This window comes from Phoxinus phoxinus (genome assembly GCF_949152265.1).
Source record: "Phoxinus phoxinus genome assembly, chromosome: 19".
NCBI lineage: Eukaryota > Metazoa > Chordata > Actinopteri > Cypriniformes > Leuciscidae > Phoxinus > Phoxinus phoxinus.
The window spans coordinates 25233168-25458831 of NC_136894.1; the positions used below are offsets into that span (position 1 = coordinate 25233168).

Here is a 225664-nt window from a genome sequence, read left to right on the forward strand (position 1 = left end):
TATGAATGAATGGGAACCGCTGTATTGAGATGTAGGATTTGATTCAGCGCCTGTAAAAACGAATGCCTCAAACATCATGTCGGATACTCAAGGAACTTCAAAATGTAATTGAAGTGCCTCAAAGCTCTTTCTCCTGTAGGGTTACTGGTGGATCATTGACAATCTTTGCGGTTCTTGCTGGAACTTATGGGATCCTTTAAGCACTTTGTATTCAGCTCAGAGTTTCTGGAGTTACCTTTTCATTACCATGAGACCTCGAAGTGCTTTGGGGGAAATTAGAGGAACTCGAATTCTATAAAAGGGTTATTGTAAGATCCTTTAACATTTAAGTGGTTCCTGGAAGATTTCTTATGTTAAAGCCAGCATCTGGAGGAACCCAATGGTTCTGTAAGGCCAGAATAAGATTAGGCCTATTATTATCCTATTATTATTATTAGACAGGCCTAGTAGCCTATGCATATGCTTACATTTATTTAGTATAGGCCTATTTTATTGATTAATTTAAACCTTAAACAACACCAACACTAAATAATATTAATAATATGAAGAATAAGAAGCAGGAGTAAAAAAGTTTTATTTTGTCACGAAACTGCTGCTATTCCTCTGCTGTCGTCGCTTCAGTGATTCTCGCGCTGCTCGCGCACAACAACAAGCTCAGCTGATCATCATCTGATTTGAAAGTAACGGCTCCTCTCATCAAAGCCTGCCGCAGCTTACACAAAGTTATGTTACACCTTAACTAACACATTTTCTGCGGGAAACCCTACACAATAACATAAAGAACATATACCTGGGAGGCTGAATAGGCTAAATTAACATTAGCCAGCGAGTCCAACAAGTTACGGGTAAGCAAGTTTACCAAGCTCCCACAATCTCATTCCACAACACTGAATCCATTGAATTTTCATCTGTGTCGCTTCTGAACAACTCCGCTAACTAGAGCGCCCTCTCGCGGCTGTAGACGGTAATGTTTTATCTTGGTTTATCTCAGTCAGTATGAATTAAATTTGATATATAAGTCACACCTGACTATAAGTCGCAGGACCAGCAAAACTATGAAAAAAAGTGTGACTTATAGTCAGGAAAATACGGTATAGATTCAAACACGTACATGTATAAACTAAATGTATTGCTACATTTTTACAATGTTTACCACTCGTTTATTGCACAGTATGTGGTATGAAGGTATTAGCCGCGATGCTAACTAATATAACGTTAATGAAATATTCCACAAATGGAAATCATTGACTTTTTTAGTCATTCAATTCAACGTATTGTGTACAACTGTGTCTTCAAATTGCTGATACTGTAGGTCTAACTAATTTAGCTGATTCCTGCTGACTCATTGGCCTTAGTTATGAATAACACAAGTGGTTAATATACTGGGTTTGGTCTGTTTTTGTTTACTTACTACAGGTACACTCATTCTCTCAAATACCCTTTTAAAGCCCTTTATTGGACAATAAATATTATGTTGTGAATGGATATAATCAGCTTTGTTCTTTTGTTTCCCCAGAACAACCAGTACATTTCTAAAATAATCTGAACATTTCAGAGGCAACATTGAATTACACTGTAAGTTAGCTGCACCACATGCAAGTACTTTATTACTATGAACAATTCTGTGTGAAATTGTATTGTTTGACTGTGTACTTGTGTTTTTTAATCAGTTATTCTCTGAAAATCTTCCCTCATGCTCTCAAATCTCATTCATGTTACTCAGTAAAATAATATTACAGGTTTGGCGCCAATAATGCTATGCATTTAATTATTATACCTTAACCATTTGCATTTGAAGACATTTGAACTCTGAATTATAACTTCAAGTTTAGTCTTTTTAGACAAAAAAACTATTATATGGCTTCAGAAGACTTACAACACAACTCATAACACATATGAGTTGTAGACTCAATTTTCTTTAAATCATTTTTCATATGTTTATGATCTTTTCTGGGACATTTTTGGAGCTTAACAGAATATGTATCCATTTTTTACATAAATTGTTGCATTGAATAGAACTAGACAAGTGTACATAAGAATGGTTTCATGAATGATTTACACAAAAAGAAATGTGCTTGTTTCATGCAGTGAAAGCGAATGGTGACTGGGGTTGCATTATGCCTGAGATCTGCTTTTGGGTTCCACAGACAGAAAGTCAAACAGGTTTGGAATGTCACAAGGCTGAGGAAATTATTTTAAGTTCACAACTATCCCTTTAATAACATTACTAACAGTAAAGTTTGTTCTTTGCAGGGACCTCGGTAAGCTGAAATACAAGTTTGAACTTGTCCCTTGTGAAGATTTTATTATGGATTGCATTTTATGTTGCATCGAGTAAAGGTGTGGTCACATTTGTGAATTTCGTGAAATTACACAGGCAAAAATGTCTATTGACCATTGTCAGCAGTGTAGCGACGTAATGTATGAAGCACAGCTCACACAGGAGTCACTTTCAAGCAGCTTTCTGTTTTCAGCGAATTACCGTGACCAACTTGGTCCCATAGTGAAATTTTTGACCACACACGAAATTGCTGATCGTGTGGATTCCTATTGAAATGACTGGAATTCACCAGTTAAAATTCACAGAACAACAGATCGTTTTACTGCACCTTAACTCTGTTATAATGGAAAATGTTTTCTGCTTGTTGTGACATAAGGAATACTGTTTCCGGGTCGAAGCCTCTACTTCTACTTCCTCTATCTTGTTTCTAGTGAGAATACTCAACAACCATTTATGAGCACTGTTGATTCAAGTCACACATTTAAGCTTTTCAAAAGCCATAGTGTAAATTACAGTCTCACTGCATTTTATGCATTCAAAATAGCTGAATAACTAACCATCTGAAATTCCGGTATATAGATAAAGGTTAGGATTATCATTTGCAGGAATATTACAGCACAATGAGTGTATATTAGCACCGTTTGTTTTTGGCATCTGATAGAGATTTTGGACTTGGAAACAGTGACGTTGGCTTTTTTCCCAAGCGCAAGTTTATGTATTAAAATGGATCTAAAATATGTAATAAACAATTCTTACTTTGTATTTGGTTCAGTTTGTTTATTATAATAGAAGTTAATGGTAACCATAGTAACAACATGAAATTAATTTTAAAAAAATGTTTTAAATGTGGTTCCTGGAGGCACCCAAAGCGGTTCCACACAGTGCTTCATATAAGAGTTCCCCAGGAAACCTGTGTGGTTCCTCAGAGAACCGGCCCTTTTTAAAGGGTGCCTAGAGGATCTACAGACGGTTCCGCCGGTATGGAAAAGTGAAGAACCCCAAAAGGTTCCTCCAGGCACCTTTTATTTTTACAGTGTATGCTTTTGTTTCATGTGTTGTTGACTTGTATATGCATTTGTTCATTGTGATGGTTACTTTTATTTGTTATTTTACTAATTTATTCATGTTTCTTATTGTTGTCAGTACATACAATATAATTATTTAATTAATGTATGCATTTATTCATTGCTTGACTGAAAATGTAGGTGTTTCACTGCATTTATATGTTGACCATTCATGCATAGCTTTGTCAAATGACAAAACAATTTTTTAGCTTGTTTTATTAAATTATATCATTTTCAGTATTAAAAAAGTGAGAAAAAAAAGTAATAATTAAGTATTATTGGTCAGCATTTAATATTATTATTTTGTTTAAGTTTTGGGGTGGGCTAACAAATCAATTAATTCTGAGGTAGGCTAATATAACATTTTAAGGAGTGATACTTTGAGTATAAAATCAACAGTTTTCTCCAAAGGTGAGATCTTCGAGCAGCTGCCCGTCTCCTTTGTGCAGACATTACAAACACTATGGAAAACCATAGGCAGGGCTGTCGAGTTACTGATGTTATGAAGTGTGAGTGCACCTGTTGCTCATATCATTTTTTTATTGCAGAACTTATAGTTACATACAAGATCAGGGAAATATATCGTAGTTGTATCTTTAACAATGAAGAATCATAATGACAAAACAGAAAAAAATAAAGATAATGTTTGTGTACATCATAATATTACATTTTTATACACATGAAAAAAGCACACAATGGAGCACACAATGTCATGCTAGATTAGTAGTATTACATAGCCTATTTTATACAAAATTAATGTTTAATCTCATCTGTAAGCAGTTAAACTTACATGAACTATGAGTGAATGTTCCAAAACTTTATGAAAAGACAAGACATTCCAATCTCTGACTGGAAGGCACTGTCCAGCAGTGTGGGGGAAGTCACTTCTGAAGTCACACCTGCAGGGGAAGGAGGTATTTACTGTATACAAAGTATACAATAATTCATTCATTACATTTATATAGCGCTTTTCTGGACACTCAAAGCGCTTTACATAGAAGGGGGAAATCTCCTCAACCACCACCAATGTGCAGCATCCACCTGGATGATGCGACGGCAGCCATATTGCGCCAGAACGCCCACCACACACCAGCTTACTGGTGGAGAGGAGAAGTGATGAAGCCAATCAGTATATGAGGATGATTAGGAGGCCATGATGGACAGAGGCCACTGGGCAAATTTGGCCAGGATGCCGGGGTTACACCCCTAGTCTTTCGAAAGACATCCTGGGATTTTTAATGACCACAGAGAGTCAGGACCTCGGTTTAACGTCTCATCCGAAGGACAGATGACCATTAAACAACTGAAGGTGTATTTTTTAACATAGATGCCTTGACTCAACCATCATAAAAGATCGACCTATAGAAAGTAGGACAATATTACATATCACTTGCTCATAATGTCATTATCACTCACCTCCTCAAACTCTTGGTCTCTTTCGATCAATTCCGTGCCAGAGATATTTTTTTATTTCAGTTTCACAGTCTGCCCTCATTACACTGTGTTTTGATGCAGCATCTGAAAGAGGAAACTCGAAGAATGAATTGGAAACATGGAAAGATGGTATAAAGTCCTTCATACTCACAGCTCTTGTACACTCTTAGGATCAAATTTGCAGACACACAGTTCACCAAGTGATTGAATTTACAAATACAGACAATACACAGGCTAAGAAAAAATACAAACTTTCTTAGTATGTGTGAAGTGTTCATGCACCAGTGAGTTTACCTCGGATTACATCTGTTAAAATGAGCTTAGAGAAGGGCTTTTTATCTCCTCTCCCCTGCCAGTTGAACTCACTAGCCAGATCATCTGTTAGGACGCACTGCATAATATTCTTGATCACATCCTGGGCCCCAAAACCTCCAAGCTTTGACAGATATTTTACCTGTAAAGAAAATGCGGTTTCACTTTATTTTGATGGTCCCTTTAACACGTTCCATTGACTATAAGTAAACTTTGCACCTACATGTCAACTCTCATTAGAGTGTTAGTGAGTATTAGTAGACTGGTAGGGTCAGGGTTACAATAAGTTGAAATGTACTTGCAAACTTATATGGTCAGTAGAATGTCTGTTGGACCATCGCAATAAAGAGTTAGCAGACATTAAGCAGACAGTCTACTAATACTCTAATGATAGTTAGTTGACATTTAGTTGCAAAGTTACTTATAGTCAACAAAATATTCAAAAGGGAGCATCAAAATAAAGTGTTACCGAAAATATGTTTAAATTATTATCACATGTCTTGAAATACTTGATTATTATTGGTCAAACACAGCATTGAGTAGTCAAATATTTTGTGTAATGACCACAAAACTGTGTATGTACAATATAGCTCATTTGCACTATCTTGTTGAACAAAAGAACCAGAGCTGGGTGAGAGAGAACATGAAATAGTTATCTGCTAATCCATCGAAAGAAATGAACAATGATGCAGATTAATAATGAATCTGCATTAATATTATAACACTGTATTTAATGTCCATTTATTTTATTTATTTATTAAGTAGCCATGGAATAAGCATGATAATGTGCCGTCATTATTGCAAAATAAACCCCTTAATGGCATTACAGGTCAGAGTGTACATTATCCCTTTCCTGAAATGTTGTGTTGACTCACATATTTTTGGCGTTTCGTTGCATTATTGAGCTCCCTTTCAATCCTCTCCACATCTTCAAAGGTTCTAAGAGGCAGATTTAGGCTTGTTTTACCATCTCTAGTGGGCAAGCTGCTACTGCTGGGGGCTTCAGAAACCGTATCATCTTTCAGTAGTTTCTTTAACATAGAAGAGTTTTCCTGAACTGTGCTCTTGATGTCTCTCAGCATTTGGAGGAGATCATCCTTGTCTGTTGTGTAAAATGAGTTGTGTTGTAATTACAAAAAAAAGAGAAAAGAAAAACTTCTGATTATTACGGCAAAAGAAGTTGACTCACCATCAGTGTTTCCAGGTCTTTGTCTTTTAAGTATTCCAGTGGATCCAGTGGGTGCTAGAAGAAATCTTTATTTAAAAATAAACAATACTTTAACAAAACAGTACAAATTAGTTCTTTGAACTTTTATTAGGAAAAATATTTTAAACAAATTTTGTTTTTGGAAACAAAGTGCAAGTATCTGTTACTGTACTTACCGTTCTGTCATTTCTGTTTGCCTTTTTGCCTCATCAAAAGAGACTGCGATAAGATAATTATTTTATTATATTATTTTTATTTGAGAACTTTAAAAAATAAATCCTAAATTTAAACAATTATTTTAAAATAGTGACCATTACCATATTCTTTGTGAAAGTTAATATTTAATTTCTCCCATATTTTCCCTCCTGTTTCAGGTTTAAATATGTTCTGAACAGCGTCCATGCACTTCTCTGTTGATTTGAATGGGGGCCAGTAAGTTTGTTTCTTGTCTGGGCTCAACCAGTTTGATGCGACCACCATCACCTCATCTGAGTCTTGCAAGGTAACAACTGCATACATGGTCTGTCTAGTGAAGGGATGAAATAATTATGTTTAGCTCTGATTGAAATATATATATATATATATATATATATATATATATATATATATATATATATATATATATATATATATATATATATATATGCTTAATTTTATTGTAAATTAACAAGTTAACCAAACAAATCATCTGAAAGTAATGGGATGGATGAAATTCTGACAAAATACACAAAACCAATTCACAGGTATTTTTTCCCCATTGGTTTGACTACCGATTGCACAAATTATGGCACAAGCAAAATGTCTACACTGAATGCAAGAAATAGCTATGTATATATATTAATAAAAAAAATCTGCAAGTGAGATCTCGGTCATCTTCATGATCCTCACCTTCCATCACCCTCCATCAAAATGTATTTTTTAGACCAACTGGCTTCTGCTTCTGGGCCAACGTTTCCTTTGGATAATTCCTTAATGTAATACACTTCATTATCTCTGCTCTTCACAGCTGTAATTACTCCCTCAAGGTCTTCGGGTTGGATGCAAAGAATCACACTTTGTTTAAAAATGATAATATCCTTCTGGTTTAAATGCCCAGCTAATGCAGAAGCAAAGCATTTCAGAGCCAGTGTAATGAGAACTGGGGTCAAAGGGCAGCCCTGATCCAGCAGTTTGTCTCTCTCTGTTGAAACATCTACAGATTCAGTTTCTGCTTCTGGTGCATCTCTGAGAAGGTTTTTCACAATGAGGAAATCTTGATACAGATTTGGGTTTGACTGTTTTTGCTCTTCTATTTTATCTTTAATACAAGACAACCTCATCTCAGTGCAGAAGGTTTTGGGAGTGATCATGACAGTTTTGGGAGTGATCATGACAGCTGAATTTTTTGGTACAAGACCCTTTGACTGAGACTCCAAGAAATCATCGAGACGTTTTGTCAGAATATTTGCAATGATGAGGTAGTCAACGTTAAAAAAGTGTTGACTATCATCATGTGGACTTTTCACAGTTTCATTAAAGTGTTTCTCAGAGCAGTTTAACGCACCACTGTGGATTCTGTCATAGAGCATCTTAATGTATGGAATTAGATCCTGAATGTTGTCTTTATAGAAGGAAACTGGGATGCCGTCTGGTCTCGGTGTGTCTGACACTTGAAGAGAATGTACAGCTGACACAATGTCAACCTCACTGACTGCATGGAAGCTTTCTTCACCCAGTGATGAACCAGTCTCATCTGTCAAAAGACCATTTTTTAGATTCAGCCATTGGAAGATTGATTGTATCTGAGGACCTTTCTGAAAAAGGGTTGTGGGGACATTGTTGATCTCCAAGTACACAGGACAATGGTCGCGCATCTCTGAGTCTCTGATTTCACATCTTCTGACTCTCCACATACACTCTTCTGGAACAAAAAAGTAATCCAGCCTGGACGCAACTTGACTGTGGAATGTATAATCCTGCTTTACAGGGTTCTTTCTTCTCCAGACATCAACTAGCTGAAGAGATTTCATGAACTTATTCACACAACAGCGCAGCTTTCTGTGGATTTGCCTGTCTATCACCCCTTTTAAATTGTCTTTGTCGATAAATGGATTGAGAACTGTGTTGAAATCTCCACCAATCACCAGAAGCCCTGTGGTCATTGACTGCAAGTAACGTGAAAGTTGTTCAAGGGTTTTTGTGTCTGTTTCATGGTTATAAACACTAACCAGTGTGTACAGCTGACCTTCCAGTTTACATTTCAACACAACATAAGCTCCACATGGATCTTTTTCATCACTTATACATTCAAAATCTAGTCTTTTCCTGACTAATATGGCTGTTCCCTTTTGGCAAATAAATGTTGTGTAGAAAACATGCCACTCATTGTTTAGACTTTCTATAATATGTTTATCTCGTTCTCCAATGTGTGTCTCTTGAAAGAAAACCACGTCCGCATTTTGTAATTTTTGAAATTTCTCATCTCGGTTTCGTTTAAGTCCATTAACATTCCAGGTGACCAAATGTATTGTCTGTGTAGCCATCGACAGATCTGCTCTAGCAGACCACAGGTCCCTGTCAAAACAAAGGGTGATGGAGGATAGTGGATAAGGATACTGGCAGTTGAGACAGAGTGCAACATGTCATACTCTGAGAACTACACCCACTGGTTTAAAACACAAGTTGAGACAAGACATATCAAGACCAGACAAAACCACAGTGTTTACAACACTGGTAATAAGTATGTAACATTTACAGGGACAAAACATTTTTTTTTTTTTTTGAATAGATGCTGAAATGTACAATATTGCCATATTGACGATATATAAAATGTAAACATTATCTATTTACATCTATAGAAACAGATGATATTTACAAATCTTTCATAACATAAATATATTGGAATCGGGTTTTTTTTTTACCATTTCACGGATTTATTTTAATATTATTTTAATATTTTAATACCCTTAACCCAACCCCCATGCCTGGACATAACCATTTTGTAAAAAAAAATTATGTCAAAACGCATTATCAAAGTAGTTCAAATGATGATTGCAGTCGCAATGCTCTTTGGCATTAAAGTTTTGAATGAATTAAAAAAGTCAAATTTAAGTTGTTAATCTCTGAGGATCTTATTCCGATATGGTACACTGTAAAGGCGCACATATCTCATTCAGATGCATACATTAAAACACGGCATGTTGCAATAGGTGACGAAGTAATGAACATTTGAGGATGGATTCTAAAGATTTGGAAAAGAGCGCACCGATAAAATGGATTATGTTTATGATCATTTTATATTGAGTTTTTAGTGTTTTATGGTCATTGTCCCACAGCAAATAAAATAAATATTACATGAAGTAATGGTTAAACAATTACAGAAATGTCATTCATTTTTAGGTTTTAAAGTGTGTTCTTGTTTAACATTATGTAATCCATAAATTACATTTTATTTATGCTGTCAATCTGTCATTATACGTTTCAGAGTCTGTCCAAACGTCACTAAATAAGTGAAAGTAAAAACATAAAAGTAATTGTATGTGTGGAAGATCCACACAATATGTACAATTCATAGGAATTCTCATGAGATCACGTTGCAGAAAAAAAACTAAATCATAATAATAATAAAGTAACAACACTTTAGTTGTGGTTTTTAATGTAATATCTCATTAATAATGACTTTTTATCTCTTCATGGGTGCCTTTCTTGCTTAGTCTAATGTTAAGATAAATTAAACAACAATACTTTTATGTATTTCTTTCGATTGTTTTTAGTAAAAAAAAGGACATAAACTAGAATTTTCGAATTTTAGCTCACTATAAGCATCAAAATAAATTGAAAGAAAAGTCACCTTTTATCTCAGGATAACGTGTGGGACAGTCCGTCGTCGATTCAGCCGTCAAGTTGAGCAGAGTACGATTTCTGAACTTGTATCTTGGGTGTTGTCAGGATTATGTTTTGTTCATTGTGTTTCTGTTGGTTCTGTTCCTGTGCCCTGTCATAGTATCTCCCAGGCCTCCACTATAGCTCCTCCCTCCTGCGATTCTGCCATGGAACATCACACTGGCTGTGTCCTGGGTCCCCGCCTGGCTCCTTCTGCTCCTGGCTCCTTCTGCTCCTGGCTCCTCCCTCCCTGAAGGTGAAAGCACATGAAAGCAAATGTTTCCCTGTAAGCGGAGTGAAGATGATCAAACTTGTTGAATGGATACATGCATATATTAAACAATCAAACATCATTATTGCATGTAAAGGCCTCAGGTCTGTTATCTTTTTTTGTGCAGGGTAAGAGAGACAGGATTTCACTTCTGCATCTGCTTTGAAAAACACGGTAGTGTGTAGCGTTCACTATAGACCGCATGATTATAATCCCGGCGATATGATGAGTTAACGTTATATGATGACGGCGATGAGCACACTGTCCCGGCTCCTTCATCGGGTTCATATCAGGCTCATAATTATATGGCTGAGGTCCGTCATACACGTAAACATTTACGCTACAATTTCCTCAGCGTCCGAACTGTCATTGCGATCCATTGCTTTCCTATAGTTTACTTTGATTGCTCTCCCTCATGTTACGTCACTTCCGGTTTTGCAGTTATCAAATGTGGAAGTAAAATTTTCTCACAAAAACGACTCCAGAAGCCTAAATAGCGTTTTATAAGTATATGTGGTAACGCTTTAGATTACAGCCCGGAAAGTACTGCGTAATTACAATGAAATTACAGTGTAACTTTCGGTAATTACAGTGTACCTATAAAGTACTTATGTGTAAGTATAGGGGAACAATATGTAAAGTCTTGGGAATAAAGGGGTAACAACCAGGAAAATACTGCGTAATTAAAACTAAATTACAGTGTAACTTTCGGTAATTACAGTGTACCTATAAAGTATGTACGTGTAAGTATAGGGGGACATAATGTAAAGTTTTGGAATAAAGGGGTAACAACCAGGAAAATACTGCGTAATTAAAACTAAATTACAGTGTAACTTTCGGTAATTACAGTGTACCTATAAAGTACGTACGTGTAAGTATATAGGGAAACAATTTAAAGTTTTGGAATAAAGGGGTAACAACCAGAAAAAAAAAAAACTATTTAGGCAAATTATTAAGTATTTTAGAACTACGGGGTACTTATACTATAATACAATCTTACTTTTGGGAGCAATTTAGCGAGTAGGCTACATACACTGCACCTTTTTGTAATAATAGTGTATACAAATACAAGGCTTTTTTCAAATTACGGGGTAGCCTATATATCAGTGCATTTATAAAGTAGGCTCATTTGTTTTTATTGCAAAGGTGCACTGATTAAGTTGTTTCAAAGCAAGTAAAACTATTGCAACTTTTTTTTTTTTTTTAAATGCTGGGGAAATATACTCTTGTTTCATGTAGTTACAGGGTAAGTATGACATTGCGGGCCGTAAATTAAAGTGGTGCTTCTTACCCTCTTGTTTCTTGTAGTTACAGGGTAAGTACAATAAAAACACATGTAAACACACAATCTGATATCACTTGGAAAACTTTATTTGAAAAACAACTTATTTTAAAACGGATTTACAACACTTTCTCTTGCTTGGTTTCCTCCTCCTCTTGTTCCTCTTCTTCTTTCTTTCCACTGATAAATCTTAAGAAGGAATCCCATGTCTCTTGCTATTCTGTATTATGTGTTAAAAGAAAATACAGTACAGAAATGTCCTCACCATTTACTCATCTTTTACCCTCATGTCATCCGAGATGTATATGAATTTCCTTCTTCAGATTAACACAAATTTTTTTTTTAGAAAAATATATAATCTCTGTGAATGCATAATGCAAACCCATGTGTTCCTAAAAGTTGACATCAAACAGCACATACAGCAATAACTAAAGTAATCCATACGACCCCAATGGATGAATCAATGTCTTCTGAAGTGAGACGATAAGTGTTTGTAAGAAAAATACCAAATATTTAAACATTTTAAAGACTATCGCTTCCGTTCCGAGTCCGACCAACTGTCACTTGTGCGTGCATGAGAGGGTTGAGTTCACGCTTGACACGCGTGACGTAAGCGCGCCGAGAAACCGAATGTCGATTTTTTTATTTTTTATTAATGCTCACAACAAAATACAAACAATAACACATAATAATAATGAAAAACAAACAATACAGAAGAACAGAGATGGCAGTTCTCGCGCGAGTTTCACATCTAACTCCCGCGAGAACGTAATGAACGCGTGAAGCTTTACCTAACACGAAGCCAAGCCGACTCTCATGCACTCGCTGGACGCTGGTGACAGTTGGTCGGTAGCGAAAAGATGAGTAAATTACGAGAACATTTCTGGGTGTACTGTATTTTCTTTTAATACAGAATAGCAAAAGACTCATTCTTAAGATTAGGCTAATCAGTGGAATGATAGAAAAAGAAGAAGAGGAACAAGAGGAGGAGGAGGAAGTAGGAAGCCATGCAAAAATGTATAGCCTACTTTCTGTCAGGACTTTAGTATTTGAAATGAAAAGTTGATTTTAAAAAAGGAATAAAGTCCTTTTTTGAAATAAGTTGTTTTTCAAATAAAGTTTTCCAAGTGATATCAGATTGTGTGTTTACATGTGTTTTTATTGTACTTACCCTGTAACTACATGAAACAAGAGGGTAAGAAGCACCACTTTAATTTACGGCCCGCAATGTCATACTTACCCTGTAACTACAAGAAACAAGAGGGTAAGAAGCACCACTTTAATTTACGGCCCGCAATGTCATACTTACCCTGTAACTACAAGAAACAAGAGTATATTTCCCCAGCATTTAAAAAAAAAAAAAGTTGTAGTTTTACTTGCCTTGAAACAACTTAATCAGTGCACCTTTGCAATAAAAACAAATTAGCCTACTTTATAAATGCACTGATATATAGGCTACCCCGTAATTTGAAAAAAGCCTTTATGTATTTGTATACACTATTATTACAAAAAGGTGTATGTAGCCTACTCGCTAAATTGCTCCCAAAAGTAAGATTGTATTATAGTATAAGTACCCCGTAGTTCTAAAATACTTACAGTATAAATAATTTGCCTAAATAATTTTTTTTTTCCTGGTTGTTACCCCTTTATTCCAAAACTTTACATTGTTCCCCTATATAATTACACGTACGTACTTTATAGGTACACTGTAATTACCGAAAGTTACACTGTAATTTAGTTTTAATTACGCAGTATTTTCCTGGTTGTTACCCCTTTATTCCCAAGACTTTACATATTGTTCCCCTATACTTACACATAAGTACTTTATAGGTACACTGTAATTACCAAAAGTTACACTGTAATTTCATTGTAATTACGCAGTACTTTCCGGGCTGTAATCTAAAGCGTTACCGTATATGTTTATATTTAAATCTAGTTCCTACATTATTGTTCTATACATTCACTGGGTACTCTAACCTGCAATATGCCCTTTAAAGTGAAAGCACATGTCACGAAGTTAAAGACTCACATTTGTCTATTGTTTGCATCTCTTTTTGCATCTGTTTTTAAGCTTTGTGTTTAACCTTGCATGCAAATCATGACAGTGCATGAGTCATATGGATTACTCATCCAATATTGTCAGTGCAGTCAAATAGATAATGCAGTATTACTGAAAATCAAGTGTCTTTTAAACCCCAACTAAGCAAGTAAAAGGTGACAGTGCCAAGGATCCCGATTTCCATCATGTGACAGAAAACTTGGGGAGAAACCAGGCTCAATCGTGACCAGTTCTCCTCTGGCCAAATTAATGAACATGGTGTGATTTATGATTCCAGGCAGCAACACGTGACAGATTTTGACTGATTTTCAAGCTCACCTGTTGCATTCAGCTCCTTCTGCATGATCGGGATGAAGCGCAAACATTTGGTGAGAATTGAAGAGTTGTAGTGATCGTGATCGTGATCTTGATCGTGACCTTGCCTGACCTTGATCGTGCGGAGAGGGTTTCCCCTAGGGGAGAACCCCTTGGTCCTGAGCCACCACTGCAACGGTCTCATGTACAACAGGCCGCAAGGTATAACGTTGGATGCTGCTGCCATCAGACCTAACAGTCTCTGAAACTACTTTACAGTGAGTGGTTGGCCTAGCTTTGCTTGTTTCACGGCTGAGAGAATCGAAGCAATACGAGCAGGAGACAGGTGTGCCTGCATCGTCGTCGAATCCCAAACCACACCCAGAAAAGCGGTCCTCTGAAGTGGAGATAGCACACTTTTCTTGGTATTCAACCTCAACTCCAACTTCTTGATGTGAGCGAGAATGCCGAACCACCTGTTGCTCCGATTGAGCTAGAATCAACCAATCGTCGATATAATTGAGAATACGGATGCCCTGGAGTCGCAGCGGAGCCAGAGCTGCATCCATGCATTTCGTGAATGTGCGGGGTGATAAAGCTAGGCTGAACGGAAGAACGCGATATTGGTATGCTTCGCTCCCGAAAGCGAACCTCAGGAACTTCCTGTGTTATGGAAGGATGGATACATGGAAGTACGCATCCTTTAGATCTATCGTGACAAACCAGTCCTCGGATCTGATTTGTGACACGATCTGCTTGAGAGTGAGCATCTTGAATTTGAGCTTCCTTACTGAGCGATTTAACAGGCGCAGATCTAAAATTGGACGGAACCCTCCATCCTTCTATATTGGCTGTAATACCCTGTATTGGCTGTAATACCCTGACTCCCTGCAGGAAACCCGTTCTATAGCCACCTTTTGCAGAAGAGCTTTCACTTCTTGTTCCATTACCAGGACCCCTCTGAATCGTGGTGGACGAGACCTGAACTGGATAGCGTAACCGTTTTCGATCGTCTGCAGGACCCACTGGGAAATATTTGGAAGACTTTTCCACTCTGCCAGAAAATCTACTAAGGATACCAGTCTCTCAAGACTGGCCTCTGGAGAATTTCGAGCAGCAGACACAGTGCCCTGTAACGGCGCACCGGCAGGGAACAACTGGTCTGACTGCTCTAGGCCCCTCCTTGGAGGGAGCGAAAAAAGTTTGCTGGGATCGTCTACGCGACACTCTGCTTCTGCACATAGTGCAAACACATAGTTGGTGTGTATCCCCACCCGTGATGAATCGAGTGCAGGGATGAACACACTTCCTATACTGCTGTCCGCTCGCCATAATATAGTTATATATATATATATATATATATATATATATATATATATATATATATATATATATATATGAAAAACTCCTGCCTAGATTCACTAAGGACAGACAAAAACACTTTTCAGACAAAGATTCACACAGATTGTAATTCAGGGGTGCTTTATAGTTTCCTGGTCGATGACGTAACCTGCATTTGACGTTCCGTCTCGCCATTGGACTGATTCCATACGTGCTTCATGACGCAATCATGCAGGGGCATTCCCGCAGTGTTTCGACGCAGCTCGAGTTCCATGGAAAGGGAACTACGTTGGATGGCATGCCACATTCATAGCTAGCCTTAGGGGTCTGTAAGGAGAACTTGTTTGGATGTCGAGGTCTTCGCTGCAGATCTGTCCCTAGTGCTCATCTAATTGACCTAACGGTAAGCCCAACCCCCCTTAGTAACTGTTGTTATCTCAGTTTCTAACTGTCTTACAATCAGGGTTCTAAATTAACACCCGCCAACCCGCCAAATGCGGGTTAAAATTAATTTTGGCGGGTGTTAATAAAAACTTACTAGCCAGTTTGGCCGGTGATGCATGAGGCATTACATGCATGAAACATAAGGCTCTGTTCCGCTCTGTTCTCGGTCATTTATCCCCCTGGCAGTACTTCCTACATTTCCCATGAACACTGTGCCGTAATGCTACGTGATGACGTTTCATACGGCCATTGGCTGCGCGCAGTTTGCAGTGAAACCAGTGCAAGAAACCATGGAAACGAACAGACACAGAAAACACAAGAAATGAGACGGAGTTGGCTAGTAAAGTAGGTTAATATTAAACGAAATGCGGCGGTGGTTGGGACAGACTTCAGGGGGCGAGAAGAGGAACGAGGCAGGGGATGAGGAGGGTATCGACAGAGAAACTAAGAAAAGAATATGTAATGCCAAATGGCTGACGGGTCGTGAATGGCTAGTGTTTGATCACAATAATGTCATCATGTATTGTCAAGATTGCCGCATGTACTCAAAAAAAAAAAAAAAAAAAAAAAATTCGTAGTAGGATCTAATAATTTTAAAGTAAAAATTTGGCTAGTGGATATTCTGATTGGCTGGTAACTTTAGAAAGTTACCAGCCCCATTGGCTGGTGATCAAAAAAGTTAATTTAGAACCCTGCTTAAAATGACAGCAGTTTATCCCTGTGTCTCAATGTCCATACTATCTATCCTATAGTATACTATCCCATGGCGAAACCCACGGTGAGGTTTAGATAAAGGTTTGAGTGACTAATCAAAGTTTAACCTGATACAAAAATTTGTATTTAATGTTATCCGTATTATATTTAATCTGCAATAACAATGTGGACTTTTATAAAAGATCCATTTGGCCATTAACTTTTAAATGCATCATTATGCATTAATATGAGGAGAGTCTGTGGATGAATGACCCGCGACTGCAGATCAACATGTCTCTCGGTAGGAAATGAAATGAAATGTGGAGGATTTCAACTGTGACAATATTGACAGGCCAGTTTACTGTGACAGAGAGCAACCGTTAAAGACGCAATTGTATGATGTGTTAGTATGTACCAAAGATTGTCTACTCTTCTGCTACACACTCTTCACAAAAAAGTACATACTTTTAGGGCGTAGTATAAGTACGCGAATTGAGCAAGTGTGAAAACCTTGTCCCAAGATGTTATTGATTGATTTTGGACACAAAAGGACCACCTCTTGTTGAGGAGCATTCAAGTGGGACTTAAATATGCCATGGAGGGATATATAAAAGTTTTTCAAATAAATATGGTACTGTACGTAACACGATTAATTTGGAAGCGAGGGTTTACAGATTTCAATGCAGCGGAATATGTTACGTCATGTTACGTCACGATCGCAGATTGCTGTTTTTGACCTATACTGTAGTAGATGACATGAGAACAGCTATTTAGGTTTGTACGTTAGCATGGACTCACTAACTTGTAACTTAATGAGAGTATAGCCCTGAAAGTATAGGGTAAAGTAATAATTAACAGAGCTTCTCTGTGATTTTCGTCCTGTCCGAATTTGCCATCTCAGTAATCATTACGGACAATATCAGTAAAGATTACCTTCAGTAAAAAGGTATGGAAAAATGACCTCAGCTAATTAGCCTGGATGCCAGCCGAACTTAGCCCCGCCCACAACATTTTAGGTCGGGAGGTTTAGTCTGGACTTGATCCGTAATTCGTTTACAACAAAGATTAGCCTGGATGCCAGCCTAATAGCCTCGCCCACAGCATTTGAGGTCGGGAAGTTTACTATATTCTCTCAAAAATGATGAGTTGGTAAGTACTCCGTGTATCCTTATAAAGCAATAAGCCCTGCAAAGCCATGATTTACAGTGAATTTAGAACAGCTAAGGGGCGTTGTTAGACACGGCGCGGAGCGGAGTTGAATCACAAACGTTGCGCAGTAATACTAATGTAATGCGGTCACAGGTGTATGTTTGTTGAGTGATTTACAACAGCTTCGAACGCGGCTCAACCAATCAGAATCAAGGACCTGAACTATCCTTTTTATACTATTCTTTTTACAACATTGGCAAAGATCGTTTACACTCTGTTTCTTCTTCCACTTCTTCCAGTTGCGTGCATTTGAGTTCTGTTGACAACTATGCGTTACGTCGTTACTCTGATTGGTTGTAGGTCTATCCAATAGAGTGCAGAGGCATTTTTTTTCAAGTTTCGTTTGAAACACGCCCCCATAATCACAGCCCAATGGAGCAGTATCAGACTTATTATGATGACGTCAGGCTATCAGGTAATACTAATCCCGTGCGAATAGACCCACTGTAAATATGTACATAAATATTTTGTAATTTCCTATTTAAAAGTGGTTCCCTTTCGAAAGTACTCACGTCTTGCGCTATGGGAAAAAAAACTTTTCTCGAGAAGATTGAAGCCAAAAATTATCCTTTAATTTTTCTTCAATTTAAAACGCACCTAAGCGAGACGGTTCTGCGGCAACTTCGCGCCCTCCACGCGTCACAGCCCGCCAAAATGGGAGTGTGTTATGACTATATTAAGCCGTCGCACCCATGGTTGCCTTGATTTCATCTCCTTCAGCATAAGTTTCTCTTCGCTGGACTCTGGAAGAAGTCTCGCGCCGTCGAACAGCACTCAGCGGGACGAGCTACTGCCCTGCAGGACTGAGACACATAAGGAGCTTCGGACACCCTCCCTACGCCATTTTCGGTCAGGCTGAAAACCTCAGGTTTCCTCGGTGCTCACCGTTGTGGCGCTCAGGAAAAAGGTTATCAATATCTTCCCCCCATTGAGGAAGCTGTATCTGCGCACCTTTGTCAGCCTTCCGTTGGATGGCAGTTTAAGGCCGCCTGCCGAACCACCTCAGCTCTCACTGGTCGCGCCAACGCCGCAGCTGGTCAAGCTGCATCAGTGCTACATACGAGCAACAAAGACAGGAACATGGCGGACACTTTCTGGTTCCCGTGACCACTCACGTGGTGTTTGCATACTTTACCACAGCTGAAGTGAAATAAATGCAATATTTGCCAAATACACAGATGTTTCAGAGACATTTTCATTCAATACTTTATGTTCTGCTTGATACAGCGTCTGTTTGAACAAGAAGAAAGTTCAACATAAGCCTATACTGTAGCTACTATCAATGAAGAAATCAAAGTTTTTTAATCAGTTTCATTTTGATGAACATGACACAATACAACATCGTGACTACATGAAAAGAGTGTTAACTTTTATAAAAAAACTGATTTGTGAGCTTTAGTGGAACTAAAGGTGCGAGAATAAACACGAAACACACGTGATCGTTGTCATGCGGTGAATCCGGCCAATCGTCCAGCCAATCGCATGGCTGTGTCGTCATCAGAGCTTGTGCAGCCGCTCTTGAGAAGCTGCGCTGGCTGAGTTATCCGGCTACTCTCGAATCGCTCTTGTGGTACTTTGATGGCATACGTCACAGTCATGTGGCATTGTATCAAGTCGGACACAATTTCTAACCGGCATGCACTGCTTCAAGTCAGCCGTCGATCGGTCTGCGCAGAGCTGCACGAAGTCGAACTAGCCTTCAGACACCGAATATTTCAGAACACCGGTCACGTGCAACTGATACTCAACTGCCATTGGCTCATCTGCGTACGAGGGGAGTGGCTTACCGGTAAGTCAATTGTCATGTCACTGACATTTAAGGGCTGTGTTGTGGTGGTTTCCACCATCTGGTCTGGATACGGACCGTATCAGGCCGTTTACGTTAACCTCGGGATGAGATAATAAGGATGAGACAGATAAACTAATATAAGCAGATGCCATTCCTCTTTCAATGTAACACGCGGTGGGTGATATGGAAAGTGTTCCCAAATTCCAGTTGACCTAATCAATAGTCGAACTATCTTTAATCCATATTTAAATTAACAGAGTGTGTCTGCCTGCCAAACAAGACTGAAGACGGTTTCAGAGTTTGGGTGCTAAATAGGAAAATGATCTGCCACTCGCAGACGATTTTGATTTTCTAGTTATTATTAACTTTACCAGAATTTTGAGAACACAATGAACGTGAAATACGACTATAATACGATAAGAGCTTGCTCAAAGAGTGGCTAAACCAGTAAAGTAATTCATAAAAAGTCCTAAAGTAATCAACAATATTTAAAAAGTAATGTTTAGGGTTTCCAATGCAGTGTTGACAGAACTGGGCTAAAATGGTCATACTTCTTGTTTATGAATTCTAGCTGCTGCATTTTGGACCAGCTGGGGTTTATGTACTGTAATAAACCTGTAGGGCAACCACCTTGTAAAGCATTACAATAACCTATCCTTGTAGGTCATGAATGCATGAATAAACTTTTCTGCATTTGACATTGATTATGATGTAATTTAGAGATAATTTAAGATGGAAAAACATGGTTTAACATGGGTTTTACAAATGCTGGGAAAGTGGATTTCAGTGACAGATTACTATCAAATAGCACACCCAGGTTAACAGAGCATCCATCAAGACAGTATTCTATGTTATTTATTATGTGTTGAGTTTTTTGGTCCAATAATTAAAATCTGTTTATTTTTTTCTAAATTAAGTGATAGGAAATAACTAAAGTCATCCAATAATATCAACTATGCGTTCCATTTATTTTGTGATTTGGTATGTTTCATCGGCCCTTGAAGTATCGTCAGTGTGTCAGTTTTGTTGTTGACTCACAGGATGCAAATATTTTTATAAAAAAATACAAGATTGGAATATTGTTTGCATTTCTCTATTGCAAATGACCTAGCCTAAAAGCTTTGCATTTGTCTTTTGTTTGCATACAAAAAACTTGTTTGCCAATGTCCTCTTTTGTTGAAAATGAAAAATAAGCATAGTGAGTTCCATAAAAGCTGTAAGGACTTTAAACTGAATGTTAATGTTAATGATTACTAAAGATTATTTTAGCCTATAGATTGCACTCTAATGATTAAACTCACTTTAATCTTAATGTTTTACTAACATTGTAAACCGAACAGAAATTAAAATCTACAAATATAATTCAACTGTAAAAGGGAGTATTTTAATCTTAACTGTCACCGTCCCGCTGGTGGGACGCCTAACTTTACTTCACTATATATTACTATTAAATCTTAATCTAACCATGACAAACTATACAGTATATCGCTGGAAAGGTCTAAGACCTCAAAATAGGATATTTTACCACTGTTTTACAAATTACAAATTATGTGGGAAGAGTAATTGATGAATTTATGACAAGAGTGCACCTCATAAAATCTGTGGCTGCGAGCTATAACGCAGATATGTGCTATTTTTATGCGTTTATTAGAGGTTGAATTCAAATCAAATACTGCCAAACCACCCATATTACATCTGAACAGGATGTCTACTTCATAAATTGTATGAAAATTATGGAAATACATGGTTCAGATCACTTTCAACATATATGAAAATGGAGGCGCCCTTATATGGTCAGTAAAGAAGCTTGGCTGTCCATCTATTGAAAAAGATTAGTACTTCGCCCAAATAAAATCTTGCTGAAAGCTAATTTTTTGAGACATCAACCTAGAATTTGGAACACAACTTGTTCAGATTTTTGGCTTTCATTTTCTTGCAGTTTTAGAGTAAAATGCATTTTGTAATATATATATTTTATATAAAATACAAAGAATTATATTTTTCCATTGTACATTTTCATAAACTCAAACTTGTATATGTCAGAGTCGAGAGAGAGGACCCAAGAGCGATAGCAGGTAATAAAGTCTCTTTAATATAAATAAGGCAAACGGCCGCTTTGGCTGGCAAACAGAAAGTCTCTCAATAACAATCAACAAAAGTAGATGTAGACCCAAGGCTGGGTTAAACAGGTCCGTAGACGAGGACAGCGGTGGCAAGCAGCAGCGGCCGTAGACAGGTGTACTCACGGTACCGATCTCAGCATTCAGCAGCAGGTAAGCTGGGCAGAGCACAGTTTTAGCATAAATACTTTAGGCGGTAGAGGTAGAGATGGTCGGGAAGACCAGACAGGACAAGACTAGACTTCGGTGTTGAGAACAGACACATACGTATTTGATGTTAATAATCTGGCAGAGAACAAAGGGAAGAGGAGAACTAGAAGTAGAAAAGCTAATCAGAGAGAAAGAGGGGACAGGTGTGGAATGAATGAGCATGATGGCAACAGGTAATGAAGAACAGCTGAGTCAAAGTGAGTGTATGAGTGTGTGTAACAGGAGGATGTGTGTGAATGAGACCAGCCGAGGGGGAAAGAGAGAGAGATAGAGAACCAGGATCATGACAGCCTCCTGGCGCTCCCGAGGGAGGAGTCTGGCGGGAGCGATAGAAGTCATCAATGAGCGAGCGGTCCAAGACGTCCCGGGCAGGGATCCAACATCTCTCCTCAGGACCGTATCCCTCCCAATCGACCAGAAACTGATAACCACGACCACGAGGGCGAACGTCCAGTAATCTGCGGACAGTATACACAGGAGATCCCTCGACGCGGATGGGAGGGGTGGCGGGGCAAGCCTTACATCACCAAGTGCAATGCAAAGCGTCGGATGCAGTGGTGTGAAGCACGCAGTCACTGAACTCTAGAGCCCTGGAGACTTGTTCTCTGGAGTGACAAATCACGCTTCTCTGTCTGGCATGGGTATGGGTTTGCCAGGAGAACGGTTCTTGCCTGACTGCATTGTGGCAAGTGTAAAGTTTGGTGGAGGGGGGATTATGGTGTGGGGTTGTTTTTCAGGGGTTGGGCTTGACCCCTTAGTTCCAGTGAAAGGAACTCTTAAAGGGGTCATATAATACCATTTTTGTACAAGCTAATATGATTATTTAGGGTCTAAATTAAAAGTTTATAATATACTTTAATTAAAAATTCTCATTAGTATTGTAAGAAAACACTCATTTTACCTGGTCAAAAACAGCTCTGTTATCAGCACGCCGTTTTAGTGCATATGCCTTTAAATGATAATGAGCTTTGCTCACCCCGCCCCTCTGTTCGCCCTTCTGTTCGTAAATCTGCTCTGTAATAACTATAACGCATTGTTCAGTATAAACGTGGAATTATTAATTATATTGAGAACGTTGTAAAAACATGCCGTAATGTAACGTTATCCTGAGTGTAAACATTAAGTTAGCCGTATTCATCGTGAAGCGTGCTAGCGATCTGCAAAGTTTAATATAAAGATTAATATAAAGGTTAATAAAACGTTACACTCACTTCTTCTGGAGGTTCAGCAGGAACACAAATAGTTGGTACAGATCCTTTTTTCAGGAGCAGCTTCTTAGCAAAACCAGCTTTATATTGACCCTCATTTGTAAAGCAGTCTAGTGAAAAATGATTTGCGCAAACAAAAAAACATTTGTCCTGGGGAATATTCCCTTCTAAAGCAAAACTCAGCCACTGCGTCTTTCAGCGGTTCTGATCTAGGAACATTAAAATGACTGCTGTGTTCCTTATTGCACCCAAGAACAGAACACCACAATCGCTTAGACGCCATTCTCATAGACGGTGCTCCAGCGTATATCAACAATGAATGATTGACTATGATTGACAGCTCGCTCACGAGCGAGGGGGGGTCTGTGTTGAAACGCTGCTGTCAATCAACAATCGTGGGAGGGGCGTCGATTTTGTGACGTCACAAAATCGAACAGCTCAATTTGAGACAGGGTAAAACATATAAGGAGATTTAAAAAAAAACACTGGATGGATTTTTATCATTGTATGATGGTTGTGTACAGGCACTGCCAACACACATTTCAGTGCAATCAACTTTTAAAAGTGCATGTACCATTATATGACCCCTTTAATGATTCACCACACCAAGACATTTTGGACAATTTCATGCTCCCAACTTTGTGGGAACAGTTTGGGGATGGCCCATTCTTGTTCATGACTGCGTACCAGTGCACAAAGCAAGGTCCATAAAGTCCTGACCTCAACCCGATAGAACACCTTTGGGATGAATAAGAGCGGAGACTGTTAGTCAGGCCTTCTCGTCCAACATCAGTGCCTGACCTCACAAATGCGCTTATAGAAGAATGGTCAAAAATTCCCATAAACACACTCCTAAACCTTGTGGAAAGCCTTTGAAGCTGTTACAGCTGCAAAGGGTGGGCCAATTCCATATTAAACCTTACGGATTAAGAATGGGATGTAATATTATATATGATACTGGTATTGGTAATAGTTTTGCGACCTGATGTAATTGTTTAGAATTTTGTGCTAATATTAATCACCAGGGGTCAGTATAATGTCTATAATCACAGTGATTTTGCCAGCAAAAAAAGTCAAAAGCATGGGTAGAGAATAAATAATCTGTAATATTGGTTTATTTTAAATGGAATCATTACATGTAATTTAACAAACATTGTAAAAGACAGAAATAGCTCAATAAAACCAAAGCTGTATACATTTAGTTTTTTTTGTAGTTGATGCTGTAATATGGCAGTCTTACACATTTTTTTCAATATGTATATATACTTTATTTTTTCAGTTAGATGAGAACTGAGGGATTCATGATCAAAAACTCAGTCATGTAAAAGGTTCCAATGTATTCCCTTCTTTGGCTGGTTGTCCATCGGTGAGGAAGAAGCCACATTAAAGATCTCAGGGCAAAGACCTGCAGTGAACGGAATTTATAAAAGATATAAAAATTATCATTAAACAAGGTGGTTTCTATAGATTTAGGCATTGTCTAAAAGAAGATATTATCTATATTGTATAGTATCAAATATTGCATGATTTATTTTTAAATAAAAGTGAACTTAAAATCAAATAAAAAAGGAAATTCCTGGAAGTATGTCAGGAGTTCATCTGTATTTTTTTTTTTAAAGTCCCATGAGTGCATTGACATACTATCTATCACTCACCTTCTTGTTCTCTTGGTCTCTTCCGACCTAATCGATCAGCTGTGTAACTCAGATATTTTTTAATTTCAGTTTCACAGTTGGCACTGGCCACATTTCTTTCCAATGCAGCCTCTGAAAAAGAAAATGCAACTTTAGTCTTTTATGTGTATTCTTGTACACTAAAATAAGATTTTGAAGATAGCATGCAAGGAAAAACAATTTCAAATAATATTGCAATCGCAATTTCCATAAAAGAAAATCGTGATGTGATTATTTGTCCATAATATACAGTATTGCCCTGACCTATATGCTCTTAGGGACAAATTGGTCCAATTGAAGAGCTTTTAAATATGTTTCAAGCTTTTTCATTTAAATTTTGATTTGAAAGTGAAGACAAATGCAGACATAATATTAATAAAAACAAAAAATGTAAGTATGTGGGAAGTGTTTATGCAGCAGTGAGTTTACCTTTGATAACAACTGCTAAAAAAAGCTGAGATAATGGTCTTTTATTTCCTCTCCCCTGCCAGTTGAACTCCTTTGCCAGATCATCTGTTAGGACGCGCTGCATAATATTCTTAATCACATCCTTGTCTCCAACGCCTCCAAGCCCTGAGAAATATTTTACCTGTGAAGAAAATAGTGAGAATTTTATTAAAGTGTATTGATTATTTTGATTACAAATCTCTGCAATATTTAATTCTAATTGATCAATGGCATTGAATTGTCAAATATGTTGTATACGGACGACCATGCTGTTGTCTACCTGGGCTATTGCTCTTAGACAATTTAAGCTTGTCTACAAGTAAGATCATAAAATAATTTGGACTCCAATTAATATTTCTTTCCCTTTTTTTGGTAAATAGTCATAGAACAAGTAGGGCATTGGTCAGTCAAATCATTATTGCAAAATAAACGTCTTTAAGACATTTCCAGTAAGGTTTATTTTGTGATATTGACCAGCAGAGTGTACAGTATAAATTCTTGATAAACGCTGTGTTGACTCACATATTTTTTGCGTGCTGTTGCATTCTTGAGCTCTCTTTCGATCCTCTCCACATCTTCTAAGGTTCTAAGAGGCAGATTTAGGCTTGTTTTGACATTTTTAGTGGGCAAGCTGGTACTGCTGGGGGCTTCAGAAACCGTATTGTCTTTCAGTAGTTTCTTTAACATGTCAGAGTTTTTCTGAACTGTGCTCTTGATGTCTCTCAGCATATGGAGGAGCTCCTCCTTGTCTGTTGTGTGAAATTATTATTTTTTTCCTGTACAAAGTACAACAACAAAAATACACTTTTCCAACTGATTATGACAAAAGAAGTTGACTCACCATTAGCTGGCATTCTGGATGTAAATGGAATTGGTCCAGGAGGAAGCGGCTGTAACATTGCTTGATTGTTTTCAGGCTTTTGTCTTTTTATTCCAGAGACTACTAGTCCTAGAGATTGCCTTTATTTTAAAGCAAACAATGCATTTTTTAAACAAAAAAGTACAAATGAATTATTTTACCTTCTCATGGGTCAAAACTTTTGAACTATTTTGATTGGAAACAAAATGTTTGTTTTTGTTACCATTTTTCTCTATTTTCTTCAATTTCTTTTTTCGCTTCTATTGCCTTGTCGAAAGTGCCTGCAATAAGATACATATTTTATTATATTATAGTCAAAATAATGGTAAAGATACCTACATTTAAACAGTTATTTGAACATTTTTAAATGTTACCGTATTCTTTCTGAAAGCTAATACATAATTTCTCCCATGTTTTTCCTCCTGTTTCAGGTTTAAGTCTGTTCTGAACAGCTTCCATGCTCTTCTCTGTTGATTTGAATGGAGGCCAGTAAGTTTGTTTCTTATCTGGGCTCAACCAGTTTGATGCGACCACCATCACCTCATCTGAGTCTTGCAAGGTAACAACTGCATACATGGTCTGTCTAGTAAAAAAGAGAGTAAAAAAAAAAAAGATATTTAGCCCTAATTGAAAAATAAATATTTTATAGTAAATTGGAAAGTTGACCAATCAAATCATCTTAAAGTTGTGAAAGGATTTATTTCTTGAAAAAATACACAGAAATTATTGTCCCATTAACTGGTCTAGCCTTGTATTGTTTAATCAGTAGATGTCTAAATATACATCTATACATTTGATCGTTTATGTTAATTGCATGGCACAAATTTAGGCACAAACTAAATTTCTGTACTGAATGCAGTAATAAAATCAGCAAATTAAATCTTGGTCGTCTTCATGAGCCTCACCTTCCATCACTCTCCATTGAAATGTCTTCTTTCTCATTAATTATAGACAAAAAATCCCACTCATCAAACACCCAATTGCCTTCACTCGTTTTTAAGCATTTGTCTGATTCCTCTTCCTCAGACTCATTTTCCAAGTACTTTAATTGTTCATCATTAACATTTCCTCTGAATAATTCCACAGTGTCATATACTTCATTATCTCTGCTCTTCACAGCTGTAATTACTTCCTCAAGGTCTTCAGGTTGGATGCAAAGTATCACACTTTGTTTAAAAATGAGAATATCCTTCTGTTTTAAATGCCCAGTTAATGCGGAGGCAAAGCATTTCAGAGCCAGTGTAATGAGAACTGGGGTCAAAGGGCAGCCCTGATCCAGCAGTTTGTCTCTCTCAATTGAAACATCTACAGATTCAGTTTCTACTTCTGGTGCATCTCTGAGAAGGTTTTTCACAATGAGGAAATCTTGATACAGAGTTGGGTTTGACCGTTTTTGCTCTTCTATCTCATCCTTAATACAAGACAAACGTATCTGAATGCAGAGTGTTTTGGGAGTGATCATGACAGAAGCTGAAACTTTTGGTACTCGACCCTTTGACAGAGACTCCAAGAAATCATCTAGACGTTTTGTCAGAATATTTGCAATGATGAGGTAGTCAACGTTAAAAAAGTGTTGACTATCATCATGTGGACTTTTTACAGTTTCATTAAAGTGTTTCTCAGAGCAGTTAAATGCACCTCTGTGGATTCTGTCATAGAGCATCTTAATGTATGGAATTAGATCCTGAATGTTTTCTTTATAGAAGGAAACTGGGATGCCGTCTGGTCTCGGTGTGTCTGACACTTGAAGAGATTGTACAGCTGACACAATGTCAACCTCACTGACAGCATGTGAGCTTTCTTCACCCAGTGATGAACCCGTCTCATCTATCAAAAGACCATTTTTTAGATTCAGCCATTGGAAGATTGATTGTATCTGAGGATCTTTCTGAAAAAGGGTTGTGGAAACATTGTTGATCTCCAAGTACACAGGACGATGGTCACGCATCTCTGAGTCTCTGATTTCACATCTTCTGACTCTCCACATACATTCTTCTGGAACAAAAAAGTAATCCAGCCTGGACGCAACTTGGAATGTATAATCCTGCTTTACAGGGTTCTTTCTTCTCCAGACATCAACTAGCTGAAGAGATTTCATGAACTTATTCACACAACAGCGCAGCTTTCTATGGTTTGAGCTGTCTGTCACCCCTTTTGAATTGTCTTTGTCGATAAATGGATTGAAAACCGTGTTGAAATCTCCACCAATCACCAGAAGCCCTGTGGTCATTGACTGCAGGTAACGTGAAAGTTGTTCAAGGGTTTTTGTGTCTATCTCATGGTTATAAACACTAACCAGAGTGTACAGCTGACCTTCCAGTTTACATTTCAACACAACATAAGCTGCACATTGATCTTTTTCATCACTTATACATTTAAAATCTAGTCTTTTCCTGACTAATATGGCTGTTCCCTTTTGGGAGGTAAACTTTGTGTAGAAAACATGCCACTCATTTCTTAGACCTTCTATAATATGTTAATCTCGTTCTCCAATGTGTGTCTCTTGAAAGAAAACAACGTCCGCATTTTGTAATTTTTGAAATTTCTCATCTCGGTTTCGTTTTAGTCTATTAACATTCCAGGTGACCAAATGTATTGTCTGTGTAGCCATCGACAGATCTGCTCTAGCAGACCACATGTCCCTGTCAAAACAAAGGGTGATGGAGGGTAGGAACTTTTTTGTTTTGCTTTCTGAGAGAATTTCTGAGACTGAGTTTTAAACATTCTGGTGTGCCAAAACATTATTTCTTATTGTTGTATTATTTGTCTTTGTAATTTTGAGTCGTGAGTATATCATCTGACACTTGTTAGACAGGTTATCATGTATCGTTACACCCACAATAGAGACAGAGCGTCATAATCTGAAAACCATGTAAACAAGCTAAAAAAAAGAAGTAAGTTTTTATGAGCTGTCAACTCCCAAAAAAACTAGTGTTCAAGGTCACAAAAGTGGATACTGGCAGTTGAGACAGAGCGCAACATGACATATTACTCTGAGAACTACACCCACTGCTTTAAAACACAAGTTGAGACAAATATTTTTGATAACACGCTCTCATGAAAGTGCGTATCTATACCACAAATTTAATTTCTCATGCCATTTATACGCCAAAAATGTCACGGCGGCACTTGATTGCTTCCAGGCTTTTGTCTTTTTATTCCAGGGACTAATCCGGCTCCTATAGATTGCCTTTATTTTAAAGCAAACAATGCATTTTTAAACAAAAAAAGTACAAATGAATTATTTTACCTTCTCATGGGTCAAAACTTTTGAACTATTTTGATTTGAAACAAAATGTTTGTTTTTGTTACCATTTTTCTCTCTGTTCTTCAATTTCTTTTTTCGCTTCTATTGCCTTGTCGAAAGTGCCTGCAATAAGATACATATTTTATTATATTATAGTCAAAATAATGGTAAAGATACCTAAACAGTTATTTTAAAAATTGTAAATGTTACCATGTTCTTTGTGAAAGCTGATATTTAATTTCTCCCATGTTTTTCCTCCTGTTTCAGGTTTAAGTCTGTTCTGAACAGCTTCCGTGCACTTCTCTGGTGATTTGAATGGAGGCCAGTAACTTTGTTTCTTGTCTGGGCTCAACCAGTTTGATGCGACCACCATCACCTCATCTGAGTATTGCAAGGTAACAACTGCATACATGATCTGCCTAGGAAAAAAGAGAAGAAGAAGAAAAAAAACAAGACAGGATATTTAGCCCTAATTGAAAAATATATTTTTTATAGTAAATTGGAAAGTTGACCAATCAAATCATCTTAAAGTTGTGAAAGGATTTATTTCTTGAAAAAATACACAGAAATTATTGTCCCATTAACTGGTCTAGCCTTGTGTTGTTTAATCAGTAGATGTCTAAATATACATCTATACATTTAATCGTTTATGTTAATTGCATGGCACAAATTTAGGCACAAACTAAATTTCTGTACTGAATGCAGTAATAAAATCAGCAAATTAAATCTTGGTAGTCTTTATGAGCCTCACCTTCCATCACTCTCCATTGAAATGTCTTCTTTCTCATTAATTATAGACAAAAAATCCCACTCATCAAACACCCAATTGCCTTCACCCGTTTTTAAGCATTTGTCAGATTCCTCTTCCTCAGACTCATTTTCCAAGCACTTTAATTGTTCATCATTAACATTTCCTCTGAATAATTCCACAGTGTCATACACTTCATTATCTCTGCTCTTCACAGCTGTAATTACTTCCTCAAGGTCTTCGGGTTGGATGCAAAGTATCACAATTTGTTTAAAAATGAGAATATCCTTCTGTTTTAAATGCCCAGCTAATGCAGAAGCAAAGCGTTTCAGAGCCAGTGTAATGAGAACTGGGGTCAAAGGGCAGCCCTGATCCAGCAGTTTGTCTCTCTCAGTTGAAACATCTACAGATTCAGTTTCTGTTTCTGGTGCATCTCTGAGAAGGTTTTTCACAATGAGGAAATCTTGATACAGATTTGGGTTTGACCGTTTTTTGCTCTTCTATCTCATCCTTAATACAAGACAAACGTATCTGAGTGCAGAGTGTTTTGGGAGTGATCATGACAGAAGCTGAAACTTTTGGTACTCGACCCTTTGACTGAGACTCCAAGAAATCATCTAGATGTTTTGTCAGAATATTTGCAATGATGAGGTAGTCAACGTTAAAAAAGTGTTGACTATCATCATGTGGACTTTTCACAGTTTCATTAAAGTGTTTCTCAGAGCAGTTTAACGCACCTCTGTGGATTCTGTCATAGAGCATCTTAATGTATGGAATTAGATCCTGAATGTTGTCTTTATAGAAGGAAACTGGGATGCCGTCTGGTCTCGGTGTGTCTGACACTTGAAGAGAATGTACAGCTGACACAATGTCAACCTCACTGACTGCATGTGAGCTTTCTTCAACCAGTGATGAACCCGTCTCATCTGTCAAAATATATTTTTTTGGATTCAGCCATTGGAAGATTGATTGTATCTGGGGATCTTTCTGAAAAAGGGTTGTGGAAACATTGTTGATCTCCAAGTAAACAGGACGATGGTCGCGCATCTCTGAGTCTCTGATTTCACAACTTCTGACTCTCCACATACACTCTTCTGGAACAAAAAAGTAATCCAGCCTGGACGCAACTTGACTGTGGAATGTATAATCCTGCTTTACAGGGTTCTTTCTTCTCCAGACATCAACTAGCTGAAGAGATTTCATGAACTTATTCACACAACAGCGCAGCTTTCTATGGTTTGAGCTGTCTGTCACCCCTTTTGAATTGTCTTTGTCGATAAATGGATTGAAAACCGTGTTGAAATCTCCACCAATCACCAGAAGCCCTGTGGTCATTGACTGCAGGTAACGTGAAAGTTGTTCAAGGGTTTTTGTGTCTATCTCATGGTTATAAACACTAACCAGAGTGTACAGCTGACCTTCCAGTTTACATTTCAACACAACATAAGCTGCACATTGATCTTTTTCATCACTTATACATTTAAAATCTAGTCTTTTCCTGACTAATATGGCTGTTCCCTTTTGGGAGGTAAACTTTGTGTAGAAAACATGCCACTCATTTCTTAGACCTTCTATAATATGTTAATCTCGTTCTCCAATGTGTGTCTCTTGAAAGAAAACAACGTCCGCATTTTGTAATTTTTGAAATTTCTCATCTCGGTTTCGTTTTAGTCTATTAACATTCCAGGTGACCAAATGTATTGTCTGTGTAGCCATCGACAGATCTGCTCTAGCAGACCACATGTCCCTGTCAAAACAAAGGGTGATGGAGGGTAGGAACTTTTTTGTTTTGCTTTCTGAGAGAATTTCTGAGACTGAGTTTTAAACATTCTGGTGTGCCAAAACATTATTTCTTATTGTTGTATTATTTGTCTTTGTAATTTTGAGTCGTGAGTATATCATCTGACACTTGTTAGACAGGTTATCATGTATCGTTACACCCACAATAGAGACAGAGCGTCATAATCTGAAAACCATGTAAACAAGCTAAAAAAAAGAAGTAAGTTTTTATGAGCTGTCAACTCCCAAAAAAACTAGTGTTCAAGGTCACAAAAGTGGATACTGGCAGTTGAGACAGAGCGCAACATGACATATTACTCTGAGAACTACACCCACTGCTTTAAAACACAAGTTGAGACAAATATTTTTGATAACACGCTCTCATGAAAGTGCGTATCTATACCACAAATTTAATTTCTCATGCCATTTATACGCCAAAAATGTTTTTTGCGTGCATATGCTACGCACTGTAAACCCCTTGGTTGAGTGTGTGCGTAGGCACACCATAAAGTGCGTATAATATGCACGCGAAAACTGCGTAGGCATATCATATACACGCAAAAACAAATTTTGCCGTATAAAAGGCACGAGAAATATAATCCGTGGTATAGAGTCGCACTTTCGTGAGATCGGGCTGATTTTTGAATATATGCTGAAATGTAGCCTATAATATGGCCATATTGACGATATTTCAAATGTAAACATTATAGACTATTTACAGCTATAGAAACAGATGATATTTACAAATCTTTCATAAATATATTGGAATAGTTTTTTTCTACCATTTTACTGATTTATGTTATAGGCTACTCTTAACCCAACCCTAACCATTTTGTCACAAAAAAATTTAATAAAAATGTCAAAACGCATTATCAAAGTAGTTCAAATGATGATTGCATTCGCAATGTTCTCTGGAATAAAGTTTTAAATGAATTACAAATTTCGAAGTTATATAATAAAATATGGATGGAAGGAATTATTCCAAAAATATGGAAGAAAGCTGTAGTAATCCCTATAAAGCCAGGAAAAATTTCAACTAACCCAGGAAGTTATCGTCCAATTGCTCTGACTTCAAACTTATGTAAATTAATCGAAAAGATTATAGGTCATAGACTAACATATGATCTAGAGAAAAAGGGTAAATTTAGTAAGTATCAATGTGGATTTAGGTAAAAGATCAACCATGGATGCATTAATCAAGGTCAGTAATGAAGTAGAGAAGACAATAGTTATGAAAGAAATTATGGCAGTAGTGTATTTTGATATAGAAAAAGCGTATGACACTGTATGGAGAGAAGGGTTGTTAATTAAAGCATCAAGGATAGGAATAGATGGAAATATCTATAATTGGTTATCTCAATTTTTGTATGAAAGAACATTTGTAGTTCAAGTGGGAGTGTGTCAGTCAATAATTTATAAGGCAGAAAATAGTATTCCTCAAGGGAGTGTTATAAGTCCAATTCTTTTTAATATTATGATTAATGATATTTTTGACAATTTAGGATATGGTGTGGGATGTGCATTATATGCTGATGATGGGGCTATTTGGAAGAGAGGACGAAATACAAAGCAAGTGATTTCATGTATGCAAACAGCTATTAAAAAGGTGGAAGAATGGAGTATAGAATGGAGTTTTAAAATGTCAACTAGTAAATCATGTTATATGATATTCAGTAGGAAAAAATAAGATTTTAAGGATATTGAATTAGTATTGTATGGAAAACCTTTAGAACAAGTTAAAACATTTAAATATTTAGGAATGTGGTTAGATGGGAGATATACCTGGAAAAAACATATTGAGGATATTGATTAAAAAAATGCAGGAGGATCTTAAATGTGATGAGGGCAATAGCTGGGAAAGAATGGGGAGCAGAAAGAGATTCAATGCTAACTGTTGAGTTTGCCATCATAACATAAAGGGTAGAAAACCGGCTAAAACATGACGGAGGAATAAACTCACGTAGCCATCGGGTTTCGTTTGACTGGCGTGCACACACACACAGGGGCATGCAGTCATTTATTAAATTGCAACACCTGTAAAACCACAATGAATGAACCACACCCCTTAGACTCACACCCCCTTAGTCAACAGTCATAATAAGAGCACATTCAAGGTCACCAATGTTCAACACTAACAATATATCAAGCCTTGATCAGATCAACAATTGATTATGGCTGCATGATTTATGGGTCAGCTTCAGAATCACTATTAAGAAGTCTGGATAGAATACAATATAGAGCTCTTAGAATATGCTTAGGTGCAATAAAAACAACACCAGTCAATACATTATTAGAAGAAGCGAATGAAATGCCATTGAAATTAAGGAGAGAGAAATTGTCTTTGGTATTTTGGACATCTTTAAAGAGTTACACTGGAGGAAGTATAGCTAAAGATGTTTTAAATAATTGTTGGGAATACTTAAGTAGTACAGAGAGAGGATATGGATGGAAGATAAACCAGTTAGCAGAGAAATATCAGATTGCTAATATTGAATGTAGTGTGTGACCTGTATGGGGAGAGGTTCCGAAATGGATGATCTCTGAGGTCAAAATTGATTTAGGAATATTAGACAAAAAACGGGAATGGGAGGAAATGTGTATGATTAAATACCATGTTAATAAGTACATACAGGAAATATTCTATGCAAGTATGCACATTTATACGGATGGATCTAAAGACCCAAGAACAGGGATTACAGGAATAGGAGTGTATATTCCAGAGTTTAAAATATCAATATCTAAACGATTAACATCTAAATTGTCAATATATACTGTGGAAATGGTCGCTATTATAATAGGATTAACATGGGTAGAGGATGTAAAGCCAGACAGAATAGTGATATGCTCTGACTCTGCGTCTGTCTTAGAATCACTACTCATTGTACTCAATTGTTGATGTGCGAAATTTTTTCAATATTATGGCGAATACAAAGGAAAGGAGTAGAAGTTGGATTCTGTTGGGTGCCGGCGCATGTAGGAGTAGCCGGGTAATGAATCTGCTGATGAATTAGCAAAAAATGCTTTAAAAAGGGAAGAAATAGATTTTAATGTTCCATTAAGTAAAAACTAAATTAAATCTATTATTAAGGAAAATATTATAAAAGAGTGGCAGGAAAATGGAATACAGATATTAAGGGATGGCATTTATATAATATTAAAAAAATGGTAGATACTAAGAAAAGTATAAATGGTAGAAATAGGAAAGAAGAGGTCATAATGACTAGGATGAGACTTGGTCACTCAGGACTGAACGCATCACTCTTTATAATTGGAGTTCGTGAGACTGGTTTATGTGAGAATTGTGGGGAGAAAGAAACAGTGGAGCATGTGATATATGATTGTAAAAGGTATGATGAGGAAAGAAAGGAATTGATATCATATTTAAATGAAAGAGGGAAGGTTAATAAGGACTTGGCATATTTGTTAGGTTATAATTTTAATAAAGATAGAGTAGGATATAGAATACTAATAGAATACATACATACTACTGGATTAAGTGAAAGAATTTAATATAGAATAAGGATGCTTTGGTCTTTTCCAGATTTTATAGTTCAGTCTGGAGCTGAACACACAGCGCCAGGTGGGCTATGGAAGATGGAATGAGATAGAGCATCAAAAATTAGATAAGGATGGAGATGTGAGAAAGAAGCAAAGGAAATAATAATAATAGGGAAAATCTGATCATAAGAAACCATGACTGCATAACAGCAAAGGTAGGTGGCGATATGCACTAAGAATGCAACGCGACAAAAATCGAAAGAAGAAGAAAAAGAGTCCTCGTTTACCTGAGTGTGTTCACCTGTTCCTTGTCTGAGTGTGTTCACTTGTTCCTCTTGTTATTAGCTCCCTTTATATGTGTGCTCTTTCAATCTTGTGTTGCCAGTTTGTTAGATGTTGTGTTACTGTGTACATCTGTGCTACATAGGTTGTTTCTTGTTACTAAAGTTTATAGTGTTTTATTTGTAGAAGTTTTTTAGAGATTTAGTTCTGCCATCGGTCCTGTCTGTCTTGTCTCCTGTGTCTCTCCGGTCCTGTCCTGCTAGCAGAGCGTCCCTGGCTGTTTACACTCTTTGCTTTGGAGCAAGCCTGGTGCTGAGCCTGAGATCCCTGAGTGCCTTGCTGTTGTACTTGAAGTTCCTGTCTGGCTATTGCTGGTATTCTCAGGTCTCATTCTGCTCTGCCATTACTACTCTCCAGCCTACAGTCATCTGGTTACAACTGCTGCTCGGCTAGTTACAACGGCTGTCATTTGTGTCTCATCCCTGCCTATTGTTTGGACTGTTCACCTCTCCCACCATATCTTGTCATCTGTCTACTGTTTGTCAATAAACCTGTTAACACTCATTCTGCATTTGAGTCCTCTTCATAGACTCGTGAGAGGGTAGGAACTTTTTTGTTTTGCATTCTGAGAGAATTACTGAGACTTGAGTTTTAAATATTCTGGTGACAGAGCGACATGCGTAACAATCTGAAAACCATGCAAACAAGCAAAACAAAAAAACAGAACTTAAAGTTTTTATAAGGTGTCAACCCCCAAAAAACTAGTGGGACACAAAAGTGGATACTGGCAGTTGAGACAGAGCGCAACATGTCATATTACTCTGAGAACTACACCCACTCCTTTAAAACACAAGGCGAGACAAGACATGTCAAGATCAGGTAACACCACACTTCAATATAAAAGTCCTGAACTCAGACACCACAGTACTGAGTTCTTTACCATACTGGTATAAGTAGGCTATGTAACATTTATAGGGACCAAACATACTTTTTTTGTAATTTTGACAACACGATCTCATGAAAGTGTGTATCTATAGGCTACCACAAATTAAATTTCTCGTGCCATTTACGGCAACATTTTTTTCTTATTTTTTTTTGTATAAATGGCACGAGATATAAAATTTGTGGTATAGATAGGCCTATACGCACTTTCGTAATATCAGGCTGATTTTTGAATAGATGCTGAAATGTAGCCTATGGCCATATTGATGATTTTTAAAATGTAAACTTTATGTAGGCTATTTACAGCTATAGAAACAGACGATATTTACAAATATTCCATAATATATTGGAATAGTTTTTTCTACCATTTTACTGATTTATTTTATAGGCTACTCTTAACCCAACCCCCATGCCTGGACATAACCATTTTGTCACAAACAAAAAAAATGGCAAAACGCATTAATAAAGTAGTTCAAATGATGATTGCATTCGCAATGCTCTCTGGCATAAAAGTTTTGAATGATATTCAAAGTCAAATTAAAGTTGTTAAATTTGAAATCATCTCTAACGATCTTATTCCGATATGGTAGGCTACACTGTGAAGGCGCACAGGTGACAAACGTCAATAAATAAGTGCAATTCCAAACATAAAAGTAATTGTATGTGTGGAAGATCCACACTTTATGTAAAATACATAGGAATTCTCATGACATCACATTGTAGAAGAAGAAAAAAACGAAATAATAGTAAAATAACACACTTCAGTTATAGCTCTTTTAATAATGGCTTTTTCTCTCTTCATGGGTGCCTTTCTTGCTTAGTCAAATGTTTATAAGATAAATTAACAACGACTGTTATACATATACAGAATGAGCATAAAATATACATGCTAGTGTTACATTTACAAGAAACAACTTAGTGACAGATCTTCATTCATCCCATTAGGAATCCTATTATGGGATGAATGAAGATCTGTCACTAAGTTGTTTCTTGTAAATGTAACACTAGCATGTATATTTTATGCTCATTCTGTATATGTATAACAGTCGTTGTTTTTCATTAATGGACTAATTGAAACATTGGTGACACAATTGGACTGTGTATTATTTTAAATTTATTGGTTGATGTTAATATGGGTGTGTCAATGGGTGTGGGCATATAAGATTGGTTACACTGTGATCTTGTTGCACACTGAAGAAGGCACGCGCCGAGACGCGTTTGTGCAAATAAAACTATTTATGCATAGTGCGGCCTCTCTTGTTTTATATATTACAATTATTCAGGCCAGCACTCTTAAAGTTTAAGTTTAATCATTGAGTGAAGCCTGCTCCTATTCCCATTTACTATAAGATAAATTAAACAACAATACTATTATGTATTTCTTTCGATTGTTTTTAGTCAAAAAAGGACCAAATACATTTTGGACGCAAACTAGAATTTTTGAATTTTAGCTCACTTAAAAGCATCATAATAATTTGAAAGAAAAGTCACCTTTTATCTCAGGATAACGTGTGGGACAGTAGACTGTCGTCGATTCAGCCGTCAAGTTGAGCAGAGAAAGATTTCTGAACTTGTATGTTGGGTGTTGTCAGGATTATGTTTTGTTCATTGTGTTTCTGTTGGTTCTGTTCCTGTTCCCTGTGATAGTATCTCCCAGGCCTGCACTATAGCTCCTCCCACCTGTGATTCTGCCATGGGACATCTCGCTGTCTGTGTCCTGGGTCCCTGCCTGGCTCCTTCTGCTCCTGGCTCCTCCCTCTCTCCACTCCCCCATGGACTGTTTTCATCCCGCTCCTGTTCCACGTCCTCCTCTGTGTTTCATTTACCTTGTTGCACAGACGACCAACACAGATGCTTAGTTTCTACACACCATGTGTGTTCTTTTACTCTCCTTTTATGAACAGTTGTACTTGCACTACCTATCACATTAGTGCCCTCTAGTGGCACTCATCAGTACATCTTCCTTTTTCTTTTTTTTTTCTTTTTCTTTTTTACAGTGTAACAGTCAAATAATAAAATAAACAAAACTTATTTCAGAAAACTTCCTTTTTTTATTTTTTATTTTTTTATCACAACATTAGAACTATTTAACAATGTCACATATCAACGCTCAACACTCTTCAATAAGTCTTCTGGGCTTAACAATTATTCTCCATGGCCTCTCTGGTTTTTCTGCATTCAGAGATGACGATAGCGTACTATCTGCGAAGCTCTTCTGCCCAACATCTCTCTCATTGCAATTTTATTTTGAAGCCAAAGAATTGCTCCCCTCATCCACATTGAATTCTGTTTTTGGAATTTTCAGCAAATCCCTCCTATTTCTGCCAAGAGTATTACCATACTCTGTGAACACTTTGTAAGATCTAGGCGTGATCTCTTTCAGAACTTTTGCTTTTGGTCCCCATTTACCGTCACATCTTACTCGCACCAAATCTTTACATTCCAGTGGGCGCAAAGGTTTTGCAGTTTTGTTGTAGGTGATCTCAGAGCTGCATTTCCTTGGCACAGATTGGTCTTTGCTTTGTAGCAAATGTTCAGCTGAGGGTAACTTTGTCCTCAGCTTCCTACCCATCAGTAGTTCTGCTGGAGATTTCCCATCTTCTAAAGGTGTTGACCTGTAGTTCAGGATAGCAAGGTGAGGATCCTCCCCAGCTTCAGCTGCTTTCTTCAGCAGACGTTTCACAATCTGCACCGCCTTTTCGGCTAACCCATTTAACTGTGGGTAATATGGACTTGATGTTATGTGCTCGAATCCATACTGCTTTGCAAACTCTTTGAAGGACAGTCCACTGAATTGAGGTCTGTTGTCACTGACTAAAGTGACCGGGATTCAATGTCTCGCAAAAATTGTTTTCAAATGCGAGATCACATGCTTTGCGGAGGTCTCTGTCAACAACGCAAACTCTGGATAGTTGGAGTAGTAATCCATGAGAACTATATAATCTTTCCCATTCAGTTGGAACAAATCAGCTCCCACTTTCCTCCAAGGCTCGCATGGTTTAAAGTGAGGTAACAGTGGTTATTTTTGCTGTTTGTATCGATGTTGCTGACAAATCTCACAGCGTTGTACACGTGTTTCTACATCCCTATTCATATAGGGCCAGTACATTACGTCTCGGGCACGTCGTTTGCATTTTTCGATGCCCATATGACCTTCGTGTACAAGTTCTGTCATTTGTTGTCTCATCGTACTAGGGACTACTATCCTACTTCCTTTCAGAAGGACTCCATCAATGATAGAAAGCTCATCCCTGAAATGCTGATACGGGCTTGGTAGCGTCTCGTCTTCCGGTGAGTTGATTTTACAAATCACTTCTTGCAATATGCTGTCACTTGCTGTTTCATCTGCAAACTCCACCCACTTCTATTTGGACACAGGTATCTGGCCCACAGCACAATCCACATGAATTTGTACATCATTTTCCATGCTACTTTTACCGGTGTGTTGCAGGCTGGCTCTGCTAAGAGCATCAGCCACTATCAAAAGTTTACCTGGAGTAAACTCAAATGTCAAATGGTACTTCTGCAAACGCAACAGAAGACGTTGGATGCGTGGTGGTGCAGCACCCAGGGCCTTGGTTGATATTGCGATCAGAGGTTTGTGGTCATTTGTCATGTTCATTTTGCGTTTTTCCCCATATTATTATGTCGTCCAGAAAAACTCCCACACCTTCCATGTCATCAAACAGCTGTTGCACTGTTCTATGAAATACCTCTGGTGCTGAATAGAAACCAAAGGGTAAGCGAAGGAAACAGTGCCAACCGAAGGGTGTGTTGAAAGTACACAGTTTAGCACTTTCTTCCTCCAGGAGAATTTGGTAAAATCCTGATGATGCGTCGAGTTTGGAGAAATAACGTGCACCAGACATTGCACTTGTTATGTCAGTCTTTGTTGGCAACTTGTAATGCTCTCTTTTGATCCACTTGTTTAAATCTCTAGGATCTATACAAAGTCTGAGATCTCCATTTTTTCCCCCACGATTACCAGGGAATTTACCCACTCTGCTGGTTCCTCTATTTTTCTTATTATATCCTTTTCCATCAAGGATTGCAATTCAGATCTCAGCCTTTCTTTGAGAGCTACTGGCACCTTTCTGGCTGGATGTATGACTGCTTGAGGATTTTCCTTCAGCTGTATTTTGTGTTTGCCTGGTAAACAGCCCACTCCATCAAACACATCTTGGTACTGTTTAACTATCTCTTTAACAGTAGTTACCATCTCATTCTGTTTCTCAGCTGTGTCACTCTGCGTAACTGCTTTACTGTTGATCACATGAACTCTCTTTATGAGCCCCAAATTTTCACAGGCTTTCAGCCCAAGTATAGGCTGTCTGTTACCCTCTACCAGTACACACATTACATTCACAGTCTGTCCTGTTTTTGCTGTAAATGTGATCCTACACACCCCTTTTGTGGGAATCGGCTCATCATTGTAAGTTCGTATATTTATCTTTTTGTTTTGAACTTTTGGCTTTTTCCTCAATCTGTAGAAATCTTTTGTTGGCAGAAGGTTCACCTGTGCGCCAGTGCCCAGTTTAAAGGGTACAGTAACTCCATTGACATCTAGATGAGCTATCCACTCATCCTTGGTGCTCACTTCATCCACCACAGCCTCTACAAAGAACTGCTCGTCCTCATCGCTGTCACTGGTATCCTTAGCTACTACTCGAACTTTCTTTTTAGTCAAGCAGCATCTTGCAAATTGATTTTCCCCCCCACACTTGCGACAGTCTTTGCCATAAGCTGGGCATTTCTGCGGTGCATGGTTGGTACCACATCTATTACAGTCCTTACTCTCTTTTCGTCTCGGTTTGTAGTGTTTTTCTTTAACAGTTCTTTTTGCGCGTTCATGCACGGCATCCATTGCTGCTGCAGACTCACTTTCCGCGTCGAATGATTTGAGTTGCACGTTCGCTCTCTCTGACGCTTGGCAGATGCGAATTGCTTTATCCAAAGTCAATTCAGTCTCTCCGAGTAACTGTCTTCTTACTTTCTTATCCAGAATGCCAATGACTATTTGATCTCTGATCATCGAATCTGACAAACTCTCAAAGTTGCACGATTGGCTTTTCAGACGTAAATCTGTCATGTACTGTTCTATAGTCTCTCCTTCTTTCTGCATCCGATTACGGAAAAAAATAGCGTTCGTACGTTTCATTTTTCTTTGGTGTACAATAGTCTTCAAACTTTGTCATAACAACATCGTACTTATCTTTCTCCTCCTCAGAGAACTGGAACGTGTTGTAGACATCTATCGCGGATCGGCCCGCCACCGCGAGAAGCAGTGCAATCTTCCTGCGGTCATCATCCCTCTCCAGCCCCGTCGCTAACAGGTACAGCTCAAAGCTCTGTTTGAAGGATTTCCAGTTTGCATGGACATTTCCGCTCAGATTCAGCTCGTTTGGCTGCCAAATGCTATTTACACTCATTTTATAACTATTAATCGATTTCTCCTGGTACCATGTTTCATTTACCTTGTTGCACAGACGACCAACACAGATGCTTAGTTTCTACACACCATGTGTTTTCTTTTATTCTCCTTTTATGAACAGTTGTACTTGCACTACCTATCACATTAGTGCCCTCTAGTGGCACTCATCAGTACACTCTGGAGCTCCCGCCTTCCCCATCTCCTTTGTCATGTGCTCTGTACACAACAGCCACACGTTACGATGTGGACTTATTGGTGTGTTAAGCAAATGGAAAGACAACATTTCTCCTTTGTAAAATTTATTTGAATTTATATTGCACAGAATAATTGTAAGATCAGTAGCATACACACTATTCCTACACTTTCCATATCCAAAAAGAAGAGGAAGGTTTAGAGGGAAATGTAGGTAGCCTACGGTAAAAGCACATGATGTGAAAGCAAATTTTGCCCTGTAGACGAAGTGGAGATGAGCCAGCACTCTTTGCATACCTTGTTTATTTAACAACACATTTGCAATTGTAAAAAAAAAAAAAAATGCCACATTTATTTATTCAAATGAAATAACTCCAGAGGATGTTTCTTTTTCTGTTGTTACCTGGTCACCACAGCTCTTTCTGTTTGAATTGAGTGCTGTGAATGAGGCGAGCTCTGTGAATGGCGTTTCAGCATTTCTTCTCATGCTCAGGTCCGAAATGGCTTACAGTTGTTCATCACAAATGCTAACAGATTTAGTATTAAAAATGTATGAAATGCATTTACTTTCATGCTAAATAAGATGAAGAAATTTCAAAGATGTACATGAGATAAGAATAAAACTAAATTCTTTACACTAACAATATGCCTATAAAATAATAGTGGAAATAGATCTGTTTTCTACTATTGCATAAAAAAAGACCCTTGTTTCATCCCCAAACAAATCACCAAAGGTTCTAGAAAATGGGACAGCTGCACAAAGCTTTTAAATGTAATTTCCATTTCCATGCTGTAAACTGTCACGATAAAAAAAAAAATACACAGATTGTGTATCGTGCAGTTTTCATCCTAAAATAAAACACAATTTTGATTAAAAGTAAACAATTTAAAAACTAATACCAACACATTAATGTAAGTAAAGCAATAAGATCTACTGTAAAACTATAAAAACATTTACTGAAAAGTGTTACATATGTTCATCAGTTAATTCTGCTCCTCTCTGGCCTTTTGTTGCTTGATGACCTCAGTTTGACAGTTGCTCTGCAAGTCTCTCCAGCTGTTCGATCTCTATTGAGACATCTAAAGACATATCAGAAAGAGATCGAGATTAATTAGTCAACACTTCACATCGCAAAGGATTGTAATTGTAATTACTCTTGTTTCTGTTGTAAAATAGGATGACATTCTCTCTTTTACCCATCAATTCGATATTGCTGTTTTTGACATAGCTGCCAATTCCCAAACTATTTAATAATAATAATAATTTAAAGGAAAGATTATGTGACACAGTAGTAAACATGCCTCTGTCACAAATTTGTGCAGCCATCAGAATAAAATAAATGATATATTTACAAAATTACACTTGTTTATTTTTATGATCTACAAAACAGACAGTCACCAAAACAATAACATCACGTATTTAGTGTAATATAACTGACATAGACCAAATTCTATATTAAAACAACACCAAAACACAAAATATTAAGTTTCTGATCATAGGCAGAGGGTGAACCAACACCATGAGAATATGCGCTTCCCCTTTAAAAACATTTACTAGGCTATATGCAGGATTTGGCATGGCAGAAAGCTTGCAAAGAATGCTCATTTTATTATAATCATTAAAAAGCGGTTATACTACTTCATTGCGATCTCACAAAGTTCCATTTGGCTATCAGTAAAGCTGATGCACAATAATGTCTTATGTACATAGCCCAACTGCTTATTATAACGATAATATAACGATTATAACTTATTATAACGATTTGCGCGCGCGTAGAACTAATCTACTCACCGCTCAAAACACCGGAGTTTCGCCAATATTCTTTTATTACGGAGAAAACTGATCCTAGACCAGCATTTATAGACAGCTTTCCCCTCTAAAAGCAATCAGAAGCATATGGAAGCTTGTTTTCGCAACGGAATAAAAAAAGATAATTGCGACTTTTTATCTCCTAATTCTGACAGATTTCCCACAATTGTGAGTTTTATCTAACAATTCTGACTTTATACCACGCAAATGCGACTATATATCACGCGACTCTGACTTTATAACTTGCCATTTTGAGTTTCATAAGATTCTGACAAAAATTACCTCTTTTTTTAAAGTGGAAACAATAGCCTAGGCTATTTTTAGCAAGCAAATGAATATGGAAATTCGACAAGCGCGTGGCCTTGCACAGAGCCTATTAACACACGCTCCGACTAATTTCCGATTTATATTTCTGAAGACAATGTTATTTAAAGTTACAGAGATTAGTGCATCACAGGCATGTGCCAGTACAGGAAAATAACAAAACATTATCAAACTAAAATATAGCATTAATTTCATTGACAAAAAAAAAAAAAAATCTGTCTTTTTTGAGCGACACACGAAGAGCACTGTGGGTTAAAGCAGCAGCTTTACCGTATTAAACATGAAAAAAACTGTGTCAGCGTCTCTTTCACTTTCAGTGCTTCACATTGCCACCTACCTGCCTGGAGTAGCCCCACCCCCACACCCCGTAACGCTCGTCTAAACGCAGAACAAAAAGTGATAACGCAACGCCACTTTTGCTTTTCAAATCGTTTCCGTGTAAACATAGCCTTGGTGTATAGGGGGTTGTCAATGTACAAACCAGTCTTGATTGTGCTTAGCTTCAGTGTGATAGCCTATGTAATTCACAATGAGCTTGGAACATTACTAAATCAATGATTGAATATTTTGTAATGTGATTTAATAAAAAGCTTACCGGTACTTACCTAACAGAGTGGTTTTGCCAGTTTTGTAATGAAAGGGTTTCATTGATTTTTTCAGCTCAGTGTCAAAGGCATCCTTTATGTATAGCTTTAAAAGGAAACATGAGAAGTTTGGGGTAAGATATGGCAAGAAACGTATTACTCATTTTATATTTTTATGTTTTTGTAGATTTGCTGGTGTGGTTTTTATACTGGAAATTGAGCAAAAAGTGCTCAATATGTTAGAAGTTTAAATTGTAATTAATGTAATTTGTGCATTATGTTGGTTGGTTCAGAAAGCATCTGCAGAACATTTAAATGCAACTGTATAATGAATACCTTTAAGGTTTTGAATAAGTCAAGGAACTCGGTTTTGGCATCGTTGAACATGTCATCTTTTAAAGATTTGATTGTGTCTGTCAGAATCTCCTGCATTTTTTTCAAGGTTCCTTCTCCTTTTGCTTTTGCGGCTCCTGAAATATGTATTCATCTTTAACATGGAGACATGCAAACGCTACAATATATAAAAATATCTTTGTTATGCATGTTGTGATATGATTAATAAGCATGGTAACATGTTTTTCCATTATTTAAGCTCATCAAAATAATTTAACTTTAATTTTAACTTGATTAAGTCAGTTTAATATAATTTAAGTTGATTTTTTTTTACAGAATACTGTTGCAAATAATATGTGAATAGTTACAATGTCTCTCAGTTACAATGACGATTCATGTTTTTATTCAATTAGATTATTAAATATGAAACAAATCTTTACACAACTCTATTGCAATGTGTCTTCATACAACATCTACTGGGCTTCTGACTGAAAAAAAAAATGCTGACTTACTTTTATAGCCAGCAGACATTTTTTCCTGAATCACTGTTGAGATTGATGCATACATTTCCTTTTTCTTATCCATCACCTTTCTACTTAGTGATGCCTTCAGTTTGTTTTCCTTTTACAGGGTCAGAATACATAAAACAAAGAACATTAAATAATTTGTGACAGCTGTATGTAAATATAACGAGTTATGCTCAATTGAGAGGTAACTTATCCATCAATATCTCTTTACATAAGGTCTACTAAAACAGCTTTTTGAATTTTCTGCACTATCCATATGTGTTTAAAATAGTTTAAATTGCCAATTATTTCAGTGTGTGTGTGTGTGTGTGCAGAGCCGGCCAAGCCACTAAGCGACCGTTGCAATTGCATAGGGCCCCCTGGCCAGCAGAGGGCCCCCTAGAGTCACTGCTAGCTAGTAAAAAAAAAAAAAAAAAAAAAAAAAAAAAAATCGCAAAAGTAACATAAAATAAATAAATAAAAAGAAATGGGCCTACAGCGCTCTTTATCAAGCACAGAGTTGTTATTTATTAATTAGTTCTTTATTATGGCAAATCAGCTGGGAGGTCTCCGCAAGGGCGCGCGCGAGTCTTGACCCTGACTGACCTATGATGTCACTCCTTGTCAGTTGTCACTTGGTCAGTCAGTAAGCAACTCCGACGAATCGACGATGTCAGACAAGAAACGCAAATATCTTTCTGGCCATGAAAAACGGCAAAAAAAGAGGCTGGAAGAAGAGAAGAAACAAGAAGATAAAGGTACGTAAGCCTGTAGGCTTAATTTTCCGAGATCTGTATGGATAATCTGAACTAAAAGTTTTATATTAACATTAGCCTAAATCGTGCTTGTATTAATTTTCGTTATGCTACATTTGTTTACATGCTAATAATATGCTGCATAAAATTGGTTTAGTATTAAACCTATACCATTTGCTGTGGTGTTAAAGCATTTAACAGAACAATATAAACCCAGTTTGGCTACATTAAAGGGCTAACATTAATTTACTCCTTATGTGCACACACAAATACACAAGTTTGGATTTTAATAGTTCTATTGAAATGTTTCCTTATTCTTATTATTGTTACTATTGATCTTCTTTGTGGTGTTTTAGATGTTATTGTTAATTTTTTTGTTTGTTGAAAAATTCAAACATTTTAAATGTTCTATTATTTTATATAATATTTTATTTAAATGTTATTCTATTTGCTCTATTTAATTTAAATTATATATATGCTGTAGTTTGTGCCTCTTAAACTGGTGTCAATTAAAAATGTATCTTTGGTCAGTGAAAATCACTTCATCAGTCTTTTTATTCAGCAAGTTCATCAGTGTGTGTTCGGTCTTGCACTGCCATTCAGCTCAGTGGTATCATAATTTTCCTGTTAGACATCAAACACAGTAGATATAATATAGCTGTATAGTAAGGTATAGTTATAAGGTAGTCATTGCTTTTCTTTAGGCCTTACTTAAAACGGTCAAAGAGGCCTCCAACCAAATTTTGCTTAGGGCCCCCAAAGGTCTAGGGCCGGCTCTGTGTGTGTGTGTGTGTGTGTGTGTGTGTGTGTGTGTGTGTGTGTGTGTGTGTGTGTGTGTGTGTGTGTGTGTGTGTGTGTGTGTGTGTGTGTGTGGACAACATTTCTGATTGTTTTAAATATATTTAATCTGAAAGAGATTTGCAGAAAAACTGAAGGTACGTACACGTGTTATGATGAAGTTCTGAATGTGATGTGTAACAGTAGATCTGCAGGACGTAATGTCCCTTTGGATGATACTGACTCTATCAAGGTGTACTTGCAATGATTTCTCTGTTTTGGTATTGACACTGGACCGAAAGAAAAAAGTAGAGTGTAAATAATGGTAAATGTTCATCTTCTATTTCCAGAATTAGAAAATAATAATAATAATAATATATATAAGAAATATAGTACAAAGAAAATAATATTAAGCACACTCTCATAGCTTCAACAAGACTTACGAAAAAATATCATTAAATTCCTCATTCAGGCTTTCGTGCATGTGTGTGGCCAAACAATCGTTGAGATCTAGGATCATGGCCCAGTTTTTTGACCAATAGTATCCTCTATTCTGGCATAAAGCTTTAAGCGTTTGATGAAATCCTCTGTTATCTATATTATCCTGAGTTAAAACACAAAAACAGTTACTGCAGTAACAAAATCAAATATATAAATTGAAAAGGAATGTCAAATGTGAATAAAATATAAATGCAACATTTTAACAAAAACATAATTATACTTACAGGATTTATCAGTTCTTTCTGTGCAGTAGCAGCAGATAATTTCACTGAATTTGCTACACCCTCTGAGAGGCACTTGTCCAGACTCTCATGGCATTTGTTAAACAGACAATCAATCTCTTTTAGTGCCTCCGTTAGATTGTTCTTCAGGTCTTCAAGGACTTTTGTGTCAACCTTAAAATGCATCCATACAAATTAGACAATACTTGTTGATACTTTCTGTGAACATTTGCATTTTAAGTATATAAGCAATTCTTACTTGGTTTGTTTTCGGTGAGAAAAACTGGATCAAGGACAGCACTCCCTTTGCATCATTGACATAATTTCTAGTCAGTTCCTGGTTTATGCTCTTGTTAATACTCTTCAGAACTTCCTGCAGCCTTGGTATTTCTATAGACAATTTCCAAAATGTATTTTATTTTCAAAGAATAAAGAATATTGAAAACTCAAAGTATCTGGAACTCTGCACATTTTGAGGTCTTGGAGTCTACTAATAAACTGGTGACCTGATCAGGTGTGTTTAAATCAAGGAGACAGTGCTTCTTAAATGGAAGGTTGTATCCTTCCTAGAGTGCTTTTCAGCATTTAACTGCCTTTCTATTAATGTATAACAGTAAATGTCTCTAAGTGGTTTACATGGACAGTTAACTATTATGTGATTCATTTACAATAAAGCAAAAGCAAACATAATCTCCTAAATCATTTTGTGTATTGCTTTACATAATGAAATTGGACATGCACGTTTGTAAATTGGTATGTGTGCAAATAATTGAGGGTGACTGGAGGATGTGGAGGATATACTTGATGCATTCCTCAAAATACTCTCAATGAATGACATAATATAAAGGCTGCGTTCCAAGGATCCTTCATATTTAAATGCGATGGTGTGTGAAGATGTGGCAGCTGAGAAATGCAACCTTCCATTTGAGAAGCACCCATGCAAAATGTGCAGTGTTGGGGAGGTTCCAGGAATAGGGTTGAGAACCACTGAAATACATTAATGGCAAAGCAACCACACTTCTCACTTTCCTTTGGTTATACATTACCTGTTTCAGTATGATCCAAATTTGAATTTTGCTTGAAAAATGCCTTGGAGCTTACAGTAAAAACATCAGTGCTGAATTTCTCCATCAGTTTCTTTAAAATAATAATAATAATGAAAATTGTGAGGATTACAATAAATATAAATGAGAACAAATAACAGTATCAAAGCTATTACTTTGGTTCCAGGATTCAAACTTTCAAACTTTGTTTTGACTAATTCCTTAGTGGAGATGTTTCTGTGAAGTATGCACACTGCTGTTGGATCCTGAGAAATAATAATAATAAAAAAATGTTTTATTTAAAGTGTACAAGAATCATAATGGTATGCAGAGGCTTTGTCGCAACATGTTACATAACATATTGGTATCATGTGGTAGCTTGGTAGCTATAAAGCAGTTTATTCATGGTAACAACTGACAAAAAAAACATAAATAATTTGTGAACTAAACAAGTTTAGCTAGAAAGTATAGTTTCTTTTAAATTTAGCAAACCTTATTGCTTCCTGAAATTTGTTCTTGCCGTGTAGATCTAAAAATAAATAGATAAATGAAATGTCAAACAAAATAACTGATGCATAAAATTGAAATAACTTATCATTAAATAACAGCATGTATGATCTTATGTTGTTGTTTTGTTTTTGTTTAATAATTTAGTTCTAACCTCATATAGGCTCCTGGATTGATATCATCTGTCTTTGTACAGATGAAGTTAATGCTTTTGCATTCTCCTCCTGGTCCCAGGTCCTGAATGCAGTGCTTTAAAATCCCCCAGGGGTCTTTGTCTGTGATTGCTCGATTTATATCACTTACAATCCACACAGAGAAGCACTTACTAAGTTTCTATGGGATTAGAAATATAAAATTTCACTACACAAGGATAGCTCTTATACTATAATAAATTATGTATTTCTATACATTTCAAGAAGCGCACATATTCTACAGTTAGTATAAGCAATTGTTGAATAAGAGTGTATTATTTACAGATTTCCACATGTCATCTCTATTTGTATTGCAGTCTCCAGTCCCAGGAAGATCAATAAGGGCAATATGCTCCAAAAGTTCATTACAGTTAGGAACCTTGATTGTCACACTCTTCACAAGTGGCCAGTACCAGCCACCAGGACTTGTCACACTATATTGTATGTAACAAGCAATTTCATTGGCAAAGTCAGAACTCTGTTAAAAGAATAAAAAATGTTGATTTAAATATGCTTCAATTAAATGAAAATTTTGTATATCATCTTTACAGTTATTTCGCATTAACAAGAAAATATTTTGAAATATTCAGATGTGAGGTGAGGTATTTACTTCACTTACTTCACTTTTTGAGATGGTTTTGTGAGGGTCGGACAAAAAGTAGCTGATTTCAGCAAATTTCTCATCACTTTTAAGTTCTTCTAATGTTTTCTTGTCTGCATCGGCTCCATACAGAGCAGTGATCTTGTCTTTAGCAGTTTCAAACATTTCATCGTCCCTGTCCTCACTTTTATCTGACAAAACATTGAAAAGATCTTGGAGCTCTTTTCCCCACTCCTGCAAACACAAAGCATCCAATAAAATTAAATAAAACATTATGTTCTTAATTCCACTAATTTTGAATGTTTAAGTCTTAAAATAAAATCATGGTAAGATTATAATACTGAAGTACTAGATCATACTGAATACTAAAACCTCTTTAGAGAAGAGTTCAATGTCTGCTTTGTAGTTGGAGTCATCCAGATTGGCTTCCACCTGAGTAACAACGGCTGTACAGGCACCTGAACATCCAGGTGGCAGTAGATCCTCTTCTCCCAGGACTGCATTCAATAAGGAACTCTTTCCATTTCCTGATTTTCCAAAAATCCCTATGGTTACCTTCCTTTTGTTGTCTTTATCTATCAGATCCATTTTTGAAATGGCATCTCTGTGTATTGTAAAGATGAAACAGAGGGTCTGAGGATTCATGCTTCTCAAAAAATCTAGTTATATAATCATATCATAAGACTGTCTTAGTAAGCACTTACACTATGTAGGATTTTAATTCAGTCATGGGATGGTCTACATTCTTTATGGCTTGAATTTTAATTTTTACATTTTCCATAATCTGCTTTGTTTTCACCATGATGTCCATATCTGTGTACAATGCAGATGATATTTAAAATAAACTGCATGATAAATTTGATAAAAACTGGTTTGTTCAATATTTCACATCTTTTTGAATTATTATTGACTTACCTGTTAGTGGTGAGTTTGCAGAGGCAATGTTATTTGAAAGAGACAATTCATCATGTCTAACACATCTTCTTTTAGGATCTATTAGAGAATTTAAATACTTACTGAAAAACAGTAAAGCTGTGACACATCAATGAAGTTTTGAATAGAAGAGATTACATACCAGAGCTATCCATTGTGGAATTAATAGTAATAACCTTGAAGAAAGAAAGAACAAATTTCAGGTAAAAGACATGTTTTAGAATTGTTTTTGGTTTAGCTATATGAAGATGTGGCATACTTAATTAATTAATTCATTGTATTTCTGAACTTATTCAAAATTGTACAAACGGGTTCACAGAAAACTTTGATTGAGATGCACTGTTGGTCTTTCTTTCACTGAATTTTAAATGTGTTTATTATTTTGTTTTCTTGGTAGGGTCAGTTTTGCTGTTTGTGAGATCTTGAAGATATAAATGTCAAAATCGATAGCAGTTTTTAGCTTTGTCGATTGTATTCAGATTGCAGCAGTTCTCAGCTCAGCACAAACAGGACTATGCTGCAGTTGTTGCACAGCAGTTCTCGAATCACCAGTACAGAACCGATAATGTGTCCGATTTTCTTTTGGACACATTCGATGCGTGAACACCGTCTCTGAGCCGACCTTTCTTTCAGCCAACTGATGTGCTGATATGAGCACGGGTGAACCGAGGACTTAAATGAGGTGCCGAATTCGGCAAAATGTAAGTTTATTTAATAACAAATAAAATACAATTGATGAAGACCAGTTTATTCACTTTATATCTTAAGACATGTAAAACATCCGCGTTTGCACATCGGCTTAGGCAGGGTTAATTTGCAAAACGTAATTGTAAGAAACTTATCCATGATTATGAAGAAGATGATTAGGCTACTATTATTTAACCGAAGTTATGGTTGCAATAAATGCCCTTATTGTAATGTATTTTTATCTGCCGGGAGTCCGGGACCATAGACTGTAAAAAAATCGGGACGATATAATTGACGTCATTACGTGATGACGTAAAAGAACTGTTGAACCGGGTTTTTCAACCGGTTCTTTTCCATGAATCGGTTCTTTCGGACAGTTCGAACCGATTCATGGAAAAGAACCGGACTTCCCTGGTGACAGGGAAGACTGCTTGTTTCCATTTAATTAAAATAGTTTAATGCATAGCCTAACATGTAGGTTCAGTATATCCAGAATTCCATTTAAATTGGCAATATGCAAAAAAAATTACAACTAGCCTGTTAGGCTACACTGCCCATCATTTTAATCCAGAGGTGGAAAGTCCAGGGGTCAGAAAGTAAAAGTCCTGCCATATGTTTATTGCACCCATTAACTCAGTCAGCTGATTTCACTAATTAGTTCTATCTCCTGGCTGAAAAACTGTGCTAATTAGCAAATCCAGGTGATTGGAACAAAATACTGAGGAGGACTTTTACTTTCTGAACCTGGACTTTCCACCTCTGTTTTAATCCCATATTAAACATGATGTTTAATTCTATTTTTATTTATTTATTTATTTTATTTCATGTTTTTAAGTACAATATTATGTTAGTCCACCAGGAGCTCCCCCTCGCTGGATCTAATGGACAGAGTTTGAAGCGCTATCAAGCCTGGTAATGTTAGTGCGAGTTCAACCGTGATGGAAGGACATGTTTGTTTTGATGCGCAAGCCGCAAGATGCGGGCATACATTAACTTATTTTTCACTAATATTTGTCATGATTATGATTAATCATTTTCAGCATGGTCAGTAGGCCTATCGTTGCTGTGACAAACGGCATTAGGCCTACGTAAACACTTAAAGGGTTTGTTCACCCAAAAATGAAAATAATGTCATTAATGACTCACCCTCATGTCGTTCTAAGCCCGTAAGACCTCCGTTCATCTTCGGAACACAGTTTAAGATATTTTAGATTTAGTCCGAGAGCTTTCTGTCCCTCCATTGAAGCTGTATATACAGTATACTGTCCATGTCCATAAAGGTAATAAAAAGATCATCAAAGTAGTCCATGTGACATCAGTGGGTTAGTTAGAAGTTTTTGAAGCATCGAAAATACTTTTTGGTCCAAAAATAACACAAAATAAGACTTTATTCAGCATTGTATTCTCTCCCGGGTCTGTTGTGAATCTGCGTTCAGGACTCCGCAGTGACGCTGCTGACGTAAGACGCTGATGACGTGTTATCTGGTGCGCCCGAGCTTCGTTTACAGTCTGAGGGAGATGCACGCTATATTCAAGCTATTCTACATTGTTTGCGTGGATATCATTTTTTTAATGGTGCGTAAATGTGCATGTCGCGGATGAGACACTTTTACAGCGTGCGTTTCCCTCAGTCTATAAATGAAGCTCGGGCGCACCGGATAACACGTCATCAGCGTCTTACGCCATCAGCTTAACTGTGAAGGATTGACAACAGACCCGGGAGAGAATACAATGCTGAATAAAGTCTTATTTTGTGTTATTTTTGGACCAAAAAGTATTTTCGATGCTTCAAAAACTTCTAACTAACCCACTGATGTCACATGGACTACTTTGATGATCTTTTTATTACCTTTATGGACATGGACAGTATACTGTATATACAGTTTCAATGGAGGGACAGAAAGCTCTCGGACTAAATCTAAAATATCTTAAACTGTGTTCCGAAGATGAACGGAGGTCTTACGGGCTTAGAACGACATGAGGGTGAGTAATTAATGACATTATTTTCATTTTTGGGTGAACTAACCCTTTAATAAGAACATTGTTCAGGCACTGTGTGTGTTTCTAAAAAGTGTTGAAACTTTGTATCAGTGTGTTATTTAGAGAAACGGTTATTTAGACTTAAACGGTCATGTGAAAGTTTGCTATCAGTGCACCGCACCCCTCTTTATTTTTTGTCCAACGCATTAACGTGTGGGTTATTTGTGAATGAATAAATCATCTGAAATAAATAATAAGACTAGGTTACCTAATCTGCCCTTTTTGTACATAAATGTAAAAGCATGTAGGCCTCCAACAGGCTGTATTTTTTTCTCTTTTTTTTATATATTGTCAATTTAAATGGAATTCTGGATAGACTGAACCTTCATGTGGCTAGGCTATGCATTAAAGTATTTTAATTAAATGGAAACAAGCAGTCTTTGATCAGCGCATGCAGTCTGTGATGAGCAACTGCGCTCGAGTGCTGAATCCGACACGTCCTGTCACTAGGGAAGTCTTTTAACTTATTTTTCTCTAATATTTGTCATGATTATGATTAATTATTTTCAGCATGGTCAGTATTGTTTCTGTGACAAACACTTAATAAGAACATTGCTCACAGGCACTGTGTGTGTTTCACTGTTGAAACTTTGTAGGCTATCTGTTATTTTCTCTTTATTAGGATGAACAGTTTCGTTGTTTTCCTCACTTTTTTTACCGCTTTGGGTAAAAATGTCTGCTATATAATTATGTAAATAACTAGACTTAAAAGGTAATGTGAAAGTTTACTATCAGTGCACCCCTCTTTATTTTTTGTCCAATGCATTAACGGGTTATTTGTGAATGATTCTTAATCATCTGAAATAAATAATAAGACTAGGTTACCTAATCTGCCCTTTTTGTACGTAAGTGAAAGCATGTAGGCCTATAAGATATAAACTAATGATTAATTATTTGAATAGGCCTATTTCGTTGATAAAAGATCAAAGCATGTGAGCGGAGAGCGCATTTCTGAATAGGCTATTCCGCTCGCTCATTCCGCTCAGGGTCGCTCGCTCAACCCACAATGGCCTCTAGTCGACTACTAGCCTAGCCCTAGTTGTTAATTTAAGCCATTAGTGGATAAGTCGTCCATTTATATTAATTTTATACTTTAGGCTAGGCTAGGCCTATAGCCAATGCAGGATAATGAGCGTTTAGCCTATGTCATAGCCGCACTCAAGCGCACAACCGCAGGCATAGCTTGCCACAAAGAACCGGCAAAAATAATGATTATGTAGCAGTAGGGGATTTCCCCTTTCCTGTTTATTGTCGTCATTACCCTTATATGGGAGTGGGAGGATGAGCTTAATCAGGGCCAGCGTATTTAAATGTTTAGACAGGAAGCCCTAGAATGTAGGCTTGGTCACACCCGCCCCTCTTCCAGTTTCATATAGTCCAGGTAAGCGACGGAGGTTATGCACGGCTTCGTGTGGTTTTAAAGTGTTTAGACTGTTTTTATCGTTGAAGGATCGCTGTAACAGTTCGGCTGCGTACCCTGGGAGTTGCGTTGAGCACTCATAGAAAGCTTTGAGTAGTGATGGCAAAATTAGGCTTCCTGAACCACTGAGACCTCGCAGGTATAGTCACAGGTTATATTATACATTATTATACAGGTATAATAATATAGTCACATCACTAGCTTTGAGGTATGTTGGCGATCACAATCTGTTGTGATGTGGGTTGTATGGGGTTAGTCAAGTTTAAAGTGTGTATGTCAGGTTAAATTTTTAATTATGATTAACACAAAATAGTTAGGGGAAATACAAGTTTGACAAGTTGATGTATTGTTTTGTATGTTTTTCGATACCTAAAGGCAGAATATAAGATGAAAAAGTTCGTTATTTTCAGTCCTCACTTAAAACTGCCCCTCCCCCCAAACGAATCGTTTGACGTCATAACAGGGAGACGTCTCCCCAGCTCGCTGAGTTGTGTTGATAATTGTACGAGTGATAGAGCGAGAGAATTAGTTATTAGGACATTTATTTAGTTATTTAAGTTAGGTAGTTAGTATACGCAGGCGTATTTTCACGATGGTGAATTACTGCGTTTGTGCTGTGTGCAAAAACACCGTTAAAACCGGTCCCAGAGTCCACTGTGTCCGTGCCTGGGTCAACTTTGTTCGGACCAAACGCGCTGACTTCAGTGCTGCTTCGGTCATTTGCAGCGCCCATTTCACTGAGAAGGACTACGCGGTTGGAGATCTCATGAGTTATAAAATGGGATTTAAAACCCGAGTGAGACTGACAGCTATGCGGTGCCTACGGTGCTACTGAAGCAGTCGATCGCGCCCGCGTCTCTCACTCACTCACTCACTCACACACACACACACACACACACACACACATACACACACCAACATATTCCAGCATTGCAATCTTGACACCGCAGGCTGTTCATTATAGCCACGGAGCTTCAGAGCTAAGGCGGAGCTACAGATTAGGTGTCCCTAAATAACCCGCGTATAACAGTAAGCCAACGTTAGTTCCGCATGAATTAATTTGCACGCGAGTTTTATTTATTTTTATACCGTGTATTCTCCGTGTATATTCAAGCACCGAACCGTGACCCCCGTAACGTTTCGGTTCAATACGAATACATGTACCGTTCCACCGCTAAGTTATGCCTATACTACCAGACACCTGACCAACTCTCCACTGCTTCTCTTCACACCAGATATTTCTTCGATAGGAATTATTTGATTTCTGTGTGGCTCCTCGTCTGTCTCCCGCCTGGGAGGCTCAAAATTGTATGGCTGTGGGCCATCGTATAGGTTTGAGGGGGATTTTGGATCTCCTCAGACTCAAAACTCTCCATACTTCAATAGAACTTTGTTGGCGCGACTCCCTTGTATGACGTCACAGCTCAGCCCTTGTTTTAAAAATATGATCTTGACAGAAATGGCTATAAATCTTATTGCAGGGCAGTTACAGTAATAATTTTAATGCTAATTACATTTTCACTCAGACATCTAACCCTTATTTAATATATCTAAAAAAAAAAATTAACCTGACATACACACTTTAATGGGGGTTATTGTGTGTTTTAGTGGAACATTTGCGAATGCATCCGGACATCGTGATGTGTGATGTGTGTGTGATTCTCGTGTGGTACGTATGATTTAGTAATGTTTTGTATTTGTCGATTGGAGTAGATCCTTGTCTGATTGTTATGTTTTGTTTTGCAGTCTTCCGTGTACCACGTGATTTAATTCAGGTCGTGCTGCTGTTTTTCTTTGAAATTATTCCCGTTGTCCTTCGTGAACAATTATTTTGTTAGGTTTTCATGACTTTAATAGTCGCTGTGTGTGTTTGATTTCATTTTATGGTTTGGGTTATTTTGCTATTTCTGTAATGGAGTTGGACTGATCAGTGTGATTTGGGCCGTATAGTGCCGTGTGGTAGCCTGGCTAACGCCAGACCCAATTCTCGTTGAGACTTGGGTCTGGGAACCACATGTGCATTTTCTCGTATTTGAGGCGTGGTTTACGAATGCCCGGCGCCGTTTATTGGGTGCTAAGAATGTCTATCAAATGCGCCTGTACGTAGCTCATAGCCAATCGTTTCCATTATGCCAGATGACGTATGTAGAGAAATGGTTTAACGCCAAACGCTGCTCTTTTTTTTAAATAAAATTGCGATCTAAACTACTTAGAACAATATCTAATGCTGCATCAAAAGGTAGCTTCGCGTCTGCTGCCATGTTGACTCCATAGATATAAACAAACTGCTTAGTTGTGTCACAAAGATGTCGTCATCGTCTTGCTGCTCCCTCCCCGTTCTGTGATTGGTTCCCTAAACGAGGCGAAAATCAGGTCCATGGTTTCCAGACTGCCTTTCAGCGAGAATAAAATCGCGCTGCGCAAAGGCAGTCTGGGGAAACCCAGGCTAGCCGTGTGGTGTTATATTAGTGTTTATCTAACGGTCATGAGTATTTTGGGGTCCTCGCTGCCGAAGAGGCAGGACAGATTATTTATCATCTGTGCACACCTGATCTGGTCAATCATTATATTTGTGTCTGATGTGATTGTTGTGATTATTTTGTATTTGTATCTTCCCTACTAATCTTCTTTTTTTGTGTGTTTGTTTGTTTCGAGTCAAGGCTGAGTGCGCCGAGGGGGAGGCTATTCACCTGGGTGAACACATTTGCTGTGAGGTTGGAGCACCAGGGTTTGAGCACCTCTTCATAGTTTGCCGTGCACACATAAATGGTTGAGAGGCGCACAATTGTTTACAGCTAGCTTGCCACCCCTAACGTAAGCTTTAGCCTTGCAGTTACATTCTTTTTGTAGTAATTCTTTTTCTTGGTTGTTTTATTTTCTGGGGACGGTATATACATTTTTGTTTGGTTTAATGCGATTCAGTGCTTGAAAATCAGTGATGTCTGAAGGAATGTTCTTTTAACATTTGATATATTCTGTATTGTTATCATAAACTTGCCAGTTATTTATATTACAAACAAATGGTGCTAGTGGGATCTTTTTCCTTTTAAATAAAACCATTAATTTATTGGATGAAGCGACTCTGTCTTTTCTCTGCACCGAACCTGAGTCCTTGTTATATTTCCTTGGGTGCAATTCCCAGGGTGGCGTAGTCTGTGCTATCTGGATTTAGTTATACTAAGAAAAATCATACTGCTCTCGTCACAAACATGAATGTTTCAAAAATAACAAGGAGACATTTAATTGTTTATTAATAAACTGGTGTTTTCTGTGTCGCTGCAAAGACTCGCAATGAACGCCAGAGAGAAATGCACGTTTCATATGGATTACATATTTAGAGAGTAGCCTATTGTATTTCTTTTCGTTTTGAATAGTTTGGTTTAAAAGAAGACATTTCAAGCTTATAATAGATAGCCTATATTTCTCAAATCTGTGAGGCACACGCTGAGATTCGGGGCCTCCAGTTCATGCAAGTGATAGTGCCGGTGCCTTATTACATTGTCTGCTATATCCTATATTTGTTTCTAATTTAATAAATACAGGCAATTGGTTGATAAAATGTGGATCAAAATTAAGATACAATTTATACAAAACGAAAAATCTTAGAGTTTTTCTACAAAACAAAACTCAAAATCATGTCCACTCCATGTCTCCAATATTGCGCATCTCATGATATTTTTCTCATGCTGCATGCTCACTTTCATAATTAACATTGATTATTAAATTAATAAATAACATTAGCCTATAATATTTAAACATAAATATGTAACTATATATGTTTTCTTTAATGGCTACAACACGTATAGGCTACAGTACAGAGAAATGTATTGTCGTCAGCCATAGCCTAACATAATGATGTCACATATTAATAATACATTATAGGCATTTGTTACAATAAAATTAGGTATTAAATGAGATAATAGATGATATGAGAAAAGTATGTAGCCTATTAAATTAGATAATACCCACGAACTAAAATTTGCGTTGCATTTACAATCCTGTGAAAACAGCACCCATACTTCCCGCGCTCCTGGTGTTGCAACCATTGTTGCACAAATTGATTACTTGAAAATTGATTAGGCCTACTTGTGATTTTAGGTTGCCTTTTTTGGTGTATTTTATGGTTCTTTTGTCAGACACAGCATAGGCCTATAGTGAGAAAACACCTTTTGTGTCGGACGGCAAACAAAATAAATAGCCTACCTATTATACATGATGAGTATCACTCTAAAAAAGAATTCAGGGGGTTAGTAAATAACACCGTAATAATTAACTTGATTAACTTAATACAATCTCTGAAAATCATTTAGGCTACTTGATGATGGTTTGAGTGAATATAAATAATTGACTAAAAATCCAACAGTTAATTTTATCTAAAATTTACAGTTATGTTTTTTTCACAAAAAGAATTTAGTATTTGACTAACCAATTATATATTTCAAATAGACTCAATATATTTGTGAAATTATCAAAATATTTGAGAATAGAGAATTAAACTGATCGGTTTCAAAAACCAAAATATTACTTAATTCAAATCAATATTATTAATATATTTAACACACACATAATAAATTGAGTAGGCTAAGTTTACTCAATTAAAACAATGCACCCCTCCCCAACCCTCTGAAGTGATGGCACGGTTGAGTGAGTGAGGGCTGTTTGAATTCTCTCCAGAGACTGAATATATATTTATTTAAATGAATATATATTGTATTTATTAAAACATATATTTAACACACACATAATAAATTGAGTAAGTTTACTCAATTAAAACAATGCACCCCTCCCCCACCCTCTGACGTGACGATAACTCAACGGTTGAGTGAGCGCGGGCTGTTTGAATTCTCTGAACACTCAAACAGCCCGCGCTCAAATGCTGTCGTCACATCAGAGGGTGGGGGAGGGGTGCATTGTTTTAATTGAGTAAACTTACTCAATTTATTATGTGTTAAATATATGAATAATATTTGAATTAGAAACAGATCAGTTTAATTCTCCATTCTCAAATAGCCTATATAGAAATTTCACAAATGTAGCCTATTAAGTTATTTAAAATATATAATTGGTTAGTCAAATACTAAATTCTTTTTGTGCATTTAAAAAAATATATATAATTGTACATTTTACAATAGTAAATTAATCTTAATCCCTTAATCTGCCCTTTTTGTACGTAAGTGAAAGCCTGTAGGCCTATAAGATATAAACTAATGATTAATTATTTGAATATTTCGTTGATAAAAGATCAAAGCATGTGAGCGGAGAGCGCATTTCTGAATAGGCTATTCCGCTCCACTCGCTCATTCCGCTCAGGGTCGCTCGCACAACCCTGGCTCGCTGGTTCGAAAATATGTGGAATAAGGGCTGCCTGCCTCCGACTAAAGTTTTTTCTAGTCGACTACTAGCCTAGCCTAGTTGTTTATTTAAGCCATTAGTGGATAAATCGCCCATTTATATTAATCTTATACTTTAGGCTCGGCTATGCCACAAAGAACCGGCAAAAATAATGATTATGAATGTGTCAAAAATAACAAGGAGACATTTAATTGTTTATTAATAAACTGGTGTTTTCTGTGTCGCTGCAAAGACTCGCAATGAACGCCAGAGAGAAATGCACGTTTCATGCGGATTACATATTTAGAGAGTAGCCTATTTCTTTTCGTTTAAGAATAGTTTGGTTTAAACGAAGACATTTCAAGCTTTCTTATATTTCTCAAATCTGTGAGGCACACGCTGAGATTCGGCACCCTCCAGTTCATGTGCAATGCAAGTGATAGTGCCGGTGCCTTATTACATTGTCTGCTATATATTTGTTTCTAATTTATCAAATACAGGCAATTGGTTGATAAAACGTGGATCAAAATTAACATACAATTTATACAAAACGAAAATCTTTTAAAGAGTCTTTCTACAAAACAAAACTCAAAATCATGTCCATGTCTCCAATAGCCTACCTATATTGCGCATCTCATGATATCTTCCTCATGCTGCATGCTCACTTTCATAATCAACATTGATTATTAAATAAAAAAATAACATTATCCTATAATATTTAAACATAAATATGAAACTGTATATGTTTTTTGTTTTTTTATGGCTACAACATGTATAGGCTAGTACAGAGAAATGTCATGTCTTGTCGTCAGCCATAACATAATGATGTCACATATTTTCCAAACCTTAACCCTTGTAATAATAATACATTATAGGCATTTGTCACAATAAAAGGTATTAAATGAGATAATAGATCATATGAGATAAAAGTAGGTATTAAATTAGATAATACCCAAGAACTAAAATTTGCGTTGCATTTACAATCCTGTTAAAACAGCACCCCTACTTCCCGCGCTCCTGGTGTTGCAACCATTGTTGCACAAATTGATTACTTGTGATTTTAGGTTTCCTTTTTGGTGTATTTTATGGTTCTTTTGTCAGACACAGCATAGGCCTATAGTGAGAAAACACCTTTTGTGTCTGACGGCAAACAAAATAAATAGCCTATAGCCTACCTATTACATGATGAGTAGCCTATACACTCTAAAAAATAATTCAGGGGGTTAGTAAATAACACAGTACTAATTAACTTGATTAACTTAATACAATCTCTGAAAATCATTTACTTGATGATGGTTTGAGTTGAATATAAATAATTGGCTAAAAATCCAACAGTTAATTTTCTCTCAAATTTACAGTTATGTTTTTTTCACAAAAAGAATTTAGTATTTGACTAACCAATTATATATTTTGAATAGACTTAATATATTTGTGAAATTATCAAAATATTTGAGAATAGAGAATTAAACTGATCTGTTTCAAAAACCAAAATATTACTTAATTCAAATCAATATTATTAATATATTTAACACACACATAATAAATTGAGTAAGTTTACTCAATTAAAACAATGCACCCCTCCCCAACCCTCTGAAGTGATGGCACGGTTGAGTGAGTGAGGGCTGTTTGAATTCTCTCCAGAGACTGAATATATATTTATTTAACTGAATATATATTGTATTTATTAAAACATATATTTAACACACACATAATAAATTGAGTAAGTCTACTCAATTAAAACACTGCGCCCCTCCCCCACCATCTGACGTGACAACTCAACGGTTGAGTGAGCGCGGGCTGTTTGAATTCTCTGAACACTCCCGCGCTCAAAGGCTGTCGTCACGTCAGAGGGTGGGGGAGGGGTGCATTTTTATAGAAATTTCACAAATATATTAAGTTATTTAAAATATATCATTGGTTAGTCAAATACGAAATTCTTTTTGTGATTTTTTTTTAATATAATTGTACATTTTAGATAAAATTAACTGTTGGATTTTTAGTCAATTATTTATATTTAACTGAAACCATCAAGTAAATGATTTTCAGAGATTTTATTAAGGTAATAAGGTTAATTATTACTGTGATATTTACTAAGCCCCTGAATTATTTTTTAAGAATTAGCTACATCTACCTAATCCTTCGAAAGAGTTGGCCGCAGACAGGGCAGATTGAAATATTTTTATAGGCTAAATGGTAAACCGCTTAATAAACGCGATTGGAAAACAAACGTTAATTAAAAATACATACTCGCGAGATCATAAATACAGTAGGCTAAACCATAAAGCACAATTAAACAAAACAGTTCATCATAAGCAGCCTACTTACTGTGAAACGGAATCAGCTCCCAACTCTGCAGTTTCTACCTGCTGACACAAGCATTTATAACATGAAAAGAGGAGGAGACACCGAGACAGTGGTGGGCGATTCCCAAACACTGTTTTATGAAGCTTCGAAACCTTTACGAATTTTTGTTTCGAATCAGGTTCGGATGAGAATCATAAGATAAGTTCATTTGATACATTTTACTTTCAATAAAACATTTATGGGTTTGTAAAAGTTGTTGTTCGTGATCTTTGGTTGCATTAGCTATATGCTTCGAACCAGTGAATCATTTTGCAAAGCATTGGTTCAATTTATTCGAAGCTCTGTAAAGTTTCGTTTCTCCCATAACTTGGAACACGACAACAATGCCATGCGGGTCTTTCTCATTTTATTATTTCTTGTAGAGGAAAAAGCTAAGCCTACACCACGCCAGAATATCATTTGAGAAATCTGTGGATCAGAATGTATAGTCACAGATTTGTATGTGTTTCTAGGACAAGACAGGTAGCCTATATTGGATCTGAAGCGCTGCTTTCCTCTTCCTGCTGCTTGCGAGATGTTTGTGTGCCACAAAGAGCTACAAAATGCTTCCTCTCTACAGTCAGTGTAATTGACGGGCCAACATACGCCCTAATCTTATGCAAATATCTGAATTTCCTGTATCAATGCACTTGCTGTTTGCGAATGTAAGCTAATTTCAATAATACATCTTTCCTTTTTGAAATTGTAAATTTCTGATCTTTCTATGCATCTCATTACCAACTCACTAAATAATGTAGCCTAAATGCAGTTTCACTTTCTTTCAGCCAACTGATGCTGTGCTGATATGAGCACGGGTGAACCGAGGACTTCGTGGTCCTCACTGCAGATCCTACCTTACATATAGGGATGTTCGCCGGAGTCAAATGTGACGTCACGATATGGGCGTGGTCGCGAACTGGTTGGCAGAAAGAACCAAAACATGTCGCAGACTCGCAGCAGTCTACCTGTGTTTTGTCAGCATATGCTAATTATTTGTCCGAAGAACCAAAAAAGAGATATAAGGTTAAGCTTTTATATAGCCAGGGTTCATGTTCTCTGCCTGATCAATATCACCTGAGTGAGAATTGGAGCAAAAGCCCGGACACATGGCCAGATTTGACATTCGGCGACATCTATCTGTATCTCATCGACACGCCATCTATGTTTACCAGAGAGTCGATGAAGGCGTACAAATCTTTAGATGCCTATAAATTAAGTAATAATTACGAATATTACTTGTTGTAACTAAGGATAACTGGTAAATATGTTACAACTAGAGTAAAAATACAGGTGTAATTTATCCATGGGCTATATTCAAAATTATCTTACCTCTGATATAACATTGGTTAACATATACGTAAAATGTATGAATGAAAATACAATAATTTGCCATTAATTTATAAGGGTATGTCAGTGTTATTATACTTCCATTGCGTCACAGCATGCACAAAAAGTTATGTAAACAAACACTTTGACACGTCTTCCGCGGTATTTTGTACAGTTATTCATTCATTAATTAACCCATCAATGCGATAGAACCTACTAGTAACATTTATTTACAAAATTAGTTTTAATTTTTAACGCAAAATGTAGGTAGCAGACGCGATCGTGGTCCGCTGGCTCCCATTGTTTTCCGCTGGGTATAGACGCCTAATTGCAGAAATTCAAAGCTTTCTTTCTTGATTCAGGCTGTTTAGGTACACGATAGAAGCTCTTGGGGTTATTACTCTTATCGAACCTGTTAACACAGCCGATCACAAAGCACGATACAACCATTTTCTTCTGTGTTTGCGCTGCGCTTTAAGCGGTCATTACTTTTCTTCTGCCAACCAGAGCGCGTCGTGACGTCACGGCGAACATCCCTATAGAGACAGAGCGCAACGCGTCATAATCTGAAGACCACGCCCACCCAGGGGGAAAACAAACCAACCGTCTCCATTGACTTTGCATTGCGAGAGGCTGCCTCTATGGAGCTAATATTATGACAAAATGATTTGAATTTGAATTGTGTAAATCTGAATTATTTGCAAGTGTAATCTAACAAAATTGAATTTTAGGTGGTAGTTTAAATAGTTCTGAATTTGAATTTTTTTAAACGAATATTGAACATTTGAAATTTAACAAATTGAAATGTTTTTATGGCTGAATTTTATAGACATGTATTTTCAAACAGTAATATTCAGTTTAAAAAAATTCAGATTCAAGTTTTCAAGATGAAGAAATTCAGAACTTCAAATTCAGTTTTCTAAAATTCAATGTCAAAAATTCAAGTTCAAAAATTCAGATCTGACAGAAAGTAGGTCACAGGTCATCCACAGGGAAGAGTAGATGATCTCAGAAAAGTCGAACAGAGCATTTTGGCCAATTGGGGACTGCGGAAGTTCTCTTACGTAGAGTTCTCTCCTACTGCGTCGAAGCGACGCTACGGGAAAGATATTTCTTTTTCGAGATTGAAGCCTAAAAATTAATCCTTAATTTTGTAAAATATGTAAAACGCTTTTCTGTAGCATACAACCTTAGGCGGAGCAAATCGTGCGCCCATTGGCTGCTCCGCCAGAAAAGCACAGCCTATGCGAGGCCAGTGACGCCGACCAATGAGGGCGCCTCGCGCCTCCCTGCGTCACCTCCCGCCGAAACGGGCGTGGTCTAGGCCTATAAATACGAGCATAGCTGTCTCCACTCTGATTTTCTATTCTTCACGAAGCTACACGCATCGTAGGACCGGATTCGAGCCACCACAGCCGTCAGATACAAGCACCTCAGCAGGACGCGCTCTTACCTGAAGCCGCTGGTCATCGCCGCGTTCAGCCGCCGTTCCCTGCTGCGCTTCTCCAGCGTTGAATATCCTTTACATTATGTGTGTGTGTTTTGTGTGTGTGTTCGCCGTCGCGTCACACAGTTTTTCCACCACTAAAAAGAGCCGAGCGTCTTTTTCAAGATGCCTCGCACCTCCTGTGGCTCGTGTAGAGCCCCGCTCAGCGACGGGGACCACGTGCTTGTGTTTCCTGCCTGTGAAGATCACGCAGCTTCAGCTCTCGTCGATGGCGGCTGCCATCACTGTGATTTGATGCCTACGGTGACTCTGCGGACTCGCCTGGCGTTCATTTACTGAAGCTGCATCTTTCCGCCCGCTGTAGTGCCGCGCCGTGAAAAGCGCCGTGCTCAGCGGAGCCCGGAACCTCCCTCCACCACGAGGTGCTCGCCGCTGCTGCCGCCAGCTTCTCCGCCCGCTTCGCTGGACTCTCTGATCGACGGACAAGGGCCGCTGTGTGCCGCCGCGTCCGTCATGGACGAGGAAGGTGAAGCCGCGTCTGTGGAGGACAACTGCTGTTCTCTCCTCGCTTCGAGTAGCGAGGGATGGGCGAGCTCCGAGGATCTCCCCTCCCCCGCCGCTCGTGAGCGTCGACGGAGAAAGACCAGCATCGATGCGCTTACCGGCTGGATGACTGTTTTTCTGCAGAGGAACGTACGTTACCGTCCTCACGACCCGCGCCTTTTTCTTCCTGAATTCACGAAGAAATCGCGGAGTCCCGGAAAGCCCCGTTTTCAGCCAGGATGCGCACTTCTGCTTCGAGGAAAGCTACAGTGTTAAAATCCCGCCGCGGCCGGATTTCACTAAAATGTCTCGCTCGCACAATCCCAACATACGCGACCGTGCCAGTGTATTTTGCAGTCACCAAATCGGCATCAATGCCCGTTTGCCTGCACACAAACGCCGTTTTCACGACGCCCCAGGTAAATCTGAAAATGTATTTTCTGGTGTCCCGGCCACGGCCGATGGTGTGATGTGTGTATCCGTAATGCCCACGACCCAGTGCCCATTCGTACACACAAGCACAGCCCTACACAATACAGGGCTTGCACACATAAAATCGACTCATGTCGATTGTGCATTACATGTAAGTTAGTGAACGTGCCCGCTTTTCAGTGCCCACAATCACTACACACTGCATGTCCCGTGGTTTCTGTAAAAACGAAACGAATGCACGGTCAGTCGGTTCTGATAGACAGTACTCTGTGCTACACGGTGTCCCGGCCACAGCCGATGATGTAATGTGTGTAACTGTATGCCCACGACCCAGTGCCCATTCGTACACACAAGCACAGCCCCACACAATACAGGGCTTGCACACATAAAATCGACTCAATGTCGATTGTGCATTATATGTAGTGAGCGTGCCCGCTTTCAAGTGCCCACAATCACTACAAGCTACGTGTCACATGGTTTCTATGAAACGAAACCGATGCACGGTCAGTCAGTTCTAATAGACAGTACTCCCCAGTGCTATAAATGTACCCGCGTTCACGCACCCACATTTATTCTCAAACATGCCGAGCCGTACGGGGCTCGCACCACGCGCTCTCTCTCAGCTGAGAGAGCTGAGCGCGCGCGCGGGCTGCCCGCTCGATTAAGCGCGCCCCCGCATCACGCTGCAATGGCGCCCGTGTCGCCGCCATTTCGCGACCAGAGCCCGGTTTTTCAACCCGTGTAAGCACAGCCCCGTACAACACAGGGTCTGCACACATAAAATCAACTCATGTCGATTGTGCTTTACATGTAGTGAGCGTGCCCACTGTCCAGTGCCCACAACCACTACACACTGCACGTTCCGCGGTTTCTGTAAAAACGAAACCAACGGACGGTCAGTCAGTTCACAAACACAGTATTCCCGGTGTTATAAATGTGCCCGCTACCACGCGCCCACATTTATTCACAAATATAACGAGCCCTACGGGGCTCGCCCCGCGCTCAGAGAGTCGAGCGCGCGCGGGATGCACTCTGTGTTAAGCATGCCCCCCGCCTCAGACGCCACGGCGTCCATGTTACAGCACACGGTTGCTCTCGTGTCGCCGCCATTTCGCGACCAGGGCCCAGATTACATTCAACCCCCAGTCACGCGTGCAGATGCATGGGAAAGACTTCCTGGGGTCTCAGAATGGGTGCTAGAGACTATAAAAGAGGCTATTCGCTACAGTTTTATCGACGCCCTCCCCGTCACACGGAGAGAGTCGAAACCACGGTAAAAACAGAAGTAGCACATCTACTTCGAGCCGAAATAGCGAAGCTATTGAGCAAAGGGGCCATAGAGCCTTTATCTCAAGTTTAGAGCAAAGGGGGTTTGTACAGCAGATATTTCCTGGTACCGAAGAAAGACGGGGTCTCAGACCCATTTTAGATCTGAGGCATCTGAACAAAGCGCTAACAAAGCGAAAGTTCAGAATGCTCACGACCAGAAAAATCCTCGCGCAGATTCGCCGAGGAGACTGGTTTATGGCAATAGATCTGAAAGACGCGTATTTTCACATACAAATTGCGTCACGTCACAGGCGATTTTTGAGATTCGCCTTCGAGGGCCAGGCATATCAGTACACAGTCCTGCCATTCGGCCTGTCTCTAGCACCTCGTACATTTACAGTGTGCATGGACCGTGTGCGCTGGCACCCCTGAGACTCCGAGGCATTCGAATTCTGAATTATTTGGACGATTGGCTGATTCTAGCTCAATCGCCTTCAGAACTCATTCGCCACAAGACCCTAATACTCGATCACCTCGAGCACTTAGGTCTGAGAGTCAATTGGGAGGAAAAAGTTCACTGTTTCCCAGTCAAAGGATCTCCTTTTGGGACTGGAACTGAACTCGCTGTCTATGACAGCACGGCTGTCATCACAGCGCAGGCTAAACACCCTGCAGATGGCGAAATCCTTCCGCAGCGGTCATATAGTGCCGCTCAGGAGATTTCAAAAAATGCTAGGCCTCATGGCCTCAGCCTCGGCAGCTCTACAGTTGGGCCTGCTGCGCATGCGCCCACTGCAGTTCCGGCTGAAAGCGCGCGTACCGCGCCGAGCATGGGTTCACGGTCGTTATCGCCTCAAGGTCAATCAGGAATGCTTTTCAGCCCTGACACCATGGAGAGCGTCAGACTGGTACCGGTCAGGTGTAAGCCTGGGGACTTCCTAGAGCCTAAAGGTGGTGTCCACGGACGCGTCCACCTCAGGCTGGGGAGCACTGCTCGAAGGCAGACCGTTCTTTGGCCAGTGGGCGGAACGAGTCGAACTACCGCACATAAACTGCCTAGAAATGATGGCAGTGGACTTAGCGCTGAGGCGTTTTCGTCCTCGGATAAAGGGACACCACGTCCTGGTCCGTTCAGACAACACGTCGGTAGTAGCCTATATAAACCACCAGGGTGGCGTGAGATCCCGGAACCTCTTTAGGTTGACGGAACGCATACTGGTATGGGCCCAGCACAACCTGCGCTCGCTGAGAGCAATGCATGTGCCTGGTCATCTGAACGTAGGACCAGACAGACTCTCACGGAACAACGTTCCGACAGGAGAGTGGTCTCTACACACACAGACAGTGCGTCTGTTGTGGAAAACGTTTGGCAGAGCGGAAATAGACCTGTTTGCAAATCAGGAAAACGCTCACTGCCCGGAATTCTTTTCGAAGAGCACGAACGCGCTGGCCAGTGTCTGGCCCCGCCGTCCGCTCTATGCTTTTCCACCTGTCTCACTCCTGCCTCAAGTGCTGGAGCGAATCAGGAAAAGCGGATGCTCGGTGCTTCTTGTCGCACCATACTGGACGAATCAACCTTGGTTCCCAGTTTTGATGCGGCTGAAGAGTACTGCCCCGTGGCCGATCCCAGTCAGGAGGGACCTCCTCTCGCAGGCCATGGGCTCGATTTTGCATCCTCGCCCGGATCTATGGTCCCTACATGTGTGGGCCATAAATGGGTACCCACTAACCTCCCTAGAGGAGTGTTAGACACGATCGAGCAGGCTAGGGCCCCGTCTACTAGACGGCTCTACGCTTCCAAATGGTCGGTGTTCTCTGGTTGGTGTTCAGACCGAGGTCTGTCACCACTTCAGTGCGGGGAAACAGAGATTCTCTCCTTCCTGCAGGAGCTATTGGATAAGGGGGGAACCCCATCCACGCTCAAAGTCTATGTGGCAGCCATATCAGCGTTCGTTAATCCAACGCTTGGCCATTCACTGGGCAGAAACGACCTGGTGGTCCGTTTCCTTAGAGGAGCCAGGAGGTTTATTTATTTATTTATTTATTTGATATGGACATTAACAACAGCATTGGACGCACCAGATACATTGTTTTTTAGTGTTATAGCAAGACTGCTAATTTGCAACACTTGTCCATAGGAGGCTACGTATTTCATAAAACATAACAATGCAATATGCAAAACAGTACAATGTTTAAAAAAATATAAACAATACACATCATCAATATTCATTTCATATAGCATCACCATGTGTGCAGATTTGCCTTGACTTCAGCCATTGTTTCAGACCTCTGTTAAAGCTAATCATGTCTGTCTGCAGTTTTAAGTCAGTGGGCAGAGAGTTCCAAAGTCTCGATCCATTATAGGAGAAACTGGACTGACCAAAAGATTTAGTAAATCTAGGAAGAACACAGTCCCCACTGACTGAGGCTCTGGTGGAGGGTCTGAGTGAGCCCTGACGTCTAATAATGAGAGCTGAAAACAGCGGCGACACCTGATTGTTCAAACATTTAAAAACCAGTTTCAGAGTACTAAAATGTATAAAGTTTTCGAAAGTAAAAAGATTATGTCTACTAATGATGTCACAGTTATGCGATCTCATAGGTTTTCTGGCATATACCTTAACTGCCTGCTTGTACACTGAAACAGCCGGCTTGAGTGTGGACGCAGATGTTTGTGACCAGGATGTGACGCAGTAAGACAGATGTGATAAAATCATTGAATGCATGTATAACATGGCGGCCTGATGAGACAGATCCCTCCTTATAAAACGAAAACAATTCAAATTGGTTTTGACCTTTTTACAAACATATTTGACTTGACTTTGAAATTTAAGGTTGTTGTCAAGAATAATTCCAAGATATTTGGTCTCTTTTACTTCTTGAATAATTTCATTATTTATGCTTACTTCAAAAAGTCTGTCAGAGGGTCTTGTTTTAATTGAAAAACAGACAGCAACAGTTTTCTTCACGTTTAAGGTTAAATGGGAAGACTCTAACCATTTACAGATGTCTACTAAGGCAAGTGTCAACTGCTGCGCTGCCAAAGCTGGTGTTTTTGCAGATAGATGCATGACTGTATCATCTGCGTACAGCTGGCAGTTGGCACCCTTGCAGCTATCAGGGAGGTCATTGATGTACATTGTGAACAACAGTGGCCCCAGTACAGATCCCTGAGGAACCCCCATGTTATTAGGGCAAAAAGCTGACATCACCCCATTAACCTTAACACACTGTTGCCTTCCCTCCAGATATGATTGTAACCAGGCCAGAGAACTCGGTGATATTTTGAATGGCTGGAGTTTGTTAATTAGCACCTTGTGATCTACAGTATCAAAGGCATTTTTTAGGTCTAGAAATACAGCACCAACTACCTGCCCCTTGTCTAGAGGCCCCTTGATTTTCTCTATCAAGTAACAATTAGCGGTTTCAGTGCTGTATTTGCGCCTGAAACCAAACTGTTGAGGATGCAGCAGCTGGTTTGACTCAAGATGTTCATTGAGTTGTTCTGCAATTACCTTCTCCAAGATTTTAGACACAACAGGTAGAATTGCAATAGGCCTGTAATTGTTTGGTGTGTCCTTTCCTTCTGACTTGTAGATAGGTGTTATTACAGCGGGCTTCCAGCACTGTGGGAATGTATTTGATCGAATTGAGAGATTAACTAAATATGTAATTGGTTGTAGCAGACTGTCGTGATGTTTTTTAATCAAGGTCATACTTAAATTATGAATGTCTTTTGCCGCAGAGTTGTTCATATTTGTAATTATCTTTTTAACTTTATCAGAAGAGACCTCTTGGATTTTAAACATGCCTACATTAACTAAGTTTAAATCTTCAACACATGTCACCCTGTTTTTAAATTTGTTTGCTAGTTCCTGCACAGAATCAATAAAAAAAGTATTAAAAACATTTGCCATTGATTCATTGTTATTGACAAGAGTGCCATCCACTTTGATGGACTCTATTATGTTGTGCTTTTTCTTCGCTGGGTTGGTTAAATGGTTAATGTGTTGCCATAATTTAAAACTACTGCCATTGGCCTCTTCTATCTTTTTAGTAAAAAAGTTGGTTTTGGCTTTACGCAGATTGCTTATGACTTTATTTCTAAGTGCAGTATAGATTAGATGATCTGTTCCGTTTTTAGATGTCAGAGACTTTTTACGTGCAGTGTCACGTTTTTTCATAAGGTGCCAAATATCGGCATTAAACCAAGGAAGGGAGTGTTTTTTTGGTTTACTTGTCCATGTTTTGGTGAACTTTTTTATCGTATTACTCAGTGTAGTGACAAAGATATCAGCACTTTTGTTCACATTACACTCTTTCGTAACATTATCCCAGTTGATTTGGTTTAGTTCTTCTTCAAAGTTATTTTGTTTTGCTTTTGGAATTCCTGTTTTCTGTATTTTTGTTTCTTGGTTATAATAAGTCAATCGTTTTTTTACCCAATTTCCTAACAATTAAGGTCATGTTATGATCCGAGAGCCCAGTAATGAGGTTATAGGTTTTTGTTATTCTTTCAGGCCTATTTGTTAGAATCAGATCAATCAGCGTCTTACTACTTCTAGTGATTCTGGTAGGTTTGTCTATAAGCTGTTTATATTTAAATTTATCTACTAGAGCTTTTAATTTAATTTTACTATTTTTTTCTAGCCAGTTTATGTTGAAGTCGCCCAATATTATGCTTTCAGAGCAATCCATACTTGAAAGAAAACTCTTGAATTCATTGTAAAAAAGCACACTGTGTGAGGGTGGATTGTAAAGAACACATAAATTAAATGACATAGTTGTAGACAAAGTAATTCGTAGTGCAAGGCCCTCCAATTTCACATTAGTGGTAACCTCTTCACATTGAAAATGATCTCTGATGTATATCAACACCCCACCGCCCCTTCCTTGTTCCCGATCTCTTCTAAAGCACTTGTAGCCTAGTATATTAATTAGATTTGTTGAAGTACATTGATTTAGCCAGCTTTCAGAAATGCATAAAAAATCCAAATTCGAGTCAGTTAATAAGTTACATATTTGGTCTATATTTGGTAGAATACTTCTAACGTTGAGGTGTCCACCTAGTATTCCTTTGGGTTTTGTTTGCGGATTCCATATGACTTGCGCATGATTTACAGTCTGGAAAAATTTGAGCTGCCTCTGCTTCACTGTCGCGCAATTTGAACTTTTGACACCTGCGGGACACCGTCTTTGTGTACTCTCCGCATCTGCCATAGCAGCATAGCAGGGTGTTTGATTCTCGAGAATATGATCGTTGGTTGGATTAAAACTCACCGGCGTAGCGAGACAGACGGTGTCCGACGTGTCCCGCAGCTCTGTTTCACCAGGAGACAGGTGGTATGGGCCGACACACATTTCTTCGTTCGAGGTTTGAACATCTAGCTGCCTCCTCACCACGGAGGCAGAAGCCCCAGCTGCTTCTGCAAACCCGCAGATGGACTTGGTAGGTTTCACCCAACTGGATCCCGTTACAGCGACAGGCGAAACCCGTTTACTCGCTATAGCGGCCTCTGATGTAGCACACGATGAACTCCGGTGAGACAGCGATCCACGGCAATCCTGGAATGTTGCATCCTCGCCCAAGTGACTAGTTGACGAGGGCATCCCGCGCTGTGGAGAGGGCAGTGCGGCGCAGCCGGTAAACTCGCCGCTACTCCTTGATGGATCCGTCCAACTGTTCACTGGTGCCGCCGCGCTCTCCGGGGAAATAGAAGAGTCGAGGTGAGTGTTTAACTCAAACGTGTGGCGTAAAGTAAAATTGCGTACCTGTAAGTTTCCTGCTGTACTCTTGCTGTGATTTGATGCAATGGTATGGGGGCTATCTGATGTTGGCCCAGTTGTCGGGCCGGGGCATTGGTGGATGTCCCCGGACAGTAGAAGGCAGATGGTAATTATTAGAGCGAGGCTCTGCTGCGATTTTAGTACCGATTTGGAGTACTTTCTAACTTTACTATGCAAATGTGAATAAATGAAAGTAACAGCCAGAACGTATCTTCCAAGTCCAAAATGTTTAGTGGCTTTGATTGTTGCAGTGTCTCCTGATGTGAGCTTAATGCTATTAGAACTGTAAGAGTCATTCAGAATTTGACCAGTGTCTATGTAGAGAAAGTTATTTGCGAGGAGTGCATAAGCAAAAAGCGCCGCAGCTATACCTGCCACACCCGGCGCCGCCATGTCACCTTCCTCGTTCCTCCTGAGCTCCTCCGAGGTTAAATCCTCCGAGGCCTCCTTCAGTCCCCGTTTGGGACCTTTCTACGGTGTTGAACGCTATGAAAGGGGCCCCTTTCGAGCCTATTCACTCAGTTGACATGAAGCACCTGTCTTTCAAGACCGTGTTTCTTTTGGCTCTCGCTTCAGTGAAGCGTGTAGGGGATTTGCAAGCGCTCTCAGTTAGAGCTTCTTGCATGGAATTCGGGCCCAACGACTCTGTAGTCGTGTTGAAACCGAAGCATGGGTACGTACCTAAGTCCCTCAACACACCGTTCAGGGCTCAGGTCATCTCCCTGTCGGCTCTGCCGGCCTCTGAGGACGGAAATAGCTCCCTTTGCCCGGTCAGGGCATTAAGAGCTTATGTGTCCCGCTCCGCTGTTTTTCGACAGTCGGAGCAGCTCTTTGTTTCGTTCAGTGGGCGCTCTAAAGGGCGAGCTGCGACGAAACAGAGTCTATCTCGATGGGTAGTGGACGCCATTGCGCTAGCCTACGCATCTAGAGGTTTGGAATGGCCTAAGCCAAATATTAAGGCAGCCCTCGTGGGGATGGCACTTTAATATCCTATGCCTGAAGTTCAAAGCTATAGTCTCATAACAACTCTGAGAAGTAAAAGGAGACCTACTATACAAATACAAGGTGGCTATCCAGGTGGCCCGATGACGGCCAACGCTTGGTTGGTCTATCTGGAGCTTTATACAAAGCGGTGGCCTCAGGAGAAAACCCCCAAATTGAAGGAAGCAATCTCACACTGAACAAAACCTGTTTGAAGCTCTCGTGCACGGTGGCCTCAATAGAGGTTTCTCTATGAGATAAATCCAAACATTATATCACTGGGTGACCAAGATTGGCACCACCTACTACATAAACCTAATGACTCTATCACAAGAGGAAGCCTATGATACATTATGCAAGCCTACCTATAAAAAAGGGAACTTCAGAGTCCTAATTTCCTCATTTTAATATCCTATCAAACATACCCATTAATACTTTCTAAACAGGGAACCGAGGTCTAAAGTTAAACAACCGTATAATAAAGACCTACCAAGATCATACTGCTGCTCAAAGAGCGGCGGTATAAATGTATTCTCCGATTGAAGGCCTACCACCCAAAAGCTAGAAAGGGTGCGCTCACTACCAAGCCCGACTCCAGACCTTCTAAATAGCATTCCGTTTAATGGGAAAATATCATCATCGGTCCTGGGATAAATCATCATCAGCCATCATCGTGCAGAATATGGTTTATTTCATGCCTTCTTGATCTCAGTATGCAGATCAGGAAGGAATGGAAGGCTAACGGGAGCTGGGGAGTTATGGCCAGAAAGGAAACGCTGATCCAGCCTGCTGCGAACGGCTCCTTATTTTACACACTCCCATGGCAGCTGAAGCCTCGCTAAACTGCACTCCATAACACCCGACAGCTCATCATACGCGGGGCAGGGAGGCTGTGAAAGTTCAGGTTGTACCTCTTCTTCGCCATCTCCTGCTCTCTTGGGCTAGGTGCCAGCAGAGCACTTGCTGCTGGATCAGAGGATGTAGAGATAACACATCCTCGTCCAGCAGCTCACCCTCGTGAGCTTCTGACGGGTGTTAAAGAGAAACACCTCTCTCAAACTCATCAGCGAACTCCATCTGGAAACCCCATGATCCGAGTCTCCGCATTGCCTCAGCACGAGCGGGACCCGAACCACTGGGCCCAGATTCCTGAACCTCTTCCCTCGAGAAGAGGGCCTTGACGAGAGCGGAGTTTTCTTAGAGGAAAACTCTCACATTCTGCACAATCAGGTCTCTCAAGAACTGATCATGCGTGCTCTTCACCCAAACAGTAAACGCACAAGTTGTGTGTGTCATCTGGTGTCAGATACCTGAGACATGGATCCACACACTTCTTGAAACGCTTATCACTTGCCATAATTGTTCTTACCTTTTCCAGGTGATTGCAAATCAATAAAAACAGCCCTTGAAGACGAAAAGAGAATGACATGTTCTCTAGACGCCCCTTTTATACTTCCGGGTCACATTAATAGTGACGTCATAGGCTGTCACCGGTCAAACTCGATTGCCGTGAATGGATAGCTTTTCATGCACGGGTTCACGTGGAGGGCGTTCCCCATAACGTCATCGACACAGTGCGAGTTTCCTTTCAAAAGGGAACTAAACTAATTAACAGATTAGAAGACTAACTAAGAAACTTAATCATGCACAGAACTCAAAACGTGACAGTTCTACACTGCAAAAAATGCTTCTCTTACTTAGTATTTTTGTCTTGTTTCCAGTCCAAATATATATAAAAATCTTAAATCAAAATGCATTTACTAAAGTAGTAAAATGCCATAAGATATTAAGATTATTTTTCTGCATGGACAGATAATTTAGCTTGCTTTAAGCAAAAACTCACTTAATTTTGATTAATTCCCCCAGAAAACAAGACATAATATCTTATCTAATTTTACTTATCTAGTAAATGCATCTTGATTTAAGAATTTTTTTGACAGGACAGGAAACCAGACAAAAATACTTAGTAAGAAAAGCATTTTTTTGCAGTGTACCCTATTGAACTTTTTCCTAAGTATGTAGCCTTATTTGCTCATTGTGGATGTGATTTAACACTATAGTTTAACCATTCACCAAATAATGAATGTTTGAAGAGATAAATCATGACAGTTGTGACTGTGAGGACCAGATGATTTTCAACATCATTAATGCAAAGGTGGTGTGCTTTGGCTTGAATGTTATGGGTGGATGTTATAAGTATCGAAGCCAATATCGCTGTAATAACACTAATGATTTAAATACAAAATTATATTCATGAAAACATTTTTTTGTGCTTTCTAAGCAAAACATTTATGATTAAAGACATTTCACATTTATATTTGTAAGCAGTCATTATGAATAAATAATCTGCAAAGTAGATATCTGTTTTTATTATTTATTGTCAAAATATACATTTCAATTAAAATGAAAAGATTTTAATGATTTAATACAAGAAGAGTGTTCCAAAGCACTTAAATGAACATTCTTAACCTAAAAAGCACCCGTAGATGAAATGCATTTACTTTCATGTTAAATAAGATAAAGACATTTTAATTGCATAAAAATAGGACAGCTGCACTAAGCTTTTAAATGGCATTTCCATTTATTGTTATAAGCTGCCACGATAAAAAAAGTGGTAATTAAAAAGGGCAATAAATCAATAGTTTGTGTATCATGCAGTTTTCACCAAAAATAAAACACAAGGTTCAGAGAAATTTGATGAAAGTGAACCATTTTAAAACCACTACAAATACCAACACATTAATGTGAGTAAAGCAATAAGATCTATATAATGTAAAACTAATGAAAGCATTTACTGAAATGTGTTACATATGTTCATCTGTTAATTCTGCTCCTCTTGGGCCCTTTGTTGCTTGATGACCTCAGTTTGACAGTTGCTCTGCAAGTCTCTCCAGCTGTTCGATCTCTCTTGAGACATCTAAAGACACATATCAGAGAGTGATCGAGATGAAATAGTCAACACTTTACATCGCAAAATATTATTTGTTTACTGTATTCTCTTGTTTCTGTGGTAAAATAGGATGACATTCTTTCTTACCCATCAATTTGATGTTCCTGGTTTTTGACAGTGAGAGTCCCATTGATCTCTTTAGTCCTGATTCAAGAGTATCCTTTATGTGCAGCTTTACACAGAAACAAGAGAAGATTTTGCTTGACTTTAGTCATTGTACAACTATAGATTTATGATTTTCTTAATAAATATGATATCAGTACCTTTAAATTGCTGAAATTTTTAAGCATTTCACTTTTTGCCTTTTTGAACATGTCATGTTTTATCTTATCGACTGTGGTTATTAGCAGTTCTTGCCTTTTCTTCATGGATCCAATTCCAGTCACTGCTGCAGCTTCTAAAATAAGAAATACGGTTTTCTTTCTTATGAAGACACATTAGAACAAGACAATGTGTTTACAATAAAAATCTCCATTCTTGAATTTATTGATCAAGTACACGTTTTTATGCCTTGCCAACTTAAATATTTGGTTCCCCAAGAAGTGGATCTTTGACACTGGGTCATGGTCTTGACATTATGGGAACACTCCTGCATGAGCCGGTGTCTAAACACGTCAATCTGATTGGCCGAACATATGAACATGGCGATACATCAAGACCATAAATCAGAACATCGTCACCTTCTTTGTCTTCAGAAGCCACATGTTTGTTCAGCATGTCTCTGTTCCTGTTTGTGTGTTGAAGTCTTTAGTCAGGATTTAGAAAAAACAAATCAGGACTAAAGTACAGTGCGTCAGTCGGCAGCGTTCAAGGAGCTGATCCCTCGTCCAGGTGTCCACGGCGTCAACTAGCCAGGTCCGACAGGTGGTGGTAAGTGTGATGTTTTTCCTCTATGTAAACTGTGCAAAAGGAGAAGTTCTTTGCCCTTCTCATACCAGACTCTGTCTGTATGTGAATTGCCTTTCTTGCAAGAAATAAAGCTGATACTTTATAACTTTCGAGATCTCCAACTGTGTTTCATTTGTTAAAGTGTCTAGAAAGAATTTCCACGACAAACTGGCGACGAGGATGGGATCGCAAAACCGATGACCTCCGTGGACGAAGTAATTGACTGATCATCCCAAAGACAAGAAGTCTATGGCTCCGATACCCCAACCTTAAGGGATGGGAGAATTGTGGACGCCACGGCAGGCCTAGGTGGACGCGATCCCAAGCAAAAGAGCCACACATGCAAAGAAAAAGCACGGTGAGAAACATTTTTGCACTAATAAAGGTATATACCAAAAGGGTCAGTGAGACTTGTTCTCAAAGGAAAAGACCAGTAGTGACGAATACGTGGCAGTGTGTGGTGACCACACGGGGAAAAGTATTCAGAAAGTTATCTGAAAAAGGTAATTGGTGCAAAAATGGATAATATTAATGACAAAGAGTTGGATAATTCATGAAGGCAGATGGTAAGCCTATCTTGAATCATTTGTTTGTGCATGATCTTTTAGAAGCGCTTTTGCTGCCTAGTGCTATTGCAGTGAGTAAAATGTCAAGCACACACTTCTGCACAGGATGAAGTGGCCACAGGCAACCGAAGAGCTGATCTGGCTGCCAAAGCAGACGCTGTGAAACCACTTCCTCTTTCAGCTGTGAAACCAGAAACATTGGGGGAAATGTGTTTAATGCAAACTTTTTCTTCTCCTGCAGATATCAAGAAGTGGAAATCGGCTAACTGTGTTGTATCTAACAAAATATCAAGTCATTTTTTTCAGCATACGCAGTGTTGACACATGGGTTGGAGTATGTATCAAAAGGGAATGCTGTCTATAATAGAACATAATTGGTTCACAAAAGGTTTTTCCACAGTAGCACAGGACCATGACAGCAGATGTGTGACATGCCTAACCTACAATATAGGAAGGGGCCAGGCAATGAAACAGGCAGGGCATCCCACTCCAAAAGGGCCATTTACACATGTAAAGATAGACTACATTGACCTAACACCAGCAGAAGGTAAAAGACACTGCCTGGTGTTAGTGGACATGTTTTCCAAATGGGTTGAAGTGCTTCCTACGTCAAAAGCTGACAGTGAAGGGGTTACTAAGATGTTACACCAAATGATAATACCCAGATGGGGTATTCCAAACAAAATGTCAAGTGACAATGGCACTCATTTTGTTAACAAAGCAAACAAAACACAAAGCTCTCACCATTTGAAGTACTTTTTGCAAGGCCTCCAAGGCTGGGGTGGGAACCAAGCAAAAGATCAATGCCTGACGCCTCCTTGTGTGATGATGACATGTTTGTGTGTCCCTAAGGACTGTTGACGTCTTTAGGGACTGTTGACGTCTTTTGGTCGATTGCTCCTGTCTGCCTCGCTGTGACTGCTGCTGCTGTGAGTTTGTTTGCTGCGTCTAAGCCTCGTATTAGCTTCGTATTTCTTTCTGTTTTGAACCATCATTTATTATAAATTCTAGTTGTTTATACTACTAAATACATCTTACTCAACATCTCAGATTAACCTGACATTGCTAGCTTCCGTTATTGTCAGCACAACACGCTAACTCGCTAGCCTTTTAACGCACCACCCGTGCGCTCAGTTATTTATTTTTCTCTCGCGCGCCCGCGCCTTTGAGTTCATAAAAGCCCAGGTGAGTAAGAATCAGTCAACAAACACGGTGAGTAATGTCTTCTCCTGTTATTGTCACCTGCACTTCATGTCACATGTTTACCATAGCCTTCTCTGTCGGCAATATAGGATTTATATGTGATAAATGCAAGGAGACAGTCAGGCTGACGGAGAAGATTTCAGAACTAGAGACACGCATCCAAACTTTAATCGAGAATAGTAAGAAGAGTGCTAGAGCTTTAGATACTATTTTGGATGCGCCTAGCCTAGTGAACTCTTTACATGAGTCGGTTCCGGCTGAAGTAGAGCCCGTGCAGCAGGGCAGATGGGTGACAGTGAGGGATCGCTCTAGTCGCGGATCAAAAAACCACTTTTCCGTTCCGATAACAAATCGATTTGCCCCGCTCAGTGAAACACCCACTGAGAAATATTCTGATTGTGCCCTAGTTATTGGCGATTCTATTACACGGAACGTGAAAATAGAGACACCAGCCACCATAGTCACATGTTTGCCGGGAGCCAGAGCGCCTGACATCAAAGCAAATTTGAAAGTGCTGGCTAATGCTAAACGTAAATTCTCTAAGATTATTATTCACGTCGGCACTAATGATGTTCGACTTCGCCAGTCGGAGATCACCAAAATTAATATTAAAGAGGTGTGTGAACTTGCAAGTACGATGTCAAGCACTGTAATTTGCTCTGGCCCCCTTCCTGTTCGCCGGAGTGATGAGATAGTTAGTAGATTGTGTTCACTCAATGGCTGGCTGTCTGGGTGGTGTCCACGAAATAATATAGAATTCATAGACAATTGGAAAAGTTTTTGGGGCAAACCTGACCTGTTGAAAAGAGATGGTATTCATCCCTCCTGGGATGGTGCTGCTCTTCTCTCTAGTAATTTGGCTCATAGTCTTAGAGATAAAACATGACAATCTGGGCCTCAGGTCAGGAAGCAGACAGACTGGCTTAACCGACTGTCTGCTAGCGGCCTCACGTCACCAAGGTCAGATAAATCCCATCACATAGAGCCTCTTTCACCTAGATATCATCATATAGAGACTGTGTCTGTTCCCCGAACTTGGAGATCCAAAATACGTTCAAACCCATCTAAGGTTAAAAATTTAATTGATCTTCAACAAATAAAAAACAGATATAATACAAATGAGCAAATGATAAAGCTTGGGTTGCTGAATATTCGATCTCTTACTTCAAAAGCGCTAATAGTTAATGATATGATTACAGATTATAACCTAGATGTGCTGTGTTTAACAGAAACCTGGCTAAAACCAAACAATTACATTGCTTTAAATGAGTCAACCCCACAAGATTACGGTTATAAACATGAACCTCGCCTGAAACGCAAAGGAGGAGGTGTTGCTGTAATTTATAGTAATATTTTCAAAACCACTAAGAAATCTAGTTGTAAATATAATTATTTTGAAGTGTTGGTGCTTAATTAAAAATATATAGTGTAAACGATAAATCACGTTTGAAAACTCTGCTGGCTACTGTATACAGGCCACCAGGGCACCATACAGACTTTATCAAAGAATTTGCGGACTTTCTATCAGAATTAGTATTGGCTGCAGATAAAGTACTAATTGTTGGTGACTTTAATATACACATAGATAATGAAAAAGATGCATTGGGATTGGCATTTAAAGACATTATAAACTCAATTGGAGTTAGACAACACGTGTCAGGACCGACTCATTGTCGTAATCATACTCTAGATCTAATACTATCACATGGAATAGATGTTGATGCCGTTGAAATACTGCAGCAGAGCGATGACATCTCAGATCACTATCTAGTCTCGTGTAAATTACATTTAGCCAAGGCTGCAAAGCCGTCTCCGTGTTATAAATATGTTAGACCGATCACTTCTGCCACTAAAGATTGCTTTATCAATAATCTTCCTAATCAGTTTCATCATCTCAGCATCCCGGATAGCTTAGAAGAACTTGATATTGCAACAGAAACTTTTAACTCTCTCTTTTCCAGCACTTTAGACACAGTTGCTCCGCTGCGCTTAAAGAAGATTAAAGAACATAGTCCAACGCCGTGGCACAACGAGCACACTCAGGCCCTTAAGAGAGCAGCCAGAAAAATGGAGCGCAACTGGAAGAAAACAAAACTAGAGGTGTTTCGGATTTCATGGAAGGAGAGCTCGATTGCTTACAGAGAGGCTTTAAAAGCTGCTAGATCTGCTTATTTTTCAACCCTATTAGAAGATAATAAACATAATCTTAGGTTTTTATTTGAAACAGTGGCTAAACTAACGAAAAAGAAAGCTTCAAGCCCAGAAGTTTCCAAGCAACACAGCAGTAATGACTTTATGAACTTCTTCACTTATAAGATCGATAATATCAGGGACAAAATTATAACTATGCAACTGTCTAATACAGTATCGCATCAGGAAGCGCATTGTAGTCTCCCTGAGGGAAAATTTGATTCATTCATTGCTATAGGAGAGGAAGAATTTTGCAAACTCGTCAAATCATCTAAATCGACAACGTGTATGTTAGACCCTATACCGACTAAGCTGCTGAAAGAGATGCTTCCAGATGTCATAGATCCTCTTCTTAATATCATTAATTCATCTTTGTCTCTAGGATACGTACCAAAAACCTTTAAGCTTGCTATGATTAAACCGCTTGTTAAAAAACAGCAACTTGATCCTACAAAGCTAGTCAATTACAGGCCGATCTCTAATCTGCCATTTCTGTCAAAGATATTAGAAAAAGCAGTATCCTCACAACTGTGTTCTTTTCTTGAAAGAAATGATATCTGCGAGGATTTTCAGTCCGGATTTAGACCGTACCATAGTACCGAGACCGCTCTCGTTAGAGTCACAAATGATTTGCTCTTATCATCCGATCGTGGTTGTATCTCTCTATTAGTTTTACTGGATCTTAGTGCTGCATTTGACACCATTGACCACAACATCCTTTTAAATAGACTCGAACATTATGTTGGCATTAGTGGAATTGCACTAGCATGGTTTAAATCATACTTATCTGACCGTTATCAGTTTGTAGCAGTAAATGAAGAGATGTCTTATCAATCACAAGTTCAGTATGGCGTACCACAAGGCTCAGTACTAGGACCGCTGCTGTTCACTCTGTATATGCTACCATTAGGAGATATCATTAGGAAACATGGAATTAGCTTTCACTGTTATGCTGACGATACTCAGCTGTATATTTCTTCAAAACCTAACGAAACCTACCAATTTACAAAATTAACGGAATGCATAGCTGATATAAAAAATTGGATGACTAGTAATTTCCTACTACTAAATTCAGAAAAAACAGAGATTCTAATTATTGGACAAAAAACTTCCACACGTAATAACCTAGAGTACTGTCTAACACTTGATGGCTGCTCTGTTAAGTCTTCGTCGTCGGTTAGGAACCTGGGTGTGCTCTTTGATACCAATCTTTCATTTGAAAGTCATGTGTCTAGTATCTGTAAAACCGCTTTCTTCCATCTTAAAAATATATCTAAATTACGTCATATGCTCTCAATGAATAATGCAGAACAATTAGTTCATGCGTTTATGACCTCAAGGCTAGATTATTGTAATGCTCTACTGGGTGGTTGCCCTGCACGCTTAATAAACAAACTACAGCTAGTTCAAAACGCAGCAGCTCGAGTTCTTACTAGAACCAGGAAGTATGACCATATTAGCCCTGTTCTGTCAACACTGCATTGGCTGCCTATTAAACATCGGATAAATTTTAAAATATTGCTGATCACTTACAAAGCACTAAATGGTTTAGCTCCGCAGTACTTGAGCGAGCTCTTAACGCATTATAGTCCTTCACGTCTACTGCGATCTCAAAATTCCGGTCAGTTAATAATACCTAGAATATCAAAATCGACTGCTGGCGGTAGATCCTTTTCCTACTTAGCACCAAAACTTTGGAACAGTCTTCCTACCATTGTCCGGGAAGCAGACACACTCTGTCAGTTCAAATCTAGACTAAAAACACATCTCTTCAGCCTAGCATACACATAACACATTATAGACTTATATAATTAGGCTGCATAGTTTAGAACAGCCGGGACCGGGAACACTTCCCGTAATCCTGATGTACTTGGTACATCATAAGAAGGACGGCGTCTACGCTAATATTAGTCTCTCTGTCTATCCCGAGGTTTACTGCTGTCCACCGGAACCAGGCCGTATCCAGATCTGATGAAGGACCAGCGCCAGGACACGACGACGACGACGCTGACCTGAAGTGTCAACCAGTCTCTCCTCCTCTCCACTCCGACTTCAAACAACCGGAACTGGACAAATACTCTGATTCATTCTGAACTTCATACACTGTTCACTCATTGGCCATAGGAGAACTGGCCCCCGACTGAGCCTGGGTTCTCCCAAGGTTTTTTTCTCCCTTCTGTCACCTGATGGAGTTTTGGTTCCTTGCCGCTGTTGCCTTACCTTCTGGCTTGCTTAGTTGGGGACATTTAATATTCAACAATATTATAGATCTGCCTTAAAGGTGGATGATGATGAAATTATTTTTTGTATTATTTTCATGTTATCACTGTGAAGCTGCTTTGATACAATCTGTATTGTAAAAAGCGCTATATAAATAAAGATGACTTGACTTGACTTGACTTGATGATGACATGCTTAGATATTGTCCGGAAGTGTCAAGGTTGTTGTCCAATATCTTAATACAGGTAAAACAGGCGGCTCCAGAACCAGCACAGGGGCCACTATACAACCTGAAACCAGGGGACCTAGTGGTGATAAAGGACCTGAGAAGGAAACACTGGAAACAACGTCGCTGGCAGGGACCATTCCAGGTGTTGCCTGGACCACGCACACGGCGATAAAGGTTGCAGAAAGAGCCACGTGGGTCCATGGGATGCACTGTTGAAAGGTGCCGGAACCATCAACAAACCAGACGGGCCATCCCCCTCCCACCTGCAGGAATAAGAAGTCAAGCAGTGGGCCAGCTAAGTAGCTGATTGGGCAACTGCAGCAAGCCCATGGTGGAGTGAAGCCAAAGGACTGGAAGGTCTTATTGTCGAGTGGAGGTAGACTTGAACGAAACCGGACGTTGGATACAAGGACAAAGTATTGATTGCTCTTTGATAAAAAGTTCATTTAATGACAGCACAGCTGCCACCGTGTGGGTATGTGGCCAAACGGCGTATTATTCCTTGCCACCCAATTGGATAGGGTGTTGTTTTCCAGCCTTTTTAGACGTAGGTACTAGCGTATATATGGTGAATGGTGAACAGAAACCCAATAATAATCACCGGGTAAAAAGAGCATTGTCAAAGAATATGTCAATGATGTACCAAGGAACAAAACTATGGGACCCATTGACTAGGTTAGCCATGACAGGATGGTCCTTCCTGGTAGGGGGAGGAACAGCAGCAAGTCTGCTAAAAATAAATGGATTAGCATGGCAGGTTTTGAAACTAGCCAACAACACTGAAGATGCGTTACAGCTTATAAATCAAGAATTACGGGGAATCAGAGAGGCGGTAATACAGGACAGGTTAGTCTTAGACATGTTGACAGCGGAAAAAGGAGGACAATATATGTAAATTGAGTATTTTTTAGGGTGGGGTGTGTTTGCATTATCTCATTTTGCAATATGTATACTTTTAAGAATTTGCAATATGTGAGCTCTAACTACGTACCTATTTAATGTATATGAGAGGATGTTGGGGAGAGGATGTGTTGAGAGAGGTCTATTCTTTGTAATTTTGTATTTTGTGTTGTCTCTGTAAAGCTGCAGAACGGCTTTACAGTCCAAAACAAATTTCCCTTCGGGGACAATAAAGTATATCTAAATCTTACTCTTCGTCGGTTCGGTTAGTCCCTACAAGTCAGCTGTTTCAGGGCCCCGAGCAGGCAGATTCTATCGAAAGAATTATTCCTCTGACAGACTTTGTGGCAGCGTGGCAACTACTGCAGTGTCTCTCTCAGTGGGATATGAATGCCGTCAAGAAAGGTTACAGGATTCATTTCTTTCACATTTCTTTTTGTATCGCTCCACTTGTCTGTATTTGCGTGTTCCAGACAGACTGTCGACTTTTTCAGTGACAATTTCTGCAGGTTACATCCATATGCAAGTAGCCTGGTGATAAGTCAGTTATTCAACCAAACACTACTGAAAGTTTTAATGGAAAAAATAACTATTTAATGGGGGAAAAAATGTTCTTTAACATTAAAATACAGTGATAATAATAAAATGTGTCTTTTTTTGTGGTGGGAAAAGAGGAAATGTCAATGTGTTGCAACTAGTTACATCGTTTGTTACTGTTTCTCTTTTTTATCATGGCTTATTTCTAGTAGTGATTGTTTCCAAATGCTCCCTTTTACAGTATATAAACAATGACCTATTAATTAATGTTAATTAGTTAATGTAACTTTTAATGCTCGCTTACGTTCATAGCAAGAAGACATTTCCTTCTCAATGGTTGTTTGGATTGATGAGTAGATGTTCTTCTTTGTATCAACAACGTCTGTTTTGAGTGATGCCTTCAGATTAGTTTCCTTTTAAAATAGAGGAAAAACACAAAGTCAGAAAAGTGTCAAAACACTATAAAACTAAAACGTTTTTTTTTCCCCAATATCCCTGCTTACTTCAGTAATGAGGATTGAGGACATTGACTTTGACATAGAGGGAGTAAAGACTAACCCATGGTCGCATTAAGACCCCTGAGTGACCACAGGAGGACAAATTAACTCACCTCTATTTTGATGAAGTTCTGAATGTGATGTAATATGGGAGATCCGGGGGAAGCAGAGTCACTCTGGATGATACTGAACTTGTCAATCTGTTCTTGCACTGACTTCCCTGTTGTTCCAGTCACACTGAAGCCAAGATAAAACAAAATAGAGTTTAGTTTAAAAACTGTTTACAGAATATTGTTGTAATGATATAATCTAATACAAGAATAACCAGTAAACCAACTATATATTCGGTCCTGTATAACGCTGTGTGAAATCTGGAATTGACAGCATGTCAGCAGTGAATTATTTACTCAACCAGTTAATTCAAATCGTGAATTCATTCATTAAGAAACACTGCTGTGTTACACGGTTATGCTGTGACTCATTAGCAAAATAGAACAAAAAGAACAATATTCATAATTTTGTTTTTAAAACTCCCTCAATATTAACTTCTTGTTTATTCAACTGTTGTATAAATCAGTGTCACATTTGATCAAAATCACCAATAATTATGTGTTTTTACAGTAGCTTATAATATATGCAAAGTACAATTTTCTATAAAAAAAAGAATGTCTTTTCTCTGACATTTAAGGGTGACATAGGCCTACAAAAACTATTTTAGGTCTAAAACAGTTTGGATAGTTGTTAATATGAGAGTTATGTGATATTATGGGGGGATGGGGCGCTCGAAGGGGGTCTTGCCCAGGGTGTAATTCAATGTAGAACCGCCACTGAACAACACAGTAACGAAACGCGTTTGTCCGTGCAGGTAGAAACATGTCGGTGCGCAAAATGGCTATTTCAATGTAAGGGGACTTGCGGTGTATAGATAGAAATTATGTAAGGTCTTTATACACCACTGAAAACATAATTATGTATATGATATTGCATTTCTGTCAACAGAACAGATCCAAAGCATTCATGACTTACAACCATTTAAGTTCAAGATTTTCACATCTAGTCTCAAAATGGTTACCAGTTACCAGGTTAAATGGAAAAATAAAATAGAACTTACGGGAAAATCAGATTGAAATATTCATTAATATATTCTTGCAAGTGTTTGGCCAATTGCCTGTTCAGGTCTATGATTACATCCCAATTTTTTGACCAGTAGCATCCATCGTTCTTACACAAAGCTTGAAGGATTTTATGGAATCCTCTTTTATCTATATTCTGACAAAAACAAAAATGCCAATGCTGTTAAAAGGGCAAGAAAATTGTGATTCACTTTGCACAACATTACAATCACACTTACAGGGCATATAATTGCTTTTGTGGAAGCAACGCATAATTGCACTGATTCATCCACTCCCTTTGAGAGAAACTGCTCCAGATCAGTATAAATGGTGTCAAAATGACTGTCCATTTCATTCAGTGCCTTCTTTAGGTCTTTCTCCAATTCCATGTAGACTTTGACTTTTGTCTCATGCTGAAACACATTCACACAACAGCAGTGAATTACAGGATAATGTATATTGGCAGCATTCTGAAGACATATACTGAATTGTATATCAGCAATTCAGACTCGTACCGTTTTCTTGTCTCTATCCAGCTGGACACTTTGGATCAAGGACAAAACTCCCTTTGCTTCATTGACATAATCTCTGGTCAGATCTCTGTTTATGTTCTTGTTAAGAATCCTCAGATCATCCTGTAGCTTTGGGATTTCTACAAAAGGTATGACTTTGATCAGTCCTTTAACTACAATTTGGCGTTTAGTTCATGTATGGATTTTTTTAACATGAATAATGTGGTAGTTTGGTAAACAGGATAGTTTACCTGTTTCATTAGGTTCCAGAAGTAAATTATGTTCGAAGAAGGCATTGGAACTTACAGTGAAGACATTAAGAAAATTATCATCAGTGCTGAATCTTTTCTATAAAATAAAACAAACAAAAAAACAATAATAAATAAATAATATTATATCATATTTTACCAGAACTTATTAACAATTGTAAAAATTTAAGAAACTACCTTGATTTCAGAATTTTCAAACTTTTCTTTAACTCTTGTCTTGGCATTTTTATTTCTATGAAGTATGCACAATTTCTTCTGATCCTTATGAGAATGATAAAAACAACAATATATTAATGTAATGTATGATACAAGTGTGATATTTAATACAATGGTTGATTATACAAGCTGTATATCATTACTGAATGTACTCAAACTAGCTGTATATGTAAAACCAACTTTTTACATCAACTTGAGCTGGAACACTGTACTTATTACACTTATTACAACCTTAATTACACTCAACGTTGAGACTATAAAATGGCAATTAAAAAAATTAGCTTATTTTCAGAACTTTCTAAAGGTGTTGATTTTATTTAATCTAAATAAATAAAATCTTTCAATACAAACTTTCAAGGAAAACTTATATAAAGAAGAAATATATGCTATACAGTTTAAGATTTTCCAAACCTTGTCTCCTGAGATACACTCAAAAAAACGAACTAGGAAGGTTGTGCACTTTACATAATATATTTATATTTAGTTTACTTATAATAATTGTGTTTGTTGACTTGAAATGTTTTTTTCTATTAAGGTCCACGTAATTATGTCTCATCTTAACAGTACAAAATCCTAACGTGTTGTCTAAACACAAATCATTTATGTTAAGTAAAAAATTCTTACATCCAGAGGGGGCGGTATAGTGCGACGCCAACTGCCATTTTGCCCTAACTTAATTTGATTGTGTTCAATCTGCTTAAATATAAAATTTAAGTTTACTTAATCCATTTGTGTTGGATTACATGAATGATTTGTGTTGCATTAACTGAGACTGGGCGGTGCTTGTTAGTTCCCAGCATGCTTTGCATATGGTTAAATTAAGAGAGAATAAATGTTAAAATGAAGTGTTATTTTATGTTTTTTGGAGAAAATTAGAAAAGGGGAAGACTTGATAGTGTGTAATTGTGTTTAATGTTCAATTACATTGGAATAATTAGAACCATTTAAATTACAGTGGGTTACCATTGTGGAGAAGAGTGGAGCATTTTGTTTGGCTGTGGACTGATTCAGATACGTTTAACTGTTTCGGTTGAAGAAGCATGTAAATCTTAGCATTTGCAAATATGTACTACTGCTAGCAAATAGCTAGCTATAGTCTATCGATTTGATTATGTGTCACTAAAATAAATGAAATATTAATGGATGTTTGAAAATAAAAAACACTTCAATCATGTCAGAAAACCTTAAAATTAGTTGGGCTGACACTATTAAATGAAGCTGTGCCAAACTATAGTAAATAAGTTGAATCAACCTTAATAAATTAAGTTGACCCAACGTAAGTACATTAAATTGGAATAACATAATTGCATAATGCTGAAATAAAGCAAGTTAATCATGTGGAAATCCTTTCCATGATTTTTTTATGTTCATTCAAAGAGTAATTTTTTTGAGTGAGGAAGCCGTGTAGATCTAAAAAAAGAAATATTAAAAAGACAAGTGTTTTTTTGAAAATCTGATTCTTTTTTTTTTTTTTGTATAAAATAGCTGTGACAAACAGAAGCTGCATAAAGGGGTGCTGGTTGTAACATTTTGCAAGCTCTTGACAGACTGAATTAAGTCCACCATCCAGCCACTCAACCATTCTCCAAAACAGGGGCCACTGTCCTGCAGAGTTTAGCTTCAACCTGTCTCAACACACTGGCCTGGAAGTTTCTAGTATAACTAGTAACACCTTGATTAGCTGGTTCAGGTGTGTTTTATTGGGGTTGGAGACAAACTCTGCAGGACAGTGGCCCTCCTGGGGCAGAATTCGACACCCCTGCTCCAAAACATGTCAAGAAAACTGAACAAGCTAAATGATTGACACAATTCATGACTGGCTCAAAAAATGGCCCACACTACGGTTCTCTCTACGCTGTTGAGACACAGAGACAAGTTGATTTATCTTTGATACCTACTTCAGTGACATCTGCCAGTAAAAATTCCTGCACCTTACTGGCAAAGAGATTCTAATCCTAACCTTATATAGGCTGGTGGATTGATATCATCCGTCTTTGTACAGATGAAGTTGATGCTTTTGCATTCTCCTCCTGGTCCCAGTTCTTCAATGCAGTGCTTTAAAATCCCCCAGGGGTCTTTGTCGGTGCTTGCTCGATCAATAGCACTTACAATCCACACAAAAGAGCACTCTCTCAGTTTCTACAAAATTGGAAATAGTGAGTTAGATGACATGCTTTTAGAAGTGTTTTGGAAACATTATTGTGGCGAGCAGGACGAGGCCGAGGGCCGTGAGAGAATGGCGCGAGGCTGGTGGCGAGCGACGATCGTGAAGATCGAGAGAGGAACAGGCCTGGACTTGTGTTGTTTTTTTATTATGTGTGGTGGCAGTCGACCGAGAGGGAGTGCCGTCTTTACTTTCGTTTTTGTATTTGTTTATTAAAATTGTTGATTGTTCACCGGTTCCCGCCTCCTTCTTCCTGTTGTCGACAGATTCAAGTGGGTGTGTCAAACTGAATGTGCGTCTGTGTGCTGTATCCAGTGTAGACCGCATTAGTGATTATGATGGGTTACATTTGCTTTTGATGTGACGCTCACATCCGGTGTAGGCATGTGTCAGCTGTTAAATGACCGAACGGCAGTGGGCGGGGCCTATATGGTGCGATACTATTGGTCGATGTCTTGCTCTAGAGGAAGTCATATGCAAATGTATTGCCCATGTGACATCACAGAGCCTGGAATATCAAAATGAGCCATTTTTTTAACTTGATTTAATACTGCTTTGTTTATAATGAGGTGGATGTTTTAAGCTACGAAACTTGCAGGATGTCTTAATGGTACAAAGACCTCTTATATGAAAAAAAAAATGAAAAAATGAAAAAAAAGAGCATTTTGATTTGATTTGAAATTTGATTTCTCACGTCGTGACCCCTTTAAAAGTAACTTTCCGCAATACTGTGTGTATATTAGCAAAACTTTTATTGGAAAAGAGTGCAGGAATATACGTACAGATTTCCACTTGTCATCTCTTAACTTGTTGCAGTCTCCAGTTCCAGGAATATCAACAAGCACAGTGTGTTCCAGGAGTTCATGACAATCTGGAACCTTAAAGGTCACACTCTTCACAAGCGGCCAGTACCAGCCACCAGGACTGGACTCACTGTGCACAATGTAAGATGCAACATCATTGGCAAATATGGAGACCTGTTGAGAAAATAAGTAATGTTGTATATTAGTTTACAAATTCATTGTCAGTAATTACTCACCCTTATGTTGTTCCAACCCCGTAAGACTTTTGTTTATCTTCGGAATACAGATTAAGATCTTTTTGATGAAATATATTTGATGGAAAAAAAAACGACTTTATTCAACTATTCATTTTCTTCTGTGTGGGCCTCTCACGTAGTGTAACAGCGCAGCGCTTCTGGGCTCACCATTGGCCGATACTGGTCATGTGTGTGATGCGTGTGACGTACAACCCAGAGGCGCTGCGCTGTTACACTACGTGAACTCACTCAGAGGCCCACACAGAAGAAAATCAATAGTTGAATAAAGTCGTTTTTTTGTTGTTGTTTTTTGCACAAAAAGTATTCACGTCGCTTGATAAACTTAAGGTTGAGCCACTTGGACTATTTTAACGATGTCTTTACTAACTTTTCTGGGATAGGAGATATCGATTACCTAGCAGCCTATGAAGGAGTGAGCCAGCTCTCAGATTTCATCAAAAATATCTTAATTTTGATTTCAGAACAAAAGTCTTACGGGGCTGGAACAACATCAGGGTGAGTAATTACTGACAGGATTTTCATTTTTGGGTGAACTAACCCTTTAACATATTTAGTTTACTAACTTACATCATTGTTTGAGATTGTTTTCTTATTGATAGACAAAAAGGTTTTAATCTCAGCAAATTTGTCATCGGTCTGGAGCTCTTCTAATGTTTTCTTGTCTGCATCGGCTCCATACAGCGCAGTGATCTTTTCTACAGAAATTTCAAACAAGTCATCATTCCTGTCCTCACTGTCATCTGACAAAACTCTGAAAATATCTTTGAGGTCTTTCTCCCACTCCTGCAGAGGTACAAAATAGAATATAAGGCTTTTTTTCCCTTCCCGTCTGATGTATTTACATATTTATAAAAAAAAACTATCATCGTAAAGCATAGTAAATTGAAAACAAATAAGGAAACCTCTTTAGAGAAGAGTTCAATCTCTGCTATGTAGTTGGAGTCAGTCAGGTTGGCTTCCACCTGAGTAACAACGGCTGTACAGGCACCAAAACAACCAGATGGCAGTAGATCCTTTTTCCCCAGGACTGCACTTAACAGGGAGCTCTTCCCTACTCCTGATTTTCCAAAAATCCCAATGGTTGCCTTTTTACTGCTGACTTTATTCATTTTATTTATCTTTGACATGATGTCTCTGTGCATTATGATTGTGTGGTCTAAGTTATCAGTGACTCTTTTCGTGATTTGCTTTGCCTTCAACATGATCTCCATATCTGCACAATGAAGAAGAGAATCACAATACAAATTATTTAAAGCAATAAAGAAAAATTGTGCAGACCTTCTAGGCAAACAAGTGATTTGTTACTCTGGTAGTTCCAGATTAAGTGTAAACAGATTCAGATTTGACTTGCCTGTTGTCAACGGTGACTCTCTGCTCGAGTCAGACGATTCTTGATCCAGCTTTCTTTTAGTACCTACGAGATAATACATTTCACTCATTACATTGTCTCAATCACTGACTGTAAAGCAAAGACATGATTTTTTTTTTTTTTTAATACCTTGGCTTGCCATTGTGAGGCCGATGGAAAGACCTGGAGGGGAAAAAACACTGGGATCAAGCACATGGTCTAGCATAGATGTATTAACCAACTTTATGTGCCCCACTGTTATGCTACTTTTTATAGCAGAAATGGAAGATTATTTAGTCCACATTTATAGATTTTATCCAATTGTACTGCAAGGATTCTTTATTCAACTTGCAGCTAAAAGGGAGACATGATGACTGTATAACGTTTTGCTTCAACATTGTTTCATTATCAATGTCATTTTTGCTTATATTTATTTATTTTATTACAACAAAAAAATACATTAACTAACAGTAAGGTTTTCAAATTTTAGCTAAATTTAAGAAAATAATTTGAGGAAAGTGTTACCTTGTATTTCTCAGGTTACTGTCTGTGGAATGTCTGAGCTCTGAACTCTGAACGTTAGGCCTGTTCAGACTCAGCTCTTGGGTGTGAACTTCTTGCTAAGACATTATGAAATCAAATGAAACACTGTGGTTTAAGCAAGGAAAAGATAAAAAAAATCATCTGAGTCTGAAGTTTTATTTGACCTCATATTGTATAAATTTATCATCATTATTATTATCTTTATTTATACTGAGCTTTAGTCCACCAAAATACAGATTTCAGGAATAATGAAAGTAAAAAAAGCACAAGAAGTGAAAGCAAATGGGCACAACGTTCTATTTGTCCTGCAGGCCAAATGGAGATGAAAATCTAAATCTAAAGACTAGGCTTCAGACAAAGGTAAAGGATTCAGGACAGGTCTAGGCAAATGAGAATGTAGTGTGACACAATATGACCTCTTGTTTTGTCTGTGCATCTCCAGATTCTATGTTTATTTAAGTGTGTAGAAATAATACATTTAAGCTTGATTGCATGTTTTCTGAACATGTCGTTTTTTGAGTTGCTTTATCAAACTTCAAGAGTCATGTGTGCTGCATCACGACCTCTGGGTGTTTTCGACCTCAAACATGTAACTCTATTGGTCACTCAACTCACTTGCAGTTTTTCCCCTCAAATAGACATATAATATCCCCTCTATATTATCTCAGGGCTAACTTCCGGTCACTATCGTACCTCCCTAGTCCTATGGTCCAGATAATAACCATGCCTACCCGGCTGGGGCGAGTTATTCGCACATTCAGTGCACTCCAGGTCTCCAGCCGTGCCTGCTACGCACCATCACAGCCCACTCTATGGTGACTGGTTGCATCCTGGTACACCCTAATGGATTTTTACTTGACAGCAATGAACAGAACGGGATAATGTCATGCAGGTCTTTATATTTTCTTTTTAATGTTATTATTTCTTGCAGAGAAAAAAAAGCTAAATACACTACTCTCTACAAGCATATAATCTGGGAATTCTGTTGATCAGAATGTACAATCAGAGGTAAAGCTTACCCTGTCCTTCGTGTTTGTAGATGTGTCTAAGAAACGTCAACTGTATCTTGCATCTGAAGCAGTGCTTTCCTCTTGCTGCTTGTTGAGATGTGCTCTTCTCTCAGATTACAGGAAGTGACCTTCTCTCAGATTACAGGAAGTGCCCAAAAGAGCTACATAATGCTGCTTCTTATGCAGTCAGTGTAAGTGAGGTGCCAACATGCACTCGCCTTAATCTTACGCAAATTTTATTGTACATTTGATCAGATTTCTGACTACCTTTCTATGCATCTCATTACTAACTCTATACATAATTTCATTTGGCAGTTCACACACATACACACAATAATGTCTTTTTCACCCTAAACCTGAAGTTATATTTTCACACAGGATGTAAGTGTGCATCTGACCTAATTGTTTCCTGACAATTCTTTTCTTTCTGATTTTTTTTAAAGATTTAAACCTTTATTTAGTTGTTCAGAGAACACTTAGTTTCTCTTGTTGGAGGCATACATGCATGTGTGTTAATCAATAAACACAAGTGTTTGCATATTGCTTGTGTTCCCTTTTAAAGCTGTGTTTGCCCTTATAGGCTGAAGCAAACAAAGCACATAAACTTATATTGAAGGCCTAAGCATTACTTGTATGCTAAACTACTGTAGCACAAAAAAAACTTTAACATAGTCAAGTCGAATGATGCAGTATCCATCTTTATAGCTACAGACTCTCTTAAAGGGGCTATGTGGAGTTTTCAGCGGCATCTAGCGGTGATGTTTCAGATTGCAACCAATACGTTTACAAGCAAGTGTTTTTTTTGTTTGTTTTTTATTATGTGGAGTTTGTAGTTGTGCTGGTCGTTTCTTAGTATTAGCAGACTCCATGTCATAAAGTTGCTGTGTCGTCGCTCGCTGTTGAGTGCAGTCAGTAGACGAGGCGAGAGGCTTGGGAGCGCTCATGCAGGTCTCAGTCACATCACTGGATTTCACAGCAAATCCAACCCGGAGACTTCACTTAGAAATAGGAATACTTGCTTTCAGAGGTAATAGCAAAACCCACCAAGTGGATCATTTTATTGTGAGATTACAACCCCTTCACACACAGTCAATAAAAAATGGATTCATTTTAGTAGAAAAACTCCACATAGCACCTTTAAAGGATGTTGTTTGCTAGCCCTGACAATTGTAAGCAGTAAATGCAAAATATGCATAAAATGACAGTAGTTTGTAATCGCAATAAATATTGGTGGTATTCAGGGGTCTCCAGACATAATAGTAGGATGTCCCTACCGTCCTTGTCTAAATCTTTGCCAATAAAACAGGAGAATGTAACTGTTAAACTCTTGTAAATTTTACCATAGCTCTGGTATTTTTAGCAAAAACACAGGTAAAACCTGGATCCTTATTCCATTGTTTGATCAATATAATATTGGTTTCTAAAAACAAATTATGACAAACAGCCTAAACCACTTAAAAACTGTAGTTATAATAAAAAGTAGTCTGGATCCAACAATACAATGGGATTATGCAGCTCAATGTATAATATCCAAGCATAATGGAAAAGTAGTTTGCTTTTTGTGGCCATTGTGGTCACACACACAGCCATGCAAAGTACAGCTGCATGTAATGCTTGTCATAACAGAAACAATCGTAAAGGTGAGTCATGTGATTTGTACACCATTAAAGGGTTAGTTCACCCCAAAATTAAATAGACAATAGAAGCCTATGGAGGAGTGATCCAGCTCTCAGATTTCATCAAAAATATCATAATTTGTGTTCCGAATATGAACGAAAGTCTTACGGGGTTGGAACAACATGAGGGTGAGAAATTACTGACAGAATTTCATTTTTGGGTGAACTAACCCTTTAAAGAGAATTGCAAACATTTCTATTTTGAATATATTATCAGTCAAATGTTATACATATTGTGGGATTTTTTTAAACAATTTTGAATAAATCAAAAATCAGTTCAGCTGCTTCCTATGAATGTTGAAACAGATATTTGTACAAACAGTAGTTATTTTAAAGGGAAGACATTTATTTTAGTAACCTTTCCACTATTGATTGACCTTTCAGGGCCACCAATAAATGCATAAAGTAAAGCAGAATTCATGGAAAAATAGGCTTGTTAAGTAGTAATAATAAATATATGTGCAGTAGGAAATTGTGCACATCTCTCAATTAAAGGGATAGTTCAACCAAAAATTAAAATAATTTCATTTTCTCACCCTCATGTCGAAATTGTAAGTCTTTCGCTCATCTTCGGAACACAAATGAAGATATTTTAAAATTAAATCTGAGATTTCTGTTTCTCCATTTACCATCTACGCAACTACCACTTTGACGCTTCAAAACGTTCATAAAGAGATCGTAAAACTAATATGAAAACATATGCATTTAATCCAATTTTTCTGAAGAGACAATCACTTTATATAAATAATAGATTCAATTACGGCTTTTATTCACATATAAACATTGATCAGCGAACATAAACAGAAGCTCAACCGTCCTTGCTTGACGCGCAAGAACAAACCTCATTGGTTCTTGTGGAAGCTCAAACATGTCTCATTGAATCTCGCACGTCAAGCAAGCATGCGTTGATGAATGTTTATATGCGAGTAAAAGCCTAAATTCAATCTGTTCATCATATAAAGTGATTGTGTCTCTTCAGAAAATGTGGACTAAATCGCTCAATTAATATGGATTAGTTTTACGAAGTGTCAAAGTGGCAGTTGCGTAGCTGTCAATAGAGGAACATAATCTCTCAATTTCATCAAAAAGATCTTCATTTGTGATCCGAAGATGAACAACAGTCTTCCGGGTTTGGAACGACACAAGGGTGAGTAAATGATGACAGAATTTTCATTTTTTGATGAACTAACCTTTTAAGGCAGAGATTAAGCAATTGAATAATCTGACCCACAGAATAGTCCACAATCAATGCAGAAGTCAAAAGCAGCACAAATGATATCGACACCATCTGATCTGGGATGCACCCAGCATCTCGCAGACATCTTCAGACTGTGTCCATACTACAGAATCCCAGTGTTTTGGGGGTCAATGGGATTGGACAGTGGGTAAGGGGCGTCTGAAGAGTAAGATATGTGGTTCTATAAAGAAAAGAAGTCAAAAACATGAGCACTCAGTGAATCAGTAATATCTAAGCATGTTCTTGACACCTACTACCACACACACACACACACACATACCAGGCTGATGTATCATGTAATGCACCCATCCTTGACTCTGCTGAACACCCAGGTTCCTCCATTCTGTCTCTGACATGAGATGGGTCTTGGGAACTCTTTTAGCAATATCTTTAGGAAGCATGACATGCCTAAAAATGAATGGAAAACACCATATTAGACTGTACCCTCTTTATGTCTGTAGATGTAATTTTAATAGCTCAGAAAAGTAGTACTTAAATATCATGTTTATACTTTTAGTAAACTTATGAAAACTAATTTTCAACTTTTATTGTCTAACGTTTAATTTCGTAAAATGTTGGGCTAAGCACTGAACACTTGTTATTATTATGTTTATATGTAACGTTACAGCACTGTGGTCTCTGGAACTCCTAAACATAACAGCGAAAAACAATAATTGTAGACGTTACAGATGGACTGAATATTTGCCTACCTGTACTCGAATTTCTCGTCGTCATATTTGTCAGAGTAATAAATCTGCTTGTGGGACATGGCGTGATGTTGTTTCTGGATAATAAACAGATGGAATAACTTGCATGTCATAAACTTTACATCGTTTATGTGCAGTCAACTAATACTTTTTCAATTTAAATGACAATAATAGATACCAGTTTTATTTCTATATAAATTAAGAGATTTTATTTATACAGGAATCAGATTTTTCCTACAGTGCTGCTAGCTGCTCATACCACTCTAGCTAATGAACGCACCAGCAAATGCAACATTTATCATGGACTATTATATTTATAACACTTACTGTTTCTTCTTTCTTGAAAATGTAATAATTTTGGCGTTTACTTCATCAAATGGTACTTTCGTTTGAGTGTGAAAGCTATTTTTTCCTAACGCAATTTGCTAAAACAACCACCACTCACTGGCGCTTGAACTTCCCTCTCAGAGAATTCTAATCCCGCCCATAAGCGTTCGAATGTTTTACAAGTCATTTCTTATTGGTCAAGATGTGAGGACGTCACTAAGACGTCGGCCCATGTCAGTGATTACGTTTCACAAATAAAAGTCTCAGTCACTTTCAGTTTTCTGGCAAAACGTGCTTGATTTCATTGTTGGAAATGTTCCTGAAATTTTTTACATTACTGTGGAAATATGTTCAACTAGGTATTATTGTAAACTCCAAAGATAAACAAACCCCACACTTATTTTTTTTTCTTAAATTTTTTTATGGATAAATTTCACATTTATAAATGTACATTTTCAGTGGGAAATATGTTTTATTGCAATTAATAATGAAGTGAAGCATTAATTGAGGCAAATATTGCCCTCGAAGAAACAAAAAGCTAGAATTTTACAAGCATGCACACTCTTTAAAGTATTCTATTATACGGTTTATACCTCCCAAAGCATTTTAAATGTATTGTAATTGTATTGTTTGTTTTGATAATTCCTCAATAATAATACAAATATATAATAATAATAAAAACCCTAAAAACTTTCAGTTTTCTGCGCTGCTCGTCGCATGTGGTTCTAACCTGATTCTTTCATTTATTTATTTATTTATTCCTTATACCCTTTTTATTGTACATATTTGCTATTTACGACAAACCAACAAATTCAATTATTCCGAATGCTGGAAGAGGTAAATGTGTAAAGAGTAAATGTGCCAGTGATTGTGCATGCCGTCAATGATCTCTAGATGGCAGTAAAACCTAGTCTATGAAAACATCAGACGAGATAAATAAGCTCTGTTGTTTATTGCTGCTTTTCGAGTAATTGCTTTTGCTGTGTATATTTATGCATTTCAATGCACTTGTTCCCAAGATTGGGAATAATACGAGTGTTTTCAACAAATAAGAAGGAGCTGCCGATTTACAAATTAAAGATTTATGGTATAATGTACATGCATTTGTATTTGTCTATCTACGCAGGAGTCATATTTAACATTCACAATAACGATTACAATAAAAGTTTGACTGTGATGTCTTATTGGTTGCCAATCTATTGATTAAATAGTTGATTATTGTCTGAGATGTCTGTAAATGCAATAATATTTTTGTGGATAATGTATGAAATGGCAACAACATTTCTAAAGCATATAGGAAAAGAAACTGGCTGTTTTCTATTCAATTATGGGCTATAATACTACACTATACGATACTATGATAAACATGAAGCCTCTGCGCGTTGGGGGATGAAAAAACGCAATCCTTCTAATAAAGGCCTAAACCAAATCAACCCAAAGACAGTGAAACATGAGATCCTGGAAGGATGTAAATACACATCGTCTATACATCAATAAAATGCAATGATAATGTTCGTGTTATTCCTTGAGTTTAATATAAAAAGCTAAATCTCACCAGACCTGTTCATGCAAACATAACAATATAACCAAAGAAGACTGAAAATAATTTTCCCGTCCGTTATTATCACTGTTACCTGCCAAGACCTGGCCGTACTCGATCGATGACGGGAAGTTAAGGCGCTTCATCTGGAGCGAGGATAGTCGGGAATCTAAAAAAAACAGGTAAACAAAATCACTGTCCGTGCATGAAAATACACAATACAAAAATAATACACACGTACATAAAAATGCATGATCATAAAGACATAATGTGGCATCCATGTGAGGTTATTTATAAACAGGTAGATGTTGCTGTGCACATGCAGTGGCCTGCGCTTAAATGACCCTCGCGACGGGGCAGCACGGACCCCGCCGTCATGACAGAACAAACCCCAAAATACATCTCGTATATCTGTTTATCATCCCACGAGCTCTTTATTCATCAATATATCAACACCAAAACCACAATCAAGGGACAAAATGTGGCAAAAGCCCTTTAATCGTACCATTAGCGATTCAATTTCGGTCCCCATTTGTTGTTAGCCAGGTCAGATGCAGGGTTTAGCCGTTCTCAGGCAATTGTGTTTGTCGTGTATATACCAAATTGATCGCTGTAACGTGCTTATGGTTACTGGATCATTGTTTTTCTTTATTGGCCAAGTATGTATTTATGCAATGTTTTTATTTAATATAAGATGGCTTGTTTGGGTTATCTTCTTGTTGATACCATAGCAGCTGTAGCGTGCTAAACAGCTCTGTTACCTGAAAATGATCCATTGTTAAGTAAAGAACAAATGAGTGTTGGATCATATATTTATGATATTTAAAAAAGAAAATAATTTTTATATTACATAAGTGAATATGTCTTCCAGTTCAGACATCAATGCTTACTATATACAGAACCATACGTGGCTGTTAGCCAAAGCTAACAAAAGCCGTTCGATATCATTTTGCTGTGGCGCGATGTATTTAGCTATATATTTTTGTTGTTGTCGAAGTAAAGATTGGACTATTAGTAAAACAGAAGAATGCATGTGGCTAAAATTATCATCAAATTTACCTTAGTGGTGTGTCAACACGAAGCCGTTTCTATTAGGAATAGGCTACAAATAGCTGGAATTCTTGAAATGTTTTAATAAACTATGTTTGAGCACAACAGCCTTTTTATATACGAAAATCACCTTATGAAAACAGATGACTTGCAATGAGATATTGTTTAAAATATAACATATTACACTTTGCCTGCACGAAAGACCCCATTAAATCACACTGATTTGTATGAACAATATGAAATAATACTGGGTCTTAATTTCCTTTTTAAATAGAAAATAATGTCAACACAGACTTAATGGGATAGTTCACCTGAAAATGAATATTATGTCATAATTTACCCTCATGGCGTTCCAAACATGTATGACCTTCTGTGAAGCACAAAAAATTATATTTTGCAGAATGTTGGCAACCAAACTGTTTTGGTGACCATTGTTTATATGTTCCACAGAAGACAGAAAGTCATACAGGTTTGGGACAACATGAGGGTGAGTAAATGATGACAGAATTGTAATTTTTGATTAACTATCTCTTTATTGCAATTCTTATCACACACTTTTTTCAGACGTTTTATTTGTGTTCTAGGATTGAGTCCACTGACCCGGCATGGGGGACATGAAAACCCCCGATTTCGATGACCTATTGGCAGCATTTGACATTCCTGACATTGATGCCAAAGAGGCTATCCAGTCAGCACCGGATGAGGTGGAGGGGCATCAAGGAGCAGGCGGAGGATCACTCATAAAGTCTGGGGATGCTTCAGTAGGTGGAAGTTCAGCCATAAGATCACCCAGCCCATCCTCTGATTCTCAGAGTGACCCTTCTATTGTTAGCGTGATTGTGAAGAACCGTGTTCGCCCTGAGCCCTTTGATGGTGGTGACAACTCTGTACCAGACCCACTCAACCATAATGGATTTGTGTCATCCGGTGGGTCAGTACATATGTCACAGACCCGTAGCCAGCCGAATGGGGAGCAGTGGCCCATATGCAGCTCAAAGACGATACCAGAGACCACAGGAGCTGTCCTTGGATCTTCTGGCAGTTCCAAACAGGGCAGCAACATCTTCAATAAGTTGAAGCCCTTAATGGCACAAGGTGCTGGAGACTCTGTTGGAAGGGCCCGGAAAATGCAGCTTCTGCAACAGCAGCATATGCAGCAGGAGATGAACATAGAAGGTGCAGACAAGGCAAAAGCCCCTGCAATTCCTAGTGGGGCAAGTGTAGCAGCATCTCCTTTCTTTCCCCCACCTAAACCACTTCTTTCCACTCCCTCCACAGCTTCATCATCCTCACCATCATCATCCTCTCCCTCAGTTGGTTCCAGAGTTTCTGGGGCTGTGGCATCGTCTCCCCTTGCTACATCTCTAACAGAGCCGTTTAACGGAACACCACGTCTTAGTTCGTCTGCATTCAGACGCGTAGATTCGGATGAAGAGGACTCAGATCCTGATTCTGGAGGATCTCTAGTCATCCACGAGAGTCCGGACTCGCCCACCCCTCCGAAACTGTCACGCAGGCTGAGGTCACCTCCAGAAAATTCACAGTCTCCTTCTCTCCCTCCTTCGACGTCCATATCACCTAGCGCTTACCCCAAACCAGGTGACATCCCCTTGGCTTCACCTGCTTCACCTCGAGCTCAACAGAACTGGCTTTCCACACCAGTCCAAACAGGAACTGGAAAGAGTTTACCCCAAGAGGAGCGAAACCCAGAGCATGTGATTGAAGAACGAGACTCACCGGAGAGCCCTGAGCCTGAGATGCCCAAGTCCTCCATGCCAACGTCTGCAGTTACCAAAAGATCATGCAGCCCAGCGGTGGCATCTTCATCACCATCTGCTGCCCTTCGAGAACCCAAGGAAGAAGAAGAGGAGATGGAAGTAGACAAAGGGTCTACAGAGAATGGAAAAGATGTGGCTAATGTGGATGGTAAGGATGGTGGGAAAAGGGATGGAGAGAAATTGGAGGTAGATACTGCGCAGTCCCTCCCAGCAGACACTGGCTCAACACCAAGCACTGGTGGCAAAGCTGTAGCTGGCAGCAATGTTCCCTCCAGACCACTTAAAGTACGCATCAAGACCATTAAGACATCTACAGGAGGCATCACCCGCACAGTTACCCGAGTAGCCGGTAAGGGAGGTGCTGCCAATGCAGGCAAAGATGGAAGTAAATCCCAAACGGGAAATCGAACGAGCACTGCGAAAGGCACCAGAAAAAATGACGCCACTGCTGGTCAAGTGGTAAAAACCTCAACCCTACCAGTATCCACTCTAGAAGCCAGTAGTGCCATGTTAGCAGCTGCCAGTAAGGTCCAAAACAAAATGACAGTGCAATCCGATAAAATGAAAGTTTCTGCCACAGCAGTGAGCATCACGAAAGCCACGACTTTGCCAGTCGCTCCAGCTGTTGGTGGAATAAGCGTGCGCCCTACAGTCGCTAAAACCGCCAATGGAGGTACTGTGCCATGTAAACCAGCATCTATCGTCAACAGCACTGGTGCTGTTATTTCCCGTAGCCAGTCCAGCTTGGTTGAGGCTTTCAACAAGATCCTGAATAGCAAGAACCTGCTGCCCAGCTACCGTCCGGACCTCTCGACCCCCCCACCCCCTGAATGGGGTCTTCCTTTGCCTGCTGCTGGCTACCGATGCTTGGAGTGCGGAGATTCTTTCGCTTTGGAGCGCAGCTTGGCACGACACTACGACCGGCGCTCTTTGAGAATAGAAGTGACATGTAATCACTGCGCAAAGCGGCTGGCTTTCTTCAATAAGTGCAGCCTGCTACTACATGCTCGGGAGCACAAGGAACGAGGCCTGGTCATGCAGTGCTCACATTTGGTTATGAGACCAGTAACAGTGGAGCAGATGATTGGCCAGCAAGACACTACTCCCATTGGTAAGTTGAAAAATACTGTGATTTTTGTGAAGATTTGAATAGGACTTGTTCAGCTTAATATTGAACAATAAATGTTTTTGTTTCTTTAGGTATGCTCTCTCCATCGCTGTCCTCTCCAGCTCTGTCATCCTCCGCCACCCCAACAGGGGCGACAACTGTACCGTCCACTTCCAGTCCATTGAAGGATGCCCCCTCTCCAGGCACGGCTTCAACCCAGCCCAGCCCTGCCCGCCGCGGACCCCAGAGTCCCCAAGCCCTGATGCCGCTGCCCTGCAAGAAAGGCGAGGCCTTGCAATATCACAACTTCAAGTGTCCTGAATGCCAAGGCCAGTTTTCAAGCAAGGCTGAATTAGTGACCCATTTCCAGCAAATCAGAGCTACTCCTAACTCGGTAAGTATTGTAAACATGTTGTAAACACAATGATTTTCTTTCTGATGGGTATGAAAAAATCAGGGTTTTTTTAACATGCCCTACCACCATTTCTTCTTCACCACAAAAGTATATTTTAATTGTGCAAAATATTTTGGTATCTGTCAGAAATAGATTTTCTAAAAATATATATGTATAATTATATGTTATTTAAAATAATATATTATATAAAATATGTGTCTGTGTATATATCATTTTTAAAAAGTTTATATTATAACATTTACTTCTGACAGATACAAATTTTTGTGTGTGCATACCGGTATATATTAGTGTTATATTATATATATTTTGTAATTAAACGCACCTAACATTAGTTTTTTTTTATACATATATGTTATGCTGTAATACTTTCAATATTGAATCTCCAAAATAATATAGAAACAACAAGACAAATTGTTGTCAAAAACAAAAATATTTGTTTAACCCTTTAGAACCTGAAGCTAAAATAGGTGGTTTTCACATATTTCGTGGGTTTTTTTACTGTACAATTGTGAAACAGTGTGCTATCTTCAAGTGCAAGGTGTCATTTTGTTTCAGAAAACAAATAGCTTTCAATAAAAGACCAGGACCAAAAAATAATAAAATATTTAGAATAATATAATAAGAATCATTGCAACATATTTTTGCATTCAGTCTGACTGTAAATTGTTGCATAAGAAACGCTATGCATTTAATGTTTATTGATGAAATGTGAATAAGAATGCTTTTACAATCAATGTACACATTTATTCTTCTTGTGTTTCTTAAATAGGGACCAATATCTGTGTATATGCTAGATACAATTACTTTATTTACTAACTCCTTTATTTTTCTCCTGTTGTCTCTTTTTTTTATTTCAGACTTGTATGCTCTGCTCTCCCCCCATGATGCTGCCTAACTGGTGCAGTGTGTCGGCCCATCAGCGGATCCATAAGCACCGCGCACCCCATGTGTGCCCAGAGTGTGGTGGCACTGCCCGCCAGGCCACGTTTCAGACCCATCTGGAAGAGTCCTGCCTGCACTTTGCCAGGCGCATCGGCTACAGGTTCCTGCCTTTCAATTTCCTATCAGTGTTCTGTAATATTGCAGGCAGTTTCCTTGTGAGATTTCCTGCAAAGAAATAAAAAGAAATTGCCGACTTGTACTTCCACGTGCTCAAATCTACTTCCTTTATTTCAGGTGCTCCAGTTGTCAAGTTGTGTTCGGAGGTTTGAATTCTATCAAGTCCCACATTCAGACAGCTCACTGTGAGGTGTTTCATAAGTGCCCCAATTGCCCGATGGCCTTCAAATCTGCGCAGAGCGCCCAGGGGCACATTACTTCCCAGCATCCCGCCCTCACAGCTGCACAGGCCAAGTAGGTTGAACCATCACACACAGATTTTCCATGGTGTATAGTGCCGTGGATGTGAAATATTTTGATATTAAAAATAAATTCCTTAAAGATATGAACTCCGATCCTCATTATATTCTTATACTTGTTCTACAGGATGATCTACAAGTGCGTCATGTGTGACACTGTGTTCACCCAGAAACCTTTGCTCTACATGCATTTTGACACTCATCTGGCCAAACAGAAGGTGCATGTGTTCAAATGCCCAGACTGCACTAAACTTTATGCCCAGAAAGGCTCCATGATGGAACACATTAAGGTAGTTATCTTAACAATAATAATTCAAATATTAATAATAAGCTTATGATTTAGTTTATTATTAAACAAGCCATTTAAGTATATTCATTGATTTAGTTTTAAATGAATGAATTGTCATTTTGCCTTTTGTGTTACCCATTCTTTTCACTTCCCCTAAAGTATGTGGTGTCAGCAAAGGCATACAGTAAAACTCTTGGTTTGGCTTTTACTGAGTGATTTCTGTCTATCACCTTGTCTAAAGCTCATACCAAGTACAAAAGCCACCCCAATGTGAATTGTCTTATTTTTCTGTCTTACTCATGCTTTTGACCAGAGCTGCCTTTCATTATTTTCCCTTAGACTGCTCATAGAGGCCTGTCCGTCAAAGCAGAGACTCCGCCCACCACCTCATCTCCTGTCTCTGCTCCTGCCAACAACTCCACCACTAAACCCAAACCAGCTGAAAACAATTCAGATGAGCTGAGCCAGGGACAGGGAGAGGGAGAGGAGGAAGAGGATGGGGAAGAAGAGGAGGGAGAGCAGGAAGGGGAGGAGAGAGAAGAGGAAGAAGAGGAGGAGAATGAGGAGGAAGATCAGCCGAGTTCTCCAGAGAGCGGGAATATGGAGTGGAGGTGCAGGGAGTGCAAGAAACGCTTTCCTGAGAGAGAGGATTACATCAACCACATGAAGAACGACCACGACACGGTTGGTACTCTTGAAAACATACAATCACAGCAAGAAGTAATCACGAGAAAACACAAGCACAGAGTTATTATATATTTTAGCTAAGAGATATATTCTATAATGAATGTGTGATTCTATTATATATTTCTGTGCGTGCATTTGTAATTGATGCAAAAATATATTTGATAGCATTTAAAATAGTTTATTTATTTTGATCAATTTAATTTCAATTTACAAAGAAAATTCTAAATGTCATTATTTTCACCAGTAGTTTTTAATTTACTTTTCTACAAAAATGTGCGCGCAAAAGTTTTTTTATGTTTTTGAAGTCTCTCGTGCTCACCAAGGCTGCAAATATAGTAAAAACATCAATATCATGACATATTTTTACAATTAAAAGTAACTGTTTTCTATTTCATAATTTTTTTTTTATTGTAATTTTTTCCTGTGATGCACAGCTGCATTTTCAGCATCATTACTCCAGTCTTCAGTGTCACATGATCCTACAGAAATCATTCTAATATGCTAACGATGTTAAAAACAGTTGCGCTGCTTAATATTTCTGCAGAGGATTCTTTGTGAATAGAAAGTTCATAAGCATTTATTTGAAGGCATTTAAAACAGCATTTATTTGAAGTTCATATACTGTATATATACAATGTGTTTACTTTAAATAAAAAGGCAATTTGTTTTATGTCTGCCTTATGTTTTAATTTGTTCCTCTAGTTAATGAAGAAGTTCCCCTGCCGATTGTGTGAGCGTTCGTTCAGTTCAGCCAACAGCCTTCGTCGTCATGTCAGAATAATACATGAGGGCGTCAAGAGAGTCTTCCATTGCCCGTGAGTCAAATATTCATCAACCACCAATTGATTTGAATCTTTTTTTCCCTTCCTAAAACGATTCTTTATTTGATTCTTTTTTGATTATGTTGTTCTCTTCTTCAGGCACTGCTCAGAGGGCAAGCGTACATTCAGTAGTCGTCTGATTTTGGAGAAGCACATTCGAGTCAGACATGGCATTAGAGCGCGACAGACAACAGACAGACAGGTCAGTTTAGACACTCTTTATAGTTTATTATAATGAATTATCCACGCATTCATTTTAATTTCTTCTCTCAGAGCGCTCCAAACACCAGAAAGCGTTCACTTCCAGTTGACGGGGCGGGCAGTTCGTCTGAGCTTGACAATGAGGGCGGAGCTCCAGCTGGAGGGGGCGGCGCCGATACGGATGACGTCACGGGAGAGGACGCTTCGGGTCCAGCGAAGAGAACTCGAGCGTCTGAAAACCGACCGGTCGAGCAGGAGGAAGACGACGGCACGTTCCGTTGCACGCCCTGCGGCTTCACCACCCAGGATTGGGAAGAGTTCCAGCGCCACATTCCCGTCCACTGTGATGCGGAGAACGCGTCTCAGCAGTGCCTGCAATGCGGAGCCTGTTTCGCCTCGGCCGGCTCCCTCAGCCGACACAAATTCATCACGCACCGCTTGCGCCAAGGTCAGCAGGACAGTCGCGGCGGAAACACATCGCCTGGCGCGTCTCCGCAGGACGGATCGCCGTCCTCGCCTAAAGCGGGGGAGGAGGGGGAGGGAGGGGTGAGCTGCAGGGTGTGCGGCCGGCGCTTCGACAAAACCTCGGACCTTAACACACACTTCCGCACGCATGGCATGGCCTTCATCACGGCACACAGGACCGACAAGCCCTTGTAGAATGAGTCAAACGGGAACGAGAAAGAAAGGAAAAGCCATTGCAAAACAGGACACGGCTTTGAACCAGCCAATAAGACGAGTTTAAAATAATGCATATAATTTGGAAAATTTAACCTGTCGTTATGATTGTAATGTGATCTGTCTTCCAAAATACAAAGATATAAAGTTATTTCCCCCTTTCCTCCAATCGCTCCCTGTTTGTAACATCCTCAGCCTTTTAAACACATTTCCACAAGGTCAAAGGCTTTGTATTGATCGAAAATATCTTTAGATTTCGAGCAATTCGGCGTCTGCTGGGTTTTGCTGAGCGTCAATCCACAAAAGCATTAAAGCAAAAAGGGTGCTAGTGAAGGTTTTTTTTTAACAAATAAAGGAAAACACTGACTTTTAAATGTAATGATATTGTACAGACATTGTAGTACTGATATTTATTTATATTGAAGCATTCATCAGTCTTTTGATAATCATTGAGAACTTAAAATAAGTGAGTGGGAAAAAGTTTCATTTGTGCAAGAAGAACACGTATATGAGGTCAAAGATGAATTGTAAAGTTTAAATAGTCAAAAAAGGTCAATATAAGTAAACATGCAAACATTTCAGCCACAGATACACTTGAGCACATTTTACATGTGTCTAAATGCAGTACATCAGTTTGATATGGTTGTTGCATTTGAAAATGTGAATAAGTTCAGTCTGTTTTTTGTTTTGTTTTGTTTTTTAGCTGAAAGGTGATATTGAAATGCTACTAGTGACATTTTGTGTTCGGGACCTGGTGTAATTTTTACGACTTCATCTGATTGAAAAAAAATCGACACTGAGTTTGAAGGATTGCTTTGTGTTTTATGGCAAATTATGTACAAATATGAATGTTGTTTGTGTATTTTTTTGTTTCTTTGATAAGAGTCTTTTCTATCAGAAAGTTCTGTGCTTGTCGAAAACCACATTTCTTAAAAATAATATTGTGATCGTGTGAATCATCTGTGTGAGTGTGACTTTCTCCAGTAATAGATGTATACATCCCATACATAGACAGTCTATAGACAGCCATCTTATTCTGTGATGACCTGCCTGTTTCACTGCCGTACATCTGTGTCAGTTCTATTTCTAAATAAAACAGTAAATTGGTACGGTACAGATGATGGTGTCCTTAATGATTTATGTCCCTGTGCATGCTGGGAAACACTAATAAATGCACAGTTTAATATCACCATTAGCAAAATCTTTGAATGCAATTAATGATGAAAATACATATAATTTTTGTAGGTAGAAAATTAATAGATTGCACTTTACTGTAAGGTCTCATTTGTCAATGCATTAATCATTGTTCATGTTAGTTGTAGTTCACAGTTAAATGTTAGCTTATTGTTAAAATGATTCATGTTAACATTAACAAACAAACAAATATTATTGTAAATCTTTACCGCTTCATTGGAACTGGAATTGAGTAGATTTAGATTTTTGCTAACAAAAGAAAATATAAAGTACTCTACTGAACCACAATTCAGCATTGAATAGATATTGTGCTGCACCGTTTTAAATAGTGGCGTTTTTAAGACATCAGCGAGCCTTCAGGTTTTTACAACGCCATTGTTGATATATTTGATTATACAAAAAAAATCCACAATACTAGACAAGATGTAGAAGACCACAATAAGGTCATGTAGTTTATAAAACTTTGACAGACAATTATTGTGATAAGGATTGTGCTTCCAAAAGATGCTTATAATTTAATACATTTAACATAAATAGTAACAAATCAGATTCCATCACGCGATTCTTTTCACTTTATCTTACATCCTTGCCGTTTTCTTTAACGTTGTCAAACTTGGACTGCACACCCTCTAACTCCAGAGTTTGCTGGACCTTCGCTGTCAGGCCTTCCGGATCCATTGGCTCTGAGTCTGGATGATGTACTCCAATCAGCAGCTCATAAAGTAATGAACCCAGAAGAGCACCAACACATGTTACAACCAGCGGTACCCACCACCATCCATGTCCGGCCCTGACAACAAATAGTCTCATGTTAGTATCCAAGTTTTTTTTAAATTATCTGTAAATATACACACGACTGTTCAAAAGTTTGGAGACTATACGATTTTTTTTATAAAAGGAGCAATATAATATTACTTTTATCCAGCAAAAATGCATTAAATTGGTCAAAAGTGACAGTTATAATATTATAAAAGATTCTATTTTCAAAGTCCTGTCACGAAACTCTAGATGGCGCATGCTGATAGGTCCTTAACTCAGTTGGCTTGCAATCACATCGTTCTAGGGAAAGGCTGATTGGTTCCTTCTGTATTGACAGCCAACTTTCAAATACTTGGTCAACGTTTTCTGTAGCAGTGCATTATGCTTTCAGAAACCCTCCACCTTCCCCAGCTCCACCTGTATAGATCTTCTACGGGTAATTCATGTACGCTATAATTTACAGAAGCAGCATGTCTTGTATGTATTAGCAAGTCCCGTACTTGCTCTGCAGCAGCAGCATAGCAGATCTATTCTACCAAAACTAAACAAAGACATTATCATAGTGTGGTTTCCACAAATATATTAAGCTGCACAACTGTTTTCAACATCGATAATAATAAGAAATGTTTCTTGAGCACCAAATAATCATATTGGAATGATTTCTGAAGGATCATGTGACACTGAAAACTGGAATAATTGCTGCTGAAAATTTTAATTTGCCATCACAGGAATTATTTACATGTTAAATTATATTAAAAAAGATAACAGTTATTTATTATTTCACAATATTACTGTTTTTACAGAATAGTTTGATCAAATAAATGGAGCCTACGTGAGCATAAGAGACTTTCAAAAACATTAACAAAAGTTACCGACACCAAATTTTGAACAGTGGTGTAAAATAGAGTATAAATGACAAAAAAAAAATTGAGTGCATAATAAATTGATCAGAAGTCTTTGGCATTGTGTGTATGTTACACTGACTGACCTGAACACCTCGTCTCCCCAGCCTGCAATGTAAGAGAAGACTCTTGGTCCGATGTCTCGTGCCGGGTTGATGGCATATCCACTGTTAGATCCCATTGAAATGCCGATCACCAGGACAACTGCTCCTACCAGGACAGGCTCCAGACCAGGAGGTGCTGGTGTGTTATGAGGGTCTCCCAATGCAAGAACACATACTAGCAGAGCGGCTGTGCCAATTATCTGCAGGACAAGTACAAGTTTTGTAAGAAATCTTTTTAAAGTATTGTGAATGACTTTTCTTATTTCTTGACTTTTCAATATATTTTCTTATATTGTTATTTTGTAAAGGAAACTAACATGCACCAGCATCTCAAGCAGAGTAGGTGTTATTTTCATTGACATACAAAATGCAGAAAATGTCATAAAAAACCATAGCCAACATTCAACAAGTCACCACACTTAAAAATTAAGGTTCCAAAAGTGGGTTTTCGCAGTAATGCCATAGAAGAACCATCTTGGGTTCCCCAAATAACCTTTCATTGGGCAGTTTTTAGAAGAACCTTTTTTTTAATTCAGGTTAAAGAACATTTTAAGAATCTAAATGTTCCATTTTGTGCAACGGAAAGTTCCATGAATGCTAAATAAATGTTCTACATGGAACCATCGATGGCATTAAAGAACCTTTAGGTTGAAGAGTGCACTAAACTCCTGGGACTAGAAATCTCAACAATGGTAATACACATACACAACAAGCTTTATAACATTGCAACAGTCTTGCAAAACACATTTCACTTCAGTTTTTGGACCCAAACCTGTCAGAACTCATTAAATTGCAAAGCATGCTGGAATACCGTCACCATCACAATAGCTTTAAACAAAAATGGAATTCCTGTTATGCTAATATGCTAATGCTAATATTTACTGGCATTGGAACTTATTACCTCTATATTTATGTTAAATTCCCATGGACTGAAATCTCAGGATATCAGTAATAATTATCCGTGTCACCTCATTTGTTTAGTTTGATAATAAAATTTGAAAGAAGACTGAGTAGAGGTCCACAATATTTCACCAAGGTCCATCCTTATGGAGATTTCTGGCCTTGTAACTGATTAGTTAGACATTTGTATTTAAAACAAGAATTCATAGGTTTGCGTCATGGGCGTAATTGTGCGTGAATAAAGGATTAGCTAATTACGAAACTCTTACAAATAGTTGTGAATAGCTAAACAAACCTATGAATTCTTGTCTTACGTTTTAAATACAAATGTCTAACTAATCAGTTACAAGACCAGAAATCTCCATAAGGATGGACCTTGGTGAAATATTGTGGACCTCTACTCAGTCTTCTTTCAAATTGTATTATACAAGTAAAATTTGAATATCATGAAGTTGATATTCCTGTTTTGCATGAACATAATATGTATTTATTGTACTATGGTACTGGTAATAGCCTACCCTGAACCTAACTTAACCTATATAGTTACCTTAAATTCCTCAGTACTTTAGTGGTAAGTACACTGTAAGCATATTGACAGTGAACATGCTCTAAAATAAAGTACAACCAGTCCGTCTTTTCTCACAGTGTCTGAAACAGCTCGATGACCCAGTCTGTTGTGATTCCCAAACAGCCATAGCCTATACTCTTAACCCGAATTAGTTGACTTTACTCACAAATCGCATGGAAACCTGTTGCCCTATACCACTTTAGTTTTTACACAAGCTGAAACTAAACATGTTGAGTTGTATTAACTACTGATGTAAACATGATTTGTCTACTGCACCCACTTAAGACTATATGCATACAATCTTAAGTGGGTGCAGTAGACAAATCAAGTTTACATCAGTAGTCTTTACTGAAAATCATTAGTTAATATTCTAAAAATGTTTTGAGTATAGGTGTACTATTAGGTACCCAGCATGCATTGCAACATGAAGCTTTTCATTTGAGTGTCACCATTGTTGAGATTCATATGCTGGCGGTTGATGTCTGTGTGACAAAATAACATGGCATTTAAAAAAATAAAAATCTGCTTAATGTTTTTACAATTGTTCAAATTATAACAATTCTGTTGGATTTCCTGCTGTAAAAATCACAGGACTTTGATATCAATCATATGGAAAGACCCAGACAATAAGAGATTAAAGTCTAGATTAAATGAGGTGCTACTAATTTATAATCTTTATTGATGACAACATCAATATGCAGTCACTGATTCACTTTACTCTTGGCTTTTTTGATATAAAAATTGTGTCTTTTAAACACACAGGTAAAGCAGCCAGAAAAAAAACTAATGTTCAAATGTCAAGGGCAAGAGCCGAACTAAAGCCAACACTTATCACCATTATGGTGACTACAAATAAACAATAATTCATCAACATCTAAACCTCTGTTAATTCTCAATACAGTCTGCTGCCGAGGCCTGTGCTCGTCCCGCCAGGTGTAGAGCCCCTTGGACGCATGTTAGACGCGGGTCTTTTCACGTGACCAGGCAGGTTTTTGAATAAGCCCCCTCCCCTTCCTTATGAAACTAAACGTTATCTCTGCTAAACCTGATTAGTGCAATGAATCTTTCAGCTAAATAGTACAAACAACTAATTTTGTTTAGTAATGATAGCAGGTTTTTACTAAACATAAAAGAATAAGTAATGATCACTCGTAAGTTTAATTAGAAACAAAATCTGGATTTACAGTGTACACACATGAAAGGGATAAAGCATAATGGGGCACTTTAATGTCTCATAATTACTGTTTAATATTTGGTAATGGTGATCTTATGAAAGTCTTATGTCTTAGTCTTAGCGTTACAAACGGTAGATTCCGTTTTATGTGTTACTGACCTGGTCTACCACTCCCCCCCATAGACTCAGGTAGTCCGCTGGGTAAGTGGAGAAGATGCCAGCAGTGGCAGTGGCACCACTAACTGTCAGATTCCCTCCAGTGAAATCCATTATGGCATCTAAACAGAATACATACTGTATAAATAAGTGCCTTCATTTGGATGAACTTACTGTACTGTATTTTTATATAGAGATTACCTATAGGCCAACATGCACTCACCATAGTACTGAAGAGCAACAGTTGCTGCAGCCAGAAATGCACCTAAAAGCTGTGACCACACATAGAAAGGAAACCGAGTCCAGGAGAATCTGCCCAGGACACACAGGCTGAGGGAAACAGCTGGATTCAGGTGAGCTCCTTAAACAGATGAGAAATATTTTATTTTACAAGGACATATTTAATATACACGGCTGTACTGGAGAGTTTATACCTGAGACCCCTTTTGCAATGTAGATTCCAAATGTGGTGCCCAGTGCAAATCCGAGGTTGATTGACAGGTAGTCGCCCTTAGTGTCTTGAGAGGTCGTCACCTGGGCAACTGAGCCGCACCCAAAAAGCTGGAGTGTAGAGACAAGTGACATCAAGAAAATTTGATGAAATAATCTGGTGTGAACGTGCACTCTGACATGATGTCTATAGTTGAAAGCTTTATGGCACAATGAGATTGTTGGGCATTATGGTGACTGCAGTTCCTGAGAAGAGGCAAAAGATTAAGCAGTTCAACGTCTTCAAAGTTTGACCTCTAGAATATTGCTGAAAGTCTTTGCACATGTGCTGAAGAGATTATTATTTATAGGATATTATGAAGATAAAATATTTTTTTTAAATACATTTTTACAAGTGCTTTACCATTTACATAACACTTTACAGTAATTAGTAAACTGTTGTGCATGGAAAAACACTTTCCTTGAATTGATTAATCTTAGCTAATATGAAATTCAAAATGTACTACATTATTCAAATCAAAAGTTGTATCTGTTAATATTATTTAATGGGCCAGACAGTAACATAGTGTCGGCCCAGATCCGGCCCGCGTCTGACACGTGGATTCCACGCGGCCCAGATGTTGCTGTCTGGGCCTGAGCTAACATTAGTTAACAAAAATACAACTGTTCAAAGTTAGTTCATGTTACAGTTTTTTTATTCGATAATCGATTTGGTACTATTTTCACAAGATGTAAAAACGCTTAGTACAAAACTCCAAACTGATCACACTTGTAGGCTAACTCATTCTTTCAAAACCTGATCTCATGCTTTCATTCTAGTTTTACATATTTTCATTCTACATAATTAATGTTTCAAAACATAAATATATAATGAGAACATTTGGTTTAGTCACCGAAACACAACAGGATGATCTTCTTTCAATTTAGTACTTTTAACAATCAGTTTTATTCAGCAACAAACAATGTTTATATCACCCTTATTGCTGAATTAATTACAGTACCGGCTACAAATTAGAAAATACACTTACATTATAACATTATGTAATTACATGATGTAATTGAATCCATAATGTTTGTGATAGTATCTATAAATGTGCGTGCAAACACTTTGAACACAGTGTCATCTGAGATAAATCGCTTATGTAAAAACAATTAATTTGGTTACCTGTGTCGGAAATTGCAGATATATCTGTAGGTGTACCAAATGATTCATTGATTAACCATTAAATTCAGTTGGATTAAATAATAGACAAATGTATTCAACTGAACGAGAAGAGATGCAAATCAAAAGTTTGATAGTAAAAGCTTTATGAAATGCAGTTACTGTGAATGATACATTTATATGAAACTTATTTTGTGAGAAAAGGATACTTTGTGATTTTGTGGATTACTAACACAAATGAAAATATGCTAAAATGTTTGATAAAAGTGCACTTTTGATGAACTGTTGTGATATTAGCACTAGGAGTTTTGAAAATTGACCAGTTGCTTGTGAAAATTGCACCAAATCAATTAAAATAAGTAACAGAGATTAATAAATAATGTAGCAAATTAATTGTTCATTGTTATGTTAGTTAATGGAACCTTATTGTAAAGTGTTACCAAAGAAAATCTAAATTTAGAAAAGATACAAGTACACTGTAATTATTTGTGAAAATGTACAATTCTTTTTTATTATTAATTAAACATGAAATGTTTAAAGACTGAAACAGTATTTTCTTGTAAAATGTACTTTTTTTACAGGGATTTTTTTTTTTCATTAAAAATACAGAAATGAAGATTACAGACTTACTATTATAACATAGACTCCGAAAAATTCAGCTAGACATTCTCTGATCAAGCTGCTCTTGATTCGGCATCTCCTCAGCAGACGATCCATTATTTCTGCCCTCTGTACTTTCTGATTTTCTGTTCGCTTGTAAACGCAGGAGTCCAGACAGAGGATTCTCAGGGCTGCATTGAGAAGGTCCCAGTCAGCACCTCAGAGAACGCATGGTCTTCTGTTTGGATAATTATCACACCACATAGGTAAACTCAGACTATCTGTTGTGGTTAAAGTGTGTTTTATGTGTGCGTCTGGGGAAGGAATGCCAATTACATGTAGTACATTGCCCTTTTGTAATAAAACGACGAGTAGTTTATTGTTAACTTTTATCTGTGATGCACTGCTGGCTTATACAAGACTCAGATACATGCATAAATCATCTACTCTGTTTATTTTTTGAAAGAAAAGTACTGGCTCTATTTTTTGCCAATTCATGCAAAATACCTCTCCATATAGTCAGAGTACAATAGGGCAATACAGAAGATGCCTTGTTCTCAGCTGAACCATTTATGTAGGGGTTTCCCATTCTGCTCCTGGAGGACCAACATAGACTTTAGCTCCAACACACCTGCCTGGAAGCTTCTAGTGAGCCTGAAGACCTTGATTCGCTGGTTTCAGTTGTGTTTAATAAGGGCTGGGGCTCAAATCTGCAGGACGTTGGTCCTCCAGCCAGGAGCAGGTTTGGACAACCCCGCATTTATAACCAATATCTAACCATTTTTTATGTTGTCTCATAACTAGCATTCATAAGCACATAGAGATGTTTTTTTATTATTATTTTTTTTTTTATCTCTTGGTAAATTTGTTCTCAGGCCCCATTTCCTCAGTGTTTTTCTTAATGAACAAGTTTTCTAGTCAATTAAGCAAAGCTACACATCTGACGTGTAAATGTTTGACCCTGGTGTCCATGATTGCCTCCAGAAGTTAATGTGTCCATGCAACTGTTCTCAGTGTGTACTATTGACGATGGACAAAAAAAAAAAAATCAAGAAAAAGAAAAGAAAAAAAACAAGAAAAAAAGTGGCCCATAAACATAACTCGGACACTTTCTACACCAATGGTTACTCCGCTGATTTAAAAAATATATATATTTTTTTTAGGTAATCTTATATCTGACTTAGCTTCTACTTACGAGGAGATAATCATCAGATAACGGAGTATAAAGTCAATCTCCATAAAGAGGTGCATCTGTCACTAGATAAAGATCAAATTGGGTGCAAAGCTAACCTGCTCACAATTATGGGTGTGATACGCACCATAACCAGAAGTGTACCAGGCTTGGTGAACTATTGTTTACTTTTCTTATTAGCTTACGTTGTCAGCATGGCTCTAAATGCCACAGACTGTCAGTTTACTAGCACAGGTAGAAAATCTCTAGACTGGTGGCCGAACTGGGTGAACCTTTGGGTTGCTAAATATATTGGTTTGCATCATATACTGGAAAACAGCTGCACAACAATATATGTAGTTTTTTCCATATTTATTTGCTACATTAATTTTACAAAACTTTGAAGTGCTTTTACTACTGACTTATTTTAAAGTCCCCCTGTAGTCAATCACTTTATCCCTTAAAACTCACATTTGATCACCAAAATTACATTTTTACTTGGAAAAAAACCCCTTAAAAATAAAATAGCTTGGAGAAAATACTCAGCAATGGTGTTGACATGAATTTGCACATGGTTGTTGTTCTTAAAGCATATTAAAAACACCACATAGACATATAAACAACATTAAAAGCTGGATTTTCACCACAAGAGCATTGAGTTATGTAATAAAATATAAAGTCTCTGAATAGGTTACATCCAGGTTCACATTCTGCAAGAAACCTTTTGAAGGATTTTAACAAACCACAAAAATACAGCTAAACGAACTGTGTTCACTACTTTTTAACCCTTTTGCATCAGTGTAACTAGACTAGAGAGATTATTATTATTTATCAATATTGACCTGTTCTCTTAAATGAGTGTTATTTTAAAGGAAATGACCAACTTGAGACTGCGAAGCATCCCACCTTACGGACAAAAGAAGAAAAACAAGGCAGATCACTTTTTTTCCTTTATTTCACTCTGAGCGATAACACCATTAAAAATAACATTATATATATTATACTGTGGCCCATCATCTGCAGTCTCGCGAAATCCAATGGATCTTCTTTACCAACAAACTAAAAATGTGTGTCCGTCCTTTTCAGAACACTGTGGCTTCAGCTACTGATATATATATAATTATTTATACATCCTTAATGGAAATTATATTCAAAAGAAAGAAGTAGGCAAAGTTATCAGGGTCGTTTTGTGGCAGAAAATAATTGTTGTTTACTCATATCATCAAGATCTCCACATATACATTGAAGAATTCAATCAGACCTAAGAATGAAAATATCTACTAATTATCATTGTAGTTTGCAGTTGATAGGTTTGCTGAGAAAGAGATTGTCCTTTGGTTTGTGTCCAGAGCCCTTTCAGCCCCGAAAGCCTCTGAAGAACTTAGAAAACACTGAGAAATCATCCTGCATGTCAGAGCCGCCTGAAAGATGCAGGAAATACATTACCGGGTGATTCAGGAATCAAAACTGATCTTGTAAAAGCTTGAGGAATATAACACTGATATTTGAAAATGTCTTTACATACTATATTAACCAGAATGCATTTTAAATACTCTAAATTCTACAATGTTTATATTGAATACAGTTTTTATCTTTTACCTTCGTGACCACACATAGGGAAAAGTGTTAGCTAGAAATGGCTAACCTGGCATGAGAGGACCAGACTGATCTTGCGGCCCATCTTGGACACCAGAACCCCCTGAGATGGTCACTGTAGTCTCTTCATTACCTTCACCGTCTCTGACTGTTCGCCTTTCTTCTACTGTCTACACACACACACACACACACAATCTCTATTATTACTTGTTAGACACCGTCTGGACATGCGTGGGATATTTTGCGCCTTGCTGAACATTATTACGATATTAGTAATCAGAAATACTTTTGAGGATCGGATTATACAGGAACACTCACTCCATCTTGTCTGAGCACCTTGGTGACGCTGATGGACTTAAAGAATGACCTCGTCTTTGGCTGTGAAGGTGCTGGAGTCAGGATCTGATCCAGCCCACCTGAAGACACCTGCGAGTCCAGATCTGAGGGTGGAACCAGAAGACAAAAGCTTTTTGTAAACCAAAGACAATTTATACGAGTTGCATCAATGATATCAGGCAAAACATTAGGGACAAGCCCTATTCATTCAAAGGTTTTAATTGTCAGCATGGTAACCAAGGATAACGTGAAAATAACATTTCTTCGTCAAGTCAGCTTTTTTTTTATTTAGCACTTCACAGTAATTAAATAGAAATGAGTTCTATTCAGCTATAAGATGCTCTACAGAAAACAAGTCATTATTCAACTCAAGTCTGTTCAATGTTGATTCATTCAGTTCAATTATGAAATGAAGTTGATTCAGCAATAAAGCAGCTCTAGTGTCATCATCATCCAGCTCAATTCAGTTATGTATTCATCCGATAGTATCAGTGCAGTCAAATCAATAATATTACTGAATATGAAAGTGTCTTTTAATCCCCTCTGCATTTTCTATATTTCCAACTCCTTCTTATTAAGTCTGAATTTTTAAACTGCAGTGATCTACCATTCTTTTATTTGAAGTTTTGCATGTCAAACAATAGATTTAAGTATCTAAACTTCTTCATGAATTACAATCTTTTTATTTCACTTGAATAATTGTGATTTTTTTCCCCAGAACATTACTGTCTGTACTTGCATTTAAATAATAATAAAATATTATAATTACCTCCATCCTCTTTTTTCTCGTTCTCCTTCGGTCTTAATAGACTGTCTTTCCAAAGATCGTGAAACTAAAAATGAAATGAAGACAATCAGATGAGAACACAAGATAGAAAGACTCTGAAACATGGGGTGTCCAAACCTGCTCCTGAATGGTGCTATCCTTCAGGACACTCGCCTGGAAGTTTCTAGTATGCCTAGTAAGAGTTTGTCTGCATACGAAATCACATACATCCCTACTATATAGCAGGTGAAAAACAGTATGTGACAATAGAAGTAAAAAAATAAATAAAATAAAAAACAGGCAAAAAGTACCCCGGATGACCTACTACTTCTGGCGAGAAAGTGTGAACACTTTACTATCACTTTTAGGCCACATCATGACAATAAATGTACTGTAGTACGCCCGGATGCGATTAGAGAGTATGCGATTTCGGACGCAGCCTATGATTAGCTGGTTCGGGTGTGTTTAATTGGGGTTGAAGCTAAACTCTGCAGAACAGAGCTGGATTGGACACCCTTGCTCTCAAAGTCTAAAAGTGAACTTTGATTCACCTTTGAGAAGGGGGTCCACTGGGGAAAGGGGTTGCTGGGACCTTGTGGAGATGACGAATCCTTGTCCTTTGGTGCCACAGAGGGGGGAGGGAGGGGTGGATTGTAGGGTGAGCTCTCAGGAGACTTCAACATGAAATCTCTGAACGGGTTAATACTTCCTGTCCCACTCCTGCCTTTCTTGACACCTTCCTGAGGAGGCGGAGCTTCTATGGATGGGACATCTGTTGGGCAGAGGAAGCGGAGAGCAGCAGGAGTTAGCAACATATATTTAAAATACATTGCTATCACTATTAGGTTTTTGAATGTTTTTGTTTTGTTTTTTTTACAAGCTTTTAAAATGAAAAAGATTAGAGTTACAGTGAGTTACAGTCATTTTCATTTTCTTGTAGGTTTTTTGGCATTTCTATTCGTTTTTTTATATATATCTCTCTATTTTTATAATATTACAATTTATTTTTAGTTATTTTAATACATCAATTAAAGGGCACCTATTATGGAATTTTGAAATGTACCTTTCATGTAGTGTGTAACATAGATCTAAGTGAACAAAAACATCCTGCAAAGTTTGAAATATGAAAGTGCACCGTATATAAAGTTTTTGTCTTTCAAAAGTAAGAGTCGACTGAGTAATTTTTATGAATCGTTAGAAGACCGAAGCTTTTTCTCTGACTAGATGACGTCAACTTGTCAAGTTATTTGAATACGATACGCCCACTTATTGCGGAAAACTTGAAAACATCATGGCGACGAGACGCTGTGTTCTGAAGTGCGACTCAAAAGCAAACTTTTTTCATCAGCCCATGGAGGAGCATTTGAAGACTAAGTGGCTACAATTCATATATACAACTATACCACAGAAGTATAGTCCGAGCCTTGTGCTTTGTTCGCGCCATTTTGAAGACGATTGCTTTACCAACTTAAATGCAATCAAACTTGGATTCGCGAGCCGGTCTGATATTGAAGGAAGGTTCAGTTCCAAGTGTGTTTGCATCAGCTTCCTCCTCCGTATCACAACCTGTAAGTGTTATTAATAATTTTTGCTTTTATATTTTATGTAGCGTGCTTAATAATTATTTTGTTTGTTGTGTAAGCACCGTTTAGCTTCTAGGTCTTCAATGGCAATTGTATTGAGATATGTGAAGTGTTTGTCGTTGTTTCCGGAGTTGTCTTAAAGAATAGAATAATACCTCGTAGTAACGTAACTGCATTTTTTTTTTTGTAAAAACGTTATGTTTATGCATCAGGCTAATGCAAACAAAGACTGATTGTGCTTTTACAATATGAACTCTGGGCTATGCTCGCTAACACAACATTAAATTCTTTATCTTATTTTTAGTTTTTTACTACAAACTACAAAGCAGACTATAATCATTATTATAACACGATTTAATTGATAAAAGCATCATTGTACTCCGTGTTAAACAATAAGTATTATCTCTGTAAACACTGCTGGGTCATCTGACCAATCAACGCAGATTAGCGTCGCGCAAAGGAGGGGTTTGGAAAAACGAGTCGTTGAACGAATCATTTGGGAGTCGGTGAGCAAATCAGGTAAAAATAAATGCATATTATACGAAAACAAAAGTGTTTTTTGACATTGCATGCACGTAAAACTGTTGTTGGGGACTCCCTGAACAACATTAGGATTAGGAACATTTTAAATGTCATAATAGGTGCCCTTTAAAATAAATGAAAAACAGGAATATTCCCTCTGCAACAAGCTGAAATAAAATATGTTTTTTATATATTTTATTGATTTCAGTTCATGTTCATTTTATTTCAAGTAATGAAAATCTTTGTTTTATGGTTTTATTTTTAGTTCATTATATTAACCCTCATTTTAAATAGACTGTTATATCTTAGTGTTATCCTTACCCTTCAGCTAAAAACGGAAATCTTACGCATTTTAGCCATTCATTTACAAGACAGCAGCGTTTTGTGGGCCTAAAAACTAAAACTTTTGAAAACGATCCCATTATCGTCTCCATGTAAACTACAAAAACATGAATTTGTGAAAAGGATGAATGCATATTCGCTCCGTGCACAAAATGGCGACCGTTGACGTTCGAACCCTGAGTGTGCGGGCCAGTACTTCCGGTGATCTGACAGCGAGAGCAAGAGACAACAGCGACCGAGTTCCATTACTAGAGAGATAATTTTTCACAATGAGTGTTTTTAGGATTCAAGAGAGGCGACTTGCCTTTCGGAGGGTGACAGCCTCAGCACTTCATTGTTGTGTGTCGTTATATATGTACCGTTTCGTCACGTTACAACAAAGTCAGCTTTCATGCATTCCCCGCTGACGCCTGCGGTACGGGCTGAGTGGATACAGAAGATCCAGGGGGGACTTCAACCCGACCACATTTTTAAATGCATATAATTTTCTGTGTATTTCATCTGTGAGTTTCTATCCTTTCTATTACTGCATTTATTCTGTGCAAGTGAGATGAGTAAAGAGCATCTGTTTCAAATCATTATCTGTCTGGTGTTTATAAGCAGCGCATACAGTCTTGTACTACGTGTAAAATATACACAAACTTATAGTAGACTAAATTTTTGTGGTAACGTTACCTACAGTTAAAAATGTAAAATATGTGATGATAATATTGATCGAGTAGCCTAAGTGAAAATATATACGCAGAATTGAGAAATTAGTATTTATGGAGATAAATTGTAGCCTATCACAGGGCAAACGTGTGAATGTTCACGGGGTATTTTATTTAACAACTCTAATCGTAGTTGTAACTATATTTAGGCTACAGTTGGCATAATTGTCATTGCGTATGCAGCATGAGTACAATACAATCTTCTGTTCGTGAACAGTTGTATTTCATTCATTAATCTGACTATGTATCCGTGCATTTAATTGCCATTGGCTCGTGTGATAGTAATATGGATCTTGGTAGTATTTTAAGTTCTATAATTTATTTTATAAACCACTATAAAAGGTATAATTTTCGACTTTCTCCGGCTCCCTGCACCGTGCATAATGCGAAACCGGAAGTGTCTAACCGCACACTCGCTGTTCAGAAATCCAAAATGGCGGCCCCGTGCAACTAGTCCATTACGTCTTCAGTCTGTAGTTGTGTAGTGTTTCTTTACAAAGTGACATCGCCACCTACAGGCCTGGAAGCATAATACAGTATTTTTTGTCGTTTTCGCGGATCCTTGTGAACAGGATCGTTTTAACAAAGTTGTTGTCTGTATGCGAAAAACGCAAAGGAAAAACGTTTCCGTTTTAAGTACATCGTTGTCGTGTAAACCTACACTTAGAGTGTATAACTATGTTTTCCAAACACATTGTGTTTTATCTGTGTGTATTACATGTATAGAGCTTATTAATTTAGTGATTTATACAGTATATAGGTATATCTTCTATCTATTTACTTTCTCGTTTGATTATACTGAGATGACTACTTGAAATGTATTGAACCATCATCTAATCAGCTTATTAAATCTAAATTAAATCATGCAAGATGTACAGATGCCTAGAAAAATACTTTGAACAAAACAGTAAAAAAAAAAAGTATCACTGCAAATAAACATAAACTTGAAGAGCAGAGCAAACGTACCTCTATGTCCAAAGCCATGGCCCTCATCAAATCGACCTAGACCAGCAAAGATCTCCTCCATGTCCCTGAAGATCTGGCCGAACAGCTGAGGTTCCTCGAAGCGCATCCCGCCGGGCCCAACGCTGAAACCAAATCTGAAGGCATCATCTATCGGGTCCCGACGTGGCCTATTAAAGTCACCGTAGTGAAATCCACTGTCATTGTCTTCGTCTTCATCATCATCATCATCATCATCATCATCATCTTCATGAATCATCCCATCAAAGAAGGGGTCCCTGATTAAAACACATTCAAATTAGCAAACCAATCTGAACTAAACAATATCTCAGTGTATTAATCAGGAACAGTGCAGGGGAAATAAATACACCAGGCCAACAAGCTCTATATTTGCATTCAGAACTAAAAGCTACTTCATATACATGTGAAAAACAATCTTTACATTTTTCATTAAACACTTGAAAGAAAGATGTGTAAACTCAAAGTGACAGGTACATTTTTGTTTATATAAATAAGTGCATTAGATACCAGATACAGTTTATTTATCTTTTTATAACAGGATAGTAAAATAATCTGTTAATGTGTCATCTGAGGCTGGATTTCTCATTCTTCATTATTACAACTTTTCACATATTATAATAATAAATAAATAAAAATCTATGATACAATTAAGAAATGTATTCATAGGTGTATTACTACGTTTTAGCACCAGCCCACTGTTATTTATGTCCTGATGTAGTAAAACTGAAAGAGACACGTGTGTGTATTATGTTCCATATGGCGTCACGTATTTTTAGCAATTTGTCACGGACGGACAAAACAGCACAAAAATGTATTACAAAATAATTTATAACTGTGCCGACAAACGAAAATACTTATAAAATATCACAATGCTCATATGCTCCACAATGTTTATTTCTATTACCACCAATTAGCCTAACTTACCCTGGCTAAGTTACAGAAACATCCACACATAAAAGCAATATATTGTGAAGCGTGTTACTTTATAACACTATAAACAATGTTATTGCTTATATCTTCTTATTATTGACGTTAGTTTGTTAACGTATAATAATACGACATGATAACGTTAGCTGTCAAGTCGTCTGTCAGGTAACGTTAACATTTCAACATTGAACTGTTAGCAGACTCACCTCCGGCCATCACCACGATAATGACCACCACCGGGAACCCCGAAAAAACCCCGAAACAGATCAAATACGCTCATTTAAGGACGAAGTATCCAGTGATCCTTCTCAAATGACACCATAACAAAGTTGCATCAGAGATCCACCGAGGAAATCCTACGAGATCTTTCCACCGGAAAACAGATTTCAAAATAAAAGTCCAAACATTGCATTAACGCATGCCTTCTACGACTAATAAAACAAGCCATGTAATACATTTTAAAACTTGAAATTAACTAAAAATAACACTCAACAATAAAGAATACTTTAAATAAAATAAATATCCAGTAGCATTATATGTTGAGAAATATGGCTTGCTCAAAGTTAATGCCAACGTTATATCGTTTACATCAGTGTACACATTCATGAGGGGAAACATGTTTATAATAAGGTTTTAAAAATCTTCACCACTAGTTAATTTGATAAATAAAAACACATATCTATGAATATTTCGAATTAAGCAAATTAGTTTTACCAAAAGCTGCTACAATCAAATCAAACTGGCAATTAGCATTTTAATCACACCTTCTGCAAGACACTGGTTTCATGTATGGCAAAAATTTGACTTTAATATCACAAATGCATGTTAGAAATTCTCTAAAACTTTTTCTATGCAAAGAAATGAACTGAGGAAACTATAAACTTGGCTGCATCAACTTTACACCTCATTTTGAGTTAACTACTTTCCTACATTACTTGTTTGCAAAGCAACTCAAATGATCAAATGTTTTAAACTAGAACACAGAAGCAGATTGCAGTTAAAAGGCACACAAACAGTTTTCTTAAAAAAGACATTCACATCCAAAAATGATGAAAATGTCTTTTTCTTGTTTATTTACTTAATATTTATATATTTTTTTACAAAATAAAAAACATTATGAAAAAAAATGCTAACAAGTCTGTGTAAGGATTCGAGAGGGGAGAAAAGAAGCCATCAAACAAACAGACTACAGTACTTGTGTTTTTATATATATATGTACAAGACAAGTTTATCCATTTAAATCTTTTTAAAACGCACAGTACAAAAAGAAAGTCACTGACAAAGAAAAAAAAAAAAACCATAGTACAATTCTGTCCATCAGCACTTTCCTAATAATCATATTACTAAAAGAATATATTTGGGGACAGAAGGTGGGGTGTTTCAGGAGGAGAATGACTGCAGGTATGACAGAAGGACAAAGGCTGTGGAAAGACACAGGGTGGCCAAAAAAAAAAAAACTGACCTCAATCCCAAAATAAATGAGAAACTTCACGCTTATGGCAAAACGCTGAGGTCAAAAATCATGCCTTAACGTAATCCAATCTCCCTGCAACATGAAGGGTGGTAAAGGACAAAAAAAAAGTTTGCAGAAAATAAGTCTTAAGTTAAGGTGACCAGTGCACTTCTCACATCTGGAGAGTACAATAAGGCTCCAATAAAAGAAATAAAAGGAATACATATTGAAGCCTATTCTACAAGTAGAACATTCATATACTGGCCACCCTGATGATGCAATTCATTCATTCACACACACAAAATAAAGCCAAACTCACACACATGCACATACACACGCAGTACAGAACCAAAGCCTGTGAACTCACCTATACATTTTTTTTTCATATATCTATTTATATTTGGTAAAAAATAAACTTCACAACTGCACTAGCCGATTTAGAGTGATATCTTCCTTTTTTTTCCCAAAATAAAATTTGGTAAAAACTCATTGAAGGGGGAGAAACAGAGAAGGTGCAAGTACATCTGGATTGCAGGTGCTGACCAAGCAAGCAGCGGAAAGGAAGGAAATAACGAACGATGTGAGGAAAACAAAACAATCCTGCCTTCTCTCCCTCCATCAAACCCATCTCTTTTTATTAGAGCCATCAGTAAAAGGAAAAAGAAAAGGGGAAAAAGAACCAAACATTTGTCCTTTTAGAAAACAGATCTATGTTACATATTCCAGAAAAAAGGGAGGGGGGGGGAATTCTGGGCTTTTATGCATTTTGAACACAATACAAACTCCAAATACTCAATACTCCGATCATGAAGGCCTAAGTAACTATCCATATATTGGCGATATCACGCTCCCCGTTAAGACTTCTCCCCCGTGCCCCCTCCTCAAGCGGCGCCTTACAGTGCTATCTCCCTCTCAGGACAGCGCCACCAGTGGAATGGGGTTGGTACTGCAGGGTGACCGTGTAGAGAGAGGAGAGGGAGCGCCATGGAGGACAAAGAAAAGGGGGAGGTATCTGGGGAGAAAAAAAGGTTCCACTAATCCAGCCTTTGGAACACCAGACGGGGCAGGACGGGGGGGTTAATTGCCTCCCCAGTTGTAGCTGTTGTATGCTGACTTGTTGATCTGAGATTTCTGTTGAATGGAGGCGTTCTGACTGCGCTGTACAGAGCCACCCTGAAAGAACAAACAATTCAAATTTAAATCAAATTTATTTCAAATAGTAAAAATTAGACATTTATATTTAAAAACTTTTTATAGACTTCCTACCCATTAACATTACAAAAAGGTTTGAGTTGGGGGGTGGGGGGATATAACCAGGGATTCCCGCAGCACTTTGGAACCTAAACAACACACGCCTGCCGCCTTAAGTACGTCGTCAAAAATATTTATGAGCGATATCCGCCGTGTTACCACCCGATATTTTCCGCCGCTATTCTCAGACCGGGCTCTTGATCTAGAGACGTGTGGCGCGGGACTAGATTTGATGGCCGAGTGGAAGCGCGGATGGTAATGCACTCCGTGTGTGTGGGCTGCGGGAGAATAAAACGATTTGCGGGACTCCCGAATAGATAGATCGAAATATCTATGAATAAAACTAAAAGTTTTATTCATCTGTTGCAGAAAAGCAACAAGAACAACTAAAACAAAAAATAGAAGCTATTTACAGGCCAGAGTTTCTATTTGTAACATGTTTGCAGCGTTGAGCGATGTAGCCAATCACAGACATGTTGATTTCTTGAATGCAATGGCCAATCAGAAGCATTTAAGATGGAATCCCCTCACCGCTCAAAACTGACTTTTTGTTCAGTGCTGAATTCTGCATGCTGGCAAATCCTCCGTTTATAAAAGATATTATGAAAGATTCATTGTGCAGTCAGCTTCATTGATAATAACAGATGTATGAGATATTGATTTGGTATTGAGTACAAGTATTGATTTGGAAGGAGAAAATAATAAATCTAAAAATACTAATAGTAATAATTTATTAAACAATTTTTTTAAAGTATTCAAACTCAAACATGAAAAGCTTTATTTGGAAGGGGAAAATAATAATAATAATAATAATAAATAAAACTATAAATCAACAACAACAATTTTTATTCCGTGAGCCTGATGGGTAAACAAAGCAGCATGGCTCAAGCTCACCTGTCCGTCCTGCTGCAGGTGGTGGTGGAGCATCTGAGAGTGTGGCTGCTGATGGGCGGTCAGGATGTGCATGTAAGGGGCCGGAGCGTAACCCGCTGCAGCCGGAGGGTTGATGGGGCCGCCACTCCCAAGTGCTGAGGGCAAACTGAAGGAAGCGCTGGGGGTTCCTGTGTGGAAACCCTGCTTCTCAAAAGACTGAAGGACAGAAGAAGACACTTTAGCATTTGTGAAACCACATGCTTGGCAACTCGATTTAAAATCTGACGAGGGTGCTCACCTGTGTCTTTGTGTAAACAGACCCTGAAATGTCAGGGACTCCCGTGTTGCTTGATGTCACCGAGACTCCTAAAGCAGAAAAGTCAAAACACATGAAATGGTGATCACTGAAACTAGCAAAACACAAGTGGTAGTACTTGGTTAACTTGGACTCATGCATTTTCTGTAAAGCTGCTGTGAAACTGTGTATTGTGAAAAGCGCTATAAAAAATAAATGTGAGTTGTACTTGAGATAGTTAACTAAGTCATTATAATTCTGACTTGCATATGATTGGAGACACCGGTGTAAAACTAAGCAAATTCAGCAAGGGAGGAATGATAAAATGTAACATTTAAAAGGAACATCCCTTAACTGCTTAAAGGTGGACAGCTGTGTGAAAAAAAAAAAGCTCATCTGTGGAACCACATTCGGTCATAGATCGGTACCAGTTCAAGGCGCAAAAATACAAATAAATGAAAATCCACAGACAACATGTCATGCACAAAATGGTACATAACCATCAAAATACTAAACTTAAAAGGGTATACCATGTTACTTTTGGTACTCTAGCAGTTAACCAAAAATACATGCGTCTTGCGGAAGACCATTGTAGCCTGAACTACTCAAACAGATTTTATTTCCATGAATGATTGACCTGAAGAATGAAAGCTGTATCATATACGTGGATATATTTGAGCAGTATCACACTCATAGCCCATGCGAAATGTCTCTGTATTTATAGCAGACAGGCTGCAGTGTTAATCGTGTGAAAAGATTGTATGTGTGTTTTATCTGTAAAAAAGAAAAAAGAAAAACATACATATAGTCCTTCAATAATTCAAGCACTTTTCAAGTGCCTTTTCATAAATATGGCTGTTCAAGGGTTTTCCAGGACTTGCATTTCAAAAAGTCAAATTCAACTTTAAGCACGTTGTACGAACCCTGTGTGTATGACAAGTCACATGTACTGGGCTACTCTGCAGTGGTTGTAATCCCAGCAGCAGGTCTAAAATAGTCCAAATATAAAAACTGAATACTACGATATGCCTATAAGTGAAGACAAAAACAGTTTGGAAGATGGAATCATGTACTCGCCAATCATATAAATTGGTACATTTTGAACGAAAAAAGAAAAAAAAATGTTAAAATACAGTGGCAGAAGCAATGTATTTGAGTTACAATTTGTAAGGGGTTCTAACATTGGGGGCTTTTGCACCGGAGGAACCTTTTCATAGTTCCTATAACTCATTAGGAAACGCGCCTTTTGGGGGAACTAAATGATCTCTAATCCAGCACAACAGGAACTACCAGTGATGCAAGTGAACGTTGATTGGCCAAATGAATGCAAAACACGGGCACCCACCAGTTTATAACCTATATTGACGAACATGGAAAACAGCGATAGATGGATCAATGTCGAAGTACAAGCACTTCTGAACCTTTAAGCTGAGGAAATCCAACAAAACTTTGAAGGGACCAAGCAAAACATGATTATGTATTCCTGCTCAGCTAGCGACATTGGGCATCAACCACACAGCAAACTCATATACAGTTTACTTTGTTTAATAGTTCTATCTAGCGTATAAGATAGGACTGTTAAACAGATCATAAACTAATGAAGACGGAGTGTGAGTGCATTGTGCTCAGCGACGTCAAAATAAATGCCCTCCATTGAAATTAATGTCCCGCACAACAACCAGAGCGGCAGGACGTTAGTCTGTCAGAGTTTCTACTGGTGGAATGAATGCAATAGGAAAAATGGTTCTAGGGGAATATTTAGCTCTTGGGGTTCTTGGCTAGTCCCTATAACTAGTCTAATTTTAATGGAAAAATAATAGGGGCTTTCACACAAACTAAAACAAAATTACTCTTCGGTAATTCAGTGACCAACTAAAACATTTAAGGATTTAAGGATTTTTGGTACATTTGAAAACAATGTTTGACAGTAAAGCCCATCTTTGGTCTCATGGTTTAGAGCAATTCTGTAATAAAGTACTTGAACAAAACCCCCCAAAAAGTTATGCATCTTTATATTAACAAATTCTTTATTCACAAATATCCCCATTAATAGTTACAAAATTACGTAAGTTTAATTTAACCAAGGAATGTTGTTGGCCATTATCAGTTTAAAACAAAAAAAGTGCACAGCTTTAATAAAAAATAAAAGTGCCAACAAGTGTAAACAAATGTAGCCCAGATCAAATCAAGCTGACAAAAATGTTCACAAGATTAAAAAAAACAAGTAAGGGATCATGTATAGCATGGCGGATGTTATAGCGAATACAACCCCTTCAGGCGGATTATAATTTGACAAAATATTGATTTAAAAAAGGAATTTAATGATTTAAAAACTATTTATATGGCTTCCGCTAAAGAAAATAGTCCGTTCCGTCTCTACGGTTAGAATCCTCAGCCCATGGCAACGCTCTATTTTTCATGGCAACGGTCTGTTATCAAGAAATAACAGGTCGCATTTAGGGGTGTGACGGTTAGTATATAACCGTGAGACCGACGGTTATAGTTAAACACCGTCATTAGAACTCTATAACCGCCAAAACCGTGTTATTAAAATATTTTTTACAAACATAAAAAAAAAACTTCTTTTTTTAAATTTTTTAGATAGGATCATAATATGCGCCATACAATACATCGGGAGACATGGTTTTTACCACTTAATGAAGTTTTGTTTTGTAAATCGACAGAAATGATTTTTACCACTTCATATAAGTTTTGCTTTGTAAGCCTAAGCGAATTTCGTTTTGTACAAATTGTACCTTAATTTTAATAAATGTTTAATCAACCAATTGCATGTATTTAATAATATAGCTGACAATATAATAACCGTGACATGGAGGCGCCGGGCCGGCGCGCCGCGTTCACTTGCATTGCATTGTGAACTAGAGCGCATCTCATCGTAAATTAATGAAACTATGCCTATGCCTCATGCATTAGCATTAAATATCTTTGCTACATCCTTTCTAGACGGGTTGTGGCTTTGAGAAATCTTGGAGATCTCCCTAATAAACGGAGGTCTGAAATATCTGCCCCTTTACCGATCAGAGCGCGCGCTGACACGGAGTTAACCCACTATCTCCAAGAAGAACCAATTGACTCTACGGCTAATCCACTAGCATGGTGGGGAGACACACGCTATCCGCTCTTAGCAAAATTGGCACGTAAATACATGTGTATTTGTGCTACAAGCACAGCATCAGAGCGAGTTTTTAGCACTGCGGGTAACATAGCTACCCCAGTCAGATCGTCACTAAAACCGAGTAAAGTGAACATGTTGGTGTTCCTGTCACGGAACTTTGAAGTCGAAAAAGATTAGGAATTTAAAATGTCATTGCACTTTTTTTGTTTCCTGTATTTAGTTAGTTTAATTAAGATATTATCACAACAATCGTTGTTCGACTTTTTTTTTCTTTGATAAAGGTATGTAGATTTTATCATTTGTAATTTAGGCCTACTCATTCATTTTATGCAGCTCTTATATAATTTAAGCAGCCTACGTTTTTAAAAGGATTTGTTTAGTGTGTGTGATTTATTTAAAACAAAGCATGTTCATTGCTTTTTTTTTTTTTTAAGGATTAAAAAAAAAAACGACGGTTATGTTACGAACCGTCACATTTGACTCACATCATAACCGTCATCACCAATTCTGAAACCGGCACACCCCTAGTCGCATTCTACATTAGAATTCAACCAAGCCATGTAATAACAACAAAATGCATAAAGCATTTGAGATAAATTAAAGACCAACTCTGCTCTCATTAGAACTGATATTTTACCTTGTTTAACAATAAACACTAGTCCATTTCAGAGAAACAACTTGCTGATATTTAATAAATATCTTCAAATACTGAAAAAGGAAGCTCAAACAAAACCACTAATCTGATCTAATGCATTATGGGGTAGTTGGCTTCTTGCATCAAAACCCTTTTTGAAGGTGTTAAAGAAAAGACGGTCTTAAAAGTCATGAATATAATAACCCTGATGTTCAACCTAAAGGAAGTGTGAATTTAGTGTCCTCCACCCTGTACAGAACTTCCTAGGTTCAACAGAGTTTCCTGATCTCCTTCCATCGGACACGAGGAGGCATGTGACGGCTTCATCAAGCTTGACCAGTAGTAAGTTAGGAGCAAATGAGGGGAGAGAGAGAGAGCTTAAGAAAGAAAAGGGAGGAGGAACAAGGAAATTGGGGGGTTTAGCGTGAGGCTGCACTCACCCACTCCGGGCCCGGTGACAGAGCTGGCGGGCTTGTTTTGCGCAGAAGCAGCGGCGGCGGCAGCAGCGGCTGCGGCAACGGCAGTGCCGTAGCCGCCCTTACAGAAATCCCCGCTCCCTGCCGAAGCCTGGCCCAAATCCTCATAGCCTGCAAACGGTCAGACACACACAGCCACAGCCCCACAGCATTAGACACACACCAGGCAGGGCCAGAGGGAAGGAGGAGAGAAGGGGACGGGGCACTGGGATGCAGCAAGCTGGGGAAGGGGCCTAATCGGAAAAGGGTACTGGTGGTGTTGAGAACATTTAAGAGGAGATATGAAAGTGATGGACAATTTACAACCAAAGGAATGGAAATGAAGAAATAAGAATGGGGCAAAAAAGAGAACATTAGGAATGACTAAGATGAAGCTGGAAGATATATTCATTAACGAAAAAAGGCAATTTCAAAAGATGTAAGGAAAGACTATATGAAGAACTTGAAAAGAATGAAGAAACAACGACAAGAAGAATCTAAAGTATGAGAAAATATTTTAAAAGATGGCTGGTGTTAGATTGAGGGAGAGCGTAAGGGCAAAAGAATGGGAAGGTACAACAAAACAGTGCTCAAAAGTGGTGGATGGTCAAAAGCAAGCAGCGTGTGGAAAGCATGTGTGAACCCACCACCCTAAATCAAGCGACCTCCCTCCCACCTCATTCTCCTTACATCACTGGTTCCACAGAAACCCACCCACTGGCGGCACTTTGAAGTGCTTAAGACTATTTGTGGGCAAACATTGGATTGTTTAAATGCCACTATCTAGTAGTACAGATTCTCTTAAAATGTTCAAAGATGGCCATATTCTTGAAGCTGCAGATTGATTTCAGTCCAAGACACTCCAGGTCAAGTTGTATGATGCTCAATTGTTAAAACTACCCCACAAGTAGGATCAATGTTTAAAGCTTAGCGACACAAAACAAAACTCCATGCAGAACACTTGTGATTGCGAAGGTCATCTGGTTTTGCAAAACCAAACAAGACGCAGTACTATGGATTGTACCTTTAATACGATAAATGGTCTCATGCTTGAACTTCACAGACAAGAAAAGAAACAAACTTGGCCAATGTAGGGTTTAGAGGTGACTGAGAACGTTTAGTTAAACATGGCTTGAAAACTTTGCCATGAGGAACAAGATGGTATTGAGACCTACTAGTCAGATTTTACCAGTTTGCGAAAAACTACTAATTCTCTGCAGATTCTGTTGTAAGAACATCATTCCATCTGAATGTTTTACTGCATTTTAAATGTTGCATGAAAGTAAGAAAATGTATTACCAGTGCTATATCCATGTGATCCATAACCGCTAGCCTGCTGGAAGGCTGTAGCTGATGCATTGACACCGACATTCACACCATGCTGTTTGGAGGAGGTAGGAGCCACCTGGGAGGAACATTCAGAAACGGTCCTTAAAAGTCACAATTAAACTAAAGAGATAGATCTCGTGCAAATCTAAGTTGTAATATTGTGTTTATTTTGTGTATGCCTATCTATATCTGAATTATCTTATATTGGATGCATCCCTTGAATTAACACTGTAGTGTGCGTGATCAGCTTCAGCGCGCGCGGCTCGAACGGCACTGCACGACTAATAATGACTCTTGGCAGGACTGTCATATTACATAACATTATAAAGAGATCAATATTGTAATAAAACATTGTGAATTATTTGAGTTTAGTTGCCGTGTCGCGTTGCTCCAGGAAGAGCGCGTCCACAACATGATCATTCTGAATGAATGGCACGTAACTTAGTTCAAATTCACTTGTGCATTCGCGTCATTTTGTGCAAAAATTATTTATTTATTTTGAATATATCTGATGAATCTCATATAGGATGCGTTTCTTTGAGTTAAATAACACGCTAGCAAACTAAGTGCTCCAGTTTAACGGTAGCCTTCATTCAGCGCGCGCAGCTCAAGCAGAAATGCACGACTAATAATAACGATGAATAATTTGGGACTGACATATTACATAACATGAGAACACTTGTATTAAATGGTTGTGAATGCATTGGGTTTAGTTGCCGTCTTCAGTGCGTTGTTCAGGGAGAGCTCGTCCACAGTCACACATTCTGAATCTGAGGCGGCGCTGGTGACGCGTTGTATAGTAGTCATATTTGATAATTAAATAATCAATGACATCAAAACATTCATCCATCGATCATGGGAATTTGTGAAAATGTACATCCCTAAACAACTGTTACAATAAAACATCAATTGAGCAATATAACATGCATTTTTATTCAGTATATAAGCAATATTTAGCTTTTTATGTTAAAGACACTATTAATACCGTGAGAAATTTACACTCTCAGGAAAATAGCCGCTTATCAGTTAATCGTTAATTGATTGATAAGGTCAATCAACTAATGATTAATTAATTAGATTATTTGCATCCCTAATTTTAAATATAAATGTGTTTATGCCACCAAAGATATACTTTAATACTAGGGACTAAGATGGATCAGAGCAGGCATAATTTATTCTGGCTTTATGACACATTGCTCAAAATTCTGTGTAAAAACACAGACACAGAGCAGCTTTAACTTGGCTGTGTAAAGATGCCTTAAGAGATTTTACCGGAAACATGGCAGGGCCGTACTGGAAGGTGTTGGGCAGACCGGGCACACCAGTGTAATAGGGCAGGCTGGTGTAGCTGTATCCTGGTGGAAGGGCTGGGTTGAGGAAGGGCTGTTGGGCAGTGTGGTGTGTTTGTGTCTGGGTCTGCTGGGGCTGGGCCATCGTTGTGGCAGGGGCAGGAGATGAGGCGTCACCACGGCCAAACTTTGACAGGTCGCCAGCTAAGAAAGATTTCAGACAGTGTTTCAGATAATGAAGCTTTGGGCTCACAACCTCTGGGTTCCCTGTCCAGACGCTGAACACAATGCACAAACCAAATTTAAAAAGGAGAATAAATCTGCATCTTACCAGAATAAGGGTTGCTCGTTAAACCACCATCCCTGCCAGTCAGTGCTGTGGTTGGAGTGGCAAATGGGATGCTGTAGTAGTCCTACAGAAGGCAAAAATAATGACTCAACTTCATGTCACAAACAAACCCCATTTCTGTTGACTTCATGTCAAATACTTCAGCTAATCAAACAGGAACAAGCCCTCACCAGTGGTATCCTGGTCTGCAACATCTGCAAGTCATCGTAGCCATAAACTTGAGGCTGCAAGACATAAGAGGTTTGTGAGCTAAAACTAAGATACCACATGTCAAAGCATGCAGCAAAAACAAAACAAAAACAGGCCAAACACTCACTGGGTATGGGTGAAGCAGGCCAGGAGCCATAATGTAAGGGTTGGGCAGCAGTGGCGGCACTCCAGGAGGCAGGTTTGGAGGTGCTTTCCCTGTTGAAGCAGCAGCATACAATTAAAAAAATGCAGAAATGGTTTTACCCAGTTACATCAAGCATTTCACAAATTTATACATCTGAGATAACAAAAGGGATGTTGCACATGGAATAAATTGATGCATGATCATTCATGCCATTTTTGACAAGCAATCACAGATGCTTTTCCCCCAATTTTAAAGAAAAAGAAAACGTTTTTTTCTAAAAACTCTTTATGAAGGACCCTTACTAACACATTATCATAGGAAGAGTATTTTTATGCAATTGTATAGGCCTATAAAATGTGGGTCATATTAGATCCAAAACACTAATAACAGCAATTCTTACCTGAGGCAGCCGAACTGCGAGACAACGAGGCAGATGAAGGTGCCAAAGTGGCAGATGAAGATGCACCAGCCAAAGGGGGGACCATTGAAGCCACACCGGCAACACTGTTCAATCCCATGGCCAGACTGCTGACGGGGCCCAGGGCGGACTGCGCTGAGACCAAACTGACAGATGAAGAGGGGGCAACAGGGATGCTGTGGGAGATGGGGGCTGCTGAAGTAGCTGAAGAGGGTGGAGGAATTGAAGATGGAGCCACAGATACCGAGGAGAAGGATGAGTGCAAGCTGGAATCAGCATCCACACTTGGGTGCTGAGATGAAGTTGAAGGAAGTTCACAGTGAGCAAAAGAGAATCAATTTAATATAATTCATAAACAGACATTTGTTTAAATAAATCAACAAATCATATAAAGAATAAATCAACAGAACTTGAATCATTTTAAATGACAGTCATTTCAGGGGCAAATAAATTAAAATATTATATAGTACACAGGTTAGTCATGCAAAACAAGACCAAGAATATCTATAATGGAAATTTATAGGGACAATACTGATTTCGCATTGACTTTATACTTATAAAGGAAGTGCATTTAGTTGCAGAGCAAACTCACCAGCAGGCTTGAGTTTGAAGTGCGAACTGAAGGTGCCAAACTGTTTTGCTGTGTTGGGTGGGAGCTGATGGGAAACATGCATTATTATTAGAATCTCTGATCCATACATACTAAATTGAAGCAACAACAACAAAATGGCATACTTATTGTGTTGAGGGGCCAGTGAGCTGGAAGAGGCATCTTCGTGCACGAGAGCACTGAGAGGCGTCTGATTGGATGTAGTCAGCAGGGAAGGAGGACCTGATGAGGGGTCAGCCAATGAGGTTATGTTGGAAACTGATGGTGGGACGACTGATTCGGACACCGGTTTCATAGGCACTGCAGAGCCTGCTGCAGCTGGCAGGGATAATAACAATATCATCCATTGGTGTGGATGCTGATAGTTAAATGTTCTAATGTACACAGTTCCGCTTTCAGCTGCTTCATATGCTCGAGCTCTCTAAGGTGGGCTGGATTCTGATTGGCTGTCTTTTTTTTTTAATCATTTATCAGCTGGGGAATAATCATTTAAAAAAAGATATTGACTCTGTATCATTATATCTGTGATTATATCACTTTCCTATGGTCACAGATATCTTAAGTTAATAATCATTCTAATTCTGTGTTAGTGTAATTATATAATGAAGTACCGAGTAATAATAATTAACTACATGTACTTGCAATTAACCAAAACCACACCCTAACTATAGTATGCAATTATGCACAATTTACAGTAATTACATGTAATGTGAAACACTAATCATAAAGGGTATGAATTTTTTACAGTTAATATTAGGGGTGTGCGCGATATTGACAAAAAAATTAGTATCGACAAAATACCAGAAAATATACATTTTTGAGTGTTATTGTGCTGGTACTTTGGCAGGTTAAGGACTGCCGTGAACAGCTGCCTCCCAAAGTTTTTGTTATTCTTTATATTTTGTGCGGTGGTTAGTTCGTGGCAGTGATATACTAAAAACATAATGAAAGTTAAAAATCAGTTTTTTTTCCTAAGGGGAATTTCTATTGCTTTTTTTTTTTTTAACAATGGAAAAGTAGCGCAATGGAATGGATAAAAGCATTTCCGTGTGAACAGGCATACGTGGGCATAGTATGCCCATAGATCTACCATCTACACCTATACATACACTCATACATGCACACTATGGCCTGTGGGCATGCCTAAATAGTCATACGTGGTGTCTAATCTAAACCGAAAAGGCTACATCATGCATTGTATGCACCATCAAGTATGTCCATCACTTTACAACAACAATGTCAGATCGTTAAAACCCCAATTACAATATTTTCGTAGACAATATTATGTTTATATCACAATATTATTGCTATGTTAGCTATAGGTTTGCAATGTATATTATCTTCCTTGAGGTTAATGGCACTTTACTTTGAAACCATTTGTTAAAGCTTGTCATACCTTCCAGAGATTGTGACGTCTGTATCGAACTGAACCCATTCTGTGGGCAGAAAAGAAGGTTTGCTTAGATGAAGCATCATTATCACAAGACATATGGAGGTACACTGATAGACAACTGTCTCACCTTTGCCTGCATGTCTTTCTGTGGTGAGGAGGACACAGAAGGAGGGTAGCGCCGTGTCTGGCTGGCTCTTGGCTCATATAGCTCCATCTGATTAGGGTTGGACAGGGCTGTTGCTTGCTCACTGAGGACAAACCGGAAAACCAATCAATAGTCAGGCTGTGATTGTGTTACTGCATCATTCAGTCGTTGGATATAGTGATGCGAGATACCCACTTGCTAGCACTTGTGTAAAGGCTGTTCTGGCCTTGGTTGCCTGGTGTCGTCGTGGTGACAGCTGGCGAGGTATCATACTCAGGAAGCACCGGTTCAGAGCCAAACTGTAATGCTCCAAACTGCAGGTTGAGCCCAGATATATCCGCAGATCCTGGCATCTCCACCGCTTGGGCTGGAATCTGTAAAATCACAACAACATTTGAGTAAAAAAAACTGATTACGCTATAAGGTGAATCTGATCAATGCCATTATACCAACTGAATAAGGAAATTGTTATAATTTTTTTTAATTCTTAGACAATAAACCGAGCGCCAAATTTCATTAATCGTGACAGTCCTAGCTGAAATCAGAAAGAACTAGTAGAATCATGACCTTGGTGGTGATGGAAGCCCTCTTCTTCTGCTGTTTAAGTTTGTGCTGCTGCAGGGGGAGGGGGCTGGACGCCTGCGGGTCGGCTGGGCTGGAAGAGTTCTGCTGACCTGGGGCAGGTCCCGAGGGTTTGGAGACAGGGGTGGTGATGGCCTGGGACAGTGAAGATGACTGGGTGGACTGAGGGAGCAGAGCTGAGGTGGTAGAAGTGGGCGCGGCTTTGTTCTGCAAGAAGGCATCCATCATGGAGGAGGAAGTGGAGGTGGGCTGGTAGGGCTGCCGTTTGGTGAAGGGATTGTGCACAGGCTCTGTTTGAGGTTTTATATCTGACAGCACAGAGAAAAAATAAAATAAGACTTCACAGAGAGGACTGAACAATCAAAAAGCAATTCAAACCATGTTGGCCCTCTTACCGTATTGTCCCAGTCTAGTGGGGCTGGTATCCCAGGTAGAAGGACCAGCGTTGGGCGGTCCACTTTGTGAGTGCTGGGCCGCAAGCTGGGCCAAAGCCTGGGCAGTCTTAAACTGCTCCAGAAATTGAGAACCAGTCGTGGAGCCTCCAGTGGTGCCTTTTGGATCGCCAACATCACCGAAACCCTTACCAAGCATGCTCACCTGAGGAAAGGACAAAGAGCAATTAAAAAGTGTCTAAAGTCCTTTGTGCCTCTAGGATACAGTTTATAAAAATCCGGTTCTGGACGCTGACTGGTCAATACAGGAATGGGTAAAAAAAAAAAAAAAAAAAAATGCGCTTAATAAATATGTCCCAAAAAAGAAAACACACCTGAAAAAATTAAATACAGTAAATTGGCCCTTAATAAAAAAGGAAAACCAATGACATCAATTGCTGCAAAATGCAAAAAAAAAATTAACAGCCAAGACAGGACATTTATCATCTGGCTTACCATGCTGTGCTGGCTGTAAGGAGCACTGGAGGAGGACTGGGACAGTGATGCTGTCTGCTTTGAGTTGCTAAACACCAGAGACTGCGACAGAGATGGCGGCTGTGGGCCTTCAAGCGAAGCAGGCTCTGCCTCTGAGGAAGAGGAGGGAGGCGTCTTCCCCAGCAACACCGCCAAATCAATCCTGAACGTCAAACATGCTTACATCAATAAGGTTATCATAATGCTATGACTGCAGCAGATCATCAGGAAAATGTACACATCTGTGACAGCATATCTGTGTGATTTTGTGTTGAAATTGAAAGCCACCAGCATACCTCTGTCCAGCTGTAATGGTGACATTCTCCTGTGGAATGGGCATGGATGCCACACTGGAGGCAGTGAATATCTTGGTCTCTGACAGCTAGACAAAAAAGAGACCAAGAATTAGATTTACTCAAGTCTTAAAATGGAAAGCAGGTTCTTGGTCTCTGTTGAAATACTCACATCCTCATTCCAGTCCTCCGTGCCCCACTCTTCTGTGGCAGTTCTCCAAGCACCTGTTACACAGATACTCCGCTTAATTACAAGGACAACAACTTGTTTCCTTTACAAAATAGTCTCTGCAAGCCATTAAGACTCACCAGGGGCGGAGTCAAACTTGCGAGGATAGTTTGTTCCCTCTCCACCTGTAAACTCAAGCCCTGCGGAAAAAAAAGAGTTGTGTCAGAACAGCAACTCTGAACACTATTACAAATGCTTTTTTAATGTACTGTGTACTTCAGCCTGAATACATGCCAACACTAATGGAAACTGGATGAGGAGTTTACAAGAGACACTTAAGGCATTACTCACGGTTTCCATCCTCAGGTTCCAGGTTGCCTGTGTTACTCCAAGTGCTTCCACTTGTGTAGCTCTCCTCTGTTTGGGCTGGCTCAGTGTAGTCCGCTGGGTTGAACGTACTAAAATACAAAGTTAAAATTTTGTTTGAGCAAACACTGAAGTTATTTCTTGCTTCCCTCATTCACTCAGTGCTCATCAGTAAACAAAGGGAAAAATCACTCCATCAATTCCACTATGACCTATAAAAAACCACTCCTTTGTCGTAATGTGCTGATTGCAATTATACCAAAGAAACAAATGGGCTTTCCAATCATTCTCAAACTCTGAAACCAACCCGGTGGAAGCTAAACATATGAAGCTCAAATTCAGATGCATTCTTCAGTAACCAACTAATCGCTAATAAACCCTTTGATCCTACACAAACAAAAACCAACACGCTAATAAATTTATTTAACTCACCTCTCATCTCCTGACAAATCATATCTGGGGCCCTTATCAATCTGGCTTTAGGGAGAAACAACAAGGAGAATTACAAGCATCTCAACACAGGCAGAAAGACGAGGGTGCATGGTGTGAACAGTGTGCTTGTGTGTGTGCACGAGAGAGCGAGATGGCAACCGTCATGCTTGCGTCCATTACGGGTCAAACCACCACACCTGCTCTATAGGCGTAAAAGCTTTAGAATGAAACCCCTAAGCTAGTGGGGTGTGACTTACAAACTTATACAAGGCTAAACTTGTACTTGGAGGTCCAGAATTGAAAACCAAACATGCAAACTCCAAACGCACACTTCAAACCAAACAAGCGAAAGGCGCCAGTTAAGAAGCCTGAAGGAAACTATCAAAGAGTGACCACAAATGGCCTTGACAGAATCAGAGAATCAGTCCAGGGCATGACATGGCGTAGATGGGATATCAGTACTTCTAGAGTCTAGACTACTGGATATTGCGGTTTCACTATGTAAATAAAAAAAAAATAGCCAAACTAGATGCTAAAGTTGACATTGAAATTCAGAGATTTTTTTTAAAGCATGAAAGTCACATTGAACATTTAATACTGGGTATCATTTAAGATATTAAAATGCATCTTGTTTGCTTTTAGGGCTGGGCAACACAAAAAAAATAATATTTTTAAAAATCTGCATCTTCACAAATAGTATAGAGAAATGTAACTACTGACAAAAATAACTTAATTGTACATTTATTATTTAAACATTATATTGCAATAAAACTACCATCAATACTAAAAATATTTATAATTAAATTAACCATATCTGCTCAATTTGTTCAATGAGGCTTCTCAGTGGAGCATGAGGGTTTTATTTGGGAAAACTGTGTGATGGCCATTTAATGAATATAACTGACAAATGCAGATACATTACCGTTCAAAAGCTTAGGGTTGTGAAAACAAAAAGTAACAATAGTAACTATAGAACAACAGAAACATTTAACTAAGTTTAAATGCAGGTAGGTAGTAGAACATAAAAGCTGTTTGGTAAGCGGAAAGCATGGCTTCCCTCTGGTACCCTTACGGATGTCCTGATTGGGAAACGTACCGTATTATGCTCAAAGTAAGGTCCTTTTTTGTATATTCACAGATTGACTATAGAAATCATATTTCATTGTTTTTGAAGTTTATACTAATGTTTGTTAATATTTTGTTTGTAGAAGGACTCCTTTTACCTACCCTCTTTAGTTGTACCACATTTGCTACTGCATGATATTTGGTGAAAATAGAAAGGAGTCTGTGCCAATCATTGTATCTTATTGCCTTTTTCTGCTTGTTTCTGGAATTGCTGTGTGGATTATTGAATCTGCTTTGGACACTTACCAGTGTTTAACTAATTTACATCTACATTGTCTACAAGGTTTCTTCTTTCATCTATGGAAACATTTCTTTCTTAATATTGAAAACATTTTTTCAGGATTCATTGATGGATAGAAAGCTCAAAAAGAAAAGCAATTTTTTGTAACATTACAAACATCTTTATAAATTAAATTAATGCATACTTGCTAACTAAAAGTATTAATTTCTTTATGATATCTTACTGAGCCCAAACTTTTGAACGGTATTGTAATACTTCACCCCAAGGTAATTCACTCAATATAATTGGTTTTCACTACGTTTAATGGAAGTGATGGTATGTATAAGAAAATGTGAGGGCTTAGCAGAGCTTCACTTCAACATGTAACAACATTGTCCATTTTCTCTCAAAATATGACTGCCATAAACATTCCATACCCCGAGGAGGCGTTTTGCATAAACGTAATGATAATTCTACATTTTCAAAAGGTTGACCTTTCTACCGCCCACCCTAGTTGCCATGAAACAATTTAATGAACGCTGTAAATCAACAAGCCTAAAAGGGCATAGCACCAAAAAGCAGCAAATAAACCCACAATAGCTCTTAAGCCTCGTTCAGACCGTCAGTCCAAATCAGTTTTTTATGCATATCTGATTGAAATACGATCAGATCTAGCAAGTGTGAATGACGAATAATCACAAGAAATTAGATTTTTATAAGTCTGTTTCGAGGTACATTCATGTGGTTTTGAAATCTGCATTTCTGGAAATCCGTTTCAGTCCGACTGCTCTGATTGGATTTTGCGTGATTTACGTGACTTGCATTGCAAGTGCAGGACGAGCAGAAAGTGACAATATAACAGAATTGTTTTGAGACCGGCGGCGACGAGAGCATTAAAGAAATGAACGTTTCTGCCACTGCCTCATAAGACACAGTAGTCCAGTGTGGTGGCCACACATCGTCATGATGTAAATAAGACAGCATCTGTATTGCAAACACCTCCATGTTGTGGTTGTTGTGTTTGGCATATACCTACCAACGCAATGTCATTGCAATAGAAACCAATGCAGATATTCCAGAATACTAGTGGCATTGGACACACAAATCGGATCCGAACAATTGTGATACACAACGTGGACAGTAAATAATTTTAGATCAGATTCCAATCAGATACACATAATCGGATTTGGACTGACAGTGTGAACGTAGCCTTACTTACCTGGTTAAACTTCTGCATGGAAAACACATTAAAAACTTTAAGGTTTACAGACTAATGCACATACAGTCTCAAGATAAGCACACCAGCAGGCCTTACACCCAGAACAGCACTTTATGCTAAAAACTTGTGGCATACCTTTAACAGTTTTTGAAGCAAAAGTTATCCATTTTACTAGCTAGCTGAACACCATCAGCGTTTGCCAGAACTGGGAGATCTTTAGTGTACATGCAAAAAGAGGAATGACCTGGATGGAGGCACACAAACTTACCCCATGCCCTGAGCCGAAAACCTCCCTCCTCGTCTTCCAGCTCCACCTGCAGGAAAGGAGGATAGTCAAACCAAAACACATCACCATATTTATTTGTTAATCACTACTACAGCTGGACGATATGGCCAAAAATAATAAATCACAGTAAAAATGTTCATATGTCAATAACGATAATTATCACGAAAAATGTCAAATCTTAATTTTCCTCAAGTTTAAAGGCAGATTTTTGCTCCCAAGTGAAAGTTGTAGAAACCAGACCGTTAATTGTGGTTTTAAATTATTCTTTATAGTCAGAACATGACAAAGGTGTCACTTATTTGAATTCTTTACTTTTCTAGTCATTTTCCCTTAAAATAAATATCCTAGTAGAAACATTTTATTTCATCATTTCTGGATGTGCTAATGGTTGATAATGTTTCAAGTCATGAAACAGGTTTGTGTTGCATCTTTTTGCAGGGCAGGCTGCAATATTAATTTTACATATTTTCCCTTTTAGAAATGCACTTTTGACTAGGGATGGCGAAAACTAAAAAAATTCTTGACCGACCACCGAGCCTAATTAGCCGGTTGAAACCGGTTAACCGATTAGTTTAAAATATGCTACGCTATTTGAAATAACAGCCATTTCGAGCCGCGCCTGCAATTTCACAACTCTGTCGCATCTCTCCGCCGCTCTGCCTCCCGCTCACACACACACACACACACGGCGCCGGCGGCGCCCTTCCACTCACGTCACTTTTTTAAAATCCCCAGCAGCGTGACACATGAGTCCCGCAAACGCGGTGCCGAGGAGCTTGTATGTAATCGGCGGACTAATGGCTCCTTAGTTTCGAAATGGTTTGGGTACAAGGTGATCACGTTGAAAATAAAGGCGTTTGTCTAGCGTTAGAAGCTCATTTGAAACATTGCCGCGGCTCATTTCAGAAAATGACAGCTCCGAACCGAAGAGACGCCGCTTTAGTTTGAGGTAGTGCTAACAATAATAAAGAAAGATGATGATCATCATCACCTTATCTGTTACCACTGAAATGTATTTGTAATGTATTTTCATATTTAAGCACTGTATCACTATCACTGTATTTTCTGCACGCTTCCTCCTGTCGTCTGCGCTGGCTCTAACCTCGAGTGTGTTAGCCTGTAGCCTTTACTTTCTGCAAACCTTGTGAGCGCGTGAACCCAAACGCTGTGACCTCGCGCCGAATGTTTTTATTGGTTTATTAAGTACAAACGGGCGAGTTATGAAAGATTGAGTGAGAGGGATTTGTTCACTTCACACAAAAAGATATTGGAATGAGATGCTAACTGTAGTAGCGTTTAGTCCACTGTCTATAATAGACTAATTTAGAGATCACTTTTTTTTTTTTTTTTTCGACTGCCGAAAACTTTGATCGGTTAACGTTGATACGGTCAACCATCGGTCAAACGGTCATCGGTTAACATCCCTACTTTTGACAGTAGGTTGAGTTAAGATGTAGTAAATGTATGTTTGTTAACAAAAACATTAAGATCTGTAAAAATTGTAACAACCTCATTTTTATATGGTAAAACATTAGTTATTAAAATTAACCATTGGTCTTCCATAGTAGCATACATTTAGATCATGATAACCAGTTAAATCCACACATATAGCACCTCAATATCATGGTAAAATGTAGCTATATGTTTCTATGGTATTTGTATGAAAAATAGTAGCCTAAATGCATCTAGTATGGCGATTTGTAGATTCTTCTTCCGACCATCACTGCGCAGTGTAAAAGCCTTCCGGCTATCACTGTGCAGTGTTTCTCCTGTTTGTCAGCGCCATTTCATCTGGCTTTAAACTAGTTTAAATCAGAGACATTTGTGCTCTTCGCTGAATTTAAGCGCTTCTCGCTGGATCTCACAGCGCTGTTAAGTGGTCGGGTTACAGACCGTTCAGAGAGTAAACGCATCTACTATAGTAAGCTCGTGCTGCGCTGCCTTTGAGCGGAGTGGATAAATGGTCCGTGGGGTGCAGTTCAAATGAGTGGCTCCATTTCGTTACACTTTTGGTGCATTAAACATCAAACATTTTTCGTACCCATTATCTGTTTATCAAGGAAAATTGTATCGCGATAATTAACATTTTAGTTTTATCATTTAGCCCTAATCACAACCAATAGTAGTACTTGCCTCTTCCTCTGCCCCTTCCCCGACGGCCTCGCTCCATTCCTCTGCCAGCAACTCCACCTGCCTTGGCCCCATCTAACCCATTTTCCTGACCACGGACTAAAGAGAGGGAACAAAGGATGAAATAAGTTGAGAAATATACATGAGAGAATACATATAAATACGGTCCCTTTAAGTCTCAATTAGTTGTTTTAAAATACACTCCTAAAAAGACAACTTGAAAGTTTGAGGTTTCCAGATATCTCAACGCTGCTAAACGCATTTAAATCCATTTTGCTTGGACTTTATCCTTGCTTGCACTTAAATACTTGCATAAATTGGCATGCAAGCTTTACTTAGTTAAAGTTAAAAGCAGTAAAATCATCAAAAAATTGCTGCTGCACAGAGCAACAAAGTGTTGGCAAACTTTCACACATTTTATGATTAGTTCTGGGTTTAGGAATAATAGCATATATTCTGCTTTTTCATTACCTGGGCAGCCCAAGTTTCTGATTTACATGTTTTTTTCAAGTTTTGTAAAGTGAGTTTACAAGACTTGAGTCAAGTATATGAGCCTTATGTTGCTCTTAATCTCAGACTGAGGCTGAGAGAGAGTATCCGGTAGCAGCTCAAACTTTACTGTGGCACACACTATCCCTTCAGCACTATAGAGAGAGCAGTGATGGGTTTGTGGCGTGCTGCTGTCAGTCTCAAAAAAGAGAAATATTGAGTGTCAACATAAGTGTTCTCTCCACTCACACTCTCGTCCGCGACTGGCTCCACGGCCCCTCCGCGGGGCCCCTCCTCTGCGACGTGCCACATCTCTTTCTCCTCCTCTATCGCGATTCTCTTTTCCTTCATCTCCTCCCTCTGTCTGTGTGCTTTCCTTCTGACCTGAAACTCCTTTTTTCTTCCCAACCATCTCCCAAGAGTCCTGCAAAGCAAAAAGGCAAATTTAACATGGGAAACTTAAGAGGAATTGAAAAAGAAAGATTTGAGAAATGTGATACTTTGAATCCAGTCTAAATAATAACAATATTTGATGGACAGTTTAAGGGGTCCTTTCACACTGGCAGTTCAAAAGGGGGCGTTTTAGTTGATGGCGACTTTATTAGTCAAACAAAATTGATGACCATGATGATTTAACGGGGATACGAGCAAGAGTGAGCATGCAGTGTAATCATGCATATTAAGTGCAATCTGACGGGGAAATTAATGGTTAGCAATCTACCGTCTCCTCAAAAGAGTCCCTTTGCAAAGCAGCAGAAAGCTGCCTTCTTGCAACGCACATACAGTAGATGCAAGTGTCATTCACTCTGCTGCACATGATTGCACCAAATTAATAAAACAATATATTGAACCACGTCCTGTTTTCTATCATGTTTGTGATGACAAGATGAAATGAAAACGATAGAATGAAGTATGAAACCAGACCAACACCATAGTAAAAGTGTTAGTTAAATTAAAATTTAATCATTTTCAGTAATTGAAATAAGAAAAAAATATTACATAAACTTTGGCAACTAACTGAAAATGTTTAAGTTGAAGGAAATGACTAAACATACATTAATAAATATACACACACACACACACACCTCAAAGAATGATCAAGAGACAGATATTTAGGCCATTTCATTTCTCTTACAAACAAACCTTTCCACCTCTAAACTCAAGCCTGAACTCACAGTGTCAGGGCTGCCCTCCAACAGGATGTTGATGGCTCTGTTGACGTCTCCATTGCAGTCGTGAAGCGCTATCATGGACTCATCCTGATCCTTTCCTGTGATGTCAACCAGCTGGAAAAAACAATAAGTAGCATGTAAACTCTAGCGATGGGGAAAAAGAATTGCGAGTACTGTGCATAATTTTACCACAAGGTCTGCACTTACAATGCAGGAAATAATTTGAAATCTTTCATTCAGACTGTAATTTCACAAACAGCGCAAGTAAATCTGTCCTACATCAATCTCTCTTTCTCTTTGACACGTGCAGTGAGTGTAAACGAAGTGCCTTCTCGCACATTTCTGAACTCGGATAATGCTAAGTAAACATGTTAATTCGACACGCAAATACCATCTCACTGTATCTGCATGATTAGAATCTGTCTATATAATGGAATATCAACACTGCCAGAGTCCTTGTTCATTATCCATCAGACGAATATGAAGATGTGAAATAGACTGAGAACTTTATCTTATTAGATAAAAACATATGTGGATAAAGCTTTTTTGGTAAGGTTTCCTTTAGGGGATATTTGCAGTTTTAAAAAAGTTAATAAAAATCACAGTGTGTTATTACAATACTCAGCAAATCGCAAAACGTTTAAAAATCGCAATATGTATAGTAAGAAAGGTGATGTTTCATATCCTCTGGGGATTCCCACCCCTAGTAAACTCCAAATGGGTGTGTGACAACAAGAAAACGATGGAACCATTGAGTGAACTGACGTGTCTGAGCCTTATGTTGCTCTCCAACTCAGAGTGAGACTGAGAGAGAGTATCCGGTAGCAGCACAAACTTTACTTTTGCACATATGGTCCCCATCAGAGCTATAATGAAAGCAGTGAGGGAATTTTTGTGTGCATCTGTCTGAAAATGAAACTGCAGGTACAAGCGCATCAGAAATATCCCAAGGAAAAACTAATTAGAAGCTATGGTCAAGCCATTTGCCCCAAAAAATATTATATGTTTTTTTTTCTGTATTGTAGGGACCATTTGACAATGGGATGGGGGTAACGCACAACCTGCCAATATTTTCTGTGAGCCAAACTGTTGAGATGCCTTCTCACCTGTTTGACCTTCTCCTCAAAGTCTGCATCATTATGGTCCGAGATCATCTGCGCGAGTCGGATCTGCTCAGCAGTGGCCTGAATAAACAAAAAGGAGAAAATAATTTAGGTTGATAGAGGATTTAATGACAATTGCGAAACATTCAGCAATAATTATAGGTTCAAACCAAAAACTGTCAATCATACATATCCCTTTCATCTCAATACTTAAAAAAAAATGTCATACCTTCAAAATTAGTGTATTAATGGTTAGCTTGTATTTTTTTGCACTCATTTACGGATCAAATATTATCTTTAACACCAGCTGGATTCTTGCGTATATTCCAAAATGATCAATCATAAAACTGTTGTCAATATGACATTGCAGCCTAAAGTTTTTATTTTTTTTAAGAAAACCGCTTCTGTTCTTGGGCAGGTGAATTATTTATACTCTGGATATTGATTTGGCAATATTTTACAATCACATCATAACAGTCAAATTGTATAACAATCCATGTGCTTGAAGTGAGCTAGAACGCAGCTAAGGAGAAATAGGTCAGGCATAGCATTTGCTTGGGCATAGATTTATGATTTATTCCTAGAGCCCATAATTTAATTCAGAACATACATAGACGTGATAAACGGCACTGACTCGGGAGCATAAGCCTCAGTCTGATGGATGCCACGGATACTCATTTTCTACCAAAATGGTGCTGGTTCTCATGCCAAAGTTTTTCCGTTTAAACGGTAAACTGCTCGAAAACATAACTGACTACATAAGCTGCCCATAAATGTCACATCACAGATTTGGTCTGACTCTTTAGAACATATTTTAACATCCAAAAGCTAATTATAGTAGTCAACATTTGAAATGGATCAAAACCTTTCAAAGTTATTAGGGCTGGCCGATATGGCCAAAAAAAAAAATCATATCTCAGTATTTTTTGGTTAAACGGCGATATACAATATATATCTTGGTACTTTTTTACATTTTTCTATCTGCATAAAGAAAATCTGTATTTAAAAAAAAATGTTTTTATTTCAAATCCTGCCCAATGATATCCAACAAACAATGTTGATATTGAAGAATATGGAAATAAATAAAGTGAATGTAATGTAGGCTATAAAATATGCAAAAAGGTGGTTAAAAATCACATTACATTCTAAAAACAATATATATCTAATATCAAAAATAATGCTTTTGTTTTTAAATTGACTAAAGGCTAAACTAAAAATTACAACAAAAGCACAAACTAATTAGCCTATATTTGATTACCCTATTAAAATGTCAAATATACGTAGGTTTAAAGTTCTCCAAAAACAAATATTTTAGTCAGAATTATTGCGCTACCATTCTATCGGGCTCCGTCTGTTTGGCTCACATACGCATTCATTCACGGAAGCTTGAATTTTAGCGGAGATTCACTTGCAGAAGGCTCGTCCTCTCCTGACAGTGAAATGGGACATTTGTTTGACTTTCTAACATTTACAGATGGAGAAAATACCTGTGAAATGCATGTTAATCACTGAGGAAAGCACCACATCTGAGCATCTGACAGAGCAAGCTGCTTAAACCTTGTTAACTATATATACTTACCAGATATTTTGAAGCCCTTAATATAAGCTTGTGTCATGTTTAGGACATATTTTACTATGCATTTTCACTGCAGGAGCTCACACTGCATCCTCAGCTATTTTTCAGATGTGCTCGTTTCAAACTACTGTATCGATATATAAATAGTATTGCCTCATTCCAAATATTTTCACACAAAAAAAAGAGACATATCGTACAAACTCGATATACCGCCCAGCCCTAAAAGTTATACATGAATTTTGAACAATACCCGTGCTTCTCTTAGGACAACTTTGATTAACTTTTTTTGATCCACTTCAAATGTTAACTACTTTAGTACCTTAAGACCTCTCAAATTATAAATCAATTCACTCATAAAACATCTGTAATCTGGAAAATAAAAAGTGGCTGGAATTGAGATTAGGCACCCGATTCAACATTTGATGCTTAACTAGGCCGTTATTTTTGCTGCTATTCCTGTGGTGGGTTAAAAGGCTTTGAGGTGCAGCCATATGACGCTATACTTTGTGTTATATTAACTTGGCAGTAAATGACAAGAATTTTTTTTTTTAATTAACGCTGCTGTGTAATGGCAAATTTTAAATCTTTCCCCATTCTGAATCCTGTAATCAATCTCTCGATAATTTCCTTTTTTCAAAAGTCGTCAAACACGATCAGATTTTTTTTCTTTTGCTATTGGACCAAATGTAAACACAAAATTATATTTCCGTTCGTCTCCCGTTCACCGCTAAAGAAGTTTACCCAACAGTGACAACTTCCGCTTCTGAGAAGCCCGGAAATGTGAAAAGTATCCATTTTATCAATAAAAAGTATTGCGTGTAATCTTACCTGGGGCCTCTGCTTGTGCTGTGACTGGCTCTGTGTCTGACCCTGCGTCTGCTCCCAGTTGCCCCGGGCCCGGCTTCCGCCCACTGAAGTCATCATTTACAGTATATACAAATAACAGTATTTACAATGGAATAACGCCTTTAAAAGAGAAACAGATTAAATATGTTATTAACTGCACGCTAAAAATTAAAACAATCCTAAAAACATCACATGGTCTAAGCAAACCATCTTAACATAAAACATGGATGCAAACAAACACGATACACCTTCTGTAGCCATTTTGATTAGCCAAAACTGGAAGTAAACAACGTCACATGTCTGACCTGACGCTCTGCCCATAAAACGACGGCACAACTTTACCAAAACACCGACACAAATTCAATTCCGGGAATTTTGTATTGCGCAATTATTACACGTGAAAACAAAACGGTGTTTACAAGTCAAGCAGCAACAGGTCAACCATGAACGCGCTTCCGGTGCTTAACATCCTCATTTTATCGATATTTTAAAACCACGAGGGGGGAAAAAAAAATCCACAACGCCAGATATATCGACAAAATAACACCAAAAGCAAAACACCTGGTGCAAGTTATGCAATATTACATTTATAGTTGTACCAAACAGCACAGCAGCTCCGCGCATGAGGAAATGCAGGACATGTGGTGGCCGAAAGAAACTGCGCACTTTATAACGCGCACAGAAACAACCAGCGTGACAGAAACACGCGGGACCAGCCGCGGGAAAACAGACGGACGACGTGCGTGAACGGACAAAGCTCAAGAAAAAAGACTTAACGGCCTTTGAACAGGGCGAGGATGTATCTGTCACACTGAGTATGTTGGAGACGTGAAAACAATCACACAGCCCATGGGTAAAGGTGTAGGCACATTGTCAACAAAGATGTGAAGGATTTCATTTGTATTGTCACAATATACCTTATAGTACATTTAAAAAAAACTAACACATAATTTGCTAGATATAACATGGTAATTGCTTAAGAATAGAGGCACTTAAAAGCCATTTGTTTCCATTTCAAAGGCGCATAAAATCGCCTTGTACGTTAAAAAAAAAGTAACGTTAGCCAATCAAGCTGTACAATAGGCATCCAACAGGTAAGTTAACCTACATTACCCGTGGTGCTTAGATCGACATCCTGGGAATCCTTTATTGACTTACCAGTCAAGGAGTAAGCAAATTGTAATCTATTAAACTTAGTTAATAAAAAAAAATCTTCAGAGATGTAGGGCTATGATTGGTCCAGGCGATGGGCCTTGGAAAAGCAACTCGGTATAAACTCAAACAAGCAGATCCAACGATCCTATATGAACACACACATACACACGGTTTTAATAGTCTTAAAGGGTTATTGATGCTTCAAATAATAAATACAAGCTTTGCAGAATGGGTGGCTTCCGCACTGACCGCGTATAATAACCTCATGGCCGGTTATCGAGCATCATTATGCTGCCTGCTGCCCAAATATAAACTTTGCCGGTGGCTAATCAACTATTAAATTTATCAACGAAAATGAAAGGCTGGGCAAATCGTCCGTTAGATTAATCGACACGATAGTAATTATGTTGTTTTAACTGGAAGGCACACGCCCCCCCGGGTGAGGCGCACTCTCGTCAGTTCACATGTGCACTCGACACCGAGGCTTCACCGAGGCCTACAGGCCCCAAATGATACAAAAAATTAACAGGCGAGGTACTAACCAAAGACCAGGCTGGATGTCAGAAATGTGAAGATAACGCCGACCGAAGGAGGCTTTAATATCGACCTCCTAATCAGGCGGAAACAAAACACGAACTCTTTCGCGTCCTAAATCGATTCCCCAATGCCGACAACAAGGCCGAACCGACTCGCGCAGACAATAAGCGAAAGACTCAAAATTTACCTGTTTCTCTTCCAAACTGACACCCGGATCACCGCGTCACGTGGTTTATCGCAGCCACTGCGGCTTCACTCGCAGAGCCCAACCACGTGACGGCTACGTATGAATGCATATATAACAACTTAAACACAATTATGTAATTTGTAACCCTTTAGTTGATGCTGATTATCTTATTATGTGTCTTTGACTCTATATCACAAATACATGTTGGCCTATGGGCCATGGCATATGAATGGAATGGCATACAATGCCTAGCCTACAATAGACATCGGACCTTATTTATTTAATAAACATTAAATACATTAAATAGACAATTGTTTAAAATTAAAATGGTACAGGGTTGCAAATTTAACTGTAGGTCATGGTCAGTAGGTTAACTAGATTGTCACCATTTAGCCTACATACAAACATTTCCCCCCAGTTTTACAGACAAGGCTTAAGCATAGACCCAACTGTTTTAACCTGAAGCAGTTTATATGTCAGTGTCATTGTTATAAAAGCTACTTAAATGTCTTAATTTAACTAAGGCTTAATCCTGGCTTAATCTAAGCCCTGTCTGTGAAACCAGGCCATAATGTGTTTAAAACTTGTTTAAAACTAGCTACTTGTAACACTAGGTTACATTTAGATAGCCTACATGGTTTACTAACTAATGCTTTTTAAAATGGGATATCAAACGGTAGCCTACTGTATTAGAATGTGCCCTAAAACTATTTACCTATGCAATAAAGTATTTGTATAAATGAAAGTGTTTGTTGTACATTTAAAATGTTTAGTTGTACATCTCTCAATCACTGTATTGCATTGTATTAATATTGACCCCCTCAAATAAAACTACAGAGATTTGATCATAAAACTTTGCATTTATAGTGGCTTTCCAGGATTAACGAGCTGTTTATTAATTATTTTAGCTTCATTTCGTATTTCATTTGAAAGACAATGACATTAGTTTCAGTGTTACCGTAGTTCACAGTCCCATCAGTAGATGCCGCTAGTGGTCCGCCCTGAATGTTTACGAGCTCCAGAAAAGTTGTGCACAGACACCCACCTCTTATTAACGGGCTCCTTCAGTAATTTCAGCCAACAAAAATATGAATACAATTAGTAATTGCTACCAAAGATTGTCACCGTACATTTTAAAAATTAATTTCCATTTGCAATACACAACATTTCTTCAAGTAGCCTACTAAACAAAATGGAGTCGCTACACTTTTATAAAAGTAAAAAGTAACACACATAGTCTTACACATATTGCAAGCAGTCTTAAATACGTTTTATTTATTAGCCCTTAAGATAAATACATGTACCAGCTAAATACAATACCAGGGACATGTGCATAGTACTACAATTCCATCTACAGTAACACAATTTTTCACATTTAATGAGAGATGGATGGAAGAGTCTAGCACTGAATACAGTAACAAAACAAAAAAATAGTTCTTCAGAACACAATACAGTTACAGTTCCCAATGGGAAAAGACTATGCAAGGTAGTCAAATTCAGAGCTGTATATCAGTATATAGTATGTATACACAGTTACATAAGTTGCACAGAAATATTGTTTGTGTTGTATTATATATGGGATACATTTTGGCTTCATCAGATTACTCAAATTGGCTGTCAGTAACAAGATTTATACAATGGCTGCATTATCAGATTGTAAAATGATGAAAGATACACAGTGGCAGATCATTAGGAAACATGAATATCACCACAAGATCTACTACAATTAATAAAGTTGCTTGAGGCATGAAAATGTAGTGTATGATCTACAAATCCAATATACATGTGACATTACAAAAGCGAGACAGAACAGTCCTATATACAAAGTATTGTATTACTTATTTACAAAATAAGTGCTAGATAATGTACTAAACTGATGGATGTTGCATAAATGTTGGGAGAGAAGGAATGCTTGTTGCCATTTCCACAATGCATCTATCACTCACACACAGTCTCTGTCTCTTCCATCAGTAATCTTCATCTTTTCTCGTGTTGTTTAAGACTTGATCTCGACCACTTTGATGAATGGCAGTGACCTGTTTCCTGGGCTTGTTGGCCTCAGAGGTTTGCTAGAATACAAAATGGTAAATACTTTTTTGAATATCATAGTCAGAATTATTGGCATCCTAGGTAAATATGATAAAAGGCAGTGAAAAAAAATCTTTATGGTTTTTCCTTTTAGATCCCATTTTGAAATGTGTTTATTTTTTTTTTCTATTACACGTTGGCCACAATTAATGGTACCCCAAGAAATTCCTATAAGTAAAATATATTTAAGGTATATTAATTTACAGTTTTTACCACACCAGGGTGCAGGGCTGTAGTACACAAGTCCGATCTAGGACTTGAGTCTGGACTCAAGACCGTTTTTCCATGGTCTCGGACTCGCTGGTATTCGGACTCGGACTTGTCTCGGTCTCGGCCACTGGTTTTGCCAAATATGGCTTTTGGTCTCGACCGAGTCCAGGTGTCTTTATTATGTTCCCAGTAACGTATTGTTGTAATATCAGGGTCAGGGTGACTAGAAAGATGAAATGACCCAGACATGACTTCCTGTTTCAGACGATAATTTAGACGTTACAAATCACCAGGAAATGTTACGAATCTGCCTGGAGAGGACACGGGTCTATATTGTCTTAATGCATGGCGAGAAGGATAGTTTGAGTGGCCAAAGACTCTCCAAGGATCAGAGCTGGAGAATTGCAGGAATGAATTGAGTCTTGGGGTCAGAAAGCCTAAAAAAAATATCGAACAGCACCACAAGTTGTTTGGAAAGGTTTCAAGAAAAGTATCTGCTAAAAATCGTATAATGGACCCATGGTTGGGTCTTCTATCAGGACAATGATCCAAAACAAACGTCAAAATCCACACAAAAAAATGGGTCCCTGAGCATGAAAGTAAGGTTTTGCCATGATGACCATCCCAGTCCCCTGACCTGAACCTAGAAAACTGAAGAGGAGAAGCACCAACATGGATCTGGAGAGATTCTGTATGGGTGAATGATCTCTGATCTCTTGTCAGGTGTTCTCCAAACTCATCAGGCATTATAGGAGAAGACTTCGAGCTGTTACCTTGGCAAATGAGGTTGCAAAAAGTATTGAATAAAAGGGTGCCCTTATTTGTGGCCAATGTGTATTATAGAAAACATTTATTTCATAAAGAGATCTCCCTCCCATTTCCAATTGCTTTACTTAGATTCAATCTTAGATTTCAATCTACTTTACACACACACACACATACATACATATATATATATATATATATATACACACACAAACACACACACACACACACACAGTATACGTTTTCTTTTCTTTACATGTGTACATTATAAGAAAGAAATACCTGTAGACAACCTTGGACCCCATGTCGGAGTTATATGGCTCAGGCTCTTGACTGCCCGTATAAAACTCCATCCGGTCATGCATCTCTCTGTTCTGTAGGTCACATTTGATGTTACAGTCACACAGTGAAATGCAGGGAAAAAATAAAGAGGTTCTCTGAAAGAACACAGACACTGACCTCAGCTTCAAGGAAAGACACCCTCTCTTTAAGGTCGCCGATCAGTCGGTCTCTTTGCTCCATTACGGTTCGGGAATTTTGCACCTGTTAACGTGCAGCATGGACATATAATTAAATGAATGCAAGCACTAATCACGCTCAAACTGATTTTAAATGCATTCAAGGATATAGTTAATCAGGAGTCATTATTGAAATAAAATGTGCATAATCTACAGACATTAAATGGAGCTGGATTTATGAAGCATAATGCTTTTCTTGCTTTTATTTCATTGTTCATGGGCGAAGCTATTATGAGTAACATGAGATCTAAAGAGCACTGAGGCTGATCAGCAGGGAAATGACAGCATATTTTATTTATGACTGAGGTTGAGTTTCACTTCTGATCTATGAGCAAACACTATAAAACACAACCTGTTTGTATCACCAAAAAAGGATCTTCCTATTTTTTAATCTTGTCCTCTCTTCTACCTTTTTTGATCTTTATGAGCATATTTCTTTAAAAGTCAGAATGGCTACTATTTTTACAGTATATATATATATATATATATATATACATTGAGGGAGTATATATAAATATATATACACACACACACACAGTATATAGTACACACACAGGGTTTCTGCAGGTTTTATGAAGGTAAATTTAAGACATTAAGACAAAAAAAAAAAAAGGAATAAATTGAAGGGGAAATACGACAATGTGTTCTCTAAATATAAACGTCTATAGGGAGGAACAATGAGTTGTATTAGCAACACTTCAGAGTTGAGTTTGAAAATACAACTTTCAACATATATCCATTACTTTTTAATTCATTTTACAAATAAAAATCACCTTGAATCACTCCCAGCTATAGAATATTGAAATAACTCTTACTGTACTTTGATCATAATGCAGAAAAGTGGTTCTTTCTCAGAATTTTTGTCTTGTTTTCCAGTGCAGTTGTCTAAAGACTCTTAAATCAAGATACATTTACTTGAGATGCAAATATAGTCTTTAAAAAAAAATATTATGTTTTGATTTAAACAAGAACAAATCTCTGTCAATGAGTAATGAAAAATTCCCTTTGAATAAAATAACTTTTTCTGAGCCCATTGCCAAATATTTATACTTGTTTTAATCATAAATCTTTTTCAAGACTATATTTACATTTGCATCTCAAGTAAATGTATCAAAGATATTTAGATATTTGTATTGGAAAACAGGACAAAGATTTTTTTTTTTGTAGCGCATGCAACATTTCATGCCATGACTTTATGAAATCAATGAAATCCGCAGAAACCCTGATATAAAAATCCAGTCCTCCCTCAAAATGTTCTTTCATTGAATATCCTGTTTGACTTCAAAATACATCAAGATTACATAAGTAAAATGGTTTGCAAATGCCATTTAATGATTTGTCTCAGTGGTTGGGTGTTTCTCCAAATATCCTATGCACAGGAATGATTACCTGTTCGATCATGTTTCTGATTTTCCTTTGTTGACTTTTGAGCATGTCATCCAAGTTATGGTTTTTATTTTTCAGAGTTGCCAGCTCCTTTTTCAGTTGTTCAGACCTGCAGTGCAGAAAACCTGTATGTTTTATGTGTACACACACTCAATGACACTTTTAGTAACATGTGTGTAACAAAGAAATAACTGCATTAGCAACACCGAGGGTGAGTCTACTTTCAACGCACAACAATGAGTCACAGCAAGTCCAATTCCATGTGAGAGCTCGGCGTGACATTGAAGGATGGTTTCTATGGCAGCACAATGCAACTAATAGAGTTCTAATTAGGCCAGTGTATTACTTCCTAAATTGCAGGTGGAAAATATTTAATGTTGCCAAGGACACAGTTAAACATATGAGAACAATGCATTATGTATAGAAGAACCGCAGCCATTTGGGTCGGCAAAAACAAGGGCTCACCTGTCCTCACTCTCCATTTTCTTCAGTCCTCGCAGTTTCTCGAGTTCAGCCTCACTCGCAGCCAATTTTTCTCGTAGTGTGGCATTTTCCAGCTCCAAACCACCCATACGCTTCTGCATCTCTTCCACCTTTTTGCTCTGTTCCTCTGCCTTGGTTTCTGCTTTCTGCATTTGAGAGTTGTGATCCTCTAGAAACCGCCGCTGATATTCGATGTTTTCTGCCTAATGTGGGTTTCAAAAAATAAGGTGCTTAGTTAAGAAAAGGCAAACCACATTATGTCACCGTTATATAAATTTTTTGTAAAATTATATTTCTGACCTTCAGCCTCTCTTTCTCCTCCTGGTGTCTCTTCTCCATCTCTTGCAGACGAGTGTACATATGTTTGGTGACTTCTTTTAAGGCTATGCAGTTTTTATCATCCTCCTGAGCCTGTGCAAACACAAGAAAATATTTTAAAATTGCATATATTTCATATATTCATTTTGTATCATCAACCTTTAAAAATGTACCATGCTATTACAGTAAAATATACCAGTAATATGTATTTGTGTACCTTAAATTTTGTAGTACCTTAAAAAAAATTTAATTCCATAATATATAAATATGGTGATCAAATAGTACAAAAGTATATGATAAAAAGTGTAGCATCATTTGCAGCTGCACTTAATTTCATATTTGGTATATTCTTTTAGTATATTATTTATATGTTTAATATATTAAGATAATACGAATAAAGTGCAAAATATGCCCTTTTAGTCTTGATTTTGTTTGTTGGGATCTACTAGAATAGGGTTTCATGCTTGAATTTAAAAATATATATATATTTTCACATATTTTACATTATTGCTCCCAGTCTGTCAGTTGCATCCCAAATGTCGCACTACACACTATCTACTCAACCATGTAGTGTATGCATTTTATACAGTTATTTTGTCATAAATTAAGTCTGCCAAAGTTGAGTGCGTAAAGTGTCCAACATTCCACGCTTGTTTTTTGCGGTTAAATCATCCGAGTATTTATAGTGCACTCTTTCTATTTGTCATTTTCCATGTGAACACACTACTCGCACTATTTATACAAGAAAACATCATAGAATAGTGCAGAAGTGTATTCTAGAGTTGGGGTACTTGGACTCGGACTGCAATTATATAAACTCGGACGCACTCGGGTGGACTTACTTGACACCGACTCGGACAATAAGAAACAACATAAAATTAGGATAAGACATTATTAAACATCTCCCACTCTTAACTCAATTGGTTAAGGACTTGGCCTAGACAAGGTGGACTCTGACCCAACACTACAAAAAGCACAATGTGCTCTGATTGGTCGGCTGGACCAGTGTGTTGTGATTGGTCAACTGCTTTGAGAAGTTTCAACACTCGACTTACACAACTCAACCAGGCCTCAACCCGTTTTGTTTTTTTTGTGTATGCCTGGGCTGTGTGTGTAAAGATACCATTGACGTGGAGACATATATTGGGATTGTACAGAGATGTATACTGCCATCTTTCCTGGGAAGTCTATGGTTATTAGGATAAGACAATGCCACTCCTCATTCTGCATTCAGTTTTTTCATACAGTCTACACCTGCAGTCCAGATCTGTTTCCTATTGATAATGTATGACCCATCATAAAAAGGAGAATCAGACAACGATGACCACCGGCTGTTGAGCAGCTGTCTTGTATCAGGCGAGAATGGGCAAAAATTCTTGGTATCCTCAATTCCCAAATGATTAGAAGTGTAAGTAAAAGGAAATGGAAATGTGTGTGACACGTGTAAACATGCCTCTGTCCCAACTTTTTTGGAGTGTGTTGCAGCCATTAAAAATCTAAATAAAATTATATTTACAAAATACAATGAAGTTCTTCAGTCAGAACATTGGAAATCTTTTCTTTGTACTTTTGTTGTTTGCATAAAGGTTAAAGAGAATTTAAGAGAAGTCTTGATTTTACTGCAGTTTACAAAATGTGCCAACTTTGCTGTGAAATGGGGTTGCAAGTGGGGAATATTATGAAGTGTACGTTCCCGGAAGAAAACTCAAGACTGCAATTGAGGCGTATCATGTATACTTTGTGTTTTGTAACTTTGCAGACCTTTTTCATGCTCAATCAGCAACATAACACACTAAAGAAAGATGGAATTTATAAAAAGCATAATAGGTCCTCTTTAAATCAAATAAGTAAAAATATCCTCTGTGCGCATGGTGTGTGGATATTATAACTTACATGGGATATTCTTTTAGAATGTTATTTATACTTAATACGTTCTTTTAATTCTTTCTCTACCTTGTAGAAAAAACAATTAATAATAAGTATTAATTTGTTTTATAATTACCGTATATATGATAATAAATATAATTATTAAATAAAATAAGGAAAAAATATAGTCTGTGCATGGGAGGCGCTGTAGGTGTGTAGTAAAGGCAGAATGACAGGTTGTTTCCTGAGCAGCCACAAGTTTGGCAATGGCTGCTCCCAAAGGCATCATGTCAAGGGTGTGACTTTTCACAGGCAGAAGCGAAAAGTTAATGTGTGTACGCTCCCAAATCTCAGAGCTTCAAAGCACATCAACATGAAAACAATTATGAAACAAGATGTGGTAGTGTTTGTTTTTTGGCCAAATTATTTATCCACGTACGTCATCATTATCATCACATATCCTCATTAAAAGGGCTGAACAGAATCTGTTACTTTGTGTCTCTGTGTCCATTAACGTTATTATTTGGGAGTCCGTAAAGCAGAACAGGAATCCCATTTTCCATCCATTTTCAAACAGGGAGGTTATTCAATTTAGTTCAAAAAGTTTTTAGGTACTCAAGACTGAGGGATAAATACCCTTAATGGAGGAAAGGGGCTTTTTTTTTTTTTACCCACAATACAGCGTTCAATCCTGTCCAAAACGACTGAAATGTGATACACTGAGTGGACTGAATGTTTTCTTTCTCTTTCTATGGGAGTGCCTCTGTTTGTTTGCTTTTGTAAGTAGCCTATACATTATTGCTGTATAGGTGTGTATTTATAATGGTGCAAATGAATAATCTTTGTTCATGACAAATAGTTTACCTGACTTTTAGAGTGAGATCCGTTCAAAAACCCACTGGAGCCATTGGCTTTGCTAACAAGCACATCAACTTTAAAGCCATTAGATGGAATCTAGGGCACAAAACAGGTTATTTTACAAATGAGACCACTTAGCGAAGTCATTTGAAGAAATCTGCCAAGCATTTCAAAGCCCATGGGGAAAAAAACACCAGCAATACACAGTGTAGCAACCGAGGAAATAATGGATACCTACTCTAAATATCTAATATAGTATATATATATATACACACTGATTTTGTGAGATCCTTCAGAACAGGTAAAAATGACAATATTGTACCTTATTGTTGTTATTGTTTTGTCTGGCTGCCATTTGCTCCCTCAGAGTCTTCAGGCAGTATCTCACCTGAAGACAAACACATAGAGATTATGAACACATTTTTCATGGTTAATGAGTGGGCGGTGACAACACTGACCTCTTGCACCTGTGAAACCTCATCGGTCAACATCTTGACACGTTTCTGCTTCTTGCCAACAGCTGATCCTCTGCTCCGTATTGTGTCCGGTGTGACTTATTTGGTACTTCAATTACAATAGCTGGAAAAGCAAACAAAGACATCAGCACATTAGTTTTGAAGTTGTCACTTTGTGCAGAGACTTGCTTTCTAAACCCAGGGAGTCTGGCAGGATTCTGAAGGATGTTTTTGAGTAGGTGTATAATTGGGTGTTTCTTTTTGTATGTGCACTTTTGACCCTGTGGACCTTTATTTGTTGCTTCTGAACTATCAAATGTAAATTTTGTACTCGCATGATGGAATTTTTTGGAATAAAACCTGAAAAAAAATAAATGTGTCTTGCTAAGGATAATATTAGCATTACACACTAATATTTAGTGTGTAAATTATAAAGTCAAACAATTATGTTGTTTTCTAATATTATACATTTTTACATATAAATAAGAAAAACTAATTTATTGTAAATGATGCACAATAAAAGTATTTTGTTTACTGTTCAAAAATTTGGGGTCTGTAAGATTTTTTTTGTGTTTTTGAAAGAAGTCTCTGCTCACCAAAGCTGCATTTATTTGATCAAAAATACAGTACATAAACAGTAATATTGTGAAATATTATTACAATTTGAAATAACCATTTTCTATTTTAATATACAGGTGAAACTCTAAAAATGTGAATATCATGCAAAAGTTCATTTACTTCAGTAATTCAACTTAAAGGTGAAACTAATATATTATATAGACTCATTACATGCAAAGTTAGATATTTCAATACTGTATTTGTTATAATTTTGATGATTATGGCTTACAGTTTATGAAAACCCCAAATTCAAAATTTGAATATTGTGAAAAGGTTTTCATAAGCTGTAAGCCATACTCATCAAAATTATAACAAATAAAGGCTTGAAATATCTCACTTTGCATGTAATGAGTCTATATAATATATTAGTTTCACCTTTTAAGTTGAATTACTGAAATAAATTAACTTTTGCACGATATTCAAATTTTTCGAGTTTCACCTGTATATTAAAATGTAATTTATGCCATGATGCAAAAAATTTTTACATTTTCAGAATCATTACTCCTTCAGAGATCATTCTAACGTGTTCTAGAAATAAGAAGAAAAAAAAAGGTTGAAAACAATTGTGCTGCTTAATATTCTTGTGGAAAAAGTTATATATTTTCTTAAGGATTTTTTCTGTTTTTTGATGACAGTTCAAAAGAACAGCATTTATTCATCATTTATTCATCAATTTAATGCAACCTTAATAAATAAAATAAATTTATATATATAAAAAAAAAAAAAAGTACTATAGACTATTGAAATGTTTAAAGATTATTTCAATCTCAGTTTCAAAAATGTAATATTGTTATGGTGGATTTAAATAGTTTGAAGGTCTGTGTCTGGAGACAAGGGTAAAAGAATAAAATCTATAATAGTTAAAGGGATAGTTCACCCAAAAAAGTTAATTTTGTCATCATTTCTTTCTTCTGCTGAACATAATATCTTTTGTGTTCAGCAGAAGAAATAAATTCATGCAGGTTTGGAACAACTTGAGGGTGAACCATCCCTTTAATCTCTTTAATCGGGATATAAAGTGCCCTATAGTTAAAGCAACACACAATTACATGGTTGCTTACATATATTTATCTTAATATGAGAGGAAATGTGTGTACCTGTAATATTTTCTACGAAGTCTTGGCGATCAAATTCTGGATGTAGTTGTGCAGTGCCAGTGACGCTTGCAATCTTTCTAAGAGGAAACAAAAAAGAGACAAGAATTACATAAGGTGAGCAGGATAGATAATTAGAGAAAACGAGACAAGTTTCCAATAGACACTGGAACAAACTGGCAATTAGACACAATAAAAGCCCAATTATAATTATGTAATTTCCACATAAAACAGTACCATTTAATGAGCATAATGGGAACATATGTACTATACCTTTATTTCTATGACAAATCAAAATCCTTCTTTAAGGCTATGTGAATGAAAGATTGAAAAATTAAAGTTTGGTAACACTTTACAATGAGGTTCATTTATTAAACATTATGTATTAACTAACATGAACTAACAATGAGCAATACATTTGTTACAGTATTTATTCATCTTTGTTAATGTTAGTTAATAGAAATAAAGCTGTTCATTGTTTGTTCATGTTAGTTCACACTGCATTAACTCATGTTAACAAGATTTTAATAAAGTATTAATAAATGTTTAAATTAACATTAACAAAGATTAATAAATGCTTTATAAGTGCAGTTCATTATTAGATAATGTTAATGTAGTTAACGAATGTTTAAAAAAAGAATGGGAAAAAAACATTACATTACATAATTCAGGAGTTAATCTAGACATTTAAAGATGATGTCATGTTTTCTGTGATACATCGCTTTCTAATATCCTAGCTTAATATGGAGAGACAAGTATAAGTACGCTATAAGTAGGTGGATTTCCCTGAAAAAGTGTAAACACAATTATTCTGTGTTGCTATTAAAATGTTGATGAATTTATTGGACCATCCAAACCAGCCCGACACAGCGGCAAATTGGCAATGGCGCAACCAAAACAGTCAGTGTTTGAAAACAGTCATCATTTTTGCAATTCTCAGTACAATTGCGACACTTAATATTCAGTAATATTATTGATTTGACTGCACTGACACTATCGGATGAGAACAAAACACGATTTTTGCAACACTGACACATTGACTCGAGCTGAATAATAAAGAGCTGCTTATAGCTACATTTGAACTAATTTTATAATTAATTTAACTTTACAGTTATTGAACTGATCGTTATTTTCTTGTTTATCACTGTGAATCTGCTTTGACAATCTGTATTGTAATAAAGCACAAAATAAATAAAGGTGACAAACAGGTTTCCCTTTCAAAATGACAAAACCCATTTATAAATCATGACAAAGCATTTACAATGGCAAACAAAGTTCTATTAACGTATTCAACAACCTGTGGTTTACTATAAATCAACTTGTTCCTGCAGACAACCGAGTAACATCCGTTTCAGAGGAAGTGATTACACCTAACAGAGATGTCAACATGTCCATGCAGGAGAACAAGAGGAGAAAAGGTTTAGATCGGACCACAGACAGCAGAAAGAGATAATGAATAAGAGAGAGACTGCTGATTCACTCCACTGCCAGTTACACCAGATACCAGTGAAGGGTGGAGGCACGACATGAGCGTCTGTGTAAACAGATGGTGAGCCTTGTATGGAAGTCAATAATAAGAGGTGTAGTGGCTTTACCAGGTTAGTATGAGCTGCCTCTGAGCTTAATGGTAATGGTTCTTAAAGAGATAAGAACACAGTTTGTGGATTATGCGTGTCACCGCTGTCTGGGTCACTGCTGTGTGTGAAATACCACAAATGTTAAACACACAACATGAATGCAATAACACACTACAGGACAACGTAAATGATCTGCTGGTCAGGTTGATCAAAGCCATATCTGATAGAATTAGCTAAAAAATGTTCCAATATATTAAGTTTCTTTTAAAGAAATGCTGATATGTTGTGATATTATATTATACTTATATACACTATTTTTCTAAAGTTTTTTAAATATATTAATACTTTTACTCAGCAAGGATGCATTAAATTGATCAAAAGTGATAGTAAAGACAATTACGTTATAAAAGATTTCTACTTTAAAGCTTTTTCCTCTTTGTCGCCATCTCGGTTCGAAATCTGCAATTGCTGTTATTGACTTTAAGCGAGTTGTGTCTCAACACGGCACAACGCGGATGAACACGTTTTGAGGAGAATGTGCGGCTGTCATTCACCGCGCCGGTGTAGATAGTGTCATTCGGAATCACAGATTATACATTTTGGAAGTATGACCAACTTAAGAATTTTCACTGGAAAATGACACCTGAACAAGGAAGTAACATCCACATTTGTTCTGACCAACTAAGTAAATCGCCTATCATATCACATCAAACCGTGCAAATTATACTAATTTGTTCTCAAATTGTTAATGTTAACAACATCAGCATTGCGTGACTACATTGAATGCCCTTTTTATTTATATTTATCCTTTTTTTCGCATGGGCCCGGTTGCAGTCTCTTTTTTTCTGTAGTCACTCCGAAGTCCAAAGTCTTTTGTATTTTACAACGGGTGAATCTTGTCGTTTTAACCTTTCAGGATCTGCCATCATATGAATAAGTTTAATTATATCAACTTCTGTGAGAAAAGGCTATAAATCTCCACCTCCAACATCCTCACGCAACATAGCCTACTAGCCGAGACTCCTTCTTTATGTGTACAGATGTGACGTAATGACGGAAAGACATGCTCGAATTTCCCGTGGAAATCCACCAGTACCACTGGAATTAAAAACATTATTACAAGCTTGCCGTTTTGAATCGAGCTAAGGCAAGCAGATAGTTTTGAACACTGGCTGGTTATGTACTTGCTCATACATTTATTTTGGATAATTTTTAACCCTAAAAAAGTTACGGACAGGAGCTTTAAATAAATGCTGTTCTTTTGAGTGTCTGATAAACAATCAAATGTTTATGGTTTATTTTTACATTTATTAAAAATAAGTGATTTTCTTTTACTTTGCTCCCATGCAATTGTATAGCCTACACAACACTTTATCCAGTTATGTAAGTTTTGCAGTGTACAGTTCTTATCATGAATCATTTTCGAGTCACTTGACTTGATTTTCTAGGACTTTCATTTCTGTCATATGTAAACCAGCCTGTCTTCACCTGTCTTCTATATTTCTGTGTACACACACGTTGCAGCACACGTGTGCATATGAAGTGCATATCGAGCTGAAAATCATCAGCCCTGTGATGTTTTATCCTTGCAGGCAGAACGAAGGGGACGTGCGCACGATGAGAGAAAGAACAACAGCCTCGGGGGGGAATCTGCAAACTGACACACCAAGCAAAGCAATTTAGAATATAGAACACTCTAATGTGACAGAAAAACATGCAGCCTGACAATCAACAGAAAAAAGTGCATTCTGGGGAAAAAAAAAAAAGTTAGTTTGAAAGGAGCGCAACCGCACCCTGTGAACTTTACAATCAAGACTTAATGTTCTCTTGTTGAGCTCTCACACACCCTTCACATTAACTCGTCCATCGGTCATGCAGCACTTTGCATTGGCCGCCATAATTACCTTAATTGTTTGTAGCAGCCTAATGGCTTTTTTCTTGGTGCCATTAGATTGATGTCCTTTTATGAATGGTCTATACATTGAGACACAACAGGCTCTATTTGCATAAGAGGAATTGCCCAGCTTCTACCCTATTGTCTACATCTGACAGCTCACTTAAAATAACCATTCCAAATGGTGAAGAAAACAGAATTAACTTTCAAACAGACTCTTTGTACTGAATCCATCCTCCAGGCTTCATTCCACAGCCTGTACGATAGACTTAAACACAGCATTAAATCAGTCCGGAGGTGTCCCATCCCCTAAGCCAGGACATGGAGAAGAAAAATGTGGGAGAAAGCACTTGCAGTTTGCTTTAAAAAACCTGATGGACATGTTGTGGCCAGGCTAGGTTAAAACTCCCTAAGTGCCTGGAACTCGTTTACTGTAAATGCATGGACGCTTTAAGTGATAACAGAACTATACACAACTGATCTGAACACAAGGTCAAGTATGAATGGAGAGTATAATGTGAGCCTGTCGGAAATTTAACTATACCACTGCAAAGAACTCAAAAGATCTAAGACGAGATGCCTCTCATTTTTTAGATTTCGATCTTTACATGCAGAAGATAATTCGGTCTTATGAGTTGTTTCAAGTTCTGATCATGAGGAATTTGCTAGAAGCGTACATGCTATTGCTGTTCATTTTTGTACAAGCATGTCTGGCACATGCTTGAGAGAATTAACAGTTAACAGACCAGAAACAGATTGATGGTACTAAAAAACTCCAAAAAGTCTGAGAGCACACTAAATTAATTTAAGGGTTCACACGAATCCGCGAAAGCGACTAAAACTGCTGTATTATTCTTCCAGGCCAGTAGTTGGCGATGTCACTTTGTAAAGAAATACTATGCGGAGATGACATTAGTATTATTTTCAAAAGGTTTGCATTGTCAGGCCCCCAACAACACAACACAACAACGATATGTGTAAAATGGAGAAGTTTTTTCTTTGAGTTTTCCACGTACAGACATTGTCAAAACGATCCCCATTCACACGGATCCGCACACACGACTAAAACCGCTGTATTCTGCTGCCAGGCCATTAGATGCCGATGAAACACTATAGATTGAACACGTAATAAGCATGTGCAAGACGTCATCGTCTTCAGAGTTTCGCGTTTTTGTTGTTTACAAGGAGAGCGTTTTCAGGCACCCAAAACGCTGTTGTCGTGTAAATGAACGGCCAAAAAGCGTAACAAGTTTTACGTTTTTGGTTGAAAACAGCGTCGTGTAAACAGCTCCTTAAACTCACCAACAGCAGTAACATGGAACAAAGCTAGACAAAGGAACAATGAAACATGAGGGCTATTTATACACAAAGACTAATGAGCAACAAGAAAAACCTGAACCTAATGAAACAATGAACCAATCGAAAAGTGACACAAGGAAAAAAGAACCAATGAAAACAAGACACTTGATGGGGTCAGGGAAAATCACATGACAAACCAGGAACATGACTGACTGATAATATGCAAAATAAAAGACATGTACACCAAATGTGACAATGTATGCAAGGGGGAAAAAACGCTAAATATATACAAGTCTCAAACCTTTGGAACCCAATTGTATAAAGATAAACATAAATGTAGGGCTGCCCCCGACTAAAGATTTTTCTAGTCAACTAGTAGTCGTTAATTTAAGCGAATAGTCGGCTAACAGCACATTATTGTGACACGCTTCAAAGAAGTTCACGGAGACTAAGACGAAGAAAACGCATCCTGTTTGTTTTCTTTATTTTACAAAAGCAAAAGTTTGGTTTTTGAGTGAAAGTTTCGAATTATGTATTACTCTTATCTGTTTGACCAAAAATGACACCGTATTTTAAGCTCTTTTCCACTTGAACACTTGGATGGATATGCGCCAAATAATAGCGCACATTTATCTAGGTTAACATTAGAGCGAGTGGCCATGTAAAGAGGCTAACATTAGGCTACTATACTTGCATATTTCAAATGATAAGCCATATTTGACATATTGAATGATAGACGAACATTTGGATTTCCTGCTCGACACATGGACCAGCCGCGTTAATGATCAGTCCGTCACGGCCTGTGTGACTTCGCCACATCCTTTGGAGTTGTTTTTTTTTCTACAACTAAACGACCAATTCAAATTTGGTCAACTAAGCCTCTTTTAGTTGACTAATGTTTAGTCTTCTATTAGGGGCAGCCCTATATAAATCATTCAGAAGTGGTTGGTATAATTAAAGGTTTGACAAGTTAAACTATTAGATTTCACTTGGCAAACATGTTCAGACACACGCACATGTCCATACACCCTTCAGGTGCGGAACAGAAGTTTGCAGAAGTTTTACTGGTACAGTAAAAACCAGGAATATCTGCTGATCTCAGTGGACTCCCAATAGCAGCCTTCTGCAAACAAGTGGAAATACAGTCAGCCCGATTACATTTGTACTTCTGCATCATGCCGTCATCTCATGCTGATATGAATCCTCTTCTCATGCAATCTTGTTAAGCCTTCTTATAAGCAAAAGCTGTCTTTGTTAAATCGGAATGTTGATGTATTGCAGTTGTTGTTGTTGCACAACTTTATTGCTGCTAATGAGAGACCTGTACATGTATTGACACTGATCCAAAAACAACAAAAGCTGATCATTTAAGTGGAAACGCAAATTATTTTGTTACATTTCCTTGCAGCTTTCTGTCAATGCCCGTGGCTGACAAGTATGCCCAAAGGTATTGTGTTGCAAATTCCTTTTTATATTTACATATTTCCAAAGTATCAAAGGTTTAGAGTATCATAATGGTGCTACAAAAAAGCAAATCAAAATCGCCACGGTTACACTCTAGAAATCTCATTTTTTGTTCTATGACACTCCGATTTTTTAATCACAAAGATTTGGAACATCATGAAGTTGAGCTATTTTTAGTCAACTATAAATTCTGAATCATTCTATGAAATACCACAAGCTGTACCTCACTGAATAGTACCTCAAACCATGCAAATGCATGTAAAAAAAAAATGTGTTCATTGTAAGGTTGACAAATGTTTTGGCCACTTGCCTTTGACAGAGACCTGCAAAATCTCCACATATGTGACATTTATATATAAATAGAGACATATTCTCCTTGCATGTGAATTTGTATTGACATAAAGATGACTGCTAGATTTCACACACACATGCATCTTACTCTGAAAGGCTATGCCATGCATCATCGAAGGCATAGAAAGATGTTCAAATACAAAAATCCGTATGGTGAGATTATCAACAATCTCATTTGTCCTTTTGATCGAGGGGGAAATGACCTCATCTTGCCCCCACTGTGAATCATCTGTGCCCAGACATTATCTCACAGAACAGGACTCGGTGAGTCAGCAAAGCACATAAACTTAGATCAGAATGGGTCAAATTTCTAAGTTGAAATCAGTCATCTTACTGCTATCTTTTAATGTGAAATTATGCAGAAATGTTGGTGCTCTGGACAACAACCTGTAGAATTTGCTAAGGAAATCTGCTTTTGATATTCAGATTGTTTTAAATATATGTTGACATATAGGCTACACAGTCTAAAACCTTTAAGCAAATATTTCAAACTACTGCACTGTCAAACATAGTAAAGTGAAAATGAAATAGTTTGCAGATGGGCATAAAGAGAGATAAACCAATGAGTCAGCATGTGATATTTCCCACACAGACGGCGGAAGTTAGACGGCATCTGATATGATACAGTATCACCAAACCATATCAGAAGAGAAGGTCGGTCATAAAGTGCTTCGTAGTTGGTGCACTTAAAATCACAGACTTATAATCACTGAGTATAGCCTAAAATATACACTAAACAACACAACAGTAAACACATGTTATGGATATAATTACATGGGGAACTTGCTGTCCTACTGCTAACACTTATTGGCTAGGATGGAACGCAGAGAAGCCACAAACATCTTTGTGTGACATTCTAAAAATATGATGTTGAGTGTTATAAAAACTTTTTCCCAGAAATAATTCGATACCTCTAGTAGCTTAAGTCACGGCGTTTAAATAAACTATTACAACCGAACCCGCTACTCTCACGGCTGAAAATTAAGCAACAGTCATCGTAATCCCAATTGATTAAGAAAGTAATATAACATTTAATAAAATTCTTTAAAATGTCCATATGTAATAGTTTACTATACCGTTCAACAATACACATAAATATGAAAAAAAGGCGCCTTACCTTGCCGAAGACTGTCAGACTGTCCGCTCTACACTCTGCATGTGTTGTATTGTGTGTTCTCACATGAGAAAGCTGTGTGTTTTCCTGTAAAAGGCAGTGTGAGTGAGATCACCACAGGACCAGCCCTGAAAGCGGCACTCTACAGCGCTCCCTACAGGACGACTCACACAACTACAGATGTAACAAAGAAAGACCTTTTTTTCTAGGAATAAAAATAGTAAACAGTCCTAAACAATTATATGGATTGTACTTTTGAAATATGTTTAAATCATGTACATTAATGTGAGGCCAGCAGTCATATGAACAGAATAATAAAGGCACATTTATTTTACACCTATACGGTCTTCTTCACACAAAAATGAAAGCTTGTTTCCGCCACAGAATAAATAAAAAATGCCAATGGCGACTTTTTATCTAGCAAATTGCAGTAAAATCTTACATTTTTATATATATCTCTCAATTCGAACTTTATAGCGATTGCGAGTTTACAGTGAAAAAGAAAGGACACAAAAAATTAAAATGAGGCCTATTAGGACATAATAATAATAATACAAAATTTAAATGAGGTAAATACAACATCAGATGAACAACATATTACATATTACACTGTGTAATTATTTAACAACATAAAGCCAAAAGAGAACCCAATGGTGACCAACTATTCAGTTGCTTGTAGCACTTTTAGCAGCAATAACTTAGCGATGTAATACTTTCTGTATGACTTTATTTCTGTATTTATTTAGGGATTTTGGCCTGCTCTTCTTTACAACATTGCTTCACTTCCTTGAGGTTGGGCTTATGCACGGCTCTCGGTCCCGCCACAGAATTTCAATCAGGTTTAGGTTTAGTTTGAATTTCCAAAATGTGGCGCAGTGCATTATGATCAAACATCTCCATTTTGGTCTCGTCTGTCCAAAGGTCATTTTTCCAGAAGTCTTGTGGTTTGTTCAGATGCAACTTTGCAAACCTAAATAGTGCTGCCAGAAGAAGCTCGCTCCTATGGCAACCTTTCCAAACATACTTGACCCGTCTTTTTCTAATTGTACTTCCATGAACTTTAACATTTAACATGCTAACAAGGCAACTGTCTTGAGTGTTTTGCACTTGTGAATAATCTTCCTCACTGTATAATGGACTTCAAATTGTTTGGAAGTGGCCTTGTAATTCTTCCCAGATTGATGGGTAGCAACAATTGCTTCTCTAAGGTCATTGCTGATGTCTTTCCTCCTTGGCATTGTGTTAACACACACCTGAATGCTCCAGACCAGCAAACTGCCAAATCTTCTACGTTTGATTAGCAGTGCCTGCTTTTAATGGAAGCAGTAAGGGTGTACTTATTTTTTTTTACACATGGCTTCTCTATTTTGTCCTAGTTTTTGTTAAATAAATAATGACTCAGTCTATGTCATGTGTTGTTTTTGATCTGAGGTTGTATTTATTATTATTTTAAGACCTGCCAAGGAACAGATGTTTTTTTATTATTATTATTATTATTGTCTTGATACGTAAAACCATAGAATTCAATAGGGTGTCTTTTCTTTTTCACATGACATCTCAGAATTCTGAGCGGAGCGGGAAAAGTCAGAGCTATCAAATTTGACAAGCAAGTGTCGCCAGCCAGTGGTGTTTTGAGCGTTACAATACAGTGAATAATTTTCCAAAGCAATTGCTTAAATTGATGCAGAGTTTCGAAAAGGTTAGTTTCTCCCATCATTCAAAACAATCTTGGATGTGTTGTTTTTTTGTTTGTTTTTTCACTGGGCTCACAATGAGATTGGATGCATCCAAAATCACATAAGCCTACTCTAGGCCTACTTATTTTGAATACGTACTAACTTTGTCACTTCTATGGATGTATCTGTGAAAATAATCCGGACATATACATTGGCCATGCTGTCATCATTACCATGTGACCTCCGGCGTCAGTTGTGTCGCTTCAATGCCCTTCACAAATCCTCTCCCGTGGCCTCATGGGATAGTAAAGTGTCCATCATATGCACACTTCAGAATCTCATCAGAAGACGGAAGTAGTAGGTCATCAGGGTACTTTTTGCCTGCTCTTTTATAAGTAGCCTACTGTAAATTCAGACATATGTTTTCTTCATATACTGGTTTTAACCTAGGAAATAGGCCTATGCAATTTCAGACGCTTCTCTGCTAAGTAGAGAAACAAGCAATGCTGCCTTAAAAAAGGTGCTACATTAGAAGGCAGCATAATTGAGGCAATTCTGAGTGCTAGAGGAGAACGCAAGGTAAAATGCAACACGGATTTTGAACTCAGAATTTCCTCAAGTTTTTCTGTAAACAAGCGCCAGAGGTAAGTTCGTCTTGCTGCTTTTCAGCATTTTCACTTATGAGCGCCACATTTTTAAGATGCTGTGTTAACTTAACTAACTTATAAAATAGGTATTCTGTTCTTTGCTGCAGTTGGTTAGAATTGGAAAACGTCTGAATTGCACAGTGTTCAATTCATTTTTGTCAGTTTAGTTGTGGACACTGGTTCCACAGGTTTTCCTTATCGAGTGTTAACAGTAATTTATGGTTCATCACGAATAGCTACTGGCAAGGAATATGTCACTGACAAGGAATTTTGTTTGCATAATTTGCATACTTTGGAAGAGTAATAGGCCTAGCCTATTACAGCATTTTACAATACATTTCACATGTACTGTATGAATATCTGTGTATTTAAACATTGTTTGGTCTTATTTAATAATTATGTAAAAAAAAAAAATAGTCTAGGCCTACTACTCTAAATTGCACTCAAACGTATTTAAACAAACCAAGTTTTCTTTTCTTTTTTTCTAATGTCAGTAGTGGATATCTAGGTTTATATAGCCCATATTTGCATAAATCAATGTGCTTGATATTTGCCTTCGTTTTTAATGTCAGCAGAGAATCAGCTGATACAGCGCAATTTCCTATTTTGTTTTCAGAAAAATCACGTGATCAATGACAAACGATTCAATGCCTCAATTTCTGTTGATCCATTGGCTTTGCGTGGCTGCACGGTCTGGTTGGTTGAATTTTGAATTGTGTGGTGTAGCCTACTCTGAATTTTCTAACCGATAGATTAGGCTATATTTAATTTATCCATAAATATATTTGTTTCTACTTTTTGGCCATTGTTTTTAATGTTGATGTGGTTTAACTGAGTAACTTACCCAACACACAAACACACGTAAGAAATTACATCTTCTACTAATAAAATATTCCTCCGCCGTTACACAGTTGATAAAAAACGTACTCGGTTACCTAACGTAACCTCGGTTCTCTCTAGAAGAGGGAACGAGTACTGCGTACTGAAAGTACGCACCGGGTAAAGTCTCTTTGCTCGAGATATTGAAGCCAAAAATGTATCCTTAAATTTGTATACATTGTCAACGCAGTGCAGCAGCAGTCAGACCTAGAGCGGGCTAACTCGCGCGCTCATTGGCTGCTCCGCGGCAACTGCTGCAGCCTACCACTGAGCTCCTGCTGCAGCCTACCACTGAGCTCCTGGCGTGACGTCACGCCCTCACGCGTCAAAGCCCGCCAAAGTGGGGGTGGCTTAGCGTATAAAAGAAAGCTCGAGGCTGCATAACAGTGTTTTTCATCGCATGAAGCGAAATGAGCTCGTTGCGCGACACGGCAGGGAACGCAGTACTCGTTCCCTCTTCTAGAGAGAACCGAGGTTACGTTAGGTAACCGAGTACGTTCTCTTACGAGAGGTTCTCTCGTACTGAGTGCGTACTGAAAGTACGCACCGGGAACCCCTGGTCAACGCCGTGTGCGCTAAGCAGTCACTACATGAATCCCAGGGGGGGGGGACGCCCCAGGGGACATAGATAAGTGAGAAATAGGCGGCCAACAGAGTGGGCTCGCACATGTAACATAAGCACTTTATAAGGGGATACACATACAGAGCGGCACCGCCGGTCTTATATTGAACACATCTACCCTTGTAGCGCAGTTCACCGAGTAAGTCGTTTAGGACTTTTTTAGACTGAAAGAAGTCTAGCCTGCAGGGCGGGGACTTCTAGGTTGTAAAACCTAACAAATGTAGACGGGGAGGCCCAGCCTGCCGCCGTACAAATGTCATGAATAGAAATCCCGCTGGACCAAGCCCACGAAGAGGCCATGCCTCTGGTGGAGTGAGCTCTAATGCCCAAAGAGCATTGCAGGTCTTTTGACGCGTAAGCCGCAGCAATAGCGTCTACTATCCATCTGGATAGGCTGTGTTTCGAGGCGGCGAGACCCTTGGTGCGCCCACCGAACGAAACAAAAAGCTGCTCCGAGCGCCTGAAGGCGGCGGAGCGCGTGACGTAAATTCTCAGCGCTCTGACAGGGCACAGGAGGTTCGCATCGACCTCGCTGCCTGATGCCGGCAAAGCTGAGAGTGAAATGATCTGAGCTCTGAACGGGGTGCCGATCGCTTTGGGGACATAGCCATGTCTCGGTTTAAGGACAACTTTAGAGTCGTTAGGTCCAAACTCGAGGCACGCAGCGCTCACAGAGAGCGCGTGTAAGTCACCCACACGTTTAACTGATGCCAGAGCAATCAGAAATGCGGTTTTGAACGCGAGGTACTTCAGATCCACAGAGTGTAACGGTTCAAAGGGATGTGCTTTCAGGGCCTCTAAGACCAAGGAAAGATCCCAGATAGGAACCGAGGGGGGCCGTGGGGGATTCATCCTCCTGGCTCCTCTAAGGAAGCGGATGATGAGCTCATTCCTTCCTATCGCCCGGCCGCGCGTCGACTCGGCGAACGCTGCGATGGCCGCGACATATACTTTGAGCGTGGAGGGGGACCTGCCCCTGTCCAACAGCTCTTGAAGGAAGCAAAGCACCCACGAAACTCCGCACGTTTGTGGTTCTAGGCTTTTTTCCGTGCACCACTTGGTAAACACAGACCATTTAGACGCATAAAGTCGCCTGGTAGAGGGGGCTCTAGACTGCGTGATCGTGTTCACGACCCCTTCTGGCAAAGCAACGGGTACCCGTTGATTATCCATGCATGCAGAGACCATCGCTCTGGATGAGGATACCAAATCGACCCGCCGGCTTGGGAAAGGAGGTCTTTCCTCACCGGGATCGGCCATGGGGCTGAGTCTGACAGCCGCACCAACTCCGAGAACCACGTCTGGTTCTCCCATCGGGGGGCTATGAGGAGCACCGAATGACGCATTTCCCTGATTCTCTTGATTACCTGTGGTAACATTGAGACCGGAGGGAACGCGTATAACGGGCATCTGGGCCATGTCTGGGCCAGAGCGTCCTCGTTCTTCGAAAAGAACCTTGGGCAATGGGCGTTGTCTGTCGACGCAAATAGGTCGACTTTCGCCTTGCCAAAGTGGTGCCACAATAACTGGACTGACTGAGGGTGCAAGGACCATTCCCCGGGGGGAATATTGTTCCTGGACAGTCTGTCCGGTCCGTCGTTCAGGCGTCCTGGCACATGCGTCACTCCCCACTGATACCAGTCGGTCACTAACCAGGGCTGCAGAGCTAAAACGCAGCTCTGAGTCACTCTGATTCGGAAACCGCCGGAAGCCCAGGCTCGGTGATGTACACGAGCGTTGAGCCATCGTTGCAGAGGGCGCATACGCAATAGACCTAGCCGGAGCACTGCTGCGGCTGAAGCCATAAAGCCCAGCATTCTCTGAAACGTTTTCAGGGGAAAAACTTTGTCTTTCTGGAAAGACGCGGCCAGATGCTGAACACGGCGCGCGCGCTGTTCAGACTCACTCATCTCGGCGAGTATCAACCAGAGGTGCCTCTCCGTTACCGTGAGCGAAGCCATACATCGTCCCATCGCTTGTGCTGCGGATTTTGTGGCGCGAAGGGAAAGGTCCGTCGCGCTGCGCAAATCCGTCACGACCTCCTGAACCGGGCCTTTCTCGTCCATGCGGCGGAGGAGTTCAGCCTGGAGAATCTGGAGGACAGCCATGGAAAATCGAGGCATTTTTGTACAAACGCCTCGCTCTTTTAGGACGTGAGTCGCGGCGGCGAGCTCACGGAGAGTTAGCTTCTTAAAAGGATACTTGTCGCCGGATAGCGTAGCTGGCACGGACGGCTGAAGGTGGCGAAGACGGCCGGCTTCCTCAGGCGCTGTCCTAAGCTGGCTGGTCGCTGGATTCGACGGCGGCGGCTTCTCTCAGAGGTCAGCGTAGCATAGAGCGTCGCTGAAGAGATGAAAATCACTGTTACGCAGCCTCAAACTTTCTTTTATACGCTAAGCCACCCCCACTTTGGCGGGCTTTGACGCGTGAAAAAAAAAAAGGTTCACTTAAAGGCTAAACCCATATTTTAATGACAACATAATACTTATATTTTAAAACTTTTACTGTGTAGTGGAAGAATAAACTTTAAACAGGACAGTATATACATATATATTGTACAGTGTATGTAATATGAAATTGTGTTCCAAATCAGGTCTTTAAGAGGTAAATACATATATGTCTCTGGAAAAATGACAAAAAGCAGCTCAAGTTTTATTAGCTGTCTAAATGTATGAAAATTTAAGGCAAATACATATATTTAAAGCCATTACATTAAAAGATATTTTCCTTTTTCTGTCTTGGCACAAAAGGTGTCATTCATATTGCAAGTTTAGTTCTGAAATTAAAACTTGCTTGAAAGCTACACAAAAAGAAGCCTTCTAAATATCCTTCATACAAGTGCATAACAAATAAAGATAATAGGGCGAACACTTGCGACAGTTTCATTTGAAATTTCAAATTAATTTTGAGCTAAAGTATCCATCATGTATAAAGATAAAATTCTTCATTGAAACCTTTTTCATTACCACTTATCAAAATAAAATATAGAAATAAAATGTACTGTGTGTCACAAACAAACAACATGACACTCATAAACACAGAAGCAAGAACAAAAAACGAATTTCCTTCAAAATTAACCAGTTTCAGCAAAAACAATACTAAAAGAGCTTTTGGTTAACAAATCTTCACATTAACTGCTTTATTAGGCCCTCAAACCCGTCAAACCCATCAACCCCTATCAAAGACACCTGACATCACTTCCTGTTGAAAAGGCTAGCCGTCCAAAACAGCTTTTTCAGGCTATTGAATTCATATCATTTGTATCCTTCATGTTTCAATATTTCATGTTTCTTAGTTATTTTTACATATACAAGAAAACACAAATCAAGCGTGTGCAAAAGATATTTCCCCGTCTCCTTCAGTCTTTAACAGTTGGTGGTCTGAAGTGGCGTTTCAGTGAGAATAGATGTGATGTTTTTTGAGTCAGAGTAACTGTCCTCTTCCTCAGAACTCAAGGTGCTTCCCAGAGTTGGACGCCGTGATTGTAGAACCTTCCTCCTAACAAACAATCACACACACACTTTAGACACCAGAGAGACCATCATCTGCCATGGACCAGCATTGTAAGCGCACCCTCTAGTGGTGAGAATGTTCAGAAAAATAACCAGTAAAAATGGCCACTCAAGAAATTGGGGCCCAAGTACTTAAATGAATGGTGGGATGTAACTTATAGTAACGAAACTGCTGGCACTACTACATTTTTAAATGGTGTGGCAGTAGCTCAGATGTTTTCAAGACAGTGTATATTTTTCCAGTATCAACCTACTTTTTCCAATAAGTAGCAGTAAATTGATCAAATAATATTATAACATCTAATTCTTTATGTAGTGCCTTCATGTAATTAACCAATCATATTCATTTGAGTGAATTGGTTAATTCAGAGGGTCCAATTTTATGAAGAATTTCAAAAACAGATTCATTTGAGCATCCAAATATTGTTGTGCTGCTTTTTCTCACTTTGTTTTAGCTATAATAAATTATATAACGTTAAAAAAATTTATAAATAATTTTAGACATTTAAACTAAGAAATATTAAAGTACCGGTAATAAATAACCAATACAATTACATTTGAACTAACTAATAAATTACATGTTTGTATGTATAAGTAGATACCGTATGTATATTTCTATACGTGTATATATGTATGTGTGTATGCATTCACATACATACATGTTTGACGGACACTCACTTGAGCTCGTTCTCCAGTGTGTTGACTTTGGCCTGCTGCGCCTCCTGCAGCTCCCGCTGCTCCTCAAGATCCCGCAGAACCTTCCGTCTGACGCCCTCCAGACGCTCCACCTCCTCCTCGCTCTCGTCCACCTGACGCTTCAGAGCCTTCACACGCAGAGACAGCTAGAGACACAAACACACAGCAGCTGTTTAGATGCACACACTCCTCCGCTGCTCTAGCTACATCTACACCTCATTTACAGAAATGACAATTAACATCATTCAAAAAAGCTTTTCATTTTCTAAGTTATAAGAAAGCTACATGTGTGGGTGCTTGCCTGGTCTCTCTGTTCAGCGTGTTGATTTCGCTCAGTGTCCAGGATGGCCGTCACGTCCTTAAGTTTTCTGTCCAATCTCCTCTGAGCAGCTAGTATGGTGTTTTTCTCTCTGAGTGCACAAAAAGCAGTGGATATATTCATTTCCAGTTAGGTGTTGATTGATGACAGGAGTGTGTGTTTGTCCTTCTCTAGTATCTCTTCTCTATGCAGCGTGTACCTCTCTTCACTGCGCAACCGGTCCTCCAGCTCCTGAACCTTGTGTTCTAGCATCGTGACCCCAGCAGAGGGACGCGTCTGAGTGCCCATATCAGCTATACGAGACTTTAACTCCTTCATCTGAGAGACCATGAGAGGAAATAGACAAATAATAGAAGATTTTAAACGCATAATAAAACTATGAAGGTGACATAAGAGTGTTAAACATGTGTTAACCAAATGTATTTGTAAACTAACATTTCTTTTTATGGTTTCTGATCTAGCTAAACTAATTCTAATAACTGTCAAAATAATTTTCATCTAAATAGATTAAACAAACAAATCTGGAAAAATGCATAAATAAATAAATCTAGAAATACTATGTGAATGTGGAATCTGCGTGTACCTGTCTCTCCAGTGCACTCTTATCCATCTCAAGATCATGTCGGGCTGAACGCTCCTGCATCAGTTCAGAACGGAGCTGATCCACCTAAAAAAAATATATTCGAAATCTATATCTGTGCTTGCAAACACAACAAACACAAAAATGACATTTTAACCAGGCTTTAACTAATGCGTCTATGTACCTGCTCTCGACTGCGAGTGATGCGCTCGTTCAGTAGCTCCGCTCCACACTTCTCCTCGTCTAACTCGATCTCTAATATCTTCACTTTGTCCTAAAACAAAAACATGCATTTTTATAAACATCCCCAAACGTACATCACTGAAACGACCCTATACATTTTCTCATTTCTTGCCACTCTTGATCACATGACTATTCAATGAAGCCTCTGAAACATTTTTAAGAATATGGACTGGGTGCTGTCAAGTTGGTCCACTCAAAAGTCCAGTTACCTCTATCAGGCGGATCTCTCGGCCGCGGTCCGTCTGTGAGCTTCTCTCCGTCTCCAGCTCATCCTCCAGGTGTTTCAGACGACTGCTCAGTAGATCTTTATCCAGCTGAGCGCTGTCCCTCTCCTCGGAGCACGTTAGCAGATCTTTCTTCAGACGAGACACCTGAGAAACACACACAAAGTTCATCTGGTGTGATCTGGGTTCTGTACTGAAAAGTTGTAGGTTCAAAATCAGAGCCGGATCAAAGAACCTTGGGGCTCAGAGGTTAATAGATGGTAATGGACCCTGTGCACTGTTGTACTTTGACACTGTGTGTCTAGTGAAAGGTGGACTCTCTCACCTCCTCCTGGGTGGTCTTGAGGAGGGCCTGTGCTCTCTGTAACTCAATCAGCCGGTCTTTACTGAGTCTCTGAGCGTCCTGCAGCTCTCGACGAGAACGATCCCTGAACTCATCCAGCTGAGACTGAAGAACCGTCACCGACTGACGCGACTCTCCCATCATACTCTCCATCTGATAGATAGAAAATGAAAAAACATCAAATAAACTCAGCAGAAAAAATGTAATAAAAAAAAAATATGATTTTTGTTTTGGTCATACAAATATTTAAAAGTGAGAGGGCATTTCTTTTCTTTTTTTGCCAAGTTTATATATACACACAAATGTAAAATATATGTAATATGCATTCCCATACGGAAATGTAATATATGACATAAGATGTCCCTATATCGCTAGTGACGCCGTCATATATGCTAAATATAAGTCAATATATTGCTATCACATATATACATATCTCTACATATATGTTGATATAGGTTTTTAACATATATAAATTTGCCATATTAAATGAGTATATTGACATATATTACTATGATGTATATGATTATTATTTATATAATACTGTATGTTTTGACCATATATGTCACTGATAAGTTTAATTTATATATGCCAAACTATTTACTATTTAACTATTTATTTCAAGTCAACAGATCAAGTCTACATATCTACATTTCATTTCAATTTCTATCTCATTTTCGAATCTTTTATGAATAAAATGTATTATTTACACTATTATACATAAATAAAATATATGGGCTGGTTTTATATGTCAATTGTTCCATTTTCTAATAGGTTTTATATATGTATGCGTTAAATTGATCAAAAGTCATAGTAAGGACATTTATAATGTTACGAAAGATTTCGATTTCAAATAAATTCTGTTCTTTTTAACTTTCGATTCAAAGAATCATGGTTTCCACAAAAATATTAAGCAGCCCAACCGTTTTCAACATTGATAATCAGAAGACATTTTTCTTGAGCAGCAAATCAGTATATTACAATGATTTCTGTAGGATCATTTCAGTGACACTGAAGACTGGAGCAAGCAATTTTGCGTTTAAAAGACGCCTAATAGCCGTCCATACACAGCCCAGACGTCTAAAGGCAAAATTTGGGCTGTCAGGGAAAATCTAATAGACGTCTAGACCATAGCCCAAGAATAGACTAGTCATCAATTAGATTAAGAAATTAAATGAGTGAAGAAATGAAACCAAAAAAATCGTACTGACCCCAAACTGTTTTTTTTTTTTTTAAACAAAAAAACACACATACCTCCTTGTTAATCTTCTCCAGAGATCGGTCCAGGAGTCTCTTCTGCTCCTCTACATCGATCTTGCCGCGTCTCAGAGCTTCCCTCTCTTTCTCCCTCTCCTCCAACCGTCTGTTGAGCTCGTCTTTCTCCTGACCCAGCCGAGACACTGTGCGACGGGACTCCTCCAGCTGGTTCCTCAGGCTGCGGTTCTCCTCCTCCAGGACATCTGAGGAGCTGCTGTCAGGAACGCTGGACTGCAGGCGTGTCTGGTGACCAAGAGGAAAAGAAAATCAATTAACTGTTTCTACATAGAAATACTGAACTAAAGCAGATGAGAAGAATGGTTATACCAATCATTTTAAAGCAAAATGCAATTATTATTTTTACATGAATATGATTAAGCATTTTTAGGGAGGTTTTACCATGCGGGCTATTCTCTCTCTCAAGCGAGCATTGTCCTCTTGAAGTTCTAGGTTGCTTCCAGTATCCAGGGATTGCTCTGACATGAAGGGCTACAGGAACAGGAAGTAAACAGATTAAGGGAACACAAATTACATTCGCAAGAACTTTTTCTGTTCTCAAGGAAAGCGAGAAGCTGTATAAGCAACAAAATCCCAGTCAATCAGAACATATTTGCCCTTTAAAGTACCCCTATTAAGCTTTTCTGAATATTAAATTTCATGCAGTGTGTAATATAGCTATTTGTAAATGTAAAAGGTCTGCAAAGTTTTAAAGAATAAAGTACATACGAAAGAATTGATTCTTAAACGAGTCATCAGCAATTCCAGTCTCACTTCCTGTTACATACCTACGTAACAAATTTGCATAATGCCAGACTATGGTCTTCATTGGCTGCCCGCGAACAATGTTTGACCCTCAAACACTGTAGTTGTAGCTGAGGCTGGAAGAGTTTGGTTCACCGTTTTCTGCGCTGCCAAAGCAAATCCACTTTGCATGCTCTTCAAAAGGATGAGGACTCAGGCTCATCAATTGATATGGAAAAATAATTACGCCCTATCAAGGGCTGAGGAAGAGCTGAAATTTAGATATGGTAAACGGTAGACCAATCACAACAGACTGGACCATCTGACCAATCAGAGCAGAGAAAGCTCGAAGTAACTGTTTTCAGACTCTTTTCAGAAAAGAGGCAATGTGCAATGTATATTATGAGATGTTTTTTGACCTTAGATGCATGTATATCTATTGTAGGAGACCTCCAAAACAAAATTAGAAACCTTTAAAATAGCATAACAGGGGCACTTTAAAATTCAGCTAGGTAGAGCAAGTTTCTAGACCAACGAGCGGAGCTTCCTAACACGATGCAAACTAAATAAACCCGGCTGGTTAAAGCAAAAACAAAAGAAATGTGATTTTATACTCCTTGTTAGAATTACCTGTGGTTTTCTCTCCAGTGCTTTTGCAAGTTCCTCTTTGTCTTGCTTTAATTGGTCTTTTAGTCTGTCAATCTCTACCTTCAGGTCCTTCTCTTGCTTCTCATTGGCTCTTGTTGCCGATTTAAGCTCTTCTTCCTTTTTTGCTGCCTCTGCTTTTTGTTTTTCCACTTGTGAATGAGCTTTCTTTAAATCATCTCGGCATCGCTGTAACTCCTGAAGATGCAAATTACGGTTATTCCAGACTCTAAAACAAATCTACGCATCAAAAGACAGCCTACACAGTGCATGGACGGGTGTCACAATTAGTCTTTTTGAACTGAAGAACAGCGAAAATACCGGTAGATTGCGGCGCTTCTTTATGCATCTTACCTTCATTAAAGGGTTTGAATCAGTTTCATCAGTTTGCTTCTTAACTGAAAGCAGCTTCTCTTCCAGTTGCTTCTTCTCATGCTGAGCCTGCATCAGCCTGTCCAATGAGACAAACACAAATTAAAATACACTAACAAACAATACTACAAATCAGAAATGTTAGTGCAGATAGCCACTACAATGATTCATCCTGTAGAAGAATCAACATTATATAGAAGAATCTGTATTATTTCAGAATCGAAATGATTCTTGAAGGAGCGTCCACAAGAACTTTTGAGATATTAGTAGAATTCAAGTATTGTGTGATTAGATTTGATGTACCGGCTTAGATTGCGAGATTGGAGGATTTCGATTAGTCATTAATCATAGCTGGCTTTTATTAGACTTAATAACCTGAAAATTCAAACCAGGTTAATAGACTCTAGTTTAGTGTCAGTATAACTTGTACAGTCAGATTCTGTGAAAGATTACCGGTTTAAACTAAAACACTTCATCAATCATAGTTCATTTGATTAGATGATTCATTTCTGCCTGTGGTTTCAGCAGTTGTGCGCATACAGGACTTTGTCTCACTTTTGAAATGCGCTGCACTGCCCTCGCCTGGCAAACCAAGAGTGAACACATACAACAGAAAGACAACAATGAACATTCAATGAGCATATCTGATATGAAAACGTAGCATGAAACTCATAAAACACACAAAAAAATAAGAAAAACAACATATAAAACACTATAAATACTATGAAACCTGTGGGAAAATATTGTGATATATTCAGTTCATTCATGTCAAATCAAATGTCCTTTAAAACAGCCTTTTTTATCCACTAATATTAAAACATGTGGGGTCAATAAGAATTTATTTTCAGATTTTAATACTTTTTGTTGCATTGTTACATTAAATTGATCAAAATTGATTGAAATATTAATCTTTTGTAACATAATATCTAACAAAATGTTGTGCTTTCTATTCATCAAAGAATCTTGGAAAAAATGCATCACTGTGTCCACAAAAATATTAAGCAGCACAACGGTTTTCAACATTGATAATAAAATGAATTGTTTCTTGAGCACCAAATAAGCATATTAGAATGATTTCTGAAGGATCTTGTGACACTGAAGACTGAGTAATGGCTGCAAAATAATCAGCTTTGCCATCACAGGAATAAATAACATTCTAAAATATATTAAAAACAGTTGGTTTAAACTCTAACGATATTTATAATATATATATTTATCAAAAATATGTAAAAAGTGATGCGAGTTTGAATTGGATGCGAGGATAATAACATGATCTAGGTGTTAAATAACTCATCAAGCTAATTATATGAAGACTTTTTAGCCTACAGGATCAGAAGACAAATTGTTTGCCAAACATTCTTCATAATGAAGTCCTCAAGAACACACTGAATGTTAAAAAGGGGTGTTGGTCACAAGGTTGTTTGTATATGATTACAGATGAATCACTTGACACCTTAGATAAATACAGACTTGAACCTTAAGACACCTTAAGATCTTACAAGAAATTATAATACACAACTATGCAACCTTAATCATTTAAAACATTATGGACATGTTATGTCCCCTTAAAATATGCCAATTTTAAAGGTAGCAGGGTCACTGTTTTGTTGGTCATTATTGGTGGGCTTCACTGCACCCACATTGCATAAAATTAAACATTTCTTAAATTATGATGTTGGACCCACCCACATCGCATCACCAATAGTCCCTGTCGCTCATTTGTCGTGATTCACCAAAATTTTGGCATCACCACTATTAACATTCTTCAAATGTTGATGCTTGAGAGCTTACTCTCGGTTGGCAGAGCCGCACTGCTCCTTCCATTGGTCGCTCTGCTCCTTGTATCCCTCCAGCTCCTCCTCCAGAGCCAAGATGGAGGCGTTCACCTTCTGACGCTCCTCCTCGATTTCCATCTGAGACTGTGAATAAGGCAAGACCAAAAGACACACAAAATCAGGTGGTAACAGGGAAAACTTCAGTTCTATACTTTGCACCCATTCAGATTCATGAAACTGTTTAGACAACCAAACAGATCACAAAGCCGAATGCATCCGGCCTAGTTCAACTACTCCTAATCAGGCAAGACAAGTCAAGCAATAAAACATCCCTCTTCCATGCTAATCCCCTTGAGGCAGGGACTACAAATGTGAGAAACAGGCGTTCATCACCCTGAAGGGATTTTGTCTTGAAGTGTACGGTCACCTGTGAGACGGTCTCCATGCTGTGACGCAGGGCGTCCATGTCTTGACTGTACTCCTCTCTCAGGGACTCCATCTCTTTATCATGGGACTCCACCTCATCCTTCAGGGCCCCTTTCAGAGCGGTGAGCTCTCGCTCCCTCTGTCTCAGTGTGTCCTCCAGTTTCTGCCTCAGCATCAGAGACTCCGACAGGTCTGCCTGCACCGTCATCAAGTCCTGAAGAGAAAAGGAAACTGGAATGATTAACAAAAATGATGGAAGGATGGACGGACGGACGGATATGATTACTTTATTTTCAATAATTTAGAGTACCAGTAATCATAATAAAGAATGAGTAGGTGTGTAAAAACATTTGTCTAGTTCTTTATGCGTGTCTGGATACTGTATATCTAACATTGTGTATCTTTTTTAAATTTGATTATCTGGAGTTCGCATTAATTTACACGTTAAACAATGAATAATACATCAATTCACACATCTTGCTGCAATGTTATTTTAACGTTGTATATATTAATATTAATATATTTGTTATTTGTATATATTATGTTTAAAGCATATAAATGGCTGATTAAGGGTCATTATTGCACCATCACCACAATCATGCTTACTAGCTGCATTGTGTCAGACTGAGTCGAGTTTTCCGGCATTCGTCTGAGTTCCTCCTGGAGCTGAGCGAGCTGATCCTCCTGCTGCCGCAGGCGAGACTCCACCAACTCCCGATCCATCCGCAGCTCCACCATTCTGAAGACATCAAGAACACATCACACAAATACAATCAAAAGTCTATACCTGACGGGGTTATGCTTTCTGTTGGAAATTTGCTTCATGTTTTGATGTTAATAAGGCACACAGAGACTTACTGATCCTGGTTTTCCTGCAGTTCTCTCTTGGTCTTGTCCAGTATTTGCTGTAACTGTGTGTTCTTGTTGAACTCCTGCTCCAGTTCGGTCTTCATATTGCTGTCATTCACTAAGATCTGAGGACCCTGTGGAAAAACAAATCCAAGCTTCAACAATTAATGGAGTGGCCTAGGTTCGAAACTAATATATCTCTATTCACAGCAAGCTGTTCATTACCACAGAAACACTGATGCATCTACAATGGAAGTCTATGGACGAAAACATTCCAGTAGGTTTAAAAACAGAATTATACATTTTCAACAAAGCACTTATCGTAATTTTCCCACACAAAAATGTGTTTTATAAACTGTAAAGTGGGATTACTGTTCAAGGTGGCTGAACAGGCTAACATTACTGGCATAAATTCTGTGACAAGATTTTTTGCTATGTAAAAACTCTTTCCTGGCACCTTGCGTGCAGTATATGAACGTTATAAGGTTTATTGGCTGAGCTTGGTTATGACAGGAATTCAAATATTTAATCATTTTTCACAGACAAGATTAGTAAGTGATTTTCCAGCAAACTACAACTTACACTGTAAGTGTTAAGTGTAAAAATGATTTCAACAGGCTTTATCAAAGCAGAACACATGTAGCTTTGTTCATACAAGTTGCAGCCCAAAACAAACACGCATATTTCTACAAGGAGAATGATAGGTGTGATCTCAGGGCTATGCATTCATCTTTGCCTTGAATTTCCCCTCAGGAATCAATATATCCTGTCTTATCTAATGTATCAACACTTCACAAGTTATTCTTACTGCCAATCACCTCAATAGTTAGTAATAATTCACAAAAAGGCTGTGGGGAGATTCTGATTGACTCTCGATACAGATACGTTTTAAATTAATCATCTTATAAACGCACATTGCCGGTCTTAATGAGGAAACACACCGAAACATAAAACATCTTTAAAACACGCACACACAGCCTGTAGCCAAGCTGTCTGCTCCTCAAATAACCCAGTCCTCTAGGATATCCCATCTGACCATTCAACTGCTGTTGCCGTCACTATAATGACCACACATGGCTACTACGAGGTCATTTGAACTGACCTCTTGTGTTGCAGGGTCTAAAGTTACTTCTTGAATAAAATAGTACACATTAAAGTACAATTAAAGGGTGCGTCGCAATTAGCTCCCTAGCTTCTGAAGTCATGAATCAGTATATAGTGTTCATGAATTGGGGCATTGGTAAGGACAGTAAGGACCCTGGCTCACTACTACACACTGGGACACTCATGACTCTTATTTCCGGGGATGTGACGTCCTCATTGTACAACAAAATCACTACTGGTATTTATGAACAACAGCAAAACTGATATCTTTCTGATGGTTTTTTTAATGTTATTTAAAGTACATAATGAAAAATACTTTGCTTGTTACATACACGTACAACATCAGCTGTAAGTAAATTATAAATGTTAGTTAGATTATGTTCATTACCTGTCTAGCGATGTATGTTTATGCTGAAATATAATTAAATAATGGTTTGTATTTTAAAACATCTATCACGTTTCATTATGTGTATTGAATTGAGTTGGCTCATGTGATTTATGCTTCGCACTTCAGAACTACCGTTACAGGGATTACAGGGAACATAGTGAGCATTTACATTTACATTTACATTTATGCATTTGGCAGACGCTTTTATCCAAAGCGACTTACATTGCATTATCCTATACATTTATACATAGGTATGTGCAATCCCCTGGGATCGAACCCACAACCTTGCGTTGTTAACGCAATGCTCTTACCACTGAGCTACAGGAAAGCATCAATGCTCCCTGATTTTCACAGTGCATTGTGGGACTTTTTAGGGAGCGACTGGTAGGATTTTGCCACGGAGACAGCCGTAAAATGTCCGACTCCCTGATCAGTGCCCTTACTGAACTAGGGAGCTGATTGAGACGCACCCAAAGTCATGTTGTTAGAAGTAAACTTCCAGCACAAGTGTAAAGCAAAACAATTAGCCATGTAGATAATTATTAGAAAGAATTATCTTAAAGGGACAGTTCACCCAAAAATGAAAATCAAGTCATCATTCAGGATCATGTTATTCTAACCTAACGCACTATGCCTTTTTTCTTTTTAAACAGAATATTTCAAATGTCCCGCTTGCGCTCGTCCATATAATAGCAGTGAATAGCGATCAGCATCAAACTGGTCTTCTGTACACGGCTACACGTTCATTCTGACTCGCGCAGAAAACGCACATAAGTTGTAAAATAAATAAATAAATAGTATAAAAATAAATAAAATAAAAAGTGACATGAAATACAATGCCGAGAAATCACCCCAAAAAAGTGCCTGTGTACTTTCTTCACCGAGTTGAATATCTCTGGACCGGAACTTGGTTCTTGTTGCGACGAACACAGCAGATAAATTCACTTCAGAGAAGAAAGTATATGGAATGTATTTTGTGTCCCATTTTTATTTATCTTGTGTGTTTATTCTGGGTGAGTTGGCTGAGCACGGAAGACCAAAGGCCAAGGTCAGGATTTTCATTAAATAAAACATTCAATTTTGGTTAGTTTTTCACCAAACCCTATTGTATACACCAGAACACTTGGAATATATGACACCGGTCACATTCTGAGATACTTCTGCATCTTTTTTTTTTTTAATCTTATTGCTATTCACTGCCATTATATAGATGAGAGCGAGCAGAATTTTGTTTTTTTAATTCTCCTTTCGTGGTCCGAAAAAGAAAGAAGGGCATACGGCATTAGAACAACATCAGGGTGAGTAAATGATGACTTAATTTTCATTTTTAGGTGAACTAACCCTTTAATCCCAGCATTTGCTATATAACCTAACGGCATCACATAAGCTAAAAGGATCATCTTACACGTCCGTTCAAAAGCTTGTGGTTGGTACGTTTTTTTTAATGTTTCGGAGTCTATTCTGCTTACGCAGGCTGCATTTATTTGATCAAAAATACAAGAAAACATTGTCAAATATAATATTACAATTTAAAATAATTAATTTTGTTCTAATATATTTTAAAATCAAATTTATTCCTGTGATGGCAAAGCTGAATTTTAAGCATCATTATGCCAGTCTTCAGTGTCACATGATCCTTCAGAAATCATTCTGAGTGATTTGCTAGTGCTCAAGAAACATGTTATTATTATTATTATCAATGTTGAAAACTGCTTAATGTGGAAACCGTGATACATTTTTATTGTTATTTTAAGAAATTCTTTGATGAATAGGAAGTTCAAAAGGTTGAAATAAAAATCTTTTGTAACATTATAAATGTCTTGACTGTCACTTGTCTGTCAATTTAATGCATCCTTTTTTAGTAAAAGTACTAATAAAAACACCAAACGCATCTTACTGACCCCAAAATTTTAAATGATATATAAATCACAGTCTAACCGCTAAAATCTCCAAGCATCTGACGAGGTTTTCTCCACGCTAATAAGCTCAATTAACAACAGTCAAAACGTCTCTCGGCAATACTGCCCACAACAACAGAGTTTATCATGCACGGACGAGCACTCAGTGGGATATAACAGAGCAAAAGGCCGTACAACTAATGTGCCCATTAAAACCGGAACCCAAACAGACATGCTGAGGGCCCCCAGGTCGAGGGGAAACCCTCCCTCACAGGTATCCATTTCCAGTGTAACTTAATTATTGATGGATCACAAAGAGCGAGCTCTCGACCACGCAGCCCTAATCAGCTTTTCCTCGTTGATGCGACGGTTGCCAAGAGACTGTAGCAGGATATTTCAAACACACAGGAAGCTTATGCAAACACGTAGGCTAGCAATATTAAAACAGACAGGCACATCCGTGCATGCATGTGTATACAGGAAGACAATGAACATACAGAAGCTCTCTGTCTTCACCCAAAAATGAAAATTATTAACTTACTGGGGCAGTTAAGCACCACAAAAGTGGTCATTAAGTATAATTAAAGTATCATTAAGTCTTTTGTTGTCATTTGATAGCTTTGTGTGAGCAGTTTGCTGTAACGAACAGAATTTTAGGTGTTTTTCATTGATAAGCCATTTTAGTGTGCTATGAGAACCAGATCAGTCCGATTCATGGACAAATCACACAGACTGGTTTTGTGAACAGAATCAAACTGTTCAAAAAGAATTTGTTCACAAATTGGACATCGCAACAAGGGAATTAAATTTTAGCCTCAAATTTCTATCATAGGATTTCTTAAAACCTGTTATTTTAGAGCTTGATTCTTGATCATTCAATAATTAAAATTTAATTGATTCATTTATAAATCAAAATTATATTAGATTGGCCAGGTTTTTCCTCAAAGTCAAGTTTGGAATGAGTTAATGACTCCCCCTTAAAAAAAAAAAAACTCTTTTTGGCTGATCTACTCTCTTTAAAACACATAATCATAATGCTTATTGGTCTACTTAAAACTCTATCTTTATGAATAATGAATGTTTATCTTCTCTTATGAATGTTATCTTCTCTCACGGTCTCAGAATATCTTTCTGGGTTACGTTGTCACTTTCAAAACACACTCGCAATGCAAAACAGGGATGTGATACGCAAACCATGGGCACACACACACACACAGGCGCACACACACACAGGCGCACAAACACACAGGCGCACACACACACAGGCGCACACAGACACACACGCGCACAGGCACACACGCACAGACACACGCGCACAGGCACACACGCACAGGCACACACGCACAGGCACACACGCACAGGCACACACACACAGGCACACACGCACAGGCACAGGCACACACGCACAGGCACAGGCACACACGCACAGGCACACACGCACAGGCACACACGCACAGGCACACACGCACAGGCACAGGCACACACAGACACAGGCACACAGGCACACACGCCTTCTCTGGATGTAGTTTCCTCATTCAACAAATGCTGCTGAGCACTATTCAGTGCTGGGAAATGCAAACTGATTTATTGAACATGAGTATGCTTACCTTCACCTCACAGAAGCTTTCATGAATGAGACTCGTTTTGCGTTTGATGGCCGCCTCGCTCTCAATAGACCTAGTGTTAAATGTGAAAGGAAATCGAATGAACCAGAAAAAAAGAGATTATGTCATATTCAGAAAAACAAATGTGAGAGGTGTGTGCCACTGCAAAATGCTAAGATGGTGGGGTTGCTTTAAAGTCGCTAGGGTGTTTTAAGTGGTTTGGAGTATATTGGTACTCTGAAAACTTTAGCAAGATCCTAGCAGAGTGGTTTTTAGCATGTTGCTATTTGTTCAAATCCCTAATCTCCAAGTATGAGCAATACAGAGTATAAACTTACTAAATATTATCATACCACTCATGCAATGTTACAGCTATTAACAGTAATATTGTTAGGCCTATGTGAAACCAAACTTTTATAAAAGCATGAGGTTTGTCTTTATGCTATTGATTAAACTAACTTTATATACTGCAAAGTACATAGGTAACTGCTGTGTGGCTTGGTAAAATAAAAGTATTATTGTACCCCTCTTTAAGTATGTTGTAAATGGCTTGTTTAGTCTGGGCATCCTCTCCATTTCCATTCTCTGTACTGGTGGTCTGGCTCTTTATGAGGTCAGGGGTTACCTGAAAGAAAGAAAAAAAGTCAAAAAGGAGCATTATTTTTTTAAATACCACACATAAAATGTCCCTTCTACCTAACAGACATCACTGAAATAGAGATTTAGAGAAATAAGCCAATAAAAAAAAACGTGTTGGCCAATCAAAAACTTTCAGGCGGTCCTCCAATCAAAGGTGTAATTTTTCCGCCCTTCAAAGGCATGTTAGCCAACTCAATGCCCGCATGTAGAATTTACGAAATGATCATTTCTGATTGGTTAAACTTTCTGATTAGCTTTTAAATAAGCATCCATACGCCCCGTAAATTATTTTCCAACATTTTGGCCATGCTATTCCAAAAAAACAACAACTTTAAAGTCACAATGAAATGGAAGTAGCAACAGATATTTCCTTCCATATTGTGACATACATCCAAGTGTTACGGATTATCAAAAAATAAAAAAATACATAGGGCCGGGATTGGTTCCACTCCAACACAAGCTTCAAGGGCTTGAAGTAAATGTCACCAAAGAAAACTCATTTGCACCAGAAGATTCAGTAATGACATTTTGATGAAAAATGAAGAGGTCAAAATAGAATACAATTCGGCTAGAATACAAACAAGATCTGGAGGACTCACTGGTTTCTTTGGAATAGCAGGTGGTGCCTCCTTGGGCACAAACAGCTTTGGTGATTGGCTAAAAGTGAGAGGTTTGGAATTGGGTATACCCGCCACTTTAGCCACAGATGTGGAGTCTCGTCCTAGACTGGCGGTTGATGGTTTTGGTGAGCTGAGTTTGGGCACTGCAGCTGGGGTAATTGAAGCATAGGGGTTTATTGTTGGAGAAGTTGATGGGGCCTCATCGGTAGGATTGTTGAGGGCATCCACACTGTGAGACCGAACTCGGTTATCAAGACGAGGCTGAGTTCGGGATTCTGAGATGGGAACATCACAAAAACTACCACCACCAAACCGGCTAATGAGTTTATTAATGGGAGCCAGTGACTTTCTGTCTATAGCTGGGGCCTTGTCCTCATCCAATGGGGCTGGGAGAGTAGGGAGCGATCCATTTAGCCCTGCTCCATTCAGACTACTCCCAGTCCCATTCTGCTTGACCTTCCTAAGCCCTGCTTCATTAAAGCCATTATTGTCCTTTTTCTCCACCTTAGGAGCAAGAGCAGAAGGGGTAAGGCGTCCTGTAGTCCTGGTCTCAGGTTCTCCTTGAATCCCTGCCTGTCCATCACCAGGTGGCCTCCTTAAAGGGCTCCCAAATTCCTCATCAGGAGAGCCAGGTTGTTCAGCAGGAATATAGGAACCCTGGGGAGTTCGAGCCCCTTCCCTTTGTCCCAGAAACAGGGTGCTGTACGGAGAAGTCTGAGAGACAACTGGGGCTGAGCTCTGGATTTGTGGTTGAGTTTTCAGCTGTACCCCGTAAGAGTCCCCCTTTTCTCCGTCCTTGAGCACCACGTACGGCTGTCCTGAAATGCCTTGCACCCGCACAGCTACTCCATACTTAGATGGCGAAAGAGTCCCATTGGTGACACCACCAACTCCACCAGCCATTCGACTTCTGTCTGGGAACCCTCCGCCATCATCGTCCAAATCTTTGATGAAGCGGATCTGTACGCCGTAGTCCAGAGGGGGCTTCCTGTCTGCTGAGAGGGAACTCATTGTGACCTGCTATGGTACCAAGACAAAGAATTTAGTAAGTCAGTCAGTGCACCAGTCCATTTAGAGACCAGTTTTGTGGACTAATTGAGGAGCCCAAAGTAGGGACAGATACACAAAGGCGGCATGACAGTAATGGAGTGGACCCATTCAGGGTAGACTTCATATTTAATATGATTCTTGCATCTTGTTACAAAGCAGAACACTGAACAGACTTTTGATTCATGTAAACTTAGTCATGGCATCTACTTCATCTATACCACAGAACAGGACGACAGGACTTGATACAGTTTTGCTGCTTCCATCTTGGCTCACTTTTAAAATTATGTTAGGCTATAAATTTAGCTAACTAATTTCCCAAGAGACCCTTTAACAATCCTCTCTCCACTGCTTGATATAGTGTCACACCTTGATAAATAGAAATATGCAGGAGTTTTGTACGTGACACAGCTATCAGGTATCGGCACGAGTAATGAGACTATTCTCACATTTGTAATAAGAAAGATATTGTTTGTGTGTGACAAACAGGTGTGCCTTCTGGTAGGAGCAGGTTCTAGCACATTCCACTTGGCTTCTGGTCTTCCCGTTTTCCTAGAACACAGTTCCAGTATGTATGAGCAGTAACATTAGTTCAAAAATAGCTTATCAATGTGAAGGCAACATTCCGCAAATCATATCAAAGCGGTAAGCCGCACACATGGCACGTTGAAGTGAAGGATGAAAAATGCAGAGCCTAAGCTGCTGAGTAACTGGTGTTTATAGAGACGCATATATGCCCTATTGTACAAAACATGTGATGCAGAAAACATCCACAGCTATGCAGGGCATCGTCTAAAGCCCTCATTACAACACATCAGACAGTGTGTGCTGCTTGAAGTCTTGAAAACCATTTCTATCTGCAGTGTCTATGCAAATCAAGAATTCTAGAAGAATTGCTGCGTGTTATAGGTAGTATGTTGCATCCTGTGTTAAACACCAAGTTACTATGCACCAGCATAACGCTGGTGGCGAAAACTCAAAAGACATTGAGATCTAAAATAACAGTCTGATAAACATTTACTCTGGTCTATCAATGAATAACTTATTGAAATGGGGGATTTGGTTACATTATAACTGTCAGCGGCACTGTTGAGGCATTAGGTCTGATTAGCTACTCAAAGTAAGCCATTGTCTTCCTCACATAGGTGGAATTCCAAGCATTCCTGCAAAATGGAACCACCATGTAATTTCTCATTGGTTAAAGGAGATCAAGTCATTTTTTAACTGTACATTTCTGACAAAAACATGACAAAAATACACAAAGTAACCAAATAAAAACTGTTCACAGTTGCGATTTTTCCAGGTTTGGGATTTTGGACATGATTCTCACCGTCCACAAGGCACTGGGTTCCACCTTTTGTCCTTGAAGGAATGTTACTAGACTAGATCATCGTTTCTCTGTGCAATCTTCTATTCAAGCAGTAAAGTTAAGTCAAAGTTGTATTGCACATATGACTTAAAGCATGTGATGATTGATTGATTTGTAATTAACCAATGTATCGCCCCGTTTCTAACCTAGTTGGTCAAACTTTCTACATCAGAAAATAAGTGCAGGGGACTTATTGTGTTCATTGTATTGCAAACCTGTTATTGAGGTGGTATGGGTAAGGTTAGGGACAGGTTTGGTGGTATGGGTCAGTTTAAGGCTGGGTTAAGGTGTAAGGGAAGGCTAATTATAGATGTAGCTAATTAATTACATAAATTAATTAGGCCTACAGCTGTAATTACATGCAGGTATTTTTTAAATGTACAATGTAAAAACATGTAGGTCTATGTGTACACAATAAGTGCATTGCATCAAATTATTAATTTAAACGTTATAACATAGAAGTTAAAACACCTAATATAAAGTGGGACCATCTAATGAAGGCAACATAGTTCTACCAAAATGTAGGGGGAAAAAATTTATTGACATATCACATCATTTCTTATTATTAGTATAAAATTAAGTCTTTGATTTAGCATGTTAATTAGTAGTACGCTTATCTTTTACTGATACTCCATTTTCCTGTAAATAAACAGCTTTCAATTTTAAATAATTTTTAATTCGAACGCACTTAATATTTTGTCACACGTATCACTCATTTTGTATATTTAAAGTGTTAATAAAATGGATGCAGCAAGAGGTATTTTCTTCCATATTGTGATGTATCCGAGAGTATACTGATACTGTACTGATTATCGAAAGTGTACTTATTTCGAAAAAGAAAAAAATATAGGACAGACACTTGCTTGCTCAAAAATGGAGGCAGATGAACGTGATCTGCGGCATTCATCACCAGAGAAAAGTCTGTCGTTGACTTGTTTTCACCAGAAGATGGACCAATTATTGTTCACAATAACATCTATAATTAGCATTGCGAAAATACATGGGGAGGATTTTCATTTCATGCGACTTTAAATTCAAATAATTTGGATTTACTTCCGTTTTCTTTTCATTCCTTGAATCAGTGAATAACCTGGAAAGTAACAACACTCAAACCACACTCAAATTTCAGTTCTGTATGCATGACTATACACACATAAAAAGCATAATTATGTAAATGTGTACACACACGTTGGGTTTCCATAGACATGATGATAATTTTGTATACTGTACAAATTGTAGCCTATATTTTAACCCTAAACAACTTTTTAAAAAAAGAAAAGAAAAAATAATTTAGTATGATTTATAAGTGGTTTTCTTCATGGGGACCAAAAATACAAAAATGTCCCCATAAGATCAAATATTTCTAGTATTACCATCCTTGTGGGGACATTTTGTCCTCAAAACGTAGGAACCTGAACCACACACACATAGCCTACACAGTATGCACTGTTACAGATAAATTATCATTACAACAGATCCTTTAGGCTTGTAATAACAGATCCACTAACATGACTCACCCCGGCTGCATTTTTCTTTATTGGTTGATCGCTTCTAGTAACAAAAACCTAAAACAGATTTGTTTGGGATATCTGTTTCCACTCTCTTTGAAAGAATTAACACCCTAAGGGTACGGCTTTAATCCATTAATTGTTATCTTGGTTGACGCTAGGGGAAATACTTTGCCTTTAGCCCCAATATTTTTTTTTACTTTTCAGTACTTTCAAATTGTCACCAAACGTAATGTAAATAAATTGACATGGCCCCCCAAAAATAGACTTTTAACAAAGTAGCATCTGTGCTATCTGAAAATCATGCTATGCCATTTTTTAACGAACTTCTAACATGTTTCTTAGCCACTTTTAATTAATTTTACCCAACTGGTCCCAAAGTTATTTTCACTTGGGTTTATGAAGTTAGTTCTCCTCAAGTTTACACAGGTGTCCAAGCAGAATAACCACAAGAACACTGTAAAAAAATGATATGATTAATAAGCTATGACAACATATGTTTTTACATTACTTTAATTCATTAAGTTATAGCAATTTTCAAACATGTTATACAAGATTCAACTCATTTTTAAGTGAGTTTAATATTAAGTTTAAATTACTTTAACAGCCAAGTTGATTGTACTTAATATAAGGCAGCAACTTTTATTGACAGTGAACATGAACATGTTCCACAAACGTGACAACCAGAAAGTGTCCAAATACTTTTTGTCTTCAATCTGAGTATACATTGTTTAATTTATGCTTTGAAAAGTGTAGCCAATGTGTGCTACTTTTCTGTAATACAAATGCTACTTTGATATTTAGTAATCTAATGCCATTCAATGATATTAAAACATTTTTTGAGTGCCATGGCCAACTACTTTTTTGGATCATTGGATAAGGCTAATGTTGTGTACAATAAAACACAACATGTTATTATAACAGTATAAAAACATTAAAATCCATATTTATAGGACATATATTTATTTAAAGAAAAAGCAGTACTCACGGAAAACAAGTGATGCTCCATTTAGGATTAAGGTTTTCTTATCACCTTAAACAGCCAATCCCGATTATTTAAGCTTATATGCTTTGAGCTCTGTCATAACTGGATATATGTAAGCTCTGTTTATTGTCACTATCACAGAATTCTCCAATTGATGTAATATGATAGCTTTTGGCTAGTTTTTGTTGACAAAATACTTTAGCTTGCTTGATGAATTGATATAGCCTACAAGCTAATAAACAAGAACAAAACAATATTCATTCAATATTATTTGCCAATGAGGACAATGACTCATAGTTGTGTACTTATTCAATGCAATTAATCAATTGTCATTTTATTATTTATATTTTATTTGGCAGTTTATTGTAGCCTACTATCAGGATAGAATTTGGGGTTGAGACTAGGTTTGACTTTATTGTTCCATTTAGGCTACAAGTATGTTCCATTACACAGTGTAGGAAATAACCAAGAGCTAAATATTAAATTACACTGAGACAGGCACTTTTGTGTCCCTAAGTTCTCTATTCAAGGACTTGAGAGAGATGAGGAAGCACAAGCAAAATGCAGAATGATTTTTTTTTTTTTTTGTAGTCCTGTAAATTGCGTCACACCCACCCAGCAAGTCAGTCAGTATCGGTGGGATCGAAACCAGCTGTTATTTAAATATACAGTTACATTAATATTACAATGAAGACTGTATGGCTACAGTTTGGATATATTGATTAGCTGTGTTGTCGTCCTCTGACTTTGTTAAAGAGAAAGACACAAAAAGTACAATATAGGCAGACAGATTCAATAGGCTTTGAGATCGAAGACCTTCCAATCATATGGGATGCGCAACGTTGTCTACAAACAATTTACAAAAATGATGCTGATCGGTCCCGGTGAGTTCACAGAAGGCTAGATCAAAGTCGTAATTACTTTATTATATAGTCAACGTTGACCAGCGCATCTTCACTGTAATCCAGCCTGCAGCCATCAGACACAAAGCAACAGGTGTTTATATGCTTCGCTCAGCAGAACTTGAGAGTAAATTTGAAGCCATGTGATTATGGATTATAACAACTCAAAGGCTGGACACAAACCCGCAGCCATGAACAGCAACAAAAACAGAGAGCCAAAGGCAAATGTAACACAGCTGAGTAAACAAAGACATTCCTTCTGCTTACCTGTTTTCTGAAACCTTCAACAATGACCTTCAGAAGGCACAAAATAATAATAAAAGCCCTTTCTAGGTTTAGTCGCTATTAAAAACTCTTAGCTGAGAACAAGGATGAATAGTCCATGCAAAACTGTCAGTGCGTTTTTTTCCGAAACAACCTGTTGCCTTTGCGTCATCGGTCCGCCCCTCTTGAGCGCTCATTGGCTGGAGAGTTGTCCCAAGGCCGACCGATGTGAACATGTCATTGGCCAATATCCAACGTCAATCTAATACAAATTATTCAGGACCCGCCCATTAACCAATTTAAGTAACCCGAATCCACTGTTTATTACCGTTAAAACTGCATTTTGATTGTGTAACCCTATAACAAAATAATATAAAATTAAAAACACAATACATTTTTGAAATACAAATGTCTATGAAAAATAGCCTAAATGCTTATTAAGGTGATAACAAATAATGGTTAAAGTCAGATAACCTAAGAAAATTAAAACATTCAATGTTCATTGTTTGTTATGAAGATTTGTTTGCTAATACATCAGTTTATTAGAGAATATTAAAAATGGAAAATGTTAATATTTTACCTTTAACAAACTTTTTTTTTTAAAGTTGATAATTTTTGTAGCCTAAAGGTTGGGCCTCAAATCAGAAAAACATACTTCGGTGTAAATGATTTGTAAAATCATGGATCTGCGAATGTTTTATACATTCGTTCTGCTCGTGTTTCACAAGTTTGGCCATTCACAGCTTGCTGTAGCATTACTATCAAGTTGGTCATAAAACCAGGATCAAAATTTGCATTTTCAAGACATTAGTTTCCTCTGCCATTTCCAGCTGCTTTTTAGAATGGGAGTTTTTATTTTATTTTTTGAGTAAAACAAAGTCAATTTGTTTTGTTCAACAATTCAAAATAGTTTCTAAAACATCTTTAAAAAGTACTACAACTACCACGAGAATTCAAGTTTATGTGGTTTTCAAACTGTTGCCGTCCTTGCATAGCAACTTCTTAGTAACAAGCCTTTATTTAAACACAGCAGCTTCAAAATGCAAGACTAAGATTTAGGTTAAACAAAACATCCCTTGAAATAATGTGAACCACAGACTCGCAAATAAAAACTGCAATTATAAATACATTTTAGAGGGAACCCATGGTGAATTAGTCATCTGAGTTGACCTACAAATTGATTATTTTATTACATTTATATAGAACAAATAAAATCACTATATATATATATTTACTTTTCTTAAATACCACTTTATAGAATCTCATTGTAATTCCCTTCAGGAAGAAAAGCTGAAAATTAAAGAAAACAGATATGCTTAACTTCTTGACTTAGTTTAGAGGGTTTTCAACCCAAATTTAATAGAATAAAAGTCACAAAAAAGACTTGTAAAAAAACAATTCAGTTTACTTCTTTCAGTACAGAGCCAGAGCCCAGAACACCCCCCATATTACTGCACATCGCTGGCGAATGGAGGGCACCAGAGCAAGCACATTGAACAGCATACACACAGGTACATGAAGAGTAACAAATAAGAAAAAGGCAACTTGGACAGAAATGTAGAAATAAAACAAAAGAAATTCTCAGCGACAACATTTGATTTTGTTCTGTTATTTGGTCTACTTCATAGCCCAGGACGTGGCCTAATCGGAACAGTAAAAGTAACGATTAAAACAGTTCTGACGAAGTACTGCATTGGTTTACATGCAATCCAAAGACTACACTGATATGGTTATGGATTACCGCTATCGGCTATGCCACCAACCATCATTGTCCACTTTTGTGTCAAGAACATTTGAGTAGCTGACCATGAAGAGAAACAATCTAGAGTTTCATTGACAAAGAATCGCAGGACCCCAGTTTCTGTCGGATCGCCCATGTATTCAACAACGGACACAGTGAAATGTTGATTATTTACATGTCTTATATGTCTTTCAGGACGCTGCCGGTTTCCTTTGGATATACTGAAATGGAGATCACTGAGAGGAGAGGTTGTGTGGTGACCGTACGCTCTTGCCTTAATCAAAGCATTCTTAGCCAGACATGTCAAAATTTTGAGGTAGCAAGTTGGCATCAGTGCTTAGCAGATCAAGAAGTTGGATTTTGGAAAGAAAGAAAAAAAGATTGGACAGCTCTTTGGAGGCTGATCGTGTGTATAATCACACAAGACTAAAAGTTAAATTCTTGTACATACATATTAAAATTTGCTTTTCACTGTGGCCAGAATCAAGCTGCTTCTCCAAATTTGTCACCCAGTTGAAATGAAGACAATGAGAGGAACATCAATCAAATACAGCTGAATTTTGAAAATGTGTCATGATATTCTATATACAAACATTTCCAACATCTGGTACAATGCGTTTCATTCAAAGACATGGGCCCTGAAAGTGCTTATGAGGGCTGTGAAGAAACAAATGCAACTAGTAGCATCAGAGTCTCCTCTCCTCTGGTTCTCAGGTTTATTCTTCAATTCCATTTCACTTCCTCGCCGTGAAACACAAGACATGAAGCACCAAGAAATATATCCAACATCCCTCTTCCCCCTTCTTCCTCTCTCGCTTAGCCATCATTTGCAGCAACCAGCTGTCCCAGTCCTTGGCGCACATAAACCGCTTGAATCTCCTTTGTCTTGAGGCAAAAGTCACAGGCCCACACCGCAGCACTCTCCCTAGTTAGCAGCCCATATGCTGGCTCAGTTAGGCCCGTGCAGTCTCTATGGAACCATCGTTGGCAAGAGGCCTCACACAAGATGGCCTCTTGATCGTCATGTACTTCTGACAAGCAAAGGCCACAAGGGAACACCATGCCTCCACCTAGTTTTGGGGGACCGGAGCCTGGGCCAGCAGATGGTGGAGCGGGTCCACTGGGAAGTGGGGACTGGGTGTTGGGTGTAGAGTTGGAGTTGGATGGAGGATTGGGGTTGCTACCTGGGGTGTTCCCACCACTGCTGTTGTTAAGGTTGTTCTGGTTGGAGTTGGGTGGCTGGTTTGGCATTGGACCTCCAGAAGCGTTGTTCTGCTGGTTGTAGGATGCTGACCCTGGAGCGGAGTTTGGTGGCGTTGGTTGTTGCTGGTTGGATGGAGTGTTGGAGCCGGGACCACCAGTGGAATTGGGTGGAGGGTGTTGATTGGTTGGCGCTTGTTGAGGCTGGGGACCGTTAAGTGGGCCTGTGGGGGACGAGTTGGGATTGGGGGGTTGAGGCGCCGACTGGGGTTGTCCTGGAGTGTTGGGATTGGGTTGTGCAACATCTGGATGACCTGGGAAACCTCCTCCAGGCTGTGGTGGTCCAGGGGCTGGGGACGGACCAGGGGTGGCATTGTTGGACGGAGGACCGGAGGGGTTAAGGTTAGGTGGTTGCTGTTGAGAGGGAACAGGTGGACCACCACCTGGACCACCAAAGTTTTTTCCCTCATCACCAACAGGAGGACTTGATCCAGGGTACGGGCCATCTTGTGGGGGAGGAAACTGTCCTTGCTGAGGCATCCCAGGGTGTCCACCCACCATATTACCCCCACCACCTCCACCACCCATTCCCATCATGTTCATTCCACCTCCCATACCCCCCATAGGGTTCATAGGGCCGTGTGGAGGCCCGCGAGGGCCAGGACCACCAGGTAAGGGTGGGCTATTAAAGGGATGGCCACCTTGTCCATGTGGAGGCTGTTGCTGAGGCATCCCAAACCTTGGATGAGGTGGACCTCCTCCACCTCCTGGACCACCACCCATTCCTCCAGGTGACAGCATCGGGTTGAAGCCCTGTCCAGGGTGCATGGGAGGGCTGAAATTGGGTGGCATATTAAACTGGGATGGGCCTCCTGGTGGAAATCCCCCTCCACCACCTCCTCCGCCTCCACCTCCAAAGCCTGTCATGCCCCCAAATCCAAGAGGGTGATGTGGTCCAGCATTTGGTGTTGGTGGACCAAAAGGGGGTCGTCGACCAGGCTGTCCACCTCCAGGTCCTCCGGGGCCACCCATGAATCCCATACCTCCTCCCATTCGACCGGGAACGGGCCCACCGTAGCCACCTCCACCAGCCCCTGGGCTGGGCAGAAAAGCGGCACCACCCGGACCACCCCCTCCTCCAGATCTCGATGGCGGACCAAAGTCATCATCAAAAGGGTTAGAGGCCACCAGGTGATCAACCATTGGAGTAGGAGGGGGAGCAAACTCAGAGAGGTGGGAAAATGCCGCCCCCTAACAGGAAATACAAAGGGTGAAAATGAGTTGCTGACACTGACTTACTTATTGTCTTATATTGTATTGGATAAACATATTGTTAATATATTTCATGCACTGATAGTCATTAAACTCTATTCTTGTTAATATTCGGCTTGAGGAAGTCAGTCCAAGTGCACTAAAAGACTAGTACAGCAAATGTTACAACAAACTGAGGCTACAAAAAAAATAAAAAGCATTAAAACCAAATTTTCTAAAACTAACCTGAGCATTGGACTTCCTCTTCTTTTTCTCTGGGCTCTTCATCTGGGAACCTGTGGAGACAGAAATGGAAAAAGGGGAACGATAAACAAAAATGGGGAGGGATTAGCTGTTAGACCAAAACCAAAGTTCTGAGCTTTATCAAAAACATGCAAAAATCTTAAATTGTAATTTGTCAGGTGGTATTAAGAAGCAGGGACATTCTATATGTAATTTGTCATAGTGTCACACTGCTAACATTAACTGTGAAACTAGATCACTTTTGTCTTAAGTCTTTATTTCTATTATATTTTTGTGCAAAAACTAGAGACAACTTCAGTACCTCCAATAAACACACACTTCTTGAGAATCATTCACATCAAATCATAATAAAATGGATCATTAATGTGTATCCCATGTTATTAAACTTCATGACAAGAAATTAAAGATCAGAGATAGACTGATAATTGGTTTGACTGATATTTTTATAGACTATTCCGTAATATTGTGTTCGCTAAAACACAACACTTTTTGGTCAGTCTCTAAAGACCAGCAACCAACTACAGTATTCACAGGTAAAGTGTTGTTTTAAAAATAATTATCGAACAACACATACATACATTCTGAAGTGAAAAATAAATATGGAAATAAATTTGGACCATTTAGATCACACCAAAAAAAATGATATGGTAAAATTCATAACATTATATAAAAATATTTTAAAAGTTTGATTGTAGCCTGTATCAGAAAGCCGAAATAAAAAAGAATTTAAAAGAAATGTTTCTGCATAATCAGTTATCAGACACTTCTGTCAACCTGTCATTAAAATAATCAGTCAAAAAAAGGCAATATCGGTCTATCTCTATTGAAAACAACACTAAGACTGACGAACATTTAATTAAACAACCCTTATGAGATCCCAAACCCTGACCCCCGGTAAGAGGCTTGCTTTAGGGCAAATACGTAGGAAAAAAGAGTTGAATGCAATGCGTGTAAAAACTCAAACGAACACGCGTAGATAGACAAGTGATGCGAGGTTGACATAAAGCTACCCAAAGACAGATCCCCACGAAAACAAGGCCACCGAACATTCAGGCATGTGCGGACAGGGAAAAGGGAGATTTGCAGCCACAGCTGTGTGGATTCCCGCTCGGACACAGAGATGCGCTGATTGACAGTTTCCTACCTTTGCCTCGTTTTCCTTGACTCTGTCCCGCCTGCTGTCCCGCCATTAAAATGACTGTTGGTGCGGTGCCATGACACCGTTCATTTACAGAAATTAGTTTATTTGACGAAAAGCTCCTCGGGTCCAACGAGTATCACCCCGCAGCCCCAGGAATTGCGCGTGAATTGCTTAATTTTAAGTGTACCGACGGGCCAATGAGGTCAGGCACCTACTCAGCAACATGTCTGAAAGATGCATTCATGTTTTGAGTCGGATTTGTCATCTCTGAGCGTTTACATGTGTGCACCCTCAAATAACAATGCGATCTGGTAGAGCATCGCAGATATGTCTGAAAATGTTAATAAAACAAACAGTCGTGAAGAGAAGTGATTGGGATGGACTGAATGTGAACACACATCTGCCTGCCTGCAATGTGATCACATACAGATGTGTTTCTACCTGGATGGCTGTCTAAATGACATTTAGATACAAGCATACCAAGCTCTTCTCCCCATTTTAAAGCGCGTTAGATTCGAACGTGCAATGCGACTGTAAATGACGCATTAAGGGTTTGAATTTAATTCAAACGTGATTTGAATTCGCGTTCTAGCTATCGTTAGCCGTTTAGCCATCAGCAAGCAAGGTAAGGCGTTAAACGTTGCTCACACAGCTCATTCATATACACCTGACTGTTGCATCAAGACATGGATGTCAACCCGCATATGACAAACAATCAATGTCAAATAGACTTACGATTTAATATTTATCCCCAAACGCGAAATTGGCCATGTTAATTACGGCCTACTCGTTGCCGGACAAAGAGGGACAGCCGGAGTCGATTCGCGCAGGGCATGTGTGTAAAATAGGGGAGGCCGGGCTAAAACAAGTAAGCGATTTTCTCTAAATGTTCACGTTTACAGTGATGTTATATATTTATTTATCATGTAACTTAATACTGGGGACACTGTCTTGAGGTAAACATGATAAATGCCCTATAATGTTTCTAAAACTGCTCAAGATATTTATCATCGCCCCCGTGTAATACAAATTTTGGAGTGTGCGAGATCAGACCACCTTTGCTTTTGAGGCAGGGGGGGATTCTGTGGTGTGCATTTGGCGTTGAGTTCACTGCTGTTAGTGGTGTTGTAAAATAGTACAATTAGAAATTGTTTATGGTCTTATGCATAGAATTTTGGAGGAAATATACTCTGACAGTTTTATAAAAAAGAAAATGTTAATTCTCTGATTCAGTTATAGGCGCGTCTGAATGCTTATGGTTCCGCTGCATGAGTGGAGTTGTAGTTTTTAAACAGGATTCGGTTGCACTCAACGTGATTTTTAAAATTTTATTATTTATTGTTTATTTGACGACTAGATTAGGAAGCAAGCTGGAGAAGAGAAGGAATGCATCTTGGAAGTGCGGTTCAGACTCCTTGTTAGCAACAGCTGCTAATCCAAATCACACCAACACACTACAGCTACTGTTCACCCTGACAGACAGAATGCTTCTCCTGCTGTGGATCTCAGGAGACAGGCAGGTAATAAAACCATAACACTGGCTCTGCTGCCCTCTTGTTGTCGATTTAACACTGTACACCTTCAACCAAAACCCCTGAAACTTGTTTTCTTCACCTAAAGATGAGAGTTAGTCTAAAAGTTAGTCTCTGTGGTCCTCTAGTGGTTATACAAAGAACCAACACTGGACCACACTAAAGACAAATTCAGAGCTATTATTGCCACTCCATTTACTGTCTTGAAATATTTCTGCTTTGACTGATTGGATGATACTTTCACACTGCCCTAAAAATAGCACACTAGCTGGTACACCCGTGTAATACAATATATGCTAAGTGGTGCATTATAAATGAACTTAGCATGTCTTGTAAATTAAAAGTAAATTGATTTAACTCCAGTAATAAATTCACAAGCTTGTAATCCTGCATTATTCCACTATTTAGTTAGTTAGTTAGTTAGTTTGCTTGCTTCTTGCATGATGCGTCTTGCTTGCTTCTTGCATTTTGTATGTTTTAGACTTTGAAATTTTACAGGTTTGTTGTCTGATATTGAACCAATTAATGGCCTAAATATTGTTTGTTTTCTCCAGTAAAGCTTTGATGAGGAATCATTTTCGACATTTTATTTCTTCTTTTTCTTTATATGTTTTCATTTATGAAAACATCTGCCATAATTGTGTTGTCAGTTAAGGCCCGTTTACACCAAGGATGATAACTGTAACAATAACGACAAAGATATGATTGTAAAAAAAACGCTTTAAATGTCAACACCACAACTGCAGCATGCGCAAATGCAGAAAAATTGGGACAGAAAATCAAGAATATGTGATTTGTTCATTCTCTTTAACCTTTATTTAACTGACAACTGAGAAAAGATTTTCGCTGACCAACTTTAAGTGTATATTTTTGTAAATATAAACTAATTTTGATGGCTGCAACACACTCCAAAAAGTTGGGACAGGGGCATGTTTACTGTCACATCACCTTTCCTTTTAATTACACTTTTTAAATGTTTGAGGATATATAATTGTTGAAGTTTTGCAAGACAGCTGGTCATCATCGTCTGATTCTCCTTTTCATGATGGGCTATAGATTTTCAATAAGAGACAGATCAGGACTGCAGGCACTCAAGCACATCCACTTCAGTATAGAGTGTCTACGAAGCCACTCTGTTGTAGCACGTGCAGAACGAGGCCTGGCATTGTCTTGCTTTCCAGGAAAGATGTTGTCTTGATCCCATTAAATGTCTCTGCACTAATATCCCAATATACTCCACGTCAGTGATACCTTCACACACATGCAAGTCACCCATACCCTTTGCACTAATGCATTTTGTGTTACTATTACTACAATTCAATTTGCAATGCAGTCAATGATAGCATTTTCACTCTGGGAATATTCACACGGGACATTTGAAGTAATTGATAAGCCTCGGCACAACTATAGCTCTCCTTCTGAATGCCCAACAGATACTGCAGAAAAGTCGGTGTACTTTTAGTTGGTTTCCTGTACTTTATGTTGAAAGTAGAAAGTAGACACTCATAGTAAGGCCTACACCCATGGTTCTGTCATCAGGTTCATCAGCAAGCAGTTCTTCACCATCAAGAAAAACCGCAATGCTGCTTTCTCCAAATGGGTCTCCTGTAATCACCATAGTTGGTGTGAGGTTCTGTGGAGGCTGTTGGACGAGAGAGAAAAAATGGATAAGATAAAATTTCATTACAAAACCTTTACATTAATGAATGTTCTGCAAACAGTTATTGAAAGTGACTTAAAAATTAGGAACATCAAATACAACTGTAATTTTGCTAATATGCTGATTAGAATAAATGAATAAATAATATAGCCGCAGACAGCAATCATCAATTGCTCCCCAATGGAGAGACTGAAACCTCTCGGATTTCATCAAAAATATCTTCTATAACGAAGGTCTTATGGGTTTGGAACAACATGAAGGCTTGTTATTGATGACCGGATTTTCATTTTTGGCTGAACTATCCCTTAAGTGACAACTGTTTTCCAAAGAACTCCCGAGCCCATGTGACTGTAATTAACAGAGTGGCATGATGGTTTCTCATGCAGTGCGTCTGAGGCTCAAAGGTCACATTCAACAGAGGTCTTTTTGGAGTGTGTAGCAGCCATCCAAATCTAAATTTGTTTATATTTACAAAATACACTATAAGGGGTTGTATAATGCCCTTTTCATAAAATGTCAAATAAGTCTCTGATGTCCCCAGAGTGTGTATGTGAAGTTTTAGCTCTTTTTTTTCTTATAGCATGTTAAAATTTTTACTTTTTGAGGGGGAGCAAAAACGCACCATTTTTGTGTCTGTTCCTTTAAATGCAAATGAGCTGCTGCTCTCAAGAGCCCGTGTCCTTTGACCTCACACACACGCACTGGAAATGTCAAAAACTTTTAGCCTTTTTTGTTCAAACTGGAGTCAGACAATGATGGAGAGACTCAGGAAGAAGTGACAACATGTAGGACAGGACATTTCTGAATGGTTAGTTGATGAATTTATGTAGCCTAGCTAACGTTAATGTGTAGTTATCTTCTAGTCCTTGATTAGCATATTCTAATTTTGAATGTCGTGTAAGTTAGTCCCAGCCGTTGTAGTCCTTAAAAAGCAATTTCTGTAAAAGAAAATATCTATTTTTGCTTTGAACTTTGAGCATTGTAACTTTACAGATGTTGTTTATGCTCAAATAGCAACAATACACACTAACTAAAGTTAGAAAAGTGAAATCATAATCAACCACCAGTGGTCAGTGAAAACTGAAAATTCTTTCTTTGTACTTTCGTCAGTTAAATACAGGTTAAAGAGAATTAACAAATGACAGATTCTTGTTTTTTATTACATTTTACAAAATGTGCCAACTTTTGGGGCATTTAGGGTTGTATAACGATAACGGCACAGAGCAACGATATTGTTGGAATCATTTCAGAAATATTTTTTTCGCAGCTGATAAAAACATTGACAGCCAATCAGAATCCACCCTGCGTTAAAGAGCGACAGATGACTAAACTCATCTTGTGATTCGGGCATTGGTCTGCACCTTATTTTGTAACGTTATTTTCTACGAATGTTTAAGACGTCTGCTTCACCCGCTCTAGGTAATAACTAGTAGAATAATCAGTGTCTTTTTATAATTACGACAATACATAAACAAAATATGGTAAGAAATGCCAGTTTGCAATATCAAGCAGCATAACGAGATGTTTTGTACAGCTAAAAATCCAGACAAGATAGAAGACAAGAAGTCAGACAAAATAAGGTGGATAAGTTATCTTTATAGTTATCGTTCTTGGTATAAACAGGCCTTCACTTAATGATGAGCATTGCATTAAATCACACAATGCAAATTTAAGATGCAGTCCATCTCCAAAGGTGCACGGTCATCCACCCTTGATCATTAGTTATGAATCATTTCATTGACATCATCATGGTGCGTCTTTCCTTAACTCTCCTCATGAATGATTTCTGTATTCTCAGGCCCTTTTCAAGACCCATTAGTGTTAATTTTAGCCTTAGGATTGAGTTACTGTCTGCATTACCTTAAATCGAGATGAATTGTTAATCCAGGGCTGCTGTCATAGGCAGGTTGAGACCACAGTGAAGGTTAGGTGAAGGGGTGACAGAGGCGATGGGGTTAATGACTGTTTGCAGATCAGATATACACGAGTCTATACGGCCCCAAGGTTAAGGGTAGAATAGCAGAAATACGTGATAGCCGAAGGGAAACACGCTGCTAAAAACGGACGAAGTGTTGCCTCAGTATCATTTCACTGGTATTAGAGACACTTAACGTGCAGGGAAAAGGGGTGAATTGACACCAGCCCTCCCCCTTTCCTTTCGGTCGGTATGCTAAGATCCCTCTCTTTTTACCTTTCTTACTTCATCATCATGATAGCTGAGTCCGATAAGCAGTCTCTTGTGACGCCTGCAGTGATCCAATTCAAGAACAGAGCCATCCTCCAAGAGCATATTGCATGAGAGAGACAGAGACCAGCTGTTAAGGATAGGGCAAACACGTGAAAACGTGTAGTCGTATACAGAGTGTATACAGACAGTATGCAAAGTTGATGCCCCTATTAATGGAAATAACATAACATTTATTTCCGTCAAGAGGTGCATACATTTTTGGTCAAGATCTTGGATTGACAATGTAAGAGTCGAGCACTCTGTAAAGTCTCCTCCAGCACATCCCAAAGACTTTCGATTAATTTAAGGTCTGGACTTTAATTCATGTGTGAAAATGATTCTTCATGCTCCCTCCCAACCATTCTTACACAATTGAGCCTGAGTAATCTTGACATTATCATCCTGGAATATGACCATGATGTGTCTTTCTATGGTTGTGAAAATGTACACACTCAATCAATTAGGGGTACCTTTGCCAAACAATAACATGCTAGAAACATATTAATTACTGCAATATAATTATTATATATATATATATATATATATATATATATATATATATATATATATATATATATATACACTATAGTGCCAAAAGTTTTGGGACGTCTGCCTTTACATACACTTGAACTTTAATGACATCCCATTCTCAATCCGTAGGGTTTAATGGGAGTTTTGCCCTTTACAGCTGTAACAGCTTCAACTCTTCTGGGAAGGCTTTCCACAAGGTTTAGGAGTTCGTTTATGGGAATTTCTGACCATTCTTCTAGAAGCGTTCTTGGCCAGGACACTCCTGTAAAAGAGGCTTTAATCTCAGTGAGTCTTCTCTCCTGGTTAAATAAAATTTTAAAAGAAAGCACATTTGTGAGGTCAGACACTGATGTTGGACGAGAAGTCCTGGCTCGCTGTCTCCGCTCGAATTCATCCCAAAGGTGTTCTATCGGGTTGAGGTCAGGACTCTGTGCAGGCCAGTCAAGTTCCTCCACACCAAACTGCTTTGTGCACTGGTGCGCAGTCATGTTGGGACAGGAAGGGGGTCATACTTAAACTGTTCCCACAAAGTTAGTAGCATAAATTGTCCAAAATGTCTTGGTGTGCTGAATCATTCAGAGTTCCTTTCACTGGAACTAAGGGGTCAAGCCCAACCCCTCAAAAACAACCCCACACCATAATCCCCCCTCCACCAAATTTTACACTTGCCACATTGCAGTCGAGCAAATATCATTCTCCTGGCAACCACCAAACCCAGACAGACTCGTCCATTGGATTGCCGAACAGAGAAGCGTGATCATCACTCCAGAGAACACGTCTCCACTGCTCTAGACTCCAGTGGCGGCTGCTTTACACCACTGCATCCGACACTTTGCTTTGTGATGTAAGGCTTGAATGCAGCTGCTCGACCATGGAAACCCATTCCATGAAGCTCTCTACGCACTGTTCTTGAGCTAATCTGAAGGCCACACAAAGTTTGGAGGTCTGTAGCTATTGACTCTGCAGAAAGTTGGCTACTTTTGCCCACTGTGTGCCTCAGCATGCGCTGACCCCGCTCCGTGATTTTACGTGGCCTAACACTTCGTGGCTGAGTTGCTGTTGTTCCCAATTGCTTTCACTTTGTTATAATCCCACTAACAGTATAGTGAGGAAATTTCACCTATGGACTTATTGCACAGGTGACAACCCATCACGGTACCACGCTGGAATTCCTGAGAGCGACGCATTCTTTCACAAATGTTTGTAGAAGCGTCTGCATGCCTATAGGTGTTTGATTTTATACAACTGTGGCCATGGAAGTGATTGGAACACCTGAATTCAATGATTTGGAGGGGTGTCCCAATACTTTTGGCAATATAGTATATATATAATTGTATCTTATTTTTTATTATTTTTGAAATAGTAGTAGTAGCTTTTTACTATCCAGTATCAAAAAAGTATGAGGAAGTAATGGACATGCCATAGAGATGATGCTGGTGTTTGTAATCTATTATCTATAAACTAAATGTTACGTAATATTTACCCTAAAATGTCAAACATGTTCACAAAGGACTTTATGCTGAGCGAATCATTGCCTGTGAATGTGTGAGCATCCACTCTATTGTGTAAGAAGTTCATGTTTGTCATGTATGAACACTGATATGGACACTGCTGTTGTTATCGTGAGTACAGATCATCAGCGGGTGGACGTCTGTCGTGGGAGGGTCAGAAGCAGAGATGGAGACTGTGGTGAAGACATTCAGCGCGTGAGGTAAGCTGAGGTGTCAGTCAGGACTGGTCCAGACGGCCAGATAACGGTGACATGGAGCACTACAGTTACCTGCTGGACCAGGTCATGTGACACCACCACATCAAAGCTGCCACAACACCCTCAGCCATGCATGGCCAGAAGACTGTCACTATCCTGAACACTACAGTGTGGAGGAAGACAAATATAGACAAAATCACTAGATTTGCTTCATCTTTTTTATAAGAACATTTTAATGTGGCAATAAAGGAATTAATGAGATGAAACATTACACATATTAGCTGTCAAAAATATTATGTGGCTGTATATATATTAGGGCTGTCAAAAGATTAATCGCGATTAATCGCATCCAAAATAAAAGTTTGTGTTTGCATAATATATGTGTGTGTACTGTGTATAATTATTATATATTTTATATATAAATATAACCAATTTTTCTTACATTTTCTTAAACACAATCATGTATATACATGATTGTGTGTGTTTTTAAATATATGTATATATAAATAATTATACACAGTACACACACATATATTATGTAAACACAAACTTTTATTTTGGATGCGATTAATCGCGATTAATCTTTTAACGGCCCTAATATATATATATATATATATATATATATATATATATATATATAACTTTCTTTTTTAAAGAAATGAATGCTTTTATTCAGCAAGGACACATTAAATTGATCACAAGTGACAGTTAAGACATTTGTAATGTTAAAAAAAGATTTCTATTTCAAATAAAAGCAGTTCTTTTGAACTTTATTCATAAAAGAATCCTCAGAAAATGTATCACTGTTTCCACAAAAAATATTAAGGTGCTTTCATTGTTAATTATAAGAATTGTTTCTTGAAATCAGCATATTAGAATAATTTCTGAAGGATCACGTGACACTGAAGACTGGAGTAATGATGCTGAAAATTCAGCTTTGCCACCACAGGAATAAATTACATTTTAAAATATATTAAAATAGAAAAAAAAAATACTTAAAATTGTAATATTTCACAATATTACAAAAAAAAATGAAGCATTGATAAGATAAGAAACTTTTGGACAGTTCTATATAAAACATTTTTTTTATGGACGCAAAGATTAAGTTAGTAATTAGGTCAGTGAATAAGCTACAAAAGAGCTGCAACAATGGTGAAGAGAGCAAAAAAAGTTAAACATTTCTACACAATAGATAAATTTGCATACACGACATGCTTCCCGTATCAACCGCAGGTTTGTAAAAGCCATCCTGCGGATGATGTAATTGCCATTGCATGTGCAGGCATATCTGATTTAGATCTCAATGAATGACATGAGGTTATGCAGTGTGAGCTTTGTTCATCCTCATCTGAAGGCATCCCTGTAGAAAGCACACTATGTGACAAGAAGATTTGTTTCACTAGAGCAAAATGAATACAACAACATGCGATCAGTTGCTATGTAACATGAACCAGTAAATGCTTATATCACTGAAATGAAAGATACCATTCATAATTGATTCAACATGACTGTCTGGAATCAAGTGATGAGCTCTGAGCTAAACATTAATGTGCTTCTGGAAGTATGAATGCAGCATCACCACAGACATTGTGCAGTTCTGTTCTGTTCAAACACAACTGTTTGTTTCTGCTTACTTTTCTCTTACAGGCCTGAGTAAACATGGCTAGTAGTAGATCAGGTCGAACAGGTTGAGCCGGATGTGAGCAACAAGTCCAGGATGTGCTCAAGCAAGCACCTTTAAAGTATTTACACACATCTACCGGGAATCCCCACTCTTGTGGATTTATAATAAATATGTCAGACACATTAGTCAACCATTAAAGAAAGTTTTGTCTACTGCACTTCACTGGAGTAAACGCAGTTGACTTCAACATTTCTGCCTAAAAGGGACTCAAAGGTTAAAAAGTAGTTAATGCAAATGTGCTATTGTTCCTGGCGTGATCCGATTGTGCCGTTTGATGCACATTTGCTGGAACTGACAGAATGACTCATTTAACAATAGTCTTGTTCAGTTATAAAGACAACCGAATTAACATTAATAACATTAATTAACATTAAAAACATACAATTATGTCGAATAACTTGCTTTTATATGGTCATAAAGCAAATGTAATATATTAACGTTCATTTGTATTTGAAATCTAAAAAAGAAGAGAAATAAACAATAACAATTTGAAAAAAGTTAAGACTCTCTTAAAGGGTAACTGTTGCCCAAATTGAACCTAGGCTCTTTTTGTTTATCTACCTGAGTTACACTTTCGTGTAAAAGCATACGGTAATTAGAATGGAAACGCCACATTTAAGATTGACCGTATTTTCGTTTTAAGGCGGGCATGGGGCACTTCTATGATAGCATCCAAATCGCTATTTTTAAAACACTAAGAAGGCTCGACACAACATAAAACTGTACTCGGAAGTATCACCAGGGGCTCTACACATGAACTCCAGCATTAACTACATTGTTTGTGTACACAAAGTTTACTAAAAAGAAAGGTTTTGAGTAACTCACTGTAGCTGTTGTTCTTCCCGGCCGCCGGCATTTTGTCAGTCAAAAACAGTCGATCTATATCACTGAATCGTTTTATTATTATTATATGAGGATCCTTTTTCAAATACAAGGTCAATATTGATTTTCACTAACGACAAAACAACTAATTATCCGTGAATTTATATGGAACTAAGCTTTAGGAGCTTTCCTTATCTCCTCCCTGTTACGTTGCATTCGGAGATCGACTACTTTTGACTGACAAAATCCCAGCCACTGGAAACACTAACTGATAATGTGAGTCGTACAAAACCTTTCTTTTTTGTCAACTTTGTGTACACAAACAATGAATTAAATGCTCAAGTTCATGTGTAGAGCCCCTGGTGATACTTCGAGTACAGTTTTATGTTGTGTCGAGCCTTCTTAGTGTTTTAAAAACAGCGATTTTGATGCTATCTTAGGAGTGCCCCATGCACTCCCATTCAAAAGGCATTTTGACCTAAAACGAAAATACGGTCAAAGTTGATAACGTTACTCGGGTAGATAAACAAAAAGAGCCTAGGTTGAATTTTGGCAACAGTAATCTGACCAACTAGCAATAGGGCTAATGAGTCTTACTTTTCGGATTTAAATTAGACCAATATACCTTTTTATGTAACTGACTTTAAAAAAAAATATGAACAATTAGATGACTAACTTTTAAGACTATAGTCGAAGCAGTTTATGCAAGCGGCCACTGCTCTAGTAAACTAAAATATACTAATCAGAGAAATATGGAATCAATAATCATAACAGAAAACAATTTGTTACATCCAATATGATAAATGTTTATAAAAAAAAATAAGAATCACAGGACAAAAAAAAACATGAGACGAATGCATGGAGGTCAGTTGCACGTTTATTATAATTAAGAAGATACATATTGATTATTAAATAAAAATAGGCTAAAAAATAGATAGACAAACCAAGTTCACATCTTCAACACTGAATTATTAGATTCATAGATCATGAACACTGTTCAGAATTTATGGTAACCATGAAGTAGATGAAATATTGCTTGCTGTCAACAGTAAAGGGTATTTATAATTGCATCATCATGTAAGATGTAAGTATAAATCCCTCAACATCTGTTTGTCAAGTCACAGTTCAGAATTATTAAAAATGAGCATTCATAACTGTCCATAACACACTATTTCCAATCCCATTCTCTCTTAACAGGCTTTGACACTTACAAGTAAGTAGCCACTGATTGCACTCGTAATACACTTTGCCGCTATATCTTCATCCAAAAACAGACTCTATATAGCCATATATAATGTCTGTGGTCATGTGTTCTCATATGAAACAGAAGGCACCCATCCTGAAAGATATTTAAACGCCTTACTCAAGAACTTCTCATTAGCTAGAAAGAAAATAGTTGCACTGATGTGTGTTTCTGTCAAACCCCCAAGTCTTTGCCTTTGGGGTTTGTCAGTTTTGCTTTAAAAGTATATTAACAGCTTGTGTTGAATTATAAAAGCCGAGAAATCTCCCCCAGGAACTAGGTTTGTCGGTCCCGATTAAAGAAATGGATGAAACTTGTGCACTCTCTTGTTCTCAACCATGCAACCTACTAATACTTCTCTCTGTTTTCTCTCTCTGTTTTTGAAGCATTTGCTCATTACTCTTTCTTTTCCTCTGTTGAAGCCGCATCGTCCTTGCCATCGGCCTTTTTGGGCGCCGGGCTGTCCAGAAAGAAGTCGTTGCAGGCCACGGTCAGCGCCCCCATGAGGATGATGAACTCGGTGAAGTCCACCTCGCCATCGTTATTGGAATCCAGGTCATTCATCACTCGTTCCACCGCATCTTTATCTTGAGCATTCTGTGGGAAGACAAAAAGAAAGTTTAAAGTGAGTATCAAAACACTATAAAAAAAACGTCTGTAAGATTAGGGCTACATGATGTATACATGGATACATGACTTGTTAGTTATGTAATCTATTAGATTCATTTTTAGGTGGTGTAATTTGACTACTTTTGGATTACTTTTATATTACTTTTGACCAAACTTGTTTGTCACATAGAATTGAATAGGAATATTTTGTACCATATTGAAATGAAAATACAAAGAGAACGCAAATATATTCCATTCTTTATCAACAACATGAAGTCCATTAAACATTGCATTACGTCAGGGTTTCCCAAATTAGGGTTCGTGAAGGAACTGCTGGGTTGATGAAAAGCTAATAAATAATTGAATCATAAAAATTTTAAATAAAAAATAACAATTACTGAAATATATATATATATATATATATATATATATATATATATATATATATATATATATATATATATATATATATATATATATATATAGATCATTAACCAACATTAATGTGAATTATATGTAAAAATGAATCAATAAAAAAGTTACTGTAATCTCATTACGAGCATTTTAAAACATAATATAATCTAATTGCAAGTACTTTTTTGGAATCTCATGTAATCCAGATTACATGTAATCAGTTACTATCCATTACTGGGCCCTATGTACTGTTTATATTAAGAGGTTTTTCACTCGTTTTTTAGAATTAGAATTAAAGGGTTAAATTAAATGTTGGTAAATTCAACGATTAATGTCCTGTTACGTTTTTTTCATAAAGTATATATAAATGTGCTAAATATGTATAAAAGTGAAATCCAAATGGGGCGTCAGTTACAATATGTGGTGATAATTTCATTTTGAAACGCGGAAAACTCTTTAAGTTGAGTAGAAATTATTATGGCAAAGGTGTGAGGAACTCTGGGAATGTTAATGACAGGGAATGTATACTTCAGTCGAAAGAGCCAGAAGCTGAATCACGTACAGTACATGTTTGCATGAGACATAATTGCAGGGTCACTGAATCTGTATGAAGTTATCATATGGGCGTTTCTGTAACTTGCAGTAAATGCAAATCTGAGCTTGTGTAACAGGTTGTGTCACATTCGTTTTAGTATAGGTAATTAAAGTAATCTGTTCTGCAGAAGTTGTGAAGAATTAATGTGGAAAGATTTTAATTGTGTGTGTGTGTGTGTGTGTGTGTGTGTGTGTGTGTGTGTGTGTGTGTGTGTGTGTGTGTGTGTGTGTGTGTGTGTGTGTGTGTGTGTGTGTGTGTGTGTGTGTGTGTGTGTGTGTGTTTGTTTGTGTGTTTGTTTGTGTGTGTGAAAAAAATAAAAAATATCTAATATATTTTTGAAGAAGTCAATACTAAATTGAAGTCAAAACTAAATCAAAATTGATTGATTTACTATTTAATTTCTTGATACATGTTCATTGACTTATTGTTTACAATGAATTGGTGCAAAATAATCCAGACAAATTTCTTTTTTGTCTTTGTAACTTTTTCAACCTCTCCCTTCCAAACCCATGCTTCCATTCTGATTTGGAACACCCACTTTGCATGATCCAATCAAATCCTGAAGGATAAAATCAAGCCCTGCCCTCTTTTTTTGGTTAATATCTCATTTGTTTTTTGGCTTTGATATTTGCCAGTATATGAAAGTAAAATAAGATGCAAAAGTTTTGTAATTATGCATAATTCTTCTCACCCCGAGATAATTTCCCAGCTCCTCCGTCAGAAGTTCCCTCAGTTCCCCTCGGCTGAGCGTGTATTTGTCTCCTTCCTTCCCGGAATACTTGTGAAAAGTCTTGATGAGCATCTGCATGGCGCTTTCCAAGTTGGAGCTTGGTTCTTTGGACATGCTGCAAGGTGGTTAAAAAGGTCAAAGGTTAGATACAACGACATGACGCGCCCTTCGCTAGACCCTGCTGCATGTACGGTCACATGACTAGCATGGGCGGAGCTTTGGCTCAATCAATGCTGGCACAAACACACGTTTTGGACTATGGGTTAAAACAATGTTCTCTCAATCATTTGTTTGAGATAATATCCTTACTGTTTTGGGGGGGGGTTTATTTGATTTAGAGGAAAATTTGAGGTTCTGATTAGGGGTTTGTCACTCAAAAAGCAACATTCTTACACATCACACTTTGAGCGTGGCATCTTGGATCTTCTCTCTCCGGGTTCAGCAAGCTACTGCGCATGTAGAAACAGACACAGTCATTGATGAGGTGCAACAGAAGACGAGAAAGAGCATGAACAGCATTTGGCAAAAGTACTGATGGAAGGCTGAACGTTTTGCTTCAGTGATATGGCTGCATTCTGGTTTTCTAGAAACCAACTTAACATGTCATTTTCATGTCACGGATACACAGAGAGGTAACGTTAGACCTCTAAGTACTGTTGTTCTGAAGTTTTGGCACTTTATGAGAGACATACACCGTTAAAAATACAGGTTCTTTAATGGCATCGATGGTTCCCCATGAAATCCTATTACATCCATGAATCGTACAATAGCACAGAAGTGGAAAAAGGTTATTTTAATTATTAAAATGTTCTTTTAAGAAATAATGGTGAATTTAAGAACTTTGGGGAACCAAAAATGTTTCTTCTATTGGTGTCACTTAAGAGTATAGGTGCATTTAGATGTACATCAAAATCATGATTAGTTAAATTGTTCTAGTATTCTGTCTTGAACACTCATTAGTTGTATGTGAACGCTTGCCTGCTCACAGCTAAATCATCTGTTGCTCATGTAACAGGGGCCGCATCTCTCAAATGGAAACCACAAGTGAAACATAAAACTGTCAAAATGAAGATAAAACTACTGGCAAGTTCCCCAGGGAAGCTTCTTCCAAGTAATCCGAGGCTCTCGTGAAGACGCAAACGCACACAATACGCACCTGAAACTGTCCTAAAGCAAATCCATTAGTTAATTTTGAGGATAGAGGCCAAAGATAAGTGGAAGAAAGAGTTCTGTAGACTATTATCATGAGAACCAAAATAAACAGTGTAAAATGAAGAAGAAAGGATAAGACAGTATTAGATGATTACTGAAATGACTAATTACTAATGGATTAAGATCAATTCAATGGTAAAATGCATTATTGTTGTCCCATTTCTTACGTGTTCTGTACTAAATCGCAGCATAATTGAATTGAGACTTTAGATTACTCTTGAGCTCATTCTTTGAAGTTCTACACCGTCTAATTTAACTAATTAGTTAAGCTAAGAGAGTGCCTAATTAGGAAGCTCAAATGGCAACATGCGTATTTGGAACAAATACTATTGAACTCTACAGCTCTCAGGTACTAACTAAAACTGAGAACCATTGTTCGTGAAATGGACACTAACTAGAAAGGTCAGAATGGTTTTAATGTCCCGCAAAGCCATTAAAACTGGAAGCTTTTTAGGACAAATCGGCTATAAGGCAACAGAAGATAGAACATAATACAATTGGAAAAAATTAAGCTAAAAGGTGAAATGATGGCACTTTTTTTTTTTTGTAGGACATGAAGGAAACAATAAGCGCATCCTCATTAGCCGTATCAGAATAGAACGGACACGGTGAGGCCATGACAACCAAGATGAGAAAGGTAACGTAACACCAACTGACCTAGTGACACTAAGGAAACTGACCGTTCTTTGACATGTAAAGAAGAAGAGATTAATTTATTTACACAAGAACAAATGCTTTTTTAATCTAAATCTAACTCATTTGATGAAAAGGGACATTTACATTAATCGAAATCAATGGCATAACCATATAGTAAGGATTGCCATGCATAGTGAATACAGGTAAAGTGGGACACTTTAATTCTTGGATTATATTTGTATTTGGATATATATTAAAATGTACATTTTGGAAAGTATTTCACTTTACCTGTATTCGTGCGGCACTAGTCCTACGATAGATAGATAGATAGATTGATAGATAGATAGATAGATAGATAGATAGATAGATAGATAGATAGATAGATAGATAGATAGATAGATAGATAGATAGATAGATAGATCAGTGTAAAAATAAACAGGCAATTGTTCAAATAAAATTCTAATTGACTTTAACTTAGTTTAACTCTCACTTTGAAGACTAGACATTCATGGTTATATCTATGAGAAGATCTTCACAGTAGTAGCACTGAGCTATGAACATATTTGAATAAGACTAGCAGAAAAGTAGATAATCCAACCCGGAAGAGCATTAATTATGTGAGAGAAAGGAGTCCTTTCTCTTGTCTGAGCTGTCTGTCTTACCTGAATGCCTACGGAGAGCTTCCTTTGTCTGTAATGAAGTGCAGGAGATAGTGATAGACAGCCGGAGAGCTGAGGAACAGATGAGGGGAGAGAGAGAACCTCTGGGGTTTAAATATCACTCACTCTGCCCCCTCCTTTCTCAAGAGCATCTCCCGCATCTTCAGTTTCGGCACCCCTCCCATACTCTCTTCCTTTAGTTCACCTGCCAATATAAGGGCCATTTGACCCCGTCATGCCAGTTGACTCGACACAAGAAGACTCTGCAGGCCAGTGGAGTTTGCATTACAGTCCTTTATTGTTGAGTAGCTGGAGATGGTCAATCATACAGCATAGAAAATGAAGTATGTGGTCAGTTGAGGAGTATTGAGCAGGTACACTTGATGAAAAACTCATGCATTTGTTCAAAAGACAGAGTTTTGTGTAGGTAGAGCTGGTAACTACTTCAGTTTGACTGACAACATCAAGCTTGAAGTTCAATTTTACAGTATGCACAACATGGTCAAAACGTGAGTGACGTTATAATGCTAATGAGGCCTAGCAACACCAGACACGACTGATTTGGAGTCGGACACACCAAAGTAAACAGGCGGTTTTAGATGGCCAGGATATACATGACAGCATGAGATAAACGAGAGCTCATTAGCATGATCTAAATGAGCCCTTTTTAGGCAGCGTTGGATTTCTCACTGATGTAGGCTATACATATCTGTATAATGCATAATGTAGTATCTATAATGTATTATGTAAGCTGCTTTAATGGCTATATAGTGAAAGTACCTCTGCATTTGTCTCTTCTTCTTCCATGTTATTGCTTTTATAAATGTCTCATGACTTTACACTAGATGCGATATCAAAATTCATTGAATCATTGATAATTAGTGAAAAATTCAAGGAACAGTAAGATAAGGTTCCTCATCAGGCCTTTGTCACATGGGTTATCTAGCACACGACTAACATGACCGTCAATACATGATGGGATACAACATTAATATTTGTAATGTCACTAATCAATATATTATTAGCTAGGTTGAATCCATCTTTTTAAAAAGGATTTTTCTTGGTTATACGAATATTAAGGGAACGTTCCATTTTATAATTTTTCATACATTGGAAAGTTACTTTTAAATGTTCTCTAAACATTCTGAAACAATTAGAAACACATCAAACATGTTTGACCAATGTCCAGCTAAAACGTTTCAGGGGGAAATAAAGTTCCATGAATGATAATGTTTTTGTTTTCTCAACGTTTTAAGAACATTATTAAAGACCAGACAACTTTCTGTTCTATTAACTTTACTGGAATAATGTTCAAAACTTTAACACAACCTTGCCAGAATGTTAACCAAAGTTCTGAGAATGTTCCATGTTATCTGGGTATCTAGCTATGTGCTAAACATATGCTAACATGCTAGTTGTGATCATATCACAAGTATTAAATGTGTTTAAAAGTGCAAAATATAAGTGAAACTGGTTAATTATTATGTTAATATAGTCTTTAAGAGATTTCAAGACATTTAATCTTTGCAAAGCTGTTTAGTAAAAGCCATATCCCGACTTTAGAGACCAACACATAACAAAAAAAACTAAAGGAAAACACCTAAATATGTGGAGGCGAATATAGTTAAAATAAAGTTAGAGAGAATGAATGCCTATGTGAACGAGTGATTACCGAAGTGCGATTCTTATGCACTTAATAGATAATACTTATCTTATTAACTGTCTTCAGGGGTCTAACCTTAGTGAACCAATACTGTGGGATGACTTGGGGCTCCTGCAGGGCCACAAGGGTCCCCTGGTGTGGATTCCATCCCAAAGGCTTTTAATTATTGAGCGTCAGCTATCATAAGCACACTAAGCATCTGATATTCCAGCTCTTGAGATGAAGTGCTAAGATGGACAGCATGTGAAAGTCATCTAATGGAGGATGTCAGAGAGTTAGATCCAAGTACACAAGCCAGAAAGCATGCCATAAAACGACATTATTCAAAAGCAAATCTGTTTATTCTCATGCAAACAAGGCCCGGAAATGTGAACAACATAGTATGTGGACTGCATAGTGTTCCCATGTGCGCCACAAACGCAAGTCCCACATTTGAATGGCGACGGAATAGGTTAAATTCCTGCAGAAGGGCATTTCATCAAACAAAAGCGAGGTGAAAAAGTGCTATTTTTACACTTCTGCAACACTGGAAAATACATAGTACATTTACGACTAGCACCGAAGTCGACTGAGAAAGTGGCACAAACATAATGGATACTTAATAATGCCTAAATGTAAGCTATAAAACCGATGTCTGTTCTTCATTCACGGATGTTTTGTGGAGATATTGGAGAGGGGACACAGTGGTTGCAGTACCCTTACAACAAATCTGGCTCAAACAAAAGGACATAATAATCAGTTATTGCACCCCTTTGGCCATTTGTCACATTTGCGGCTGTCGACACACACACACACACACACACACACACACACACACACACACACACACACACACA

General features: G+C 38.2%; 14 protein-coding genes and 2 long non-coding RNA genes across 40 annotated transcripts in view; 2 read left to right on the forward strand and 14 right to left on the reverse strand.

The window, feature by feature from the left end:
* Positions 1-3868: 3868 nt before the first annotated feature.
* LOC306987011 (uncharacterized protein) lies at positions 3869-10265 on the reverse strand. The gene is made up of 9 exons (XM_079590902.1): positions 10128-10265; positions 7187-8851; positions 6616-6824; positions 6475-6517; positions 6281-6345; positions 5967-6193; positions 5074-5233; positions 4762-4863; positions 3869-4244 (listed from the first exon to the last, which is right to left on the reverse strand). The coding sequence occupies exons 2-8, from the start codon at positions 8818-8820 to the stop codon at positions 4766-4768; spliced, it is 2436 nt and encodes an 811-aa protein (XP_079447028.1). The 5' UTR covers positions 8821-8851; positions 10128-10265; the 3' UTR covers positions 3869-4244; positions 4762-4765.
* Positions 10266-24166: 13901 nt separating this feature from the next.
* LOC306986837 (uncharacterized protein) lies at positions 24167-28532 on the reverse strand. The gene is made up of 8 exons (XM_079590542.1): positions 26964-28532; positions 26433-26641; positions 26282-26339; positions 26041-26159; positions 25722-25948; positions 25182-25341; positions 24735-24845; positions 24167-24484 (listed from the first exon to the last, which is right to left on the reverse strand). The coding sequence occupies exons 1-8, from the start codon at positions 28286-28288 to the stop codon at positions 24393-24395; spliced, it is 2301 nt and encodes a 766-aa protein (XP_079446668.1). The 5' UTR covers positions 28289-28532; the 3' UTR covers positions 24167-24392.
* A 654-nt stretch (positions 28533-29186) lies between these two features.
* Positions 29187-38181, reverse strand: LOC306986838. Its single transcript, XR_013795031.1, has 4 exons — positions 38046-38181; positions 29516-29724; positions 29371-29428; positions 29187-29248 (listed from the first exon to the last, which is right to left on the reverse strand). It is a non-coding gene; the product is annotated as an uncharacterized lncRNA (long non-coding RNA).
* Positions 38182-42270: 4089 nt separating this feature from the next.
* On the reverse strand, positions 42271-63110 carry LOC306987236 (nuclear GTPase SLIP-GC-like). Its single transcript, XM_079591337.1, has 19 exons — positions 63067-63110; positions 51406-51439; positions 51246-51323; positions 51035-51143; positions 50703-50934; positions 50349-50564; positions 50013-50207; positions 49693-49871; positions 49524-49560; positions 49208-49297; positions 49035-49125; positions 48248-48378; positions 47992-48162; positions 47710-47870; positions 47433-47556; positions 45741-45849; positions 45232-45365; positions 44917-45001; positions 42271-43257 (listed from the first exon to the last, which is right to left on the reverse strand). Exons 2-19 carry the CDS (start codon positions 51416-51418, stop codon positions 43202-43204), a joined length of 2211 nt encoding a protein of 736 aa, XP_079447463.1. The 5' UTR covers positions 51419-51439; positions 63067-63110; the 3' UTR covers positions 42271-43201.
* Positions 63111-77212: 14102 nt separating this feature from the next.
* On the reverse strand, positions 77213-95437 carry LOC306986839 (nuclear GTPase SLIP-GC-like). Of its 4 annotated transcripts, XM_079590544.1 has the most exons (21): positions 95293-95437; positions 95005-95127; positions 94256-94350; positions 93881-93913; positions 93734-93796; positions 93285-93595; positions 92950-93165; positions 92105-92299; positions 91119-91297; positions 90553-90568; positions 89570-89584; positions 89120-89203; positions 88925-89021; positions 88677-88813; positions 88401-88574; positions 88161-88318; positions 87163-87286; positions 86857-86965; positions 78083-78216; positions 77907-77991; positions 77213-77786 (listed from the first exon to the last, which is right to left on the reverse strand). In XM_079590544.1, the coding sequence occupies exons 4-21, from the start codon at positions 93891-93893 to the stop codon at positions 77731-77733; spliced, it is 2166 nt and encodes a 721-aa protein (XP_079446670.1). In that variant the 5' UTR covers positions 93894-93913; positions 94256-94350; positions 95005-95127; positions 95293-95437; the 3' UTR covers positions 77213-77730. The 4 variants fall into 4 exon arrangements, with proteins under 4 accessions (XP_079446670.1, XP_079446669.1, XP_079446671.1 ...); XM_079590543.1 differs by lacking the exon at positions 95005-95127 and having other exon boundaries at positions 95293-95418; XM_079590545.1 differs by lacking the exon at positions 95005-95127 and having other exon boundaries at positions 94256-94378; positions 95293-95400.
* Positions 95438-97284: 1847 nt separating this feature from the next.
* On the reverse strand, positions 97285-102027 carry cks1b (CDC28 protein kinase regulatory subunit 1B). Of its 3 annotated transcripts, none has more exons than XM_079590664.1 (5): positions 101830-102027; positions 100865-100939; positions 98907-98980; positions 98477-98604; positions 97285-98377 (listed from the first exon to the last, which is right to left on the reverse strand). In XM_079590664.1, exons 3-5 carry the CDS (start codon positions 98963-98965, stop codon positions 98325-98327), a joined length of 240 nt encoding a protein of 79 aa, XP_079446790.1. In that variant the 5' UTR covers positions 98966-98980; positions 100865-100939; positions 101830-102027; the 3' UTR covers positions 97285-98324. The 3 variants fall into 3 exon arrangements, with proteins under 3 accessions (XP_079446790.1, XP_079446789.1, XP_079446788.1); XM_079590663.1 differs by lacking the exon at positions 101830-102027 and adding an exon at positions 101276-101337; XM_079590662.1 differs by lacking the exons at positions 100865-100939; positions 101830-102027 and adding an exon at positions 99231-99601.
* znf687b (zinc finger protein 687b) lies at positions 100841-110269 on the forward strand. 3 transcript variants are annotated; one of them, XM_079590659.1, is made up of 11 exons: positions 100848-100952; positions 102271-102307; positions 102405-104709; positions 104799-105100; positions 105979-106163; positions 106298-106474; positions 106607-106769; positions 107108-107452; positions 108158-108270; positions 108376-108478; positions 108550-110269. In XM_079590659.1, exons 3-11 carry the CDS (start codon positions 102426-102428, stop codon positions 109135-109137), a joined length of 4260 nt encoding a protein of 1419 aa, XP_079446785.1. In that variant the 5' UTR covers positions 100848-100952; positions 102271-102307; positions 102405-102425; the 3' UTR covers positions 109138-110269. The 3 variants fall into 3 exon arrangements, with proteins under 3 accessions (XP_079446786.1, XP_079446785.1, XP_079446787.1); XM_079590661.1 differs by having other exon boundaries at positions 100877-100952; positions 102274-102307; XM_079590660.1 differs by lacking the exon at positions 102271-102307 and having other exon boundaries at positions 100841-100952.
* A 653-nt stretch (positions 110270-110922) lies between these two features.
* Positions 110923-117396, reverse strand: aqp10b (aquaporin 10b; the record flags this gene model as incomplete). Its single annotated transcript, XM_079589833.1, has 6 exons — positions 117155-117396; positions 115347-115473; positions 115136-115273; positions 114916-115034; positions 112097-112314; positions 110923-111139 (listed from the first exon to the last, which is right to left on the reverse strand). The coding sequence occupies exons 1-6, from the start codon at positions 117239-117241 to the stop codon at positions 110923-110925; spliced, it is 906 nt and encodes a 301-aa protein (XP_079445959.1). The 5' UTR covers positions 117242-117396.
* A 1836-nt stretch (positions 117397-119232) lies between these two features.
* On the reverse strand, positions 119233-126437 carry hax1 (HCLS1 associated protein X-1). The gene is made up of 7 exons (XM_079591349.1): positions 126268-126437; positions 125117-125391; positions 121545-121765; positions 120997-121060; positions 120210-120331; positions 119941-120061; positions 119233-119716 (listed from the first exon to the last, which is right to left on the reverse strand). The coding sequence occupies exons 1-7, from the start codon at positions 126339-126341 to the stop codon at positions 119652-119654; spliced, it is 942 nt and encodes a 313-aa protein (XP_079447475.1). The 5' UTR covers positions 126342-126437; the 3' UTR covers positions 119233-119651.
* A 408-nt stretch (positions 126438-126845) lies between these two features.
* Positions 126846-154901, reverse strand: ubap2l (ubiquitin associated protein 2-like). Of its 11 annotated transcripts, none has more exons than XM_079591341.1 (30): positions 154818-154901; positions 152921-153058; positions 150520-150597; positions 149417-149527; positions 148491-148665; positions 147756-147851; positions 145605-145650; positions 142773-142817; positions 142326-142432; positions 142115-142174; positions 141978-142030; positions 141809-141894; positions 141495-141675; positions 141003-141204; positions 140593-140915; positions 140221-140399; positions 140008-140128; positions 139884-139923; positions 138613-138805; positions 138470-138533; positions 137860-138169; positions 137442-137530; positions 137296-137349; positions 137108-137189; positions 136760-136980; positions 135458-135563; positions 134144-134290; positions 129937-130004; positions 129660-129854; positions 126846-128687 (listed from the first exon to the last, which is right to left on the reverse strand). In XM_079591341.1, the coding sequence occupies exons 2-30, from the start codon at positions 153014-153016 to the stop codon at positions 128592-128594; spliced, it is 3624 nt and encodes a 1207-aa protein (XP_079447467.1). In that variant the 5' UTR covers positions 153017-153058; positions 154818-154901; the 3' UTR covers positions 126846-128591. The 11 variants fall into 11 exon arrangements, with proteins under 11 accessions (XP_079447467.1, XP_079447474.1, XP_079447471.1 ...); XM_079591348.1 differs by lacking the exon at positions 134144-134290 and adding an exon at positions 154097-154238 and having other exon boundaries at positions 154818-154847; XM_079591345.1 differs by having other exon boundaries at positions 138613-138709; positions 154636-154819.
* A 1036-nt stretch (positions 154902-155937) lies between these two features.
* On the reverse strand, positions 155938-173294 carry tuft1b (tuftelin 1b). Of its 4 annotated transcripts, none has more exons than XM_079591551.1 (12): positions 173179-173255; positions 168542-168710; positions 165480-165556; positions 163768-163888; positions 163632-163697; positions 163316-163405; positions 160568-160678; positions 160250-160470; positions 159788-159893; positions 158340-158423; positions 158163-158254; positions 156062-156886 (listed from the first exon to the last, which is right to left on the reverse strand). In XM_079591551.1, exons 4-12 carry the CDS (start codon positions 163798-163800, stop codon positions 156814-156816), a joined length of 876 nt encoding a protein of 291 aa, XP_079447677.1. In that variant the 5' UTR covers positions 163801-163888; positions 165480-165556; positions 168542-168710; positions 173179-173255; the 3' UTR covers positions 156062-156813. The 4 variants fall into 4 exon arrangements, with proteins under 4 accessions (XP_079447675.1, XP_079447677.1, XP_079447678.1 ...); XM_079591552.1 differs by lacking the exon at positions 173179-173255 and adding an exon at positions 170250-170280; XM_079591549.1 differs by lacking the exon at positions 168542-168710 and having other exon boundaries at positions 155938-156886; positions 173179-173294.
* Positions 173295-179428: 6134 nt separating this feature from the next.
* Positions 179429-201528, reverse strand: cgnb (cingulin b). 2 transcript variants are annotated; one of them, XM_079590665.1, is made up of 21 exons: positions 201310-201465; positions 195211-196251; positions 194497-194597; positions 193976-194045; positions 188988-189112; positions 188736-188868; positions 188131-188343; positions 187720-187847; positions 186484-186510; positions 185911-186007; positions 185542-185754; positions 184570-184659; positions 184168-184413; positions 182899-183069; positions 182559-182720; positions 182291-182380; positions 182110-182193; positions 181726-181844; positions 181509-181617; positions 181190-181353; positions 179429-180497 (listed from the first exon to the last, which is right to left on the reverse strand). In XM_079590665.1, exons 2-21 carry the CDS (start codon positions 196240-196242, stop codon positions 180365-180367), a joined length of 3507 nt encoding a protein of 1168 aa, XP_079446791.1. In that variant the 5' UTR covers positions 196243-196251; positions 201310-201465; the 3' UTR covers positions 179429-180364. The 2 variants fall into 2 exon arrangements, with proteins under 2 accessions (XP_079446791.1, XP_079446792.1); XM_079590666.1 differs by lacking the exon at positions 186484-186510 and having other exon boundaries at positions 201310-201528.
* A 1070-nt stretch (positions 201529-202598) lies between these two features.
* Positions 202599-207925, reverse strand: pygo2 (pygopus homolog 2). Of its 2 annotated transcripts, none has more exons than XM_079590667.1 (3): positions 206907-207925; positions 205745-205794; positions 202599-205498 (listed from the first exon to the last, which is right to left on the reverse strand). In XM_079590667.1, the coding sequence occupies exons 1-3, from the start codon at positions 206950-206952 to the stop codon at positions 203864-203866; spliced, it is 1731 nt and encodes a 576-aa protein (XP_079446793.1). In that variant the 5' UTR covers positions 206953-207925; the 3' UTR covers positions 202599-203863. The 2 variants fall into 2 exon arrangements, with proteins under 2 accessions (XP_079446793.1, XP_079446794.1); XM_079590668.1 differs by having other exon boundaries at positions 202639-205498; positions 207639-207744.
* A 335-nt stretch (positions 207926-208260) lies between these two features.
* LOC306986900 lies at positions 208261-218858 on the forward strand. Its single transcript, XR_013795046.1, has 3 exons — positions 208261-208423; positions 214486-214564; positions 218733-218858. It is a non-coding gene; the product is annotated as an uncharacterized lncRNA (long non-coding RNA).
* On the reverse strand, positions 217850-223359 carry s100s (S100 calcium binding protein S). 3 transcript variants are annotated; one of them, XM_079590670.1, is made up of 4 exons: positions 223169-223359; positions 221052-221107; positions 220620-220773; positions 217850-218907 (listed from the first exon to the last, which is right to left on the reverse strand). In XM_079590670.1, exons 2-4 carry the CDS (start codon positions 221072-221074, stop codon positions 218707-218709), a joined length of 378 nt encoding a protein of 125 aa, XP_079446796.1. In that variant the 5' UTR covers positions 221075-221107; positions 223169-223359; the 3' UTR covers positions 217850-218706. The 3 variants fall into 3 exon arrangements, with proteins under 3 accessions (XP_079446796.1, XP_079446797.1, XP_079446798.1); XM_079590671.1 differs by having other exon boundaries at positions 221052-221104; positions 223169-223197; XM_079590672.1 differs by lacking the exon at positions 221052-221107 and having other exon boundaries at positions 217851-218907; positions 223169-223235.
* Positions 223360-223443: 84 nt separating this feature from the next.
* Positions 223444-225664, reverse strand: part of s100u (S100 calcium binding protein U) — a 10714-nt gene continuing 8493 nt past the window's right edge. The window contains exon 3 of the mRNA XM_079590669.1: positions 223444-225664. This exon is cut by the window's right edge and continues 679 nt beyond it. The gene's annotated coding sequence lies outside the window, so the exon portion shown is untranslated.

Excerpts from the sequence above, each read along its gene's own strand:
- cgnb (XM_079590665.1), bottom strand. The coding sequence starts at position 196,242 with ATGAGTTCCCTCTCAGCAGACAGGAAGCCCCCTCTGGACTACGGCGTA. Across the intron at positions 186,008-186,483 it reads CAGTGCAGCGCATTTCAAAA|GCTGATGCAGGCTCAGCATG; the intron begins GTGAGACAAAGT and ends CTCATTGGACAG. Across the intron at positions 182,721-182,898 it reads TCAAGACCACCCAGGAGGAG|GTGTCTCGTCTGAAGAAAGA; the intron begins GTGAGAGAGTCC and ends TGTGTTTCTCAG.
- LOC306987236 (XM_079591337.1), bottom strand. Across the intron at positions 45,366-45,740 it reads AATGTCTGCTGGCTATAAAA|GAGCCGCAAAAGCAAAAGGA; the intron begins GTAAGTCAGCAT and ends TACATATTTCAG. Across the intron at positions 43,258-44,916 it reads TGGCAAAACCACTCTGTTAG|ATGTCTCAATAGAGATCGAA; the intron begins GTAAGTACCGGT and ends ATATGTCTTTAG.
- tuft1b (XM_079591549.1), bottom strand. The coding sequence starts at position 163,800 with ATGTTGACCGATGAGGTTTCACAGGTGCAAGAG. Across the intron at positions 160,471-160,567 it reads AGGAGAAAGAGAGGCTGAAG|GCAGAAAACATCGAATATCA; the intron begins GTCAGAAATATA and ends AACCCACATTAG. Across the intron at positions 159,894-160,249 it reads AAAATGGAGAGTGAGGACAG|GTCTGAACAACTGAAAAAGG; the intron begins GTGAGCCCTTGT and ends TCTGCACTGCAG.
- hax1 (XM_079591349.1), bottom strand. The coding sequence starts at position 126,341 with ATGAGCGTATTTGATCTGTTTCGGGGTTTTTTCGGGGTTCCCGGTGGT. Across the intron at positions 125,392-126,267 it reads TATCGTGGTGATGGCCGGAG|GGACCCCTTCTTTGATGGGA; the intron begins GTGAGTCTGCTA and ends TGTTTTAATCAG. Across the intron at positions 120,332-120,996 it reads CGAGAAAAAAGAGGATGGAG|ATCTGGACTCGCAGGTGTCT; the intron begins GTAATTATAATA and ends TTCCACCCTCAG.
- ubap2l (XM_079591341.1), bottom strand. The coding sequence starts at position 153,016 with ATGATGACTTCAGTGGGCGGAAGCCGGGCCCGGGGCAACTGGGAGCAG. Across the intron at positions 149,528-150,519 it reads TTGAGGAGAAGGTCAAACAG|CTGGTTGACATCACAGGAAA; the intron begins GTGAGAAGGCAT and ends TGTTTTTTCCAG. Across the intron at positions 128,688-129,659 it reads ACCTGCAGCAGGACGGACAG|GGTGGCTCTGTACAGCGCAG; the intron begins GTGAGCTTGAGC and ends TTGTTCTTTCAG.
- LOC306986837 (XM_079590542.1), bottom strand. The coding sequence starts at position 28,288 with ATGACCACAGGGCTTCTGGTGATTGGTGGAGATTTCAACACGGTTTTC. Across the intron at positions 25,949-26,040 it reads ATCCAGAATGCCAGCTAATG|ACAAGGAGGAGCTCCTCCAT; the intron begins GTGAGTCAACTT and ends TTCACACAACAG. Across the intron at positions 25,342-25,721 it reads CAACAGCACGCAAAAAATAT|GTAAAATATTTCTCAGGGCT; the intron begins GTGAGTCAACAC and ends TTTTCTTCACAG.
- znf687b (XM_079590660.1), top strand. The coding sequence starts at position 102,426 with ATGGGGGACATGAAAACCCCCGATTTCGATGACCTATTGGCAGCATTT. Across the intron at positions 106,164-106,297 it reads GCCAGGCGCATCGGCTACAG|GTGCTCCAGTTGTCAAGTTG; the intron begins GTTCCTGCCTTT and ends CCTTTATTTCAG. Across the intron at positions 108,479-108,549 it reads GACAGACAACAGACAGACAG|AGCGCTCCAAACACCAGAAA; the intron begins GTCAGTTTAGAC and ends TTCTTCTCTCAG.
- LOC306987011 (XM_079590902.1), bottom strand. The coding sequence starts at position 8,820 with ATGGCTACACAGACAATACATTTGGTCACCTGGAATGTTAATGGACTT. Across the intron at positions 6,825-7,186 it reads TTGATGGAGGGTGATGGAAG|ACAGACCATGTATGCAGTTG; the intron begins GTGAGGATCATG and ends TCCCTTCACTAG. Across the intron at positions 6,518-6,615 it reads TAACTTTCACAAAGAATATG|TCTCTTTTGATGAGGCAAAA; the intron begins GTAATGGTCACT and ends ATCTTATCGCAG.
- cks1b (XM_079590664.1), bottom strand. The coding sequence starts at position 98,965 with ATGTCCCACAAGCAGATTTATTACTCTGACAAATATGACGACGAGAAA. Across the intron at positions 98,605-98,906 it reads GACGAGAAATTCGAGTACAG|GCATGTCATGCTTCCTAAAG; the intron begins GTAGGCAAATAT and ends ATTCATTTTTAG. Across the intron at positions 98,378-98,476 it reads TTACATGATACATCAGCCTG|AACCACATATCTTACTCTTC; the intron begins GTATGTGTGTGT and ends TTTTCTTTATAG.
- pygo2 (XM_079590667.1), bottom strand. The coding sequence starts at position 206,952 with ATGGCGGGACAGCAGGCGGGACAGAGTCAAGGAAAACGAGGCAAAG. Across the intron at positions 205,795-206,906 it reads TCAAGGAAAACGAGGCAAAG|GTTCCCAGATGAAGAGCCCA; the intron begins GTAGGAAACTGT and ends CTGTCTCCACAG. Across the intron at positions 205,499-205,744 it reads AGAGGAAGTCCAATGCTCAG|GGGGCGGCATTTTCCCACCT; the intron begins GTTAGTTTTAGA and ends ATTTCCTGTTAG.
- s100s (XM_079590670.1), bottom strand. The coding sequence starts at position 221,074 with ATGCCACGCTCAAAGTGTGATGT. Across the intron at positions 220,774-221,051 it reads CCACGCTCAAAGTGTGATGT|CATGTCCAAAGAACCAAGCT; the intron begins GTAAGAATGTTG and ends ACCACCTTGCAG. Across the intron at positions 218,908-220,619 it reads AGCTGGGAAATTATCTCGGG|AATGCTCAAGATAAAGATGC; the intron begins GTGAGAAGAATT and ends GTCTTCCCACAG.
- LOC306986839 (XM_079590544.1), bottom strand. Across the intron at positions 87,287-88,160 it reads TATTTCAATCTGATTTTCCC|TGTGACTGGAACAACAGGGA; the intron begins GTAAGTTCTATT and ends TCTTGGCTTCAG. Across the intron at positions 77,787-77,906 it reads CAGGAACATCAAATTGATGG|ATGTCTCAAGAGAGATCGAA; the intron begins GTAAGAAAGAAT and ends ATGTGTCTTTAG.